At 45.9% G+C, this 287,472-nt stretch overlaps 2 protein-coding genes and 1 long non-coding RNA gene across 18 annotated transcripts; 2 read left to right on the top strand and 1 right to left on the bottom strand.

The window, feature by feature from the left end:
• Positions 1-36,969: 36,969 nt before the first annotated feature.
• Positions 36,970-45,249, bottom strand: LOC138921045 (uncharacterized). The gene is made up of 2 exons (XR_011433266.1): positions 42,792-45,249; positions 36,970-41,314 (listed from the first exon to the last, which is right to left on the bottom strand). It is a non-coding gene; the product is annotated as an uncharacterized lncRNA (long non-coding RNA).
• On the top strand, positions 45,041-74,373 carry PDPN (podoplanin). Its single transcript, XM_014737713.3, has 6 exons — positions 45,041-45,848; positions 63,895-64,001; positions 67,477-67,603; positions 71,036-71,074; positions 71,624-71,735; positions 72,600-74,373. Exons 1-6 carry the CDS (start codon positions 45,782-45,784, stop codon positions 72,604-72,606), a joined length of 459 nt encoding a protein of 152 aa, XP_014593199.1. The 5' UTR covers positions 45,041-45,781; the 3' UTR covers positions 72,607-74,373.
• Positions 74,374-125,524: 51,151 nt separating this feature from the next.
• PRDM2 (PR/SET domain 2) lies at positions 125,525-252,997 on the top strand. 16 transcript variants are annotated; one of them, XM_023635748.2, is made up of 10 exons: positions 125,525-125,643; positions 140,134-140,207; positions 155,082-155,199; positions 157,151-157,254; positions 175,140-175,292; positions 181,222-181,348; positions 204,661-204,771; positions 210,622-215,011; positions 246,080-246,223; positions 251,187-252,997. In XM_023635748.2, the coding sequence occupies exons 2-9, from the start codon at positions 140,199-140,201 to the stop codon at positions 246,198-246,200; spliced, it is 5,133 nt and encodes a 1,710-aa protein (XP_023491516.1). In that variant the 5' UTR covers positions 125,525-125,643; positions 140,134-140,198; the 3' UTR covers positions 246,201-246,223; positions 251,187-252,997. The 16 variants fall into 16 exon arrangements, with proteins under 16 accessions (XP_023491516.1, XP_070109092.1, XP_070109082.1 ...); XM_070252955.1 differs by lacking the exon at positions 125,525-125,643 and adding an exon at positions 135,625-135,758; XM_023635746.2 differs by lacking the exon at positions 125,525-125,643 and adding an exon at positions 141,837-141,920 and having other exon boundaries at positions 140,139-140,207.
• Positions 252,998-287,472: the final 34,475 nt, after the last annotated feature.

Raw genomic sequence — 287,472 nt, 5'->3', positions numbered from 1 at the left:
TAAAATGGGAGAATGTAATATGTATGACACCAGTTTTGGGGGGAGGACCACGGTGTCAAGAAACAGTTTAAAAATGATCTTTTCCTCTTGACTCTTACTCCCTCCCACCCCGAACCCCCAGCTTTGGTCCCCAAGGGAGGTGATCAGGGAGTGGTCAAGGCTGGAAGGACAATAAGGGTGGGGAGCTTGGCTCCGACAGTGGCAGGAGACTCCACTCTTCGCCACCCCCCAGGCCAAACTCCTTTCCCTCCCCCCTCCCCATTTTGAAACTTTTCTAAGCAGAGGTCTCCACAGAACCACCAAGAGATTGTCCTGCTGCTGGCTATTTTGGTCCAAATACCCTGGAATTGATAAGCTCCCAGTGGACCAAAATAACCCAGGGAACAGCTGTTGGGCACAGGCCCCCAGAGACCCTGCCCTGGCCCTGGCCCCGATGCCGATTGGTGGAGGCTGGGATTCTGAAGCCACAGAGCTAAGCCCCCAGCCTTTTCCAAAGGTACACGCAGTCTTGATGCCTTCCGATGGATCAAAACCCTGAGCCTCTGGGACTGAGCCAGTGGCTCAGCAGATGATGAGTGTGTGCAGGGACCCTGGGGGGAGGGTCAGAGACACAGGAGGGTGCTTTGAGGCACTGGGGGTCCTCTAGCTCTTTCTCTCCTTACATCCCAGGCCACCAAGCCAGCCCTCCCGAGTCCCCTCTCTGTATCCCCAGTCTCCCAGGGTCCCCAGTTTGCTTTTGTCATCCCAGCTGCGGAGGCTCAGCCCCCACTCTGGTCTCATCCCCTTGAAGAGGCAGGCGCTGGAGAATAATCTGAATCCTCAGAGTGGGTGGGAGAGCCCCAGGCGGCACAAATGATGCGTTATTGTGGTGTCAGACAAAGTTCAGGCAGGTGGCAGAATAAAAAGGTCCCCCACCCTTCTAGCTCTCCAAGAACACCCTGGATCAATCTGTGACACCCTCCACCTTTCCAGTCTCAGGCTCGGTTCCAACTGCTCGCTCCAGTGCCGAGGGGACCCTATTCATGACTGGTTTGAGAGCTCAGCATTGCTGCTTTGGGACACCTGCCATCTTGCATGCGTGCACTCTGCGCCTGTGTTCTGTGCACCAGCCCTCCCTGCCGAGTGGTCTGGTTGGCTGGAGCCCTGGCCTGGGAATCACGCCCCTGGACCTGGTCCTGGCCCCACCACTAGCTACAGAACCTTCCAGGAGCCACTCAGTTTCTCTGGTGAAGTACTTCCCAGTCTGGGGTGCCTGGGCCCCATGAGAATGAACTCTTTCCAGAATTTCAAAAAAATCTGGTGAAAATCGAGCCTTTACCTATGAGGAAGTCACTCTTGGCCACGAGCGTGGTGGTAGCCCCAGTTCTTTTGTGCTGAGCAGAGACTGGCACTCATGGGTGACTTTGAGTAATGAAAACAGAGGTGACTGTCTACTGGATAAATGCAGAGCAGTTAGCAAGGGCTCGCAAAAGGGCATGGACGCATGGTAGTGAGTAATAAAAGGCGCCTCTGGTATGAAAATGTGGAGAAATATCACCCCTGGCCTTGATCACCTCCTCCTGAAACTAGAGAGAAAATACCTTCCGTCTGCCCTTCCACCAGCAATGTGGAGCCACGTGGGGAAACATCGGTGTGGAACGTGATCTGCAAAGTGTTTGGAGAAAGACTGCGTTAAAAACGGCCATAAGTCTTGCTATAGCAGGAACTCCTTGCTTCTTGCTCTGAGTGCCCCCCAAGTGCCTTGAAGCCAAATCTAAGCAGTTTTTCATTAGCATCCTCAGGGCCAGACAGAGCTGAGGCTCCTGGGGAGCAGGGAGGTCCCTCCTATTCCAAGACTCCCATCCTTTGGGAAAACGCAAGCCTTGCCACCTCTGATTATCCCCCAGCGAGGAATGCAGAGCCATGACCTCGGCAAGGTCGCACCATGAGTCAGTGATAGTGCTGGAAATAGAGCCCGGCCGCTCTGCTCGCCCTGCTCCCTCCTGGGAAGGGGACCTCTGCAGCCTGAGGGCAGACAGCACAGGTGACTGGAGAGACCCTCAGAGACCCGCTTCTCAGCTCCGCTTCTGTATTCATCCTCAGACTCAACACACTTCCTGATTCCTATTCAGCAGGCTCAAAACAGGGGCGTGGAAAATGCCCAGCATATTCTGATGTTTTTAAAACCCCATGTCTTGCCTTCCCCAATTGGCCGGGCAGAATTCCTTACCCCTTCTCTGTGCTCCCCGAGTCACAGGGCACTTCCTGTCTTGTCTATAAGGGGCTCCTGTCGGACTCCCCGTGAGGTTGGGCCTTGGGGATCTATGTGGATGGCGGTCCCCAGGAAATCCCCCATGCGGGCCTGGTCCCTGTTGGCAAAAACAATCCAGTAGTGAGGTTTTCCCTTTCGGTTGTCAGACTGACCTCTAAGTTAGCCAAAATCCCAGGCCCTAAATGGTAAACAAGGTGATACCAGCATGGTGTGTGCAGGAGCGTGAGTTTAGGCGCAGACCCTCCGGCTGAATGATAAGAGTGTAGCTGGTGTTGGTGATGGCATTTGGGTTACTGGTGTGTATCACCTCCACTGAGCGCCTGGCTGACCTGGGCAGGAGGCAGGAGGACACCCCATGGGCCCCAGGAAAGGAGGCGTGACCTGACCCTTTGCCTGGGGCAGCTTGACTTGGAACAGGCTGTCTACTGCGCGGGCACTGCTGTGTCTGCGTCCCCCCCTTAGCTGGCCAACCCCAAGCTCCTCCATGTTCCTACCCACTGCCCTTCCCAGCTGCCCCCGCCAGGGGGCACCATCTGCCACCGGCATGGATGAGAGCAGAGGCCTTAAATCCAGGTAGCGGGTCCATCTCTGGCCTGCTGGGTCTCCAGCAGTGAAACTTGAGGCTGGTTTCCTCCTCGCTGGCAAGCCTGGACCCACTTTTTAGAAGACAAGCTCCCGCCCCTAGTTTCACCCCTGGAACCAGGAGATGAATCTTCAACCAGCCTAAATGGAGGCAGGGTGGTGGCAGTGGTTGGGAACGTGGGTTTAGAGTCAGATAGAACTGGGTCTCATCCCTGTCCCGTTCGCTGGCTGTCACCTTGGGCAAGTTACTTAACTTCTCTAAGCCTCAGTCTTCGGTCTGTGAAATGAGATGATGCTGGTGCCTACTGTGCTGGGAGCTTCTGAGGATGCAAGGAGATGTCCTTCTAGGGCCTGGCAGTGAGACCGACACGGTGAGTGGCAGCCACGTCATTACCTATCACTCTGTCTCTTCACCTGTAGCAGGTAAAGATTTCGTGGAGGTGGTATTCTTCAGGTAAAGAATTTAAGTGTCTGTCTGGAATTTGTTTGTTAGGAATGTCCTGACGTTCTAGGACCAGTTTTACTCTCCCTGCCCTGAACCATACTCCCCACTCCAAATGTAGCCTGCCTGAGACAGACAGATGGACAGACAGACAGACACACGCGCACACACACACACACACATGCACACGTACGCCTTAGCCCTCTCCAGCTCTGGCTGATTGTGTGAGCAGTTATAAGTGATCAGCTACCCTCACCACCCTCCCCGACCCCCCTACCCCACCCCGCTGGCTTGGTTGGTCTGAGCGTGGGCCCACTAATGAGACTGAGGGCATGGGGTCAGCCCCTCAGCCCAGCACAAGGAGCCATCTGTTCTCTGCTCCCGGCCGGGGCTCCTAATGCTGGCCAGCCATCCGGCAAATGTGCGACCTCGGTAGGGCTGGAGGAGGATGGGGATAGTGCCACCCTGTCTCTCCCAGGAGGAGAAAACACGGAGCACACGTCCCGAGCATCAGAGGCACCCCATCCGACAGGCAGGACGCACATGTCACAGCAAGTGGGGAGTCGTCCCCGATTCCTCCTCGCTTGCCCCACCTCCTGTCCGTTGGCAAGTCCCCTCCGCTCTCCTTCTCTGGCTCTCCACCGTCACCTCCTTAGTCCAAACTGGCAGCATCTTTTACAGAAGTCCCCACTGGCCTTCCTGCTTCCGCTCTGCCCAACCCCCGCGCACACTCCCAAGACTCAAGACAGCCAACGTGATCCTTTGAGACCATGCATGAGACCATGTCCCCTCCCTGCTCAGACGCCACCAATGGCTTCTCATGTGTGGTCAGCAGACTTCTAAGACCCCCAGGGATCGGCACAGCCTGGGACTCCTTGAGTGGGGGCGGGAAGTATGACTTGCTTCTAATGAAAAGAATATGGTCAAGGTCATAGCTGCTGTTTCTGTGCTCAGGTTACAAAAGGAGGTGACTTCTGTCTTGCTCTCAGACTCCCTCTGTTGCTTCTTTGCCTTGCATGTCTTGAGGAGGTGGGCTGCCGTGTTGGAGTGGCCTGCACATGGAGGCACTGAGGCTGGCCGAGGGTCAGCAGCCCATGAGGAACTGAGTCCTGCCAACGACCACGTAAGCTTGAAGTGGGGCCTTCCCAGTTAGACCTTGAGATGGCTGCAGTCCAGCCAACATGCTGATGGCAGCCTGGGAGACACCCTGAAGCAGAGGACCAGTGAAGGCATGCCAGGATTTCTGACCCGTAGGAACGATGAGATTAAAAATGTGTTTTGTCATTCCGCTTCTCAGAGGTCCACAGTTTGCCAGTTCAGATCCCAGGTGTGGATGTGGCACTGCTCGGCGAAAAGCCATGCTGTGGTAGGCGTCCCACATATAGAGTAGAGGAAGGTGGGCATGGATGTTAGCTCAGGGCCAGTCTTCCTCAGCAAAAAGAGGAGGATTGGCAGTAGTTAGCTCAGGGCTAATCTTCCTCAAAGAAAAAAAATGTGTTTTGTTTTAAATTGCTAAATTTTGGGGTAATTTGTTACACAGCAATAGCTAGCTAATAACACAACAGCACTTGGAATAAAATCCTACCAGACCCTGGGTAGTCTGGCCCTCATGCCTCTCCCACTCCATTTTGGACCTCGCCCCTGGGTTCACCACCCTTCAGCCATTCTGGTCCTTTTGTACATCGAATTCACCACATTTTTTCCCACCCCAGGACGTTTGCCCATGCTATGCATGGAATACTTTTCCCCAAGCTCTTAACATGGTTGGTGCCAATTGGTCATTCAGGTGTTCTCAACCCAAATGTCGCCTTCTCAGACTGGCCTTCACTGACTCCCTCTCTCCCCACTCACCCTCTATGCCACCACCTGGTTTTATTTTCTTCCAAGTATTTATTACTACTTGACATTACCTAGCTTGCTGGCTGGTTTACTTCTTCTCTCTACCTCCCACCACTAACATGGAACTCCTATGAGAGCCGTTTTGTTGTCCCAGTTCCTAGAATCAGCCCCAGAACATAATAGGCATTCAAGAAATGTTTAACTAACTACCTAATTGCTACCTACAGCTTCTCAACTAGGCTGCCAGTTTTTCAGCAGCTTCCAGTGGCGTCTCACCTGGAGATGCCCCTCCATCTCTTCTCAGGGAGCAAGGACCTTCATCCCTCCCAAGGGATGTTCCTGTGTGGAGCATAAAATGTTGCAGCCATACCCCTGAGGTAGGCCAGGAGTTTGGGGCTCTTCCAAACACATTTCTAGTTCCTCTTCACTCCATCAAAAGCATGCAGCCCCTGACAAATGGCTTTATCCTTTCCACCTTTGAGCCTTCAAACATGCCCTCTTTCCATCCTGCCTTTCATCACATTCCAAGTTTGGCTCAAGGAAACTTGGCTTCCTCCAGGAAGCCTTCCAGAATTGCCCTGGACAATTCCCTAGTCCCCTTGTTCTCCATCCCAGGAGAATGGTGCCATATGAGGTGTGGGAGTCCAAAGGTGGAGCAGGCACAGCCACAGGCTCAAGGAGCCCAGGGCTTAGGAGACAGCCGGAAGAAGAAAGAACCACAATTTGGTTAGTGCTCTCAACTTACCTGCCAGTCTGTGAAACTCCATGCTGTTTTATTCAGAGCACTGAAATAGCAGCAGTCCTTTGGGTGGAGCCAGAGCTGAAAGCATTGGCCCTCGGACCAGTCAGCCTGCTCTCAAATCCTAGTCTATCACTTCCGGGCTGCGTCTCTTCTGCAAGTGAAGCAATCTCTCTAAGCCTCAGGTGCTTCATCTGTAAAATGGGGACTTGTGGTATCCACCTGGTAGGGTTATCATGAGGATTAAATGAGATAATGTACAAATTAGCATGTGAACAACGTCCGAGGGGGTGCTCAGTAAATAGCATCCTGACTGTCCTCTGTGTGGACACCTCCTGCAACAAACGTCTGTTGCCTGCTTGATGTTCCTGAGAAAGGCATTGAACTGGGTCCTGGGGAGACAAAGATAGAGAAGACAGCCTCCGTTCTCAGGTGACTCACCATCTCCTTGAAGAGAAGGGACACACAGCAGCAGGAGATGGCAAACTATTCAAGGACTTGCTGGAGCGATAATCGCCAAACAAATCTCCTGGGTTCATGAATATCCCAGGCATTTGGAGGAGTCAGGGATGCTTGGGCTGGCATGACTGGGAAAGGCACATCTTGACATCATTGACCATATTTTCCAAATCAGATCTCGGAACACATGGCCATGTGGCTTCACGCTTCTGTACCCTGGCACACTGTGTTCCCTCTGCCGATCCACCTGGCAGGCTCCTGCTCACCCTTCAAGACATCATGCATTTCTCCAGGTGGCCTTGACCTTCCCAGGTGCGGCCAAATATGTCCTCTTTTGCATCTCTTGCTCTCCAAGCTTACTGTCCCTTGCATGTGGTGTGGCATTTATTGATGACATGTTGTCTCCCCTGCTGGATCATTACTGAGCTCTAGTCTGAGAAGAAAGAGGTCCTGGTGAGCAAGGACAGCAGGAAAAAGTCCTTATGAGCAAAGACTGTGTCTTCCTTATCTTTAAATGTTGGAACCCAGCATAGAGCCCTGCTGGGTTCAGGGCAGGTGCTCAAACTCTTTGCTGAATGAATGAGTGAATGAATGAATCAGTGTATGCACATGTGAACAAATGATTCTGCCATATGGGATGATATCTGAAGAAAGTATTTGAAGCCCGAGTTGCTTTGGAAAGCTCAAGAGGTGTGGGTCTCTGTAATTATGCTACTGAACTATTTGCTCAACCCCACAAATCTGACACGCTGCCCGGTGGCCCCGTGGCTTCTGCTCCTTGCTCACAACCTCCCCCACAATAACAGCGATGGTGATCCCCGGCACTCTCATTTACCATCTACATCTGCAGAGTCCCTTTACCCCTATAACCTCAGCTGATCCGCAAAGCCTTGGTCAGGTGGGCAGGCCATGGTCACTGTGGCCATTTTACAGAAACCGAGACCCAGTTGGCTCACTGACTACTCAGCTTTCCACAGCTGATGTGCTCCAAGGATATTTGACATTTCAAACCCAGGAACAAGTTCTCTGCACTCTTTTTGCAGGTTTATGGCCTACAGTGTGCTGTTACAGAAAAATGGGGTGTGGGGAGATGGCCGCTGATGAGATGGACTAATTGATGGACACAGCACCTCAGAGCCTGGGATTTTAAAGTTTGGACCAACCACACGCATCTGATTGCAGAGCAGTGTTTAAGCTGTGCTCACGAGCCTCCTCTGCTCTACCCCCATACCACACTACAGACGTGCACACACCCGCACGTGCACACTGCCACGTGCACACCGCCATGTGTGCATACCTCCCTCCTTGCAGGTGTGACTTTCTGAGAACAGATGGGAAAACTGACACAAGCCAAATGACTAGTATAAAACCATCAGAATTCTTTGTAGTAAATGCAAAGGCACAATGAGGCTATATTTATGTGAATTTGTATATGATTTGCATAAATTTGCATACATTTCCCAAAGCCATCACACTGAGTTCATGAAATAATTAACGATGAATCCACTTCGTCTATGCCAGCCAATGGCAGAAGAGGACACATCTGCTGTTCAAGCCGCCATGGCTTCCTTTTCCCTGAAGCTTCTAATTTAACAGGAAATCGTTTTCAATGTTACGGAAGACCTCGAAGGCTGCAGAAAACATGACATTTATGCAATAATAATATCAACATCTAACACTTAGTGGCTGCTTACTGTGTGTTAAGCACTGCTCTATGAGCTGTAAATATATTATCTTAACCTCAATAATCCAAAAAGTAGGGCCAATTACTATCTCTGTTTTACAGGTGAAGAAACTGAGGTCCACGAGTCAAGGTCGCATGGCTTGTCAGTGATTCAAACACGAGCAGTCTGGTTCCATTCATTTACACAGCAAATATTAGCTTGAATGTCTACTATGAGCCAGGTAGTATTCCAGGCACTGGGAACACTGCAGGGAATAAAAAAGACAAAATCACAGCTGTCACCAAGCATGAGCATGTCACCAAGATTGGGTTGCTAGAACAAAGAGACCCCAACAGTAATTAAATGAAAGAACAAAGAACTGAGTTTCTCTCTCAAGTGGTAGTTCAAGGTGTGTGTCCCGGGCTGGTGAGGAGCCCTGCTCCTCATGGTCTGTGGGGAGAATCCAGGCTCCTTCCAAGTCATTGCTCTGCTGAGCACCTAGGACACTGCCCTCACCTGCCGGGTGGAGCTGGGCTGCCACGTCTGCGAGCTGTCAGGAAGGTGGGAGGAGCGTGGAGGGTGTGCTGAAACCCAGGCCTGGGGGCAGAGGCAACTATCATTTCTGTTTCCTTTCTGGGAGTGAAAATCTAGTCCCGTGGCCACATCCAGCTTCAGGAGGCGCTGGGGAAGGGATCTGGCTGGGGCTGAGGAGGAAGGGAGATTGGCTCTGGGTGGGCAACCAGTAGTCTTTGCCGCGGAATGACCTTCAGCAAGCAAACAGCTATATTGGATGATGTCCCAGAGCAAGAAGCACAGAAGGGGCTGGAGGCTGAGGGGGTTGCCGCTTTAGACAGAGTCATGAGCTCTTAGCCACTGTCCTGAACTGACCCACAGCCACACCCAGGCTCCCAGTGCTGGGGCCAAGGCCCAGGAGAGCCTCGAGCACTTCCTGAACCAAATAGGTCACTTCATGTCCAGCTGAGTAACCAGCTGCTCTGGACTTGACCTTCCTGGAGCCTCCAGTGCCTTTTATCAAGGCATTTTTACTTATTTGTCATTTTATTCTCACTTTAAAAATTCTCTAACGTAGCCAGGGCAAGTATTGCCATCCCCCTTTGACAATAGGGGAACTTCAGGCTTAAGGATGTTCAGTCCAGTTAGAAAATAAACTGTATTCAACTCCCACATGCCAAGGAACTGGGATAAAAAGGCAAATGGGATGGATGTGGTTCTTTCAGATACCTTGGCAGGTGGCTTTGTGTGGTATGCAGATATGTAAGAAAATAATTTGTAAACATATGATGATAAAGGTGTGTGCAAATTTCAAAGGTGCAGAAGAGGAAGGGAATCATAATTCTACCTGGGTGAGAGGGATCAGACAAGATATCACAGAAGAGGTAATGGCTGACTAAGGTTTCGGAGGATGAACAGGAGTTCTCCGAGCAGATGGGGTATCTGTTCAAGGTAAGGAAAATATGTTCCAGAGAGAGGAACTGTGTACATAAGGGGACAGAGTTCTTACAAAGTGCTTCCAAATTTGGCTATGAACGTTTGGGAAAAGCTCACTGAACCTCTAAAATCAATGCTGGAAAGTAACCCAGGCAGCCTGATTCCTGGCTCACACTAGTTTTGGACCTCCTTTTGCAGCTGTCCCGGGGTCTGGCGGGTCGATCCCTGGGTGTGGTACAAGCATTTTAAAAGCCCTGATCAGAGAGCTGCCGTTCCCATGCGTTCATCCAACAATACTGACTGAGTGCTTTCTACATGGACTTGAACATGGAGGATACGATGACAGGCCAGCCTGGCCTGATCCCCAGCGTGAGAGAAGGAGGGCTGGGCTGCACCGGGAAGGCCACTGGATATTTCAAGGCCAGGAGTCTGGACTTTGTTCTGAGCTCTTGAAAGGCCGTACTCTGGGAAGAGTCATACCTGGGTGTACATTGCAGAGAGATGACTATGGGGACAGGGTACGGACTGAATTGGAGGGAGACAAGACTGGAGCCAGGAGAGACAGTTCTAAAAGACTTTCACAGCAATTCAAGGGGGAGATGATGTCACCAGCACCCCTGGGAATCCATTCCAGAGAAAGAACAGTGTAGGTCTCCCCAAAGACGTCTAGGCTAATGCTCCTGGGCAGCATAATTCATCGTTGTCCAAAACTGGAAACGCTCAAATGTCCACCAAGTGGTGAATGGATAAACAAAGGGTGGTATGTCCATATAGTGGAATATTATTTAGCAATAAAAAATAATGAACTACTGAGCCCTGGTACAGCACGAATGAGCTCAAAAACATTACACTCAGTGAAAGGAGCCGGACACCAAAGACCACATATTGTGTGATTTCCTTTAGACGAGATGTCCAAAATTGGCGTATCTGTAGAAACAGAAAGCGGATCTGCCCACAGAAAGCAGTGAGAGTGGGGATTAACACACACAAGCTGGAGGAGACTTTTTGGGGTGATGGAAATGTTCTAAAACTGGATTGTGGTGAAGGTTGCACAATTCCATATATTTATTAAAAATCGTTGAATTGCACACTCACAATGAGTGAATTTTGTGATGTGTAAATTATGTTTCAATAAAGTTATTTGAAACAAGAGTGATGATGGGGTCTGAACTAGGGTCTTGATGAGACGAGAGGCTCGGGGGGACGAGAGGCTGAGAAGCCCCTAGGGGCGGACATGAGGGAGAGGACGGAGTCCAGGACTTGTCCACCACAGGTCCCACTGACCTGCCTTCTGGATCCCCGGAAGGCACGCAGCCCTGCCCTTTCTCATCCTCATCTTCAGATGGCAGCCTTGGGTGAAGTGGGCGGGGGTCAGTGCTGGGGGACATGATTAAGTCAAGAGGGCTGTTGGGGGAGGAAGGTATGGTTCTGGGGACTTGGCCTTATGCTCAAATGGGCTTCGGGCCGGCGGGCAGCTCGAGGACGAAGATAAAGGTGCTGAGACGCTGTGACGTGACGTGCCCGCCATCCTCTCCTCTTCCCAGCAGACCACAGGGCGCTGGAGTTGGAGAGAAGTGAGTTTGCACCCTGGCGCTGTTTACTAGCCGTGGTGACCTGCCGAACCTCAGTCTCCTCATCTGTGAAATGGGTCCGCATCTCTCCTTCGTATGATTCTCGTGAGCATTAGACGGAGGTCTGGCACATGGGAGGTCCTTAGAAGGTGCTAGATTTCTACTTCTCACTGTTTGCCTACTCTAGGCAACAGCCAGCACGCCCCCCAATCGTCTGTCTTCATGGGTCACTGGAGGATTCGCAGCCGCTGGGTTTCCTAGGATCGCTGGTGACCACGGAACCTCTGAGGGTGCCCGAGGTCCCCTCCTTCTTCCAACTTTCCCCCAACCCCCAATTCCAACCGACCAAAGATATTCCAGCACCCCAGGCCCTTGGACCGTGACTTCTTTGGGGAGGATCCACTCATTTTCGAATCCTGCTACTGGATAAAACTGGATTAATAAGCTTCCCTTAACAGGAAATACATTTGCATCAAATAAAGTCCTTCTGGAGACGCTGACGGAGCAGTGTACCCGGCATCTCCTGGCACCTCCAGCTCTGGCCTCCCGTGGATCCGAGGACCATCTCTGTTCCAGTTAGATGTTTCACAGATCCTACTGCTTACCACAAAGCAGAAGTCAGTTATCCGGCTTAAAAGGATGCGTTTATGCAAAGAACACGGTTAAGCACACACGGGGCTATGGCCAGGATGGACTGTGCTGAGGGCCTGTGGGAAGCGGCCCTCTGGCTGACGCAGTGAATTTAGAAACAGCAGAATTTAAGCCAATGGGAGATGAAGACAGAGCAGTGACGAGGGCAGCAGGGGGTAATTTGGGGCCGGGGGCTTCTGGGTGTCCCTTGAGGTCACTGCATTTCCGCTGACTGCCTACTTCACCTAAACATGGCTGACCTCATCCCTGGCCGCGTGTGGGGACGAGGAAGGAAGGCAAACACGCAGGGAGATGCTGGAAGTTACTTGTCAGTGCTGGCTCATGGCGTTTTCCTCTGCAGCATCTCATCCGGGCGGCCATCACTGCGCAAGCCACGCCCTGGGTCAGCTGGACCGGCGGCTGCCCACTGCCGCATCCCATGTTTCTGGGCCAGCGGTGCTCAGTGGATGTGGCTTTGCAGATACACATGGACCCCTGCAGACCCAGCAGGCAGCCCAGCTGGCCCCAGTCACGAGTTGTCTCCCTCCAGCAACACCCAGCTGCTGAGCAGAGCCCCTCCTGGGTCAGGTGGCCAGGCACTCTTTGAACAAATCTTCACCTCGTCCTTGCTATGCAAACAGCCAGGGGCTCGGCAGTGGCCTGGGAGTTCAAACAGCTATCCTGTGGGGCCGTTTGGGGCCACAAAGACTTTGTGCGCCATTTGGGGGATAAAATGGCCGTTTGGGGCCGCCCCTGTCCCATGCCTGCCCTCTCATGCTAGCAGGACCACCATGCTGTGGTCCAGGCAACAGGACCAGGCAGAGACCGTGAGCACCGAGCTAAGCCTGCAGACTGTGCAGTCACCCTGCCAGCCTTTGAACCCCAGCTTTGTCGCTTAAGAACTCTATGATCCCGCTCAAGTTATTTAAATGGTCTTGGCCTCACTCTCCATCTGTAAAATGGGAATCGTAGTACCTCCCTCCAAGGGTTGTGTAAGGATTGAAAGAGATAGTATAAGCTTAGAGCAGCACTTGATAAGTGTGAGTTCTATTATCACTGTCTTCACCATCATCACTGTTATATTCCTGGCTGCGGCTGCTTTGCCCTCCATCCCACATCCATTGACGGCGAGTCCTGGAGGTTTCTCCTCATCTTTTTCTCGTACCCTCCTCTGCCCCAGCTGACCACAGTGGTGGTCTTGGACAGTTGGCCTCACATTCCTGGTGACTGTAAGACATTCCTTCTCCTAACTTTCTTCCTGCCTGCAGTCTTTGCCACAACCTGAATCACCCTGACATTCCTGCCATGGTGCTCTTCCGAAAAGAGATCTGCTCTTTGCCTAAAGCCTTCTGATGACCAGAGATGTGCACGAAGGTGTTCATCACATCATTATTTATAATGCTGAAAAATAATTAGAGACAACCTGAAATATTGTCTTTGTACGCTTGGGGTGACACAAAATATCAAAGACTGGGTGACTTATAAACAATAAAAATTTATTTCCCACATCTCTGGAGGCGGGAAGTCCGAGATCAGGGCGTCCTCTTGGTCAGCTTCTGTGTCTGGTGAGAACTCGCTTCCTGGTTCACAGATGGCCAGCTTCTCACTGTACCCTTAGGTGGTGGGAAGGGCGGGGGCGGGTGATCCTGGGTCTCTCTGATTAGGGCACTAATCTCATTCATGAGGGCTCCACCCTCAAGACCTAAGCACCTCCCAAAGGCCCCGCCTCCTAACACCATCACCTTAGGGGTTAGGATTTCAACATATGAATTTGGTGGGACACACACATTCAGACCACAGCAAATGTCAAACAACAGAAGACCGTTTGTACATAAATTATACAATGTCCACCTAACAAAATGCTACGTAGCCCTTAGAAATCCTGTCTCAGTGGACTGTTTAGTGATATGAAAACATTTAGTGAAAATGAGCTGTTTACAAAAACACTACATGCAGTATAGTCCCAATTTTGTTTTACAGACGCACAGACACAGAGAAAAAAGAAGAAAATATTAACAAAGCTTATCTCTAGGTGGAATTTTGTAACCCAGAAAAAGATATTGAAATCAAAATGAAAACTTCCCCTGGCTGACTTTGCTGTTAGAGCGACACGTCCAGGCTTCCAGTGGCCAGAGGTGACCTGGTCCTGGGTCCTCCCACCCTAATCTCCAGCTGCCCGCCCTCCCACTCCTGAGCATGCTGCTCATTCTCCCTCTGTGCCCTCCCCCTGCTGTGTCTCTGGATGGCCTCCTTCCCAGGGCCCCGCCCACCTGCACTGCTCGGGTAGAATGGATGCCCCCTCCCGTCTTCCCCTCGGCCTGCCTCGCTGAGTTACAGATATCTGCTTACCTGTCTACCGCACCAAACCACGAGCCTGTAAGGAGAGAGACCCTGACTCACCCTAATCGTCAGCCCCTGGCACATTTCAGGGGTTCGGGAAAGGCTTGATGTTTTGCTATCTAGGGCACCCCAATTACAAGCCAGGGATGATCCACGTAGAGAGTCTCTATATTGTCAGTTCAAAGAAGCGCCACCCTGGAACCTAAGGCCATTAAAACACACGTTCAATCTTTGCTGACACTTCTCGAATAACATTAAAGGGGATCCAAGTTACATGAGCCAGGGCAACTCGAGAAATCTCCGATTCTCCTCTCTCTAATTCTCGCCAATCCGCACAGCTGTTCTAGAACCCACCCCCCTCGAAACACCGCTCCCCCCCAACCCACAGGGCTCTTTGAAGCCTCACCCTGCTCACCTTTTCTGTCCTGTTTCCTGCTTTTCTCTACTCATTGTCCCGATTCGGTGTCTCAAAAGCCCAGAAAAGACAGAACACTCCTGAGAAGGTGAAGGAGAGGAGAAGGAAAGGTCGAGCAGGCACAGACACAATTTAGCTCACGGGCCGTGGAGGTGGGAAGGGGCTGGCTCCCTTCCGTTCCTAGTCCTTGAACCCACCACCCCTCTGCTCGTGCCCCCCTTCCTCAGGCTTCCTCAGCCTGATCAGTGCAGACCACACTTCCTACTTTCTTTCCAAGCCGGACAGATGTTAGTTTTACCCATTCCTCCTCGAAGCTCCCGTCTCCATCTCTGGTCATCACAAATGGTTAGGAAATCATGGTGCTATTTCCCTCCCATTGTGATCGGTTTGCCCTTGTTTTCCGGCTGAGTTCAAATCGGATTTTTCCTAACGTTGTATGAGGCTAGACAGTTGGTCCCTCCCTCTGAACCCCGGTTGCTCACCTCATGCACACTATTTCAATAACACCCTCTTCTCAGGTTTGCTGCAAGGGATAACATCTCTGAACCCCGGTTGCTCACCTCATGCACACTGTTTCAATAACACCCTCTTCTCAGGTTTGTTTGTAAGATGGGATAACATCTGTGAAGCTCCTGGTAAATTCTAAGATGCTTCATAAATACGCGGTCCTCTTTCTCCCCAGCCTCTGACGACCATGGTACATCCATCCTTCAGTCAAGAACGTAAGAGCAGAAAAGTTCAACACACCTGTTTTCTACTCAGAGTGTTCCCTTCCTAGGATGGCATGGAAAATCAGATGAGCTCTGGGTTCTCTCGGGGTTGGAGAGAGGGCACTTTATACTGCTGCTTTTGTGGATATCCTACTGTTACCAAACCATGTTTGTTTTGCCCACCATACAATTATGCCAATCACTGAGATGAGTTTGCAGCAGAGAAAGGCTTTATTCACAAGGCTGCCAAGTGAGGAGAAGGGAGAACAAATCCCAAATCTGTCTCCCCAAAAAATGGGGATTAGGGATATTTATGAGATAGATGGTTAGGGTGGTCTGAAGTGTGGAAATAGATGATTGGAGGTGAGGCAAAGTGAGGTAGCTGATGACCTGCACGAGCGTAGTCAAGCTTCCCAGCTCTTTACAGGACAAGTATTTCAAAATGGGGGACTCAGCATGATCTGAGGGTGGAGTTTTCAGCTCCCTGATGTCAGAAGGTCACCTCTGTCATCCACGCAGGCCCAGCTGATGAATCAGTGGCCTTAACCAGCCTGAAATGGACGAGGAGTCGACTCCCAACTCCCGAAAAACTGAAGCACCCATTACCATGGTGACCCAAGCGTCAGAGATGTTATCTACAGGGTGGGTTTTATTTTTTTATTTTATTTTTTATTTTTTGAGGAAGATTAGCCCTGAGATAACTACAGCCAATCCTCCTCTTTTTTGCTGAGGAAGACTGGCCCTGAGCGAACATCCATGCCCATCTTCCTGTACTTTATATGTGGGACGCCTACCACAACATGGCTTTCGCCAAGTGGTGCCATGTCCGCACCCGGGATCCAACTGGTGAACCCGGGGCTGCCGAGAAGCAGAACGTGCAAACATAACCACTGCGCCACCCGGCCGGCCCCCAGGGTGGGTTTTAGTAATGCATTCTCTAACTACTTTTGCAAACAGATCTCTAACGAGTATAGTTAAAGCAAGTTGGCCTCCAATTTCACTACCAGATTTCTTACCCAGAAGATTATGTGCTGCTTTTTTTTTTTTTGAGGAAGATTAGCCCTGAGCTAACTACTGCTAGTCCTCCTCTTTTTGCTGAGGAAGCCTGGCCCTGAGCGAACATCCGTGCCCATCTTCCTCTACTTTATATGTGGGACACCTACCACAGCGTGGCTTGCCAAGCGGTGCCATGTCCACACCCAGGATCCGAACCAGTGAACCCAGGGCTACCGAGAAGCGGAACGTGCGAACCTAACTGCCGCGCCACCGGGCTGGCCCCATGTGCTTTTTTTGACAAGCATGCAAGGAACTATGGGTTATTTGGGTGCCAAGATGTTTTATTCTGAACTTTCTGCAACATACTCTAAACGAGTGTCATTTTGTTTATTCATTTAAACATCAAACAATTTGGTTCCCCAATTGAACTCTGGGAGGCAAGGAGATTTGAAGCATATACTGCAGACTGGTTCTCTGAGTGGAGAAAATGAACTCATTTCAACTGGCAGATGGAAATAAATTGGACCGATTCTGCGCGAGAATTCTCTTTCTCAAGTTACCCTACTTTTTCCATGAAGCGCCAACCCCCTTCCTTTCAATGCTGCCAACATTCTGTTTCTGGGTCTTGATGATAATTGATGATGGTTCTGGTGGGACTGTCACACGTGGGGGAATTTTGAAGCACTTTACCCAATTAAGTTGGGCCCTACAATGTTAGAAATGGAGTCAGTGATGTGCTGGTAAATGCTTCACCATCTGGCTCTCCAGAAAAAGCGAATTCCAAATAGATACGTCCATAAATAAGTGAAAATTTTGCTGACATAAAGGATGCATAGCACACAACTTACAACTAATAATAAACTATCCAAGATCTTTTCCTGTAAATTCCATATAGCCAACCGATTCTCGCAAAATGTTTTCATGGATTTTTTTTTTTTAGAGCTCTTGATCTAGCCAACCCATGGTTGCAGTTCAGCTATGATTTGGCAGAATCGGACTATGAATAACTGCTGATCACCGTCTGATTCAGCGAAGAAGCTGCTTGTGTCATTGCTGATGGAGGGTAGTTCCAACATGAACGCTGATTAATCTCTTCATTTGCGTTAATGAGTAAGATAAAAGTACAACAATGAACAGAGAGAGAAACTTCGTTAATGGTGCAAGCCACTTCTTTGCTGAATCAGGCAACAGTTTTCAAATCCTAGAATGTTTCCTCAATTTTTGGCCCTGGTCTCGACATAATAGCCAGAGACACAACATGCATTTCAGTTTAATCTGCATTATTAACAAGTTGCCATCACTTTCTTAAGTTTATACAATTTCTTTAAAAACTAACAAATGAAGGCCTGATTTGGAGTGTTCTCCGATTTCCGTGGTGTAAATGCTCAGGCATGAACACGTGACCCAGATGCTCCAAGCAGGTGCCAGCAGCTGTTTCGCTGGGGCTTCCGAGAAAGAGAAGCATCGTCTCCGTCCCCCGAGATGCTGTGCTTCGAGGGCGTGGTGCTTGCAGCTGCTGGGGCCATTTTGTGGCCACAGTAGCATTCACTAAGCACCTCCTGTGTGCGGGCAGGGCCCTGAACCAGCGCGGAGACAGTGGACGAATTGACGAGCAGCAGAGAGCAGGGCCAGCGAGAGGCTGTGCCGTCTCCCTGGGCCTCTCAGTCACACGAGCCAATGAAGTCTTGCTTCTGCTTGAGCCAACGTGACGTTTGAGTTGGGTTTTTTGTCTCGTGCAACTGGAAAGACAACAACAATAACAGCAAACAGTGGATACCACCTCCCTGAGAACCAGCAACTTCTCTATTGTCTCAATCTCGGAGCAGTAGTCAGCACCTTTGATAGAAAGAGGTCTTGGGAAAACACTTAAAAAACCATCCCAAGTGTAAGTGCATAGACAGTGGCTGGAAGGGTCCCCTTTGGATATTGTGGTATAAAAATGTATATATTTGGCCTTTGTCCCCCATTCCTGGCACAGAGCTCCTAAAACCCTTGTAATTTCCTGAGTAACAAAAGTGGGTTTTGTTATGTATAATGAGCCCCTTCAGATTACACCTGAGTTTGTGCTTACTGCGATGATTTAGGGTGAGGCCCCTAGATAACCCCAGGTTGGGGCTGGCCACCAGAAAGACCACGTGATTTGAGGGTGGGAACTTTCAGCCCCACCCCCACCTCCTGGGCGGAGAGAGAGGCTGGAGATCGAACTTTATAAAACTCCAGAATAATTTGATTCAGAGAGCTTCTGGGTTGGTGCGCACGGCGGCGAGGTGCTGGGAGGGTGGCGCTCCCAGAGAACTTCCCATGGAAGCTCTGTGCACCCCGTCCCATGCCTTGCCCTATGCATCTCTTCCATTTGGCTATCTCTGAGTTGTGGCCTTTATAATAAAATGGTAAATATAAGGGGAGTGTCTTTCTAAGTTCTGTGAGCTATTCTAGCAAGTTATCAACCCTGAGGAGGGAGTCACGGGAACCCCTGATTTAGAGCTGGTCAGTCAGAAGTTGGGGTGGCCCGAGACTTAGAACTGGTGTCTGAAGTGGGGCCAGTCTCGTGGGACTGAGCCCTTCACCTGTGGGACCTGACGTGACCTCCAGGTGGACGGTGTCAGAATTGAATTGTTGCACGTGCAGTTGGTGGCCAAAGAATTGGAGAATTGTTTGGCGTCAGAGAAAACACCCCAGAGATATAACAGAGGGCTCATTACCATCTTTCCCCTCATTAATTTCTAATTCTTGGTAAAATTAACCAAGTAAAGAAAACATGAACTTAATAACTGGTGGTTTCCAATCTGCTCCTGATACCAGAAACTGGATTCGAGGATGCCCAGGAAGCACGCTCACCTCTGGTTTCTCTTCCCCGGAGATCACGGAGGGGAACCTGCCCACGATTCCTGAAGGAGCTCATGCTTCAGGCTTGTGGGCTGGGGCAGACCTGGTTCTCATTCTTGCCTCCACCTCTTGCAACTGGGGCAACCCAACCTCCCTACGTTTTCCTCCCTCCTCTGCACAATGGGGACAATATATTCCACAAAGCAGCATTGTGGAGAGCGTCTAACTCAACGAAGCTTTGCTTTTTGTCAGTGGTACTTTCTTTTCTCCCCAAACCCCCATCATCTGCCTCTTTCCAGACTCACGCACTTTCCTGGCCCTTCTTGGAAGTGGTAAGCTTATCGGAGCTTGGAAGGACACAGTGACTCGTGGCTTCTCCTGTGGCCACCAGACTAGCTCCCTCCCTCACAGCTTACAGACCAGGTACATTTGGGCCTGTCAGTGAATGAGGTGGAGCAGACCTCAGAAGGGACCAGGCTGCAGGATGGAAAAGTAAGCGGGCACAGGAGAGCCTAAAATCACTCAAGGAAAGGAGTAAATTAAGCTAACCGAGCTCATTATGTGTGTAAAGAACCACGTCAGTCAGTAAGCATTTATTGAGCACCTCCTGTGTGTATGCAGAGCCCTCAACCAGCCCTGGGCCAGGTGCTCAGAAGGAGAGGAGGGCAATGGAAGTCACAATTCTGAGCCACAGCCCTGAGTCCTTGGTTCCTAAAAGTTATTAAACTCTGATCTTCACATGGCTAGCTCATCATGGAAACGCTCTTAAGCATCACTGGGGGGACACACCTGGGCAGAGCCACTCAAATCAGACAAGAGATGCTGAGTCTGGGAACTCTCCGGTGTCTATCAGGAGGCCAGCTGTCTGGTTCTTTAGGAAAAAGATGACCTCAGTGGAAGGTGTGTTTCATCACCTGAAAGGATGGGAGGAAGTGAGGAGGATGCCTCACAGGAAGTGACACCTAATTACCAGTCTCCTCTCCTGCTCCCAGGCCCTACAGGCAGAGTCCCTCTGGGCATCTGGTCTACCCTCCACCAGCAAATGCCAGGCGGACGTCCGCGTGCGCATGCACACACACGGAGGGCGAATCAAGGCCTTTGTCTCAGCTTGGTCACGAGCCCTGTAAGCAGAAAATGCATTCTGCCCTGGGATGCTCCATTTCCCATTCCTGATTAGCTATTCGGGGGCTGTTGACAGGTGACACTCGCCTTGGTTTGTGGCGACTTTCAATATCCTGAAGTGTAGAACTTAGGGAAGGAGTCCTCTGCATAGAATGACAATGCATATTGAAAAAAGAGAGAAACGCAGAATTGCTGCCTTGAAAATAGGAATGGGTCTTTGATGAGAAAGCACCTTGCAGATGAGACTCGAAAAAAGAAGTTTCGAGGTGATTGTTTCTGAGAAATTGTACCTGTAGATGGGCAGCTATTCTGCCAAAAGACACTTACTGTCTGATTATGACGGGGTGAATGAACAGAAAGGGGACAAGGGGACTTTTCAGCTCCTCTGGGATCCACATGCGCCTCACTTTAAGGAAGAGAGATGTTCCTGGAAAGTTAACTGCAAATTGGAATTTTTATAGCCTAAGTCATTTTTTCCCATTACCTTCCTTGCAAAGATGGGTCCACAGAATATACTTAAGCTCTAGGATGTAATCAAACCACAGCTAAGACTGCAGCAAACCTTTCAGCGTTATCACTTTCATAGCTGGAACTGACCATTTTCTTCTATTAAAAAAAATTACATTTCAAAAAAGCTGAAAAACATGACATAAAACTGCTGGGATTATTTCTCTATATAGTCCAATAGCTTCAATGTCAACCACCGTTTCCTGGGTAGTTTCTAAGTTTGGGGCACCAGGCGAGGCCATCGCCATGGTATCTAATTTGATTCCCGCAACAATCCTGTGAGCTATGTTATTACCGGAGTGCCTCTTCTCCTTGGTTTCGCTTTCCACAGTTTCACTCACCCGCGTCTGGAGGCAGCTGATCCTTCTTTGGCTATTTTGTCAGAAGGCCAACAGCAGCCTAACACTGCCTCGTGATGTCTATATCATTCACCTATCCTCCTCTCATCACATCAGCATTGTATCATCTCTCATCATCACAAGAAGAAGGATGAGGGGCCGGCCCGGTGGTGCAGCGGTTAAGTGCACACCTTCCACTTCAGCGGCCCAGGGTTCGCCGGTTTGGATCCCGGGTGCGGACATGCCACCGCTTGGCACGCCATCCTGTGGTAGGCATCCCACATATAAAGTAGAGGAAGATCGGCATGGATGTCAGCTCAGGGCCAGTTTTCCTCAGCAAAAAGAGGAGGATTGGCAGCAGATGTTAGCTCAGGGCTAATCTTCCTCAAAAAAAAAAAAAAAAGAAGGATGAATACAGAACAGAAAGATATTTTGAGAGATTAGACCACGTTCACAAAGGTTTTATTACAGTATATTGTTATAATTGTTCTATTTTATTAGTTATTGTTGTTAATGTCTTACTATGCCTAATTTATAGATTAAACTGTGTCATAGGTGTGTACGTATAGGAAAAAGCATAGTATATATAGGGTTCGGTACTATCCACAGTTTCAGGCAACCCCCAGGGGTCTTGGAACGTATGCCCGTGGATCAGGGGGAGCCCACTGCATTTCCTTCTTTTGGGGTGCACTCCTAGAGTTTAGGGAGATTAAGTAGCTAACCCGTGTTCATGAACTAGTGCTGGCAAAGCTGGAACGCAAACCAGGTCTGACAGCGGCGGGTTTGATGTACTTCCCCTCCCCCGGATACCTGGTTTCAAGGTCCAAGGTGAGAAACCAGACAAACAGTGACCCCAACAAAAACAACCTCAGCTGCTACCTGAAACAGAACGCAGTCCCAGGTTCTGGCAGGTTCCATTCTCAGGAGTCCTTGAAGAGGGTGAGAAACCAGTCACAGCTTAGCTGTTCAGATCTTGAGTCCAAACCATGTGGGAAGTCTGCGAGCTTCCAGAACAGCTTGGGCGAGGCAGAGGGGGTGACAAGACAAAGACCCCACCGCTCAGAGCTCCCCTGGAAAGGAGCAAGAGGGGAGCACATCTCAGGGGTGAAAGGACTCAACTGCCGAACCCCCCCGGGGGCCCACAGAGTCTGGGGAGGCCAAGCGGGTGGATCCAGTCCCTGGCTTCAGAATTTCACATTCTAAGGATGCCAGCATTTGTGTTTGGAGGTTGTATAGCAGCCAGCCTCCAAGATGGCCCCCAGCGGTCCCCCCGCCTGGTGTTCACATCCTGTGTAGCCCCCTCCCACACCGTGCTGAGGGGTCCTCAGGACACCTCATGGCACGTCAGTTCTCGTATTAGGTTATGAAAAGGTGACATCTTCCATCCTGAGCACTCACTCTTGCTCTGTCTTCTCAAAACACTCCCCGGGGGAAGCCAGCCCCCTGTGGGGAGGATGCTCAGGCCGACTGGAGAGAAGCCCACACGGCAGAGTCGAGACTCCTGTGACAGCCAGGGAGAAACGGGGGCCTCCTGCCGCCAGCCACATGAGAGAGCTTGGGAACGGAGTCTCCGGCCACAGACGCCACAGACGACTCCAGCGCCGGCCGACATCCTGAGCGCAACCTCCAGAGAGATCTTGAGTCGGAACCGCCCGGCTAAGCCACTCCCGGATTCCCGACCCGCAGGGCCTGTGAGTTAATACATGTGTGCTGTTTTAAGCTGCTAAGTTTTGGGGTAATTTGGTGTGCAGAAATAGAAACTAATTCTGGTTTTCTTTTCAGAGCTTCCCCATTGCTGATACTGAAACTGCCTGGCCAGTTGGGACCCATGCTTGGCAATTTCTCCCCTCCTTCCTCCTGCTCGTTTTACCCTCTCACCTCCTCTACTTTGAAGAAGCTCCTTAAGGCAATGACTCTCAACTCAGGGCCGCTGCGTCCAAGAGCGCCGCCAGCCGCCGCAGGGCTCCGGGGCCGGCAGTTTATGCGAATGGCGCCCCCTGGAGGGACGTGGTATGCAGCCGACTCGGCTCTAAGTGGCAGCCCTGCCAGCACCAACCAGAAAAAGAGCCTGAGGCCAGGTTGTCTGTCGGATGGAGCCAAGGGGCCAACTCCTCCAAAGATTACAGAGAGGGGCCTGGTGGTAAAGAGATTCGTTTTCACAGGGGCTGGCGGACCCATCTTGAGGATTTGGGCAAAGCCCAAGCATTTAGGTCATCATCTTCCCGTCTCAGGAAAGCACCTGTGAGGCGTGATGGGCCATGGCCATGAGCTTGGGACTGGAGTGGCACAGGCAGGCCCAGGCCCAACTGTCCCTGTCGTTAGCTGGGCACTCGGCACGTGGCTTCCCCTCCCTCCAGCACCGGGATTCCTCATCTGTCCAATGGGATTAATAACACCTCCTCCCTCGGGAGTGCCTAGAAGTTCCAGTGAGACCACACACATCGTGTACCTAGTTCAGTGTCAGCCACCTAAACAGCAGCAATTATTATTATCTTTTGGGTCCCCTCAGGCGAGCCCCACACCCTGTTTGTCACGGAGCGAATACTCAGTAAGGAATTCTTGGACTAACTGAATGAAAGGCTCCCGTCCTCCCGAAGGGAGACAGCCTGCTGCTCCGGGTCCGTCCACAACCAACAATAATAATGATGATGAGAGTCGAGTCACCCTTTGAACAACACAAAGCACTCAGTGTAATTTGAAACCTTCGTCTCACAAGTCACAGCCTTCATTCCGTCATTTTCTCCACCCTGGAGAAATGTCAGAAGAAAAGAAATCTCATCTGTTGGCAAAATAGACTGAGAGGCAGCCGCTGTGCCTTCCAGAAGCCCCCGGAGGGCTCTGGAGTACTCTGCCCTGAAGCCGCACACGCAAACTTTCAGTCCATCACCGGAGGCTGACTCGGTGCAAATCCCGCAGCGGAGCCCCCAGAGGCTGCAGACAGCGCCGCCTGGGTGGTCGGCTGCCCTCTGTCTCCACGATTGCCTCCGAAAGGCTCCAAGTAGGAGAGAAAATGCCAGTCGTTCCTCCTCGGGCTTCAGGCCACAGGTCGAGCAACCGCTGACGTCGGAGGAGAACTCGCTCCCCCTGTTCTGGTCTGGAATTTCACAGCTCGTCCGTGCCAGGAGGCACGTGCCATGTAAGGGACACGCAGGGCTCGTGTGGCGGAGGGAGCTGCCCGGCCTGGGCCTGCAGGCGCGTGTTTAGCGAAGATTTAAGAAGAAAAGAGAACTACCCCGCTCTCTGCACCGCGGAGCCCAGGTCCCATGCCCACCTCCTCTCCTGCCCCATCAGCTCACGCCCACCCACCCTCCCACCAACTCCTGCACCGGGACCAGCCTCCCCCGGGGCCAGCTGTGTGCTCTGATTGGGGACACAGTGTGGGCAGGCGGCCTGAACGAGAGGAGACAGACAACAAACAGGGATGGTGTCGTGAGGAAAATAAACAGTTCTGGGCCAGAGGGAGACCGAGTGGGGCTCCTCTGGACAGGGAAGGCCCCTCTGAGGTGACATTTGAGCTGACAAGACCTGGATCACTGAAGGAGCCAGACGTGTCAAGAGCAGAGTGTCCCAGGTAGAGGCAGGACCCACCCCATGATTTATGGGGTCCCGGGCAAAATAAAAATGTGTGGCCTCATTCAAAACTCATTAAGAATTTAAAGATGGTGACAGCAGAGCATAAAACCAAGTGTGGGGCTTAGACAAGCTCAGGGCCCTGTGTGACTGCACAGGTCATACGCATGGGTCGTGCACCCAAGAAGCACGCCCTGGCAGAAGGGAGGGTCAGCCTGAGAGCCCTAAGGTTTAGATGGGCCTGGAAAGTTCCAGAATTAGAAAGAAGCCAGTGTGCCCAGAGGCAGAGGGCATGAGAGGTGGTCATAAAACTGCATGTGAGGGGCCAGCCCCATGGTGTAGTGGTTAAGTTTGGTGCCCTCCACTTCAGCCGGGGTTCAGTTCCTGGGCACGGACCTACACCACTCATTAGCAGCCATGCTGTGGCAACAACCCACATACAGAATGGAGGAAGATGGGCACAGATGTTAGCTCAGGGCAAATCTTCCTCAAGCAAAAAAAGAGGAAGATTGCCAACAGATGTTAGCTCAGGGCCAATCTTCCCCAGCAAAAGAAAAGAAAAAGGTGTATGTGTAAGCGAGACAGATCAGGCAGACTTGGGTAGCCTATGAGAGAGGGGCTTTGCATGAGGGAGAGACTTGATCTGGGTAGCGACTGGTGTGTAGTGGCGTCCGAAGGGAAGCAAGGAGCCAGGCTAGAAGGCAGAGACGGTGATGGTGGTGGTGGAGAAGGATTGGCCCAAACTGCCTACAGTGTCTCAGGGTCACATCTCAGGGTCTTCCCTCCTCCCTCACCCACATCTGAAAGTCCTCCCAGCCTTCCATCCTCGGAACATTTGCTTTGCATCCTCATACTCATCCTTCAGCTCTGCCTCGAAAGCCGCACCTCAGTGAAGCCTGGCTGCAGGTGGGCCCCACCGGTGCCCCTCAGTAGCACCCGCCCCGGACAGCACCCACCTCCCCCTGGACCAGGAAATCCCTTGTGTTTCTAGGGTCCAGCAGAGTGCCCGGCACGCGGCGGCTCGTGCTCAATGGCTGCTTGTGAGCGAGTGGATGAATGTGTTGATTCATGTCAGAAGAAACAGGCCCCGCTCCAGCCGGCCGGTCCCAGCCTGGACCTCGACCTGGAAAAGGCGGCTTCTATTTCCAAACCCGCCTGGTTCCCTCTCATTAGATGTTTACCAAAAAAAGTCAGCAAAAGAAAGAGAAGCTGGCACCTGACGCTGTGGCACTCAAATTGCAGCCTCCGACTATTGTTTACACTATATTTGTCCCGTCTCCAGGCGTCACCCCGGGAGACAGGAGGGGACATGCCATAACCGTCCCTCCCAGCTGCAGCATCCCAGGGGGGAATGTTGCCCTGCTGCGCCCTCTCGTGGCCGGTACGGACACTGCATATGCCTGGAAGGCTGAAGTCCAAAGACTGAAGAATAGGATGGTTTTGATGGTGAATGAAGGCGGGGTGAGCCCCCAGAGAGCCTCCGGGAGCTGGGGCCTCTTGGGCTGGTGGCCTCCGTTGACCCGGGCTGTTATTTATCCCGGGTCGTCCCACAATCCCAGGATTGCCAAACTGCCCAGGAGTTGGAAGACAGCTCTCCTGGACAGACGACTGGCAGCCCTCGCAGGAGGAAGACAGAACACTGGGCCTTCACATGGCTTTTTATGGTCCTTTCACAGAGCCGTTTTATTTACCTGCTGCACGGATGAAGTCTAAGAAAAACCCAGATCTACCTTATAATTTGGAGCTAAGTACATGATGGACGCCCAGAGATTTAAAATTAGCCAAGGAAACTTAATATGGGGGCATTATGCTTGCTTTCCAGCGCCTGGATGTCTGTTAGGGAGGCATCGCTTGGGAAGGACTCCTCACAAAATAATCAGACTCTATCCTCCCTAGAAGTAAAAAAGGACCCGCTCTGAAGGGGACCAGTTGTCCCGAACATCCTCCAACCAAATCAGTGTGTAGAGCTGGTTGTCCATGTGCATCACGTCCCGCGTGAGGGATAATTTTGTGGTTTGCACAAATTCAAGTGGGGTTTCGGGTGATTTCCAAAAGGTAAATGTGTATTTGCTATTTTATCAACACACCCCACTTAGCTTTCAAAACTGAGGTTCTCCTCTCTCCCCCACTCTACGGTGGGGTGAACGGTAGGTGGGGTGGGGGCAATGACGAGGCTTGTCCCTTGGCACCTCTTACAAGTTCATGGTGAGAAAAGAGATGGTACAAATTCACAGTAATAGCTTGCACGTGAGGGGACACATGCCCTTATGCTCTTTAAACACATTATTTCATTTAATTCTTACAACAACTTTACAAGGCAGATGTTATCACTTCCGTTACTAAATGAAGAGGCTGCAGCTTAGAGCCATTAAATGACTTGCCCATGATCATGCACGAGGATGAAATGCAGAGCCAGGATCCAAACTCAGGTTTGCCTAATGGCTGCTCAAGCATCCTGCGCTATTTTCTCCCAAAGTGGAGTGGAATCCACCAGGTGTTACACCTCAGATCCTGTCATCTGTTGGAATTGTAAGGAGCCAACCAGTAACACCATTTACTCCCCTTTGGAGCATCCAAACAATTGAGAAAGGGACTGTATTATTTATCTGTTGCTATGGAACGAATTTCCCCAAAATTTAGCAGCTTCAAGCAACAATAAACATTTATTGTCTCACAGTTTCTGAGGGTCAGGAGTCTGAGAGTGGATTAGCTGGGTGATTCTGAGACAGGGTCTCTTATGAGGTTGTAGTCAAGAGGTCAGCCAGGGCTGTGGTCAGCTCAAAACTCAGCTTAGGCTGGAAGATTGGCTTCTATGCTCACTCGTCTGGCTGCTGGCAGGAGGCCTTATTCCTCGACATGTGGGCTCCACCCAAGGGTGCTCCTGATCCGCATGCTGGCTTCCCCTGGAGCTAATGATGAGACAGAGAGCTCAGGAGGGACACACTATCATTTTTGCCATATGTTAATGGTCTCATAGATCACCCTTGATACATGTGGCTCTATACCAGAGCACAATACCGGGAGGTAGGGATTATTGGGTGCCATCTTGGAGGCTGCCTATCACATAGACAGAGAAGTTCGAAGGGTGGAGAACAAAATGATGGCTTTAAAACGGAAAAAGCTGCATTAAAGGAAGTGGCACAAAACGTGTGGCCACAAGGGACTGCTTAATCCTTCATCCCTGAAATAGACACACTTAGCCACCTGGTCACAGGTGGCGCTGGGGAACCCCAGCTCCCCCTGCAGGAGCACAACAGGCCAGGTAGGCTTCAGGCACGGAGGAGCAGAGAACACACACTGAAAATAAGACATTCTGCAAAGAGGATGGGCTGAGCTGGGCAGGCTCAGCAACATCTCCCAACTGCCCAACCCAGGTCACTTCTCCTCTCCCGGGATGCTGGGGATGCTGCTCTAGTAGACTTGCCCTGATAGGGACATATGGCCAGGGGACGGATTCTCACTAACACCATCCTGGTCCAATCAACTCTGCATCCCTGGTCCCAACAACTCTCCATCCCTGGTCCAATCAACTGTCTCTGTTCCACCACTACCTCCTACATCTAATGGATGTTTTATGGACCCCTGTAGGCAAGGGATGTTTCTCATTGATGTTGGCGCCCCCAGAACCTAACATGGTGCATGACATGTGTCATCACCATCATCACCACCATCGTCATCATCCATCATCGAGTGCCTAGCATGTGCCAAACAGTGTGCTGATTCCTTCACAGGAATGCTCTCATTCCATCACCATAACCCTCTGCAGCAGGCACTGTGACTGTCTCCATTTAAGGAGGAAGGCAAGCCAGCCCTAGAGAGGCTAATGTGCCCGTGGTCACACAGTTAGCAGGTGGCGGAGGTGGGATTTGAAGCCAGCTGGTCTGACTCCGCATCCTTGCTCTTAAACCCTATGCTAGAGAGGCTGTTCAGTAAATATTTGTTGAAATAGATTAATTCAAAAATAACTATCGGCTTAAGATAAGGAAATAAAGCCTAAATAAGGAAAGTTCCTGGACCATAGCGGGTTTTAGAGAAAACCTAATCCCCACAGTGCTTTCTCCAGGTCTCAGGAATAAACTTAAGGTTGAAAAAAGGAACACCGTCTTGCAAAATAAATAATTTCCAGAAGGCAGAAGCCTGGGCCAGGAAGCGGCTTCCTTTTCAGCATGGAGCTGCTTCTTCTCTCTCCCATTCGCTTCTGTAGATGCCGCCTCCATGGGTACAACAAGGCTGTCCAGGAGATCTCAGCAAAGCAGGAGGAGGCGAGAGCTGTGCTCCCCTAAATAGCCGCAGGAGGCCAACACAGTGGTCAGTGCAGATGGCTTGCGGGCTAGGAGCAACCGGAAATGGGGCTGGTCACACCGGACTTCCTGGGAGACAGAAGCCCAGAGTTTGTTTGTTTATGAGACAAACAAATGAAAGGCCAGGAGACAAGATACTTAGAGTCTTAAGGCCTCCGCCCAAGTTGTCGGTCGGCCTGGGAGCAACAGCCCGTTTGCTAGTATCCACCAATGTCTTGCCTGGTTTTTCTGCTTACCTTGCCCCTCCCCACTGCCAGCTGTGTCCCTCTGCCTGTGCTAACTCATTTTAATGTCCAAACCCAACCAGAGTTCACCAACTGCCATGAGAGCACCAATTATGTGTAAGACACAGGGCAAGGCTTATGGGGAGACAGGGGAGGCGAAGTCTCAGGGGGACACAAGGGGAGACGAGGTCTCGTGGGGACACAAGAGGAGACGAGGTCTCGTGGGGACACACGGGGAGACGAGGTCTCGTGGGGGCACAAGGGGAGACGAGGTCTCATGGGGAGACGAGGTCTCTTGGGGACACAAGGAGACACGAGGTCTCATGGGAACACGTGGAGAGATGAGGCCTCATGGGGAGACAGAGGTGTGAGGGAACACTTACGCTGTGGGGAGCTGGATTTGGGTTTTTATTTGGCTGTCCTCAAGGAGCTTGCTTCGGTCTGAGGGTGAGTTAGGGTACACGGCACAGATCGAAGGGGGGATCAGCAGGAGGGAGGCTGAGAGGCGCCAGCCTTGAGGCTTCCGACGATCAGAGGAGGGAGGGGGCGCGCGGGGCTGGGCCGAGGAGAGAAGCTTTTAGGGGACATGGGACCTGAGGAATTGGGCCAGCGGTTCCCAACCCTCATTCTCACATGATTTTTGCAATATTTGGCTAATGCCTGTACTATTGCTTACTTAACATTTTCTTTAAATTGAATCATTTTTTCACGTGTAAATTAATTCCTCTTTAAAGGAAACTTTATATCGCTGCAGTAAACAGAAATCCAGTAGTACTTTCCATCATAGAATGTAGCCATAAGATAAAGATAATGAAAACAAAACAATGGTGTTAAATTCTAGTCGGATATTATTGCCAGTGAAGTCGCTGACTCTTAACAGGTGTTACAGCAATGTTCAAGAGACAAGAACACTTAAGGCAGACTTTGTCCTTGATCTAATCCAAAGATGAAAAGTGAACTGAATTCCTTTTGCAGGAATATGGCAAATCTGTTCCCCTGAGGGCCCCTCCCACCACACGACAACTAGACCCTAGGATGATTACGGTAAACATACTTCTATGATTGCCTGTATGAAAATAAGGACAATCTCCAAGGTTGGTGGAGGAATGGGAGAGAATACTGAAATGACAGTAGATGGGGACTAGTCAGCAAACGTGACTGCGGGAGATGACATGAGTACCCGCGCTGGGGTCAGGACACAAAGCTTTGGGCTCTCTGCAAGATGGGAGAAACAAACCCGAGACTCCTGCCATCAGCCCTGATTCTCTGAATGGAGCCCAATGTGGTGACAGCCTCTGGCTCTTGAGAAAAACAAACACAAATCCTCCCCAGAAGAAACCACCACCAAATTAGGCTCCAAGGATCCCTACAGATGATGCTCCACCAAATATAAGCTCACAGTAAGACATTACCAAATAGGCAAGGAAACAAGCTTCATCGAGCGAAATCAGCAGAATGAACAAGATACAGATATAGAATCATATGAATTTCTGATATTGAAGTTGTAAGATACAAAGTATAAGGTATGAAATGTTTATAGAAAAAAATGTGTAATTAAAAAACAAACAAAGAACAAGAGACTATAAAAAATTGACCAGGTAGATTGGAAAAGAACCAAATAGAACTTTCAGAAAGGAAAAATATAAGCATTGAAACCCAAGGGATGGGTTAGCTCCAGATTAGAGAGAGAATGGGTGAACCAAGGAAGAGATCTGAAGAAAGTATCCAGGATGCAAAACAGAGACAAGGAGATGGAATACATCAAAGACAAGGAAGTCATAACGAGACAGTGTTATATACACCCGATTAAATTAGTTAACACAGGCAAAGCACTTAGAACAGCGCCTGGCAATTAGTATCAGCAAAGCCAAGTGTTGGTTCTTCAAAAAGACACAAAAAATTTCAAAACCTCTGGCAAGATGAACCAAGGAAAAGAGAGACTGCCCAAATAAACAAAATCCGGCATAGGAAAAGAAATGCAGATGTAGCTGAGATTACGAAGATAATAAAAATATACTGTAAACATTATGCAAATTGATTGGAAAATCCAGATGAAATAGACAAGATAGAAAATATAACTTACCAAAAGTGACTAAAGGAGAAACAGAAAATTTGAACAATCATATAATCATCAAGGATATAGATGTTTGAAATAATAGCTAAAATTGACCCTAAGAGAATATACGAGTCCCAGAGACATTTACAGGTGAGTCCAACCAAACTTTCAAAGAACATGTTATTGGGGGAAATATTTCCCTATTTATTGTATAAGAGAAACAAAACTTTGATGTTAAAGCCAGACAAGAATAGGGCTGGAAAGGAAAATTACAGGTCAATTTCACTCAGGCACACTGATAGAAAAATTGTAAACCAAATAATTTATCAACAATCTATAAGAAAGGTAAGAAAGACAAAGTTGGGTGTAATCTAAAAATACAAGTATAGTTTAACGTGAGAAAAATTTATTTATTTATTGAGGAAGATTAACCCTGAGCTAACATCTGCTGCCAATCCTCCTCTTTTTGCTGAGGAAGAACGGCCCTGAGCTAACATCCATGCCCATCTTCCTCTACTTTTTATATGTGGGACGCCTACCACAGCATGGCTTGCCAAGCGGTGCCATGTCTGCACCTGGGATCTGAACCGGCGAACCCTGGGCCACAGAAGCAGAACGTGCAAACTTGACTGCTGAGCACCAGGCTGGCCCCTCATCCTTCTTCTTGTGATGATGAGAGATGATGCAATGCCAATTTTTATTTATTTATTTATTTATTTACTTTTTAACATGAGAAAAATTTATAAGCACAATTTGTCATCTTAAAAAATTCAAGAATGGAATCATGACCATCTTAATAGATGCAAAAAAAAAATCATTTGAAAAAGTTAATACCCATTCAATATTAAAAACTCTCATCATATTAGGAATGAAGGAAATTGCCTATAGCAAGCATCATTCTAAATGGAAAAACATTAGAAGCATTCTCTTTGAAATCAAGAACCAGATAAGGAGGCCCACCACCCCTGTTTCTATTTAACATTGCACTGGAGGTACTTGCCAGGGCAATAAGACAAGGAAAAGAAACAAGAGCTTAAGGATTAGAAAACAAAAGTATCAGTATTCCTAGATAACATGATTATCTGCACAGAGATAGCCCAAAAGATTTTCAGACTTAATTATTAAAATTAATAAAACAGTTTAGCAAAGTGGCTGAAAATGAGATCAATATATAAAAATCACTTGTATTTTTACACATGAGTAATGAATGAAAATATTAATTTTTAAAAAGATGTTATTTACAATAGCAACAAAATAGCAATTATCCAGGAATAAATATAACAAAAGACGAGCAAGAAGCTAATAGAGAAAAATTTTAAATGTTTGGAAAGATATTTTTTAAACCCTAAATAAAAACCATATTATGGTTAGAAACACACAATATGAAGATATCAATTGTCTCCAAATTGATCTATAGCATCAATGTGATTTCAATCATAAACCCAACGGATTTGTTGGGTTTTTTTGATAAATCACACAGATTTGTTGGGTTTTTTTTTTTTTTTTGAGATATTTGAGGAGCTGATTCCAAAATGTCTATGAAAGAAGGGCCAACGGGCCCCAAATAATCTAAAGCCTTTCTCAACTGAGTTACTCCTCTGAGCTGTAGAACTCAGAAAATGATTTTAGGGACTATTTTCTCAATTCTCCCAAGGATGGGCGTGACTAGTACCATTCTAGATGCCTAGGAGAAAGTAATTCTTTACATACAGCTCATGCATTATGGCATTAGGGCGAAGAAAGGCTGGCTGGAAGGTGAGGGTGGAGGAATTTGCCTAATCTCCTATCAAGACTTATTATGAAGTTATAGTAATTAAGATAGTGTGATATTGATGCAATTATAGGCATAATAATCAATGCAACAGAACAGACCCCCAATTATTTGCAAACTTGATGCATGAAGAGGAGACATAGCAGTTCTGTGAGTAAAGGATGGACCATGCAACAAATCCTGAGACAACTGGTCATCCCCCGGGGGGAGGGGGGAGCCCTTACCTCACGCCTTATGCAAAATCAGTTCCAGGTGGACTAACAACTTAAATGTGAAAGGCAAAAAGTTTAAACTTCAGAAGAAAATATGAAAGACTATTTTTTAAGAGTATCTTTATATTTTTGAAATAAGGAAAGATTTTTTTCATATAGATTTAATTAAAAGAAAAACTTGACACATTGAACTACATTAAAATAATAGTTTCTGTTGATCAGAAGACAGCATAAAGAAAAAACAAGCCATGCATTGGGGGATATATATAGGGCTTATATCCCACCTATAACCACAAAGGACTGGTAGCAAATAAAGAATATACATACGTGTGTTAAATTCCTGCACGTCAATAAGAAAAAGAAAAAACAACCTAATAATAAAATAGACAAAAGATGTGAGCAGATCTTTCATAGAAGAGAAAATGTATGTGATGAATGAATAAATGAAACGACAATGTCTTATTAGTGATCAGGCACTAATTTGCATATAGCACCCTAACGAACGGTATTATTTTACACCCTCTAGATCTGCATCGTGCAGGAGCAAAGAGCAGACCCCAGAGCCAGACGGGCTGGGTGCCACCCTGGCTCCTCCAAGACTTGGGAGGGCAACAATTCTCCACACTTCGGTTTCCTCGACGTAAAAAGGGACATGATCCGGTAAAACCTTGTTGAAAATTGAGTGCCATCATCCACCCAGCCCCTGTTTTCATTCCATCAACCCTGTAATAATACCACCTAATTTCTTAAGTAATTGGGTTTTTGGACCTCGTTTATAGGTTTATGGCAGGGTTTTACCATAGCACCTAATTTATAAGGTTGTTGTGAAGTTTGCATGAAAATTAGCATATGTAAAATACAGAACAGTGCCTGATACATAGTAAGTATTATATAATAATTAGCCGTAGTATTATTGAAAAGTCTGACATTAAGATGCGATGACAGCTTGTGGAGTAACAGAAACTCTCTACTTCTGAGAGGGCGGCTGTGGGGGAGGGGTGTCAGTCGGAACAATGTATCACTCTGGAAAACAATTCAGCTCTATCTTGCAAAGTAGTGTCTTAGTTCATTCTGGCTGCTGTAACAAAATGTCATAGACTGGGCTGGTCCTTATAAACAAAAGAAGTTTATTTCTCACAGTTCTGGAGGCTGGGAAGTTCACCATCCAGGAACCTGCAGATTCAGTGTCTGGTGAGACAGTCTTTTTGCCATGTCCTCATGTGGCAGAAGTGACAAGGCAGCTCTCGGGGTGTCTTTTACAAGGATACTAATCCTATTTATGACCTAATCACCTTCTAAAGGACCCACTTCCAAACACCATTACTTTGGGGGAATAGTTTTCACCACATGAATTTGGGAAGACACAGTCGATGGCAGTTAGACATGCTCATGCATATGCTCACTCCCTTTAATCTAGTAATTCCACTCTTAAATTTATACTAGTGGTTCTCAAACATCAGAGGGTATCACAATTGCCTGGAGGGCTTGTTAAAACACAGATTACTGGGCCCCATTCTGAGGGGTCCTGATTCAATAGGTCTGGAGAGGGGCCCAAGAATTTGAATTTCTAACAAGTTCCCTGGTGATGTCATGATACTGGCCCGGAGACCACACTTTGAAAATGATTGATTTAGAAAAATTCTTCAAAGTGGACACCAAGAGACCTCTATGCAAATAGTCATAGTAGCACTGTTCGTGACAGCAAAAAACTAAAAACCCAACCCAAAAGTCCATCAACAAGAAATGAAAAATAAATTGTGATATGTCCAAACAATGGAACATTATACAGCAGTGAAAATGGATGAACTACGCCATGTCCAACAGGGATGAATATGCACAACTTGATTTTGAATGAAAAAAGAAACAAGTTGCAGAAACTACATAATTTAGGAACCCCCTTTTTTTAGTTCAAAAACAAGCAAATTAACTAATCATTGTTTAGATATACATACATATGTGGTAAACCTATTTTAAGAAAATCAAGGGAAGGATAAACAGAATACTTGTGATGGTGTTAGCTCTGAGGGTTGGCAGAGATGCTTGGGGGAAAATCCTACAGTATTGGTGAAATTTTTGTGCTTAAATTACGTGGTGACTTCACAGATGTTTATTTTATTATGGTGCTTTATAATTTTATTAGGTGCATGTAACGTATAACATAGGTTTATGTTATATATTTCTTGCATGTGTCAATTATTAAATAATTTTTTATAAAAGAAAATTGAAAAGAGAATAACTTTCTCTCCATGAGATTCATTATTATTTAATGTAATGGAAAATGCTTTGTACAGAGGTCAAAAATTAAACACTTCTTTGGGAGCAGGCAGAGAATGAAGTTTTCTTCATTTTTCAATAGATGTCTTCACTTTGGTCCAGATATTGGGTTTGAGAGGAATTTAAACCCTCTGCTTATTGCTAACTGGATCTCTTCTGGTTTGGAAGAGTCCCCTAACAACACCTATTCATTCCTTTTTGGGGAAATGCTCCATTTCTCAGAATTTCTCTTCCTAAATGGTATCTGGGTGCAGGGGAAGTTTCCACGACTCGTGGGGACAGTGGTGCGAGGCCGTGCCTCTTAAATATGCTGTGACTGCTCTGGCTTTGTCCTTGGGTATCTTGCTGGCCTTTGGGCACTGGCCTCTGTCATTGCTGAATGGGCTGGTGAAGTCATTGGTCCGGCCTGCTCTTAAGCCGTGAGCTGGCATCCGCTATTGCTATTCTCCGCTCTGCCATCTGCTCTGTCATAAGGTCACTGCTCTCTGAGGTCTCCCTGTCCTGAACAGGTCTCCTGTCAGGACCACTGGTCCTCTTAGTTGTCTCTCTCTGTCCCCCAGGGGGACATGAGGGACTTCTCACGGAGGGGAGCTAACAGTGCCATTTCAGGATGACCGATTCGGACCCTATCTGGTGTCGACGCAAATAATCCATAATCAATCTAAAAATCAAAATTCAGATGAGCTTATTATGAGCCAGAGTGAGGACCGTAGCCCGGGAGAATTTTGCCACCAAGGAAGGAAGCTCTCCGAGGAGGCGGGGTGTACAAAGCGGTTCTACACCTTCTGGAGCAAAGAACATACGTCATACATGACAGGAATATCTCTTTTGCTACCGTCACAAGATGCCTTGCTAGCACAGGAGGTCAGTGGCCACAAGGTGAGCACAGCAGGTCGGTGGTCAGCAGGTCAGTGGCCACAAGGTGAGTTAAAGCAGGTCAGTCATTAATTCTTAGTTTCTGGGAAGAAAGGCTTGTCCTTAAAGAAATGCTGATGTGGGAAAGGCAACATCCTCATCTTTAGGGGCATCGTTCTTGGCTTTGGGACCTTGTGGCTGTTTCAAGCAGATGTAGAAAGCATACCCAACAGGCCACGTCAAGCCTTTCTGGAAAAACAAGGTCAGACTGAATTAGTTCTAAACCAAATTACTTCCTCATATACTCCAATATATCGTGTGCTTTTCACGTATTCATGACTGGGAATCTTCCTCCTCTGGGCGCACTATCTCCTCCTTGCCATGTCAGATGTTTCTGGAAAGAGAATGTCAGCCCATATGTTCTTGGGATGTGCCCTCGACCTGTGGGGTTTCTGCCTTCTTCCCATCACTCCCAACCTTGGGTAGAGCCCCAGGGGACCAGGGAGCACCTGCTCTCCCCTCTCCCCTTCTTCTCCCTTCTGAAGGTCTTATTTCCTCTTCCCTCTCACTTCAGAAACATCACCCCTCCCTCCCCAGGAGACAGCAGCCTAGTGGGCAGCTGGGCATACGAGTCTGGAGCTTAAGTTGCGATCTGGCAGGAGACGTCAATTTGGGAGTTGTCAGCACTTAAAAACCGTAATTCCGATCTGAGTGATTTTCAAAACTATGTGCCATTGAGTTACTGGTGCCATTTTGAGTTTCTGGCAGGCCCACCGAAAACACATTACCAACACTGATTAAATGACTACTAATTTGCGTGTCATTCTTTCGCTTAAAGGCACTGTGTTTAATTGGTTATAGTCAAAAAACAGTTGGGAAAATAAAAACATTTCTCATTTCAAGACACCTTTGCCAATGTATTTAAATAAGTTAATTTCACCTCATCACATGCTTTACATTTATCTTCACAAAAACCCCATAGAGCCGCAAGTTTTGCTTGTTGAATTAATAGGAAATCTCTGAATTAATAGGAAATCTCTGCCATGAAACCTGATTTTCAAAGCTGATGCTCTCCATCAAATCAATCAACCAAATCAGACTTTCCTCCTGCCAGGAATCTACCTTTATTTCAACTCAAAATGACGAGTTACTATCACCCCTTCTCGAGAATTCCGATTCTTCTGAATTCTGATTCTAACATGGACATACTGATACAGTGGGAACCTTGGGCAGGAGTTTGCCTCCTCCTACTTGCAACGAGACCCTGCAGCCCCCAGCGTTTCTCTGTGTCCCCTCTTTGCTTTGGGTCCCCGGGGCTCTGTCTCAGAACCATGCATCTGGGTCAAGAGCCAGGGTGTGGAAGAGGCCAGGTCATAAAACTAAATTGTCATCACTTTCACCCCTCGAATTCAGAATAACCCAACCTGGATCAAAATACCGCCATTCTAAAGCTGGATTTCACACTTAACAGAAATATCCACACGCCAGGAAAAGATGTCAAGATCTCCTGTGGGCTTGCGGTGCTTTGCTGAAAGAAGGCCACGCACACACCAACATTTCAACCTGTCACTTATTTGCCCTTAGAGGGTTTTCACCTCCCTTAGGCAATGTACCACTGTAGGATTAAGGATGATTATGAGGTTTGTCTTTCTATAGCAAAGTGGAAGACAAACAATTGTGAAAGGGGAGGGAGACCCATGTTAGCAAAGAGAACGTGTGTTGGTTGAGAATCTGCAAACGGATGCCCTTTAAACTTTCCTGCCTGTGTGCGTCCCCTTGGAGGGTCATCGCTGTGCAGCCCCAGCTGGAAGGTTGCTACTCTGCCCCATTGACTTCTTTCATTTTTTTTTATAACACTCAGCACAACCTCTACTTATCTTATTTGTTTCTGTCCCTATCATCTATCCCCCGACAGAATGTCAGAGGCTCAGAAACAGCCACCTAGATGCCTTCTTCCCTGCCACGTCCCTGGAGCCTAGGACACTGCCTGGCACACGGTCCACATTCACTGGATAGTTGTTGAATGAAAGAACAAATCCTCTGTATTGCAGCTCCTTGCTGTTACTGCCAGTAATTACAAGGTGATGTGATTCCCGGGCTCCGCTAAGGAAAGCAGTCAGATTTCTCCACCAACATCTCCCGGAAACGCTCCTGTGCCCCCCCGCCCATCTCCAGAAACCTTTAACACGCTGCTCCAGTGCAGGGAGAGTCCTCGTCCCATCCGAAGGCAGCTGGGGCTGGGGGAGGGGCGCGGGCTCTGGATGTTGGACTGCTAACATAGAAGCTGTTTTCTTCCAGCTTTATTAACTTTTAAGCCTTTTCCTGTTTTCCTCTCATAGCCAAACCCACCTCTTGGCAGACACGAAAGTCTGAATTTCTGAATTAGATTCCTGAACAAAGATTAAAACAGATTTGGGACCTCAACAAAAGAGATTCCAAAATACCAACAAAATCCAGGCTATTCCAAAGGGATTGGCCCAGTGGAGGCAGGCAGGGCAGGCCTGTCCCGTGGGTCTCTTGGTCTCATCTCTGTGGAAAGCACCGTCTGCTCCCGGCAGGGAATTCCAGGCTGGGACGGCACGAGGTCTGCGGTTGTGGCTTGCTGTCATTGCCCCCAGCTTGTGGGCAGGAGCTGGCGGAATACAGGATGAGTTTGCTCCAGACTTCAGCTCACATCATGCCTCCTGGGTTGGTGTTCTCACTGACACGCAGAGGCCTTACCACCAGCATTTTCACAAGCCCAGTTTCCGCCCAGGAAAACCCAGGGGGAGAAAGGCTGGGACTGATGTCTTCAGGGCCACCACCCTTCAAGAGAGCAGTAAGATAAACACCGACCGCCCAGCTCTGTCCCGGCTCGACTTCCCAGCCTCCCACACTGAGACGCATTCATTCAGATTGTTTTCCAAGCGGTGCTGAGTCTTCAGAATGAAGGGCTCTCTGAGCACACCAGTGAAAGGAGCTTTCTGTGGATCGGTCTGATTTGTAAAAAACATCGACATCTCCCAATGCTTGTCTGACCGTTAAAACTCAGTGTTGATTCAAAAAGAAAAAAAAGAAAGAAAGAAAAACCCAAACGCACAAAACAACAAAAAGCAAAACAAACATAAAACTGACTCTGTGCTCCCAACCCATTAATCAGTGACCTTTTTCTCCCCAACCATCCAGCATACCTGAATTCAAATCCGCTGGTGGATTCTGCCGACTTCTTCTTTTGTGGGGGAGGGTAGTATGTCAATAAGCAATTTGTTGTGGTGAAAACAAATTAGCAGTGGCCTGAGTGAGTTCTCTTTACATTTCTTTGGTGCAGTTGGAGCCCACATTAGAGTAAGAGTGTAGAAAACGGAGCATGTCACTTCCCCAGGGCGGGGATGTCCACACCCTCGGCCAGGTCAGAGCCCTCTGTTCTCCTAGTGTCTGTGGACTCGCTCTGCATCCAGCAGAGAGGCCCAAGGCTTCCCCAGGACGACAAAGTTCACAGAAGCCTGTTGATCCCCAGGGTTGAATGTTTTCCTAATTGCTTCAAGCACAAGCCCAATGCTTTTAATAGACCAGTGACCACGGAACATCGCACCTTGTTCCTTGTCCCAAGACAGCCACAAAGAGGGTCCCACCTCGGCAACCAAGACTCAACCTCCCTCTACCAAAACGAGGGGTGGAGTGGAGCAGTTGACCGAGGGGCTGATGACATGTAGAGTACGGCGAGGGGAGGGCCAGCTCCAGCCAGACTCAGGAGGTGTCGAAGTTGCCACTGCATGCCCAGTGCCTACAGCAGCGCTGGGCGCCCGTCGGGGAGGAGTTCCAATAGCAAATGAACAACAGCATGAACCCTGAGCTGCTGCTTGACCAAAGAGAGCGACGAGGTGCTTAAAAGATGTCTTTAGCATCTCAGGGCTTTCTCTCGTGTGTGCTTTCCCCTTCTCAGCAGTATCCAAGAAACTAGTCCCCTTGACACCTTATCAAAACCAGCTCTTGGGAGAGAGAAACCCATCCACATCGAATTCTGCAAGACTGACCGTGCCAAGCGCCATCCTTCCCAGGTGTACTTCCATTCTAAAAGGGGTCAGGTCTTTAAGCTAAGGAGTGAATCTCTATGTATGGAATTTTAGCCAGCAGCCAGTTTGCAGTCGGGGGGTGGGGGGGATGTCCAAAGATGTACAAAGGAGAGGTGCCCAGAGGGCTTTCCCAGAATCGCAGAAATCTCGGAAGCCCACCTGTTCATTTTGACTTTGCACAGTCAGGCTGACCCGTGGTATATCATGTGCCATTGACTCAATCTCGGGGCTGGGCTCGGCCAGATGGACCTGTGTGGGGGTCCTCGGTGATAAGGATCCTCTAGTGGGCCAGATAAAATCAAGCTTTCCTTTCATAGATATTTATGGAGCATGTGCCAGAGGCGGGGGCGACAAAGATGAAAGTATCGGTGAGCTCCTGGCTTCCAGGAGCTCATGACAGCCTCAAAGGGGGAGCGAGACGCCAGAGCTTGGAACTTATTGGGCGCATCCTTTAACTACAGCAGGATGGGGTGAGGTGGCCCTAATGCCGGGAAGAGGTCCAGCCAGACGGGGGGACAGGGCTGGGGACTTCCAACTGCACACAGAGTTCCCCAAGGGCATGCCAGCAAGGGATCAATCTCTTAAATCCTCAACGTTCATAAGTTTTCCTCTAAAACTTCCCAGAGAATGCAACACCTGCACAATAACCCTCCTCCCATTTACGCAAGAGAGGTGGCTCCTCATCCATCTGAAATCTTAACACGGAGCATTTTTCCGGGGTGTAAAAAACCTCTGTAGCCCCGGTGCCAGCGTGAAACACTGTCTTTCCCCATTTTGCACACATGCTGTTGAGGGTGGAGTTGGGGTGTTCTGAATTCAGGATCAGAATGCCTTAACCACGGGAACAAAGTCAACACTCATGCACGCTGGGAACTGGCAGCCTGGCCACCCCCAGGGACGCACCGAGAAAAGACGACATCACTTCTGGGGTCGTCCAGCCACCAGTGCAACCCTGAACCTAATCGTGAGGAAAGATCAGACGAACCCAAACTGAAGGACATTCTGCAAAATAAATAGAGCCTCTGGTCTCCAAAAAGCAAGTTCAAGCCAGGCTGAAGCACAGTTCCGCTATCTTCTGGACACAACAGCCGAGTGTGATATGTGGTCCGGGATTAGATCCTGGAAAAAATCATAAAGGACATTATTGGGACAATTGTCAAAATGTGAATATGGACTGTGGATTAGACGATAGTACTGTTTTAATATTAAATCTTGTGATTTTGCTAATCCTACTGCAGTGACTGTGTTCTTGGGAAACACACACCCAAGTATTTGAGGCTACAAGGCAGATATTTCCATCACTCTCAAGTGATTAGAACAAAACCAGGATGGACACATACATCAACATACAGTAAACGACCAAGCAAGAGGGGCAAACTATAAGCAAATCATTGAATCTGGGTAAAAGGTATATGGGACTTCTTGAGTTATTCTTCTAAGTTTTCTGTAAATTTGAAATTAGGTCAAAAGAAGTTGAAAACACAAGGAAATCTGGGCATATGATCATTTTTCTACATTCCTGTTTTCTGCGTTTTCTTTAATGAATGCATATTTTTGTAATGAAAAATTAATAAATGCACATCATTTTTTAAAAAGAATGTGGCAGCAATGCTGACTCTTTTAAGTGTAACCAGAAAGTTTTCTAGATCTTCTATCAAAAACTATCACTATGTATGGATTAAATTTCAGAGATAAAAATTTTATATAATTTTTTTCACGAACAGTGTGCATATTCAGCCAGTGTTATCAAACGGTATCATGAAATATACTTTCCAATTACAGTCAGTCTTCATCTTACGTCTTTTTATGGAGTGTTTAATATGTTCTCCCTCCCACCAAATATACGTTTATTTAACTCTATGATGAAAAATAACTGGTACTTAGTTTTTTCAAAATTCTTTTAGGGGGTCCCCAAGCAGAATCGTGTGCAGCCCACTGGACTAGGGCATGTGATGGTTTGACAACAGAAGGGGGCAGTCAGCACTGGGGAGACCCCTGGGAGAGCCATGGGGTGCTCTGGCAAATAGAGGCAACCCAGTGGGTGAGAATGCAAGCCAGCCCCTGACGCGTGGAACGGCGGGAGTCAGCCTCCAGGTCCAGTGCAGAACGTAGCTGCTGGGTGGAATGGGGAGATGATCCGGTTTCCCTGAGGGGGACTTGGGCCCAGAGAGCAGGACGGGGATCCGGGGGAGCCTCTCAGGAATCAGGCCAAAGTCAAGGTTGGACTAGCAGAGAGGATGAGTTGATCCTGACCCAGAGGACTCAAGAGGCTGAGAACCAGGCAGGGCCCGGCAGAAACAGCCGTCACGACACTCGGCAGTTATACTCCTTGCTGTGTACAGAACCCTCCAAAGTAGGAATAACATGCCCATTTTAAAGGAGATCAAACTGAGGCTCGTATTGCTGGAGACCACCATGGAGCTGAATTTGGATTCCTAAACACTGAGGCTCTTTCCAGCAAACCAAGCTGCTGCAGCTTCCTTCTGTCCCAGCACCACTACCCACACACCATCCCCGCCCCGCCCCGCCCCGCCCTGCCCCCCGCCCCCCAGCCTCATTGCATTCCTGCTAAATACACTTTGGGCCCAGCTCATACCCCTAGGTGCACGATTTATTCCTGAGTCCTAGGGGCGCCCTTGATATCAGAGTTCCATCAGGCGGAATCTCAGCTTGGCAGCCTGCGTGCTGCGCGGCAGGAGAAGATGCTGTGATGTCTTCCCGGGCAGCCTGAGGAAGCTCGCCTGCTGCCCTCCGACTGTGCAGAGGCCTCAGAGAACATGGGGAGCACCAGGGATCCTAACATCCCCCGTCCAGCATCCCTGGGGTGGCAGGTCCCATGCGGGGTGCTCTGGCTCCGCTTCTTCTCCTTCAGCAGCCTGGTCCCCCACCCTCAGGGGGGCCTCCTGCTCCCTAAAAGCAACTTACAGACCTCTTTCCAGATCCTTAAGCAAGGCAGCACAACAGGCTCAAGGCCTGCCGAAGGGTGATGGCGGCTCCACCCTTTCCCGGCAACCCGGAGGATCTGTGTGGTTTCTAAACCAGCAGTCATCAAAGTGGGGCCCCAGGGCCAGCAGCAGCAGCGCGCCTGCTGGGAACTTGTTAGAAACGTGGAAATCTCCCCTGACCTGCTGAGTCGGAAGCTCAGGAGGAACCACCCAGCCCTTCAGGCGGAATGGATGGACTCAGCTTGGGAAACCACAGGTTTCCTAGTATGTAAAATGCGTATTATCAGTGCTCTTAACCCGAGTGTTGTTCTGAGGATTAAATGAGATGGGGGGGGGGGGGCGGTCCTGGCCTGCAGGGTAAATGTCACTGTCATCTCACCAGTCTCCGCTTTAGGAGTACCAGCTGTTTCAAAGAACAGAGGAACTTCTGGCATGTTCCCTGCTCATTTTCTTCTTCCCCTCATCCTGGCTGGTGGCAGGTTTCAAATCCCCTGTGTTCACAGTGGCTTCTTTGTCCCACGCTTGAGTCACTCAAGTCGCCCTGGCTCCAACCCCTGTGCCCGAGGCCGGGTCCCCTCTCTCTCCTCTGCCGTTTGCCATGGTTGAGGAAGGTCCCCCCACTAGGCTCAGGCGCTCTCCCCAGTTACTCAAAGCGGCAGCACCCGGACTCTGTCCACAGACTCCGGGGGCCTGGCCTCTCTCCCCATCTCCTCCCCTCCTCCACCCTCTACCAGAAGGTCAGGTGACCAACTTTGCAGATTCTAGACACCTCCCTGGAGGGTGGGGGAGGACGAGGGTGCGGGGGCATGTCCTTCAATAATAACCTAACCCCGAGCGCTTGAAATTAGCTGCAGTTAACCTGTTCTCCCACCTAGGCTTCATTTCCTCTCTGTCTGCACGTGAAGGTGGTCTATCTTTTCCTTTTTCATCCTTGACTTTGGAGTGGATTTGCATCTATTCTGCACCTAGCAGGCTCCACAGACAATCCAGGGCACCATTCAGTCTGTGAGCAAACCTTAGTGATAACGCAGTAATAGTAATATAATGTGTTAGAAGATGGGCAGTCACTTCGGTGTCTCCTCTCTCCCCAGTTTTCTCTTTACATTTCCAGCCTCTTGACTCTCCGGGCCCCTTCCTCGCCCTACTTTGGGCGCCAGCTCCTCTCTTGTAGCCCCAGGACCAGGCCACCTTTGGGAGATGTTTAGACATTTGAATCTCCCCACCCCAGACCCACCCAGCTGCACTTGCATTTTAACGGCACCGCCCAAAATTCTCATGATCCACACGCTCGGGGGCCACTGGCTTAAAATAGGAATACCCAAAGGGTCTGACGAATGAGTTGGAGGTGGACCCCAGGAATCTGAGTTTTTTAAACAATTTTCCCAGGTGATTCTTACGATAAAGTAAATTCGGAATAGGGGTCTAGGATAAGGATCTGAAAAACAACCAACTTTCACCCCAGTTCGGCGCTTTGGGGCATTAGTCTTTGGGTTCTTTTTGTTGAATGGAATTTGTGGCACCTGGAGTGTGGCAGAGGCCAAGTCCCAAACTCCTCTTCTTAAAAATTTTTTTTTCTTTTAATTCCAGCAATTCAAAAGGAAATAAAGTAAAAACTATAAGTTCTTTCCCTGATCCTAACATCCAGTACCTGAGGTCAGGACAAGACTACTCAAACTAGCAAAGTGGAGATTTAGGGACCAAACTCTCCGGCTGAATGGGCTGCGCCCCAGCTGGAAGAGGGCACGGGTTTGACGGCCAGGTGCATCCTTGGACATCCTCTGGCCGCAGCGCCGCAACGACCGTCCGTCCGCGGGCCCCAGCGCCACGGCGCTGCATCCAGTCGGGAAAGGCCGATCTCCAGCTCAGCCGTTTTTCCCAAACTGCCAAAGTCCCCCCTTCTGCCAAGCTCCCCGCCGGCTCTCTGGGGGCAGCCCCCTGGAGCCCGCCCCCTTCGGTTGCCTGGACAAGGGCGCAATTTACCAGCGCGAGCCGCCTCTGCCCACCCAGATGAGGGCGGCCACTTTTTTTTTTAAGCCATCAGATTCAATATTTACAAGAACAGTCCCATGCTTGGTTCTAAAATTACTGGCCACACAAGGAAGGGTTTACTTCTCACAAGAAAAACCTAGGCTTGTGCCTCACTCTTAAAAAGCAGAATAATAAAGTAAAACATTAAACAAAATAAATTGCTGATTGCATGCGCCCCCTTTCCCCTCCTGCTGGGGAACGGAGCCAAAGCCAAGCGTGCGGCGCTCCGAGCCCTCCGCGCGTCCTGGCAGCCCCGCAGCTGCAGCCCTGTAACTTTAAACCTGGCCTGAGGTCATCGTTTTCGCGCCGGCCAAAGAGAGCAAGGGGGCGGTCCTAGAGAGCCCCGGACTGGGACCACCTTACAGCCGACCACTCCCCGCCCTCGTCGGGAGGGATAAATGCGGACTCCGATCCGAAAGTTCCCAACGGCCAACTTTGCTGCTCCAGCTGCTGCGGGTGAAGGAAGCTTGCGGACCCCTCCTGCGCTGGGACTTGTGCTCCCTGCGTCTTCACTCTCGCGCTCCGCCAGGCCTGTGGCTGCAGAGCTTTTTAATCTTCCCCCAGCCCAGAAACCAGCTGCCCGGCCCGCAAAGAGCACAAGTCAACTGAGAGGATGTGGAAGGTGCCAGTTCTGCTCTTGGTTCTGGGAAGCGCCTGGCTCTGGGTCCTGGCAGAAGGAGGTAAGACACGGCAGGAGTGGCTGCCAGGGGCTGCTGGAGGGGACGGGCGAGCCGGGGCTTGCTGGGCTGCCTGCGCCTGGTAGTTGAGGTTGCCCGGGAGAGCAGAGGGGAGGCGGGAGTGTGTGTGTGCCCGAGTCTGGAGGACCGGGGAGAAGGAGAGACGGAGGCTTAGCTGGTGCCAGGTCCCAAAGAAACAGCTGAGCTGGGTGCAAGGAGGAGCCCCCGAATCCACAGGCGGCAAGGGTGGGGAGCAGAGGGGGCCTCCCTCCAGCGCAGCCCACCTCCTTCCACCCCCTGCTCTGAGCACCAGTGAGAGGGCGAATGGCTAACAGTAAAGAGCCTTCCGCTGGCAGGAGTGGGCTCTCCTGCAGGGCTGTGTCCTGGAGGAGCAGCCCGTGGCCTCAGAAGAAACTGGCCCCGTGGAGTCTGGAGGCACATTCAGGAGAGCTGGGGTGGGGGAGGTCCCCCCGGTGCAGAGAAGGTCTCCCTCTGGGGCCTGCCAGGTCTTACAGGCTGTGCACCCACCTGTTGGGCACACTCAGGCCCCATCAGTGGGGACCGGCTGGAAGAGCCCTCGTTATCCTCTGTAGAGAGGGGACAGTGTGTGTGGAAAGGACTGAAGTGGAGATGGCTCCTGAGTAGCGTGAAGGAACAAGGATGGCTGCGAACACTGAGGGTTAAGAGGGTTTGGGGCTGTGTGTTGAACTTGGTCAACAACGTCAATGACTAAGGAGTGATGTTGACTCAGACGTTGTCTTAGATCTAGTGCTGGGCGCTTCCTGCCCATCCTCTACATCTTGCCGTCTCCTTTCCCTCCTCTTCCTTGCTTTTCTTGCCTCTCTCTGCCCAGTGTGCTGTGTCGAAGTCATCCACGCACCTTTGTCAATATTTTAGTTCTTTTCTTGGTGTTTGTTTTGTAGCTCTTTTCCCAATAGAATATAAGCTCCCAAGGACACAGCTGTGTCATAGCCTTGATCCCCAGGGCCAAAACAACGTCCAGCACAGAGTAGTTGCTCACTGAATATTGAGTGAAGGAACTGTAAGCTCACTAGCGATCTTTGGAGTTGGAGGTTGTTAAGCCACGCTCTGAAAGGTGAACTCTTACCTTCTCCAGATTGAGGCTGGAGGCAGTCCTGGTGCCAGGGGGTCCTTCTTGGCAGGAGAGGTTTGAGGGAGCAGTGGACCTGACTTAGGTCTTTATAATTCCCTGCAGAGATGAAAATACCCAGCCCTAGGGAAATGATACAGGATGTAGTGCTCCGTGCTGGACTGGCTGCTTCGAAGAGACCCAGCAGCCCTCTCTACAGGGCCACGGGCTATTTGTGGTGGTCCTATCTTTGGAACTTCTCTTTCTACTGGGATATACACAGCTCTGCATTTCAGTTACGTTTCCTTTTTGGCGAGACAGTATGCCATTGACACCATCTTGTGCTCACCAGGGCAAGGTGTGGGAGGCCCACAGACTGAGCCACATCCCAGCTCTGCTCAGGGCAGGAGGCAGCCGGGTGGCCTCCCCTGTTTTCTCTAAGGGAAAGGTTAGCTGTAATTATCTTTAAGCCAGTTCCCGAATGTCAAAGCTACTCCTAAGGGTGGCGGTAAACCCTGTCTGAAAAGACAGTCACCACTGGTCCTAGAAACTACTAAAGACAGAAGCTCCCCCACCCCCGCCTGCCCTGGCTGTGCTGGGGGGCTGGCTGTGTGTAGATGCTGTGTTGCTGGGCTGCTGGCAAGGAGCTGAGGCCCATGAGGGGTTTTGTCTGAGGATAATGAGTGAGGCCGCTTGAATATGGATGAATAACTTCATTGAGCTGGCTATTGTTGGTCTTGTTGGGGAGCTGGGCTGGGGGTAATTATGGTGATGAATTTTATTATTTTTCTCATAGGCTCCTACGCCCCACTGGGCTTCCCTCGGCTAGTGTTATAATCTGGTTTGGTTTTATAATCTGGTCCCATGTGTTGTCTCTTTGGATGTGAGTGGACTCAAAGGAGTTCTGTTGTCCGCACATCTGGCATTTTCCTCAGTTGTCAGGCCCCACCCTCGTTCTGAACGTTCATCCTGAACGCACACTTCAGGGCCCTCCGTTAGACGGTCTGTCTTGTGAAATTCTGCAGGCTGCTGCTTGCTGCAAACCCACATGTGCTTTTCCGGGACCAATCCACCCAGGATTAATCATGCTGTGAGCGAATTTCCCTGTGATTTCCCTCAAACTCTTGCCAGTTTCGGAGGCCCTGAAATCTTCATGAGTTGCTAAATTTTTGTTGCACTTAAGGCATCTATCGAGCGTTAAGGAAAGATCGGGTCAGTTAGAGCCTTTGTGAGGGAGGCCTATCTATTACACTAGAGGATACGCACATTTTTAAAAAGTACCCAAGTGTGAGAAGGCCAAGTCGGGACATGGTGCCTAGGGAGGAGCCCTGGCTGGGCAGGGGTACGCGGCTGCTTCTCTGTTTCTCTGAAACGGGTCGCCGGTGAATGATTCTATACCACAGAATTATAAAGACCCCAAACCTTGGCGTGACAGTGGATGGGCTGACCACGTAGGAAGGCCACCACTTCCCTCCCATTCCCATCCCCCACCGAGTGCTAGGAAAGTCACAGTTACCCCATTGAAACATCACAGCTCCTTAAATTATACATTATTATCTTCAGAATGTGCCAGAAGTGGGATTCGAAAATGGGGTCTGACTCCAAACCCTGGGCTTTTTCCCACTACATTACCTTGCCTCAAAAAAAAAAAAGTTGAACTTGAAATTAAAGGTTAACCTCGCTTTAAGTTCCTTAACCATAAAAGCAAAATTTCTTTTAAGGTATCAAAAGTCCTTACATGACATACTTAGCATAATATTCCTTTAAGAAGAAAAATGTCACAGTACATTAAAATAAGATTCATGAATTCATTCCCCAAATAGTGATTAAGTGTCTCCTAAGAGCTCAGTCCGGTGCTCCATGCAGGGTTTGAGCTGTACACACGTTTGAGAGGGGACCGCCTGACACTGTGAAGTGGACTCCGGAGTCTTCACCAGCACAGCAGCGGACCTGTGCTTTAAATTCCACTGGCTTATCTGAATATTTGTCATATTTCTGGCTTCTAAGAGCGGGCATGCCAGGTTACAAGTTGGGAAATATGGTGGGGGAGGACGTGGAGGGAGAGAAGACCGAATACGTCTCAGTGCCCTGTGCAACTCACTTGAGGAGTAAAATGTGGTCCCGCCAGGCTCTCCAAGGAAGCCTTGCCGTTCCTGTCCCCCTGAAACCTCTAAAGGAAATATCCAGGGGGAGCGTTTGGATGGAAGAGAATCCAACGATTGGGGTGAACGGAGGTGAGGGTGATACTTCCAAGCCGAGTGAACAGTAACAGTTACTGAGTCTTAGGATTTCCATAGGGGCGGGCAGGAGAGAAAGAAACTCTTGACTGGAATTTTGAATTCTTTACCTACCGATTTCTTAAAGCTTTTGGGGGAAGGAAAGTGATTGGGCGCTTTATCTGAGGGCTCTGATGGAGCCAGGTTAGGGAACAGCTGGAATTCTGCCAGCTTTATCTACGGCAGGAAGATGAGGTGGCTGTTTCCTTCCCTCGTGTCTTGTCTCGTCCCAGCGTGCACCAACCCGCCTGCTGGTTGGCAGCAAGCCTCCCCTCGAGCTTCGAACTCCCACAGATCGGGTGGGCCGGCTCTCCTGCCTTTTTCTCTGGCCCGGTGCCTTTGACTTGAGAATTGCTCCAAGGAGATGGGTTTGTCCTTTGAGGGGAATCGTGCTAAATACGGAGGGAAACCTGCAGACCTGGCCCCCTCATTCACCTGGTTGTTTAAGGAGCTGCAAACTGAAATTGATAGGGCAACACTAAATTTCATGCAGGGTTAAAAAAAAACAACAAAACAACCCAACAGACCTACAAAGAGGATAATCACCTTTCCGGAGGAAGATGTGCTGTCGACCTCTGTCCAGAGGGGCAGAGCGGACAGCGCTCCAGGCAGCAGGGAGAGAATCTCACTGAGCTGCGCTCTGGTGATTATTGCTGGTGTTACCTTTGTAGCGTGCAGGGGAATGCCAGTTACATAGAATACAGATGGGAAGCAGGGAAGGGGCGGGCTAGAATTCGTGTAAACATATTACCGATGAGAATGGCGTGTTTCCTGTAATTCATCAAGGTGTCTCCATCCAGGGGAATAGAACAACGAATGGAGGCAAAGCTGTGATCCGATAACTAGTATCCTGCCCAAAGGAGGAGGGAGTCCATTTGCCTAGAATCTGGAGAGGGAGAAGAAAGGAACAAGGAGTTGATGACGTAAAGCCTGCCTTGCCCAAGGAATTCATTTATTTAACAAATATTTATTGAGGAAACTCTGTGAGTCAGGCAAGACACATGGCATTCCTGCTTGCAGCTAGTGTGCAAGCTGTCATGTTTGGTGGCTGTGGGATTCTGATCTCAATCAAGGTGGTTCTATGATGAATCGGGGACCCCTGTTTTATCACAGTCTGGAAATGTCTTCCCCCCGGGAGCCCCACCCTCTGCCTTCCACGTACACCCAGCAGCATCTCAGGTATGTTGCTCTCGAGAAGGACATGCCTTGGATGGCAAATATATGTATGAAGCATTGGAAAACTATTTCCCGTTCTAAATAAACTGTTGGTTTCGTGTCCTCTTGTGAGTTTGGCTAAGGTGAAACAGTTTCCTCTGAATTGGATCACTCCATAATAAGAGTAAATTTCTGAGTCTGTAAAGCTAAGGGAACTCAATTCTGGACAGATGGTATTAATAGCAGTAACTATGTAATAACAGCTGACATTAACCAAGCGCTTAGCACACATCAAGCACTTTCCAAGCCCTGTTTCATTTAATTTGCGTAACATACCTACAAGGCAGGAGCTATTTATATTTTATAGATGAGTAAAGAGGCTCAGAGAGGTTGAGTAGCTTACATACAGACGCAGAGCAAATGGCCGTGGTGAGACTTGAATCTAGGCAGCCTGAGCCCAGAGCCCAAGTCCCTGACGCTCAGCACAACGGCCAGCTATGCTTGAGGTCCAGGCCACCAAGGCCACCCAGAAAAGTCAGCCAGTTGATTTCTTCAGGTACCTCTTACAGCAGCAATACCACTCATTATTTGTTAGAGACATAGTTCAGATGGAAGAACTGAATTTGTGTCAGACTACTGAACTGAAGGCCACTTTCCCTGCTGCCTTAAACGTTTACAGAGCACACATATTGTTAAGAACTTTAAGAGTCAGAGAGGAAGCATAGGGTGGGATCGCGACTCACAAAGAGGCAAGACAGATGTGTGTGTGGTGTATGCGGAAGGGAACGTATGAGGCAGCGTAAAGTGACAGCACGCAGCATCATCTGCTGCTCGCACTTTGGAGGTCAGATTCTTGCGGCTGTCGGGTGCTGGAGAGAGCCTTGTGGGGAAGATGTGACTTGGTCTTGGCTGCGAAAATGCTGGGGTTGGTTGGACAAGGTGGCAGAGAAGGGGGGGTCCAGGCAGGAGAGGCTGCTTGAACAAATGCACGGAAGTTAGAACAATCTGGAGGTTCTATGGGAAGAGCCATGAAGGCTGCCTGGAGTCAGGGGCGTTGAGCTGGGGAGTGGCAGGAAATTAGGGAGAAGGATGAGTCCTTGTTGAGTAAGAGAGGTGGAGCTTCTCTAGGAAATAGGCAATGACAGCATGTGGGAGCACGGCGGGCCGTGAATAGTGATTTTCGGACGAAAAATCATAAGGGAACCCCATGCGGTTGAATCTAGTTTATGGCACGAGTGTTGCGGGGGCGGTGAGTAGAGACTAAGTGTGTTGACAGCAGAAAGGTGGGGTGAGATCAGATTTGGGGGAATATGACCAGCAAGTTTCACAGCTCAGTATTTCCTGATTTCTTATTATTCTTGCCTCATTTCCTGACTTCTTATTCACCTCCTACGGCACTCATCACTGTATTAAAACTTTTTTTATTGGTATGTAATTCACATATAAAGTTATGTGAACACTCCAGTGGTTTTTAGTATATTCACAGAATTGTGCAACCATCACCACTGTCAATTTTAGAACATTTTCATCACTCACCTCCCCAAAGCCCCAACCAGTAGCAGTTGCTCCTTTTCCCCCTCCCCATAGCCCCCAGCAACCGCTAATTTGCTTTCTGTCTCTATGGATTTGCCTGTCCTAGGTGTTTCATATCAACAGAATTATACAATACGTGGCCTTTTGTGTCTGTCTGCTTTCACTGAGCGTGATGTTTTCAAGGTTTGTCCATGTCGTAGCACGTGTCAGAGTTTCATTCCTTTTCATGGCTGAATAATATTCCATTGTATGGACATACCACATTTTGCTTATTCGTTTTCCAATTGATGGACATTAGAGTTGTTTCCACTTTTGGGCTGTTATAAATGTTGTTGCTATGAACATTCAGTACAAGTCTTTCTGTGGACACATGTTTTCATTTCTCTCAAGTATATACCTAGGAGCAGAATTGCTGGGTCATGTGGTATCTCTATGTCTAACTTTGTGAAGAGCCTCCAAACTGTCTTCCAAAGTGGCTGCACCATTTTACTCTCCTGCCAACAAGACGAATGAGTTTCAGTTTCTCCACGTCTTCACCAACACTTATTATTTTCTTTTTTTTTTTGATAGTAGCTATCCTGATTGGTATAAAGTGGTCTCTCATTGTAGTTCTGATTTCCATTTCCCCATTGACTAATGATGTTGAGCATCTTTTCACGTGCTTGTTGACCATTTATATTTCTTCTTTGGAGAAACATCTATTCAAATCCTTTTCCCCTTTTAGAGTCTGGTTGTCTTTTTATGGTTGAGTTCTTTATATATTCTGGATACCAGGCCCTTATCAGACATGAATCGCAAGTATTCCCCCCTTTCTGTGGGTCGTCTTTTCAATTTCCTGCTAGTGCATTGAACCACAAGTTTAGAAAACTTCCATGAAGCCCCATTTCTCTTTTGTCGCTGTCGCCTGTACTGTTGGTGTCCTATCTGGGAAGCCTAATCTGAGGTCATGAAGATCAGCTCTTACGTTTCCTTCCAACAGCCGTATGGTCTTAGCTCTTACGCTGAGGCCTCTGGTTTCTTTGGGGCTAATTTTTGTTTCCAGTTAGAGTTAGAGGCCCGGCTCCATTCTTTGTCGTGTGAGATCCCCGGTTGTCCCAGCACTGTTTGTTGAAAAGGTGATTCTTTTCTCACTGAATTATCTTGGTCCCTTTGTCAGAAATCAATTGCCCATAAACATCTGTATTATTTCTGGACTCTCAGTTCTGTTCCATTGATCCAGACATGTATCCTTATTCCAGGACCACACAGTCTTGATTACTGTAGCTTTATAGTAAGTTTGAAATCGGGAAGTGTGAGCCCTCCTACTTTGTTCTTTTTCAAGATGTTTTTGGCTCTTCTTACCACTATGTTCGAATTATTTCTGTATATCTCTTGCTCCTTAGAGAAGAGAGCAGGACCCATCTCTAATTTGGCTCTTAAAAGAATAAGGGTTGGTACATAGTCAACATTTGGCAAGAGGAGGAGGGTGGACACCCAGTGACCCAGCCTTCTGGTGGGAATGACAAGAAGGCAGGTGAGAGGAACATGAAAATCAGGGGGCAGGGATGAGAGGTTAGGGACCCATGGCATGAGGAGTAGGAGTTTGTGTACTCTGTGAGGACAGAGTGAGTCTGAGGTCATAATAATTCATCCAATTTGATGTATCTGAGGGGTACCTGGGGAGAGAGTCAACCAAAATGGCATCAGCAGGGGGCCCTGGGGACATGAGCAGGGGGCCCTGGGGACATGAGCAGGGGGCCCTGGGGACAGAGGGCCCTGGGGGCATCAGCAGGGAGCCCTGGGGACATGAGCAGAGGGCCCTGGGGGCATCAGCAGGGGGCCCTGGGGACATGAGCAGGGGACCCTGGGGGCATCAGCAGGGGGCCCTGGGGACATGAGCAGAGGGCCCTGGGGACATGCGCAGTGGGCCCTGGGGCCATCAACATTAAGGCCTGGAGACAAAGTTTGCTGCCTGACCTCCCCATTCATTGAACAAGGAGAGAAAGATAGCAAGGAAAGTCAGAAGAGATCCCCTTATCTAAGAACAATTATTTTTTAAGAATCTACCGAAGTGAACTTAAAACTCTCAAACCTGGCTGAGGATCAAGGCCAAGGGCAGCTAGTGGAAACACAGCTAGCTACATTCTGCGCATTCCTGCGGGGCCTCATCCTCCTGGGCTCACAGCTGGCCTGTCTGCGAGCTGCATGGGCGGACGGTGAGGTCAGAGCCAAAGGGGCTCCTCTTTTCATTCTTGCAAAATCAGGGCCTGCTCAGCTGACAGCCCTGAGTGAATCAGAAGCTCAGTTTCCGAGCAGATGGAGAGTTTCCCAAACACTCCGGCCCCCCCCCCCCCAACCGCCCCAGATGCTCTGCGCCAGGGCAGCTCTCTAAAGCAGGCTGTGGGTGTTTGGTTATTTAAATGCTAAGCAGTCCTCCCTATGAGGTGGCCTCTTGAACAGGACTCCCGCCCCAGCTAGGTTCCAGAAAAGTTATTACAGAGGTGTTGATTTCAGTTGACAAAACCGTGAACTCATTTCCTCTTTTCCCGAGAACGTCCTTCTCTTGGTCAAGAGACAGACGTCTCCCGAGGTTGAGAAATCTTGGTTGAGGTTGTACCCAGCAGCCTCTAGTTTTGACGCTTAAGGAGTTCTGAGCCCTGTTTGTGGTTGAGGGTGAGCGGTAGTTTGATTCACTCGGTGGACCGTGAAAAGTGAGTGGTCATCCATTCGTTCAGCTGTCAGACGCTGTGCCAGTGGCTGGGCCGTAACTTACAGCAGAATGGGCATTGCCCTCCGGAAGCTTACAGGTGCTCGTGGGGAGAGCGTAGTGAATGCCCGTGTTCTCGAGTTCTGTACCAGGTCAGAGGAGATGGCTTTCTCCTGGCACCGTGGGAGGGCTCTGAAGGAGCAGCGTTTTACCCGGGCCGTGAGGAGCAGGTCGGGTTTGGACGGGCAGTGATGGAGTTGAAAGAAGAACCTGCAGGTGCCCTTGGCATCCAGAAGCCCACCATCAGAGCAGCTTCAAGGCTTCTTCAGCCCCTTCTCTGTGGAGTTGAGAGAAATAGGACTGGCAGCTGCCGGAAGGTGATCAATACAGGCGAAGGCTGTGTGACACAGTGGTTAGAGCGAGGCTTTTGGCCTCTGACCGATACCAATGTCTGGTCCCTGTGTCACCACTTGCTGGCGACGTGGGCACTTTCCTCTCAGCCTCGTCATCCTCATCTACAAAATGAGGAGGATGTCAGTTTGCGAGGCTTTTGTCGAGCTCAGCATTTTCTGATAAATTCGATAAATAGTCACCATTGTCAAAATACCTACCTTGTGGGTGGTTGTGGAGATTAACTGTGAAGATTTGTGAAGGGTACGCAGTAGAACTCAGTTTCTTTTCCCGTATCAAAGGGGAGAGAGTGAGGACGTGGTTGGGAGGCCTGGGGTTAGTCCCACGGACTGCATGTCCTGCACCTTCCACCTGCCTGTGACCTGGTGTGAGTCCTTGCTATTGCAATGACAGTGAGTCCTCAGCCATCATGGACCCTCTCCTTTCTTTATTCCCTGTGCTCAGCTGCAGAGACCTTCAGAATCCCGCATCCTTGGGTCCCAAAGTCAGGGGACGCCACTCCGAATCTTAACGTGTAGCATTTCTTCTGATTTCTCTAGAGAGCCCAGTGACACTTGTCTGATGTCCTCAGCCTTGAGACATTTCTCTTGGATTTTACAGGAGAGGCCCATGTCCCCAGTGCCAACGGCAGCCTGTCAAGTCTCGTCACTGGCCTTGGCCTGCAGGGGCTGACAGGTCCTGACACAGTGAGAGGACAGGCTGCTGCTCTTTAAAAATCAAACAGCAGGGCAGGAAAGTTCCTCCTCCTGGGTGAAGTGTTCTCTCTTCAGCCATGCTGTCTCTTTCTTCAGGGGAGCACAGTGGACAGTGGCAGGCATATTATAATATAAGTGATAATTCAAAAGAAATTTCCTACTTGGCTTTAAGTGTACTCTTTGTCAGTCACTCAACAAACATCTGCTAAATATTTACCATGGTGCCCAACACTGAGAATATGGGACAGTGTGGAATTCAAATAGCACAATGCATGCCTGGAAGAAAATTAAGAGAGTGCGTTTCTGTGGGATGCTGAGTGGCAGGGCCAAACCTTCTAGGAGGTACCTAGAATTTCCACGGCCAAACTTTTGATCCAGTAAGCACTTTTCCAAGGTTCCAGGGAAAGGATGGGTGTGTGTGGAGGGGGAACCCATTGGCCACATGAGTGATTATATTGACCACAACCCAGTGTCTGCCAGGAGCTGGGAGTCTGGCACACAGCACTGAGTCAGGGAGTGGCTTTCAATATTGCAAAGAAAGAGTTCTACACACAGTCAGAAGAGGGGCCAGCCTGTAGGATGTGAGGAGTAACTCAAAAGATGTGGTAATAAAAGCAAAGTTTAACACCTTTCTTCTGGCGGCAGAAACTCACTTCATGGTAACTAAGGAAGCACCCCCCAACAGCTAAGTTTGGGATGTTTGGAATTGGGATGAAGGATGTACAAAGATCTGAGGACCTCACTGATCACAGTGGGTGGTCTGCAGAGCACTAGAACACGTTGGAGGTCGGCACCTTTCTACAGTTCTGGGTGTGTCTATCTTCAGGCTTCTGAGCACAGTATTGAGACATGATAGAAACATAATGTGCTAAAGCTGGCGTCTGGGCAAAGGAACAGAGGCAGGCGTTTTTATTTTTGCTTTCCAAATAGATGTTTTGACCTCCCTCTGAAAGCATTCCTTCATCCCAAGTGTCACTGGGAGGGGGGATCCTAGAATCAGTTGTTTATTCATTATCCTACAGTTTCTCCTACGGGGAAAACCAGAACTTCCTAAGATGTCCTAAGAAAAAAAAGAGCGTTCTACTTCTCGATGGCCACAGACACCCTTCCAAGGTCACATAGACAGCCGTCTTCAAAGGTTCTTCTGTGCGTTTAGATGCTGGAGCAGCTCGAGATGGTAGAAAACACCAGCCGCCATGGACCATGCCTTAATCTATTGGCTAACAGCACAGGTTTCCTTTGAAAACCCCGAGGGTAACTCAGCTTGTGCCTTCTTTATTTTTAAAATCAACTTCCCCATTTCAAGATAAAACTCTGTCGAAGCTGCTTCTCCAGCTGTCCGATTCTGAAGCTGCAGGTCAGCAGAAGGAGGGGTACAAGGGACTTCTCCCTCCCGTGGAGGTGGAAGTGGGGCGGAGGCTCTTTGCCTGAACTCACGTAGGGAACTTTTGTGGCTAGCTTGATAGAACAACGTGAAGCCCAGGAAAGGCCTCGGCATCCTCGGGTGTTATCTTACTCAGTCCATCCATTCATACCCTAAATGCTGTGATCCGCAGAGCTGTAACATGGTGAAGTGAATTCTCGGTGCTGAGATTTTGTATTTATTTCTGATTGTTGGTGGGTAATGACTTCAGACACTTCCTGGTTATGACCTGCCCAGTTCTTTCACCTCCCCACAGCCGCTGTCCTGGTGCAGCATCACCCACTCCTGCCTGGATCTAAGCCATCGCTCTGCTTCAGTCTGATCTAGCACCTTCCCTGATACACACACTGCACTCGCACCCGGCATGACTTCTTGGACTCACTGATGTCACTCCCCTTCTCGGAGCATCTGCTGGCTTCCTTTAGCACCCCAGTTGGAATCAAAACTCGCTCCTTACAGAGTGCCACCCGAGTGGCCTTCCATACCTCCTCAGTCTCGTCTCCTACCATCTAGCCACGCTGACTACCCTGTTTCTAGAGTGTGCAGTGTCCCAGGCTCGTTCTGGCCTTCGGGTTTAGTTAGGCTGGCTCTTCACTTGTCTGGAGTTCACTTAGTCATCCAACAAATACTTACTGAGTGCCCAGTATGGGCCAGGAATTTTAGGCAAGGGAGATGCTGAGATAAAACAGCCTCATTGAGCTTATGTTCTAGTGGGGCAGCCAGTTAGTGACCATATAGCATGGTAGGTGGTAAATGTGTGAGAGTGTGTATGTTGGGGGGGTGGTGATTTCACTGGGGGTTGGGGAAGGCCTCCCAGAGAAAGTGCGCTGTGAGCGGAGATCTCAGGGGGGTGAAGGAGCGCTACCTTGAGACTTTCTTGCTTGTCTGCTTGTTATGAGCCTCTGCTCCACCCCGCCAGTACCCAGATCCATGAGAACAGAGCCTTTGCCTGTTCTCTTCTCTGTCTCCGGTGCCCGGGACGGAGCCCCGCAAACTGCGGGTGTGCAGAAAATGTTTGGGGTGTTGACACAAGTAATCTGTAATCAACCTATAAATCAAAATTGGGGTGAGTTTATTATGAGCCAAGCCCAAGGACATGTAGCCAGGGAGAGGACCTGCACAAAGGAAACAAGCACTCCAGAGAAGTAGGGTGTCAGAGTGCTCTGTATCATCTTGGAACAAGGAACACGCATCATGTATGACAGGAATGTCCCTTTTACAACAGTCGTGAGATGCTTTGCTGGCACAGCAGGTCAGTGGTCACGTGGTGAACTCAGCAAGTCGGTAATTAATCGTTAGTTTCTAGGAAGAGATGCTTATCCCTAAAGAAATGCCAATAAGGGGAGGAGTCACATGTCTATCTTCCAGGGTGACATTCTTGGCTTTGGGACGTTGTGAGTGTTTAAAGCAGATGTAGAAAAAGCATGCTCCACAGGCCACATCAAGGCTTTCTAGAAAAACAGCATCAGACCAAATTAGTTCTAAACCAAATGGCTTCCTCCTATACTCCAGTGTACTCTATTGCTTGTCGGTTATTCATCAGGGGATATGGAGGTAAACCTTTGGAAGATTCCAGTCTTGATCATTGCTGCTGCCTTAATTTGTAAAGCCAAGAGGAGAGTGGCTGCTCAAAGAGACACAGCCTTGTGTAAAGCAAATCATGCTTTCCTTCTAAGCTACCACTTCTGAACGCTTGGTCCTAGAAGAGGATGCATTTGAGGAAATCAAGATTGGGGTCGCTAAATAATTAGGTCGGAAGATTCTGAGCAGATGGGACTTCATGAGAGGAGGTGGGATGGCAGAGGAAGCAGTTGCTGCTGACAACCAGGATTAAAATTTACGAGAAGGGGGCTGGCCCCGTGGCCGAGTGGTTACGTTCGCGCGCCCCGCTGCAGGCGGCCCAGTGTTTCGTTGGTTCGAACCCTGGGTGCGGACATGGCACTGCTCATCAAACCACGCTGAGGCAGCGTCCCACATGCCACAAGTAGAAGGACCCACAACGAAGAATATACAACTATGTACCGGGGGGCTTTGGGGAGAAAAAGGAAAAAAATAAAATCTTAAAAAAAAAAAATTTACGAGAGGATGAGGATGGAGGTGAGAAGGAAGGATGTGAGAACCAGGGAGGGGCAGCGGGCTTTCCAGGTCAGGGCATGGAAACTTAGGAAGAGGAGATGTCAAGGGGAGGGGGTCTTGCTACGCTGGCCTAACAGGATTCTCGCTAAAAGCTGGCCAAGGGCTTAGGCATCAAAGGTGGGGGATGGGGAACTTGATCAGAGGTCGGGGTGGGGGCTTCTCTCCAAACTGACTTAGCAGGATTCTTGCTGAAAGCGGACTCTGCAAGGATGGACACGGAAGCTTAAGGTTGAGACTCAGAGGAGCCTAACTATGGTTTGGTCAGGCAGAGGCCTTCATCACCCTCACTTTCCGTGTCTGATAAATGGGGACCATGATGCCAGTGCAACCCAGCCACGGGGCTATTGTGAAATTGAGTCCGTGGAAGACAGCACATAAACCCGACGTCGCTGAACAGATGTGAGGGAGGGTATTGTTACAAGCTGTGCCTCCCGTGTGAGGTAGACCCTACAGCTCAGAAACACCTCAATGCACTTCTGTTCAAACAGCCCACTCTTCCTCCTTGCTGTCTACACCCCGTTTTATTCTAGCTACATCCTTGGCGCTGATTTAACTTGGTAGCAGCCAGCTGATGTGTGGGGGAAGAGTGAGCTGATGGTGAGGGGAGCATAGATGCAGGAATCGGTTCCAGAAAGAGTCTGTAGACGGCGAGCGGTATGTAAGGAGGCAGACGCAGTGCCCAGGCCATTTAAGCTGATCCTTGAGCAGAAAGGTTTTTCCTATGACTGTGACACGGTATTTGAAGGGAGACATTTGTCTCAATGACAGCTAGTTTTGAAGTAAAGGGGAAAAGAAGATTTATTGGAACGACAGCCTAATCTTTTGGGGGAAACCAAATTATATTCCCATTTTACCTCATAAGATAAATAGAAATAATAAGTGTAAGAACTTATATAACCATAAGGAAAATATAGGTGGGTGAATATTTCTGTAATCTTGAGGTAAGATTTGTGTCAAAGGGACAAAACAGGCTTAAAAGTTTGATTGGCAACAGAGCTGCCACTTACAAAAGAGATGCAAATGCTAGCTAGTAAAAAGAAAATGTCTGGGGCCGGCCTGGTGGCACAGCGGTTAAGTGCACATGTTCTGCTTCGGTGGCCCAGGGTTTGCCGGTTCAGATCCTGGGTGTGGACCTGGCACCGCTTGGCAAGCCATGCTGTGGTAGGCGTCCCACATATAAAGTAGAGGAAGATGGGCATGGATGTTAGCTCAGGGCCAGTCTTCCTCAGCAAAAAGAGGAGGATTGGCAGGAGTTAGCTCAGGGCTAATCTTCCTCAAAAAAACCAAAAAAAGTTTGCAGCATCTATTCCAAAGACTATATTCTTAAGGCATAAACAGCACTTGCAAAACTCTAAAAAAGATGAACACTGTAAAAGACAAATGGTCACAAAAGAAGACATTTCTAATGGCCAACAAACAAATGGAACAACTCCCCACCACTAATCAAAGAAATATAGGTAAAACCAAAAACTGAAAACACTTGTTCAAAAGATTTTTCTCAACAGTTTGGAACTATTACAATACAGTTACAATAACAGCATGATTTAACCTTGCATCTAAATTCTAAAATATTTTTAAAGAAGTGCCATCCCATAAATGTATGTAAATTAGAATAATTTCTTTAGAGATGCTAGGCTTCGGTGCACAGATAAAAATGATTCATAATTAGTACTTTCACACCAATAAGCATCTCTTCTGTTCTTACTTGTTCTCAAACTTAAGGGCTTGTTGACTCAAATAATCCATAATCAATCTATAAATCAAAATTGGGGTGAGTTTATTATATGAGCCAGGTCTGAGAACTCTAGGAAGCTCTCCGAAGAAGTGGGGTGCACAGAGCGGTTCTATACCATCGTGGAACAAAGAACATACATCACATATGACAGGAATATCTTTTTCTATTGTCATGAGATGCTTTGCTGGTGCAGATCAGTGATGGTGCACAGCAGGTCGGTGGTTAGCAGGTCAGTGGCCACAAGATGAGTTAACGCAGGTCAGTCATTAATCCTTAGTTTCTGGGAAGAAATGCTTCTCCTTAAAGAAATGCTGATATGGGGAAGGCAACATCCCTATCTTTACGGGCATCATTCTTGGCTGTGGGACCATGTGAGTGTTTAAAGCAGATGTATAATGTATGCTCAACGGGCCACGTCAGCCCCTTCTGGAAAAACAAGGTCAGGCCATATTAGTTTTAAACCAGATGGCTTCCTCGTATACTCCAATATATGCTATTGCTTGTCATTTGTTCATCCAGCCTTAAGGTAAAATGATTTATCGCATGATCTTCTCATAGGTCATGTAAACTTTGGCCTCGCATTCTTAAGAAAAACACACACACCCAAATTCTGAACTAAATGGATGGGTTGCTACTGTATTTGGAAACTTCCATTGATTCTGACCCGCCGCTGGGTGAGGCTGGGTGTGTCAGGAAGAGGTGTTCACGTAAGCAGGAGTGTGCACTGCTCCAGCACTGACGCTGTTATTGTGGGTTCCTCACCGGGCTTATGTAAACAGCTGTGTGTGTTGCCTGTGCACACACGTGTCTTAGGAGGAAAAAACCACTGGCGAGCAATGGCCTTGATACTTGATTTGAATTTCACCATTCAAGGGAAAGGGACGTCAAATGCTGGCTGGAAACTCGGCAGCTGGGCGCATAGGAACTCCTCACCCAGGACAGCCTTCAGCCAAAATAATAAGAGGGACAATGGAGGATCTCTCGTTAAAGATCAGCTTTCCCATGGAGCAAAAAGAATGCCAGGGCCCTGAGACAAAGACTCGCATCTTAATCATGAGTGTCATTCATAAAACCCCCTTTGTCTATTCAGAGGGATTTTAGTGCTTGGCCCTGTGGGCCAAAAAGAACAAGGAGGAATTTTTATCAAGTTACGCTTTCAATGAACTGAACCTTCTCTGAAAGAATTCAAACCAACTTCACTCAGTACTTGATTTTTTTTTCTAAGCAAGGGTGGCTTTTGTTTTTTAAAGTTAGAGGATGCCGTATAGTAAGTGATTTTGCTGAACAGCTCCAGAAAATATTTTTTAAATTGATGATCAGTTAACCGCGTTCAGTCCAGGAGAAGAAGGCAAAGCGATATTTCGCCTTGAGCTCGATAAATACATTCAGCATCTGCCTGCACCACAGAGTCATAAATCCTTGTGGGAGCCAATCGCGACCCCCACACCCACCCCAGCAAATGGCCAGCAGGGGAGGCAATCTATTTGCATGCACTGAGGCACTCGGTTGTTGCTAACTGGTGAAAGCTTTTTCCCCTCAGATGAAAAATAAATGCATATTATTAGGAGGCTCCTCAGAGCCTTTGATTGGCAGTTTCAGATTAGGACTCTAGATGCCAAGAGAGACAGCTCACGGAACAAGTGAATTCACTTGAGAGGTTTTCTCCCTCTGCATCAGCCAAGAAGTTGTGATCAAATATTTACTAGCTGTGTCTTTGGCATGGCTGTCAAAGCATAGAGAGAAATAATATATCCTACGGCGAGAACGGGGCTGCTGACTTGAGCTCTGCCTCGATACAAACATCTGCTCTTTAATTACACCGGGCAGTCTCCGGGCGCCCCTCCCTCTTGCTCCCCGGATGCGCGTGCTTGCTTATTTTGCAAGTGTAGTCAGTCAGTCATGGGATTTCCAGAGCCACTCTGAGCCTGGGGAGGGAGGCCGTGGCCAGTGAGTCAGAGCTTTAACTCGTGGAAAGGATTATTTGAAGAGCTGAGATGATGCTCCAGCTCGGTCGTTAGTTCAGGTTGTTGTGACAGAGGTGGAAGAAGAGGCCACTGTGGCTATCTGTGTTCTCCCCTGGTCCTGGAATTCAACCTGCTCATCCACCCCAGCCATCCCCTGCTGCTCCAGAAAACTTTCTCATTGGCGCCACAGGGTCATTCGTCCGATGTTAATGCGGAAGCGCCAGGGCCGTGGCAGTGAGGGCTCCTATAGCCCTGGGTGCACTAAGGGTTCTGTTGGTTATCTCGGCAGCCTTAAGTATATTATTGGCCTTCACCTGTAGACATTAACCCCAAGTGTAAAAGAAGAGGTTGAATTCTGTGTAATCTCTGAGGTCTGTGGTCAGAGCCAATGGTCCCAATCATTCGGGTAGACAGCAGTCTCAAAATTAAATGGAGAGCAAACTTGATTTTAAAAAGATGGAGATCCCACCTTTGGACGTTCTGGTTCAGTAGGTTTGAGATAGAGTCTGCAAATTGGTATTTTTAGAAGACTTTCCAGGTGACTTTAATTTAGAATTTTTCCAGGTCTAAATGATATCCTATTAACCTGCATACATTAATTCACTGTATGAAATGGCACCAGGAAGAATCTGGTTCGTTACTGAAAAGGAATGGTGTCCACCCCCATTCAGCCTGCCTCCATGGGACACCAGGGAGGGGCTGGGGCTCACCTTTCTGTTTTTCCATCTTCCTTTGTTTTGCAATGGAGATAACCGGGCCATTGTACGTGCTAGTACAGGGGTGCTGCAAGGAGAATGGTTTGTGGTTAGTGGGAAAGATGACCAACCCCCACCCCACAAAAATCCTCAAAAGAAATGGGAAGGAAAATAATCTGATTGTACCCGGCCAGTTGGGTCTGCCTGGACTATTTCCACCTTCAGTCCTGACTCAGTTTTTCTTTTTCAGCCAGCACATTAGGGCCAGAAGATAACATTATGACTCCAGGTGTGGAAGACGGCATGGTGACTCCAGGTGGCAGTGAAGACTCTGAGTCTACTGGCTCGCCAGCTCTGGTGAGTGTCGCCAGGAAGGGAGGAATTTGCTCCGTGGGCATGCAATCACGTGCAAGGATATGATAAATGTATATATAAATCAAATCCTCGGGAGCCGCCATGCAAAGGAATTGTTGTGTGGCTGACAACAAAAGGTACTTCCCAGTGTCATCCTGCTAGCAGGTAGTTGGTGTGCTGATCACGGGGGATCTGAGAGTGTACACCAGGCTTCTCGGACTGGTAAGGAAGTGGGTTTATAGATGTTCAATCTGTTACAGCCCAATTTTCAATACAATAAAAGTCTTGGATGTTGCGGCACTGTCTTTGCTATAAAAGTTTCTAAATATGTCTTTGCAATTTCTTGTCTTTTTGTAGACCAGTAATAGCACCCACTAGAACCCATCCACAGACCACAATGGTGTAGGCTATGTGGAATCTCAACCAACACGTTCCTAACCTAATGAATTTTAATCAATTCATATGTGCCTTAAGCACCTGCCATAGGCCACACAAGATGCCGGGCTCTGGGAGGCATTGAGGGCGTATATCAGCCACCCCTGTGATCCTTGAGGTGCTTATAATTTAGTTAGTAACATGGAACAGAGGCTCCTGCCCACCCGTCTGACCTCGTGGCACCGCTGTCCGCCCTTTCTCTGTTTCAGCCATGTTGGCCCTTCTGGCCTTTGAACTTATTCCACCTTAGGTTTTTGTTTTCTCTTCTTAGAACACTCCCCACATCTTTCTGTGGCGGACTTTTTCTCCGAACTCTCAAGTTCAGACGTTATGTCAAAGAGGCACAGAGTAATCCTGCTGCCCCCTTCAGCCACTCTGCCCCCAAGAAGTTACCCTCTAGCCCTGAGGTCAGCAAACTACCCACCAGATTTGGCCCACCGCCTGTTTTGGTAAAAAAAAAAGTTTTATTGGAGCCCAGCAATGCCTGTTCAGTTGAGAATTACCTAAGGCTGCCTTCCTACTGTAAGAGCAGAATTGAGTAGTTGGTTGCAAAAGAGCCTGAATGGCCTGCAAAGCTGAAAATATTTCCCATTTGGCCCTCTACAGAAAAAGTTTGTCAGTCTCTGCTCTAGTCCACTACCTAGCTCATGTTTTCTTCAAAACACTTAAAATCATCTAAAATGACCTTTTGTATATGTTTCTTGTTATATCTTCATACCCTGCCACCCCATCCCAGAATGGAAGCTTCAAGAGGGCAGGGCATTTGTATTACTCACATTATATCTTCAGGGCTTGGAACCATGCTGAGCACATAGCAGGTACTCATTAGCATAATTTTTTATTGTGTTAAAAAAACACATAAAATTTTACCATCATAACCATTTTTAAGTGTCCAGCTCGGTAGTGTTGAGTATATTCACCTTGTTGTGACACACATCTCCAAAATGTCTTCATCTTGCAAATCTGAAACTCTAGATCCACTAAACCAGAACTCCCCTTTTTCTCCTTTCTCCAGTCCCCGGTATCCACCATTATACTTTTTATCTCTATCATTTTGACTACTCTAAGTACCTCATGTAAATGGAATCATACAGTATTTGTCTTTTGGTAACTGGCTCATTTCACTTAGCATAATGTCCTCAAGGGTCATCCATGTTGTAGCATGGGACAGGACTTCCTTCCTTTTTAAGGCTGAATAGTATTCCATTGTGTGTGTATACCACATTTTGTTTAGCCTTTCACCTGTCAATGGACATTTGGGTTGCTTCCAACTCTTGGTTATTGTGGATAGTGCTGCTGAGAACATGGGTATGAACATATCTCTTCAAGACCTTGCTTTCAATTCTTTTGGGTATATACCCAGAAATGAGATTGTTGGATCATATGGTAGTTCTATTTTTAGTTTTTTTGAGGAATCTCCATCCTGTGTCCCATAGCACTTGCACCATTTTCATAGCATAGCATAGCACAGCATAGCATAGCATAGCACAGCATAGCATAGCACAGCATAGCATAGCACAGCATAGCATAGCATAGCACAGCACAGCATAGCATAGCATAGCATAGCACAGCATAGCATAGCATAGCATAGCACAGCACAGCACAGCACAGCACAGCACAGCATAGCATAGCACAGCACAGCACAGCACAGCACAGCATAGCATAGCACAGCACAGCACAGCATAGCATAGCACAGCATAGCACAGCATAGCATAGCATAGCATAGCACAGCACAGCATAGCACAGCACAGCATAGCATAGCATAGCATAGCACAGCATAGCACAGCACAGCATAGCACAGCAACTGCATCCCACCAATGGTGCACAGCGGTTCCAGTTTCACCATGTCCTCGCCAACACATTGTTTCCTGTTCTTTTGATAGTAGCCAATCTAATGGATGTGAGGTAATAATCTCATTGTGATATTTATTTTCATTTTTCTGATGATAAGTGATATTGAGAATCTTTTCACACGCTTGTTGGCCATTGTATATTATCTTTGGAGAAATGTCTATTCAAGTCGTTTGCCCATTTTTTAATCAGGTTATTTGACTTTTTGGTGTTGAGTTGTAGGAGTTCTTTATACCTTTATCACGTGTAGGACCTGCAAATATTTCTCCCATTCCGTAGGTTGCCTTTTCACCCTGTTTATTGTGTCCCCTGATGCACAAAGCTTTTAAGTTCGATTTGGTCCCATTTGTCGATTTTTGTTGATGTTGCCTGTGCTCACTGGCATATTTGTTGAATATGACATTGGCATGAACTTTGGAGTCAACAGAACATCTTCCAACTCTTCTTCTGTCGCTTGTTGGCTAAGTGATCGTCTAATCTCTTGAAGCTTTGTTGATCCTATACAACTAATAATAGGATCTACTTCATCGGGTTTTCATGGAGTAAATGAGAAGATACATCCATGCACCGCATGGTGATGTTCAGTTAACGTCGGACCACATGTACAACAGTGGTCCCAGAAGATTAGTACCATAGAGCCTAGGTGTGTAGTAGGCTATACCATCTAGTTTTTTGTGTAAGTACGCTCTGTGGCGTTTGCACAACGAGATCACCTAACAACTCTTTTCTCAGAAAGTATCCCCTTCGTTAAGCAATGCATGGCTGTATTTAAAGGGCCTGGCACATAGAAAGCCCTCAATAAAAGCTAGCTATTACTCTAATTGCGGGAGGGAGGGCATTGAAGGATGAGAAACCGTAATATGTGCCAGAGAATTGTTACAGACAAAAGTGCCATTCAAGTTCAAGGGAGAGAAAGAATTAAAGCCTGGTGATCTGGTATTTTCTGAAGAATTAAGACCCTAGGAAGTCGTGCTAAACATTTGGCTTTCATTTCTGGAGTAGATTTGGTTCTATTCCTGTCCTCACTCTTGTTTCTTTTTGTTTGTTTATTATCTTGTTTCCACTTTAAATTTATGTCATTGTCTAGTTTATGTGTGTATACCACTTTAAATCCTTTTCTGTTATAAGGCAGAGTATATATTTTAAAGCATTATGTTTTATTTCTGTTTTGCCTCATTTACACCTCTAATAGGTGCCAAGAAGTACAAAGAGTACAGGTGGAGATTTCGAGGATCGGTCAACTCTAGGCAACACAGTCCATACCCCAGGAGAAAGCCAGAGCACCAGAACGCCAAGTGTGCTAACTGGTCACCCCACGGGTAAGAAAACCAATCATCCCAATAGGGATTGACCTTCTTTTGCATAATCAGTGCGTTCCCAAAACCATGAACAAATATAATAATCAATAGGGCACATTTTGGAATGCAAGAGTCAATTCTGAACCAAGCTTTATGTGGTAGGTTCAGAATTCGAATTGTTGGGTTGCTGAACACAACTCTCTACCTTGAATGACAGCTAGTGATATGCCCCAACAAGGGCAAGTTAAGTAGTTCCTGGTGTCATGTTGCTGACCCTAAGTAGACGTCATACTACGCTTAGAACTTTGTGTTGACATCCAAGAGCATAAACCTCAGCCAACCTACGTAAATCTTAATCGGGTCAATACTAATATTTACCATCTTGTATGGAGTTCGTGTCGGTACACATGGAGCAAGAATCTTTTCTAAACCAGTCTTCCCAGGATTGGGGATTGTACTTGTGATTCACAGTCGGCACCTGCAGCAGTGTGACGAGAACACCTGGGAGAGAAAGTTTGGAGGAGGACGTTGGGTCTTTGCCATTATTATGAGGTTTACACCATCGCTGATGAGAATGAGGAAAGATCATTGCCATTACAGCTTAGCCATAGAAAGTGGTAGTTTCCTATTTCTAGAGCTTTCTGAAGAGAAATACAGTTGTTTGGGATTTTTACAAAATGTGCCTTATTTTATAGTAGATAGGGATGTGAGAGCAAAGGAACTAATCCTCCAATAACTGCAATGAGTGCTTGCTAACTTGAGCAACTTTACATAAATCATTTAATCCACATAAGTATTTCCATCTTTAAACAAAAGTAAATACAAAGACTTTGCCTAAAGTAGTGGTTCCTCAAACCAGTTGCACATCTGAACACCTAGAAAGTTATTCTTTATTGTTTCGTGTACATTTCCAGACCCAATAGCCAATCTGGTTTTAAAAACTCTATGGCACTTCTGAAGATTTAAAGAGTGCTTTGTATTTGTACATCCACGTTCATAGCAGCATTATTCACAATAGCTAAAATGTGGAAATCATAGATGGATGGATAAACAAAATGTGGTATAGACATACAATGGAATATTCCTCAGCCTTTGAAAGGAAGAAAATTCCTACACATGCTACAATGTGGATAAACCGTAAGGACATTATGCTAAATGGAATAAGCCAGTCACCAAAAGACAAATACTGTATGAGTTCACTTAGATAGGTACCTAAAGTAGTGAAAATCATAGAGACAGGAAGGAGAGGAGTGGTTGCCCAGGGGCAGGGCATGGGAGTTATTGTTTGATGGGTTTACAGTGTCAGTTTGGGAAGATGGAAAGAGTTCTGGAGATGGATGGTGGTGATGGCTACACGACAATGTGAACGTGCCTAATGCCACTGAACTGTCCACTTAAAAATGGCGAAGATGGTGAACTTTGTGTTATATATATTTTACCACAATAGAAAAAAAAAGCCTCATAAAGTGCTTTGAAAGTAAAGCCTAAAGGTCATTCCAAGATGCTAAAGAAATGGTTGACATTTAAACACGGAGAAAACCAAATAGGGCTAAGCAAGGAAGGAATCATCAATACAATTGGTCATTGGGAAGCATTTTAAAATTTTGGAGAAGAATTGATCATTTTTAACCTGAGTTGACAGCTAATTAGCAGCAGAAAATGGAGCCTTCCAGGCTGAATATTCTATCTGTCATACAGGATACCTCTCCTATCCCTTAAAAAAAGTTCTCAGTTGCCTGGAAAATACTCATGGTTATTCTCTCGTCCCCTCCCACCCTGTCACAGAGAGTGTGACTTAGGGCACATTCCCACTTCAGACATCAGTGTCCTAAGAAATTTTCACATGTGAGTTAAAATTTAATTATAAGCACTCGGTTTTTTTTAAGAGGAAATTTTATTAGGGCAGCAGATGTGTTTCCCATGAAACGTCCAAGTTCGATGATGTTCACGTTTATGACACATTCTCCTGATTACAGACAGTGTCATTGGGAGGGAGCTGGGGAGTATACAACTCATAAGCTCTAATTTAATAGGGGATCTTCCGCAAACTTTATTTTTGGTAATACGTTTTCTAACCAATGGTGCATCGGTGGTTATAATGGCGTGTTTGGAGGCCAGAATTGGCAGCCACCATGTTAAGACATGATAAGTAAATGATTGACCTGTCGCTGCTGGGAGTTGGCGGCCAAGGATGACACTTTGGGAGCTGATTCAATGACACTTTTGTTCCGGGCAGGCTTCCAACCCAGCAGGCTCCCCACTACGTCTTTATGGTGGGAAAGCACAGTCAGCTGGAGCTCCATTTAAATGCTCCAGAGCCATGGGTTCAGCTCCTGCAGGGACTCATATCCTGGGGCCATCTTGAAACGGGGAAGATAGCCTTGGTACAAAGAGGATGGCTTCTTTCAAACCCAGCCATTAGAAAAAGCCGGCATCTCGTAGACGATGGTTGGCTGGTTCCACCTTTGATCAGGAGAGCTGCTGGACATCTGTGGTAACTTGCAAGTTGTGAGCTAAGGTTCTAGGGGCGGGTGTGACTGAGTCACTTCTCTCCATTGTGTCATTTAATCAAGGAAGACATCTTGACTTTTTCTCCATCTGCAAACTAGATAAACAGCTACCATCCACAGAAGTTAAGGACTCCTTTAAGAGACTGATGGGAGAAACAAAAGAAAACAAAAACACTTTATTTTTAAATAGGAAATGTATAAAATTATCTGAAAAAAAACTCACAATTTTATTGCTTGCTTATGGGAAGGCACTCGTGAGTAACTTACACCCATGTGGTAGGTAAATGAGAATAGTCACACTGTAGCTATTGGGCTAGGTTTGGCTGCAGATAGAAATCCTAAAGTATCAGAGGCAGGAAACACAAAGGGTGTGTTCTCTCATTAAACTTAGCTGGGCATATTGCTGCCCTTTAAGATCTGGATTTTGCTACACAAGAGAAAGCAGAGAATTGATATCACAAGACGCATCACAGTCGTGGCCACATCTTCCAAATCTAGAGGATTGCTCTCAAAATGAAAATCCCTCAAAATAGCCCTCATCGCAGAGGGTGAGTTTTCCATGATCTTGACATGGGACCAAGAATCAACAGCCTTGGATTCTTTTGTTACCCGACCTCTGAAACTTCCCGACCATTTAGTTGCGATCTCTGTGGGTCAGTTTCCTTGACTCTGCTCTCTAATGTGGATGAGAAAAAAGTAATGTACACCAAAGTACTGCGGACACGTAGGTGTGAAGAAGTGTTCATAAATTCAATAATAACAGTTGTGAAGGCCAGATCATGCCAGAGCTTGCTTAAAAATTCCCTGATCCAATTTATTTCAGAAATTATCCTCTGTTTGTGTTTTCTCCCTTCCACGTAGGGTAAATTCATCTTTTGCCAATTGTTAAATTATAGTTATTAAATCCTAATAATTCTATATCATTACATCTCTCTCTTTACAGAGAAAACGGATGGAAACACAAAGGCAACAGTTGAGAAAGGTAGGCTAGATTTTGGTATCAAAATATTCTTATGGGAGCTAAAAAAAAATATTTCTTTGAACCTAATCTTTGTGATGAATTACATTTTTTCCTGGATTGTAGTCAACAAGCGCAGAGCGCAGAACTTCCGGAGATCAGGTTTCAAACCTCTTTTAAGAGAGAAAAGGGAATTGCCTGTATTTGAAAATAAACCAACCACAAATGAGTCTATTCACTTAATGACAGCCATGGAGAATGGTATCATATCACAATTTATTGTGACTAAGAATGAAAATAGGGGCTAATTTAATAGTCATACACAAATACTACCCAGTAATTACCAGTGAAGCCACCCAGTATGAATGGTATGCTTGATAGATCCTGAAACCCAGAAATATTCCATTCATAAGATGAGATCAGAATAGCGCAAAGTTTCTCCTCTTCTAAGTCAACTTCCTCTGGACAGAGGGGAAATGACGTATTATTTTCTGTGTGCTGTGGGGCGGTGGCATTGTTTATCACAAGTGTATTGTTTATCTGGGGCTCATGCTTTTTCTCCCTCTCATTCAGATGGTTTGTCGACAGTGACTCTGGTTGGAATCGTAGTTGGGGTCTTAGTAGCCATTGGATTCGTTGGTGGGATCATCATGGTGGTCGTGCGAAAAATGTCGGGAAGGTTCTCGTAAGTAAATAACTTACTCCCATCTGATAGGTAAATGAGGGCGGTCATTTCTAGGACTCCTTTGAACTAATAGAAACTTCTAAATAAAGGTCATGTTCAGAAGTCCCACGCCTTCCCAGTACTCCATCTGAAGTTTCCCCAGGGGAGCTGGTGTCTACTTGGGCCTTAGAAGGTTCCAAGAAAAGAGTCAGAGCCAAAGATGGCTCTTGAGTTGACTTCTGTTGAGATGTGATCAAATCTGACCTCTTGTCTTAATTTTTCAACCAACTGAACTTGAAGGGAAGCCCAAACCAAGTTTCAACTTGATATACCTAATCACCGGCTCGCCATCATCAGAGGGAGGTGGTTTCTGGAAGAGCACAAGTCCCAGAGCCAGGGCTCCATTCCACTGAGGGATTTTACTGGTGATGTGGTCCCTCCCTCCGCTCCTGCCCTGCAGGCAGCCCCACACCCTGGTGTACGCCTAGCATTGACTACAGATAAGGGGAAGGAATTCTTTCTCTATTAAAATTCCTTAAGAGTTCAGAACATTCAAATTCATAGCCAGAGGAAAACTTTTTCTTATTTCTGTTGGGGAGATGACATATGACTGGGGGGACAGGGAGAGGAGAAATGCTGTAAGACGGAGGGGTTGAGGGACACGATTGACAATTAAGTTGCAGACTTATGTGTTTGGAAATGCCTGGGAATCTGGCCCTGGCTGCATGAGGACCAGGCATGGAGGAGAAATGAGCAGGGAGAGAAGAGTGCCAGGTTCCAGGATTGGAAGACATACACAAAGGACAATAGGAACAATGACTCACGGGTTACCATTCACAGTGCCAGTAAAAGAAGTGATAGTCACCTTTCTCTTTGTTTTCACAGGCCCTAAAGAGCCAAAGAACTGTGCCCTTCTGCCAACATGTTTAAAAAGAGAGTTTCCGATTCCCCCGTCCCTGGGCATGTGGGAGAAGATGACCCATGGAAATGCTTGGCCACCCCACTCAAAATCCATGGTGATCCCTCCGCTTGCCAAAAGTAACCGAAAGACAGAGAATTCGCAAGACTTTCTCCTCTAAGCACTTGTCTTTTGAAAATTTTTTTAAATATAGATTTTGTAAAAGATGATTTAAAAAACAAAATGTATATAAAATAGAGCAAAACTGTGTAAACTGATTTGTAATTAAGATGGACAATATAATTCAATCAATGTTAGCAACTGTTATCATGACTTCGTACTGACCATTCTCTGTTATTGTTAAAATGCAAAAGAATCTGAAAATATTTATACCAATGGAGTCTTTGGGTCTACTGCTGTGTCAGTAAATGGCATGAGCATTTTGCAATTTCTGATCTGTTAAAATGGCCACGTTGCAGTCTAGCTGGGTCTATTTTGAAAGCCCGATTGAGTGTGAATAATCAAGTAGAAAATTTAAACTTGATAATATGTTATGAGCAACTGTCTTTCATTGGTCCAGATAAGTCATTTCAAAGGCATCCATTTTAGATCATAAACAGGAATCCATACTTTGGAGAAGGTGTTTTGTTTCTCACAACAAGGCCACTGGGCAGCCCCTAGTCTTGCTTTTCCGCCTTCTCCAGCAATGACTCGACAACTCAAAGGTTCGCTCCCACCTGCCCCCTCTGCTCCTTCAGATGTGGGGGAACCAGAGCTAAGGGGGCAGCCTTTTCTCTTTCCTATGACGCAAGTCCTTCCGATTGGCTGCTTTGTTCTGAAATATGGAGATCTCAGCCCTGGATGCTGAGGAGGCTGCTGGAGGCCCAGTGGTGCCAGAGGCCCAGAGGCCCAGAACCATGAAGCATGATGTTCCCCGAACAGAAAGAAGCCCTGTGTGTGCCTCTGGCCTGGGGAATGGAAGCTGCCAGGTTTCTAACTTTCATTTGCTACCTCAGAGGAAAGAGATGGGGAAGCAAAAATAATGTTGTAAAATATTAAGTTTTAAAAAGCAGCTGGATTTGAAGACTTGATTTAAAAGTGAAAGATATCCCCAGTCTTCATGAGACACCACAGATTTCTGTGGGGTCATAATTGAAAAGCTCAGAATAAAGGGGCCCAAGCCGCCATTCTGTCTTGGCCCCATCCAGCTCAGTACATTTCTTCCCATAGTCAGTTGAAGTCTTTTTCCTAAACAAAAAGTTTTTATACTGAGCAGATGCTCTGTCATGATTGTGGTTGTGCAATTCTGACATCCTCTAAACATGTACGAGTTCATAAATCAGGAAAAAGTAAATGATCAGTTGGAAAACACAGCCCATTCCTCCCATTTTTTGCAGTAATATGTGGATGTTATTTGAAACAGTGTGCCCTTCTGCTGCCCAAATGCAGCTGGTCCGCCAGCCCAGGGTCCATATTCGAACATCGACTGATTGAGAGAAGGGCTTTAGAAGAACTTTAGGAGCTTAAATATCCTTCCGTTTCATCGCTCAGATTCCTGAACAGGAGTTGGGAATGCTGTCCATTTCATCTTTTTATCCTTTCCTTTTTTCTCTCACTGTGAAAAATAGCAGTCGACCCCAAGTCGTACACTGGACCCATGACCTGCTGGGACAGGACTGTGGGTTTCTTGGTCACATCTGTGTTGGTGCTCAATGCAGTGTGGACATGTTTTAAAATAAAACAGATGATTGCGCGTAACAATGAGTCAGACCTTTGATTGGAAATCTCGATCAAGTCTGGGTCACACTTGAGAACATCTCCGGATAAGATCATAAATGATGTAAACATCTGCCTCTTGACTTGATTGGGAGCGCATTATAAAAGGTCACAGGATGTACGTCCGTGGGAAGGACATGTAACTACACCTTTCACCTAGGGCTCTGCCAGAGCAGAGAGGTTAAGATCGAGCCAGGAATGGGATGAAAAGTCGAGGAGTGCCTGGGACTTCTGCCCTCTGGTCACAAAGCGTTGACAAGGTTTGGCCTGGCTCCTGATTTCTCTGCACTGAAGGGAGGAGCCAGATGAGAGAGCAGTTACCCCTTGCTCCTGCCTCTTCCCTGGGAACCTGCCCTCAGGGCTGTAGGGCTTGGCCACCGAAGAACAGGAGGTAATAATCCCCGTGAGTTGTTCCAATGGCCCGCGGGCCTGGACAGCATGCCGCTCCGGAATTCCCGTTCCTGGGGCAAGTCACTGCTCTCTCGCCCTCAGCTGCAAATGCCCTGCCTGGTCTGGAGACTGTCGTGGCCAGGTGGCTCTGCTTCTGTCCCTCTGTCCCTCTCTGTTGGTTGATCTGCTCTGCATCCCCACCTACAACACTCTGTATGGATTCCAGAGCCACATGCTGGGTCCCCTCCCTGCCAGCCGTGTCTCCACTCACCCAGGTTGAATGCCAGGAGCAGGAGAGCTGTTAGCGTTGTGCTTTCCTATAATACTCAGTTTTTGTTAAATCTGGATTGTGGAATTTGCCAGATGTCAGGGATCCTGGGTGCCCCTGTCGTAACAGGTGACACATAGTGGAAAAGCCCAGGATTCAAATCCTGTTCTGCTACTTTTTCAGCTATAATCTCTCGGATGAGTCATTTAACTTCTTTGGGCTCCAGTTTCTTCTAAGAACTTCCATGAGGTAGTTCGGAGAGCACGCCTTTTCTAGCAGAAATCTAAGCCCATCCACGTAGTCCCACAGACTCTGAAAGAGAACGGGCCCTCAGCTCCGTCAAGTGTAAATTTCTGTTCCGTCACACGGTACCCACAGGAGATGACTGGAGACCAGGGCTGCCAAGGGTACCAGAAGCTTAAGGAAACGACTCCATCCGCTCTGCCATCCCTCAGAAACATCTGGGGTGCAGGCGACGCTGCAGTTAACTGTTGGCACCATATTAAAGCCCTGTTTGAACCCCTGTGATGGTTTTTTTTTCCTTTCAACCTGGGAGAACCAATTGAAAACCAGGACTTAGTTCTGCTTCATGTGCCACCTTTAATGAACAAGGAAAGAACAAGTCACTTAATCCCTTGCTGTCTCCATCTTTATTTTAATTCCTACTTATTTGGTATTCAGGGCATGGGGTTGCTTGTGACAAATACTTCCATGGGGAGTAACGCATATTGACATTAAAACTTTTTTTTGCTAATTAAAAGTCCAGGGAAAGTGGGAGACTTCCCTGAAATACAGCTGAGTGTTAACACACACGCTTGGAATCCACTGTGAGCATCGCAGGACTGAGGGGTCCCTGAAAGACCGTGCTTCTGTTTGCTCTTCCTGAAGCTTAAAATCAGGTTAGAACGTATGGTAGAGCCTAGCTTTTTAAATGCAGTAAATATAAATTATGTAACCACGGTAAACGGGCAACACTGCAGAATAAATTTAAAATCTGGGAGTAGAGGAATGAAGACTGTCCTCCTGGGCTGAAGGTGGCCCGTGGGCCGTGTGGACGTGTGTCCGCCTGATGCAGGCGAAGTGCCAGCCTGGGTTCTCGGACTTTATTCCTCAGCACTTTCGCTCTCTGGGGATCGTTTATCAGACTCTGATGGAGAGCCCCGTGCGTTCTGCTTCTGCGTCCAAGGCTCCCGGCCATAAGCCAGACAGTCCCGTCCCTGATCCTGAGACCTTGTTCCTCCATTTTTTCTTTCCTCTCCCTTCTCTCACCTTCTCTAACACCTTCTCACTGATGCAGATCGTTCAGAAAACGATCACGTAGGGGATGCTTCTGAGTGATGGCTACCCCGTGGATGCTACTGAAAAGGTGTCCGAAATATGTACCCGAACAGCCAAAACCACTCGGAACGCCCATGTGTCACCTCACGCAGGTGTCCATGTTCCAACTGAAGGAAGCATCCACCTGTGAATGAGGACGGGGCTGTGGGGGCACAGGGCCAGCTGGAAAGGGAACGTGTGGTGCGATGTTTGTCCTGCAAGACCTGGGGACAAAAGACACTGATGGGGCAACAAGGCATTTTGGGTGGCTGGAGACAGACTCTCTCGGGAGACAGGAATAACCTGTGTGTTCATTCATTCATTCAACAAACATTTATTGTCAGATCCTGTTCTAGGTCCCGGGGGTACACAGTGAATGAAACCAACCAAAATCCCTGCCCACATTCCAGCATGGGAGACAGACCGTCCCCAAAAGAAAGAAGTAAATCGTAGACTGTGTGGAAATTTAGAGGGGAGTAGGGGTGATGGAGAAAGACACAGAAGAGGAATCGGGGGGTGCAGGGCCTGCAGCATTGAATCGAGTGGGCAGGGAAGGCCCCGCTGAGGTTGAGCAAAGTTCTTGAAGAGGCCTTGATGGAGTGAGCTGAGTGGGCGTCTGGGGGAAGCGTTCCAGCAGCCGGAGCATCAAAGGCTGAGGCGGGAGCTCGTGTGGCGTGGTCCCCGGGAGCACAGGGGAGCTCAGGAGGCTGGAGCAGAGCGAGCTCAGGGCAGAGGGAAGAGACGAGGCCAGAGGGGTGGGGGGCCCTTGTGGATGGAGACCGCTGGATGGTTTTGAGCAGAAGAGTGACATTTCAGAAAAAAATCTGACTTCCATTTAAAAAAATCACTTTGGCTTCTGGTGGGAACTGGTCAGTTAAAAAGCCAGTGTGATGGGCTGGCCCAGTGGCTCAGCACTTGAGTTTACATGTTCCACTTCGGTGGCCCGGGGTTCGCAGGTTCGGATCCCAGGTGCAGACATGGCACTGCTTGTCAAGCCATGCTGTGGTAGGCGTCCCACATATAAAGTAGAGGAAGACGGGCATGGATGTTAGCTCAGGGCCATTCTTCCTCAGCAAAAAGAGAAGGATTGGCAGCAGATATTAGCTCAGGGCTAATCTTCCTCAAAAGAAAAAAAGCCAGTGTGGTAATCCAAGCAAGAGATGCTGGTGGACCAGACCAGGATGATGGCAGTGGAGCTGGCACGAGGTGGTCTGGTTCTGGTTAGATTTTGAATAAAGTCAACAGAATTGTCTGATGGGTTGGACATGGGATATGAGAAAAACAGAGAAGTCAAGATGACTCCAAGGATTTTGACTTGAGCGGCTGGGAAATTGAGCTGCCGTCAGCTCCCCAGGCCAGTCTGTGGATGCTGCAGGTTTGGGAAGGAAGAGTGGGAATTCTGTGTTGAACACGTAGAATTTAAGAGGTCTGTTGGAAATCCAGGTGGAGACGTCAAACCGTCAACTGGGTATATGAGTCTGGAGCTTAAGTGAGAGACCTGGCTGGAGACATAATCTGAGGTCTCTCAAGCTCTCCAAGTGGCTTAATGCTGGGATGGGGGTGTCCTTGATAATGGACACAAATGTTCCCCTCACTAGAAAAGAATTTCATTCATTGATAATTACCTACCTGGCATGTGGGGTTATAAATCAGTTTCTTAGGAGTTTGATTGGCGTGAGTTAGGCCCTAGAGCCATTCAACTCTTATGCAATAATGATTTCAGAAGTATAAATCTGAGGGCCAGATCTTGAGAGAATGATAACCACATCAAGTAACCACTGCTGTGTTGGGCGTCCGACTCTCCTCCCTACACAGCACTTTTGTCGTAAGTCCCAAATGGGGACTGTGATGGCCTGCGTGACCTCCCACAGTCTAGCCTCCACCCACTCCGTTGACTTGCTCTGACCAAGCTTCCAGATGACCTCCCACTTGCCAGTGCCAGTGGCCTCTTTTGGTCTTGTCCTCAGTGATCATCAGCAGCAGTCCGCCTCGTTGACCCCCTCTGGGAGCCATCTTCTCTCCCGTGGCTTGCATGCCAGGCCACCACACTGGTCGCCCTCCTGGCTCTGCTTGCTGCTCCACTGCCCCTTTTCTTGTCTCCGCTTCACCCTCTCTCCTGGGAGGCACGCCTAAGGCTCACTTTTCACTTCTCTATAGTCTCTCCTCGGGGAGCTCATCTACTCTCACAGCTCAACAAGCAGGAGCTGCAGGAGGGCAGGAGTCCGTTGGGTTCATCGTTACATCTTTAGCCGCTGGAGCAGTGCCCGGCACAGAGGAGTGAGCAATTCTCTCACCCTTTACATATACACCACACCCTTCTGGTTCAGACCCTCAAGCAAAACCTCATCATTATTGCAGAGTTAAACACCCACTTGCCGTCTCTCCTCACTCCAAACTGATCCATATTCTACCAATGGGATCTTCCTAAAATACCTTTCTGTGCAAGTTACCACCACATTCAAAAAATGCCCCAACAGCTTCCTACAAAATAACTTGATGTTCAGGGCTTCTGGACTTTATCGTGGGACCCACGTCACATTCGTACAGCCGGTGTATGAGAGTGGAAAGAGCACGGCTCCAGACCCAGATTGCTGTGGCTTTGGTTCCAGCCTCTCCCTCCTCCAACGTGGAGGAAATGATTTAACATTTTTGTGTCATTAGGCTTTTTTGGTTGCAAGAAACAGAGACTTATGCAGGTGGCCTCGCGCAATGCTATGTATTCCATGGATGTGTGTGAAAACAAGGGAGACAAACCCCTGGGAGCCCCCGAGAGGCAGCATGCCTCAGCCACAAGGAATTGAGAGTTCTCCAAGCAATACTGGGCTCTGGATTATCTTGACCCCTCTGTCTGTGTGCTGGACAGTTTTCATTTGTCCCTCTGGGCCTCTTCTCCGCTCTCCCCACCTGGCTCTGTGACCTGGGAGGCAGACACGAGTGGACTACATCAACCGAGTTCTCTTGCTCTCTGGTCCTGGGTGGGCTTGGCCAATGGGAGGCACTGAGAGGTGATCAGAAGAGACAAACTGGGGTATTTCTTTCTCCAGCTCCTTCCATGCCAGGCCAACATGTTGCCGGTGGTTCTGTTTCTCTACCAAAATCCACAGGTCCTGTTGGCTGGCCCTTTCTCACAGCCCTAGGCCTGGCCAGTTTCCATAACCAGTCCCTCCTCCTGCCTCTTTAGGACTATGCGTGTCAAGGGCCTCCCACGGTTGCTAGCCGCAAGTATCCCACTGTCCCTTGTTGGTTTCCTTAATCCCACATTGCTCTCAGTGCATCGTCCCTTCAGCCAACTCTCCCCCATGACTCTTGAGGGTACCATGTATTTTGTGCTGGGACCTTGACTGGTCCAACCACTTGGATGTTTGTTGATGCCCAATATCAGGGTGACTTAACTCCTCATTTTCCCTGCCTTTGTGGTTCCTGCCACTACCAACCAACCAACAGATTCTCTACTCTGAGCATCTATTCTCAGCTTCCTGGCTTCTGCTTATTTATAACTTCCACTAACTCACCCATGGTCCAGTAGTGTCCCCCTAAACACACCCACTGCCTGCCTCTGCGGCCTCTCTCTCTGTTCTCTCAGCTTTGGCTTCTGCCATCAATGGGCTGATTCACTCTGTGTTTCCAAGACTTCTGACCTCCAAGGGAATCTGCTTCGTCTGGCTATTTCATCGTTGTCTATATTGGTCAGAAGCTCCTACGCCAGGCCATGTCAGTCACCAACCACTGCAGGTCCCCAGTCCCCAACCTCTTGCCCATTCCTTGTTGGCAGAGAGTGGTTCTGGAAGGAAGGGCATGGGAAAACCATCTGTTTCTGAGCCTTACTCTTCCTTATGTGAAAAAATGTGGAAAATAATACCTACATCATAGAGTTGTTAAGAGCCTTCAAGTAAATAATGAATGTTCAGTGCCGCCCGAAAGCAGTGACTGCTCAATAATTAGCAGCAATTACTCCAACGACCACTTCTTACTTCTATTACCATAGCCTCATTTACTCTCACAACATCCCTGTGAAGTAGGCGAGACAGAGATTATCCCCATTTTACAGATGAAGAAATTGAGGTTCAAACAGTTGCCTGCAATTACAGAGTTACGAAATGCCCGAAGCATAACCGGGGTGCAGGCGTGTTACTTCCTTCTCTGACACCCCTTTGTTTGGTCCACATGACATCTTTTAAAATCAATTCTCTTCCTATTGGCTCAACAGTAGCACATTTTTAAAACACAGCTTCTTCAGCCAGTGGAAAATAGGGAACTTATCTTTTAAATTATGAAATATTTTAAACATACAGAAAAATACAGAGAGTAATAAAAAAGCCCCATATATCCACCATTCAGCTCCAGCAAACCCTAACATTTTCTCATATTTTATATATAATTTCTTTTTTAGATATAAAAGCTTGCATATATTGTCTCTGGGCTACCCTCCTGACATCAGTTCCTTTCGTCTCCCCTCTCCAGAGGGACCATTCTTCTGAATTGGGTGCATTTCATTTGGAAACATGTATATTTTTCTACTAGCCATATTTTGTGTGTTTGTATCTATAATCAAGATGTAGCATTGTTGTGCACGTTTTAACTTTGATTTGCATGGAATCTTTCTCTGCAACTTGCTATCTCCATCCGCATTATTATTATTTTTTTCCTCTGGAAGATTAGCCCTGAGCTAACATCTGTGCCAATCTTCCTCTACTTTGTATATGTGGGATGCTGCTATAGCAGGGCTGATGAGTGTCCAGGTTCGTGTCCCGGATCCAAACCTGCGAACCTGGGTTGTGAAGCGGAGTGTGTGAACTAATCCACTACTTCACGGGGCAGGCCCCATCTGCATTATTTTTGTGAGATTGATCCTTGCTGATACACGGAGCACTAACGCATCTCTGCGGCTGGTGTAGAGTGTCAAATTATGGCTATACCACCACTGACTTACGCTTTTCCTGTCGATGGATATTTAGGAGGTTTCTAACTTTTTGAATTCCAAACGATGTTGTGACAAATGGGGTTACAATGGGAGAACTTCCATTTTTCTAGAGAGTAGGATTTTGTCCTCTAGGAAGAATAAAAGAAAAAGTGAGTTAATTTTTTGGATATTTAAATATCCAGACTTGACTGGGAATTACTTGGCATCTTTCTTATAAGTGTGATGCTCATAGAAAGTCTAAATTAATTGGATTTAAGTGGCCAATAATTCCACAATGATTCTTTGTCTCTATCCATCTATTTCCCTTTGGATGACCTCCTGATCTTTTTTCTATCTGAAAATATTTGAATAAAATATGTTCATTATTTTTTTCAAAATGATAGAAATGTCTCATCTACATTCTATGAAAACTTTTTTGAAGCTAGTTAATTATTTCTAATAAAAATACAACTCAATGAATTTCAAAATCAGCATTTTTTAAAAGTACAAAGCGATGTACCTGATGTTGGAAGAGATTTTATAATATATACAAGAAAAATAATTTAAAGATGTGAAATTGGCTCCTGAGAAAAATCCTTCCGATGACCTGAAGTCTAAATATTTATGGGAAGATGTCAAAAATGGAAACATTTCATAATAGGCACCGTCTCTGAAATGAAAAAGAATTCCTAGGTACACAAAATTAAATTCAATGTTTTCCTCTTCTAAATAAGAAATAAGAAATACACTTGACATTGACTGGGAATTTCTCTACATATTATTGTATCAGCATCACTTTCAGAAAGCAACTGGAGCCATGCCCACCTGTAGGGGGTTGGACCGTGGACCCCCAAAAAGAGATGTCCGAGTCCTGACTCCTGGTCCCTGTGAAGGTGACCTTATTTGGACAAAGGGTTTTTGCAGATGTAATTAAGTATCTCAAGATGAGATCATCCTGGGTGAACTGAGTGGGCCCTAAATCCAATAACAAATGTTCTTATAAGAAAAGGAGAAACACAGAGGAGAGGCCACGCGGACATGGAGGCAGAGCTCGGAGCGGTGCTGCCACAAGCCAACGAACGCCGGGAACCACCAGAAGCTGGAAGAGGCTGGGAGGCTCCTGGGGAGCCCTCAGAGGGAGAAGCGCCTGCCCACACCTTGCGTTCAGACTCGTGGCTTCTGGAACCACGAGAGATTAAATTTCTGTTGTTCTAAGCCAGCCAGTTTGCAGTAATTTGTTATGGCTGCCCTGGGCAACTCATACGCCCCTGAGTAACTCGTCTGTGGAGGGCAGCTCCCCGCTCCCCGTCCAGCTCATCCCTGAGGGGAAGCATCACTGACCTCGCGCCCTCTGACCTGGGGTCATTCCCTTGATTCCTCCAAACAATGGATTGGCAGCCACCGAGCTTCCTTTGTGACAGACAGATGTTACCAGACCTTCCATGCTGTCATTCCCATTTGTCACTCGTGTTGGAGGAACCCATGATGAAAGAAATGTGGCCTAGAACAATAAACAAAGCCAGCCCTGGCACGACGAGTGGAACACAAAGGCGGGCCCAGCTGCACTAATGCCTCCCCCATCGTGGTGACTGACCCTGACACGCCTCCCCCACCGCGCACTCGCCTTGAGCCGTCGGAAATGCTCTATCGAGACTAAAGTCGCACTGTCAACTGAGCGAGCGCTCAACAGAGACGCACTGAGCGCCTCCGGGAGTCAGGCGCTGCCATGGCTGTCGACAGTGACATGACATTAGTCAATAATTCATAAAGCGTGCCAATATAAATATTCCTCTGGGTTTGTGGTGAAAGGAGAAACTGTCTGGGGTTTGAGGAGCGTTCTTCAGTCATAGATTCCATTTCCAACGGGACCAACTGCCAATAGCGACCGTGTTTACAGATTGCCGTCAGACAGCCAAACGCAGTGGTACAATTTCAGAGATGCTTGTGGCAAAATTAAGAACACCTTTGGCGTCCTGTCACCTCTCCTTTGTTCCCTCCTGTCCCCCAGGCTCCTAGTCTGTGCCCCGTCACCCTGGGCCTGCCCTCAGCAGGCTGCCACCTGCTCCACCGAAGGGGCAAGCACCACGGAGAAGAAGGAGCTTCGAGTCAAGGGTGGGAAGACCTGGCTTGCCGTTCACCTACAGCGATTACCTGTCTGTTTCCTCCTCTGCAAAAATAGAAATAATAACCCAGTCCAGCCGGCTCACAACACTGCATCTGGAGCAAACAGATAGTATGTGCGAAAGCATTTTATGAATGATAAAGCGATATACAACAGCTGGAGCAGTTGCTGTTTATTTGGCAACAATCACGTCCGGGCATGTGCTAGATTCTCTACGTGCATTGAATCTAACCCTTCTAACCCGGAAACGTGGCTGTTGCTGCTGCTCTTTGTCAGGTGAGGAAGCCAAAAGTTGGAGTGGTTGAATTACCCAAGGCCACCCAATAGGAGGTGAAGGAGATGCACACCCAAATCCGTGGCCCTTTCACCAAGCTGCTGTACCCCAAATATAAGGTGCTACATCTGCAGAGGCTCACGAAGAGGAATTTTATGTCTGTCTAGAGAAATACATTGTCTAAAAAATCCAAGAATCAAAGGAATATCACCAATGGTGGAGTTTCAGGAGCTGGGAGACGTAGAAAGATCCTTTGAAAAGGAGCCCTGCTGGGGCCCTGAAATTATGCCCCGAAAGTGGCCCCTGCTCGGCATCCTGCGTGCACTTCAATGTCTATGCCACAGAACTGGGAGACGGTTCAATGCCATAGTACTGTTCATTGCAGCCCAAACCGCGCTGCCACTCCTCCCGTTTACTGAGGTCAAGGCCTTGCTGTTGTGAATTCAGCAGCCGTGAAGCCTTGGGTGCCGTGGCAGGAGGGCCCAGCCCAGGGCCCGGCTCATCGCTCACACCCCAGCACACAGGGCCACCCAGGGATCAGACGGGAGGGCATGTGGAGCTTCGAGTGCCTCTGACATGATCCCACTCTCCTCCTTTGGTGGGTGCAGATGGCTCCTCCAGCGAAGGCAGGAGGTAGGGAACTGGGGCGGGAGAGGAAGAGGAGCGGGAGGTTCTGGGGGGGAGAGCTCACTCTGCTAGGTCTCAACTCAGATTCCATTCACACTTCACAGCTCAGCGCCCAAAATTACGACACTCATATCCCCCAGGCTCCCAGCGGCACGCAAGGAGCAAAACGCACACTTCCAAGCTTCTGCGCTGTCCAGGGCTCTCCTCACCCGGGCTCCAGGTCAGCGCTGTGAGGGAGACGAGAGAAAGTAAGGGCTTGATTCCCCACCTTCAGGCCTTAGGAGCTGGTTCGGGGAAGAAATGAAAAGGGAAGGCGGCACGGATTTGATTAAACTGACCCCAAACTTTTGCTCCCTAGCAGTAAAAATTCTGTGAGCTCTCACTCCTAATGTAGTATTAGGCTGAACCACGTGAAACTGCCATTGTTGTAGGACAAAAAAAATAGTCCAATAATGACAATTTCACCTTGTGCAACCCAATAGATCTTTATATAATGTATATATGTGGATCTCTGCCAATTTGCCAATTGAATATTAGAAAGGTTTGATTTCTTCCTTTTTGGAAGATACAGACTAAATAGAAAAAAGAGTTCTCAAATCTTCTTCTTGCAAGCCGAAGGATGGTTGTGTGCCCCCCGGCTCTGGAGATTGCTACTATGGATGCAGAAATCCGTGGGCACTCTGACATGCAAGAAGGGCTATTGGAGCAGAGCCTGAGGAATGTCGGAGTTGCCGAGGCAGAGGGTCCAGTGAAGAATCTCCCTAAGGAGGAGAACAGCACAACCAAATCACCAGTTGTCGGGGGCTTGTGGGTTGAGGGATGGTGGGGCCCTCCTGTCCATGCGCTCAGGCCAGCCAGCCAGCCCACCAGCATAAACACGCCCAGGACTGAGCCTTTTCCTTCAGCTCAATGAGATCTTTAACCTTTTCCGGAAAACTTTGTCTTGTAGGATAGATGGCAACAAGGTTTGCTTTCCCATATCGTGTTCTCTAACCTTCTTTAAAGGAGAAAGGGCATTGGAAAGAGAATCTGTGTCTAGGTGTAGTGGGTCCAGTGATGGCCCCCCAAAACATACATCCATGTCCAAGCCCCTAGAACCTGTGAATGTGACCTTATTTGGTAAAAGGGTCTTTGCAGATCTAGTCAATTTAAGGATCTTGAGGTGAGATCCTCCTGGATACCCAGTTGGGCCCTAAATCCAATAAGCGTCCTTATAAGACACAGAAGAGAAGACACAGACAGAAGAGGAGGGGGCACGTGGCCTTGGAGGCAGAGACTGGACTGATGCAGCCCCAGCCATGGTACCCCGGCAGACCCCAGAAGCTCGAAGGGGCAGGAGCGGCTTTTCCCCGAGAACCTCTGGAGGCAGCGCAGTCCTACAGCACCTTGATTTTGGACTCTGGCCCCCAGAACCGTGAGGGGAGACGCTTCTATCATTGTGAGCCGCCCCAGTTTGTGGTACCTTGCTATAGCAGCCCCAGGAAAGGAATATATTAGGCAAATGCACTTTCACTCCCTGTGCTGGGCTATCTGCTGATGCTGTGTTCATGTAAAACTGGTGGGGGAAAGACCCACCTTTGGACAGACCCCAAACCATCCCCCGGAGGGCCCTCCAAATGCACTCGTCTTAGCATGACATGCCAGCCTCTAAATGAAGCCTATTGTCCCTTGTCCCCAGTGCCCCACATGCAGAACATGACCATTTATGGGGAAAAGCTTTGCTCACCTGGGTCAGGCCATCTTCAGTGACTCAGGGCCTGAAATTGGCCCTGGCTAATCCCAGCCCAGCCTGGCTCATCAGCCTGTGGATTCTGAAGGGCTCCATGGCGAGCAACAAGATGGGGAACGTGCAACCTGGGGGACCACCCAGAGGAGGTGCCGGCAGTGACAAAGGTCTGAGTCACAGCCTTGTGCTGTCCTCCAGCCGTAGCCAGAGCCCATCGAGTAAATAAACCCTGCGTGGCACCAGCTATGCGTCTCTTAGTCTGCATCTGTAGATCTAGGCATCAGACCAAACCCACAGACCCCCTCAGTAACAAACACTTGGGGGAAAAGTACAAAGATCTCCATTCAACCTCCTTGCTTGTTAATTTCTCTGGGCCGAGGCGAGCAATGCTTAAAACCCTATGTAAATCAAATCTGGGGGCATTTTAACAGGCTGGGCCCTCTCTATTTTATACATTTTCTGGCATAAGTATCCAACGTCCAGAGGATTTATTCCTCTCACTTCTGGCCGGGAGGGTCTCAGTCCTGACCACTGAGTGTCCCAGGCGGTGGGAAGGAGCACCGGGGAGAGGAGCTGGGGGCTGCTGTTTGATCAGCGGGCTCCTCTGCATTCAGTAAAAAGGTAACACATTTAGAACCCCAACTCCCTGCGGTTCTTTAAACCAAAACATCTCATCAGATTGCATGTGTCCTTGAGAGAGGCTATGGAAACCAAAGATCTTCTGAAAAGAAAGCCCCAGTGTCCTCTGAGAACTCCAGGATCATTTCACAGTAACTGGAGGGACGCCCCACCAGCTGCCACCATGGACCTCGGTTTCAGACAAGGAAGCAGAGGAAGAAATGGGGTCTGGACTAAATGGACTCTCATGCCCTTTTCTGGATTAAAATTCTCATTGGTTGAGGGCAGAGGAAATGAAGAGACATTTTTCCAAAGAAGATATACAGATGGCCAATAGGCACATGAAAAGATGTTCAACGTCACTAACCATCAGGGAAATGCAAATCAAAACCACAATGAGATAGCATCTTATACCCATTAGAATGGCCACAGTCACCAAGACAAAAAATAACAAATGTTGGAGAGGATGTGGAGAAAAGGGAACCCACACACACTGCTGATGAGAATGCAAACTGGTGCAGCCACTATGGAAAACAGTATGGAGATTTCCTGAAAAATTAAAAATAGAAATACTGTATGACCATGCTATCCCACTACTGGGTATTTATCCAAAGAACTTGAAATCAACAACTCCAAGAGACTTATACACCCCTATATTCGCTGCAGCATCATTCACGACAGCCAAGACGTGGATGCAACCCAAGTGTCCATCAACTGATGAATGGATCAAGAAGATGTCGTCTCTTCCTCAATCCCTTCAATGAAACCCTCCAGGCTAATGCACTTCCTTCTGTAAAGCTTCAGTGGTTCACTGTGAAGACTTGTCATGGAAACTAAACCCCCAGGCTATGAGCTAGGCTCCCACCCAAAGGGTGACAGTACTCGGGTTTCTGAAGGCTCCGGACACTTGGGAACAGAGAAGCAAGGAGCAGAGCACTGAGCATCCCAAGGCGAGGAAGCAGCCGTGAGGATGCATAAAGAATCTATTCACTGATTTGTGAACTTCGGGAAGAAGCCCCCGCACGAATAGCTCGGTTTCACATTGATGATGATTTCTGAAAGGATAAAGACCGCCCAGTCCTAAGTTACGTATGGAAGAAATTCAATACAAGCCAATGATTACAAGATAGAAAGTGGACTCTTTGATGCCTTCAAAAAACTTAAAATTATGCTTAAAACATACACACAGCAAAATCTCATTTTAAATGGCAACTTGAGAAAACACAATTTTGCACCCAAATACTATAGTCCAGGGAGGCATCTGCGTCCATTGTTGTGGAGGAGACAAATTGCAAGCAAATATGCAATGTAACTTCAGGCTGTGACACTTGCTGTTGAGAGACACAAAGCAGAGGAAAGGGATAGAGAGCAAAGAGGTGGCAAGGGTGCTAATCGGAAACGCAGTGGTCGTGGAGATGGAAGAGGTGAATATTTGAGCCAAAAATGAACTGAAGCATAGGAGGGAGCCATGCAGGGTTCTGGGAGAAGTTTCCGGATAGAACAGCAAATGGAAAAGAGGCCCTGGGAGGGGAAAGAGTTTGGTGTTTTTGAGAAAAAGAAGGTCAGTGTGGCTGCAGTGGAGTGAGTGAAAGAGAGAGGAAATAAGAAATGAGGATGGAGAGGTGGGGAGGGGCTGGATCCTGTGCGGCCTCCAGTGAGAAGTTTGGGTGGAACTTTAGATTTTATGCTGTGTGTTAAGGAAGCTATTGAAGGGTTTTGAGCAGGAAAGTGAGTTTGACATGCAAAAAAGAGGCCAGGTCCAGTTAAAGTTGACTAAGTCTATAGCAGTGGCTCCCAATGATCCTCACCTTGTGACAGTCACACCCTTGTGTAGACCCCTTCAACATTAAATAGGTCTGACCTGTGTAACCAATAGAATATTGTGGCGATGGAAGAGTATGACTCTGAGGCTAGTTCACAAGAGGCTGTATGGCTTCCTTCTTGCTTTCGCTCTTGGAACACCTTCCTGGGAAAAGTCAGCCGCCACGTTGTGAGAATGCTCAAGCAGCCCAGTGGAGAAGACCGTGTGATAAAGAACTGAGTCCTCCTATAGCAACCGGCACTGGCTAGTCAGTCATGGGACTGAGTCATCTTGGAAGGGGACCATCCAACTCCAGTCAATGCTTTGGCTGACCACAGCCCAGGCCAACACCTTGACTGCATAACACAGCCTCGTGAGAGACCCTGAGCCAGAACTTCCCAGCTAAGCTGCTCCCAAACTCCCAAGCCATGGAAACTATGAGATAATAAATCTTTATTGTTCTTTTAGGATGCTAACCTTTGAAGTCATTTGTTATGCAGCAACAGATAACTCATACAAGGAATATTTTTGGAATCTTGGAGACTAGCTTATTGATGTAGCTGGAAGAGAATAACGGGATCCTGAAAGGGGAGTTTTCTGGTACACAAAGATGAACAGTGTTTTGGAAAGAGTGCCAACCCCAACTCGAGTCAGCAAGAGTTCTGGAAAGCAGGATGAAAGGTGCACTGGGGAGGTGGAGGAGAGCGCATACTCTGGCTGTCATATGAAACACTTGGCACAGCTCAGTGAGGATCCAGTTTCTTTATAAGCCATCTCTGAAAAGAGAATAATCAATGCTTTCCAGGGCAGGGTGGGAGAATTGTGAAGCAGACCTCATTCATTCATTCATTCATTCATTCAAAAAATATTCATTGAGAGCCAACTACATGTCAAGTTCTATGATAAGTATCGGGAATTGAGCTGTACGCTACACAGACTTGGCTCCTGTCTGCATGGATGTCTGTCATGGGGCCTGGGGAGACAGTGATCAAACAGTCCCACCAACAACTAGGCAGTGCGGGTGGGTAAGGACCTTGAAGGAGAAGGAGATAAACATAGATGGCAGGGACATGAAAACTAGCTTGGGGGGATCACTTCCTTCCTGAGGAAGTAATGTTTGAGTTGAGTCTGAGGGACTAGTAGGATTAGTCAGGCAATGACAGCAGAGAGCAGCATTCCAGTAGAGGGAACAGCGTGTAGGAAGGCCCTGAGGCAGGAAGGATAGGTTTGAGGAACCCACCCCATGTGGCTGAGGTGCAGAGAACAAGGGGAGAGAAGCAGCAGACGAGGCTGGCTTAGTGGGTGGGGCCAGGCCAAGCCCAGCCTCATGGGCACGTTAAAGATTTGGGTCTCTATTCTAGGGTCAGTGGGAAGCCTGATTGTTCTGGTTCTGCCATTGGATCCCACTAATATCAATTGATATTGTATTGATCGTCCAATTCATTTTTGTGTTTTCTTCCCAACCCAAGTAGCACATCCACATGGGACATTAGCCAAATCCTAGAAGGAGAGGATTACTGGTTGACGATGGTAGAAGCTGGTGCCCAAGGAAGCCTGTTTGCCTTTGGTTCCAGATCAGTGTGTGCTCTGAGTTACCAACGCCACGGCTCCTCCAGAACTAACACAGGGAGGAGTCCAGGAGAAGCAATCTGTGGCCTGGCAGCCTTGCTCTGGGTTTGAGCTTTGAATGAAATTCAGTCCCTCTATCACTATTTCAAAGAGTCTCCTACAGAATAAAGGCTAAGTGTCTCCAGTCTTGCACTGAGCCCTGAGAATCCAAACAAATATTTGCATGTATTAACTTTCCTAAATTTGTGAGATGACTTTTAACATAACCTAGGATTGATACTAATTTGTCTTCAGAGCAAACAGAGTTTTCTTGCCTCTGAATGCGCACTCAGGAAATGGAAACTTGATCATTTCTTCAACCGAGCTGCTGCTCTGGAAAATTACAACCTTGTATGCTCTGGTGGGGACAGTCAGCAGCTAATAGATTTGCATGCCGACGCAATGTCATTAGGAAATCCGTTAGGACTTTGTCACACTCGTTTTATCTAACCATGTCTCTCTTTCCTCTCTTCCTTCCTGCCTCTCTCTCTTTTTTTTCCTTTAGTAATTTAAAGCATATCCTTAACACCATGTGTTTTCGCCTTGAAATACTTCTGTAGATATTTCTAAAATACAAGGCCATTTTCCACATATCATCACCTCATCTAACTTATATTAAGAATTCCTTTAAAAGAATGATGAGCCCGTTTATCCTCTAATTTCTCTACTCATTGCATTTGATTATTATGGCTCCTAAGTCTCTTTATAATCTAGAACGTCACCCCGCCGCTCCCACCCCGTTTGTACCCTTGACTTGTTTTGGAAACTGGATCGGTTTTTCCATAGGATGTCCCACATTCTGCATTTGTTTCATAATTTTCTTCTGGAGTCATTTAACTTGTTGGTTTGTCCCTAGTTTCTCCTGTAAACTCTAAGTTAGGTCTAAAGGCTTGATTAGATTCTTTGGCAAGAATAGGTCATGGTGGTACTTTCTATGTGTTCTATTTATAAGTGTACTTTCTATCGCATCATCAAAGATGCATAACCTGGTTGTCCTCCATTGACTGGTGCTGAGATTGGTCACTAGGTTCGGGGGATGGCAGTCTGATCCCTCCATTGTAAATGTCCCTGTCAATCATTCTCCATGAGGTTTTGCATCATTTTAATCGCTGGATAAATTATTCAATTAGGAGTTGAAAATGTTGATTTTTCTACCATTTTTGTCCTAGTATTTCGTCTAAATTTATTAGCTTGACTTTTCCTGTAAAGGAGAAATTTTCTTCATCAACTAGGGATATTTAGTAATCCAGAAATAGAGTTCACATGGAAGAAGCAAGATAAATACTTAATTTTCCCCTTGAATTACCAATTCTCAGAGAAAGGAGCTCATCTTACTCAGCTCAGGCTGCCATAACAACACACCACAGACAGGGGGCTTAAACCACAGGCATAGGTTTGTCACAGTTCTGGAAGCTGGGAAGTCCACGATCAAAGTGCCAGCAGCAGATTTGGGGGCTGGTGTGGACCCTCTTCCTGGCTTCTTGCTTTATCCTCACGTGATGGGGAGTGGAGAGAGCTCTAGTCTCTTCCTGTTCATACAAGGACACTAATCCCATCCTGGGGCCCCACTCTGATGACCTCATCTAAACCCAAGTTCCCCCAAATGTCCCACCTCCACATAACTTCACTCTGGGGGTTAGGGTTTCAATATAGGAATTTGCGAGGATACAGACACTCCGACCACTACAGAGTTGGTGCCCCAGCTACCAGTAGCAGCTTCAACGGTGTCCAGTGAATTTTTTTGAGCTGCTATTACCCATCCCCTCTCTCTCTTCCTGTTGCCATCACTCTGATTATCATTATGAACTCATTGATTCTCACAAATCTGTTTGGTGTCGATAGCCACAGCCTTCATTCTTTGGATGCTCAAATTGTCACGTCTTAGGCCACGGCCCAAAAAGCCCAAGTTGGCTTTTTGACATGACCCCGTTCGTCTTTGACAGCGTCCTTGTTTTCTGGCACAAGAAGTGCAGGATCAACTCATTTATTCTCTGCCTCCAGTTTGGACTTAGCTGTTTCTCTAGGAAGCCCAGTTCACTTTAGCGAGGGTGGTGTAGGCGTTACAATCGAGCTGCCTTCGCTTCTGTTAATTGATTTAGAAAACACATATTTTTCAAAAAGAAAAGGCCTAAAATATTCACAGTGGTATTTTCACCTCAAATTTAGCTCCATTAGTGTTCACTTGACTTTTTTAAGCTTACATTTGTGTGTCTTTTCTGTTATACTAAAAATCTTGATTCCTAACAATAATTTTTATTGCTCTAACGACTTATTAATCTACAATACACGCACAAACATTTCAAAATTACAATCCCAATATTGCTAGTAACAAAAAGACAACTGAATGAAGTTTAAATTTTCTTTGCAGTTCTTTTCAACCTCAGAATATTCCGCTAATGATGTACCATCCAAATGCCGCATCCAAAAGAAACCTGAAATAGCTCTTTTATCTCTGTCGTACGACATCTATTTGATACATAATTTAGAATTTGTTCTGATTTCTTTTTAAATTTTAGGAGATGCTTCCCCCCCTCGCCTTTGATTTAATGTTTTGAATATGTAAAACACCGCATGATTCCAAAGTCAAAGCTTTCTAGCAAGATGTGTTCAGAAAGGTCTCATCCCATTCCCGCTTCGGTCTCTCCTTCTCTCCCACTGGTGTATCCTTCTTGAGTCTCCTTTTGAAAACAGGAGAAAAATGTGTGTATTTGTATTTCCTCCCTTTCTTTTCTTAAAAGCTGGTACACTATGGACACTGTTTTGCAGGCGCTATTTTCTTGTCTTTTATCAACATATCCTGGATATCACTCCATATAAGCAGAGAGAGACATTTCCCCACTCCTTTTATGATGCATTGTGCTCCATTGTGTGGATTTTTCATACTTGAGTCAACCATTTCCCTATGGATGGATATTTGGGTTGTTTCAAATCTTTTACCATTACAATTAATGTTGTGGTGAATAACCTATGAATACGTCACTTTGTGTGTTTGTTTGCAAAAGCATCCCTGGGATAGAGTCCTAGAAATGGGATCGCTGCATCAAAGAATAAATGTATACGGAATTTTGCTAGTTATTGCCAAATTCTCCTCCACAGGGTTGATATTACAGTCGTGTACCACATAACGACATTTTGGTCAACAGACGACAGTGGTCCCATGAGATTAGTACCACATAACTTAGGTGTGTAGCAGGCCATACCATCCAGGTTCGTGTAAGTACATTCTATGATGTTCGCACAATGACGAAGTTGCCTGATGACACATTTCTCAGAACATATCCCTGTCACTGAGCCCTCAGGACTGTACTTTGTATTCCTACTAATAACATATGAGAATTCCTGTTTCCCCCACACCCTGTTTTGAATTTTTGTGAGTCTGACAGGTAAGATACACTGTCTCTGGGTAGTTTTCTCCCTTCTCCTATTATATGTGAAGCTGAGCATCTTCTCAGATCTTTGAAGACCACTCACTTTTCATTTTCTGTGAACTATTTGTAACTTTCATCCATTTTAGAAAATCAGTCTTTTTTTTTTTTTTTTTTGAGGAAGATCAGCCCTGAGCTAACTACTGCCAATCCTCTTCTTTTTGCTGAGGAAGACTGGCCCTGAGCTAACATCCACGCCCATCTTCCTCTACTTTATACGGGGACACCTACCACAGCATGGCTTGCCAAGCGGTGCCACGTCTGCACCCAGGTTCTGAACCAGCAAACCCCCATGCAACGTACCGTACCAGATATAATTGGGGATAAGGGACTCGAACACCTGTTGTTGACAAACACAATGGCTCACACGCGTCACAAAACATTCCCATGAGAACACTCCCTCTCCTTGATCCCCATCACAGGGAATGGCTCTAAGTTGCTTTTAGATATGCCAGAGCTGACTTTTAGACACATTAATTCAGAGTGATGTAAACAACGATATTTCTGACTTATTTCAAAGATTTTTAAAGGGGAATTTATCACGATGATAGTATAATAAAATGAAACTCAATTTGTGAAAATTTCTTATGTATTTTAAAGGGTGACATATACATCAAACTCAGGCAGAAATGGAATCGCCAGCATATTTTTACCAACAGATGAACCTTTCCTTTGTGCTTTTTTTGTCATAAAATCTGTTACTCTTCACTAGTTGAGGATAACAGAAGTAACCAACAGATAGTAGGACATGAATTTCTGTATTGTTTTTCCAGTAACGTTTCACCAGTCATGGTCAAAGACCCCACACTTACAGAGAGAATTTCGGTGACCTGTGTCAGGTGGCTGAACCATAGCCAAGGAGTTGAAGGAAGTTCATCAGCCCAGGGAGGAATAAAATTTCAACCTCAGCCTCATTCACGCTGTCCTCTAGTCAACCAAACCAACTCCGGAATTCAAGCTAAGCAACTGTTACTTATTACCAATAAGCTGATCACTATTTAAAAATGGCAACCAATTTATGAGTAGATTTTAGTGATGGGGTAGAAAGATAACCTCACAAGATATCAAAAGGAAGGAAGTCATAATAAAGAACAGAATTAATTAGAAACAAATATATAATAGAGAGAATCGATAAAGCCAAAAGTTAGTTCTTTGAAAAAATTATAACATTGACAAATCTCTGTGATGTAAAAAAAAAAAAAACGAGACTGAGACAGAATTCACAAATAACCAATGCCAGGAATGAAAAAGGGACATGCTGTAGGTGTCATAGATATTAAATAGAAAATAGATACGATAAACAATTGTATGGCCATAAGTTTGAAAATTTTCAAAATGGAAAAATTCTTAGAAAAAATAACAGCAAAAGAGATTGATGAAGAAACAAAACACTGGAAAATTTCTACAACTGTTGAAGAAATTGAATTGGTAGTAAATATTTTTTCGTTAAAAATTCCAGACTCAGATGGCTTTCCTCGTGCCCTTCACCAAACAGTCATACAAGACGTTGTTCTAATTTCACACACACTGTTTCACAGAAGAGAGGAGATTCTTCAAGTCTGTTTTGTGAGGTTGGCATAATTTCAATACTACACCCAGCAAAGATAGCCAAGACAAAAAAAACCCCAGCCAACCTCACTCGTGAACATGCAGGCAAAAATCCTATAAAAAATATTAGCAACCAAATCTACATTATATGAAACAGATAAACTCTAGTGACTAAGTTGGGTCTATACTAGGAATGCCAGGCTGGTTTATTCTTAAAAAAAATTAATTAATGCGTTCACAACATTCAGAAAGTTAAGGAGAAACACCATATGATTGGTTCAACAGATGCAAAAAAAAAAAACCCTTTTGATGAAATGCAATACATATTTACAATAAGGCTTAGCAAACTAAAAACCTGCCGCAAATACATCAATGGTAGAAGCTCTTTCTTTGCTCTCAGGAGCAAGACAAGAATATCTGACGTCACCATCGCTACTCAACACTGTAAGGGAGGCCAGGAAAACACAGGAAGACAAGAAAAGGAAAAAAACTAGTGAATCAGGAAAAGATAAATATGGAACAGAGCAAGAGAAGAGCTTTGTATGGTGGCTTGAGGGCATAATGGTGAATTCATAAGGAAATGTATAAATGCCACAATTATATATAAATGTTCCAACTGTAAAATAAAAACAGAGTTCTGGCTACCTGTCTAACTCTGTTGCTTCCTTCAAGGAGGATTTTAACAACACAAATTTGGGGATTAGGATTTTTACTAGGATATCTTTGTCTTTAAAATCTCTAGTCCCCAAAATGCATCAATTACATTATATTATATTATTTTATAATATGACTCAAGAATAACCAAAAAAAATAAGTTTATGTGTTGAAAGTCGCAATAAAATCAGAGAATTCTAGTGTAAAGAGCCTTTCAAGATAGTCTTATTGGAAGGAAATCTCTTGGACGTTTGTAAGCGCTGCTGTAGGGTGGCAGACACCCTGGTCAGGACCCGGAGAACTGCTTTCCCTACGATGATGAGCCAGACAGTGGAAATGACATATGGGCATGATGTCAAACAAAGAGGAACGACCCACTTCGGGTGACTGATCGTGGCTGATTCAGTGTAATCGCATGCTTACTAAATGGTATCTGAGCACCAGCTAGTGGCAAGATTAATGAAGACATTATTTGCCAGGAAAAATAGAACATTTGTCATAAGGAAATCTTACATTTCAATTTCTCAGCCACTTTTTAGGCGCCTTCCACAGTACATAATTTTCCCTCTTGACTAAATAACGTAGACCTCTTTATATAAAATGCCGAAGGGGACTGTTTAGCTGGAAAACTGAGGAGCAACTTGCACGACATGGTTGTCAGAATCCTGGGAGGAGGGTCGAGGATGGGGGTGGGTGAAGAAGAGAATGAAAAACGTTTTTATTCGGAAAAAACTACCCTTGAATATATAGCCTTCGCAGAGCTTGTGAATCCGTGGCAGTTTCTCGGCACGTCACCCTAACTCAGCCTGAAGGATCCTCTGGCTGTCCTTGAGAGCAGTGATGAACCACCAGACCCCAGCCCATTCATCACATCCAATGTGACGGAAAATCTGGAATTTCAAACAAACTCACCAAGCACGGAGCCAGCTCTGATGCTGTCTGGCTGGGTGTATGCAGACAGCAAATTAAGGACTCCCATGGCAAATTTGACATTGGTGGCTAGCCTGCTTTGCCATTGTCAACAAAGCCCACTTTTGTTATTGTTTACACACCCAGAAAATCTAATGAGTCCACACAAGTACACAAAGTATTAATTCACAATGATTGTGAGGCAGGATTAAACCAGATGCAAGAGCTGTCTTCTATGGCTATAAAGAAAAGAACTGGAAAAATGTACCTGTGTTATCCAAGGTAGTTTTCTTTAGACCCGAAACCCCAGGAATAAGAATTATCCTGTTGAAGTTAAAACACATTCAAAACATGATTATAAAGAATAAAACATCACTGGTACAGCATTTTTCTCTACAGTGGTGCTAGGATCTAACGTATATTCCCAAAAAAGAGACACAAACCCACAGTGTAATGTGTTTATATTAAGAAATTATATATGTGTACATATGGATATATTGATAAAGTCCACACACACAGTGGAGTTCCTATTGCTGTGCTTTTGGCTGCTGAAAGGTAACTGGCTCAAAGCATATTGCAGTACTTTCTAAACAATGTCCTTTCATGACTATGGCTTATATGACCTACAGATGTTAACGTCCGGCTTCTTGTTGAGTTTCTTTGTGACCGGGAGCTCTTCCGTAGCTCCCCTGCAACGCACAGTGGAAAGAAGCAGCTCACAGACTCCAGTCTCCAAGAGCCAGACTCGTAGGGCCTTGGCAACGCACATGGCTCCCTGCAAGACGGAAATGGTCAAGAGAATTGCTAAACGCAGTCAGACCCACACCCAGCACTCTCTCCAATGACAGGGTCCTACACCGGCTGCGGCCTCCCCGTCTTCCTCAACCCCGATGCTCAAAGCCAGGACTCCCAGTTCATTGACATCGTTGTCTGCCCCCAGCAGAGCCACAGTTCTGATCACATTCATTCATTGGTTCATTCACTTATTCATCACCCACTTATTTAAAATGCTTTGTGGTGGATGCTGACGTTTCAGAGAGAAGGTACCCAGCTCCTGCCCTTTCTGACTTCACAGTTTGGTGACGAGAAAGAGATGCCAACTGAGAAATGATACAGAGTGGGAAATAAAAGTTATTATATTCCTAAATTGTGCTAGCACCATGCTAAGAGATTTATAGGGATTGTCTCATTTAATCCTCACAAAACAATGAGATGGATGCCATTATTACCTTTACTTTACATATGCAAAAAATTGAGGCTTCAGAGAGAAGAGCAATTCGCTCAAGATGACAAAGCTAGAAGTGGCGGAGATAAGAGAGGAAGCCACTCTGATTTCAGAGTCTGCGTTAACGTGTCTCTAACAGGCATTTTTTTAAAAACAAAGCAAAAGAGCTTTCTCATCCTCTCACCCAGAGTAGACTTATTTATTCTTCCCCATTTATTTATATTAGTATGGACTCACGGACAGCCATGTTACACTTTGGTTTATAATCCAATTCTACCTTATTTATTTTCTTGTTCACCTAGTTCCAGCTTTGGCCATTGAGAGATCTTGCCTTTGGCTCATATGTCCCCTGGACATACCCTCATCCTTGCATTTTTTGTTTATTTGAGCACTTTCTTACTTTCTGGCACTGTAAGATGCTCCAGTCTCATCTTGCAAATTTCCCTGTTGGCCGTGTTTAAAAACTAAATACTATTAATTTGATCAGATGAGGTATAAGCCACTGTGCACAAATTAGCACGGATTTGCAGCTACGCATTTTCACAGTCCTTTATTTCTATATTTCTACTTTCCTTGTGGATGGAGTTGGCAGTCCTCTAGCTTTGATCCCAAACCTATGATCCTGGATTTGAACCCTTGACCCACTCCCTGAGCTGCACCGATTTACAATAATGGAGTTGGCTCCGTTCTTTCCATTGTGCCTAATAAATTGATGGAATTATCAGTCTCTTAACATCACGCTTACTATATTGTGTGTTCTGCTTTTGTTGAACCTTTCTGGAAAAGTGTGGCTGCCGTTCCATTGTAGCATCATGAAAATAAAAACCAGTTGTTCTTCCTCTGGGTTGCACAACAATGAGACTGGAAGAACCTGACAGCTGTATGCCGTCTTACAGGGTTTCTCACTCTCCGACCTACTGAGCTTTGTGGCTGGGTACTTCCTTGTTGTGGGGGCTCTCCTCGTCATTGCAGGATGTTTAGCAGCATCCCTGGCCCCACCCACTAGATGTCAGTAGCACTCATCAAATTGTAACAACCAAAATGTCTGCAGACATTGTCAAATGTCCCCCCTGGGGGAGAGGCGGAGGAGCAAAATGACCCCCGGTTGGAAACTACTGTGTTAAACTAATGACCGGAGAGATTTCCATTTGCAGCTTTACCACAGAGAGGGGACTCGGAAAGCTGGGAGTAAACAGCCTGGCCCTTTTCCCATGTAATCTGATCAGCTTTGATTCTCTAGGCAGGACCGAACGGGGAAAGTCTTTGCAAAGTCAACACCGAGGACCAACAGCAGCCGGGTAATTTGAAGAGCAATTGAAAAGGTTGGAAGGCCGCTCTGCTTCACTCCTTCAACCCCTGCACCTTGGTGCTGAGACTTAACTGTGTGGTCCTGGCTCATTTCCAGCCCAGGTGATGGCAGTCTACCTTTCTTAGTTTTCCTGCCAATTTCCGTTGCACACGAGGCCCTTCTTTACCCCTGTTTTACACTGCGTGACTCAACCGTAATTATTCTCTTAGCCTCTAGCGATTAGTTAGGGGTATTAATTTGTGATTTGTTTATAGTGTTTGAGTTGGCAAAGCACTGGGGGATAAAAAGGACAACTTGAATTTCCCATTTTGGCCCTGTGGGATGGAACAGTGGTTAGGGAAACCTCCTTGAAATGTTCTTGCCAAAAGAGAAAAATTATCCAACGGTTCAGAAATCTGCATAGGGCTTTCGTTGATGAAGACCATCCTGGAAGAATGGAGACGAAGTCAGATCACAGTGTCCAGCACTTTGCTGTTTAGACACAGTTTAAGGACCTCAGGTCCTTATGTTAACAACATCCCCCGACTTGCCCCACCCCGCCCCAGTCTCTGATCTGACACCCTACTTACACCTGCTTTCTTTCAGGAAATTGCGCCATTCCTCAGACTTCTCTCAATCTTTGTTCCTGTTTAAACCACCAGACTTTTATTTAAACCCCTGTAGAGGTCTGGTCTCTATATAGCAACAGAGTGAACGGGATAAACGTTGGGGGACCAGCTTGTCTCAGTTTGTCCAGGACTTGCAGGATTTTAGCCCTGAAAGTCCAGTCGGTCCCAGACCATCTTTTAGTCCGGGCAAACCGGGACCGTTGGTTCCCTGACTCCTTAAAGGGGGCCTCTCCTGTGACTTCAACCCTCTCCTCACGCTCTTCTCAGCCTCTAAGTTAAGAAGAGATTTTGCATCTTAAAAAAGTTTGAATGAGAGAAACGGAAATTAACTGCAACTCTCCGGCCGGCCACCAGGGGGCGTGTCCTCCCACGTGTTCCGTCCCGCCGGTAAAGAGGAAGGAAGGTTCGGGGTTGGCAGTGATCAAGTTAAAATGGCTGAGCAGTCACTCACTGCCTGAGGGGTAGAAATTTGTAAAAAAACGGCCAAGTCAATGTCATTTCTGCCCCTTAAAAAAAAACAACAAAAAACAACCCAGTGCTAATAAAATGGACCTTCGTTCTACGTACCGCCATGTTCCAAGAGGCTTGTGTCCCCAATCCCCGGCCCTCACAATGACCTTGCAAAGTGGGAACCGCGGTTAGGTAGCCTAAAGTCACAAAATTGGGTCAAACTTTAAAGACCACCTTCTGTCCACTATACCACATCACCATAGTATTTTAAAGAACTGTGAAAGGGGAGAGTTACAAACTGCTCCCTTGGCTTAAGCCTGGGGGGAGGAGGGGCAAGGCAAGGCGAGGTGGAGGATGCCCGAGGGAGACCTTGGCCCACGCCCATCGTGGGAGCAGGGGTGGGGGCGTAGGGCATCCATGCGCAGCGCGGACAGCAACCGGAGGCTGGGCGGGGAATGGGAACACACGGGCCCCAGAGTGATGGGGAGGCAGGGGCTCCCAACCCTCGTCCGTTCCATCGCCAAGACAGCTGAGAGCCGAGGCTGTCACTGCTGCGCTTTGTTCGGGTGCTCAGAGAACGAAGCAAACGTGATTCAGGCCCAGAGTTCCAGGCCATTCAGCACAAGAAGGAACCAGGGAGTCCTTAATGGAAAACGGGGAGAAGGGCCAGGTGGGACTGCAGGGCCTCCGGCGCGCAGCCACCTGGGACTGCCGCCTGCCAAAAGGAACTGGCACAGCCAACCCAAACTAAATTCAGAACTGAAATCCCAAGAATACCCATAGGAAAAAAGCATCTGGTGGTGGTCGTTAAAACAGAGAAAAGGAAGAGCGTGGCAATTCTGATGAGCTGTTCAGTGTCTTAATCCTGCCGTCAGGGCAAAAGACACACAATGTTCTAGGAAGGGTTAAGGTGGTTGGGGGGGCTTCTCTTAGAAGAGAAATGTTAAATTCAGTTTGATTTAGATGCCTCTGCTGGTTTTTCATACCTTACAGACATGAGTCCTGAGGTTCACTTGCTCTTTCTTTTTTAATGAAAAACCTCAGCGATAGGTTTCACTATGACATCAAATTGACTTTTTTGTCAGTCTCTACCATTTTGACAATCACAGCTTGGGAGACCTGCTGAGCTGTCAGGGAAAGGACTCATCTTTGCATTACTTTAACCCAAACAATTATGGTTTTTTAAAACTATAAATTAGGTGACTATATCGGGTCCAGCTTACTTGGCTGCCACCAAATGAACTAGGCTAACATTTCTGAATTGCAAATAAGCCTCTCCCCGTGGATATATTTTTACCCAGGGCAATGTCCCTCTAATTCAAGGCTTGACAAATGAAGCCCACGTGATTTCAAGAAGATGAGCACTTCTAAGTTGTGAAGCATGTTGTAGCTTAAAAAAGAAAACCATAGCCTTCCAAGAGAATCATCTCTCCAGTAACCAAAAAAGAAAACTGCTTGACAGACAGCTCTTTTCGAGTGGAAATGAGAGCGGCAGCGAGAAGAGGTTTAAAACCCTCATTAAGTTAGAGGGTACTCTTGCTCTTTTAATGTAAATATTGATATGTAATCTGGTTTTGCCCTGTCAAAAATCACTCATGCATACACCTTTGCTCAGAATTTAATACATGTGTTCTCTGTTCCTTTCCTAAGTCCTGTATTCTTTTCTTTATAATGTCCTTCTCAGAGGAGTAGAGAGTGTGACTTATGGCCAATTTCAAGATGGCGGCACTGAAGTGCACCCAACAAATCTGCCCGTAAACCAGTGAAAGAGCCTACTGTTTACGTAAGTAAAGGTGTCGTCATTTCCCTGTCTGGGTAGAATGTTTTCAACAGGCTTCTGCAAAAGAAGTCCAAAAGACAGACTTCCATACAGAACTGGCATGGTGTAAATCCACTGGGAGAGGAAGGATGGGGACCCAAGGGAAAACCTCAATCAGGGTTTCTCCAACTGCAGTGTCTGGAGAGTATTTAATGGGGTTTTGGCATATAGACAGCTCTCCAAATTTATTTCAAGATTCAAAGCATTTTAAAATTTGTTATAGTTCTTTGCTATATAGACAAAATAAAACACATTTTAAAATTAAGAGCAATGATTATTTATATTAGTGAACAGGGTGACGCCATTAAGAAGGTGTCTATAGTCTGTTGATGATAGTTTGGTTGAGCCAAAAGTCTGGTTCTAAATCCAGTTGGTTTTGCTTTTTAATTTTTTATTAGTTGCTATATTGGCCAGTGCCCTTTCTCTCGCAGGTGATAAATCTCAAATTAGCTTAATTTTATTTTTATTTAATTTTAAAAAAGAACTTAGTCGATTGAATAATAGAAAGTTCAAGGATACTTCTAACTTCAGGCATGGCTGGGTCTAGGTACCCAAACAATTTCATCAAGTATGTGTCCCTCTTCCTTGTGTGGTGACAGACAGGGAATAATGTACAACTGAAATTTCATAATGCTATAAACTATTATGAACTCAATAAAAAAAATAAAGTAACAAAATAAAATTAAAAAAAGAATGTGTCCCTCTTCAACTCTTGGCTCCCTTCTTTTTTTTCCCCATAGGCCCTCTGTCCATGTGGCAGCAAAGTTGACCCCAAGCTGCTCCGGACTTGCATATCTTATTGCCTATGCTTTCAAAAGGACAGAGAGTGTCTCTCTCACTAAAACCCCTGCAAAAATTTCCCAACAGATTAATTACAGATTCATCTCCCCAGATCTAAACCAATCATTGCACCCAGGAAATGCTGGGCCCATTGGACAGGCCTAGATTTCTACCCATCCTTCAAACTTGGGATGGCATCCACCTGGGTCACATGGCCAGGGAGCAAGGAGGGGTCATTTCCCAAAGAAACTCTTGGATGCTGTGATCAAAAGAAGCAGGGCATGATGTCTGGCAGGAAAAAACAACACTTGTCTGCTTCATACACTAAATTAGAAATTCCTCACTAACAGTTTGTGTCATTGAGAATGCGGCAAACAGTTGGTGCATCTCTCAGATAGTTATGAATATGCAGCTAGAACAAGGACCAGAAATGGTGGGCAGGTCTCCCATGGAAGTCTCTTTCCAGTGCTCCACCCTAGGCTAACCCAACCAGCATCTCACTCTCATTCCGGAAGATTCCGTTTCTGCTCGGGAAGAAGCCTGGTATGAATTCTTGTCTCCTCTTTGGTTGCTGTTGGCCTGGAAAGCATTTCTTCTTGTTGTGTTAAGCAGTTGGATGTGGTATTAAGATTACTCTCAACAATGCATCACTGAGTTCTTTCCTTCTTAAGCATAGAAAATTATTGATTTTCAGGGGAAAAAAGCAAACTCAACAGTTGGACTATGTGCACCACAGTGTGATCTCCTTAAAAATCTGAATTCTTTAAGCCTCAATGTTAAAATCCACGCAATTTCATCCTCAGTAAGAGGTTCCAGCCTGGGATACGCCGGTTAAGCACGTACCACTCATGATAGAAGTGGTCTTTCCTGGATTGTCAACATTACAGAGAAATGTTTTCATTATCATCAGTTCTAAGAATTTCTACCAGTTTTAAGAATTTTTATGTCCTCTGTGACCTACAGGTTGTTTCTTAATATTATTTAGTTTTCCAGACATATGGAAAAGGTCATCCTTTGTTAAAAATTCTAATTTTATTGCAATAGCTGAACAATATGGTCAATATGGTGTATGTGATCCTGTTCTTTTGGAATTTGCTAACGTTTCTTTTATGGCCTAATTCATGGTCTGCTTTTTAAATATTTTTTCCATATGTACTAAAAAATGCACAGAAAATATCCAGAAAAGATAATGTGTTCTGTTTTTTGGTATATTGCGTTTCCTTCCTCTCGTTAAATACATTATACATAGCAAAGATCTGAAAAGTACAATTAAAAAACTCAAGCTATATAAATATATACGTGTATATATACATGTGTATGTACATATAATCTATATGTGTATACATATAGATTATCTATGCATGTACACACATATATAACATATATACATATATACAGATACTTGTATATATACACATATATTTATATAGCTTGAATTTATTAATTGTATTTTTCAGGTCTTTGCTGTCTGTATTTTTAATCTACTTGTCCTTTCAGTTTCTATGAAAGTTTGTTAAAATCTCTAACGATACGTCTCGATTTCTCGTTTTTTCAATATCATCACTTGTTGCTTGATAAACGTTGAGGCGATCGGGGTTAGCAGCATTTATACTTACAACGGAAACTCTTGGGGAGAAATAGCGTGGAGAGGAGGCAGTTTCTGTGGGCAGAGACTCGCCAGACCAAGGAGTTTGGAGACAGAGTGTGGAGTGGAGATGGCCACAGGCAGCCAGTTGGTCTACACCCATTTCATCACCTCCTCAGCCTAGCAGGGACTGGTGGTGCCCCAGACACTAGGGGCTTCCGTGGTGAAGGGGGAGATAATAATTGTTGCAGGGCAATTTGGGGAAGAAGCAAGAGCAGAACTGAAGGTCTCTTCTCCAAGCTGACCTCTCTTTGCAGCTTCTAGCTGTCTCTTCCCAGGCTAGAATCACCAATATTCAAACCAGATCGTCAACACCGCCTTCAGCTGGAGTTTCTAACTTTTGTTGTGTCATTTAGTCTATGGAAGCCACTTTTTTTTTTTTTTTCAATAGCTTCTCCAAGGCTGATTTTGGGGAGAAAGAAACAGCAACCTGTACTGGTTCGCTATTTTGACAGGAATCAGAAGTCACTCCTCAGACCAAAGAAATGTGTTCCCTTAGCTTTCCTTTCAGAGTCGTCTGAAACTGTCCCCGTCACGGTCAGTATATTTCAGGGTACTTGCTGCTCTTTTCAGTGCACAGGATGCTCAAAGGATGTCATACCGCGATAAAGATTTGATTGTCTTTGCAGTTTTTAAAATTAAAGTATAAGCCATATACCATAAAACTCACTTTTTTAAAGTGTACCGTTCAGTGATTTTTAGCACATTTACAAAGTTGTGCAACCTTCACCACTACTGAATTCCAGAAAATTCTCGTCACCCCCAAAAGAAACCCTATACTCATTTGCAGTCACTCTCCATCCCTCTCTCCCCCAGCCTTGGCAACCACTAATCTGCTTTCTGTCTTCTGGGTTTGATTCACCTATCCTGGGTATTTATTATAAATGAAATCACCCAATGTGTGGTCTTTTGTGTCTGGCTTCTTTCACCTAGCGTAATGTTTTCAAGGTTCATTCTTGTTGAAGTGTGTCTTGGTGCTGCCTTCTGTTTTATGACCGAATACCAATCCATTGTATGGATATACCACACCTCGTCTACCCATTCATCAGTTGATGGGTTGTTTGCACTTTGGGGTACTATAAAGAACGCTGTATTGACTATTTGTGAGCAAATATGTTTTCAGTTCTCTTGAATAGATATCTAGGAGTGGAATTGCTGGGTCCCAGGGTAGCTCTATGTTTATCTTTTTGAGGAACTGTCAAACTGTTTTGCTGCACCCTTTTGCATCCCCACCAGCAAAGCTTGAGGCTTCCAACTGTTCTAATTGTTCTTTGCCAACACCTGTCATTGTCTGCGTTTTTGATGCTAGCCATCCTGGTGGATACGAAGGGGTAACTCGGATGGATACGAAGGGGTAACTCGCTGTGGTTTTGACTTGCATTTCCCTATGACTAATGATATAGAGTATCTTTTCGTGTGCTTATTGGCCATTTTTGTGTATTGTTTGGAGAAAAGTCTATTCAAATCCTTTGACTTTTTAAAAAATTGGACTATTTTTTCTTTTTATTATTGAGTTGTAAGCGTTCTTTATATGTTCTGGATACTAGAGCCTTATCAGAGAGATGACTTGCAAATATTTTCTCCCCTTGTCTGAGTTGCCTTGCACTTTCGTGACAATGTCCTTTGATGCACAAAAGTTTTAAATTTTGGTCAAGTCCAAGGTATCCATTTTTTCCTTTAGTTGCTTTTGCTTTTGTTGTCACGTCTAAGAAACCATTGCTTACTCAAAGTCATGAAGATTTACTCTTATGTTTTCTTCTAAGAGTTTCACAGTTTTAGCTCTTTCATTTAGGTCTTTGACCCATTTTGAGTTAATTTTTGTGTATAGTGGGAGACGTGGGGGTCCAACTTCCCTCTTTTGCCTGTGGCTCTCCAGTCGTCCCAGCACCATTTGTTGGAAAGACTACTCTTTCCCGGTTGAATTGCCGGGTACCCTTGTCAAAAGTCAATTGACCATAAATATATGGGTTTATTTCTGGACTTTCAATTCTATTCTATTGATCTATGTCTGTCCTGATGCCAGTACCACACTCTTGATTGCTGTAGCTTTGTAGCAAGTTTTGAAATCGAGAAGCATGAGCCTAACTTTGTTTTTCTTTTTCAAGATTGTTATGTGTTTATTTGAATATTTTATGCAAACAGCATGAGTTACAATGATATGTTTCTTTTAACTCTTTTTAAAGTAGGTATTAGAAATTCCTAAATTATATATCCAGCTTCATTGTATCTTTATTGGACAGTGCTGATGTGAGGTGGGGCATGTTCGTGACATGGAGCGTCAGACCTGGGCTCCTTGGTGATCCCCTTGGTCCTTCCTTCTTTTTATGTAAGTGTTATGTACAAGCTGTTTTCATTTAGGTCACAAGGGACTGCCAGGCAAAATTGGGGTGATATGGTTTTTCATTCATGTCTAGCAGGAGAGAGGAAGAGGGTAGGGGAGAGAAGGAAGAGACCATGGGATCAACTATGGGATCGTTGATGTTCCATAGATGATATTCCGTCAGCGATGGGGCTTAGGTCTTCACTCCAGTTGTTTCCGTAAATGATCATATGCCCAGTCCATTCCAATAACAGTTTCCACGAGAATAACACACGCTGATTGGCTTAATTCTGGTTTCTCTACCAATTATAGAAAAATAAGTGGGATTATCATGATTGGATTTGCCAAATCTGGCTCCACCTCCAGGACTGAACATACGTTTGGGGAGGCTGCCTGAACAAAATCTGGCTTCTGTTAGGAAAGAGAAAAAGACGAACAGACCCTGGGTAGGCAAATAACAGTTTATTCCAGCAAACTTTAAACTTCTTTCTCTCTGTTGGTCTTTCTCTACTTTGGAAGACAAAGTTATTCATTCATTTCATCTTCATGTCTCTATTGACCAGGACAGAACTGCTGATGGTGAGACGTGAATTAATGGATGCTTGCCCACTGAATTAATGGCAAAGGTCATCTGAATCGGCTGGTGACAAAGTTTCAAAAATGAGTTTTGGGGTTCCTAAGGACAACAGGTGGATCTCATATAAATGGCTCATAATTTCTCTTTTTGTGTAGGTGGTAGGGTCCTATGGGAAAGCCAGGTGTTAGGATGGGTAGTTTCACAGAGCCCTCTGGAAACTTGCAAACCTAATGCGCTGGGTAGAGATGGAAGGGGCCTTCGTCCACCTGGCACTTGCCACACTGACACGTCCCTCCTTTTTCACATTCTGATTTTTAAAATGTAGCCATTAGTGCCAGCAGGAATTCCTGTCCCCTTGTTGGTTTCCATGTCAGAATCTCCATGAGACTTTTGATATTTGAGAGCAGAAACCTGTGTTGGGAGAGAAATGGTAACCTAGGGTGTCTCAGTGAAATGCCAGGTTGGCTACCATAAGATAAATGATGATAATAGCTAACATTTCTGTAAATCAAGCGATTTGCATATAATATCTCATTTAATCCTATCCCTGATTTACAGCTAAAGGAATTGAGGCTTAGAGACAACGTGTAGTTTACTTGGGGTCACATAATTGTCAATAAGAAGCCAGGACATAAGTCTTCCAACCCAGAGCGATGTCCTCAAACAGCACACTGCATGCTCTTCAGCTTCTGTCATCAACAGAACAGGGAGAACCATGATGCCAGAGCTCCCTAAAGTAACAACTGCAATGAGCTTTAAAAAAATAAAAACCAGGGCCAGCCCAGTGGCTTAGCAGTTAAGTTCATGTACTCTGCTTCGGGGGTTTGAATCCTGGGCACCGACCTACACACTGCTCATCAAGCCATGCTGTGGCAGCATCCCACATATAAAAAAAATAGAGGGAGGGGCCAGCCCCATGGCCGAGTGGTTAAGTTCATGCACTCCGCTTCAGCAACCCAGGGCTTCACTGGTTCAGATCCCAGGTGTGGACATGGCACCACTCATCAGGTCATGCTGAGGCAGCGTCCCACATGGCACAACCAGAGGGACCTACAACTAGAATATACAACTATGTACTGGGGGGCTTTGGGGAGAAGAAGAAGGAAAAAAAGATTGGCAACAGATGTTAGCTCAGGCGCCAATCTTTAAAAAAAAATAGAGGAAGAATGGGCACAGGTGTTAGCTCAGGGCCACTCTTCCTCAGCAAAAAGAGGAGGATTGGCAGAAGATGTTAGCTCGGGGCTAATCTTCCTCAAAAAAAATAAATAAATAAATAAAAATAAATAAAATAAAATCAAATCCTGTTATAAACAGGAAATATTCTAGGAGGCTTTTGTGGTTTGCTTTGGGGAATGTATTCTTTCCCCATTCTCAGCCATGCAGATTAAATAAGACAACGTTTACAACACACAGAAAATGCTCAAAAACGCTATCAAGTATTCCTCTTCTTGCTGCTATCATTGCAACTATTACTGCTATTTTAAATGTGTTTCTATATTTAAAATTATAATTATCATCATTATTATTCTAAATATATATACTTAGGATAATAAACCTCCTGAAGGCAGGGCCTGTGGCGAACGGGTCTGAACAGCTTGAAGTCTCCAGCGCAGCACGTGAATTCACTTACAGTTTAAGGGGTTTTTAAAAGCCATGCGTCAAACTAGAAACTGAATTATCAAAACTGTTTAAACAGACCAAAACTGATTTTTAAACTAAAATTAAAATATTACACTACTCTTTTAATGCATCTAATGTAAAGACATGAAAAATAATAACTAATGAATATGAGTATCGTACAATAAAAACAAACATCAGTATGAACCTGCACAATGCTAGTTATTTATAAGACTGACAAATAAGAGATGATTAAAAATGTGGCTTTGACCCACACAGGCAGGGATAGCCTTCCTTCAGAAAAACCCAAACTATCTAAACAGTCAGTGCCATAGGTCCTGAAAACCCGACTCTCTCTGAGGGTCCCTACAGCGTTTGCTGTGGAATTTAACACCTGATGCCGACAAGAAAGTGGAATCAAGAAGCCAGGGCTGAATTTGAAATGGCCTCCTCGGTATCTTATTTGGTGTTTCTCTCTGGACCTGTGGTTTCACAGTTAAATCACTCAGCTGTAAGTTCGTAGAGACCCTGGTTCTGTGGCAAAAGGTGGAAGGCAGGGACCATTTGCTTTCTAGATCTTTCTGAGGTTTAGGCACAGTCTGGCTTCCGTACCCAACTTCTCCATCTCTAGTTCGTTGGGCTGGCACGTGACACTGCTTCTCCCCGTAGGCTGACTCCCTTTCTACCCCACAGCCCTGTTCTGTGACTGCTTTCTTCCCAACTTTATTGCCAAAGTGCATAGGATTAACTCAATGTCTTCTAAGTAGAAGAGCCATTTCCGCAGAAATCATTTTCTCAGCCGAGGACAGCATCAGCTTCATTTTCCTGCATCCTTCCTAGAGGTTTGCTGGAATTGCAGAGGGCCTGGACCTCTCTTCTTGCTCTCTACCAGCTTCTATACCTGAGAAGTCTTGGCTATAACTCGATCCCTGAAAATACGAAACCCCACTTTCTGTTCTGTTCGAATTGATCTTCAAAAATTGCCAGTGTGGCGTGGGATTATTCTGCCCGGTTTCTAAACGGAAAGGAAAGTCAGCATATCAAGAATATAATTGGCAGTTTGATTTTGATTCTTAAGATTTTTTTTAAAAGAATTTTATCTTAAAATAGTTTTCTGTCTGAAATGCTGACAGAAGTGATAAACATGAAATCCTCTGACCTATTTTTATTACCTTGGCAAGCTCCATTTCGGCTTCAACCTTATCTGGCTTCTTGCTGTGGGCCAGAGTGAGGGATGGTCTTCAGGTTCATATGCAAAGAGATGCAAATTTTACAATACACTGAACTCATAATCCCACCTCTCACTTATTCATTCCACAAACATGTTGGAGCACCCGCCATGGGTAAAGCGCTGTGACAGATATAGAGGAGATAGAAATGACATCCCTGTTTAATGAGTGTCTGGCTACCACGTGACAGACACCGTGGTACGTGTTTTGTATACATTATCTCTAGCTTCACGACCCCCCACTGAGGCAAGTATCATCATCATTATTATTATACCTTTGGTAATAGTTCTGTTACTCACTGAGGCCTAGAAAGGTGTAGTGACTTGTCTGAGGTCACACAGCTGGTGAGTAACAGAGGATTCAAACCCAGGACTAACTAAGCGCAGAGTCCAAAACTGACCCAAGAAGCTGAATGCCCTCTCAGGTTTACAGAGGTGAGTAAGACACAGTCCCCACCCACAGGCAACTGACGGCCTCCCGGGGGCCGATGGCGTATGCCAAGGAACTAGCCTACGAGTGGAGTGCTAATGGGGAGGTGCTTTAAGAGATACACATTCCGGGGGACCCGAGAAGGGCTTCCAGCTGAGGTCAGGAAAGTGTTCTCGAAAAAGAAGGAGAGGGCAGGAGGTTGAATCTTGATGCCTGGGGACCTTATGACAAAGTAGGGAGAGAGGGAAGGACGTCCTGAAGAGCGATAAGGTCAAAGTCCTGCAAGTACATGATGGATTTGAGGAAAAGCAGGAACTGTAACTCTGTCTGTCTGGGGTGCGGGATGCTAAGGCTGACAGGGAGGTGGGAGCAGAGCCGTGGAGAGGGCACAGAGCCGTCAGCAGGGCCTCAGAGAAGGGGGCAGTTTGAGACGCGAGGGAAGGCGAACGGAAGAGGAAGATGATTGTCCCGGCCGATTGTCACTTCACTAGTGTCCCCCGAAGGTCGGCTGGGTCTGGAGAAGGCAGGGACCAAGGGCCGGAAAAGCTTACTCCGCAGCCTTTCAGTTCAAGGTAATGGACCCAGACTTCCATTTGGATTGAGATGTGGTTCATCAGACCCTTGAAGATTTACTGGAAAACAGGATGAAAGTTGTCATGGCAAACATTTCCAGAACTGGAATGTCGGTGTTTGCATCCCAACTCACTTCAAATCAGACAGAATGAGGGTATGCAATTTTCCCAAACAAATCATCACTTCATTAATTTATTCATCCCGTAAGCAGCATCCGTTGTATGCAGGGCGCTGTGACGGGACAAACAGCCTTGGACCCTGTCCTGAGGTAACTAACAGTCTCGTGGGAGAGATAAGACATGTAGGCAAATAAGGAGAATTACAGGGTAGAAAGTTCTAAATGTGATGAAAGAGGACGATGAGCTCTAGGAAATAAATACAGGGGGTTTAGAGACGGGCAGGGTTTCTCCCCACCGTGGGGTGAAGAAGGACCAGGAAATGGCTCACAAAGAGGCAGGAGGAGAGTGAACAGGATGTGGCCACGTGGACGTGTGGGAGGAGGGCTTCCCTGGGGAGGAGAAGTCAGGAAGGAGGCCAGCAGGATGGGCCAGGCTGAGCGCAGGGGATGAAGGGAGTGGAGGCTGACGGGTAAGCGAATGCGATGGCACGCAAGGCCTTGACTTTCAGACGGGATAGACCGTGCCTTGGTCGGCAGACTGTCAATCTCAGTGCGGGGCCGGGCCAACGTCTGTCTTGCTCACACTGAATCTCCCGACCCTTGCCCGGGGCTCAGTAAATCTGCGCTGAGTGAATGAGCGAATGTGGCCTAACCAAACCGCACTCTGATACCTGGTCAACTTAGTGATACAGATGGCACTTTTGTCACAACTCTGACTCAATTAACCCAAACATGAACAACGGGGTAAAGAGAAGAAAGTGAGGCGAAAGGAAAATATGTCCGGCAGGTCTGTTCCTACAGAAGTCTCAAGAGAAAAGGGTTATTTGAGGGGGAAAACCATTTTTACACTGATGTTATATTTGCGCTCTTATTTTTGCTTTTAGATGTAATCTCATTTTACTTTTTTCCCCAATAACTGCTGAGCGTGTGTTTGTGTGCACATGTGTGTGCACGTGCACACTGGAACAAAAACGTACTTTCCTCTAGGAATTTGGAAGTGCTTGAGTGGAAATATATTCTATCTGTTGGTTGACAATGTTCTTTAAAGATGTTTATATTAGAAAGAAACAATGGATGTTATGAAACAGTCCTGAAGCAGTAACAGGAATTCTCCCACTCTCGTGTCAGGACATGTCTGAATGCCACACGTTAACCTGCAGCTAAAGGCATGGAAATTCGAAAAGATCTAGAAACATGATTGAGCTTGTCTTTTCTTTGCTTCAGTACATTTTTTCCCTTCCGTAGGAATGATCTTTGCTTAGCAGTTCACGGGCACAGAAAAAAGAAGAAAGTGCAACCAAGTGCAGAAGATTCTGCAGCAAGGACTTAGGGCTGCCCTTTGAGGAGAAATACTGTAGATCTGTGGAAAACCAAGTCTATCCACAAGCATGGCCTCCACACAGAAATCATGGATAGGAAAAAGAATTCCATCTGAATGTGCTGTTATCTAAATTAATATTACTACAACATACTGAAGGACCAGTGCTATATTTCCATTCATATTAGGTGTGCATCAGATGCCATTTTATAGTATCACTACATCTTTGTGATGGTTAATTGTACGTACCAACTTGGAGGGTGCTTTTGGATGAGATAAACATTTAAATCAGTAAACTTTGGGTAAAGCAGATTGCCATCCATAATGTTGGTGGGCCTCATCCAATCAGTTGAAGGAACATTATCTATCTATCTATCTATCTATATCTCCCTTTGGTTCTGTTTCTCTGGAGAACGCTAATAGAATCTTGATGTTACTTTAATCTTAGCCCTTTACAGAATTTCTTTCTCTGATTTATACTTTGTTGCTATGCTCCAGCTTGGGGATATTATAAGAATCAGGCATGAAACACCTATTTTTACCCTACCATACTCTATACATGTGTATCAGCCACTCATTATTTTAAGAATGAGGTGGCATAGAAATAAACAAATTACTATATTAACAACTTTTCCTTTGTATTTTGCTTAGAAATCTTAGCAGAAAAAAGTCAGTGAAGCCAGAAAGGATTAAAACACGACTGAAAAATTTATTAGTCTCATACACACCATCTTACACTTATGCTTTTAGAATTGTAGCCACTTGTTAAAATATACATTACAGACTTAGAGACGATTTTTTCTCTTGCTATTTTCAAGTCAACTTTTGTTCTATTATTTAGTAATCTTCCGACTCAGGGAGAGAGCACGTAAAAATTTTTTAACTAAAAAAAGATATTACGTTATGTCGTACCTCTAAAACGAATACAATGTTATATGTCAATTATATCTCAATAAAAAATAATAAAGATGGGGGGCCAGCCCAGTGGCATAGTGGTTAAGTTTGCACACTCCTTTTTGGTAGCTTGGGTTTGCAGATTTGGATCCCAGGCTTGGATTGACATACCACTCATCAACCCATGCTGTGGCAGCATCCCACATACAAAATAGAGGAAGACTGGCACGGATGTTAGCTCAGGGACAATCTTCCTCACCAAAAAAAAATAATAATAACAATTATTGCTATAAAAAAAGATATTACAAGTGGTAGTCCTTTTGTTCTCTGATTCAAAATAATGACTTTTATATATATATAATATATAATATATTTTATATTATATAAATATATTTGTTGATTTCATATTAAAGATGTCATGTTATATATTTATATGTTTTATATCATATATAGTTATACACGTTTTTATATATTCCCATACTTAGGTTATAAAGTAACGAGTTTGGTTTTTTGTCACTGAAAGAACATCCCTATTTAACTGCAAATGTCAAGATTCCATAGCGACGTTTCAAGAGGATACAACACGAAGCCTCCAGTTACATGACATTACAGCTTTGTCTTGCGTTTTTCCCATATGTCACCTCTAGTAAAAGCTGAATTGCACATGATTTTTACCTACATAGTTGCTATTGTTGAAAAAATGTCAAAAGTTTAAAAACTGATGTTTATAAAATTTATTTTTTTGAGTGTCTCTCACAAAATAAGGGATATCCCAACTAGCCTATTTTTAACTCAAAATATCTCCCCTTGTCAAATATTACTGGTTTCAGTTTCCTATTATGAAGCTTTCCTGCAGTAGTTTGTTATATAAACACAGAAGCTAAATAAAGAAAATGAAATCAGAATAATAAATTTTAGAACTGGGAGGGTTCTCAGGGTTTCATCTAGCTCTTTAATTTTACAGATGGAAAAATTAGGCCCAGAGATATTGGGTGTCGTAATGAAGGTCACATGAGTTCTTAAAATAATTCTTAAATACCAAAACAAAACACCAACATAGTTTTCCAAGGCTGAAACAAACATTTTAAAAAGAAACACAGGAGCCCATTTTACAGTTAAGAGCCATTTCCAATCTCACATAAAAGATTAGTTTACTCTCTGCTAAAATGTTTGTTCTCCTGTAACTATAGTCATAATATTTCATCATAGTCAACTATGAAGAGTGGTTGGGGTATTGTGATTTGGGATGCCACCTGGGTAAATAAGAAACAATTCGCAGGAATACCTATTGCTCATTTTAACCATATCAGAAGAAGAGGAAGTTGGAAAAACATTGCCCAGGGCGTGTGGCTCCCTCTTGCTTTTGTCTCTCTCTGAAAGCAGACATCATCCTGACTGGCATAAGAGGATGTTAATGAGGCTTCAGTCTTGCTAGCAAATTTTTTTGACATTTGTTCTCAGAGCAGAATACCTAAAAAGAGTATTATTAATAGTAAGCTTTCCATATTGCCATCTTTGTGCACTGCAGCATGAAATACATCTAGAAAGAGGCAAGGTCCCGCTCTGATCCAAATGGAGCCTGAGCTTGTGGATATTTTTAGCTCAGGGACTACAGCACAGGGAAGCAAAGCTTCGGGCTTCCCATGGAGGGGAGGTTTTGTGGGCTGTTGGGCATGCTGCCTACCTCTTTGGCTCTGCTAAGCGTAGTCCTGATCTTACAATGGAGAGTCATTCAGCATGAACAGTGTTTGTTGTTAAAAATAATTGAGGGAATGACATATTATGAATACAACATCCCTCTTTTGATCAACGTATTCAACCTTTGTACTAATCAACTTTTTCTCCCTCAATCAGAATGCTCCTGTTTAGAGTTCATGCATTCTCAATGGGAGCAAAGATTGGTTCTTGGGGGACACAAAATCTTAGCCATAAAACATTTAAAAACTCTTGGCCACAAATTCTTAAAAACAAAGCGCCAAAATGTTTTCAAAGGCTGAAACAGATATTTGGAGAAGAAACGTGGGAGCTAAATTTACATTTAAAAGCCATTTATAAGCCCAGAAATAAACTCTCACATATAGGGTCAAATGATTTTCAATAAGGGTGCCAAAATCATTCAATAGGGAAAAGATAGTCTTTTCGACAAATGGTGTTAGGAAAACTGGTTATCTACATGGGGAAAAATGAAGGTGAATCTTTATCTTACACCATATACAAAAATTAACTCAAAATGGATCAAATACCTAAACATAAGAGCTAAAACTATAAAACTCTTAGAAGAAAACATGGAGGAAAAGCTCTAAGACATTGGATTTGGCAATGATCTTTTGGATATAACAATAAAGCACAGGCAATAAAAGTAAAAATAGATAAATTGGACTACATCAAAATTAAAACTTTCTGTGCATCAAAGGACACAATCAACAGAGTCAAAAGGCAACCCAAGAATGGGAAAAAATATTTGCAAATCATATATCTGATAAGGGGTTTATATCCAGAATATATATTAAAAAAACCTCTTACAATTCAACAACAACAAAACATCCAACACAGTTAAAAAATGAACAATGAACTCGAACAGACATCTCTCCAAAGAAGATATGTACATGGCCAATCAGCACATGAAAACTGCTCAACATCACTAATTATTAGAGAAACGCAAATCAAAACCACGACGAGATCCCACCTCACACCCATTAGGATGTCTACTACCAAAGAAAGAGAAAACACTAAGTGTTGGCTAGGATGTGGGCAACTGGAACCCCTGTTCCTGTTTCCTGCACTGCTGGTGGGAACGTAAAATGGTGCAGCCATTATGGAAAACAGGACAGCAGTTCCTCAAAAAATTAAAATAGAATTACCAAGCAGTCCAGCAATCACACTTCTGGGTATACATGCAAAAGAACTGAAAGCAGGATCTTAGATATTTGTACACCCATGTTCAGGGTAGCATTATTTACAACAGCCAAAAGGTGGAAGCAACCCAAGCATCTACTGACAGGTTAATGGATAAACAAAATGTGGTATATACATACAATGGGATATTGGTTGACCTTAAGAAAGAAGAAGCGGCCGGCCCGGTGGCGCAGCGGTTAAGTTCGTCGTACATTCCGCTTCTCGGTGGCCTGGGGTTCACTGGTTCGGATCCCGGGTGCGGAGATGGCACCACTTGGCATGCCATGCTGTGGTAGGCATTCCACATATAAAGTAGAGGAAGATGGGCACGGATGTTAGCCCAGGGCCCATCTTCCTCAGCAAAAAGAGTAAGATTGGCAGTAGTTAGCTCAGGGCTGATCTTCCTCAAAAAAAAAAAGAAAATCGTGTCACATGCTACAACATGAGTGAATCTTGATGACATTAACTGAAATAAGCCAATCACAAAAAAGACAAATACAGTATGATTCCACTTATATGAGGTACTTAGAGTAGTCAAATCCATAGAGACAGAAAGTGGAATGGTGGTTACCAGGGGCTGGGTTGGGGAGAGGAATAGGAAGTTATATTTTAATTAAAGTTACTGCGGCGTTTCAGTTGTGCAAGATGAAGAGTTCTGGAGATGGGTGGTGGCGATGCACATTGCACATTCACACTGCACAACAATATGCATGTACTTAACACTACTGAACATTACACTTAAAAATGGTTTAGGGGGCCGGCCCCGTGGTCGAGTGGTTAAGTTTGTGCACTCTGCTGCAGTGGCCCAGGGTTTCTCTGTTTCGGATCCTGGGTATGGACGTGGCACCGTTCATCTGGCCATGCTGAGGTGGTGTCCCACACAGCACAACCAGAAGGACCCACAACTAGAATATTCAACTATGTACTGGGGGGCTTTGGGGAGAAGAAGAAGAAGAAAAAAAAGAAGATTGGCAACAGATGTTAGCTCAGGTGCCAATCTTTTAAAAAAAAATGTAGTGGAGAAAGAAAACACCTTAAAAAATGGTTTAGCTGGCAAATTTTACGTTATGTATATTTTACTACAACTTTTTTAAACAGTTTTTCATAATCTTACATAAAACATCAGTTTGTTTCCTGCTAAAATATTTGTTTGCCCTCAGTCACTGTACCCATAGTATTTCACCCAAGTTCATATAGTGTAGATAAACATACATTTCATAAACAGATAGAAGTTTTGTCTATGATATTAAAATTTCATGGCGGGGGAGGGGCAACTAGGGAAAAATGTCTAAAATGGCTTCTGGGGTGGGGGAGGTTAACGAAAAAGAAAGGTTGAGAAATACTCCTTTTCCGCGTCAAGTTCCTGCCCCATACTCCAACTGAGCGGACGAATGTCTAAAGGTGAGACTTGGAAATAGAGGCAGAATAATCTACAGTAGGGTTTCTCAACATTATGACACTTCGGGCCAAATCATTCTTTGCGGTGGAGGGGACTTTCCTGTGCATCACAGAATGTTTAGCAGCCTCTCTGGCCTCACCACTAGAGGCCGCTAGCAACTCCAGCCTGGCGAGGACAACAAACTGTCTCCAGACATTGTGAAATGCCCCCCTGAGGGCACAACTCCCCCTGTTGAGAACGACTGCTGTACAGCTCGTTAAAGTTAATCATAACTTGGACAATGGGTAGGTTTCAAGCAGAGGCTCAGACAGGTTGATTACAACGCTTATGAACCCAGCTCAGGTGTCTCAGCCCTGGCAGGTATTGGCAGGTGCCATCTTGGCTGTGACCTTTGTATGACTGCCTTACATTGTTGGAAGGATGACCTCTGTGACAAAGGAATGCCATGCCTTCTGACTCTGTTTATGAAGCTTTGGAAAGGCATCATTATTTCTATTGTTAGCAAAGAATCTTGGGATGACACCAGAGCTTAAATTTTGGGGGAGCAGTGGTGGAGGGACACACAGTTGAATTAAATAGGAAGAAAAGTGAACCCAAAGTGCAGGCCCAGAGTTCTTGCTAAGCTATGGCTGAAGTGTTTCTGTTTCACAGATCGTATTTAAATCACAAAACAGCGCACGAGTCTTCATCAATCGGCAATATTAATGGAGGGAAGACTCGTGCCTACCATTGCTTCGATGATGGAGGCAAGTGCGACTCTGTTTCCACTCTCAAGGGGCATAGACTGTTTGGAACTTAGGCCATGCATCGCAGTAATTAGACCACGGTGGGGCAGAGCATACGCACAATTGCTGATGGGGCATACGTAGGGATTCATAAAGAGAGGAAGTGATCGATGTGGGGTCTCCTCCTGTACTGAGCTGAATAGTGTCCCCTCAAAACTCATGTCCACCTGAAACCTCAGAATGTGGCCTTATTTGGAAACATCGTCTTTGCAGATGTAATTAGTTAAGATGAGGTCATACTAGACTAGGGTGAGCCTCAAATCCAGTGACCGGTATTCTCATAAGAAGGCCATGTGCAGATACAGAGAGACACAGGGAAGACAGCCATGTGAAGATGGAGACAGATTTGGAGTTTTTAATTTTTTTCTTCTTCCAGAAGGAACCAACTCTGCCAACACTTTGATTTCAGGCTTCTAGCCTCCAGAACTGTGAGAGAATTAAATTTCTGTTGTTCTAAGCCACTCAGTTTGTGGTGCTTTCTTAAGGTTGCCCTAGGAATCTAATATAACTCCTAAGAGAAGATTTCATAGAAATGCTGGCTTCTGAAGAGAGGCGAAATTTGGAGAGAGGAGAGAAGGAGTGATGAGCAAATTCTAGATGAAAAGCAAGTGAAGAAAAACAGAGACAGAGCATTTCCAGAACACAGTGGGGTGGTGAGAAGTGTGGACTTGGGAACACGCGGTTCATGATGATGATGAGTGAGTGCTGTCTGCATAGGTGGGACGGGCCATCCTGTCAGCAGACACCCTTGCAAAGGGACACCCAGGAGCTTCCAATCTGGGAAACAAAAACAGGCTCGGGGCTTTACCAGCTCAGCGCTAGCTGCACGTTCCTGTACCTGATTTATCTTCGACTCCTTCTCACTTTGCTTGCTATTTCCTGCTGAAAAACATTTTCAGTTTATGTCTTTGTTGCCAACCTACATGTTTTATTCATGCTTTCATGGTGGTGTATTAGTGAATTAATTCTGCCTTCGAGGAAGATGAAGACTTTAATAAACTTCCCTTTGTAGTCTCTGGAACAAAACTACAGTGGCCTTTGGGCTTGTTACACCAGATGTTCTGAAATAGGAATGAATGCTGCTATTTAGGGACCCCTATGTGGGAAATTCTGAACTTTTTAACTGATTTATTAACATGTTTGGTTCTAAAAATGTAGTATAAGAAGTGTGATGGAAAAACCTAGAAACAGTGCTCTGAATTTTCTTATAGAGGGGAATACATTTATTTTGGGAGTCATGAATTTGAACTGGTTAAAACGTTAGCATCTTGGAATTGGTTTTCTTTCTCTTCTTTTCTTTTCTTTCTACATGATTCTTATATTTGTTGCTGTTCCAATCCAGAAAAGGTTACTAGACAAACCACAACTGTATAAAATGCCAATTCATTCACTTTCGTCCAGCTGCTCCCTGATGTCCTTCCTTCTTTTTTTTAATGATTCAGTATTTGTACATGCTGTGAAATGATCACCACAATAAGTCTAATTAACCCCTGTCACCATACATAGTTACTGAATTTTTTTCTTCTGATGAGAACTTTTAAGATTTACTCTTAACAACGTTCAAATATGCATTACAGTATTATTAGCTATAATTGCCATGCTGTACATTACATCCTCATGACACTTATTTTATAACTGGAAGTTTGTATCTTTTGACATCCTTCATCCATTTTGCCAACCCCTACCCCCACCTCTGGCAACCTCCAATCTGTTCTCTGTATCTATGAGTTTGGTGGTGATTTTTTTTTTATTCCACATATAAGCAAGATTGCACAGTATTTGCCTTTCTGTTGGACCTATTTCACTTAGCATAATGCCATCAAGGTCCATCCATGCTGTTGCAAATGGCAAGATTTCATTCCTTTTTATGGCTGAATAATATTCCATTATATACAGATACACACATTTTCTTTATCCCTCATCCATCAACGGACACTTAGGCTTTTCTCATATCTTGGTTATTGTGAATAACAGTGCAATGATCAAAGGGGTGCAGTTATCTTTCTGAGTTATGTTTTCACTTTCTTCAGATAAATACTCAGAACTGGAATTGCTTGATTGTAAAGTAGGTCTATTTTTAATTATGTGAGGAATCTCCATACCATTTTCCATAGTGGCTGCACCAGTTTGCACTCCCGCCAGCAGTGTATGAGAGTTCCCTTTTCTCCACATCCTCTCCAACACTTGTTATTTCTTGTCTTTTTGATAATACTCATTCTAACAGGAGAGGTGACATCTCATCGTGGTTTTGATTTGTATTTCCGTAATTATTAATGATGTTGAGCATCTTTTCAAGTACCTGTTGGTCATCTGTACACCTTCTTTGGAAAAATGTCTATTCAGATCCTCTGCCCTTTAATTTGATTGCTTGTTATTTTGCTATTGAGTTATATGAATTTGTTCTAATTTTGGATATTAACCCCTTATCAGATAAATGATTTGCAAATATCTTCTCCCATTCTGTAGGTTGCCTTAAAGCAACACTGAAAACAACGGAGTGGGAGCACATGTTCGTGGAGCTGTAGGGAGCAGAAGGATGCCGTTCACCGTGCACTGTGCTCAGCTGTGCTTTGGAGCAAGTCCAATCTGCTCCATGAGATCCTAAGTTCTTGGAGGGCATGGGTGGTGTCTTTGTCCCTTTGTGTTCTCCCTAGTGCCTAGAGAGGGCAGCGCTAAGAGCCCCTCGATGACTGGGGAGCAGTGTGGCCAGCAGACAGACCATGAACTTTGACAGCAGTGAAGTCCTCGAATCCTGGCTCTGGCACTCACCAGCTGTGCCCCTTTACAATCTGCTTCAACCTCTTCTTCTGTAAAACAGAAGCTGCTGCTGTTGCTGTGGTGAGGATCACATGAGAATGTGACATGAAGTGCCACTGCAGACTGGCACCCAGTACAGTTCCCCTGCTCACAGTTCAATCTCACCGCCGCTAAGATTCCCTTGTACACCCGGATGCTGCAGAAGTTTTGGCACTGAAATTACGCCGCCCAAAGTGTCCATTATGCAATGAGATGTATCTTTAGCCCCCAGAATTTCTATCTTTGAACTTCATTTGTTCATTTCTAATCAGAACCCAGAATCCAAGTTCCAAATCTACTGGTTGCTGCTCTGCTTGCTCAGATGTCATTCCTTGCTCAGGTACATCACGTGGCAGACGGATGGCGAGTGGGGAGGGTGAGGTGAAGAAACTGGGCGAAGAGACTCTGGATCTCGTTGAGAACAATTTGCAGTCACGAGGAAAGGGGACTTGGCAGTTTTTTTTTTAAGTAAGCGATGTGTTATTTGAGCAGAGTATGCATTCATTTGGTGCAGCTGCCCTTAGACACCCAATCCCCTTTCTCCTGACCATGAGATGCTCTTGTCTGACAGTCCAGGGAGAGTCTTGAGAATGGTCTCTTCATGCAGATATTAAAAAAAAATACTTCTCAGTTCCTATCCCCAGTATCTCAGTTGAGGAATGACTGGTTGAGAGCAAGTAGTGGTGGAGTTGCCTATACCAGCTCTCAGGCTTTTCCACACACGTGTGTGTGTGTGTGTGTGTGTAGTATAGATTACTTGCTATGCCTGCAGCTTACTAGGGAGCTAAATAGTCTAGGTTCAAAATCTGGTTCTGTTACTAACTAGGCAAGTTCTTTAACCCTTCCTGGTCTCAGCCTCCTCGGCTGTAAAATGAGGATAGTGTTTATCACCTGAGGCTGCTATGCGGATGAGATGGTACATGTAAGATACCCAGAACAGAAGCCAGTGGAGAACAACACTGTTATTATTCGGGGAATTTGAAGTCCACTTACATTTCCATTGGTGATGTGTTGTAAATTCTTTAATCTTTGTTGTCAAATCTTTCATCTTTTAGGAGCAATGCTGTAGGTCTCCTGGCTGCCATGCTGAGGCACAGTGTCTTCGGTCCACACACATTTGCTCTAATCCAGCTACATCAGAAGAGCCAGGGCTAAGACTTTTTTCCCATTAAAAATATCTATCTAGTGTTCGCTACGTGCCAGATACTGTTCTGGGTACTGGGATGCTGTGGTGAATGATGATTATTGTCCTCTGTAATGGAATTGCATGCCAAGGTACAAAACCAGCCAGGACCTGCACTAGATGTACCCATGCAGAGCAGAGTTTCATTCATGTTCTAGATCTAGACAAAGAGTACATTTTCTACTTCCACCCCATGAGACGTGACGAAATGTCTCAAACTCTTTCCCTCATCCTTTAGCAATATATGTCACCTTTTCAAAGAGGCAAGATTATTAGTTAGCATCTCAGACAGATAATAAACACTCATGAAATTACATTGTATCCTCAATAATTCATATCTTTTTTGGATTAAATTGATAATATGTATATATATATATATTCATCCTGAGAAGTGGCACAGGTTGAAAAATAGAAACATGTCCAGGAGAAATACGCAGATGAAAAATACACAATCGCTGATTAAGGGGGGATTTCAGCAGTGCTGAGAATATACCCAGTGTGGCAGCCTAAAAAACCATCCCCAAAGATATGTCTATGTCCTAATCCCCATAGGGCAAGTCTTTGCAGATGTGATTAAGTGATGGATCTTGAGTTGGGGAGGTTATCCTGGATTATCTGGGTGGGTCCCAAATGCAATCTCATGTACCTCTAAAAGAGGAAGGCAGAGGGAAACTTGACCACATAGCGAGAAGAAGGTGATACGAACTTGAAGCAAAGAGAGATTTAAAGATGCTGGCCTTGAAGACTGATGTGGCCACAAGCCTAGGAATGCTGGCAGTCACCAGAAACCGAAAAAGAAAAGGAACAATTCTCCCCTACAGCCTCCAGAGGGAGCGTGGCCCTGCGGAGGTCTTGATTTTGGCCCAGGGAGACTGACTTTGGGCTTCTGGCTCCTAGAACTGTGAGAGAATAGATTTCTGGTGTCTTAAGCCCCCCCTTTTGCAGTAATTTGTTACAAGTGTCACAGGAAACTAACATACCCTGTCATTTTAGATTAATGACAAGAAGGACAACCACTGATTACTCTGTCAGCCCTCTCTTGCTATGATGCTATCTAGCCTACGTTCTGGTTCACTGCATCACGTCTAACTTCATGTTTTAAAATTTTCTTTCACATCCTATTGAATACCAGATGCCATATAGCTCTTCCTTTAAATCTTTGTTTTGTATGTCAGCGTTTTGATTGTGGATGAAATGATGGAGTCTGGCTCTTTTTGGAGCTATTCCAGATGATTTTGATGCATGGATCACATTGGAAGGCATCCATCTGGGTAAGGAATGGAAAAGTCTGATGTCAGCTTGACTCCCAGCAGAGTACACTATTTTAGTGACATGCATGCAAGGATCTCCCAGATCTAGGGTCTCTTTCCTTTAAGTAGTGGAAGAAATAACCAAACTCTTGAGGTTTGATTGCTTTTTTTCTTAGGCACTGTGCTGGCCTTGTTACTTTTTAATACCTTGATAAAATTTACTCTGATGAGGTTATCTTCATTTGTTCACAATATCTCACTACGTCTTTAGCAACAGCATCATCCCCTTACAATAAGATTCTAAGATGATACATCATGTTTTCTTAAACCCTAGTTACATAAATGGGCTTGTGTGCTCCTTCAAAAGTTTCCAGGGGCTGGCCTGGTGGTGCAGCGGTTCCGGCTGCATGTTCTGCTTCGATGGCCCGGGGTTTGCTGGTTCAGATCCTGGGTGCAGACATGGCACTGCTTTCCACACCATGCTGTGGTAGGCGTCCCACACAGAAAATAGAGGAAGATGGGCTCGGATATTAGCTCAGGCCAGTCTTCCTCAGCAAAAAGAGGAAGACTGGCAGCAGTTAGCTCAGGGCTAATCTTGCTCAGAAAAAAAAGTTTCCAGAGCACACCTGCATCTAACTTGGTGTCTATTCTTTAAGGTGGGTCCTTTCCAGACGCCTAAAGTCACCCATTACATTTAGACCCTTCCTCATTCCATTCTCAGGGCTTTATCTTGAGGTGGTCTTGGCTTTAAATACCATCCATATGCGGCAACTCCCACCTTTCTATCTCGCCTCCAGCCTGCATCTCTCCCCCCAGCTCCAGACTCCTTTCCAACTGCCTGCTAGCCATCTCTCCTTGAATGGCTATTAGACGCGTCCAGTTCAACCCAGGTCATCTCCACGAGAGCACGTACTCGTCGTCATCACCCAGGCGGTCTACTGCGTCCTCGTCTGCAAATAGTAAGTTCCATAAGGACAAGGCCAACGTTGTGTTCTGTGCCTTGGCCGCAGCCCCTAAAGCACTGCGCTAGGCACACGGCTGGCGGGCAGAAACCAATCGCTTGCAACCAAGGAGCAAATAAACCTGGCTGCATCGGCCCTCTTACAGTTTGATGTCTTTGGGTGAAGGAAGACGAGTCTTTCTGAGAGCAGCGACGAATGGGGTCTATGTTTATTCATCCGACAGGGTCTTAGTGGTGACCCCTCTGTCCTTCCTTTCAATAAAGGCTGGGGATTCTCGTAGGAACTTTCAGTAGCGCGGAATCCCAGCCCTTACGGCGGTCGGTTTGGATGCGGGGAGCTGGGGCACCGGCCGCTGGGCTTTGCTTTCAGAGGCGCCGCCCGTGGGGTCCGCCGTGTCCCTGCGAGGACCGGCCCGACAGCGCGAGGCATTCCGGCGGCCAGGCGTCGGTGCCCGCGCGGTCCGGGGTCGTTGGGGCCCGTGAGAAGCGAGGTCGGGGCCCTGCGGCGGCCAGGCGTCGGGGCCCGCGCGGTTCCGGGTCGGGGTCCGAGGGGCCAGGCGTCAGGGCCCGCACGGTGCGGGGTCGGGGCCCGAGGGGCCAGGCGTCAGGGCCCGCACGGTCCGGGGTCGTAGGGGCCCGCGAGAAGCGAGGTCGGGGCCCTGCGGCGGCCAGGCGTAGGGGGGCCCGCGCGGCCGGCGGTCTTCCTGCCCGGGGTCGCGGGCGCGGGCAGAGAGCGCCCGGGAGGCCGCAGCCGGCGCCGCCCGACGTCACTTCCGACCGGAGCCAAGATGGCGGCGGCGCGGCCGCGGGCGCCGGGGCGGGCGGAGCGGCGGCGGCGGCGCGGGCGGCGGCTCTGGGCGCGCTGAGGCGCGGGGCGCGGCGGCGCAGGTAAGAGGCGGCCGGGGCGGGCGGCTTCCGGGACGGCGGCGGGCTGGGCGCCGGGACGCCCGTTCCTGCCCGCGAGGGGGCGGCGGCGGCGGCGACACGCCGGGGACCCGGGCGGGCGGGCGAGCGGACGCGCCCCCTCCGAGGGCCGGCGTCCCGGGCCGGCGGGGCCCCGGACGAGGCGCGCACCGCCGGCGGCTCGGGGGCGGCCGGGTCCCTCCGTCCGGCGCCCAGCGCCCGGTCCGGCCTCGGGGCCCGCCCGGGGAAGTCGCGGGCTGGCTTTGTCGCCGTTGGGCTGCCGCGCGCCCCGCGAGGGGACGCGGGCGGGCGGGCGGGCGGCTGCCTGCGAGTCCCGGGGCTCGCGCGGGGCCCGGGCCGCCCCAATTTCCAGTCGCTTCGCTTTTCTCTTTTGTGTTCCAGCCGAAGGTGCCTTCCAGCCTCGCATTCTTGTGTGTCTTGTGTGTCTTGCGTCTTTGTGATGCTTAGTTTGTGTGGTTGAAACCTGGAAACGGTCTCCCTCAATATTCCCATCCTAGACCCACCGGCGTTTTTGTGTTTGTTTTTAACAGACGTGCACTTCTATGTGGTTAATTTCGTTACTAACGATGTTCGCCAACCTGTTTTTGATGGTGGCAGGTGGGACCCGAAGTAGACCTAACGGGTCAGTGTCCTCCCCAAGCCGCCCACCCACGCGTGGACCCCGGAGCCGCGCCCGGCCGCCGTAAGTGGGGCCGTGAGTGCGGGAGCAGCCCCCCGTTTCACCGGGAAGCCCCAGTTCCCTTAGCCACGCGGCTGCAGTTCTCCCCAAGACAGGCGATCCACGCTCGCCCCCGCTTCCTTCCACTCGTTGCGTTGAGGTTTTGGTTTTATTTCAGAAGTGCAACGCCGTTGGGTGAATCCCAGTTAGGTCCTGACCTCCCTTGAAACACACACTAAAATGGTCTTCCCAGAAAGCCACTGACATATTTCTGAAAGTTTTTGTTAACTCCAGGTTAACAAAAAGCAGCCACAAGGTTTGACAACAAACGGAACCTTTGAATGATTCTCTTCCCTCCGACGCCAGACTTCGTGTTGATGGCATCAGTTGCGTCCAAGTATTGGAAAAATGTGGGCCTTAAAAATTTTTTTTTTTAACATGTTATGACTTTTGCTTTACAAATATTAAGGAGGAGGAACCGAAACACATAATCCTGTGTTCTTTTTTCGTAGGGTTTTGTTTTGGAGATGGCATGCAGCTGCCCCGTCCTTCCCTCCAAGCTTCCTTACGAACACTTGACCACGGTCTCTTATGCGCAGAACCTCAGTGTAGCCTTGAGAGGAGCTTTAAAGATCATTTTATTAATAAACCTCCTCATTTCAAGGTGTGGAAACTGAGACTGAAATTTGTAGGGGGACCAACACTCGTTCACAGCTTCTGGCCTTCCAGGGGTATTTTTGGTTTGATTTAAATAACTTAGTCCATTTGAAGTGCTTAGAATAAACTGCCAGGCACACCATGATAATACTCAATAAAGATGCCATTTGTTGTTTCTCAAGGTGATTTCTTCAACGGAAAACGCTGGCATATTCAGATTTGGGTTTTCCCCCCCTTTTTGTGGACAGTTCCAGAAACAATGCGGTCTAAATTTGTAATAATGTATTAGTTTTGTAAGTACTGTACAAAGCATAACAAGAATCTCACTGTAGACCAGTTTGAAAATAGAGAAAAGCACAAAGAAGGAATAGAAATCAGCCCTAACCTTCCCACTCCGCAGATAACCACTGTTAACGTTTTGGCAGACTTCCTCCTGGTCTCTCTTGATGTGCGCGTGTGTTTCTTTACTTATGTGTATTTATTCTGTCCTGTTATTTACATTTTATGCAGAATTGGTATCATACTGTATATATTGTTTGTAATCTGTCTTCCCTTACAATATTGTGAGCCTATACCTATGCTGGTAAATATTCTTCATTATGATTTTTAATGGCTGCGTGATATATGGATAGGCCATAATTTATTTATCAATTCCATATTGATCAGTAAGGTTTCTGTAGGCTGAGATTTTCCCTCATTAAGATTTGTTCAAAAGGCTTTTCCACTCTGAATTTCAAAATTCTGTAATCTTTTAAGATATGTGAAAATGTAAATTCTGTTTTTTAGCCTCTAAATATGCATTTTTCCTGCCAATGCAGTTATAAGAAGCAGCGTTCACTTTCAGCTCCCTTTTATTCTCTTCTCCCTCAGTCGGGTCTGTGCAGTTACATACATATATCTGCACACATGTTCTTTTGATGATTATTTTACATTAGATGTTTATTCATGGGACTGTTTCTTTACGCTGCCGATCTCTTTTCAAGTTCAAGATCTGATTTACAAACCTTTTAAGTCCTGTTAAATCATAGACTTTCTGAGATGGAAAGTACCTTAGGTTATTTACTATTTTCATCTTCTCTGATTTGCTTTTCATGCTATTTTTAATACTCATGCAGAAAAAAAAAAAACAAACCTGTGGGCTGCCACTAGAAAACTGTGTAGTGGGGAGTGAAAAGGGAGTAGGTGGACAGTGGGGGAAATTGTCAATTACATGGCGAAGTGTAGATACGGGGAGTTTCCAGATGATGGGGACATTACCTGACAGTCGTTACTACTGATATTGCTGACGTGTGTCCACTGCCTTGCGCTTGGCCTGCTGCCCATCGGCTATGCTGTCACCCTTGGGAGCATTTGGTTAGAGGTCTGGGGTAGTATTCTGGCTCTCTCCTTTTTTTTTCCTTGAGGAAGATTGGCCCTGAGCTAACATCTGCCAATCCTCCTCTTTTTGCTGAGGACTGGCCCTGAGCTAACATCCGTGCCCATCTTCCTCTACTTTATATGTGGGACGCCTACCACAGCGTGGCTTGCCAAGCGGTGCCATGTCCACACCAGGGATCCAAACCTCGGGCCACTGAAGCGGAACATGCACACTTAACTGCTGCGCCACCGAACTGGCCCCCTGGCTCTCTCCTTTTGAAGTTAGAAGTATTAGAGCTGTAAATATCATCTTCTTAGAGCAACTGAAAGCTGTGGACTCCAATAGTGAGAGCAATACTTGGCTTCCATTAAGGCAAGGTTTCTTCACCTCAGCACTGTGGACATTGGGGCCTGGGTAGTTCTTTGTTGTGGAGGCCGTGCTGTACAGTGTAGGACACTGTAGCAGCCTCACAGGCCTCTCCCTGCCAGGCGCCAGGAGCACCTCCCCCGAGTCAGGACAGCTGATCCAGTCTGCAGAGGTTGGCAGGTGTCCCTCGGGGGGCAAAATCGCCCCCGTTCGCAACTGCTGCGTTGAAGGAAGGCTCATCTGACTGGGTGGTTGAGTCGCTGAAGCAGTTTCTGGAATCTCTAGTCAAAACCTGTAAGAATAGACTGCATGGTTTACATGAAGTCCACCTCGAAGGCGGCGGTGGACTCAGAGGCCTGTGCAGGTTCCTTCCTGCATTTGGTTTTATGACTTTATTGGATGGTCACTTTCAGAAGTTTTGCTTTTGTGGCGAAAGATAAAGCAATGTGAGGTAACCTGGAAACTGCGAAGGAATTTTCGTGACATATGAACGCCATGCCTAGTATGTAGATTAAATTATTATGAAATTTAAATAAATTTGCGTAGAGTTGGTACATGGTGAATAATTTAAGCTTGTGGTTTCTTATACTGACTAGCATGGAAACAGCTGTCTTTTCTCCTAGAAAACGAGCCTTAAGCAGCCCCTAGAAGACTGTAGAAGCCAAACTAGTTTTTCTAAAATCTCCTTTTTTTAAAACAACCGATTCAGTGTTATGCGCTGAAAGTGGTGAATTTATCTTGAGGAAATAAAGGTTTACTTCTGAAGTGCTTACATAACTTTAACTTATTGCTTTATAATTGAAAGATAGCTTATTGCTCTTCATGACAAACTTGCTTCATCGGTGCAACTTTCCTGGGGTGAAAAAAGTCTTAAGTTGTCAAATCCTCATTTGTAATCCTTAACAGTATAGATGGGATAGATTGAAGTTTTGTTGTGGCGTAAGTAATCTTTAGTTAGGACTTCCTGATAAATAAAACATAAAAAGGAGATGTGCTGTTGGACCACAATTGGTAATGTGCTGGTTTTCTGAATCATAGAATATCTGTGTTATTTCACTGGAATGAAGGCCTGTGTCATTTGAATTTTCTTTCTTAAAAAGAATGCCTTTCATTCCTCACCCCCACCTCCCTGAAGCATGAGTTAGTTATTGTATGTAGTAAATCTTGTTGATTCGGAGTGAAATATGCATATAATCTTTTTCTCAGTAGTGTATAGTATTTATTCTCAGAGTCTGGGTTCCTGTCATGCCTATACTGTATTTTCATTTATTAGTCCTTTGGAACATGCAGTAAAGGAGGTTTCACAGAGTACTTATATATTTGCCAGCCATTTTGGTGAAAAGAGTATTTTGTAGCTCTTGCAATAAATCATATGATAGGCTTTGCTTTGAAAGAGCTAAACGACTTCTTGGCACAGCTTGCCTGAAATATGTAAAGCTAGGTGCAACTGTTAGTTTGATTACGTTGGGCAGCCCGTCTGGAAATTGGTAAAACCTACAGATTTTACGTGTGTTTTCTAAGTACTTCCACTAAGACTACGTTAAACTCTGGTGGGAAAATTCTGTGGCATTTTCAAATAATTTAAATGATGTCATCAAAATTTGAAAAGAATTGTGAAATTCACCGAACCTTTATATAGTTCAGTATGAATCCTGCACACAACCTGAGACCTTATTAAGACAATATAAATTAAGCATAATTTGGAGTATCACTATTAAAAATGACATTCTAAATGTTTCTCACTCTGTGAGGCTTATTTTAGGGACTTGGCCAAAATTCTGAAAGACCTAGTTTTTAAGTACATCTGAAAGTGGGAGTTTTAAAAAGAAGGGCTCTTGCGATAAATTTAGGTGTTAATTGTGGAGCTCTGTTACTTGTTAGAGGTCACTGAGCAGGGCAGGTCGCCTCTTTCAGGAGGTAAGTGTTGTGTCAGTCAAGGCCCTGGTAACTGAGTTGAGCCCTGCCTGGGTGTCCAGGACACACTGTATCCCAGATCAGGCGGCCCTGTTATTTCTGGCTGTGGAGGGGGAGGTCAGTTACTCTCTCAGCTCTTCCCATTTGTAAAGTGGGAACAATGGTTACTTCTTTCTTTCACTGGGATGTTTTGAGATGAATAGGTGAAGAATATGCAAGCAATTTGAGATACTTTAGGTTTTTCAAAAATATTAATAGCATTTTTCTTAGGAGTTTTTCTTGATACAGTGGGTCTTGAGGGATAATGTGGCACAGTTGTTGTTGAGAGAAACCTTCCAAGTTATGTCTGAGTCCTTAGAGTTTTGGCCTCCCCCCACCTCCCCTTACTGAACATGGTGGAGTGGGGGGTGAGTGTGTTTCTAATCTCTTCCATCCCTTTCACAAAGCCAAATCCTTGTCTTCTACTGTTCTCTCTGGATATTTTTTCCCTTGGTGATTTTTCTGGCCCCAGGCACCCCCTTGCGGCTGAAGCCTTCTAAATCCCCAGCCTGGAAGGCCGTTCTGTGCCAGGACCTCGCTTTCCATTTGATAGATGCAGCTTTCCATGTGGCTGTCTGGCCTCCCTTCAGAGTCTCTCAAATGGAGTCCACCTACCTTCCCCTTAAATACCATCCCTGCTCCTGGCTTGCTAGATCGTTAAAATATATTCATTCCTCCAATCAGTCACATTCCAGACTTTGAACTCATCTTCATCATCTCTTTTTGCCTCCTGTTCAGTTAGAAAACACATTCTGTCCATTTTTTTCTGTAGCGTCGGTCATATTTTTTGTTTCTTTTCAGCTGTCATCTGTGGTTCAAACCCTTTTCGTTTATCATCTCAGATTCTTAACCGGCTTATCTGGCCTCAGTCTTTCTGACTGTACTCTCCCCACCTACGTGCTTACTCTTTCCTGTCAACATAATCTTAAACTGTCAGACTTTGTTTTGTTCGTGGCACTCCTCAGTCAGAAACTCCTTGTGGCTGACGTTGCTCATCCCAGGTGGCCGAAGCTGCCTTCCTGATGGACAGTCATGAAACTGGGCTCTTCCCCTGACCTCCTGCCTGCACTTGTTCCTGGCTCTGCCTCCAAGTGGCTCTTCTGACCTTCAGGGCTTTCGGAGTAGGTCGAGAGGGAGGATGGGAAGGATAACAACTCCTCACACCACATCTGGGGAGCCCTCCCCACAGGGTCAAGAAGCCGTTTAACCTGGCGCTCAGACTGCCCTATAGCTGTCCCATCTAGTCTATCACTGCTCTGCCCAGACCCTCGCGTGAGTCCACTGTTTGCTTTCCCACAGCTGGTAGCACCAAGAGGTAGTCTCTCATCCTTTTTATCATAAATGGGGAGGCATTTATCTTTACCTTGAAACAACAACTACAAATATGTTATTTTGAGGAAACATACTGTCCTTAAAAAAAAAGTTCACATGTGTACCAGAGCTTCTTAAACTGTAGAGCAGTAAACAGACATTGCTCTGCAAACAGTAGGCGTTAACTATTATAGTTAGAGGATAGACCCTAAACCACAGATTTTATTTAAGTAGATGAGTCACTTCCTACCAAAATACTAAATGCCTTGACAAACTCTTGGGGGAAGACCTATAGAATCTTGTGGTGAGATAAGTGTGCCTGGCATCTTGGCAAAATATAGTTTAGGTTGTCACTGTATCTACTGGAACTTCCAGTCTTGCTTTAGGTGGGTTCACTTATGAATTCAGGAAGCCGCTTTGTCAATTATGTGTAGTTTTTGGAAGGTGAGTTTTCCTATGTGTTTTATTGTGTGGAAAAACCAAGAACGGTCTGAGCAGCCCCTTGCGAGATGACTATATTATGCTTAGAGGGTCTTCACTCGAGGAAATGAATACTTGAGTGCCAGGACCAGCCCATCACGCCGCTGAAGCTTCCTTCCCCTTTTCAGGAAATTCAGAAGTATTTTGCAGGGTTCCTGAAAATCCCTCAATTTTAAATGTTTAGCCCCCAGAGTAACATCCACATCGGCAACTCCAGTGCAAAAACAATAACTCAAAGGGTCAACGGAGAATTCGTTTTAATTTGGGAATTGTGAAATGAGCTATCATGGGGCATCTTGCTTTAGACGTTTTGTGTTTGAGTTGCAAGCTTGGCATTTGAATGTTAGAAAAAAAACTAAGTCAATTCTTTCCTATGATAATTGAAAGTTTTTATGCATGTAACATAGGGAAAATGTTAGAAAAGTGTCGTTCCGTAGGAACGTCTTTGCTTCTAGGGTTCTTTCGCAGGATATGCAGTCAGCAGTTGCTCAGGTTGGGCTTTTTCTGGGAGAGATGGGAGTTGTAATAGAATCTTTAATCTGTGGCACAGTTCTCGTCAGACAGCAGGGACTGGCTGGAAAGCATTTGTATTCTTGCCCACCCACCTTTTCATGTGAATTTTTCTATCTTTATTTTTTGACAAGTAGTCTTGAAAATAAGGAAAGGAAATTGACTTTTTAATTTATGGGTATTTTGAGTGGATGGAGTTCCTTCATGCAGGAAAGTTGACAGTGATTCTTTTGTTTTTACTGGCATGGGGAGGAACATCCTGCTGTTACAGTGAGAGTAGTATGTTTTAATTTCTTTAGAGAAACTAAGTGTTTTTAGTTGTGGGGTTAGAGGGAATTATTGTAGGAACCCTAAACAAAACCTGAAATTTATAATGTGATAAATTACGTGTTCAGTACAATATAATGACATAGATGTATTAATTTAATCAAAAGAATAAGGGAGAACATATATTAATAGCTGTCTGTCAACCAGGTTAAGTGATAAATAATCAGCAGTTGCTCTTTATTAGTGGATGTGTGGAGCAGTACTTTTTGAAGAATTTCTCTTTGATCTTTTTTTCCCCTTCAAGTAAAGGAGAGATTCTAGGGGAGGAAAAAACCCCTAGAGTGCCATAGTCTAAATTTGCATTTATAGTACTTTCCTCACATATCCGCAGGTCTCTTATATATGTTCTACTGTGTGTTTACCTCACGTATTTCAGACAAAAGCTCTAATCAGCCTCATTTTCCCATTGGAGCTCTGCAGCTCTAAAGCCATCCAGAACAGGGGACCCTCTGTTTTCAGCCTCTGGAATGTGGAAACTATTGTCATACCATATTCTCCCACCTGGAGTAAATTCGCTAACCCCTGCTTTCTTGTTTAGGTTTGTGGCAGGACACTGCGCTATGAATTTGGGGAATCGGGCCCTGGGGTATTTGTCTGTGGTGTTCTGGGCCTCACTGAGGAAACTAGTTTATTGAAATGGGAAAAATTATTGGTTTATTTGTGAGCATTCTGTTCTCTGTCTCTTGGTATATTTTTTAGGTAGGGAAATTCCTCTGTGTGGTATGCTCTGATATACCATTGCCTTTTTGCCTTAGATAGAATCATTCTAGAGGGCGAGAGACGTGAGCAACCAGTTGCAAGCAGTAAGAGTTCATACCCTCTGATTCAGCAGTTTACCAAATCTTTGCTATTTTTTCAGTCTCTATCTTTACACATACACACAGTCTCCTGATTCTTAAAATGATGAGCATATCGTGTTTGATTTTTCCCTTTAGCTTATTTGATTTCATAATATAGTCTGCCATTTCAAAGGAAGGTTGGGGGTATATTTTTAGTGTGAAACTGGATGTTCTAGATGATTGTTCTTGTGAAATTGTATTTATTATTTTAGAAAAGGAAATGATTTTTCGTTTAGCAAATTCCTTGCAGATTCAGTATTTATGACATATGTGCTTTTTTGCTTAATCCAAGTAGGAGCTAAATGTTTTCATGTTGATACCTAGAATTTATAGGTTGTAATTTGGTGATTTCATTCTGCTGGTAGGAATTATGAGTGGTAATTGTTTGTGATGCGTGCATTTGCTGTGTTTGTAAATTAATAAAAACTGCTTTTGAGAAGTTTGCATAGTAGATTTTTTAATTATTTTTCCAGAAGTTTCTGGATTGCAAGAATCTTTTGGTCAGAGTAAGTTGAGTGTTAAACACTGTAAATCTACTCTACTGAAAGCTTAATCTCTCTGTTTGCTACAATGATATTTATTTACCATGAAAGATCTACTTTACATAGTGATTAATTTTAGAACATTTTTCGAATCCTATGTAGGCCGTAAACTTTCTAAGACTCCTTTCACAAAATGGTATTTTTAAAACTTTTTTTGCATCTAGTCCATGTTTTCAGTGCATTTATAACCTTTTAAATTTTGATACAGCCATACTAGTTCTCTTACTTATTTCTGTTTTACTATTTGTCCCTGAGCTATATGTTGCTTCTTGAGTCTTAAAAGTTAAAGTCTCAGCTGGCCCAGGGGCGCAGTGGTGAAGTTTGCACGTTCTGCTTCTCGGCGGCCCAGGGTTCGCCGGTTCGGATCCCGGCTGCGGACATGGCACTGCTTGGCAAGCCATGCTGTGGTAGGCGTCCCACATATAAAGTAGAGGAAGATGGGCACAGTTGTTAGCTCAGGGCCAGTCTTCCTCAGCAAAAAGAGGAGGAATGGCAGTAGTTAGCTCAGGGCTGATCTTCCTCAAAAAAAAAAAAAGTTAAAAGTCTCTTCTGAGTCTTGATGTTACAATGTGGAATTTTTTTGCAACTTAAAGTAATTATAAGATAATTAATATTAGTGACCTCTAAATGAATGTTGCATATTTAACTCATTATTTTCCAAGTAGCCCCAAAAGATCTAAAGTGATCCAAAAGAATAATTGTAAAATAGTCTCAGTGACTTCAAGGTGAATGTGCAAATCAAATCAAATAATTATTTTCCTGATTTTCTCCCCTCCCTCCCAGATTTCAGCTAATCTTAAAGAGTTTGCTCTTGCTTTTACTTTACCTTTCGTATAGTTTTGAGATTTTACAAATCTACAAAGGTCAGATATGGCAGTATAATGTGTTATATGAGTGGCATTAATGTTCGTTTGTGTCTGTCTTTAGTTTGATCTGCCCTGTCTCAGAGGATGGGTGACGGAGAGATGGCTGAGGCTGCAGGGCTAGTCTGACCCGGGGACTCGGGTGTCTCATGGATCTCTAGATTTCCTGGTCTCCGGCCCTCCATATCAGATGACAGCAGCTTAACAGTTGTTGAGGTTGTCTTGACACTTTAAGGGATGAGTATTTGAATAAAGACCTGAATTATTTTATTGTTGCTGTATTGATACTGCTCATGTATAATCAAATTATCTGTATGATATTATTAAGTTAAATATTTGTAAGGGTGATTTGTCCTAGAATTTGGAAGCAACATCTTGAAAAGTTAGGTACGTGTATGTTATTAAAATCAGATATATGAAATCAAGATCAAGCTCTTATTTTTCTAGGAGTGTATGCTATTAGTAGAGCATAGTTGGTGGTAAAGATTCAGGTGCTCTAAATTTGTATGTCTGCCTAATGTACTTTATCTGAGAAATGTCAGCAAGGTGGAATGGGATGGATATGTAGAAATATTCAAGAAAGTTTGGTCAGGCATAGAAGTTCAACAGGGAAACTAAGGCGTAAGTGAGGGTCGGAGTAGTCCTGGGGATTTTAAGATTTTCAGTATTTACCATTGGAGAACCAGAGACACTTAATTGTTTAGCATTTCAAAGAAATTTGATAGAATAGTTAAGTTTCAGTGATATATGTGGAAAGAGTCCCCTCTGCCTCTACGCTATAGGATTGATAGTTGAACTCCTCACATTTGATAAAACTTTGACGTTGAGGTATCTGTGTTAAGTGGGTATAAAAACAGTGCTGAGGTCAACACAATATGAAAGTTACGTAGGATTGCCACGACACTTCCACAGGGGTTTCAGTCCTAGAGGGGTCTTAAGGATGTCACTCCAATAACAACTCTGAGTCAGAAGTTGCTTTGAAATATATCAGCATGTTGCAGCTAGTCACGTGATTACTGCAGTGCAGAGGGTCTCAACCGGGAGGGTGTTTGGGATGGGGGCAGGGTATTTTTGGTTGTCAGAGTGATCCGAGGCACTGCTGGCATTGATTGTGCAGCGCAGTGCTAAATGGCCTTGCCAGAAGGGACAGTCCGCGCAGGGAGGAGTTGCCCAGCCCCAGACGCAGTGGTTCTCTGTTAAGAGACGCTGCCCGAAAGTCTCACTTCTTTTTTTGTAACACTCCTTGTTTTTAGTATAGTTTACTAATCTAACTTAAAAAAAAATCATTTGAGGAGTCGATATGGGATTTGCAATACTTTTGATATTGTAAAATATTTGAAAAATATAATTTGACAATGTTGTGAGTCAAGAGGGAGAGGGAAAAAATGAAGGTCTGGTTTTTAGCAGTTAGGGTTAGACGTGACGGGGAGGAGAGCACACATATACGGGTGGGCAGTGAACTCTTCATAAAGGTGTTAAGATCCTTCTTTTCTCTGGAAAAAATGATGAGTGCATTCTTATTTGGACAATGAGGGAACAGACAGCCTAGAAAGTCAGAGAGGATTATTAATCATGTAGCAGTCTCAATTATAGTGTAACTTTTTTATTAAGAAAAAGTTGAGATTCATTGAAATAAATGAAAGAATACAACGTTTTAAGTACTTGAATATGTTCGTTATTTGGTATCAGATGTCAGCTTATCTCAGTTGTGTGAATTGTGCCTGTGAGCTAGCAGTGACGAGAGGGGAGGAAAAGGAAAGGAGAAAAGCTTTAAATAAAAAGGGAAACCAAACGAGAAGCAGATGGAAAGAAGGAGGCAGCATCTCAGAAAATGGCAGCTCCATCCTCCCATGTCCTTAGGATAAAAACCCTGGTGTCATCCCCTACTTCCTTTCCTTCACACCTAACGTCTAATCTGGCAGCAAATCTTGAGGGCTCTATTTATAAAATATATCCAGGATCCATGTACTTCTCACATCTCTTCTACTCCCTGGGCCAAGCCATCATCATCTCTTTCCTAGACTGATTGGGGCATTAGCTCTAAGAGGGCTGCGTGCCCCCACTCTACTCCCTACAGTCTCCTTCAAAATCTAAGTCACATTAGGTCACTTCTGGCACTTTGAGCCTCCCAGTGGCTTTCCATCTCTGGGTGGAAAAGCTGTAACCATTCTGGTGAACAGTGCTTACCTTGGGAAGCCTATACGTAATCTGTCTCCCCCCGCTCCACCGTCCCCCCACACCTTTCTGACGTCACCTCCTCCACTTTCTCACTCACTGTGCACCCGTAGCACTGGTATCCGTGCCTCCCTTCCAGTACCCAGGCATGCTGCCATCTGGGAGCTTCTCACGGCATGTTCCTAATTCCTTACGCTGCCCCTCCCCGTGCCTTCCTATCTCACAGCTCCTCCCTGGCTTTTATACAGATGGCCCCCTCTCAGTGGGGCCTTCTCTCACCACGCTGTTGGGGTCACAGGCATAGAGACAGAGACAGAGACGTAATCCCCATCTCCCTGTCCTCTGCTGCGTATTTTCCTCTAAAGCACTTTTGTTATCTCACGTGCTGCACATTTTACTTACTTGTTTATGGTGGGTCTCCTCCCCTAGAGGGCAGGGGTGCTCTGCTCACTGCTTCGAAACAGTGCCGCATACATAGTAGGTGCTCGAGTGGAGGCAGGAGTAAAAAGTTGGTGAAAAATGGTTAAGAAGCAATAGGAGAAACCAAAATCATGAGACTGGCTGACCTATCAACTTCCTTGAATCTGTGTCTTGTTAGTTGAGGATGTCAACTAGTACTTTGTGAAAATGAACTGAGCTGGTTTGTGCCTGCTGGGCTTAGAAGAAGCTTCGGAGATGATAGTTAAGATGGTGATACTAGTGGTTCTTGGGAGAAGGAAAAGACAAACCAAAGGAAGTGATAAAGCATTGTAGCTCTTTGCTAAGATGTTGCCTAAAACATTTGCATTTTACTGCAGGTTTTTTTGGTCTGTTCTTCAAAGAGAACTCCCTGTGTAAATCCATTTAGAAAAGCTTAGTAAGAGAGCAAGTGAAACCTCTGCTGTTTCATTTGCTCCTGGGGGCCGAAGGTGTCTCACAGGGTCCTCCTAGTGGCACTGTGTGGCAGTCAGTAGGCATTTACAGTAGAGGGTGTCAGGCAGGCAGCCTTCAGGGGCCACGAACTTCATCACTGTCTGACACTCAAATAACACGTTTGTAACTGCATAACAATTTCCGTAGAAAAGGGTCGATTATGTTCAATATAGGATGTATACTAAGGAAGGACATGTTAAATATATATGAGAGGCATGCTCAAATCTGAAATTTAAAGGAGTGAACTTCATGGGTTAACCTCCAGTTATCTGGAATTGTGTTCACTGAGTATTTACTTTACTGAGAGTTTATAATCATTTGGCCAGCACTGAGCTCTCTAACAAGATGCAAGTTATGGAATACCTTCCTTGTGCCAATTATGAGTAAACAATAGTTCAGATGACTAGGTCTTAACTTAAATATAGTGCTTTTGATTGTTAAAGGTGATCAGGTGAGTGTGGTTAATTAGCTCAAGGAGAAAAACCCCAAAACGATCCTTACTAATGAATGGGGGTAAAATGTCACAGCACTGTCTTTGTGCTAGTGGGCAGGCAATATATCTAGTACGAAGGATGTCATTACGTTACACATTCCTTGGTTTATTAACAATTAGAACATAAAATTACAATGCGGTCAGAGTCTTGGGGGTCTAGGAAGGAGAGATTAATTATTATAAGCAAGTCTCTGAAGAAATAACATTATGCTTAATGGTGTGTGTATATATACATGCTGAAAACATTTAGAATATTACAATGGAAGTGCTACTTAAAGTGGCACCATTTTCACTTATGAATGACTTCAAAGGACTCCTAGGATGTACGTTGCAGAAATTATAGAATTTCTTCATAGATTATTTAGAAACAAGTATGTCATATGTATTTACAAGAAATGATTTTGTCGTCTTCTTGTTTTACTATACTATGAATAATATTGAACAAAAATTTTAAAGGAATTATTGTAGTTCTTTCCAAACAGCTTTTATTAAAACGTTTGCATTTTACTACAAGATTTTGTCCTGTTCCTTGAAGAGAACTCCCCCTGGAAATGTTAGTAAATCTACCTTTCTACTTTGGGAACTTGAGAAACAAAGTAATGTAAAGGGGTTTAATTGTGTTTGTATTCAACACCGTGTTGATAGAAATAAAAGGATATTTACATTGCATAATCAGTTTCTCAGCAAAGCTTTGTGTTTCTGACTATTAACAAAGCTAATTTATTCCTTCTTAGGAATGATGTAATTCCAAAGGAAAAATTTGACGTTATTCTAATGAATCTGCTTTCAATTGTAGAGTACAATGAAGCCCTAGTAAAGATTAGTAAGAAATCTATTTTATTGTACATAATAAATCTGCAAAGTAAGCTCTCGGCATAGACCTGAGTTGATCTGACATGGAGTTGCTTTCTGAATAGCCCTTTGAGCAGACTCTGCAGTTCTGTATGTGGTTTTAAATCACTGTAAATTTGTAGGCAGGTGCATATTACAATTGTCTGTTTTTCTTTTTAGGGCTCATGTAATCAAAGAAGTTTCTTTGTTGTGTGTATCTTTTCAGAACACAACAGGAATTGAAAATGAATCAGGTGAGTTTCAAAATAAGAATTTATACAAATACATTACCTAGATGTTGGGCCAGTTCTTGATTTTTAAAAGACAGTAACACACATGTTCATTCCTCCCGGATTTTCCTTTCTGTTTCTCAATACCATTAATTAGTTCATTGCTTTCACAGTGTGCGTTTGTTCGTGGAGTGGAGCGTGTGTTGTTTTGGCATGGGTTGCCATTTCTGTGGAACCCTGAGTAGAGGGCTCATTCTTAGAAACATTAGTTCAGACTTTCTTTTTTTTTAACCTCTCCTCTGCCACACTGTAGTGTTTTTTTTTGTTTTTTGTTTTGAAGCTTATTAAGCTTTCATTTTTAATACTTTGTAATTACCCATTGTTTGAAAAGGGAAGATCAAAAGTTGTTTTTAGAGACCAAAACTGATCAAATGGGAAAATTTAAGCATTCTGTCCTTGAAAAACATATTCATAGAATAAAAACAGGAGGGCAGATATTGAAATGTAAGATGTGTGTCTCCTTACAGGAGGTGTGGGATTACCTGGAGATTTAGCAGTTCTGCTATGGATATTTCTGTAGCCTCAAAGGTGTTCCGATGAGTAAAGCCAGTTATGTGAATTTAATATATTCTAAAGCAGGATTCTTATTTGCTCGTCTTAATATCATTTCACTTGCAGTTATAGAAATTTTGGGGTGTCAGAAGCATTTTCTTTTGAAATCTTCATAAACATATTTTTTTAAAATAGGAAGGACAAAACTTAAAAATGTGGAGTCTGTAATTTTTAGTGCTTAGGTTAGAACCATCAGACTTGAAAACATTTTATATCCTTCATCAACTGAAACTTCAGACACCTTTTTATCATTTACAAGTAGCTCTAACTAGAGATCACAAGTCCAATTTTATTACGTGGCCAAGTTTAATAAATTCAGGCCCATGTTGCATTGAGAGATGTGAAATCTTTGGAATGGATTCTTTCGATTTCTTTTCATTACTTTTTTTTATCAGAGTACTTTTACTTTAATGCAGAGGACCCATACATCATAAAAAGTGAATCTGGCGAACACATGGGGCACATGGTTTCTATTATTTTAAGACTTGTAGATTTACTGACATGCTTTTGAAGGCAAATTATTTTTGAAATGGTGAGATGGGGGAGGGAAAAGAGAGCAGAGTGGATTTTCACAGTCATTGTCCATCAAAGTTATGTGCATATATATGTTACAGATTTCATTTATTTTCCTATTTTAAGATTGATTCTTAATGCCAACCTGGTCACGCAAAGGAGCTTGCTGTTCTCCTGCCTAGGACCTTGTTAGAGGAGTCTTGGTTCTGGATTAGAATGACTGTGAATGCTTCCAAAGTGGAATCTAAATACTGACATTGCTTTTCTTGCATCACTGGTCAGCATTTATTTCAAGTGGCTACAACTTTAACCTTAGGCTTAATGATGCTTTAATTGTTATACTGTATTAGGCTAGTAATATTTTATATCTAATGTATTTAGACCAGTTTGACACCTCAGACTTTCACTTGAATATTCCATTTTATCAAACGAACTTGCGTTTAAAGAAAGTCCACATGCCATTCATGAGCTGTAGCAGTAACCATGTCTTTTTCTGGCTCTTTTACAATTTCATTTTGCTTTTGACAGGTTTTAATATCAGATCTGCAGAGGACTGCCTTTGATGCCAAATGCCAAATATCAATGGAAAAGCGTCCTCTTATGTTTCTAATGGTTAGCACATTTCTGATTTGAGTGTAATTTAAATGGTCTGGTAGTAATGAAACTTTTAGTGGATTATAAAAATTGTCCACTTTCTATGAGTAAAATTTTCAGTGTCTTTAGTTATATTTTCATTATTTGAAGAATATTAGTAGTATGATATTTAGAACTGACTATTATGTCATGGCGTGAGTGTTTTTCAACAATTATTCCAGTAACTTTTAAAAATTAAGAATTGTTTCAGGACGTTGTATGTTTTTCCCTCTTGTATTTATTCTTCTCATTTCAGCCAGTGAAAATGAGCAGTAAATGTTGAAAAACTTCAAAATAACTACACAAAATTTCAGGTATTAGAAAGATTTAACTTGAGCCAAATTGATTTTTAATTAAAATCTTGATGGTGAGTTTAGGGTTGCATTATTCCCTCTGGGGACCGGTCAGCATTGCTTTGATGAGTTTTAGCTGTCAGATCTGTCTCTTATGGTGAGCATGGTCTCTAAGACAGTAACACAGAATCGCTCGTTCATGGGTGCCTGACAGTTGAGTTTTACGGACTGAAGGGTCCTGGGAGCGAGCATGCCATATTGTTTGCGAGTGAGTCCTTTAGAAGAAGCAACAGAGGCCAGAGCCTCCCAGATTTTAGGTACTGGCTGTTGATGCAGCATTCTGAACTGCTCAGTCTTATCAGCATGTTCCAAGTCGTTCCTGGTGTGGTGGCTCGCCAGGCTCTCCCTCCAACCCCAGCCCTGGGCTCCACAGAGCCCCCAGACCCATATGTTCTTTGTCTGCCTTTCTCTTCTGCTCTGTTCTCCACTCAGCACTTACCCCTTTCTTAATATCTCTTATCTCCCCAATTTGGAACCCAGCTTTCTTTGCATGTGAGCCTTTGTTCCTTCCAGCTGAGCTCAGGCCTGGTAGGGAAGGAAGAGGAGCAGGCACTCTACTCTCTCCCCTTGCTCTCCATTGTCTTTTCTCTCCATTTTCAAATCATAGATATCTTTTTCTTGCTTCACTAACATTCCACATCCATCCGAATATTTAACTTTTGAGATGTTCCGCTATTTTCCTTATGTTTTTTCTAGATTTATATAGGAGAATCCAGACCTTTATAAGTGGCTCTCTCATTCCATAAAGAGTTTAGAATGCTGTATTTTATAGAACATCCAAGGTGAGCAAAGTTCCATGATGTGAATATGCTCATAGTAGCTTCAAGTAGATATGCTGGAGTTTAATACCACCTCTGTATTGCTTGCTCAGCCAGCTTGCCAGGCCCTCCGTTAAGTATTGTGTATACATTTTCTCATTAATTCACTTTTTGCAGCCACTCTATGACGTGTAAGTATTATAGCCATTTTATGGGTGAAGACATTAAGGTCCAGAGAGGTGGCATGGCTTGCCCATGATCACTCAGATAGTAAGTGGTAGAACTCTGATTCACACTCAAGCCTGTCAGATTCCAGAGCACAGCTTCTTGGTCACCATGCTATACTGCCCTGTCAGTCAGGATAAGCTTTGTTATGCTGTGCTAACAACAGGCAGCCCCAGAATCTCGAGGCTTAACACAGCACCTGTTTCTTTCTTGTTCTCACTACACATCCAGCGTGGGTCTACTGTTGTGGTTGCTCAAGAACCAAGGATGATAGAGGCTTTGTCTCAACGCATGTCACTTCCACTCACATTTGGCCACATCTATCTTAAAACTCGGGGCGGGGAAGCAGCGCAGTCCTGTCAGATGCCGGAAGGAGAGGAGAGCCGTACTATTTGGATACATCCTCAATGATTTTCCCCCAGCTTTATTGAGATATAATTGGCGTATAACACTGTTATCCCTAATGATTTAATACAAAGGCCTTGATTACTAATTTATTGAGTCACACTTAATTTTTTACAAAGAATCTTTGTATAACTGAAATTGTTACTAATATTTGAAACTTTCTATCAATATAGTAGTTTATGATTGCAGCATCTCTGCATCCCAATCAGTAATCTGTGATATTACCAGTAACTTGTAGCAAAGCAATTTAGCAATTTAGCCTTCCAAACTTGTTTTAAAGTTTTATATAGTAAGATAACAAAAGAAGCTTTTGATCACTTGATGCTGCAGATCCGACCCTGAGAATTGTGATAAGCCATCCATAGTTCCATCATCTTAACTGTTCTGAATGCTCGTTGATTCCCTCGTTCATCCTGCGTAGACAGCATCCCCGTGTGTTGTGGATTCTGCAGTGAACTAGGTAGGCAAGGGCTCTGCTCTATGACACATATGCATAGAGGGAGACAGTTACAAAGCAGGAAGACAAACAAGATCATTTCAGGTGGTGAGAAGTGCTGTGAAGACAGTGCAGCAAGGTGACGTGATGAAGAATGGTGGTGCAGGTGAGGGAGGCTCCCTGCACTCGGTGGGCAGAGCAGGTGGTTCTGAGGGGCTGGTTAGTAGCACAACAGACATGCAGGCAGGAACCGAGAGCCCGGTATGTGAAGACCTGGGCAGAGAACATTCTAGGCAGAGTGAACAGAGAGTGCAAAGGCCCTGAGGTGGGAATGAGCTTGCAGTTTCAAGGAACAGAGAGCAGACTCGGGGCTGGAGCTTGGCAAGCATCCAGGTGTGAGAGGCAAGGGCTGGATTAATGGGGCCTGAAGGGCCGTGGGAAGAAGTTTCTGTTTTATTCTAAGTGCAGTGGGAACCTCTGGACAGTGACATAATCTGATATCCATTTTTTGGAACATCATCCTTATTGTGCCGTGGAGACTGGCTTGTCAGGAGGCAGGGGTGTAGTAATATGTTTGTGCGCTATTGAGATTAATACCATATTTGAGGACAGTTTCTTCCATTGGACAGCTTAATGGACCTGCCAGCTTTTTGGAAAGAGAGTCCTTGTTTATATGTTTCTGAACTATTTGACTGCTGTTCTTTTCCAAAGGCAACATATAAGATTTTCTTGTTCTGTGTCCCCATCTGTTTATTGTTATTGTAGTCTTAATACTCATTCCTTAGGCAGATACGTTTTAATGCTATTTCAGTAAACTGAAGTTTGTTTGATTTCCTCCCATTGTTTGCCCCCAGAATGGCAGCTAAGAGTCTTGTTTGCAAGTCTAGACAAAGAAGAATTGTTCATAGAATTTAGAGTATTTTCATACTCTGATTCTTGAGTGTCTTTTGCTGGTAACAACAGTTATGATAGATGTCTTAGTGTGAATAAGCAATATTGAATTTAATCGCTTCTGTTACCCACTGCTTTTGCTCTCCAGTGTGTTAGTTTTGGACAAATTGATACTTAAGAAGCTAGGTGTTTTAATTAAGTAGATTGAATCTGGTATAATAATTTATGGTCATTCTCTGGATGGAGCGTGTATAAGGAGTTACTGCTATAAATTTAAATGAAATACCAGTAGAAGTTGCTCATTCTTATATTTTGAAAAATAAGCACAGTAGTATGTGTCGCCTACGTAAGATGGTACACGTGGCCTTAGGTCGCAGCAGGCAGCGCCAATGCTGTGCTGTGCAGTGGAGTTACCTTCCTAATTCCAGTGACTGTTTGTTTAGGAGTGTGAGGAGAGGGGAGTGGACAGGAAGTGGAGCAGGCTGGCTCCAAGGCGTCCAAGGCCACAGTGTGCCTGGAGCAGAGCAGACGAGGGAGGAGTGACTGGTCAGAGAGGTGTGGGGTCCGCTCTGTGGTCATTGCAAGGACCAGAGTCGATTTTGCCCAGGGAGATGGGAAACCATTGGAGGGTTTGGAGCAGACGAATGCTTTAGTTGGGTTAAGAAAAAACACTGATTAAAAATTTTTTTCCAAAGCATCTGTATTTTTGTCCTTTATTTTCTTGGGGCATTAAAGTTCCATTTTAACATCATTTAAAGAGGAGAGTGTAGGGTTTAGTTACTTATTTTACTTTAAAAATAAACTTTGAGTTATAATTTCTGTGCAGTAAAATGTACTCATTTGAAGTACAGAGTGTTGAGTTTTGACAAATATGTACACTTCTGTAACTACCGCTGCTGTCAAGCTATGGACATTTGCACCTCCCCACAAAGCTCCTACTTGCTGCTCTGCACTTAGTCCTCCCCCCAGCCCCTATTCCAGGCAACCACTGATTGGCTCTCTGTCCCTGTGGGTTGGCTTTTCCTCATTTCTTGTGAACAGAATCATATAGTACGTGCTCTTTTGTGTTTGTCTCCTTTTGGTCGGCATAATGTCTTTGAGATTCATCCATGTTGCTGTGTGTAGCAGTAGTTTATTCCTTTTACAGAAGATATTTTGTGGGAGAACATTGTACCATCTGGATAAATATGTTCATAGTTGTATTTCTAAAGATTTGGTGAAACCCTGGGATGGCTTTCTATCTTTCATTTTAGTTATCCCAGCCCCCCCTTTTTTTCTAATCTTCAATATATATATGGTGTTAAAGTAAAAAACACTTTTGCTGTTTTAGCACATTATCGATATAGAATTACATTTTTATAGATAATTTATAAATCTGATTTTTCAGACATTTTAAAAGAAGTCTTCTAAGTGAGGTAATTCCTATCTCTCATAACTTAAACCTCAGTTAATGAATGTATCATTTAGGAAATTAACCTGTTGAATAACAGTGGCACTTAAATCTCATTTTGAATCATGTATTCTACTAGATAAATTAGCTATTTTTATAAAATCTGGAACATTGTTTTTCTGAATGAAAATATTTGATTATTTCTGAAATTTGAAAAAAAGTTCAGCAACTTGAATAGCATTTCGTTGTATAACTGTGGCAGGAAGTGTGGCAAGAAGGCTTAGGTTTTTGTTATTCTGATATTAACGCTTCAGTAGAGAAGAAGGTTGTAGGATTGTTTAGCTCTGTCTCACCTTTGCTGTCTTTTGACTCACATTCCACCTTCACTCCTGACTTTGCCACTCCAGCTGTGTGACCTTGGGCAGGTCACTTGACTTCTTGCTGTTTGCTTTCTTACCCGTTAGATAGGGGTAGTAGTGGGGCCCACCCCATGCAGCTGTGGTCAAGAGTAACCGAGTTAATAAACGTGAAGCCCTTAGTCTAGTGCCTGGAGTATAGGAAACACTGTGGAAGTATCATCATCATCATCATCGTTATCATTATTTTCAGCCAGTGATTAAGTCTTGATTCTGCCCTATAAAATACCTCGTAATCATTGTTAGTGTTTGAATTTGGACCCAAACACACCCTGTTTGGACTATTCCGGAAGCCTCCCAAGTGCTTTCCTCCCTGACAGTGTCTCTCTCCCATCGAGCCATCTCCATGTGCCTTGAGTACTATACGTGTGCAACATAAGATTGAAATCGGAAAAGTGGACAGTCTTCATGACTTGTTTGGAATGTGTTTGTGGATGAACTGGAATGTGAACTTGACCTAGAAGGATGTAGAAGATATTGACTAGTCAGAAGAACTGGGGCCAGAAGGACCGGTGGCTTGGGGTCGTTATCAGCTGAAAGCCTGAATTGCGAGAGATGCGGAGTGAGAGGACCTGGTCTGGTGAGGGAAGAGGCCAGCGGTGGGGCCTGTGTGGCCAGGGAGGAACTTGCAGAGTAAAGTGGGGATTTTTCTGAGATTTCTTCCAGTAGAAATTTTTTTTTTAAATAAAGCTGTGGGTGGACCAAACAGACTCCGTCTGACCTGAAAGGTTGTAGCCCCTACAGTTTGCTGCTTTGGACGAAGATGGTTTGAGAAGTGGCAGCCCTGCCTCGCCAGTAGCAGACTCCGTGGGAAGGAGGCACCGGAATGCTCCTTCTCCCGCTCAGTCCGCCCCTTCCCACCCTGTGTCAGCCTCTTCCAGACAAGGAAGGGTGTGGCAGGTGGAGAGAGCTCTCAGGTACCTCATTTACTTTGCTTCTCTTGAACCTTAAAGTCTCTAAAACCAGTAAAGGAACTGCTGGGTTTTATTTAGAAAGTTTTTAAAAAGATTTTTGAGGCAGATGCTTCAGCCTATAAATAGGACGATTAGTCAGGAAGGCAGAGGGTTTGGAGAAGTTGAACATAGAATAGACTGGATGCCAGAAAACCTTCCTGTCACATCTTGTCATTGTCCTGCCCCAAACCTTCTAGTGGTGTCCCCCCACTCTCAAAGTGCCATTCAGTCTCCTCACGCTGGCAGCACTTCCAGGTTCTACAGGTCCTGGCGGCGGCCGCCTCAGCTTTCTCCCTGGCTCCTTCTGCCCCTGCTACAGTGGCCTCTTTTTGTTCCTGACCTGCCAGGCCCTTTGTCTCCTTGGGATGTTCCTCTGGAGGGCTCAGTCTGGAGCACACAGCTCATTCCCATCCTTCAAGTCCAAGTCTCTGCGTCGTCTTCTCTGAGATGCCCTCCCCAGCAGCTACCCTAACTCAAGCAGTATCCCCCCCTTGTCTCTGTCTGTCACACTCTTTACTTCACTGAAGGGGAGTACCCCATCAGTCTCCTGTGTTAACCGGCGGGCTGCAGGCGGGCAGGACCCCTCGCCTCTTCACTGCCGCTTTCCTGGAGTAGTACAGTGCTGGCACATGGGACGCTTGTGGGACATTTGCAGGACGGGTGGAAATTGCTGTGTTATTTCAGATTTAAAGGATGATGGTGGCAATGGCAACTGGAGAAAGGGATCAGACACAACAGATTTTGAAGGCTCCCCAGCAGCATTTGACTCTGTTGACCTCTCTCCATTCCTTGAACCTTTTCTCGGCCTTTCTGAGACCATGCTCTTGGGGCCCCATGTGCCTCTGTGATGACTTCTTCCAGGCCTTCTCTGCTGTTCCTGTTCTTCTGCTTCTTCTCCTGAGGGCTTTGTCCTTGCTCTTCTGTCGTTCTCTGCTCTGCGGTCTCATCCCCTCCCATTGAATCCGTTAGCGGTTGAGTCTGTACGCTTACAGCTGTCTCTGTGCGCCCAGACCTCTTGGCACTTGACTGGCAGACACTTGCTTGTTTGTTCACAGCGACCGCTGCTCTGAGTTAGGCATCCTGTGCCAGGCACTGGGTGCGGTGGTGAGGGAAACAGAACCTGCCCTGTGTGTCTGTGATCTAATCCTGCTTCTAGTGGAGAGGCCATTAAACAAGCCAGCCGGTAAGTGCTTACGAAATGCGGAGTGCTGTGAGCTGCGGAGAGTCTGTTAACAGGGCCTTGGAGGGGAGATCCTGCTAGGAAGGACCGCGGAACAGGCTTCCTCTGGGTAGGGCAGAGCCTAGAATACAGATGCAAATTGGCTCCTTTAGGTAATCTTCTTGCCTTGATGGGGTCTCAGCACCGCCCCCCCCCCCCCCCCCCCCAATCCTGGGGCTTAGAAGCAAATGATGGCAACTCCTCCTGCTTTTCTTTCTCATCCGTGCGGGAGCCCTAACTGGCACTGACGATTAGGTGTTGTCTTTAATATTTTGAAGCCACGTATCCCAGTTTATTCTAGTATATTTTGCCTGTTCTCTTCTGGTGATCAGTGCTGAGGCCCTGAAAATAAAAAGAATCCCTCGTGCCTGTTTTGGAGGAGCACACCCTCCAGTTGTACCGAAGAAGCAGGGGAGGTAGGGCACAGATGTGTGAGCCCAGCCTCCTCCCTCACTTTCCTCTCTGACCTCCACACTCTCGTCATCGCTCCTGTTCTCTGCTTCTCAGTCCTGAGGTCAGAGGCCCCGGAAGATCAGAGGCGGTCTCACTTAGTGCAGCCGTTCGCAGGCTGTTGGTTTGTATGGATTATTCTTTGGATATTTACCAAGTTAGAAATTGAAACAAATTGTTTAAACTTTTTAAACAAATATAGATTTATGGGAAGTTGCAAAAATAGTACAGAGAATCTAGTGTACTCTTCTTCACTCAGCTTTCCCCTGTGGTGACATCTTATATAACTCCAGTACCGTCTCAAAACCAAGAAATTGACTTGGCACAGTAGTTCATTAGACTGCAGGCCTTACTCATAAGTCAGAAAGTTTTCAAACGCAAGATTAAACAATCACACATTCCATTAGCTGGCAAAATGATGACATCGTTGCATGTCATAGCCTCCCGAAAAACTCTCATTTACACATGTAAGAGAAAAGGCAGATGACATCTGAGTATTGTTAGAACAATAGCTCTGACCTTGTGGACCCCTGAAAAGGACTTCCTGGGCGTCCCTGGACTAGAGTGCGAGACCCCACTGGGTTAGAAGTTAAGATGGGGACTCTGGACGTCTGGTGTTTATCTTGGCTCCACCACTTTGAAGCCATGTAGCTTGGGAAAGTTACTTGACAGGGCTCCTCTGCAGCGTATTATTTGAGTTTGGACGCCAAAGCCTCGCTGGCTTTGAGTCCTAGCTCTGCCACTTACTACCTGTGGCACTGGGCAGGCTTCAGTTTCATCTGTGAAATGGGGATCATGAAGTTACCCACAGCCAGAGTGGTAGTGTGAAGATTAAATGAGGTGAGATGTAGAAAGTGCTTGGACTAGTGTCTGCGTAGTGTCCTGAATACTCTGTCCGTGTTAGCCGGGCTTATTGTTGTGATGACGCCGTGAGGTGATGCACGGAAAGGGCTTAGCATAGATCTTGGCCCAGAGGCAGCAGTTAATGTCAGACTCCCTAAGTTCCCCCTCGTACAGCATGGGAAGGTCATCCTGGGCCAAAGAAAGGTGTTAGGGGAAGGCAGAAGAAGGACCTTTAACAGGCTCTGCAGCAGGGTCAAAACTGGAGAATGAAAATATCTCTAAGGTTCCTTGTGTTAGAAAGGGAGAAGAGCAGATCTGCTAGCCAGTGAGCTTTGTGAGGAAGGGGCCTCAATCAGCTTTGTTAACCATTGTATCTTCATGGCTCAGCACAGTGCCGATGCTGAGCAGGCACTCAGGAAGTGTTTGTTAATGATTGAGCAGGCACTCAGGAAGTGTTTGTTAATCATTGAATGACAGACTGAATGAGGGAGAGATGCCTGTGGCCATTAATTGGGGAAGGGAGGGTGTATTGACTTTCTTTTAATTTGAGGTAGGAAGTTGGAGACATCGAATTAATGAGATCAATTGGCAGTTAATAACTAAGTAATTTATACGTTAACTTAAATTTAATACATTATATTTAATACATGCTGTTCCAGATCAGTTCATTGATACGTGTTTGGAGACTGTACTTCATTAAGGAGTGAAATAACGCGTCCTTATATTTCCTATTACGTAACAGGAAAGTAGAGATGTCCGTGTAACTTCCTCCATACTTATCTCAGTGATCAGGGTTAGAAACCCTTAAAATGGGAATGTGCCTTCATTCAGGGCCAGCAGGACTGGGGTGCTGGGAGGAGCCGTGAGGGCTCCCTCCTGGAGCTTGTGGTCTGCTCCCTGGTTGGCTCCCTTCTGCTCCTCTTGCTCTGTGTGGTCCAGCAGATGGTGATGCATTTCTCCTAAGGCATTGCCCCAGCCTGCCTCTCCCACCTCACTGCTAGCTGCTTTTCTCTCACCTTCTCTGCTCCAGATACATTGCTCTTTCTACTCGTCTGTTCTCTGAGCACACCAAGCTTATCTCCAAGTCAGGATTCGGTCCCTCTGATTCCCTTTCCTGGCGTGTGTTCCTCCATATCACTACACAATTCTTTTCCTTGTAGAGAGGGCCTCTCTGAGGATGCAGTCAGAGTAGCACCCTGCCGCTTCTCCATCACTGAGTCCCCTTGTCCTTGATTTTTCTTCAGAGCATCAGTAACTACCAGGCTTTGTATATCTTTGCTTGACTTTGCCTTCCTCACTAGAGTGACGCATTTAAGGCCAGTGTGATGCCTAAAACGTTACCTGGCCCGTGGTAGGATGCAGAAATATTTTAATAAATTGGGTAGATGTTGCAATTACTTTTGACAAAATCAGTCTGGGAAATATTCCCAGGGTCAAGTTGTGATTCTTCAGCATGAGAACCAAGATGACCCTGTTTGGAATATGATATTACATCAAATGCATCTAATACTATCAGGATATACATAAAAAAGAGATTCTAGTTTAGGAGTGTGTGGGGAGAGAAATTTTCTTTTAAATGTTTTTTTGTTTCAAAGATTTACTTGTAAATTGATTGCTTGGAATTGAGAGCAAGTCATATTTTCTAGAAGAGGATTCTTATATTGACCCAGAAGACTACCTACTTCGGATTTAAGAAATTCGGGCACACATGGAGAAAATAGTTTCTGATAGATGACCCTGCTATTTTATTTGTTACCATCCCTCCTTTTTCTAAAAAAGATTTGTTAGTGTACAAGAATCATTTATTCATTCAAGTATTTAAGTGACAACAAACATTTCATGTCCACTGCTAAGCACTGGGAATGCAACATTGAATAAGATGCCAGCTTGTCTTTATTGCAGTCTAACGGCAGGTACATTAAACATGTAATTATACAGATAATTACTTAAAATTGTGATAAGACCTATGAGGGAGAAATAAGGAAGGCGAGAGGGTGGTTCTGTGTAGGCACATCATCTCACCGCCTTTTACTTCGCTAGTCACTGATTTTCTAAAGATGTTCCAGTCAGTTTCCAGCCACAGCCACTGCCCTGGAGATTCCAGCAGCTGGAGAGGCGCGAGGAAGGCCTTGCAGCTGGCCAGTGTCCGGACGGCTTGGTGTGGACTGAGGTCCTCCTGTTTAGTTGAGCCCCGTTAGAGTGCGCAGGACACTGAAATAAACAGAAAGTAAGCTTTTCTCTACTAGGTGAATGAGCGCAGATTAAAAGTAATGGGGTAGCTGAAAGCAGATAAATAAACGCATAGGAATTTTCCTTATTTCTTTTTCCTGTGACAGCTCTGCTGAGGTCCTTTATAGTCACAGGTGTTTCAGGAATTTTAATACACATCGTCTCCAACTTACACTCAAGTGACAAATTTCCTGTTGGATGACCATTCCTATCTTAGGTGCCATCTCCTGCCGACATTTCCATTTAAGTTTGGAGGTTTTAGGGCAGAGGTTCTTAGATTGTATTTCAGCAGAATCGTTTTTGTTTTTTTAGCTTTATTGAACTATAAGTGACAAAATTGTGAGATATTTAAAACGTACATCATGGTGATTTGATAGACATATACATTGTGAAAGGATTCCCACTGTCTAGTTAATAAGCGCGTCTATCACCTCTCATTATTTATCTTTTTCTCTTTTTTCCTTTGGTGAGAACATGTAAATTCTACTCTTTCAGCCAATTTCGATTCTGTAGTACAGTGTTGTCAACTAGAGTTCCAGCTTTTACACTAGCTCCTTAGACCTGATCCAGCAGAATCTTAACTGGAAACACCACCTGGTTACGAACTTGGGCTCTAACTCAGACGACTTCCCTAAGCCTCAGTTTCCTCCTCTGTGTGTCTGTAGGGAGTAGGGGGCCTGGGAGGAGGCACTGATGGTCCCTGCCTCTTGGCTGTTTGGAGTAAACTCTGTCATGGGCGTCGGACAGTTCGCACAGGGCCTTGCCCGAGGAGGCCCCAGAGGTTGGTTAGTATTAATATAATAGGGCCTGGACGTGTCAGTTTAGGTTAGCTGACACTCTGTTTTCAAAGCTCCTGGGGAGGGTAAGTGGTGTCAAATCATTTTAAATCTTTGCCTAGGGTCCCATCTGAGAAAGGGAAAGAAAACTTCTCTTGTGCGAAATGGCCACATGCTTTTAGGACTCACAACTCTGGCTGTTACTTGTTAAGACGGCTTAATTTATCCTGTTAGAAAAGTATTATTATGTAGCCTAGGATACCAACTACCAACTTTTAATACCTTTTCCCTCTTTGGGAAAAATTTATTCATGTTTGCAAAAATCCACCTTATAGATTAACATTTTAAAAACGAGGACACTATATTTAGAAGTGAGAAATTTGTGGGCTAGATTTCTTCACACTTCAGCTAATTAGAAATACCGTAAGACCATTTTCTGGGGCAATTTTGATATTCCCATGTTTTGGAAGGCATTTAACTTGTGCTTGGTGATACTGTCGGGACCAAGAAGTAAATCCAGCAGGATGGAAGCATTTGTGCTTCTGAAGTCTGTGCGCTGTCAGCTTTGCCCTGCCCAAGAATAAACCCGAGTAGATGCTCACTTTTGCCGATTCTGGCTCCACGCAGGCCGGCTTCGTAATATCTTGTTCGTGGCTGTGAGATTTATTTCTCTCAAAGCGGCCTATTGATATTGTAAAAAGATTGAAATGCTGGGATTACGCAAATTTGGCAATTGTTTTATTGGCACAAATTATTTTCTTGGCATAAAACATTCTTAAAAGACTACAAGAGCTTCATTGTTTTGGGAAAATTGATCTTTTTAGCTTGGAGTTTGCTTTTTGCCTATATTAGTTTCTTTGAAAATCCTTGAGAAATGTTTCGTTTTGTGGTGAAATAAAAAACACTCAGACTACAAAACCCATCATTCTTTGCGGTGTCATGAAATGCACAGCAGTTCTTTAGGGCATATATGGTACCAGTTAATAGACACTTGGGTTTCCTTTGCTTTGAAAGTTATTTTTAAACTAAGTCTTGTTCTACCAGTTGGCTCAAATCTCCCCTTTCTATTCCCTTACATGCATATTGAATAGTAATCTTATTTCTTAACATTATGATGAATTTTAGCATAAACTTTGGTCAGTAATTATATAAAATTCTCTGTTTGTTAGAGAGTTTGTGATATTGTGGTGACTCTGCTCTTTAGTGACTTGGTATCCAGTGGTAAATTCCTGTTTCCTGGAAGGCCGTACTTCTGTTGAGGGCCCCGAGTAAGCTGTGGTGTTCTTGGTCGGAATGTGCAAGCCCCTGTGAAGGGGCGTGGTTGCTGGGGGGTGAAAACTTGGCTCGGTGGGTCTGATAGCCCAGCTCGGCCGTTATCGTGTGTGCTGGCTGGAAGTCTTTATTTAAATAGAGAGCGTTGATTTTTTGTTTTTAAATGTTCTCAATGGTAGCTTTTGACTTAAAAAGTAAGCTTAAGCTGTGCTTTGCTGCCAGATTCTGCAGGAGTTTAAAGCAGTATGGTGCCAGAGATTTACATATTTTGAAAATGGCTACAGGTGGCTGGGACAAAATAGATGAACACAGACATGTTTGAAGGTTGCATGGTTTCCTTTGGAGATTCACAGACAAGCGGCAGAGCAACTCCTGAAATGCTTGCCATCATCGCCTTGGTCTGGCTTGCCAGTTTCGAGTTTCAGTTACATTTTTGCATATTTGCTTATTGGACCAGAAAAACACCAAAACACTAACTGAGCTTTCTTCCTTTTGCTGTGATCCTTCTGCTTCTTGACTTGCAGAACGCTCCTGAGCCTGTAGCAGCCGCTGAGACCCTCGCCGAGGTACCTGACCATGTACTTCGAGGCCTTCCAGAGGAAGTGAGGCTTTTCCCATCTGCTGTTGACAAGGCTCGGATCGGTGAGTATAAGGGTCGCAGAGGAGACGGGGAAGGGGGTGCAGGCTGTGGCGAGGCTCCCTTTGCCACAGTTAAGGTTGAGAGCTCACCACAAAAGCAACAGATTTACATTTTGACTTGGAAGATTATGTAGTGTTTATACATTTTCCAAGGTAAACGTAGATTACAAAAATTAAACTAGAGAGGTCAGCTCGGTGGCGCAGCAGTTACATTCGCACATTCTTCTCCAGCGGACTGGGGTTTGCCAGTTCGGATCCCAGGTACGGACATGGCACCACTTGGCAAGCCATGCTGGGGTAGGCGTCCCACATATAAAGTAGAGGAAGATGGGCATGGATGTTAGCTCAGGGCCAGTCCTCCTCAGCAAAAAGAGGAGGATTGGCAGCAGATATTAGCTCAGGGCTAATCTTCCTCAAAGAAAAAGAAAAAAAAAATTAAACTGGAAACACACACAAATACCCCCTCTCCCCATCTTTTGTGACCCAGCCTGAGTGTCCCCCTTCCTCTGTGTCTCCCTGGGCCTCTTCTTCCCACAGAGTGTCTCACTCCCTCCTCTGATTTCACTGTGACTTGAGCATGATTTTACTATGATGTTTATTTCATTATTTTGTACTTGTTTTCACGTCTGTCCCTTTCATTGATTGTGAGTACCTGCACTTATCTTTATGTCTCTAGTACCTGATGCTTCATGGACCTCAGTAGGTACTTGAATGAATGACAACCTGAGTGTCCTGAATGCTTCTGGCTGGGATTTCTCATTGAGTACAAGCCAAACTTTTGTGTTTTTGGACTTATTTTTGTGTCCTAATCTTTAGACAGAAGCCTAAGGAAGTAAATTATGAAAGTTTAGTCAAAATATAGTCTTGGAATGTATCATGTTTGTATCCTATTTTCTTTTTTTTAAGACGTATTTCTCATATTCCAGTTTTATGTATATATGTATGTGAATAAGTAGCAGATAAATGCTTTTCCTAAATGTCATTGAAAAGTTATGATGTTAGTTGAGCATTTATATTGTATTGGTCGCATGAAAGTGATTGATTTTGTACTTTCCCTATTTGATTATTAGCTGTGTTATGAAATGGGATTCAGAGCAGACTTACAGAAAAGTAGAATTCGTGTATCTTAGCTGGACAGGACTGTCTCAGCCCCACCCTCCTCCTGTACACGAGGAAACTGAGGCCAGCAGGTGAGGGAGCCTGTCCAGAGTGCTGTTGTCAGTGAGAGTCACTGCTGGGTGCTGGTTCCCTTGACTCCGGGGCGGTCTCCTGCCATTTTGCCCACTGCTTCTTCATCTTGTCTGTGTGCCTTATGGTCAGGGCAGGGAACATGGAAATACCCTTGAGAATGCCACAGAGCAGTATGAATCTTGGCTGTTTGAAACTCTGAAAAGTACGTTGTTCCAGGAGCTAAGTTTTCAGGAAATTTAGCTAGAGAGGAGAGGGTTTTCCACCTTGAGCAAACAAACTTCAAAAATCTATATTCGTCAAACTGTATTTGTAATCCTTTATGAAAGCAACTCATGTTCATTGCACACCATTTGGAATTTGTAGAAAAGTAGAAAGAGGAGTTTAAAAATTGTTTATAGGTTCACTACATTATGATATTTTTTCTCTTTAGTTGTTGTGATTGTGCTGTTCTCTGTGTGTTTGTGATTGTACTGTCTGGGTAATTTCACATGTAGAAATTAAAAACAAGTATACAAAATTCTTTCCTATTTATAAAACAATATAGATTCTGTGCAGGCTATTTGGAAAATGCAGAGCAATGTAAAGAAGAAAAATAAAAATCTCTGTTGAAGATTTGATTTAATTTGATGTCACGATCTCAGTAGATTTAACATTTTCTTGCCTTTAGGCTGTCTAGCCTTTTAACTTTTGTGAAACTGAATTGATTTTAATGCTTCAATTTTTAAAATAACCACAAAACAAAAATATTGGTTTTATTTTCTAGGTGTCTGGGCCACTAAACCAATTTTAAAAGGCAAAAAGTTTGGGCCATTTGTTGGTGATAAGAAAAAGAGATCTCAGGTTAAGAATAATGTATACATGTGGGAGGTAAGAAAGAATTCTGGTTCTTTGTTTATCAGAGTTCTGTACATTTTTTAAGAAATCATTCTATTCTCTCAGGATTTGATATTTTGAAATTAAAATGATCATCTTAATGTGTTCTTTAAAATCAAGATTATTTTCATTGAAGGGAAAATGTATTTCCTTGGCTACAGACTGCTGTTTGCATCTGTATTTTGAAACTGCTTGGCTGTCAACAATAACCGGCAAGTCCACTTTTTATATTGCCTCGTTCAGGGTGTTTGGCTTTGCAGCCAAGACTTTGGTCTGTTACTTTACAGGCTTCCAGATAGACACCATAAAAGACACTTCAAGGTGGCTGCAAATAAGACTGTTAGATTCTTCTCTATAGTTTCGAGAGTAATCTCTCTGTTCCTGGAGTATTCAGAGTTGAATATGTTTAGCACATGGTGCATTTGTATAGCACTTTGAACTTTCTGAAAGGCTTTCATTCCGTTCATTTCATGTTCTCACAACAATCCTGGAAGACCGAGCAGAGCATTAACACCCTGCTTACAGAGGTGCAGTGGTCAAGACAGAGGTGAACTGCTCCTGCCTGGGGGGCCTTCATTTGAGAGTGGTGTCGATGCAGCGCTAGAACCCCCGTCTCCTGCCTGACGGTGCAGCGATTAAAAATAGTTCTTTGGATTGCCTGGGTCCAGTGCTACCTTGAACTTTGTGACTCTGGGCAGGGCACTTAACCTCTGGGCCCTGAAGCCCTCAGTTTAAAAATTGCAGAATAAAAAATGTCTCAGTAAGATAGCTGTGAAGATAACACCTGTTATTGTTTCCGGGAGAGTTGCATGCAAATTCAGGGTTTGTGTCGAATTTAGATCGGGTGCCTTGGGAAGCTCCTCACATTATTATAGGAAGTCAGTGGTGTTACTCCTTTTTAAAGCAAGTGAAGTTTTTTGGTGGTAAGGAAAAGCATTTTTATCAGATGGTCTTAAATTGAATCAGATCTGATTCACACGTAAACATAGAAAAGCTTAAAAATCAAATGTGCCTAGGAAATGTCTGGATGCTTCCCGTCAGAAAGGCTGTGGCATTTGCACGTTTGAGGGATGTTGCAATTTTTCTCAATGCTACAAGCAGTGTTTGTTAATTTGAAAATTCTGAGTTTCTTGCAGTAATTTTGAGTTTATTTGTTGCGAATCCCTTATAATAAATCTAATGACAGATAACCCAAGGTGCCTTGGGAGACAAGGCTTTACCCTGAGAATAATTTGTTTATTATTTCACCACTTTTGAGGTAAAAGGACACTATTTGTAGAAAAACTGCCCAGCCAAAAAATGATGTTAATTACTCAAGATAATGCCTGAATGATTAAAAATGTCTTGACCACAAAACTATGCTCCAAAATAAACTGCATTTTTAGTTTTAGAAGTTTCCCAAGGGAGGGTAACAAATACGTTTTACCGGGTTAGCACTAATCTTAGGCTGATGGCAGGGAACCAGGAAATGCTTACTCCAGTTCTGTGTGTGTAACGCTAAGCTCGAAGAAATGCCACTAGTATTAAATCTAACTTTATGGTTTGTCTTTTACCCAGCATAACAATTTGATGTCGTTAGGCATGTCTTATAAATTATTACTAGTCCCTTTTGGTAAGTTAAGCTTCATTTGTATTGAAATTCATACATAGTAGCTTGGTGAAAATTGTAATTTGGAGCCATGACCACATTGGGGATTCGATTTGTATTGTGAATTTGTTGACATCCCATTGTTAACTTAAGATACTTCTACTTATGTACTAGCACAGGCCGTGAATCCTTATGACATGGCCAGTTCTTGTTAGTCAGGTTTAATGATTTAGTTCTTGTCAAGGCTGGCTGGCTTTTCCTTCTTGCAATTAAAACAAAAAATGTGGATGTCATTTAGATAATTCCGACTGTGAAGTACATATTCCGCACAGAAGCTTTTAAGCCTTTTGCTATGTTAAAACAAAGTTATATATGACTTTTATATGTAGAAGTGTGCATTTGGCAAAGTATAGGAAAACTAAATTATAATGTACTTATTTCTTATAAAGAAGAAAATAAAATTTCAGGTAAAATGTAATATTACCCCATTAATTTATTCCAACCTTGGTCTTATCCTCAGACTTGCATCAGAATGCCTCTTATTAATGTAACAGAAACTGCTTATCATTAAGATCTCATCGTGGCATTTGCTCTTCCATTAAAGCCCCTTAAGACCAGCTTATCTTTTAGCAGCCCGGAGTTTTGCCCCAGCTAGAACTCCCATTTTAAAGTTAATCCAGGACAAAGTGTTAAATTGCTTTTTTTGAGCCCTTGATTATCTAATGCAGTCTTAAGTCCTCTAAGCTTTCACTGAAAACATTCTGTTCGATCAGAAATAACAGGAGAGAAAAATTAGAGTATCCTCAGAGTGAATGCACAAGCCAGTCAGGCTCTCAGAAGAGGAGAGCGCTCTTTGATCAGTTTCTGGTGGAAACTGCTAGCCACCTGAAACGCTGGACTTCGTGTACTGCTTCCCTCGACTGCCCCGCCACAAACTGAGCAGTCTGCAGTGTTCTAAAACCACTGCTGATGAAAGCCTTTCGCATTCACTTCTAAGGCTCAGATTGCTTCTGATGAACAGAACTTTTAAATTGTTTGCATACAAGATATTTTAATAAGTCTTTTAAAAAAATAGAGTTTATTTTTTAGAGCAGTTTTAGGTTCACAGCAAATTGAATAGAAAGTACAGAGTTCTTATAGACCCCCAACCCCTCTAAACACACAGCTTTTCCCACTGTTAACATCGCGCACCAGAGTGGTCCATTTGTTAAAATCGGCGAACCTGCACACATCATTATCACTTAAAGTCCGTAGTTTACATTATGGTTCACTCTTGGTGGTGTACATTCTAAGAAGTCTTACATGCTCATTGCAAATTAATGTAAACAATACAGAAAACTATAAACAAAGTAAAAGTCATCTGTGAATATCTTGGTGAACATTCTGTTAACTCTACCTCTCGTTTTTCTTCCGTCTTTCATACACACTGGTACATATACAAACACCATATATAGACATTTCCTGCAGTTGAGATCAAACGTACATGCAGGTTTGTAACGTGCTTTTTTCTTTCAACATGTGGTGGATATATCTGTGTCATATACTTACCTACATCTTTATTTCTTATGGCTTCCTGGAATCTCATTGTTTTCTTCCACTATTTAACCAGTTGGCTATTTAAATAGTTTTGATCTTTTCATGATATTGACAATACTTCGAAGTATGAAACTCTCTTTATATCTATATTTGCTGACCTGTCTGGTTATCTTCTGAAGATAAATTCCTGCAAGTATAATTATAAAGTCAAAAGTTATATACATTTTAATCTTTGGGAAATTTTGCCTGACAGACCTCCAGAAGGATTATCCTAATTTACATAGCCATGAAGAGTACATATTTCTTCCCATCTTTTTATTTATTTTTTAATTTTTTTTGTGAGGAAGATTGGCCCTGAGCTAACATCTGTGCCAGTCTTCCTCTGTTTGAGTAGGATACTGTCACAGTGTGGCTTGACGAGTGGTGCTAGGTCCGTGCCTGGGATCTGATCTTGCAAACCCCTGGCCACCACAGTGGAATGTGCAAACTTAGCCACTAGGCCACTGGGCAGGCCCCTCTTCCTATCTTTTTAAAACCCAATATTGTTAATCTTTTAAGATTTTTTCCTCCTCATTCTTATAGATGAAAACTGTAGTTTACTGCTTCTATTTGCATGTTATTCATTCAGGCAACGAATTTTGAGTCAAGAGGATAGGAGGGAAGAAGTAAAATTGCATTTCAACTAAAATCGATAGAAAAATTATTTCTGTAGAATGGGAAGACTTTAATGTAATTTTTTAATTTAATTATTTTTATTGCAGTAACACTGGTTTATAACATTCTATAAATTTCAGGTGTATATCATTATATTTCGATTTCTGTCTAGATTGCATCATGTTCACCACCCGAAGACTATAATTACAATCCATCACCGTACATGTGTCCAGTCACCCCTTTTGCTCTCCTCCCTCTCCCCGTCCCTTCTGGTAACCCCCGGTCCAGTCTCTGTCTCTGTGTGTTCATTTGTTGTTGTTTTTATCTTCTGTTTATCTTCTGTTTATGAGTGAGATCATACAGTATTTGGCTTTCTCCCTCTGACTTATTTCGCTTAGCATAATACCCTCAAGGTCCATCCATGTTGTCATAAATGGCCAGATTTCATCATTTTTTTATGGCTGAATAGTATTCCAGTGTATATGTACACCACATCTTCTTTATCCATTTGTCCCTTGGTGGCCACCTACGGTGCTTCCAAGTCTTGGCTATTTTGAATAATGCTGCAGTGAACACAGGGGCACATATATCTTTATGCATTCATGTGTTTATGTTCTTTGGATAAATACTATGCAGTGGAATAGCTGGATCATATGGTAGTTCTCTTCTTAATTTTTTGAGAAATGTCCATACTGTTTTCCATAGTGGCTGCACCAGTTTGCACTCCCACCAGCAGTGTATGAGGGTTCCCTTCTTTCCACATCCTTTCCAACACTTTTTGTTTCCTGTCTTGTTAATTATAGCCATTCTGAAGGGCGTGAGGTATGATATCGCATTGTAATTTTGATTTGAATTTCCCTAATGATTAGTGATGTTGAGCATCTTTTCATGTGCCTGTTGGCCATCTGTATATCTTCTTTGGAGAAATGTCTGTTCAGATCTTTTGCCCATTTTTTAATTGGGTTGTTGGTTTTTTTGTTGTTGAAATGTATGAGTTCTTCATGTATTTTGGATATTAAACCCTTATCAGATATGTGGTTTGCAGATATCTTCTCCCAGTTGTTAGGTTGTCTTTTTGTTTTGTTGATGGTTTCCTTTGCTGTGCAGAAGTTTTTTAGTTTGATGTAGTCTCATTTATTTATTTTTTCTATTGTTTCCTTTGCCCTGTCAGACATGGTACTTGAAAATATGCTGCTAGAACTGATGTCAAAGAGCGTACTGCCTATATTTTCTTGTAGAAGTTTCATGGTTTCAGGTCTTAAATCCATTTTGAGTTAGTTTTTGTGTATGGTGTAAGATAATGGTCTACTTTCATTCTTTTGCATGTGGCTGTCCAGTTTTCCTGACACCATTTATTGAAGAGACTTTCCTTTCTCTGTTGTATGTTCTTGGCTCCTTGGTTGAAAATTAGCTGTCCATAGATGTGTGGGTTTGTTTCTGGGATCTTGATTCTGTTCCATTGATCTGTGTGTCTGTTTTTGTGCCAGTACCATGCTGTTTTGGTTACTAGAGCTTTGTAGTATATTTTGAAATTGGGGAGTGTGATACCTCAGCTTTGTTCTTTTTTCCTGGGATTCCTTTGGCTATTCGGGGTCTTTTGTTGTTCCATATGACTTTTAGGATTCTTTGTTCTATTTCTGTGAAAACTGTTGTTGGAACTTTGATAGAGATTGCATTGAATCCTTAGATTGCTTTAGGAAGTATGGACATTTTAACTATGTTAATTCTTCCAATCCAAGAGCATGGAATATGTTTCCATTTCTTTGTGTCTTCTTCAGTTTCTTTCAACAATGTTTATAGTTTTCAGTGTACAGATCTTTCACCTCTTTGGGTAAATTTTTTCCTAGGTATTTTACTTTTTTTGTGGCATTTGTAAATGGGATTGTATTCTTAATTTCTGTTTCTGCTACTTTGTTGTTAGTGTGTAGAAATGCAACTGATTTTTGTATGTTGATTTTGTATCCTGCAACTTTACTGTATTCATTTATTATTTATACTTATTTCTCAAAGGTTATATAAAATTATAAAATTTTGTCATATAAAATTATGTCATCTGCAAATAGTGACAGTTTAACTTCTTCCTTTCCAATTTGGGTCCTTTTTATTTCTTTTTCTTGCCTGATTGCTCTGGTTAGGACTTCTAATACTATGTTAAATAAGAGTGGTGACAGTGGGCATCCTTGTCTGGTTCCTGTTCTTAGAGGGACAACTTTCAGTTTTTCTCTGTTGAGAATGATATTAGCTGTGGGTTTGTCATATATGGTCTTTATTATGTTGAGGTACTTTCCTTCTACACCCATTTTATTCAGAATTTTTATCATAAAGGGTGCTGTATCTTATCAGGTGCTTCCTCTGGATCTATTGAGATGATCATGTGATTTTTATTCTTCATTTTGTTAATGTGGTCTATCACATTGATTGATGTTGAACCATCCCTGTATCCCTGGAATAAATCCCACTTCATCATGGTGTGTGATCTTTTTAATGTGTTCTATTCAATTTGCCAGTATTTTGTTGAGGATTTTTCCATCAATGTTTTTCAGTGATATTGGCCTGTAATTTTCTTTTTTTCTGTGGCCCTTGTCTGGTTTTGCTATCAGGGTAATTTTGGCTTTGTAGAATGAGTTAGGAAGCTTCCCCTCCTCTTCAATTTTTTGGAAGAGTTTAAGAAGGATAGGTATTAAGTCTTCTTTGAATGTTTGCTAGAATTCATCAGGGAAGCTGTCTGGTCATGGACTTTTATTTTTTGGGAAGTTTTTGATTACTGTTTTCATCTTCTTACTGGTGATTGGTTTATTCAAATTCTCTATTTCTTCTTGATTCAGTTCTGGAAGGTTGTGTGAGTCTCAGAATTCATCCGTTCCTTCTAGATTATCCAGTTTCTTGGTGCATAGCTTTTTGTAGTATTCTGTTCTCTTAGAATCTTTTGTATTTCTGAGGTGTCTGTAATTTCTCCTCTTCATTTCTGATTTTATTTGAATATTCTCTCTTTTTACTTGGTACGTCTAGCTAAGGGCTTGTCAATTTTGTTTTTCTTTTCAAAGAACCAGCTCTTGGTTTCATTGATTTTTTTCTATAGTTTTTTTAGTCTCTATTTCATATATTTCTGCTCTGATTTCCTTCTACTGATTTTGAGCTTTGTTTGTTCTTCTTTTTCCAGTTCCTTTAGGTGTACTGTTAGCTTGTTTATTTGAGATTTTTCTTGTTTGTTGAGGTAGGCCTGTATTGCTATAAATTTCCCTCTTAGAACTGCTTTTGCTGTATCCCATAAATTTTGGCATGTCGTATTTTCATTTTCATTTGTCTCCAGGTATTTTTTGATTTCTCTTTTCATTTCTTCATCGACCCCATTGTTGTTTAGTAGCATTTTGCTTAATCTCCACATATTTGTGACGTTTCCAATATTCTTCCTGTAGGTGATTTCTAGTTTCATACCATTGTGGTCAGAAAAGATGCTTGATATTATTTTGATCTTCTTACATTTATTGGGATTTGGTTTGTGGCCTAATAAGTGATCTATCCTGGAGAATGTTCCATGTGCATTTGAAAAGAATGTGTATTCTATGGTTTTTGGATGGAATGTTCTGTATATACCTACTAAGTCCATCTGGTCTAATGTGTCATTTATGGCCAGTGTTTCCTTAATTCTGTTTGGATGATCTATCCATTGGTGTAAGTAGAGTGTTAAAGTCCCCTACTATTATTGTGTTACTGTCTATTTCTCCTTTTATATCTGTTAATAATTGCTTTGTGTACTTGGGTGTGTCTGTGTTGGGTGCATAGATATTTACAAGTGTTATCTCCTCTTGTTGGATTGTTCCTTTTATCATTATGTAGTGCCTTTCTTTGTCTCTTGTTACAGTTTTTGTTTTAAAGTTTGTTTTGCCTGATATAAGGATTGCTGCCCCAGCTTTCTTTTCATTGTCGTTTGCATGGAGTATCTTCTTCCATCTCTCACTTTCAGTTTGTGAGTGTCTTTAGGTCTGAAATGTGTCCCTTGTATGCAGCATAGATATGGGTCTTGTTTTTTTATCCAGTGAGCCACCCTATGGCTTTTGATTGGAACATTTAGTCCATTGACATTTAAAGTAGCTATTGATAAAAATGTACTTACTGCCATTTTGTTACTTTTTTTCTGGGTGTTTTAGTAGTTCCTCTCTGTTCCTTTCTTCTTCTCTTGCTCTTTTCCCTTGTGGTTTTATGGCTTTCTTTAGTATTATGTTTGGATTCCTTTCTCTTAATTTTTCTGTGTATTTTTTAACAGGTTTCTGGTTTGTGATTACCATAAGATTCATATATAATAACTTACGAAAATAGCAGTCTGTAGTTGATGGTTTCTTTAGTTTGACCTCTTGCTAAAAGCTCTACTCTTACTCCCCTCCTCCCACATTTTATGTTTTTGATATTGTATCTAACCTCTTTGTGTGTGTGTCTGTTTCTCTGTTATGGAAATAGATAATTTTAGTACTTTTGTCATTTCACCTTCATATTAGCTTCATAGGTGGTTCATTTGCTACCTTTACTGTATCTTTGCCTTTACCAGTGATTCATTGCTTTCGTTTTTTGATAATTTTCTTATTCCTGTTTTTGGTCTTCTCTTCCCCACTTAAATAAGTCCTTTAGCATTTCTTGTGAAACTGGTTTCTTGGTGATAAACTCCTTTAGTTTTTGCTCATCTGGGAAACTCTTTATCTCTCCTTCCATTCTGGAATGATAACCTTGCTGGGTTGAGTATTCTTGGCTGTAGGTTTTTTCCTTTCAATGCTTTAAATATATCATGCCACTCCCGTCTAGCCTGTAAGCTTTCTGCTGAGAAGTCAGCTGATAGCCTTATGGGGTTTCCTTTGTATGTAACTTGTTGCCTTTCTCTTGCAGCTTTTAGGATTCTGTCTTTATCTTTAATTCTTGGTATTTTAATTATAATGTGTCTTGATGTGGGCCTCTGTGGGTTTATCTTGTTTGGTGCTCTCTGTGCTTCCTATACCTGGATGTCTGTTTCTTTCCTTAGGTTAGGAAAGTTTTCAGTGATAATTTCTTCGAATAGATTCTCTGCCCCTTTGTCTCTCTTCTCCTTCTCTGACACCTATATTATGGATGTTAGCGTGCTTGATGTTGTCCCAGAGGTACCTTAGATTATCCTCCTTTTCTGTTATCTGTTCAGCTTGGGTGAGTTCCTCTAGACTTTCCTCCAGCTCACTGATCCATTCTTCTCTATCATCTATTCTGCTTTTGAGTCCCTCCAGTGAATTTTTCATTTCCAGTATTCTTTATTTCTGATTGGTTCTTTTTTATATTTTCCAATTCTTTGCTGAAGTTCTCACTGAGTTCGTCCATTCTTCTCCAAAGATCAGTGAGCATCCTTATGAGTCTTAGTTCGTACTCTTTGTCAGGTAGATTGTTTATCTCTGTTTCGTTTAGTTCTTTTCCTGGGGTCTTGTCCTATTCCCTTACTTGGAACATATTCCTTTGTTTCTTCATTTTGCTTTTTTCTCTGTGCTTATATCTATGTATTAGGTAGGTCAGCTTTGTCTCCTGATTTTGGAGAGGTGACCTTATGTAAGAGATGCCTTATGAGGTCAAGAAGTGTGCTTCCCACTTCTCATCAGTTCCAAATGTTCCAGGAGTGTCCCCTGTGTGGGCTACGTGTGTCCTTCTCTTGTTGTAGGTGATTGGGGAAGCCAGGCTGTCTCCCTTGCCGGCTGGTTGTAATGCTCAGCTGTGTGTGGCTGCTGTGGACCCTTCAGTCACTTTGTTGGATGTGGGGAGTCCCAGCACAGTTGGCTGCAAGGCCTAATAACACATTCCTTTTGCAGTTTTTCTGGTAAGTGAGTGGGCCCCCAGCATGGCTGGTTGCTTGGCTCACGGCCTTATAATTACTATAGGCTTCTGGCCTGCAAGAGTGTTGTCAGCTCTCTCAGGATTGCAGCTGAGTGAGGCCAGGCCCAGACATGGGCGCACCCAATTGTTTCAGGCATTGGAAGGCTGGGTCCGATCCCGTGTGTGGCTGTTTGAGAAGCTCAAGTCTGCTGCAGCTGACAAGCCCCCCCTGACCACAGGGCCACACATCCTGTCAACACTTTCCTGCTCTATGTGCATGCCCCGACCCCCTGAAGTGGACCCAGTCAGCCCACTGTAGAGGCCCTGCACATTCCAACAAAGCAGGCCCGCCCGTCATGTACTTCCTGCTCCACAGAGGCTGACCCACTCACCTGGCTGCAGTTTCCCTGCTCCCCACCTATGTGGGCCCACAAGTTGCCTGAGGGCTTGCTGTTGGGGGGTCGGTCCCTAGGTTGGTCTGTCTGCCCTTCCTGAGCTGGATTAAATTGGTGCTTTAATGGGTGGGGCATACCCCTTCCGCTAACAGGCCAGGGGAAGAACTCCCATGGTGTCTGCCTGTGTCTGTGTCAGCACGCCTGTACTAGGCCACAGTGATGGCTGCTGCCAATTCTCAGTTCCTGGAGAGGTCTTGCCTCTCACCGAGATGTGCACAGAGCCTATCAAGTGAGTCTCTTGTCACCAAAGGACTGTGCACCTTTCTTTCTGCTGATTTTAGGTTGCTTTCCAAAATGGGTGAATTTGTGCATTGGGCCCTTTAAGAGGAGGCGTTTTTTCCCTTATGTCTCATAGCTTTTCTGGGGGTATTCCCCATTGTGGTTAGTAGCCAGCAAAGCCAGATAATATGACCCTTGTCTCTCTTGTCCTGAGTCTAAGAGCTGCTTACCTGATAATGCTCCCCCCCTCCTCCAGGCAAGGCTGCGTACCTTAGGGTTGCTCCCGGCCGCCTGGGAGGCACCACAGCTTGGAGACGGCTTTTTTCTCTCCAGAAAGGAATTTCTGCCTCTTCCACCTCAGTCATCACCGTCCCTTATTGTGGGGGTTCTTTTTATCCAGTTTTCAGTTCCCTCTCAGGGGTAATTGTTCCCAGAGTAGTTGTCGTGTCCATGGGAGGAGGTGAGTTCAGAGTCTGCCTACGCTGCCATCTTGACACCGTCTCTGTAACATAATTTTTTAAGAAGTGAAAACAAACTTTTTATCAGTCAGCACTGTTATGATTACATATTGACAAGTGAGTTTCATAGTCCTTGCTATCTCAATTCTTCTCATTTCAAATTACTTCTAAGTTAAAAATGGAGGCAAGAGGAAAAGAGCGAGTAGAGAAGTCAACCAGCTGAGTTTACAGAATCATTTTCCAGGAACTACTTCTCAGCTCTTACTGCTCTTTCCCGACTGCTAACCCAGACCTCAAGGTGGTGCCGGAGGGAAAGACCCACATCACAGGGCACATCCAGCTTGCCGCCTGCCTTTCAAAGCCCTGCAGCTAAGAGCGGTTTTACATTTTTAAGTGGTTTAAACAAAACATGTAATGTTTTGTGACACATGAAAATTATGTGGAATTCACATTTCAGTGCATGAGCAAAGTTTTATTGTAGCACAGCAATGCTCATTCACTTCCATATTGTCTGTGGCCGCTGCCCTGCAGTGGCAGAGTTGAGCAGAGTTGCAACAGAGACCATATGGCCAGCAAAACTGAAAATGTTTGTTGTCTGGCCTTTACAGAATAAGTTGGCTGAGCCCTGGTCCCAGTGTGTGGAGAGGGGAGGCAGTAGGAGAGAGTGTGGTGACGTCTGCTGTCTTAGGTTTGCTGCGAAGCTGTGTGGTTAACAGCAGTGCAAAGGTTTTGAACTTGGAAGTTAAAAGGGGGCTGGCTGTAGAGCTGCTTGTCATAGAATGGCGAGGCCAGTCCTGCTCTTCTTCTCTCAGGAACCTGGGGACAGTTGAGGATGTAGAAGTCCTGAGAATTAAGCGATCTTCCTGAATAAGTTCACTTGGACTCAAATAGGCAGCTTGGTCTGGAGCAAAAACAAATTCTCTTTGCGAGTTTATTTATTCAGTCACTTAACCCCTATTTGTTAAGCTTTTACCATGTGTTGGGCACCACCCTAAGTCCTGGAGCACCAAGCTTGGCATATAGCATTTGTAGTAGTGTATAGACTACGCCATGCTCTGTGGGGATTTTTGTTTGTGGAATGAAGGAATACTAGAAGTGCCCTCAGTCTTTGCACAGATGAGAAATCTGAGTGGGAAGTGGCTTGCTTGGTGTCTTACAGCTGGTGGTCCTGGACTCAGGTCCCGAGCCCTAGGCTCTTGGCTACCTGTTCAGTGCTCTTACCACTCACAGAGCCGGGATTCTTACTTTTTTCTGTGTTGTGGGAACTTTTGAAAATCTCCCTAGAAATACAAATGCACATATATACACAAAACTTTGCATATGATTTCTAGAGTTATATGGAATTTCTAAATATCCATGGTCCAGAGTTAGAATTTCTGATTTAAGAGAAGTTATTTTGTTCATCACTGGCTTTTGATTGGGGGCCTAATGCAAACCTGTCAACGTTTATTGAGCATCCATTGTTGGGAGAGTTTCCAGAAACATTCGTGTAGTTGTAGGTGTGAAACTTGAAGTAATTTCAAAAAAGGGGTTCAAGGGGCCAACCCAATGGCATAGTAGTTAAGTTCACATGCTCTGCTTCAGTGGCCCTGGGTTCACGGGTTTGGGTCCCAGGCATGGACCTCACATTACTCATTAAGCTATGCTGTAGCAGCATCTCACATACAAAATAGGGGAAGATTGGCACATATGTTAGCTCAGGGCCACTCTTCCTCACCAAAAAAAAAAAAAAAAAACCCACAAAGGGAGGGAGTTAAGGATCAGTGCAGGGCTTTGGTAATGATGGCTGTGAGACTGGGCTTTGCAGGCTTGCGAGGCCCAGCAGTTTAGTTTTTAAATTTATGTTTTAGAATCGCTACAAATTGGCTTATTGTAGTAGAATGTGCCACCACCTGTTAGATGGTCTTTTTTCCCCTTATTCTAGAATTTTCAGAATGTTTCAGATACAGTGATGCATTTGAATGGCTCTTAAAAAGAAGCCCCTGGTTTTCTAAAACAATCTGAGGAGTGGAGATAGATTTCTGTGTGTGGGTATGGTGGGGTGGCCGTTTTCTGGTCCTTAAGAAGCCCTCCAGGGATCTGATTCTGTCATTCAAAACGGGGATGTGAACACACCAGGAAGGTATAGTATTTTCTAGGTAGCAGTGTTAATAAAATTCTTTATGACTTGGAAAGATAGAATGTGTATTAAATGTTTTCGTTGAAATGCTCTTATACCACAACAAGGTTATCCTCTTTTTCTTGGTCTTCACTTTTAAATGAGGATAACAAGCTCCTCACAGATTTGTTCGACTACAAATGAGATGATGTCTATGAAATTACTTGATATAGATTACTCTGGCTCAGTAAATATTAGCTGAGCCTAAACATCAAAGAAAAGCACTTGAGGGGCCGGCTCCGTGGCCGAGTGGTTAAGTTCACGCCCTCTGCTGTGGTGGCCCAGGGTTCGCATCCTGGGCACAGATGTGGCGCCGCTTGTCGGGCCACGTTGAGGCAGCATCCCACATCCCACAACTGGAGGGACCTGCAACTAAGATATACAACTGTGTACAGGGGGGTTTGGGGAGATAAAGCAGAAAAAAAAAAAAAGAAAAGCACTTGAATGATCGTATAGAGGATAAAAACATTTTTTGGGGGGGTACTTTTTAAAAGAGTACCAATCTTCACTTTTGCTTAGAGTTTCTTTCTCTTCTAATGTTAGCGAGTATGGCCTATATTTTGAACCAAAAAACTAGAATACTGTTTAGGGGGAAGTCCTGGCATTGGCTTCTGAAAGCTGTCTGAGTTATTGTTCACTTATGGATGCTCTCTGCGGGGAGATGCCGTGCAAGTTGAGCTCGTGGGGATGTTAACCTTCTTTGTCCCCTGCACTCCTTTGTCAGTCTAAACAAATGGAAATAGAATTAGATATTTTCTGTCTTCCAACAACAGACAGGGAACGTGAGAAACGGTGTATAGATCATAGTGTTGGAAAATACGACAGGCTAGATCCCCGGAGAAATAAGGACAAAAGGAGCCTCAGGCACTATGGCAAACTGGAGACCCTGGTGTGGAGCTCGGCCCTCCAGGAGAGGTTCCGTCTCCGTCATTAGTGTGTTCGAGCTCTAGGTTGCATGCTGTTGGGGGGAGTCCAGAGACCCGCCGCCGGCGTGGCTTTCTTACCGTAGCCTCTCCCTGTGGGGGCCAGGTTGGACGAATCAGACTTAGCTCGGGCGCGCAGGTGTCTTCATTCCGGGGAGTGATTCTGCCGAAGCGCATGGTTACTGCGAGTGGAGAGTGGGTAAGGACCTCATAGGCGGACAGTCGAGGACTCTCATGATGGGACGTTTGCATCAATTGACTGAGAATCTTTGCAAATTTACAGATCTGGATGAATACATGTACAGTTTAACGAGGAAACGATAAGGAGGGAATAAGGTAAAACCCTCAACCCCAACCCCTGAGGTAACTGTGTCTAACAGTTAGGTTTGCTTTTTGCAGACCTTTCTCTATATGTCATGAGGATTTAATTTTGAGTGTTTTTTGAATTGGAGTGTGTGCTAAAATTCGAATGTGGATTATTTTATGACTATTTGAAAATGACTGGATTAAATGGAATGGAAATTGGGTGGTATGAAAATTACGTTGTTTGACAGCGAGTTAACGCCCAGTCTCTGTTTAGTGGGGGGGCAGAAAGGAGGTCAGGCTGGATGACTAGGCGAGGCTGAGGATGGGAGGAGGGCTTTGGAAAGAGGAAAAATAGAAGTGGAGGAGTAAACGCGGGACCAGGTTTGAATCCCGGCTCTGACTTTTAGTGACTTCAGTATTCTGGTAAATTACCAGCCTCCCCTAGTGTCGTCATTCATAAAGGGGGATTAATAGTGTTTCACAGGGTTCTTGTGAAGCTTGAGTGAAATAGCGCGCGAAGCATCCGGCCCAGTGCTTGGCGTAGAGGTGCTTCTCTTCCTTCAGTTCCCTGTCTCCAAATGGGGAATTCCCACTACAAAGTTCACGTGTAAAAATTGTTTATAATAGTGCATAGTCAGGTACCCTTGCTTTGTTAAAAGGGACTGTTTATAGCTTGGATCAGAACAAATTTTTGGTTATGTGGAAATATTTCTCCTTGGGATCGAGTCAGCGAGTATTTCTTGGTCATGATGACGATGTGGAAATAGATTTGTTACGTATCACTGGCCGAGTTGGAGCCGAGGTGGGTGAGTTTTACCTGCCTCTGCATTGCCTTTGGAAGGAAGGGGTTCTGTGTAGTTGGCTCTCCACTGTCTTTCCACCACCCTGGCTTAATGGTGTTATGGCACTTTTCCAGTCTGGTAATTTATAGTTACATTAAGCAAAATTCAGTCACATTTTGAACATTAAGTTCTGTGCATTAGTCACCGAATTTAATTCTGATTGGAAACCAAGGTTTCACCAATTAAGGTAGGCATTGTATAAAAACACATTTTCATCCCAGTTCCTAGTTATGAGGTTAGACTCTCAATAAAAATGAGAAAACTACATACTTTAAAAAAAATGTGTGCGCACGCTGCTGGTGGTGGGAAGAGGATAGGGGAGTCATGCAACGCAGCCTTCAGCAGACCTCGGCTGCCTTCCTGCAAACTGGGGTTTCATTCAAAAGACGACTTGCTCTCTCCACCCACTTCCTTTTTATACTAAATCAGTGGAGAAAGGGTAGAAAATTCAGATAAGCAGAAAAAAGAAAATAGAATTGCGATAACCCACTTCTCAGAGAAAACCATTATTAACATTTTCACGTATTTAGTTTCAGATTACTTTTCTCTTTTTATATTACTATGTTTAATTATGTTTAAAACAAAAATGGTATCATCTCAGCCACACTTTTGGTAAATGGCTCTAGTCAATCATCAGTGTATTACGACTATGTTTGATACTGATAAATATATTTCTGCAACTTCTGGTTGTATTTGTTTTCTTCTAATTATAGAAATACTGTATGTTTATTGGAAAAATTCTTAAGGAACACAGAAATGCCTGACAGGAAATAAAAGTTTCAATGTAATTCAAATGTTTATGCAACAGTACTGTTTAATGTCTGCTTAGTATTCCGCTCTATGCAGGGATTCTCATAGTGAGCTGATCCGTAGTGTTTTCCATTTAGCAATGAATTGGAAACAGTCTGTGGTAAACCACACTGCCATGAACAGCTTTGTACATACATCTTGGTACTATCGTCCAATTCTCTCATGAGAATGAATTCCTACAAGGGTGTATGCTGGTTAAAGTGTGTCTGTATGTATGAGCTGAGAGTGAGTGTGACAAGGAGTTTGAAAAGGAGTATAATCCAACATGGATGACCTCTCTTTAGACTGGTACAGATTAGGTATTTTAGTAAACAACCGATTTTTGAATAAATTCACTCGGCATACTCACAAGCTAATGAAAATATTCTTCTTGGCGCTTAGCATGATTAAATAAAGTGACTGCAAAGCGCCTTCTGGCATGGTACTGTCACATAGCAGCAGTTATACATTCGTGTATAATGATATCCTTTCATTCATTCCATGGTGATTTATTGAGAGCCTGCTCTCTGCCAGGCTCTGATCAAGGTATCGGGGGTACTGTAGTGAATGAAAAGGCCCGAATGACTTCTCATGGAGCTAACACTCTGATGTGGAGAGGTGGTCATTAAACAAAATAAGTAAGCAAGCTGGTGATCTCGTGCTTTAAAAGAGCATAAGTGCTATGAAGAACAATCAGGTGGGGGGATGGCTGGAGTGCTCATGGGGAGAGAAGGACTGGCGGTCCTAACTAGGATGGGTTAGGAAGGCGGGGATAGTAGAGGTCAGGCAGATCTAGGTCTAAGCCCATCTTTACTACTAATTAGGTGTGTGATTTGAGGAAAGCTGTTTAACTTTTGATCTTCAATTTCCACATGTTAAAAAAAAAAACCAGATAGTAACGAACCTGCTGCACAGGGTTAGATGAGATAACATGAAAGCAGGCAGCATCATGCCTCCCAACAGGAAGAAAGTGTGCTTAGTGCCCAGAAAGGGGGCTGCGGCCCACTGGCACCCGCAGGCCTGGAGAAGGAGGTATGCCCAGGAGAGCGGAGAGTGGAGACGGGGGAGCTCTGTTCCAGAGGAAGCTGCAGGGAAGCTGAGCACTTGATGTGGGAAGCAGAGAAAGGAAGAAGCGAGTGCTGGGAGTCTCGGCTGTGTGTGCAGGGAAGAAAGGGAAGCATTGGGGTTCTTCCCTTTCTTCCTAAAGAGAAAGTCAAAGACTCCTTTCTTTTGCTTCGTTTTTGACAGGTCTGTCATAAGTTGATTCTGCAGTTCTATTTCAGTGCCTAATCAAGTGTTTTATAGTCTAGTTTTGGGGAAGTAAAACATATATAATGTATGTGTATACAAAGATAAAGTTAAAAATAGTTGCTTAATAGGTTTTCTTTACAGTGCTGGAAGCGTCTGGGAGGAGGAACCGACTGAGCTGGGTGATTGGGGAAAGTTCCCGCAAGAGCAGATGTGATCTAACTCCTGAAAGAGGGGTGGGATTTTGGTCTTTTTTTGGAAGGACACTGATATTTCCCAGAGTCTGTTCCATTGCACCTTAGTCCTGACAGATGCTCTGGGTAGAGAATGTTTTCAGGGTCAGCTGAGTTTGCAAAGCATCATACCTGTCAGCCATGTGGAGGTCACACTGCGTGTTCACTTCTGGAATGTCCTGTCAGCCCTGCAGTAAAGGCACTGGCTGAGCTGTGCGCCCGGCAGGACTGGACCCCACACTCCACTTGCAGAACCACCCAGAAAGCTCAGGGGAGTGGGTGCTGTGGAAAGTACTGCTGCAAGCTCACTCTTCCTCTCTAAGTTACACTTTAGGGAATAGAGTTGTCACTTGTCCTTGTGTACATATTTGCTAAGCATTTGGAGATCTTAAGCATATTTGCTATAACTCTTTAAGTTAAGCAGAAAAGAATTGCTCAGACAAGCCCAAATAGAAAAATAACTAATGAGGATTACAGTGTTGGATCTCGGTTTTCATCTTTTATTTTTCTTTTCTCTGTTGCTTATTTTGTTTTTGTGAAATGCTGTATAGAATACTTGCATATAATGAAAAAGAATTGTTTTACAAGTTGAAAATGGGAACGTGTTTAAGATTCTCCTATTTTAACAAAGGTGTTTTTTCCCCCCTCCCAAGGTATATTACCCAAATTTGGGATGGATGTGCATTGACGCCACCGATCCAGAGAAGGGGAACTGGCTGCGATATGTGAATTGGGCTTGCTCAGGAGAGGAGCAAAATTTATTTCCTCTGGAAATCAACAGGGCCATTTACTATAAAACTTTAAAGGTAAGAGTGTTACAATTTCTGCTGTTACTCTGCATGCATTTTCGCAAATGCTGTCCTTAGTCGAGACTGACAGTAATGACTTTGTAGACCTGAAAGGATTATATTTGAAAGTAGTTCATCAGTACATTGAAAGGTCTGTGTTTTAAATATCCGATTGCCACTGCTTCGTGTGCGTAAGGGCACTAAAGCGTGAAGATCGTGTTAGGTAATTACATACCGCATCTTTATAGATACTGGGGAGTTGAGCGTGTGGCAGCCACTTCCCTCCTGAGATACAGATGCATTAGGGACTGTCTGACTGGCAGATTCATCCAACTGTAAGGAACTCTCGCTAGCTATGGGGGTTCTGTGTTAACTGAAAACACGTTCTTAGTCTTCAGTGAAATGCAGCTCTGGATTAGCTTTCCTTTTCCCTAAATCTCATTCAGAATGGAAATTAAACAGAACATGTTTCTTTCTTCTGCCAAATTTTTATTTGGAGACATTAATCGTTGAGATGAAAAGGAGAGGAAAGTCATTTTTTGGAGTTTGTGGTGATGTCAGAGGTCACTGAGTACCCTCAGGGAAGTTAGGAAGCATTGAGTGTTGCTGCATTTCCGCAACAAGCAAGCCTGTGTCCGTCTCCCTCGTTTTCTTGTTCTCTCTGAGGCAGATCTACACTGATCATGCATAGAGATGTTCTCCAAGGCGGAGTCCTGAGGCTCTCAAGATAGATGATTGTTGCTTTTTGGAATAGATATATTTACTAAAATTGCTGTAAGGCAAATTTCTCTTTGCTCACTTACTTCATGAAAAATGTCATAGATTGGGGACAGTCCGTGAAAAATATTATCTTCATGGAGTTGAAAACTCTTTATGAGCAAGCATTTAAGATGCTCAGCTTTGCAGCCTCCTGAGTTTTGCCTGTGTGGTAGCACTAGGTCTTCTGGAACTTTAGGCAACATATAGCTGTTTAATATTCCTTTGCTTATTTTTCCTCTCATCTTTAGCCAGTCGGGCTGCCCTTTACCTCATATATACCCACGTCCTTGTTTCCAGTCCCTATAGGAAATATTTTTTGTGGTACTTCTCATTTAAAACTTCTACAACTTTCTTTCTCATTTTCTTTCTGCTGAATTGTAATAGCATGATTTTCTAGTAGATATTATTGTACAATTTTGTTACACTGGAGTTTGAAATTGGATTCAAAATTCGATTCAAGAATTCATTCTCTTTCTCAAATTTATTTAAAGTGAGATTTACGTCTGGTTGAATCAGCGAGGCAGAATCCTGGTGGAGATGAAATACCAGTGAGGGGACGAATATGAGACAATCAAGGAGTATAAATGAGGTCCCAAGGGAGAGCAAGCCCAGGGAGATATTAGGACGCTTTGCAATTCCTTCCTCAGACTTCAGGCTAAGACGTGTTCATCTCTGATAGCAAATCTGAGAAACAGTGAGAAGCAGGAGAGAGTAATGTTGGGGAGAGTGAACTCTGAAGTCAGACTGCTGGACTAAACGCTCGCTTGCTGTGGGACCCAAGGCAAGGCATTGTGGCTTTACCAGCTGTATAACCTTAGGCACGTCACCTTCCTGTGCCTCGGTTTCTATATTTGTAAGATACAGATCGTTCGAGTATTGGCCTCATGGGGTTATCATGACTGATTGTATAGGTGATTACAATAGCTGAATAAGTGACAGCTGTTACTTTTGATGAGGCGGTATAGTGTCGTGCTTAGGAGTGCGAACTGTAGGGCAGACTGCCTTGGAAGCAAATTTTGGCTTCTAGATGTATGACCATGAGAAGTTACTTAGACTCTCTCTGGCTTAGTTTTCTCATCTGTAAAGATGGAGGTAATAGTAAAATTAAAACATACAGTCGTTGGGGAGATTAAACCAGCCAATATGTGTAAGGCTCTGTGAACAGTTCTCAGGCTAACTGAAGTCCTCAGAGTGTTAACTAGCTACCCTGCTCCTGTTGCCTTTGCCTGTCTGTGTGCAGTAGCGTGCTCGGGGTCCTTGCAGGCCTTCCCCAGTCGCTCAAGTCTGCGGAGACCTTCACATTCCTTCCTAGTGATTATCTCACTGTATTCTTTACACTAAGCTTTCTATGGGTTAGGTTTTGTGAACAGATTACATGTGATGTTCTTCTGGGCTCTGTATCGTCTTCCCAACCATCACTGGGATAATTCGGAAATCTCAACATTGGTTTTGTTTGTAACATGCTTAAAAAGTATTTTAAATTCTTGAAAGTTAGCTGTTAGCCTGCTGTCTATTCATTCATCTATTCATTGGTTCAGTGAATGTTTATTGAGTCGCTACTGTGTGCCAGATATTCTTCTATAATAGTGAACAGAACAGACAAGATCTCTGCTCTCGTGGAACTTCCAATGCATGGGGGAGGAGGCAGATAATAAGCAAGTGAATCAGTAAATAAAATAATTTCAGATAGTGATAAGTGCTCTCAAGACGAGAAAATGTGACAGAATGATCAGGTAGGAGGAGTGCTGCCATAGCTCAGGCGGGTCAGGCAAGACAAGACACAGGAGCCCTCTGCTGCGGGAAGGAGCCAGCCGCGCGAAGATCTGTGTGTGTGGGAAGAGTGGCCCAGGAGAGGGGCTCCAGCAGGAGCAAAGGCCTTGAAGTAGGAATGAGCTCGATTTTTGGTTTTTTTAAGGAATAGAACAAAGGCCAGTGTGCCTGGAGCGAGGAGTGGCATGGCAGATGAGGCTGGCGAAGCAGCAAGGCCCAGGTCGGTGGGCCCTAGTGGCTGTAGGAGGGGTGTGACTTCCAGTCTTAGTTCAGTCCAGCCATTTGAGAGTTGAGGCTGTGTGACTTGTGACGTTTAGATCATGCTGGGAAACTGATTGATTGTAGGCGTTGTAGGTGGGTGAGCGTGGACGTGCGTGTTCTCTGATTCTGGAGTATTGCTCTAATTTTAACCTAGTGGCAGGAATATTTATTGGAACTTTGCCTCTTCCTAATTGGTCTGGTAAAATTTCAAGTTTCTATTTACTGATATTTAGAGAAGAGAGTATGCTTGGTTCTATAAGCCTGTCAGAAGCCAAAGGAAAAGTGGGAAGAGTTTAGTCTTTTTGCTGTTATTTTTTTTGTTAAACATCAAAATACAATATGTTAAAAAAGAGGTTGTTTGGACTTTTGACTCTATTTTCTTAAATGTGTGTTTATATTTCCTGTGTTTAAGGACATAATTTTTCTTTTCATCTGAAATTTGACTTAGAAAATCTTGTGTGCTAAGCAGTGCAGAAGAAAAACCAATACAGTACAGAAACAATCACTGATTATAAAAAATATATTATTTTTCTCTTCATAAAGGTCTGTTATTTGTGTAGCTGTTTTAAAATGAAGTTGGGAAGTATATAGCTCAATAATACAATAATCATCTCAGTTGCTGACAATTTTGAGGGTTTTTCAATAGCTCACAAATCAGGTTGCTCTTAATCTAGCTGTTCATCAGCTCATTAGCCAGTTAGAAATTTTATGTTAGATTTGAGGCAAAAACAGATTCTGTTATGTTTTTATATTGTGTGTTTTGCAACAACAAGAGTCCCCTTCTCAGTGAAGAGTTTGTGCCGATATTTAGCTTAATTAAGTTGCTAGTAGATTGCAGTGAGTTCTTGGGAGAAGATCGCAGTGGGACGAACGTGGGGACTTCAGCTCTGAGTCTGGGAGCCACCTTGCAAATGCCCAGCGAGTGTCTTCCAGCCAGTGTTCTGGCTATGCTGTTTGGGGTAAGAATAAATTGGGCATACGTTTTCCTCATGTGTTCTTTTTCATTTTGGTTTTATTTAAAACATTACATATTTCTGTGAACCCTAATCATTTAAAATATTATATGATACCATCATTTCATAAATGTGACTCATAACAAAAAATAGAGAAGCAAACTATACGCTTGGAAGTAGAAATAGTTTACTTAAATAAAAAAGACTGTTCCTTCAGCAGAAACAGATTAGCTCATCAGAGTGCCAAAAGGCATCTGTAAGGTCGTTAACACCTAACAAATTAGGCTGTTTTTTGATATAGGTGTAAATAATTCAGGAATGAAAAAAATAATACGTTAGTTTAAAGATAAGAAAATGCAAGTTCTTAGCCATCTTTGGGGGAGCAAAGGAAGAAGTGGCTTGTTCTTTTAAAGAATTTAGAGTATTTTAAAATTTGGACTATATAAACAGTGAGTTCTGCAGAGAATGAAACAAAATAATATTTACTTTCAAAGGCTTTATCTAGACTAGAAGGTATGTTGAAGTGAGGAGCTCTGTTGTTTCTAAACTGACGTCTTATTTAGAATTCTCCCCACCGCTACAAACAAGGGCATCCTCTCCATAACTGTAGGGCAGTGATCAAAGTCAGGACGCTGACACCAACACGGGATTTTATTAGCTGATCTACGTACCTTATTCAAATTTTGTCACTTGTTGAAGTCATGTAGTTATAGGAAAAGAAAACTTACGTGCCTTTAGTTGTAATGTCTTGTTATCTCCAAAGTTCGGACAGTACCTCAGTCTTTGTCCTTTACAACCTTTCAGTTTTGGAAGAACTGGTCAGTTATTTTGTAGAAGGTCTCACAGCTTGGGCTTCTCTTATGTTTTGTCGCGATTAAATTTCATTCATGCATTTTGGGCAGAAATCTCCAGAAGTGATGCTATGTTCTCTTCTGTGCACTATATCAGGAGGCACATGATGGCAATTTGTCTCATTATAAAGATTCTGTTTTTCCCTTTGTAACTAGTAAATGTTTTATGGGGAATTATTTTGAGATCATGCAAATATTCTGTTTCTCCTCGAACTTTAACCTACGAGTTTTAGCATCATAGATGATTCTTGCCTGAATCAGTTACTCCTGTGATGATTGCTACGGGGTGATTTTCTAATCCCATTATTTCCTTTTCATTGATTAGTTGGGATCTACATTAAGCAAGAGCTTTCCTTCTTATTTATTTACTTGTTGGTTCCTTCGTTCATTTGTATTAGTATGGACTCATGGATTCTTATTTTATTCAGTGGGTTTTAGGTGGAATTTTACTTGTGTTGATACTTTTGGTACTTTTTGAATAGATGTGTCATTGTGATAGAAACCAACAAGCTAGTTCCTTAAATTCTATTCGGGAGTCTAATCTTTGCTCTCGGTGTATTTTTTCTTCAGGATCTTGTTCTAGGTGTAATCAGTGATGGTAATGTATATGCCCTCACTACTCACATGGCCAAGAATGAATGTCTTAGGAGTATAATTCATGTGAGGTACTTTTAGGCATTTCCTTCAAAATGTAAAAGTTGTCATGTAAACTCGATGTCTGGTATAGAGGGCAAGGCAGCAGACGCTCCCCGGATCGAGCGGGTTGGTGGCGGTGCGTAGACGCTAACACCGCCCGGACGCGTGTGTCCCCCGCACCGCCTCTCCTTCAGCTTTTCCATGATGCAGTGAGCGGCGCATTTATAAACGTGCAGTGCCGTATCCTTCTGCCTCATCTTGCTTAACTTGCTCTTGAAATCCGAAACCTGGGCTGGTGATTAGCTTTCAGCCCTTCTCTTTCCAGACCACCTGGTTCTTTTTAATTATACTTTAAATTTCTCATCAGCTTAGATTTCGTGGGCAAAATAGTTCCGTGTTTTATTTTTCCTTCTGCGTGGGTAGCCGTGAGCTTTGAACAGTAAGACTCAGCAGCATGTGGCAGTTCTGAGTTTAAAGCGATCGCTCCTAGTCCCATCCGTCCTTCGGCCGTGCGGCCCCCGTGGAGGCGGCGGGCCGAGCAGTGCGGTCCTCCCTCCAGCAGAGGGGCCCTCCCGCGGCCGCCAGCCCGTGGCGGCGCCGAGGCTTGAGGAGCCCTTCCTGCCGGGCTGGCCGCGGCGCGCCGCCCCCGCCCCGCCCCGCCCCCGCCAACAAACGCCGCTCTGATTGGCCCGGCGCCTGTCTCTTCTCTCCCCGCAGCCAATCGCGCCGGGCGAGGAGCTCCTGGTCTGGTACAATGGGGAAGACAACCCCGAGATAGCAGCTGCGATTGAGGAAGAGCGAGCCAGCGCCCGGAGCAAGCGGAGCTCCCCGAAAAGCAGGAAAGGTAGGCGCCCGGCGCCCCGCCGCCGCCCGGCCGCGCCGGATCCGGGCTCGGGCGGCGCCCGCGGCTCTCCGTGACCTTTTCCGGCCGCGGCTGCCGGCCCCGCTCCAGCCCGCGCTCCCTGCCCCCCCGGCCGCTGCTGAATCACGGCCCCGCCGGACGGACGCCGCGCTCGGGCGCTTTCCTAACTTGGGGCCGCGGAGAGGCGAGCTGCCCGGGCGCCGGGCCGGCCGGGGGCTGGTTGTCACTGCGCTCGCGGACGTCAGAAGCAGCCAGACCTGGGTGGGAGCAGCGGCGGGCTCTCCAGAGCCGTACGCGCCCGGTATATTCTTAGCTTTTTGTGCCGTTCGCCAGCGAACGCGTCATGAAACGTGTTCCCGGAGTGACATTTCCAGGTCCGCAGATTCGGCGGCCTCGTCCGCCCCGACTGTGCGCGAAGGGCCAGGCGCTGCAGCGGGGAGCTCGCCTCCCGGGCCAGCGCAGCTCTGCTCCGCGCCGCCCCGCCCCGCCCGGGCCCGGCCGCTGGCCCCCGCGCCCGCCGGGAGCGCCCGGCACTGCCACGCCGCCCCGCCCGGCCCTGCGCGGCCGCTCCGGGCCACCCCGGCCTCCGCCCCGCTCCACGCGCGGCCGGGCCTGCTGCGCGCGATTGCAACACTCCTGCGCTGCGGGGTGGGCGAAGGTCTTAGCGCGACGCCTCTTCCCGAAATTAGGACAGCACAAGATGGAAGTTGAAGGGTGTGCTGTTTTGTTACTTTTGACTCAACTCCAGTAGTTTTATGATGTTTTTAAACATAAGGTAAAGCGTAGTCACATTCACGAAAGGGTGGGGATCATTTCTGGGTAGGAAAATAGTTTGGTTGGATATATCGTATTTCCAGCTGGCATCTTGACACGTTGTTGGGATTTTTTATTTTTAATCAAGAATTTTAACGTGAGTTGTGACTCATTCATAAAGCCGGGTTTGAGTATATGCCAAGGCACGGTATAGTAGTTTCTCAGTAATATAAACCTTTTTTTTGTTTGTTTTTTGCCTACCAGAGTAAATTTTTGTAGTCATCTGAACTATTGAGTCTGTCCTTTACTCAGAACATTGCAGAGTGAGTTGTGGAAGTCATACTGTAAATAAAATCATAACTTAAACTTGATTTTGGAAAAAGTAAAAATAGTATTTAAAAATGTACACAAGAAGTCTGTTCTGATTTTTCCATTACATATTTTGTGTATTTCACAGCATAAATGCAAATACAACTAACTCATCCAAGGGACAGTTTGTGGGCATTTTACCAAATACATGTTCTCTATTTATTGAACATGATTTCGTTGCTGTTGTAGGCCATGAAATGCTTTGATCCTGAATATCAGATGATCAGGGTCTAGAAAATTCCCAGGTCTTTTTTTTTCACTGTTTGAGTATTGAGATTTTGTTGATATTAGGCTTCGTGCATAATTGTTTGTAAACTCTTGACATAATTCAACTTGTTCCTTTATTGAGTGTTCATTTTGTTAATAACTGATGTCACCAGCCTTTCCAGGTAAGTTGTGATTTGCAGGTGGCAGGGAGTTTAGGGGGAAAGGGAAATCTTTATTCTGCCAGTAAGCATAACTAGCTCATATATTTAGATATATTCATAGCTTAATAACAGCTTCACTTTCAGGCCTTTCTCTCTTTGGCATACTTTGTGTGCGTGTTTAGAACATTTCATTACATTTTGCTTTGCTTTTTTATTTATCCCTTAATTTTCTTTCTATTCATTTAGTTGGATATGGAGAAAGAAACTGAAAATAGACTTTTTGTTTTGCTAGTGATACATGAGCTTACACATCTTCATTTTTATACCTGTCTAGATGGCTGGGTTTTTATACTGAGTGAAGTAGTTCATATTTCTTATTACGTATTATTGTTTTTATAACTACTCTGGGCAGCATATAACCCACTGAATCTTAGGTTTTAATGAAAATACTTGCATGAAGCTCCCTCTTGGAACTTAGTCTGTTTTGAACAGCGTATTGTTAAAGAGCCCTGTTTGCTCTTTATGACTTAAAGTTTGGAGAGTTTAAATAACGAGTCCAACCTTTTTTGTCTTTAAATTACTCTGTGAAAGCTAATTTATAGCTTGCAAAGACTTGAAACGGAGAACTTTTTATATTCACTTGGTTCTGTTTAGGTTTTGTGTGTGACCTCAGACATTTAAATATCCTTTCGGCAGTGGTGTCAGAGTAAATCAATGTGAATTTCATTCAGTAGCAATGTTACGTAGTATTTCTGAGAGCCAGCTGTGGAAGACATGCTCTGACAGGTAGATTGACGGTGGTCCTGAGTTCATCTCGGTCATGAGGCAGGCAGAGAGAAACAAAGGGCTGAATTCTTCCGAGTTCTGGGCCTCGGCTCCCTTGCGTGACAGCTGCTGTGCCTACAGCTGTGCATTGCATGTGGTGCCTTTCAGAATTCATCAGATCGCTGGTGGATCATGAGGCATGTTCTGGGCAGTGAAAAGCCCTGATTCCGTTACATGCAAAGTGGCCCCTTCTCTCTCCCTCTCTGTCTCCCTCTCCGTCTGTCCTTCCTTCATTCACCTAACATTTGTTGAGCCCCTGTGGAGTGCCAGGTGCTCTGCTAGGTTGTACAGTACAGTGGCGAGCAGAAGAGAAGCTGTAACTCTTCTCGTGGCGCCTGTAGCCCAGTGGAAGAGACACACATTAAATCACCAAGTTGCTGGTCAGCGCCTAGATGGTTGGCATGGAATAGGCCCTCAATAAATATTCACTGATTGGCAAAGACACACTCAAACCTGTAATGAAGAAAAAGAAGACTGAGCTGTGCGAACACAGTTCATATTGTCTCTGACCAGAAAGTGTACAGTTTTGCCGTGGGCCAGAGATGTACACATATTAGGCATCTTGAACTAGAATTTTGGATTCTCAGCCTTGTAATCCAGCCTAAATTCTTGCCTGTCTGAGCAGCCCCTGTAATGAAATTGAACATGAGAAGGTTCTTGGCTGGGACAGATTAAACTTTTCATGTGGAGAGGAAGGGGGCGTCTTTAGTGTCCGGTATTTCAGGTTATTTTAATTTGAACCATAGGAGATTATAATCTGTAAAGTAACATAGAAAGGTCAAATTTAGAAGTATCTAAAGTCATCCTCTTGATTTCTGTCCCTTGTTTCTTACTGTGAGAAATCAGAGATTGAATTTGCTCATTAGTGATAAACTAGGAGTGTTGGCAAATGCTCTTTTAAAATAAAGAATAGCAGAGCATGTTGTTGCCTTGCTCTCTCTTGGCTCCCACAGCCTTACCTGAAGTCCTTTCACCCCAAAGAAGCAACGGTGGCTTTATAGAAATGGGCTTAGTGGAAGGAATGAAAAACGCGGCACCCCTGGGTTTTCACCAGGTATGTGACTAGGCAAATCCTGTCACTTTTCTGGGGCACAGTTTCCATAGCTTTAAAACTGGTGTCATGACGTGGAGTGGTCTTTGTGCTACCTAACCTCTCATGGTCGCTGTCAAGAGCCAGAGAGATGATAAAAAGGAACAGCTCTGTGCAGCATGTGGGTCCGTAGTCACTGTAAGTGCCACTGACAGAGCGACAGAACGTGGAGACAGTTGCTTATGTGTTTCTTGCAAAGGAACTACTGATTTGTGAGTCATTTAATCAGTCAGTGTTTATGGAGCCCCTGTGTCACCTCAAAATGAGCAGTGGGTGCTTCCTGCTGCTTCCCATGGCAGAGCCTCACTCTGCCGATTCACCCCAGTTCTGACCTATTGGCTTTCCTGTTCGCAGCAGATTAGAAAGAGAGGAGTTAATTATCGCAGCAGGTGGTTTGACAGCTGATGGCTGGATGGTGAAGATGACAAGGTTTCTCACAAACCAGTACTAACCTATGAAGAGCACAGTTCCTGAGGGCCACTGAATAGGTTCGCATAATCCCTTAGAGAAACTGTAAGTAGTCCCTGAGAATATCAGCTAGTTTATAGTCTTTATCTAGATGACTTTTAGTCACCACAGACTGGTTAAATTGTAATCACCTTAGAAAGGGGCTATTTCATTTGTCTCTACAATCCACTTCGTTCAAATAAAAAACCTTGGTACTGTGAAGAACACTCAAGTTTTTTGAAGTTACGCATATTTGAAATTCTTTCTTTGCCAAAGGTGGCAAAGCCTGTAGAAATTTCTAGTCAATTTAGGGAGGTAAGAGAGCCACATGCAAATTCATTCACTTGGAGGCAGTTTAAAAAGAAATTGGGCCGGCTCAGTGGTGCAGCGGTTAAGTTCTCATGTTCCGCTTCTTGGCAGCCTGGGGTTTGCCGGTTTGGATCCCGGGTGAGGACATGTCACGGCTTGGCAAGCCATGCTGTGGTAGGCGTCCCATATATAAAGTAGAGGAAGATGGGCACGGCTCTTAGCTCAGGGCCAGTCTTCCTCAGCAAAAAGAGGAGGATTGGCAGCAGATGTTAGCTCAGGGCTGATCTTTCTCAAAAAAAAAAGAAAGTGCTAAACTAATGGTTTAGACAGTGAGGACTGTTGACCTTTAGAGAAGGGAAGGGACTCTGGCCTGGGCTGGCTGGGGGTCTTTATTTAGGAAGGGGGCGGGGTGGGGGCATTTCAGAATGTAGAGAGGAGCAGCGGGGGCATGCAGAGGAGCCTTAGGTCCCTGCCACCTTCCTTCGCGCTGTTATTTAACAAGTATTTTCTGGGTCTGTGTCAGACACTATTCTAGGTGTGAAGTTAGAGCAGAGAACTAAAATGACCACGGACATTCTGGAGAGTGAGGGGACAACTGGCCAACAGATGAACAGGGCAAGTCTTGTGATGTTAGTGAAGTGTGTGTGTGGAGTCGGGGGAGAGGTAGCTGGGGATGGTCTTTAGGAGGCTGTGACATGAATGGCACAGGGGTGGGCCCGGTCCAGTTCTAGGGGCTAAGAGCTCCGGGAAGAGGGACTGCATGGGGTGTTCTGTTAGTGATTAGGGAAGTGTATTGCTGGGGTAGGGGCATGGCAAGGGCCACCTAGAAACCCACATGGGTGTTTTGAATGATGAAACGCAATTCTGCAGGTGGACACATTGGCCCCCTTTCTACCAGGCACTGCACTTAGCGGCTGGATGGGTAGGAAAGATGAGAAAGATGACTAGAACATCCAGGGAGGAGCTTCTCGTCCATTTTATTGCGGCTCAGCACGGGTTAGACTTCCTGGGTGTTTCAGTTGATGTGTATACGGGGTCCAGGATAGGGAAGGGGTCGGTGGGAGCCCTTTGAGAGAGGAGGTGATGCTGCTCTGTGGTCGCAAAATGGCACACAGTGGAGAGGACCCGTGAGAAGGAAATGGGGGAGGGGAAGAAGGAAAGAGCAAACCTGAGTTGGGGGAAGAAAACCTCACAGGGCTTTGGGAGGTCACAGGAACTGAGAGACAACAGGTCGAAATCAGATGTAGCAAGAGGCTCCGATGGAGACGCAGAGCCCCCTGGGCAGAGGTGTGCGGTGCTGCGGCAGACGCGTAGTGCCGAGTGGGGCTGAGCGCTTGCACAGGCATTCCTGCTTAGCGGCTGCTTCTGTGCTGTCCCCACCGTCTCCATGGTTTGTACGAGCTCCAGAGGAGGAAGTGGGCACCTAGTGAGGTTGGATAACTTGTCCAAGCTTCCTCTGCCAGTGAGTGTCAGAGTCAGAACTTGAACCTAGCTTTTACATTTTCGTGCCTTTGGTTTTACGTAATATGCTGCTGTTTGTCCACTTGTACGTGTGGTGGGCAACAGCAGTAGAAGTGACAACGCTTCTTCTATTTAAATTTAAAATTAGAGAATACATTTAATAAAGGCAGAAAACAGGTGGGCCGTAGTGGAGTTTGATCTCCTGACCTTCCTTCACAGCCGACAGCTCTGTTTCAGGCTCCTTAGCCAAGGCTGAATGGCAGAGGCCTGCTGAGGGGCCTGAGGATGATGGCCGAGGGGCCCTGCACCTTCTGGGTGCCTGGTGGGCAGCTCCTGTGCCCACTTACTTACAGGCACTCACATCGTTCTTGTTTTACGTGCCGGAGCAGGGTGTGGGACAGTGAGAGGTGGAAAGGTTTCCATGTTCCTGTGGCATCGTGGCCCAGCACTGAGTGCTCCACGGCTCGCAGGCTTGTTGCGTTGAGCGGTTGGCCTGTCAGCTCTCGCGGCCTTCCAGCCGAGGGATGCCTTTGCTGAGCTTTGGGTGTCCTGTCTCTGCTGATTGCCGGCCAGCTTGATCGCTGCTGCTGTTACAGTGGCCTGTTTTTAAAAGCTCGGTGCAGTTTTAATATTTTTTCAGCAGGAGTCAGGGAAGTTTTTTGATGTCTGATTCTGCTGCTACTGAGTGGCTCCAAATTTAGGTAAATAAGTTAGGCAGTATTTTTGTTTTGTGCCTTTGATTCTTGCTTATGTATACCCTTGTTCATAGGGAAAGTATGTGGATGAACTAAAATCTTTCAAAGCATTTTGCACATTTTTCACCTGTATCTTAGTGGATGATTTGCAAAAATCCTAATATATGCCGTGATTAAAAACCGCTTCAAACATTGTAATTGAGTATACTGGGGACTGTGCTGTCCTCTGTCTATGCTTAGAGGTTATTCTGGTTCTCTTGTCCTTATGTAAATTGGAAGGTGAGACTTGCCTAATACAGAAAAAAGGCTTGATTATAATTGTTTTCTGAAAGGTAAAAAAATAAGACCCTTATCGTAGTGAGTTCAAAATAGTTTAGTTGATTTAAAAAATTCAGTTGTAATTTGAAAGTAAAAAAACAATTTGCTGTGCTTTCCTTAAATATGAATACTAAGTTCTTTTTCTAAATTATGGATTAATTACTATTTTTAAAACTCAATGAGTGTTTCCTTTTCCTAGGCAATGTCGTATTCTGGTTTATGGATGGGCTGTTACAATACTTGAACTTAATGTTCATGTGAGAGTTGCAGAGAGGAGGAGAGTATAGTTTTCTATTCGAAATTGCCTCTAAATAACAGGAATTGGGTAGCTAGTCCAAGAACGCCGGCGCGCGGTGGCAAGGTGCTGGCCGTGCTGTGGGTCCGAGGTGCTGTGGAGCGCTGGGAGCTGCAGTGGCCCAGAGACCGGCCTGGCGCTCTGTGGGCGTTAGCTGTTCGTGTTTTACGTGCTGCCAAGGACAGTGCTGAGGTGGGTTTCATTGATGTTAATAATTTGGTCGACATAGTTAGGGAAGCTGAATGATGTGGAGAGGCAAGAGTTTTTTGAAAACACTACTGTTTCTCAAAGTGAAAAAGATAAACACTGAAAACCGTTGTTTTGTTTTTTACCGGTCAGATTAAACCAGTGTCAGACATTACAAGACTTCCTGGCTGACTTTATTCATTACAACGTACTTCGATATGGACATATTTCATGATTTGACATTTATCTGCATATTACGTCATTCTGTTGTGAATCACTGCATTTCTGTTGATGGTGTCAGTGAGAGCAATTACTCGTTTCTTTAGCGCATGTCGCGTGTGTCTAGTGCTGTGCTTGGTGCTCCACGTACATCATTGCTCATCCTCCGAGGACCCCTGCAAAGCAGGGGTCCTTCTCCTCCTTTCCACGTGAGGAAACTGATGCTCAGGGGGCTTCTGTGGTTTGCCCAAGTCACCCAGCTACTCAGTCACTGGCTCCGCCTTGCCTAAATCCAGTTTATTCCTAATGTTTTCAAGTAGGACACTTATACTGAATAAGTAGCAGTGTTTTATAAGGCTTTGCTAATTAGCCAAGATGAATTTTTACCACTTACTTTAGAATTGCCTACTTTAATCCTAAATAATAAGGCAGTGTGATTAAGTGAAGTCATCGGTATTGGAAAGCTAAGTTCTGGTGAGAACTAATGCCTTCAGTTATTTTTGCTCTGGGGGTTTATGGGTTGAATAGATTTATTGTATTCCTTTGAGCGCTTCAAGTGAACAGTTTTCAAAAACACTGACAGATTACATTTTATCCCTTGCTAGCTGTTAAGTGTTTTTTTAATGACATATTTGTCGGTTTGGGCTTTTTGTGAAGTTATTTCTCTTAAGGTTTATATTATTTTTGAAATCGGTTTAGAAACCACAAGAACAGGGTGAGACGCTGTCTTTGCCGAACGCCCCTCCCATACGGATGGCAGAGGGCTTGAGCCAGGACCCTAGGACTCTCATTGTGCCTTATTGATGCTTTCAAGAAGCCCGTGCTCTGTGGCTTCCTCCTCTGCCCCGGTGATGTTTTGTTGAGAATGGCTCGCTAAACTTTGAGAATGATTGAATAAAACATAATTTTTCAAGTTTTCGTAAGATGACTGTTATGGATCATGAGCATGTTTTAATTAACATCCACTGCAAATGCGATCTAGTGCAGTTCTGACTTGTTTGTGGCTGTAGTGGAGTTCCGTCGTACTTGTTAGTTTGTGTCGCTCTTACGATGTGACAGCACTAAAAGATGGGGAATTTGTTTTTCTGTTTTGTCAGATGTCTCTTTCGGGGAGCATAGCTTTTTAGTTTTTACTTTTTCCTTTAGGAGGAACTCATTTGAACTGTTTGAAGCAGTCCCTTCTTCAGAGGTTTTGTTTGCTGATAAAGCTGTTCCTCTTCTAGTGGCTTGACTCATTTCTGGGGAAAGCATGAAGGGAAACAAGAACAAGAAAGGAGCTGCCCTGACCTGTCCCAGAGCACTCTTGGATTTTCCGAATGAGGGACAGGGGTTGATTTCTTAATTGTGTGTGTCTCACAAGAGAGTTTTTAGAATGTGTGTGTTTATAAAATCTTAAAAACTTCTCGAATGTGTAACAAAGTGTAATCTGGCCTTTCCTCCCTAAAGCTTGTCCTGCGAGGACTTTATCCAGTTGTTCCTTCCAGATGCAGTAAGCCATCAGCAGCCCAGCGCCGAGCCTCCGACCCGGATGTAGTTGGCTGGACAGAACCCACTTAGCCATCTGTGCTTGCGTTTTTCAGATTGCTCGGACATTTTCCTTTCTGTTCTACCCTTTTCTCTACAAAATAGGAGGTGGTAACTTTGTTTAAAAGGTTAAAAATTGGTGCATATATTAAGAAGAAAAAGTCCTGAGGGATTATGGGTAAGAGACTAGAAAATTCTCAGCATTCTGAAGCATTTATTGTAGCTATTTCCTCTTTCCATTTTTGTGGTCATGACCTTGAAATTTAAAAATATTTTTTGATGGAAGTTTTAATAATCTGGTAAATGTTGTATAGTTATTTTAAGTGTTATATAAAAGTTAATATATTTATCTTTAGTATACAAAGAATATTTGAACAGTTTCAGAGGCAAGAGATTTATTCTAACTATAAAATAATGATATTGTATGGGTATGGTGTATAAAAATACCAGGTTCTAAAATCCTTGCTAATTTGATACCTTCACAAGTTTCACATTTATGTAAGTTCTTATTAGTTTAATCTGTTTCCCAATGACCAAAACCTAGTTTCACCCTTAATGGATTAACTGTATGTTACCAGCTATGTATAGTTGCAGAGGATTATTTTTGCTTTGGTTAAAAAGAAAAGCAGTAAGTACTACGTAGGTTAAAATACCCCTCCCCCCGTTTATTCCTGTTGAAGCCACAGTGATAAACAATCTTTTCTTCTTGTGCTTACTATCCTACCCCTTGGTGCGGTCCTTTGTAGGTTTTCTGAGACACCACATGCCACAAAAATGAAGGCAAACTGGTTTGTTCACCCGTGTTTAGAACCCCCAAACCGAATTATGTGCAGTGTTTGAAGTTGCATTGCCGTTTAGAATGGGCACCAGTGGAATTTCTGTGCCTTTCGTTGTTGTTTCTCCTGTTTGGCTTCTTTGGTTCAGGTTTGATTCTCTTGCCAGTTTGAGGTGTAGAATATGCCTTTCTGGTTCTGTTGGCTGTAGTTTTGTTTTTCACGTGTGAGATTATCAGAACCTGTTTCTCTGTGGAGTAAAGCGACTGCTGGCTGTGAGCAGAATGTCGAGGTCCCTGTGAGGAATGGGGGCTTCACTGCCCTCCACCTACGGCCTTGGCACCTTCGCTGTGAGCAGGCTCGTGTTGGCGTTGGTGAAGACCTGTCACCTTCATCTCTCCCAGGTTTCTGCTGCAGGCAGCACGCTGCTGGTTAGTTGCAGTTTTGATCTTTTACACGTGGAGCAAGCTCCTTGTCTGTTTACACATTATGGATTGTAGTTCTCATAGGATTAACCTGGAATTGAGAGTTTCCCTCTCACTGGCATCCAAAACTAATAATAAAAAAGAATAACTATCTGTTGCCTCGCTCTTGTTTGGAATTTTGAACAAGGGCTTAAGATTTCAAATTTGCTTCTTTTTAGGAGTTTTATTAGGTGCTAAGAGTATTATCACAGGAAGTATCTTTTCCTTGCTAGGTGTGATCGTAGGAATATTTGATAAGGTCAAATTTAAATGTTAAGCTTAGTAAATATCTGTTTGCTGTTTTGATTCCATCAAAATGATAAATTCAGGAATTCAGGATAGAAAATAACATAAACTACTATCTGTATGCCAAGGTAAATTAAATTCATGGTTGTGATAGAGTATAGAGAATATTGTGATAAAGAATATTGTGATGTTTATTTCTGACTCTTCAGTTTTAAAGAGACAGGGTCCTCTAGAGAAAAAGTACATGGAATTGGTAAACTTTGTTTCCAGAGTGAATGATTGTTGTAAGCCCCCACCCCCAAATTCAATTTCTATGCTGAAGCACATTAAAAAGAAAAAAAACGACCCCGCAGTTTTTTAGTGGAGTGGAAGTGTGCTGCTCAGGCTGCACTATCGCTTCTGTATTAAATACCACTAGATCAGTACTTTGCAAATGGATAACTTGTTTAAAATGAGCTGGAAATGTGTGTGTGTGTGTGTGTGTGTGTGTGTGTGTGTTTGTGTTTGGTGGAGGAGAGAAGGGAAAAATTCCTGACCCCAGCTACACCTCTGGGTGCTGGGAGATGCACAATCTGTGCACTTTCTTGTGGCATGTGAGAACGTAGCCTTGGAGTTACACGGCCAGATTCAAATCCCAGCTCCACCACTTAAGAGCAGTGTGACTTTGCATGGGTTACTCTGCATGTTTTGATCTTCACTTTGCCCGTCTGTAAAATGGGGATATGACCTGCCTTGTAGGGTTGCTCTGAGCATTGAGAGCCTCATAGGAACATGCATGGCACACCAGCCTTGGTCCATTCCATATCATTGCTGGGCACGAGAAAAATTCGCTCTGTGGGAACTCTGCTCATCCTTGGGCTTATCATGGCACTTCTGAATTTAAAAATAAATAAAAGTTTCAGCATGTCCTCTTAAAATCCATGTATGTTCCTTTGGTGACATGGAGTGGATTAAGTAGATTGCAAATGAGGTAAGAGTAAAGGGCTTCTTTGCATCTGCAGGCACTAGAGAATTGCTCAGGTGCTAGAGACTCAGTCTCTCTTAAAAGCTGTCTTGTTTCACTCGTTACCCAAACTAGGACACTTGTCACCTAGGTAAGGTTAGTGGATTAGACAACTCTTGGCATTTGATTTGTTGCATGGGCCTAGACAGAAGTAAACGTGTTTCAGCTCCCTGCTTGCTGCCCAAATGGAGGGTTGACTGCTGTCTTCTGTTCTGTCCTCTCTCGATGTGGTCTAAACCACTCATGACTCTTCTGTACTGTTAGAACCACATTCTATGCTGGTGACATTTTGGATGAATTTTGGATGCATTTTTTTAGATACCAAATTATCAGACAGCCTTCGAAGTAACTATGTGGGAGCAATTTCAGTGCTATATGTGACAGATTAGGAAATCTGTCATCTTTCTTCTTGATATGAAATCAGGAAAAAGAAAAGTGTGAAAGAGCTGTTTTCTTAGGAGAAGTTACTAGTTAAGTTGATGACATCCGTTTTAGGGAAACAAACGTTCTGATGATCTGTGCAGCATTTTTATTTTTATTCCTTTTTTATTTTTTTGAGGAAGATTAGCCCTGAGCTAATATCTGCTGCCAACCCTCCTCTTTTTGCTGAGGAAGACTGGCCCTGAGCTAACATCCGTGCCCATCTTCCTCTACTTTATATGTGGGACGCCTACTACAGCATGGCTTGCCAAGTAGTGCCATGTCCGCACTTGGGATCTGAACCGGCGAACCCCAGGCCGCGGAAGCAGAATGTGCAAACTTAACTGCTTGTGCAGCATTTTTGTTGAGCAGTCTGAGGGGTCGGGGTTCTTTTTCAGGGATCACACAGAGGACTCCTGTTGATAATGTACATTTGCATGAACTCACAGCTTGACTTTGTGATAACTTAGGAGGTCCCCGAGCCCCCAAATATTGTGTTTATGTCTGTTAGTGACTATCTGGGGAGAGAAAGTGTTCTCTGATTTTCAGAGGGGTCTAAAGTTTCTTCCTGAAAAGATTAGGAACCACTAGAGTGAACCTAGTGTGTTTAATTTTAAAAATTAAGCAGAGACAGTTAGTTGGAAACAGTAAAATCAGCAGGTTACAGACTTAAGAAATGAAATATACTCACAGCTTCTGCTCTTAGAACATTAATATCTATTGGTGGAGATGTTAGTGAGTGTTTGGCAGAGTTCCCTCTTCTTTCGGTAAAGTTCTGTCCTCACTGGACTTGTACATTTCCCTAATGATGTCTGAGTGGGATCTTGTGAATTGGGGTAGAACAAACGAACACAGCAAATGGATGAATTCGGAGTTGTCAGTGGAAGCAGAATGTCCTTGTCTTCATAAGAAGGAACGTATGCTGACAATTTAGACTTGTAGGTGTGGGGTTTCTATATTTGTTTAGTAGAATCTACTGTGGATAGTCCTTACAATTTATTCCATTTATTGTGTGAAGTTCTTTCCGCACATTATCTCGTTTTTTTCCCCCCGATGGCAGTATCAGGTAGTTATCACCAGCGTGTATCACAGTTAGTTCCCATCTGCCCTGAACACGATTACTTTTCGTTAATCAAGTCGGGGCCCAAGGCTGTGCAATGTACTTTCAGTTTCGTGAATATCAGTGTTGTGGCTTCTGTCCTTTGAGGGCCTCTTTTATTCAGAGGAGAGCCCAGTCCAGTGTCTCCCTTTAGTTGGGGTCAGCTCTTTGCAGGGAAGATGTGCGACCTGGAGGACACAGGAAACTTCTGGCAGCAGATGGAATGAGTGGCTGGATGGAGAATGAGGCCCTTTCTCCAGCATGGGCACTGGCCTGGTAGGCACTGTGTTTCACATCCTAGTCCTTTGTGAGCCTTTTGGCAGTGTTTGTTTGTTCCCTGGGGGCATTATTTTACCTATATTGGTAAAAGAGAGAAGCAGCATCAGCTCAGGACAGTGTGGGATAATCCTTGCAGACCTGCACTAAGTAAGGGTTAGTGTTTCTAAAAGGCTGTGTGGTCTCGCTGCTGGAGGGCGGTGGCCGTGCGCCTAAGGAGGGCCACAGCTTGTAGCTGCCTGGTCAGCCGACTCCCTGAGCCTCCTAGCTTTACCTGGCTGGATGGCTGTTCACACCGCCCATCTCCCCATCTCTTTCTCCCTCCCCCCGCCTCTCTGTCTTGTCCTTCCCTCTTCTTTCTTCCTCCCTCCCTCCCTCCTTCGCTTCTTATTTTTAATGAAATACAGATTCTCTGGAACATTTTTTCCCACTCAAAATTTGCTTCTTGTTGACATTAGTAGGGCCTTTCTGCAAAGGGGCTTGCTTTTCACAAAGTTAGACATACAACTTGAATTTTCAATTCCTTCGTGGCAGACATCTTTTTAGTAATATATGTGTATTCCCTATAGCTCTTAACAAAGTGCCTTGTAGATAATAATCACCCAAGAAAAATTATCAAAATCCTTCTACTACACCATTATTCCAGAAACTTTACAAAGTATGTAGAGGAAAACGTTTATCATTGAGCAAGAGTAATGAGCTTGGGCTAAATCTGAACAGTAGTCTGATACAGGCTCGTCCATCTGAGAATGAAGTTTGTTGTTACGTAGGCTAGTGGGATTGTGTTTTTAGGTAGAGATCTATAAGAAAAAAATCTGGAATTGATTTTAAATGTAATTTGTGATTTAAAAAGTAAGAACTTTATGAGGAGAACAAATACATTTTAGTTCCTTCTCTGCTTCTTGCATCTGAAAGATGCAGTTTTGAGTTTGTCGGAGCTGGGGCCTTGGCGCTGCCCCTGCGCGTGGGTGAGCCTCGAGAGGTCCGAGCTCTCTGCCGAGAGGGCAGCAAGGCATCTGTTCATAGGCTCTGAGCGGGGCGTGCCTGCAGGCGTGGAAGGGGCGGGAAGGCGGCTGAGGTCTCGGACAGAAGGGAAGGAGGTCATTTAGTAACAGTGATGAAAGGTCTTAAAACTTAGACTGGAATCAGTGTGTTCCATTTCATGCTAGGTAGTTTAGTATCTTTGTAAATTCTCTTGTTTTTATGCATGAATTTCTTAAACTTCTACTGAGATGTGGCATATTCAAATGCCATTGCCTAGTTTTTGCATTTTAGGAGAAGTGTGATTATCCCACTCCCTCAGCTTATACCTGGGAGGCACTCAATGTGATGGTTTAAGATAGATTTTTTATTTAAATAATGATAGGTATAATAACCAAGTGCAGTGAAACAAGACAAAGAATAGAAGGTGTGTGGCTGTTCAAATGGAGGACACCAATTAATTTTTTGTTCAAAGTAATGTGAGGCATAGGAAAAAGAGTTGAAGGATCTACGCCCAAAGGTTAACAGTGGTAATTTGAATGCTTAAGCAGTTTTGGCTTTTTAATAATGTATGTTACAAATATTTGAAATCCCTTTTAAATTTTTATGACTCTGTGTGTGTTGTGGATTTGGTGTTTCTGGAGATAGCGCTTTTTTCTGGGCACTTATAAGGAGTGTAAGGTAGGAGACAGAAAACAGAGAAACGCTTCAGCAACACTCTTTGCTGTGCAGGCAAAGTACAAAATTGAGGCCTTTTCCAAATGTACTGTTATAAAATTGCATATGTTAATCTCACCCAGTGGAAACATTTTCATTTGTCTCATTAATTTTGCTTTTGTAGGTATTTCTTCTTTTTAAAAAATTACTCCTTCATTTTCTGCATAATATAACCAAATGTTCGTCTGGAAAGATTAGAAAATACAAACAGATGGGGAGACAGGTCTCATACTCTCATCAGTAATCACGGGGAGCCACCTGCCACATCGCGCTGTGTGTCTTCTTGGTCATGTCTATGGAGGCGTTGTAGCCTGATTTTATTAATTAGTGATATGGCTTGACCCTTGTTCCTGTGAACATTTTTCTGAAGAAATGTAGAGAATGAATTTTGAGTATTGCAGTTGTCTTGACTCAGATTTATATCTGGATTTTACTTCCTGAAAATATTTTAAACTAAATTTTGTAGATAATTTATCAAGGTATGACATTGTAAAATTTATCATGGAATTTGTGAGAAAAAATGCCTTTCGTTTTAGCTGAATAACCAAGGCTCGAGGGTGTGCCCCCTCTGTTTGGCACCTTGCCAGGCTCTTGTAGCTCCCCGCCTGCCTGCACAGTCCCCAGTCCTGGGTGGCCTGGCCCCAGGGGACCGACACCTGGGCTTGGGTTCCGTTCTTCACTTGGTGGTTGCCAGTTCACTCTTTACATGTAAGATTTTCAGACTTTAGATATATATATTTGTTTCCTCTAAAATAAAATCTACTGAAAATCCATGAGAAGAACCCTAGAAGTTAAAATAATTATAAAGTAGAACAGGCTGGCAGCTTAAGTTTCAGAGGTATTTAATTAGTCTCTAAAATCATTTTGTTCATGCCACAAGACTTTTTGAGGTTCCAAAGAGTATGAGGAAATTGAATGCTTTCTTAATTTGAATTTATTCAAGTTTATTTGGGGAGCCCTTTCTCGTACTTGGAGTTATCCACTCAGAGCCACTAAAAGCCTTTTTTACAGAAGGTCAAAGCTCCCTGCGGAGGATGTGATCTTCGCTGTTCTCCCATCAACCTGACGCTTGGGAGAGGTGGGGGCCAGAGCCCCGGGGGGCAGAGGCTCTGCACCCCTGGCGGGAGGCAAGCATTCCAGGAATTTACACTGCTCTGCAGCACTGAAAAATCCAGAACTTTTCCATTGTTTCTGTTGGAAGCAAAGCCTAGAGTCCTGTTTTAATACCACGAGCAACTTAAAACCAGAGAGGTTTTATTTTTATAATTTGCCTCCAGGATTACGGCCAGCTCTTGGTGAGTTTACAGAGAAAGACTTGAAGTTATGCCCAAGAAGCTTAACAGAATTTTTTACTGTCAGGTACATTTCAAAGTTAACTGTAAAAGAAATCTGGAAATGTATAGCATATTACTTTCATAAAAACCAACTGGTGCAGCATCTTACTGCTTCAGACTTCTCTTTCAAACACTGTGGACCAGTGTGGCTAGGCCCCGAGTGGCTTGTTTTCCCGCTGATCTCACCACTTCTGATCATCTGATAAATGCATCCCCCTGGGTCATGCTGTTGACCTTCATGGAAGCCTTTCTGGTCGAGATTTCTCTTTTTTTAAGGGATTTTTCCACCTGCTTCAAATCTGAGATTTGCCATGGACCACTCTTGTGTGTGTGAAACGTTGCCCCTGAGCTAACACCCGTTGCCACTCTTTCTCTTGTTTTTTCTCCCCAAAGGCCAGTGCATAGTTGTATATTCTAGTGGTAAGTCACTCTGGTTCCTCTATGTAGGACGCCGCCTCAGCATGGCTTGATGAGTGGTGCATAGGTGTGCGCCCAGGATCTGAACCTGTGAACCCTGGGCTGCCAAAGCGGAGCATGCAAACTTAACCACTCAGCTGCAAGGCCAGCCCCTCTGGTTGCAGTTCCTGAGATGCTGTTCTGTCATCACTTGTGCTGCCCCAGGTTCCCAATTGTCCTGTCAGTGACTTCTGCTGACTTCCGGGGTACCCAAGTCAGATTAAGGATATTGAAATAGACTGTTAATTCCTTGTGAAAAACTTAGTTTTATATGTCTGTTTCCAGCTTTTCTCCTCTCTACTCATCACACCAACTGCAGGTTAAACCACCACCAGATGTAAAACACTGCTGAGGTCTAACTCTGACCACCCTTTACCAGCTCATGCCTAACATCGTTGTGGCCATTCTTTAAGCTAAGAACTTTGCCGTTATCCAGATTTCCCCTTCTTTACTACCTGGTCTCTTGTGGGCTTTTGTAAAAATCTTAATAAGTCATTTCACATGAGCTTTATGCTTTTTTGCCAGTTGAGCTTTTCATCATGCTTTTGGAACTCTGACTTAACCAGACGTCCTGAGTGCTAATATCAGGGCCACGCTGGCCTGAAAATCACACCCTTTTCTTTTAAAGATTCAAAAAGATGGATACTGACTTTACATATTAATGATGAATTTCTCAAACTCGCCTGAAATGTAGATGGCTCTGTTAATTATCTTTTTTAAGGATGCAATTAGAACCCAGAAAGTGTTGCTCCCTAACAAGGCTGCTAGAACACGGTGGTTGGAGTAGTGAATTGGATGGGAATAAAAGCCCCAGTTTTGTGTAAACTTGCTGTGAGTTTTTAGGCAATTCATATATAATGAGATGAAGCTCAGAGAGGTATGTTTGTGAAGTTTGGGAAGCAAAGACCATCTTTAAGGCTCCTCTGAATCTTAGGGTTCTTCTCTCTCACCTTTTAAGGCAGCGGATTAATTCCATTATTCCATGTCTGTTCTGTTCTCTGAGATCTGTACCCTCAGCTTAGCTGAATACTTTGTTGAAGACTTTCTTTAACCTCAAATGAAAGCATACTTCCAATCTTCAGATTTCCTGGAAGGACCCTCTCATTTAGTGGCAGGAAGAAGAGGAAAATTTCACAAGAGAATGGTCACGAAAGGAGGAGATTCTGGATGGTAGTGTCATAAGGCTGGAGAGAGGAATTTTAAGAATTTAAGACCCATCAAACTGTGAAACACAAAGGAGAAACTTGGGGCACATAAAGCCTGAAGAAATTTGGGCTTGTGTAATTATGAGATCAGTGGCGACCGTGGAAGGTGGAGCTCCAGTGGAGTGGAGAGGGTGAAAGTTCAGGTGGAGTGATGAAGGGCTGAATGCAGGGTGCGGACCAGGAGGCAGCAGGCACAACCCACCCTTTGGGGAGTTGAGTATGGATCCTGTTCAGGGCAGCTTGTGTCCTCGCTGACCTTTCATGGTGCAATCGTGGAACTCTCACAGATGGGGCCTCCTTGAAGTCAGCTGTGTATCTGAGTGAGATGGCGAGCTCCCCAACAGAGATTGGGTAGACCTGCCTCTGTGCGTGGATACCGACTTCTAATTTTATCCTCGGGAGTTGGGTGGCTCCCCAGTGAGGAGGCAGTGCACGTAGAGTTGCATATGGTTCTACCTTTAATTCATTTAAATCACCAAATGCATGAACCTTCAACTCTTGTGATGAATTTTTAATGTAAGTTGAGCAAGCCTTCTAGAATTTTGCAATCTCTCTGATGCCTGAACATTTTGAAGTGAAACATCATTCTCTAGAATTTTCTAGTGTTTGTCCAGTTTATTAGAATAGTGGAACACAGTCCAGACCTAGGTTAAATTATTCATGTGTTGCTTTAGGCAATTTTGGTTTTGCAGCTTGCGTCCTAGGCACTGGCAGTACAATGCTACATGTTGTCTTTAAAAAGTAGTCATGGCTGTTGGATTTCTTGATATGGAAGCTATTTCACTAGGAAATCCAGCTTTATTTGTATTGTTTAATGATGAATCGCATTTGCTCAGATTGGTGTTCTGTGGTATTGGCTGATACTTGTTTCTGGCATAAGGCGAAGTTAAAATGGAAAAAAAGTCTGCATCCAATTTGATTGTTACTCATTTTCTGTAAATGCAGTGGAAGTCACTTTTCTTTCATTTGCCCTTGAAACCTAGTGAAAAAAATGATAGAAAATGTTTTGTAAAGAATAAGATATGCTTATTGTGCCATTGTTGATCCTAAGAAATACATATAGTAGAAAGAGCAATTTTAGCATCATCCTCCTCTGAGTGTGTGGGGTTTTCTTTTTTGGGGGTTTTTCTGGTGAGGTAGATTGGCCCTGTGCTAAACATCTGTGCCATCTCCCTCTATTTTGCATGTGGGATGCTGCCACAGCCTGGCTTGATGAGCAGTGTGTAGGTCCATGCCCGGGATCTGAACCTGTGAACCCTGGGCCACTGAAGCAGAGCGTGTTAACTTAACCACTATGACCCTGGGCTGGCTCCCTCCTTGGCTTTTAAATTCTAGCTCTAGAGCTAATTTAGTTGTGTGACCTTGGGCAGATGGCTTCATGTCTCCAGTCCTTAGGTGTCTCTATAAAGTGAGAGGCACGGATTAGGACTTTCAGTCTCCTAGCAGAAGCGGTATGCAGTGATGAGAGCATCAGTTTTACAACATGGGCCTGGCACGGGCTGGAGAGTAAGTATACCGCGTGGGTCCTGTCACTGCCCAAGAGCACAAAGACGAACTTGAGTGTGTGTGAGAACCCGGATGCAGTAGGTAACCGCCGTTTCCCTTCTGTTTTCTTCATAACTCTGTGTATATTTCTTTTCCTTACGTACACACGGTTTTGTCCTGTCCTTCATTATGTTCTTTGTCACCATTTCCATTTCACTTTCCTTGTGTTTCATTCCTGTATCTTTCTTGTTTAGACCAAGTGGAGCCTGCAGCTGGCAGTAGCCTCTATGTAGGACCCTGCACGAACCTGATGGTAAGTGCACACGTGTGCTTACCAGGCTCCCAGTGGGCTCTGCCGGACCAGTGCTTGAGGCGCCTCCTGCCTCAGAGAGAGACTGAGTCCCCTCACCCCCTCGTAAGAGTCATTGTAGGTTGTTTTTGATTATGGGCTTTTTTTGTTTTTTCTTTTAATTTGATTGTAAATAGAACAGAAACCAAATAGCAGGAAAGAAGTTTACTGATTTAAGGAAATATAGCAGGTTCTACCACCTGTTACTGCAATCTTTGGCCTTGTGAATGACACCAAGCGTGCCTGAGTGTGAGTCAGGACGCCCGGTTCCTGCTGTCTGGGCTGTTGTGGACTACTGAGTCCCTGGGGCCCTGCTGTGTCCACCCTCAGAACAGCAGGTCAGACAGGTGATTTCAGTGGCCCCTTCACCTCTAGTCCACGGGCCTAATGGGAAATAACTTGAATGTTAGATGGTTCCGATTAAGGTTGAGAAGATTGTTTCACGTGTCAGATGATCTCAGTTCCAAGAATGAATGATAATTAGATTCATGAGACTTATTTCCATCATAAACTAAGTCTATCAGTGTTTACCAAAGGTACTTTGGAGGTAAATTGAATTGTTCCATTCCTTAGTTTTTAGATGTTTATTAGTGTTATTCAGATACTTTTTCAATGTTTAATAGATACATAGACTTCAGAGCCCCATATGTCTGTAGTGACCCATGTAATATTGGTTTAGCCCAGTGGTTCTTAACCTGGGGAGACACTCCCTCCTCCAGGGGATGTTTGGCCGTGTCTGGAGACTTTTGCTTGTCACAACCAGAAGGGGGCTGCTACCGGCATCTAGTGAGTGGCGGTCAGGGATGCTGCTGAACATCCTCTGAAGCGTTGAAAAACCCCATAACAGGAACCTTCTGTCCCCAGATGTCATTCGTGCTGCAGGTTGGGACACCCGGGTAGCCTGTAGCAGCCTGTGGCAGGGGTACTTTTGTTAGCCCTCCGAACAGGAGGCAGAGGTCCCGCCACAATTGGCTTCTCTTCCCAGGGGATCTGGTTTCTTGGTCATTGGTTTAAAGAAGGCACCGAGGGATGGGGGGGAGACCCTTCTCACTGATTGGGTCGGGAGCATCCAAAAATAGACATTTGACATTAGTGTTAGCTAGGTGTGCTAATATTCCTTTAGGCAGGGAATAAAACTTAAAATAAGTTTTACTTTTAGGTAGCTATGTGATTTCATTCCCAGTACATATTAATGTATGGTATTATTAAAGCTGTGCTTTGCTTTATTATAATATATAAATCTATAATATAGTGTATATAATATATATTATATATTTTATTATATATAATATATAATATAAATCTATAATGTGATATAAATCTAGAAATTTCATTTATTTAATGCCCTGTTTACAAATAGGCCGATTTACTTTTTGTGTATGACCTGCTAACTAGCTTTGCGTAGCACTGGAGACGTTGCAGAAAATCTTTCAAATGCTTTTGCAAGGGATTGTATTACAACAAATTGACATCTATATTTCTATTAAATTTTACAGTGACTTTTTTGAATGTACGTAAGGTTTATGCTTAAAAGGCAAAGTTTAGACTGTACCTCTATTTTTATTTATTTCCAAGGCCCCTACCTGTACAAAGTAGAAAGTAAGAGCTCAGTGAGAAAGGGTCATATTCCCCGGCTTGTTTGAGGGACATGAGGTGGTGCTGACCAGGGAAAAACTTTTCTGAATATAACTTTCAACTCCAGCATCTGAGGGCACCGGGACCCCTTGCCGTGGATCTAGCTGGACGGGAACTGCAGCGCTAAAGCAGTTACGTTAGTAGCCAGATCATTTATGTTGGCCTTGTGTGCCGCCAGTAATCCGATATGGCCTGGGCATCACACACAGGGACGGGCGTGTGTCCCAGTGAGAATAAGAAAACTGGTTGAAAGGGGGTGGATTCCAGATTCCCTCAGCACAACTGGATTCCTCAGGAGCCTTTGTCATCATCAGATTTAGGCTAAGCGCTGGAAGGTTGACACAGGGAGAAGGAACTGAAAGAAGAGATTCCCCCTCACTGTGAACGGTGTTTCCGTGTCCTTGCCCTTGCAGAGGTGACTGGTTTATAATCCTGCCAGCTGGGGACCTGAATCTCCCGTCTCCACGCAGGCTCTCAGCTTCTGTTCCCTCCAGAGTGTGGTTCCACGATGTGCATGCTTGTGTCCTGAGTTCCATTTTAGCTGCCTTTGGAAATGAACAGAGAGAGGTGTTACCAGGAATTTGAGCTTCACTTTCATAGTTGCAGAAAACATCTGTTTTTTTTTTATAGGCTGAAGAATTAGGGATTTACAATGGTATTTTAGAATTTGCTTTTTAAGACTAGCAAAATAAGTGACTGATTATTAAGTATTTCATACTTTGTTGTCGCATCTCTTTAACATTTATCAAAATCTGGTGGGTTTTTTAGGATTAGTATTTGCTTTGTATTGTAATCGATATTTCTATTTCTAATCATTATGATCTTTTCAATAGTAATATTTTGTGTCTCTGACTGCATTTTCATTTGTTGTCTAATGCTTCTCTGTAGTGATTTTCTGTTATAGAGAATACCATTTTCCAGAAACCATGAATGGTTTCTGCTTGTTATTTTACTAATTCAGAGATAAAGATGGCAAGAGGGTTGCTCCGAAAGAGCAAGGACAGCTCTAGGAGCTGTTTGAGACCTGGCTGGGGACAGCATTGCAGAAAGAGAAGGAAATTTGGGGGGCAGATGAATAGGAGCATATTCTGTTTCTGAACACTGAAAAACAAAAGCTACCAAAGATAAGAAACTTAGAGTTTAAAAAATGGAGAAGAGGGTCACAAATTCTGGTTAAATCCCAAGGAGACTGAGGGTCTGAACCTCCGGTTGTTTCCCCTTATCCTTATTGAATATCTGCTGACTTGAGTTCATTGTTCCAGCTTGTCAGAAATGTGTTGCGTTTTAATCTTATCTTCTGAACTGTGGTATCACTTGGAATGCAGTTAGTGTTTCCTGAATTCCATTCTCTGAATCGTTAATGAAATATTGAATTATCCTGGACCTGGAGTCAAGTCCCTCAGGACCCTCCCAGTGCCACGCCGCTGGCTGTGAATTATTCATGACTGCATTGGCTGTTGGAGTCACTGTGCGTGTCTGTCCCTTGCAGTTCAGCAGAGTCTCTGCTTCTGCTGTTTCACCTTGACAGTTATGGGTAATCTTATCTTAACGAAAAGGGCCCCAACTTATACCTTATTGTTTTTCTCTAATATACTTCTTATGAATAACCAGACTTCTGACAGTCACTATTATTTGTGTGGTGTTGAAACTCAGTGCTATGATCTAATTTTCCTCTGACATCAATATTGTTAACTTTTCTAGAATATATTATTTACTATGTAATACATTATAGCTAAGAGGGAACTATTGCCCAAGATTTTGAAAAGTACAGTATTTATGGGTTTCTTTTTCTTCCCCTCTGACATGACTTAAAAGAATTCATATTCATCATTCATTCCTTTCTTTAGGAATCTGAAGTGATAATTGCCTAGAAATATACCGTTTGCTGTGATTGCATTAGTAATTGTCTCCTTCAAGAATACAGGATAATAGCGAGTGAGTGAGTGAATGAATGCATAAGCAAACAAACAAATAAATAATATTGTGTTTCAGGGAAGAAAAAATCCCAAGAAAATAAAAGCAAAGCAAACAAAACTGAAGACATACAGGTGAAGACAAGTGAGCCAGGTTCCACCTCTGCCAATATGAGAGATCCTGCGGAAGGTAAGCAGGGGTCTCGGACCTGTCTGATCCGGGTATGTATCGCCAGTTCCTTGAACTTTGTATCTCCTTGGAATGGCCTGAGAATCATGCGAGAACTGTAAAGGGTTAAACAGCAAAAAGGCCACCTGCGTGTCACATGGTGAACTGAGCCTTCCACCTCCCCCTTCCCTTCAAAAAAGTTATAAAAGGCCTTCCCTGTTAAAAATGAACTTATTCCCTGGTTAAAATAAAATGAAACCTACTATGTGATTGCATTTATAAATAATTTGTAAAGTTCAAAACAAATCTGTGGTGCTAGAAGTCAGACTGGTGGGGCTCAAGAGGCTGCTGGGGTGCTGGTACTGTTCCTCACTGAGCCGTGCTGGGTCCCTCATTGTCTTTACTTTGTAAGCATCTTATCTTACCATATACTTGTGATTTATACACTTTATGTATGTTTTGCATTTCAGTTAAAATTTTACTTAAAATCTCAAACACCTTTGATTTTATATATCAGAATAAAAATGTGTCCGTCTTTTGTTAGAATTTAAATGCCTATTTTATCTCTTTGTGTTTCTTCCCACAAAATGTTCTTTTGCATGGAACCATGTGAGGCTTAAAAATTCCAGGCCCTCCAGTCACGTAAGAATATACAGAGAGGCATGGATTGAAAGTTAGTCAGAAAGGCAGGTTGCTCTGTGCTCGTTGCGTTGAGCCACCATATTAAGACTGTTGATCCTAGAAGTGAGGGAGGTGTGTCTTAATTTGTTACGTGGCCAATTTATGCAGACTAGAGCTTGCTCAAGACTTATTCCTAGTGACCTAATAGGCCAATTTCAAAGTGTAGGCTTGTGACTCTTAAGAATTGCTTGTAGAGAAAAAAACCCAACAAAATATTTTGGATGCCTTTTAAACCATTTTATTAGCACTTTTTGGGGTAATGACGTTCATAAAGGATTGTAATTTCCTGTAGCATTTTACGCATTTATTTCCCAGAGCCTTGTAAAACTAAGTTCTGCCTACTGATAGCAGATTTGCTAAGACAGACATTTGTTTGGACAACAACCAAAATACAAATACATCACTACATTGGCTAGCAGAATTAAAAAAGAAAATCGAACAGCCCCCTCTCCCTTTCAGTAATTTAAGACAGTTATTTTTTCCCTGATAACATCAGGTCCCATGAAAAGAGGTATGTAATGTTTACCTGCTGTGGAACAGCTGGTCAGAGTGTGGTGGGTTCTGGATAGTGTAGTTGTCGGCCTCTCCTGAACATCCTGTATTGTCCTCAGCAAGCGATTTTCCTACGGAGCCAACAGTCCAGACTCTTCCTCATGTTCTCCAAACCTTCCTTTATGTTTAAAACTCAGCAGACCTCACTGAGTATGTGGACACACTTTGGTATGAGCCTTACTAGTTAATAGAGCTGTGCATGTTTTGGTTCATATTACTTTGGACAGTTTTAAATCTGGAATTGTTTACCAATCACAGGGAAAGAATTTTTTTTTTCCATTAAAAGAAGCCACAGATTTTGGCCAAAAATGAACTCTGTGAAGAGATTTCTGAGCCTTAGAGATATGATTTTCATTTTCTGTTGTCTCAGTTTGACTTTTTTAGCAGCATGCCGAGTCTTTGTTGGAAGTGTATTTGGAAAGGGAGTTAGCTCCACATTTGAAATACATTACCACCATCAAGTGACTGCTTTCCCAGTGTGTGGAAGACTCATGGGATTGATGAAATTTGTCTAGGGGGTGAGAAGGCTAGTTCCTATTTAGAGGCAGAAACCTCAGTGCTGGTAAATGTAGTAGCAGATGGGTACCATCAGACTGATATTCCTAGGAAACAGCAGGAGGGCCGGGCCTGAGTAATCGAGCTCGTATTGATACCTTGAGTTTGCAGAGGCTGGAACCGTTGGCCTTTGTAACCCTCTGTCTTCCCCGTATCCAGGCACTCACCGGGTCTGTGAACAGACCTCGTCTCTCGGGACAGTCTGGCCACTTTCTTCTGCCTCTACTGCTTCTTTCCATCTCTTAGTGTCAGTGGCCATCATCTTCCTTCTGTTACCACTGCATCGGTGTGGGTCTTCTGCTTCTGCTGATGTCTTCCTCCCAGTCCCTTAATCCACACTGCAGCCACATCTCCGCGATGGCATTCTCCTGCTTTAAAGTACCTCAGTGGATCCCCATTGCCCCCGGTTCAGTCCGAACTCATTTACCACGTGCTACATGTTTTGCTTCCTCCTGCTTCCTTTTCCTCTTCTAGCCTTGACCTTCAGGTTCAGCCTGCTCAGTACTTTTCTCAGAAGCCTGCCGTAATTAACCAAGACCTAGATTTTCTTGCTCTGTGCCTCCATAGCAGCGTGTACTTCCACGAGCATGACCATTAGTTTATTATAGAGTTGCTGCCTGCTTGCTTGTGTGTAGCTGCTGTTAAAGTGAAGTTCTTTAAAGATAAGGATCTTGACAGTCTTGTTCACCAGTACCGGCATGTGGTAAATATTTGTCCCGTGAGTGGGGGAAGAGCTGATTAACAGCCTGGAGAAGTGAGGGTAGCTCTGCCTCCCCCTACAGGCTCCTACAGAGCCTTTCATTTTTTTTTTAATTAATTAATTTTTTAAATTAAGATTATGATAGATTACAACCTTGTGAGATTTCAGTTGTACATTATTGTTAGTCGTTGTGGGCACTTCGCCCTTTGTGCCCTCCCCCCACCCCCCCCCCCCCCTTTTCCCTGGTAACCACCGATCAGATCTCTTTGTCTATATGTTAACTTCCACCTATGAGTGGAGTCATATAGAGTTCGTCTTTCTCTGTCTGGCTTATTTCGCTTAACATAATACCCTCAAGGTCCATCCATGTTGATGCGAATGGGACGATTTTGTCCTTTTTTATGGCTGAGTAGTATTCCATTGTGTATATATACCATATCTTCTTTATCCAGTCATCAGTTGCTGGGCACTTAGGTTGGTTCCACGTCTTGGCTATTGTAAATAATGCTGCAGTGAACATAGGGGTGCATGGGACTCTTGGAATTGCTGATTTCAGGTTCTTAGTATAGATACCCAGTAGTGGGATGGCTGGGTCATAAGGTATTTCTATTTTTAACTTTTTGAGAAATCTCCATACTGTTTTCCATAGTGGCTGCACCAGTTTGCATTCCCACCAACAGTGTATGAGGGTTTCTTTTTCTCCACAACCTCTCCAACATTTGTCACTCTTGGTTTTGGATATTTTTCCCAATCTAACGGGTATAAGGTGATATCTTAGTGTAGTTTTGATTTGCATTTCCCTGATGATTAGTGATGATGAGCATCTTTTCATGTGTCTATTGGCCATCCTTATATCTTCTTTGGAGAAATGTCTGTTCATGTCCTCTGCCCATTTTTTGATCGGGTTGTTTGTTTTTTTGTTGTTGAGCTGTGTGAGTTCTTTATATATTATGGAGATTAATCCTTTGTCGGATAAGTAGCTTGTAAATATTTTTTCCCAATTAGTGGGCTGTTTTTTTGTTTCAATCCTGTTTTCCCTTGCCTTGAAGAAGCTCTTTAGTCTGATGAAGTCCCATTTGTTTATTCTTTCCCTCATCTGAGGAGTTATGGTGTCCGAAAAGATTCTTTTCAAACTGATGTCAAAGAGTGTACTCCCTATATTCTCTTCTAGAAGACTTATTGTTTCAGGCCTAATCTTTAGGTCCTTGGTCCATTTTGAGTTTATTTTTGTGATTGGTGAAAAAGAATGGTCAATTTTCAATCTTTTACATGTGGCTGTCCAGTTTTCCCAGCACCTACAGAGCCTTTCTTAACTCTTGAAGTGTGAACAGTAAGAGGGGCCTAGTCAGCAGAGACTCAGGTGGTGCAGTGAGAAAGCAGCATCCTGAACCATCCCCATGAGCCCTAAGTGCGCTGTAGCAGCTCCTCTCTTAGGGCTCCCTGCTGTCCCTGTTTCCTCCCCGCCACTGCCCCACTTCTGTGCTTTCCTTTATCACTAAACTTGAAAGGGTGGCTTATAAGTCTTCCTGTGTCGCACTCCTCCTTCCATTCTCTTAGGAGCTCCACAAGGCTTTTGTCCCCACTACTCCACTAAAACTGTTGTTGTCGTGATCTCTGTACCTCCGTCTTGGTAAACGAGATGTTCGTTTCTCCTCTTACCCAGCCCCTCAGCGGTTCTGTACAGCAGATTGCTCCCTCCTTGAAACTTTGTCCTTAATCGAAGGGCCGGCACTCTCTTGTCTTTCCAGACACCTCACTGGCCATTTCTCCAACCTCTGAGCACTGGAGTCACCCGAGGGACAGTCTTCCCTCCACACTCACTCTCCGTGTGACCTCACCCAGTCCCAGGCTTCAAATACCGTTCCTAGTCTGAGGACTTGTGCATTTCTAGGCTCAGCTTCTTTGATGAACTCAAGTCACGTATGACTGACTACTTAATATCTTTACTTTGATATCGCTTGGGTAGCTCAGACTTCAGCACATCCAAGGTAAACTCTGATTCCCCCCAACATGCACACGTGCACAGAATAAAACTGCTTTTCCCTCAGTCTTCTGTAGTTTTATTCTACAGGATTGTTGCACTTGCCATGGAATTCTCCTGACTCCTTTCTCTCACCACAGCCAGTCAACAAGCACTTCTTGTCAGCTTCATCTTCAAAGTGTATCCAGAGTCTGACCATTTTCTGCCACCTGCCATGCCACCCTAGTCTCCCCACCCACCCTGCTTCTGCAGGAGTAGTAGGCTCCTCTCTTGTCTCTCTGCCCCCATGCTGTCCACCTAGTTTTTTCTGTCTCCCACGTAGCAGCTGGAGTGATTTCTCTTGAATATAAGTCTGTCATACCATATTTCTCTGTTAGAACTTTCTGGTAGCTCCCTGTTTCACTCAGTCTGAAGGCCAACAGCCTCCAGGTCCTGCATGAGCTGACCTCTGGTTACCTCTGATCTCATCTCCTGCTCTCTTCCCTGCTGGCCCTCCAGCGCCCTCCAGCCTTTCCACCCTCCTTGCTGTTCCTTGAACATAGCTGGCATGTTCTTGACTCACAGCTTGTACATCTGATGTGGCCTCTGTCCAGAGGGCTTCCCTCCCTCCCCTAGATATTTGCATGACTCATTTTCTTTAGGTCTCTGCTCAGCTGTCACCTTTCTATTGAGTCCTTCCCTGACCACCTGTCTGCCATCCACCTCAGGTTGGGCTAGGCTGGGTTTCTCCCAGGCGTGGAGACTCAGGTGTGACTTCCGATTTCTGTTTCCTTCTTGAGGTACTCCTGAATTCTCAGTAATTTGATCAGGCTTGGGAGAGATATCGCTGAAGTTTCTTTTACTTAAAAAAAATTCTGATCACAGATTCTGGAAAATATTTTAGCTTCTAAATAGATAGTTTTGGTCAGAACGGAGAGAATCATTTCATTCAAGACAGACTACTAAGACTGTAACCTGGTAATATATTTAGCAATTTCCTTGTTTCAGTTTAGAATCATGAGAAATTGGAGTTCACATTTAGTCTCCTGAAATTCATTGTCAGCTACTCCAGTACAATTTTAAGCACTACAGTTTCTGTGAATGAAAATGTATGTATATTTCTGTGACTAAACACAGACAGGAATCTCGGCTCCACGTGGGCCTTCTTTGTTCATGTGTTTATCCGCATGCCCGGCATGGCCTGCTACATGGAAGCTGCTCTGTAAGTACTTGTTGAATGAATGAGTGAGGTGGATTCTTATCCAGTACAACTTGATAAACGAGAAAGTAGAGCTATTTATTGTTAACAGAATCTCCCTTCCGCATTTTAGGTGATAAGAGAAATAACGTAAATGACAAGAATTGATCACGAAGTGGCTAGTTTTTGCCCTCACTTCTGTGCTTCTGCTTCTCTGTTTTCTAGGTCCCAAAGAAGAGGACGAGAAGCCTTCAGCCTCAGCGGCTGAGCAGACAGCCGTTCTTCAGGAGGTGGCCAACCAGGATGCTCTTCCAGAACTAGATGTCCCTGCCCCTGCCTGCGAGCCACGGACAGAACCAGATGAGGAGCTGGAAGCCACAAATTGTGAGGTGAATGATCTGGAGGAAGAGGAGGAGGAAGAAGAAGATGAAGATGAAGAATTGGAAGAAGAGGGGGAAGAAGAAGCCGACACGCCAAATGAAGGTTCTGTGAAAGAGCCAGAAATACGGTGTGACGAGAAGCTGGAAGATTTATTAGAAGAACCAAAAAAGACTTCAAAAGAAGCTCTTGAAGACTCTCCAGAGGTAACATCTGTTATCAGAATTCCCAAAACTAAAGAAGAAGCCAATGGTGATGTATTTGAAGCATTTATGTTTCCCTGTCAGCATTGTGAAAGGAAGTTTACAACCAAACAGGGGCTTGAACGTCACATGCATATCCACATATCGACAGTCAATCACGCTTTCAAATGCAAGTACTGTGGGAAAGCATTTGGCACACAGATTAACAGGAGGAGACATGAGCGTCGCCATGAGGCAGGGTTAAAGCGAAAACCCAGCCTCACACTCCAGTCATCAGGAGACCCCGCTGATGGCAAAGTGTCTGGAGACAGTGCTACTCCAAAAGAGGACTCAAGTCCTCCCAGTCTTGGGCAAGACTGTCTGATCTTGAATTCAGAGAAAGCTTCCCAAGAAACAGTAAATTCTTCTGTTGTAGAAGAGAATGGAGAAGTCAAAGAGCTTCATCCGTGCAAATATTGTAAAAAGGTTTTTGGAACTCATACTAATATGAGACGACATCAGCGCAGAGTTCATGAACGTCATCTGATTCCCAAAGGGGTGCGGCGGAAAGGAGGCCTCCTCGAAGAGCCACAGCCTCCAGCGGAGCAGGCCCCACCCACTCAGAATGTCTACGTACCAAGCACAGAACCAGAGGAGGAAGGGGAGGCAGATGACGTGTACATCATGGATATTTCTAGCAATATTTCTGAAAACTTAAATTACTATATTGATGGTAAAATTCAGACCAGCAGCAGCACGAGTAACTGTGATGTGATTGAGATGGAGTCCAATTCGGCAGACTTGTATGGTATAAATTGTCTGCTTACTCCAGTTACGGTGGAAATCACTCAAAATATAAAGACCACACAGGTCCCCATAGCAGATGAGCTTCCTAAAGAGCCTTCCAGCAGCACAAACAGTGAGGCCAAGAAACGGAGAACTTCTAGTCCTCCTGTGCTACCCAAAATTAAGGCTGAAGCCGAGTCTGACCCTGTAGCACCCTCGTGTTCCCTAAGTCTGCCTCTTAGCATAGCGACTCCAGAGGCCGTATCTTTCCACAAAGAGAAAAGTGTGTATTTGTCATCGAAGCTCAAACAGCTTCTTCAAACCCAGGATAAACTAACTCCTCCTGCAGGGATTTCAGCAGCCGAAATACCTAAGTTAGGTCCTGTTTGTGTGTCCGCTCCTGCTTCCATGCTGCCTGTACTCTCGAGTAGGTTTAAGCGGCGGACCAGCTCTCCTCCCAGTTCTCCACAACACAGTCCTGCCCTTCGAGACTTTGGAAAGCCGAGCGATGGTAAAGCAGTGTGGTCTGATGGAGTTCTAAGTTCGAAAAAACCCAAATTAGAAAGTCATAGCAACTCACCAGCATGGAGTTTGTCTGGGAGAGAGGAGAGAGAGAACGTGAGCCCGCCATGCTTTGATGACTATAAGGGATCTACAGAGTGGGCAGCCAGTTCTACTTTCAGCAATGTGTGCAACCAGCAGCCACTGGATTTATCTAGTGGTGTAAAACAGAAGGCTGAGGGTGCAGGCAAGACTCCGCTCCAGTGGGAATCTGTATTAGATCTCAGTGTGCATAAAAAGCCTTGTAGTGACTCTGAAGGCAAGGAATTCAAAGAAAATCATCTGGTCCAGGCAGCCTGCAGTGCTGTAAAGAAAAAGAAACCAACCACCTGCATGCTACAGAAGGTTCTTCTCAATGAATACAATGGCATTGATTTACCTGTAGAAAATACTGCAGATGTGACCAGGAGCCCGAGTCCTTGCAAATCCCTAGATCCCCAGCCAGATCCTGACCTGGGTCCTGACTCTGGTTTATCTGCCCCTGCTGTCGGGTCCCCACCGGATGTTTCTCCTTCATCACCTGCCCTGCAAACATCTTCCCTTTCTTCCGGGCAGCTGCCTCCTCTCTTGATCCCAACAAATCCCTCTTCCCCTCCGCCCTGTCCTCCAGTGTTAACTGTCGCCACCCCACCCCCTCCGCTCCTTCCTACCGTACCTCTTCCAGCTCCCTCTTCTGGCGCGTCTCCTCCTCCATGTCCCTCTCCACTCTCGAATGCTGCTGCACAGTCCCCACTTCCACTTCTTTCTCCTACGGTGTCCCCCTCGCCATCTCCCATTCCTTCTGTGGAGCCGCTCATGTCTGCTGCTTCACCTGGGCCTCCAACACTTTCCTCATCTTCTTCCTCCTCTTCTTCTTCATCTTCATTCTCTTCTTCATCTTCTTCCTCTTCCCCTTCGCCACCCCCTCTCTCAGCAGTGTCATCTGTTGTTTCCTCCGGGGATAATCTGGAAGCTTCTCTCCCCATGATATCTTTCAAACAGGAGGAATTAGAAAATGAAGATCTGAAACCCAGGGAAGAACCCCAGTCTGCAGCTGAACAGGATATTGTTCAGGAAACATTCAACAAAAGCTTTGTCTGCAATGTCTGTGAATCACCTTTTCTTTCTATTAAAGATCTAACCAAACATTTATCTATTCATGCTGAAGAATGGCCCTTCAAATGTGAATTTTGTGTGCAGCTTTTTAAGGCTAAAACTGATTTGTCAGAACATCGCTTTTTGCTTCATGGAGTTGGGAATATTTTTGTGTGTTCAGTGTGTAAAAAAGAATTTGCTTTTTTGTGCAATTTGCAGCAGCACCAGCGAGATCTCCACCCAGATAAAGTGTGCACGCACCATGAGTTTGAAAGTGGCACCCTGAGGCCCCAGAACTTTACAGATCCCAGCAAGGCCCATATAGAGCATATGCAGAGTTTGCCAGAAGATCCTTTAGAAACGTCTAAAGAAGAGGAGGAGTTAAATGATTCCTCTGAGGAGCTGTACACAACCATAAAAATAATGGCTTCTGGAATAAAGACGAAAGATCCAGATGTTCGATTGGGTCTCAATCAACATTACCCAAGCTTTAAACCACCTCCATTTCAGTACCATCACCGAAACCCCATGGGTATCGGTGTGACGGCCACAAATTTCACTACACACAATATCCCGCAGACTTTCACTACTGCCATTCGCTGCACAAAGTGTGGAAAAGGTGTTGACAACATGCCCGAGTTACACAAACATATCCTGGCATGTGCTTCTGCTAGTGACAAGAAGAGGTATACCCCTAAGAAAAATCCAGTACCATTGAAACAAACTGTGCAACCCAAAAATGGTGTGGTGGTTTTAGATAGCTCTGGGAAAAATGCCTTCAGACGAATGGGACAGCCCAAAAGACTGAACTTCAGTGTGGAACTCAGCAAAATGTCATCGAATAAGCTCAAATTAAGTGCATTGAAGAAGAAAAATCAGCTTGTCCAGAAAGCAATCCTTCAAAAAAACAAATCTGCAAAGCAGAAGGCCGACTTCAAAAACACTTCCGAGTCGTCGTCGCACATCTGCCCGTACTGTAATAGAGAGTTCACGTACATCGGGAGCCTGAATAAACACGCCGCCTTCAGCTGCCCCAAAAAACCTCTTTCTCCTTCCAAAAAAAAAGTTTCTCATTCATCCAAGAAAGGCGGGCACTCGTCACCTGCAAGTAGTGACAAAAACAGTGGCGGCGGCAGCCACCGCAGACGGACAGCGGATGCAGAGATTAAAATGCAGAGCACGCAGGCTCCTCTGGGCAAGACCAGAGCCCGCAGCTCGGGCCCCGCACAAGCCCCACTGCCCTCCTCGTCCTTCAGGTCCAAGCAGAATGTCAAATTTGCAGCTTCGGTGAAGTCCAAAAAACCAAGCTCCTCTTTAAGGAACTCAAGCCCGATAAGAATGGCCAAAATAACTCATGTAGAGGGGAAAAAACCCAAAGCCGTGGCCAAGAATCACTCTGCTCAGCTCTCGAACAAGACGTCCCGGAGCCTGCACGTGAGGGTACAGAAGAGCAAAGCTGTCTTAAAAAGCAAATCTGCTTTGGCCAACAAGAAAAGAACAGACCGGCTCAATGTCAAATCTAGGGAACGGAGTGGGGGGCCAGTCACCCGAAGTCTCCAGCTGGCAGCTGCTGCCGACCCGAGTGAAAACAGGAGGGAGGACAGCAGTGGCAAGCAGGAGCTGAAGGACTTCAGGTAAGTGTGTCTTCAGGGCCGGAGGAATTCAGAGCTCAAGAGAGTTGGGGGGGAGACGGTTGGAAGAAAACAGTATACTTGCCCAAGGGCGTTTTTTTCTTTTTCCTATATAATTTTGACATAAGCGTTTAAAGGCTATAGCTGTGGCTTAAGTTGGAGGCATGAAGAAGGGTCACTGCCTTGGCCGTCGTGGAGGTGAGCACCCAGCTCCTGTTTCAGACCTAGGACGCGCAGAGTGCTGCCATTTCTTTAATAGGGCCAGTTGTGAATTGAATTTGAAACCGTGAAAAGCTCTCAGAAGTACCCTATTTTGAAAAAATGAAATTCTCTCAAACTTCCTTCATATCTTGGGTGATATCTCAGTGTCACTTGTCGTATTTCCAGCCATAGATCGCTCCTTGTGTTAAGATGAATCACTGAGTTCATTGAAACCATTTTGCAGTCTTGTTTGCTGGTTGTGGCCTCAGCATAGTTAAAGCACCTGAGAATGCCACTGTTATTCATGCTTGCTTTTATTCTGTTTTAATTAAAAAACTTCCCTCATGGGTTAAATGAAACCCACCACCACCCCATATTCCTTTGAGAATGCCTGCTGTGCCCCCGCCCCTCCCGTCTCCAGGCTCAGGGTAGGAATCAGGCCTGATTCCCAAGGAGCAGGGGGCGGCGCTCCGGTTCTCTCGGGCACGGCGGTGACTCAGGGCAGGGCAGCCGCATGGCTCAGCGCCTTGCCTTCCCCGGTGATGGGGTGAGACCCCCTCCTACATCTGAGGTGATTTTACTGCTGGCTTCTGTGTTCTCCCTATGTGAGGAACTGTTATTAGTGACAGATAAAAACATAGGGCAATAGTTAAATTTGTTACATTGACTTCTCAAACTTTCTAAGTTGCTTAAATAACCTGAGTTGATGTGTGCTCTTGGAATTCCTGCTGTTTCCTGAATCATGCCTGCAGGCCAGTCTCATGTGAGATTACTCATCATCAGATAGAATTTCTGCAAAATTTTTAAAAATCTCATCTCTTGAGAGTGAGCTGCCTGACACTAGGCTTTCTTGGCTGTAACTTTCAGTGTCTGAAAATTCTTTGGTGTTTCAGGCAGTCAGCGTTAACTGGGGAATGGCTGCCATTTGGGAGAGGCTGTGAGGACTCAAAGGTGCTGTTGCCACGGCACAGTTGATGAGGTGGAGTTGTTGGTGCCGCTGCCTTGAGTCGTGGCTACGGAACCATTAGCCGAGGCTGCTTGGAGTGATTTACTCTAGGAATAAAGGATCAGACTTTTAAAAAGCTGCTTCATAAATGTAGTAAATAATCAGTTACCGTGGGTCATAGTCAACATCTGGTCTCTGACCATGGCACATGCATTTGTACCATTTGGGAGCTTAGCCCTGGCGAAAACAAGCACCTGTTTATCAGCTGATAAAGCTGCCTGCCCGTAGCAGTTTCACTGTGTACCCGTTTGTGCCCAGTCTGTGTTCTGGAAGTTCCACAACAATAGAACATTCTTAAACTGAGTCCTTTCCCAGCTTAAAGAACCAGAATATGCCTCTTTTCACAGATTGTACTAAAAACATCTCCTGGGTGGTTGATGCTTTAGAATGCACTGTGTCCCCTTTTGTCTCCAGTCTTGTCTGAAAGAATCACTCATTTGTACTGGATCCCATTTAACAGTTTAAGGGTAAAGTTGATATGAAGAATTAAAGTACTGTAAAGAAAAGTTCCCTGAGTAGCTGTAGATTTATGAAGTTCGTTCAGGTAGCCTCTGAGCTCATCCAGTGCTTTTTGAAGAACCCTTAAGACCGCAGAGGACCGAAGTGCCTCATAAAAGTGTGTGTATTCTTTGCTCCAGTTAGTTTTAATTATTTTGCTTTGTTTGATAGTGAACAGCAGGTTACATTGCTGGAGTGAAATTTGAAACGCAGAAGAATCAGATAAGAAAACATTAGTATTGTCCTAACTGGCAGATGGTAGGAGCAGGCATCCAGGGTGGCTGTTCCCTTTGGTGTGTGTCCCTGGAACTGTGCTGCGGACGCGTCTGAAGGACGTGTGTCTTACACAGGGGTCCACTTAAAAGTGACTATAATAATTTATGAAGTATTTTTGGGAATTAAAACGCGCATGTTCAACAGGACATGTATATTTTGATTATCTGGGCATAAGAGTGGGCAGTTCTTCAGCGGGTCTGTTGCAGTCTTCCGCACCTTGTAGTGAATTGGGTATATAATCAGGATTCCTAAAGTCAGGCCTGGGGATGTGGTGGTTCATCAGCGTCCAGCCCGGGGCTCTGGGAGAGTAGGCCTCGTCCTCACTTCTTGTAGTGTTTTAGCTGTAGTCTCCTTTCCTCTTCAGTATATTATTTCTACTTGTCACTTTTATTCAGGGGAGGTTTCATGGCACGTGTTTAGAAATACTTTCTTTTCACTCTGTTTTCAGTGAGTTTGCTTCCCTTGGCTCACTGCATAGTCAAGGACTTAGCGCAGAGCTGGCAGCGCCTCTGCTCCTGTGTATTTCATCATACGCAACAGTGATTAAGAGCTAGTCCCCAACACTCAGACATTGTCCATTTGAATGCCAGTTAGGATTCCACAGATTTTCAAGTGTATGCTTGTAGACGGCCTTGTGAATGAAGTCAGAGTTTTCCATTTAACATTGAGGGCTCAGCAGAATTTGCCAGTTGGTCACGTACTGGAGAACAAGCCATTGTGTCGATCTGGGTATAAAAAAGACTGGTGCTCCGAGTCCTTTTCTTAGGATAAAGCAGCAAAGGCCACCAGGCAGAGCACCCATCTTTAGAGTCTCCTGTGACAGCTCTTAGCCCACTGGCTCCTGGGTTGGGCTCACTGTCCACAGTTAGCCATCGGAGCCTACCTGTGGCTTATTGGGGGCTGAATTTAGGTCCGTGGCTGGGGCTGCTTTCATTGGGCTGTAAGACAAAGGACAGGGAAGGAGGCACGTTCTCTGCTCTCCTCCTTCCGTCTCTGGTCTCTGTAAATCCAGAGGTGTTTTTACATTCTTTAATGCTCCTTTTAGAGCAAGTTTTTCTTAAATGCTGTGTTCCCATTGTAACCAGTCAAGATCACTTAAAGATGGAGAAGCAAAATGAAATTCCAGACCAAGTTTTCCCATTTACCGTGAATCAATTAAAAAAATAAAAATATGCTGATTTCCCACATCTGTCTCTGCCTCACCACTCCAAATAGACCTGCTTGGGGCCCCTCCCAGCGCGTCTCTTTTGAGTGGGGTACTCTCAAGTTCCCGCATACCTTCAGAGTCATTCTGTTGCTGTCTTGACATTTGTCACATGGTCTACTCACCTTTTCTTTAACATGGTCAGTTCATAAAAGGTTATGTTATGTTGTCATTTATCTTCAGTTTTCTTATTTTCTAGGAACTTCCTGTAGAAAAGCCCCCCAAACAAAACAAACCTTAATTGACTAAATAAAGATATTGCATGCTCAACTTAGGATAAGCACTGCGGCAAAGAATACGAAATCTACCAAGCTTGCAAGACCATTGAAGCTGACTCAAAAGTGCTCACACACAACCGATTGCCAGCAGGCTTCTTGTCCCAGTTAGAATCAGGCATCCGCTTCCTCGCTGGTGCCCACCATGCGTACTGGGCTCCCGGGTGATTGAGATGCAAAGAGGAGGGCGCTGTAAGATGGGCTAGATGACCTGGCTCCTCGTCATGGGACTGGTAACTCAAATCGAGTGTGGCCCTGGTTTTTGGCACATAACAGAGAAAGGAATAATTTGAACTTAACCTTGCAAAGCAAGTCCTCTGCTTTCTCAGTAGTTTGTTGTAGATTTCAGGGATGACGAATTCTGATGCACTCATTTTAAGACGTTTTGGTCACACACCAGCTCTTGATGCCTTTCTTTTCAATGAATTGTAGACAGAGAGGCGCGTTTAGCTTCTCTCTCAGCCTGCTTTTTATCACAAGCAGATTGCCAGCATAATGGAGAGGAAACCAGATGGGATATGGACTCTTTTTTATGCCTCTTCCAGTGTCATGTTTATATGTCCAAATGGACGTTATCCTCTCAGATCATTATCTGGCACTAATTTATAACTATTATATTATCAGAGACTATGTAGCAATATATCAGTGCCCAGGATGCATCACAGGCCTGTACAGATGTAGGTCTACACGTAAGTATAAATGAGCTTACATACCAGCTTTTCCACTGCAGTCTCTAATAGAGATTAAAAAACGACAAATTGGCCTCTTCCTGAGTATCTAAGTATCATTTCTCCATGCATTATATGCCTTCCCCCTAATTAATGACTGAGTTGGTGGAAAATGGTTAGGTTTATTCATGTTGTTTTTTGTTCCCAACTTTAAAATAATCTACCTCTTAAAATCTGTAGTTTTTAATACTTGTTTGGTGAATTTGTGCCACTTTAATCCTTTCACTATCATTCCCATTTTGTTACATTTCTGTTACGGGGACTTTGTGTTGAAATGTTGTATAAAGCATTTGTAGTAGTTTAAAAATAAAATATTTAAAATTATTTAAATTGTTTTGGACGCTTCAATTGTATTATATGTGATTTACATTTTACATTTTTGTTTGAGTTGTTAATCTGGAGAGTGTACTTGTATTGAAGTTTGCTGTTAGTTATTTTATTGTTTCTTGTTGGAGAGTGATATAAAAGACTATTCTAATGAAAACATTAAAATTTGCAATTTCACATACAAAAGGGGTTGTCCGTTGATTTTAACCAATGTAGCCTTGAGGGAGTGGTTCATCATAGACAAGTGACCAGCGCTGTTTGCTGTTTTTCCCCTTTCAGCATGAAATAAACCCTTTGAGTTTGTCAGATGTATAAAAAAGTTTTTTTATGCTCTTGCTAGCAAGCACTTAATAACTAGGGGGGATTCAAATGATTCATTTTATATCATTGTAACCAATAAAAACACTTTCTAAACGCTTGTGGAAGGACTGCATTTTGTACGTCACTGGGCGCAGTTAAGGGAGAGCACGGAGGGGGCGTGTGGGAGGAGCGTTAGGGGCTGCCCCGTCACAGGCAGGCCGGCCAGCCTCTGCTCGCCGGTTTCTATTTGGCATGAGCTGAATATTTGGTAGTCAGACTGCTTATATACCATCCAGAGGGTAGACAGGCAGCAGGACGGACAGTGGCCCTAAGAAGGGCCTTGTGGACTTTTTTTTAAGAGTGAACTAGAGAGTTTCCTATGGGGTCTTGGCTTGTTAACAGTTTACTCTAGTTTGGGGTTTTTATTCTTATGGATTCCCCGAAGAAACAAAGAAGTTGCAACGTGTTTTAAGGTTTTGTGGAGTTGCTGTTTTTTTAAAAGTGGTTGAATATAAGCCATTTCATAAAGTCCTACATGATAGCACTTGTGTTTCTCATACTTTCTTTATATCTCTGTGACATTCCTTCTTAGGGAAAGGTGGTAAAGCTGAAGATAGGATCAACCTCCCTTGGTCAAATGTTCGCATTTCTGGCTTACAACATCCCTGTGTTAGAAAAACCCAGCGGGGAGGGGGAGGGGGCGGGGCTGACGAGGTTTTGCAGTGGATTTCAACATTGTGTTAAGTGCTCTTCTAAAGGGAGTGCTGAACACATGCAGCGCCCTGTGAGGAGGCGGCCGTTGGGGAATAGAAAGAGCTCGGCTCTGGAAAGGACGATGGTTTCCGTCTTGGAGCATCTGCTGGCCATTCTTTCGTCCCTCCATGCCATCAGTGAATGGGCACCTGACAGGCGCCTTCTAGCCGCCTGTGTCCCTGCTGCTGGTGGCTTAGCCTTGGGCAAGTTATTTCGCTTTCTGCATCTTAGTTCCCAGTCTGCCAAAAGTGAGGAATGGAGTAGATGGTCTGAGTTTTTCTTCTAGAAGGAGGTCTTTTTTCCTGGGTGCAGATGCTCACAGACTCACGGGACTGAAGGAGCAGGGCGAGGTCTGTCTTGTGTCGCTATTCTTACAGCAGTGCCTGAGCGTGGCAGGCACTCGGCTGTTTCCTCAATGGAGGAGTCCCCAGGAAGTCACTTAACTCATATCTTACCGGGAACAAGTTCTCTCAGTTTGGTGGTTTTACTCTTTATGGAGTTAAACGTTTTAAAACATAGCTAAAGCCTTATGTCTCTCCTGCTATTTTGAGGCGTCTCACCATGCGTCTGATTACAAATCCTTTTTTAGGCTATTTTTACTTGGTTACTACAGGTACTTTCTAGCAAGGTATTTTACAGAAGCACATTAATTTATTAAGCACCTGCTGTATACCAGGCTGTGTTCTAGGTGCTAGATTACATCAGTGGACAAAATGCTGAAGTTGTGGAACTTATATTTGCATGGTGGCTTTTTGCTCTTTTTTACTTCATGTTCAAAACCTCCTCACTTTGTCACAACTCTCCAAAGACTAGGTGGTCAAGGTGGTGCTTCCAGCTTAATATTTGAGACCAGATGTCTAGATGACTGCAGACTTTTAATACTTACGTTAAAGTGACTTTACTTAAATTAGAACTCATTTAATGCGTTTGATATTTTATGTGGGTTTTGATTTGATATCAAACCTCAGTTTGAATAGATTGACTTATATCCATGAAAAAATTTGTAAAGGGCAGTTTACCTTGAAGAGCGGATGAGAGTACAGGTGGGTGAGAACAGGTTGACTCAGGTATAAAGGCCACGTTTAAAGTACTCCCGAGACCAGGCTGATAGCTAAAATGGTTTGCCATTTCTGTCGTATTTGTGGAGGCCCGGCAGCCCATGCCTCTCCTGGTGGCACCAACCCTGCTGCTGCTGCCTGGGGTGCAGTCTCAGCGGACGTCCTGGGGAAGCACTGCCGAGGGTGTGTTCAGGAGCCTGGAGAGTGACCACGCTGTGTGGAGGGATTTGGGAAGAGCGGGAGAGCTGGAGGTGACTGCAGCGATGGCTCGATGGCCCGGCGCCAGGCCCTGGCTGTGAGCAGACGGGAGCCACAGCCCTGTCCTCCAGCGCATCGGTTCTCAAACGTAACCCAGATTGGTGCTCAAGCTCCGGGTTCCAGGGCCCTACAACCAACCTTCCAAATGAGACAGTTTGAGGGGGGCCCTGTGCGCTCTGTCGTTTAAAGCCCCCAGGTAATCTCAGTGCACACTGAAGAATCTCTGAGTTTATGTTAACGAATGTGTGAAGCTCCTAATTGCTGAAGTACTTGTGTATTCTCATTTGAGCCTCTCAGTGCCACGTTGAATCCTCAGACTCACCCTGCAAAGTAGGTACTCTCATTGTTCCCGTTTTTCTGAAGGCTGGGGGGCAGAGGGTGAAGGGCTGTTGTGAATGGTCTTGAGCCCTGGGCTGTAGAGAGGGGTGTGTGCTTCATGGAAGAAGGGGTGCTAGGCCTGACGGAAAGAGGAACAGCGGCCGCTGCGCAGCTTCTCACCATGTCTATTCCAGAGCCTCCCTCCTGGGGCCTTGACTCTCCCTGGGAATTTGCCTACAGGATGCCGGGCCTTAAATACACAGTGCTGTGGGCTAAAAAAATAGAGTAGAAACGAGATCCAGATTGGTGGGAATGGGGACATCCATCTTACCATTAACGTTCTTTATAGAAAAAATGAAAACACCCAGTGTCAAAAAAAAAAAGTTGAACGAAACTTGAGGCTCGAGTGGGTGTGTTGTAGAGGAAAATGTGGAACTGCTCATCGGTTAATGTGTTCAGGCTCGAGGCCCCAGGCTCCCATTTGGGGACCGCCCAGGCCACAACCCCGTGCCCACTCCTCAACCCCAGCCACACTTCACTTCTTTCTCCCACTCCCGCCCTGGTGCTGCTTCCTTTCCAAGTGCTGCTGGAAAGGATCTGATAAACTCTAGGGGGAATTCCACATATCTCTTGGATGCTTTCTGTGTGTGAGGTACTGTGCTAAGTAAGCATTTTGTGCACTTGACTCTTGACAGTAACACCGTGTGGTTGGCATCATTTACAGACGGAGAAACACCCCGGGGAAGTGATTTTGTTCAAAGGTCATACAGCTCTCAAGTGGCAAGCTAGGATTTGAACTGCCTCCAAGCTACGCCATCCTGTTGATGATTTTTATAGTGTTTTTTTTTTTTTTTGAAGCTTCATTTCCTCTAGATGTGGAATACAGGCCTTGATACCAAGGGCTTTTCCAGCATTGGCGGACATGAGAATTGTTGCGTTGTGGGCACAACCAGTGCAGCGAGAGCTTTGATGAGGCAGGAGCCGCTCCTGGGACAGTGAGGCTAGTCTCATGCTGGACTCTTGGGATCTGCTTCCACCCGTGTCATAGACCTCTCAGGTCCAGCTGGCTTTCTAGATCAGTTGTTGGTTAGCCAACAAAAATCGGTTTAATAGAAATTAAGCTCATTATAATAGTATCCTTTGATTTTGAAAGTGGCTCTGAAGAAGGGTCTGGGGGTCATGGGGAGTGTCCTCAGATGTCACTTGAGAAGTTGACCTGTTGGGCATTAGCCCAAAGAGAAAGTTGGTCGGCTTGCCTTCTCACCTCAGCGAATAGTGTGTCACATGCAAAACAAAGGGTTAAGTTTCTGCCAGTGGTAAGTTGTTTTGAAAGTATAGGATTAGAGCCTGGAGGGTGTGTGTAGGTTTTGTTTACTTTCTAGATTAAGAATAAGAATTGGAAAAACCATCGCGCCTCTGCATTAAATTACTTGCAGTTGCGAAAATTAATTCTGTTGTGAGCCATTAAAAGGGGCTTGGAAATACTTTTATGAGAGAAAACTTGCCGAGCTATTGGGGTCATGGGATTTGTGCATGCTTTTTTTTCTGCCTCGCTTGTACCAGCTGGATTCCTTTTCAGCTTTCTCTTACAGAAAGCGACCCCCGAAATTCAAGCGGATGTTCCAGAGAACGTGAACACTGTCTGGAAGAAGTTAGTGCCTAAATATGCCTTCCCGTGTCCAGTTTATAACCTACAGCAGGAAGCCAGACAAAAAACCCCACGTTTTTGAACATTCTGTGACAGTGCTACCCGAGTTACTCAGTGAGAGGGGAGAGAGCTGGGGTGTCATTTCAGTAATGACAGAAAGCTGCAAATGGGTTTTATTTAAAGTACAGGCTTATGTCCTGAGTCAGGGCATCTGTAAGCTAAGAATGTTTCCAGATCAGTATTTAGACAGGAATCTACTGTATAATCTGGGCTCAGATAACTACTGAGTCTTAGCATCAAATCTAAATGTAAATTTTAAACAGGAATCATTTTAAAAAGACGTGGAATTTGTTGCACAGGTAAGTTAATAACAAAAGAGTAATTAGGCCTTATGATACAGTTGTGGAAACTTTAATTTTTTAGCGTAAGAAATTTCAATTTAAAATAATTTCATTTGTTTTAATATTTAATAATTGCCAAAAATCTAATATTTTAATACTTTCTCTTGGAATGAAGTTGTTTAAAACTCATATGGATTCAATTTTCCTTGCAGTAACATTCTCCTCTCACTTGCTTTTTATAATCACATCCAGTCCTTGCCAAGCCAGCTCGAGTTTAGGAACATGTTCATATGGCTTCTATTTCCAGGCTATTCTTGGACTTGTGAATTCAGCCACATTCTCCTGTACTGATTCAGTCGGTCAGCCATTCAGAAAACGTCTCTGATGGTCAATCTGGATCATGAAGGTGTCGGACTGTAGATCTGATGGGCTCTGTCCTGTGTCCTGGGCCTTTCAGAGGACCCTCGGATGTAGCTGGCCACCATGGAGGGAGCTGAAAATGCTCCCAGCCGTCCCTCCGTGCCCAGCCCTGTCCCAGCGCTTTACAGGACTTCACTCCTCAGAAGCTCTCCCGCCGCCTGAGGGAGACAGCAGTCTCCTCGATTACAGATAAATCGACCGAGTCTGAGAGGTGCCATCATTTGCATTACGTCCCACAACTCTAAGTGGGGACCCCAAACGCAGCCCCCTCATTTGAGAGCCACGCTTTTAACTGCAGTGTGAAACCACCTAATTCACTGTGCCCATAGGTTTCACGGAGCTGTTGTGTCCCCAGCATGACTGATGCTGGTGTCACTGCCCACGGAGGGGTTTTGTTGCAGAGAGGTGGAGTAGCATAGAGGGACTAAACACTGGCCTTGAACTAGCGACCTGGGTTTTAATTCCCTGGGTACCATTTGGAACTGAGGCAGGGCACGCCGCCAGTGAGCCTCGGCCTCCTCGTCTGCAGGCATCTATGTTAAAGGAGGTGGCGTGTCCCCTTGTAAGGATTCAGTTGCTGATGGCTGTGGTGGGAATGACCACTAACGTTTATATGGGGTCAGAGACTTGAGTCCTCGCAATAAAAGACCCAGGAAGCCCTCACTGAGGAAACTGACAGGGTTTAGTAACCATCCCGGTGGAAAGGGGTAGAACTGAGATGGCGATGGTCCCTGAGGAACTCTTGGAAGAGGCTGCAGAAGAAACTGCTCATGCTTTTAAAGGCCGTGGAAGAAAAGAGATTCCTTTGTGGAAACTGACAAACATGAGCTTATGTTAGTGTCACAGAATGGGTCATTACTGCCTTTGGTGAGGATAGAACTAGTCAGAATTTTAGAAACACTCCTAGAGGCTTCTGTTATGGTCTCCTTCCCTCTCCATCTGGGCAAAGAAGCAGTGAGCGGGATGCACGGAGCGTGTGGAGGTGCGGGGGGAGCCCTTGGGCTGGCCTCCTGGGAGCCCAGGAGCCCCATAGGGGAGCAGTGCGAGTCCATGTGGAGCTTTGGTTCGGGGAGGCCTGCCGTGATTACACAGAATGGAATTCAAAGTTCAGAGTTTCCTGAGGGCCTCTTGCCTTCCACAAAAGAGAGTGCAGTGCAGGCCAGCGCTGGCCTGGTTTGGAGGTTACGCTGTGATTTCATTACAGGCAGTGGAATGTAGGTAAGGGCATTCATTGACTTGGGACCTGGAGCGGCTGATCAACTTCCAAGCAGCTTTCCCTGACCAACGGGTCTGAAATCCTGCCCTTGTCCCTCTCCATGTCCTTACTCTGCCCCGCTGTTCTTGGAGACACTTCACTCTTCCATACATTCTGTTACCCAATGTTCCGTTTGTTTACTGTCTTCCCTCCCAGAAGGAAAGTTCTCCCGTGGCAGGAAATCTGTTTTGTTCACTGCTGCATTGCCAGCGTCTGCAACAGTTCCGGCTTGTAGTAGCTACTCAGTAAATATTTGTTGAATGAATAAAGTGATTTGAATCCTGGCTTTATCACTGACTAGCACTTACCTTGGGCAAACTACTTAACCTCTGAGGCCCAGTTTTCCTTTCTGTAAAATGGCATTAATGATCAATCTGACCACAAAGGATGGTTTTGAAGACAACAGATAATAAGCCTGTGAGGACCACACAATGCTACCTGCCATAGTGTTTTTTTTAAACGTTAGCTGCTTCTGTTACTGTTATTGAAAGATGTACTCTTAAATCTCAATCTGATTAAAAGTTGTGGCCGCTGCTCAAAGCTGACTTGCCACGTATGAGATTTCATAACAGCACAGGTTGCAGCATCCGGAACATTCCCTCCTCTCTTGCTTCTGCCCAGAGAGAAGGCTCTCAGCTGACTCCTGGTCCTGCCACCAGGGACCCAGGGGTCTTGGCTGTGCCTCAGCCGGGCCTGAGCTGTTCATATGCTGACCGTAGCTGCCCCCTTCCCATGTCTGGCGCGCTCTCCCAACACAACTGAAGAGAATGAGCTATAAGACGGAATCATTTTTCAAATCAAGGTGAGAAAAAAGATGATTAACCCTTATCCAGTCACCCCTCCATATCACTTCGTCTTGGTTTTGAATCTCAAAGTCAAAATGTAAATTTTTTTAAAAGCTAGGGTCAGAAGAAAACATTAGCTCTGTGAAAGCATTGAAACTTAACCAAGGAATGCTGATTCATTGAAATAATAGTATAAGAATGATCGCTGATATTTTAAAGCTCCAGCTAGCTGCTGTTTTAAGGGCTTTACGTGTATTACCGCATTTCATCATTAAAACAACCCTTGAAGTAAATGCTTTTTATGTTCTCCTTTTTTACAGATGGGGAAACCGAGACACAGAGAGGTTAAGCAATTTGCCTGAGGTCACGGCTAGGAAACAAGTCCAGGCTGTCTGGCTCCACCCCTCCTCCTAAGTCTGTCCTGCCTCTTTGTCCCTTGGTCTGGGAAGGGAGCCCTGGCTGTGCCCAGTTCTTCCCAGTGGCATCTCCTTGAAGCGGGGAGACACGGCTTGTTAGTATGCAGCTGCCCGAGTGTGGACAAGAAGCACCGGCTGACTTGAAGGAGCTAGACATGTGGAGGTGAACGCAGGTCTTGGCCCTCTTGGTCCTGGTCCGTTTTGTATTTGTTGGAGACCAGGCTGAGTGGTTTCAGCCAGGCCCAGTGTGACGGCTGCGCTGGTGCCCCCTCCACCCAGCTTTGTGAGGGAAGGAGCAGATGCAGATACCGACTCGTCCAGGGTGTTAAACCTTACTCTCCAGTGTCAACTTTTTTTTCTTTTCTCTGTTTTCATAGAAGTCTTTCCAAGCCATGGTTGGCAGGTAGGTTTCCATCTGTGCATGGGGAGCAGCTGCCTGTGCTGCTGCGTTGAGCTGGATTCAGAGCAGGGTCATGCCCAGGGAGAGAGGGCTGGGCTGAGTGCCCGGTGTCAGCCTTGGACGCAGGAAGGGCGACGGCTCTGCAGTGCCAGGTGTTCGCTGTCTGTGGTCTAACATGTCTGCTGCTTCTTGCTTTTAAAAATGGTACCCTGGATGCTATTTCATCTTTCCTTGAAGGCTCAAGGTAACCGTCAATTAATACTTTGTTGTGGAGAAGCGATGCCCTCAGAGATAATTCAGGCCTACAGGATCCAGAAGCTTGAGAGGTGACTTCAGCATCTTTTGAGAAGGATGTGCTCCTCACCGTCTCCCTTTTCATCTGTCATTTATGGATATTTTCTGCACTCCCTGGCATCCTTCGGGCATGCTTCTGTAACCATCTGTGGGCTAGGAAGCTAGATAGTGGTCCTATTCATAGCACACGTAAATAAAGAGGTGGCCCTGTAAGCAAAGTGCACTGAGAGCAGCACGTAGAGACTGCTTTTTTCCTTTCTTTTTTTGGTGTGGAAGATTGGTCCTGAGCTAACGTCTGTTGCCTATCTTCCTCCTCTTGCTTGAGGAAGATTGTCACTGAGCTAACATCTGTGCCAATTTTCCTCTATTTTATGTGGGATGCTGCCACAGCATGGCTTGACGAGCAGTCCTAGGTCCACGTCCATAATCTGAATCTGCCAACCCCGGGCTGCTGAAGCAGAGTGTGCAAACTTAACCACTACGCCACCGGCTGGCCTCTGCTTTTTTCTTTTAAGCTCCTAAAACACATGTGAGTTGAATAAATGATTTGTGGAGAGAATAAAATGAAAGTTTGGGTGAAAGTGCACACAATGTCTTTCTTGGCGAAGATGTGTTGCCAGGTGAAGTACCTTGTTCTGAAACAGAATAGTTTTCTTGTCTTTACCTGATGCCTGTGTCCTCTAAGTTTAGCATAAATATTTTCCTTGGTGCCGAGTGCTAACGAGTGGTTGACTGTAGGGACGTAGCTGGAGATCATTCCGTCTCACTCCTTGTGGCCCTGGCTCCTGCACCTGTGCGTTGATTTGATTTCTTCTCTAATTTGGGGTATTACTCCAGAAGTTTTCAGAGTTCCTCTAAGAACCTGGGCACAGGTTAATAGGTGTTTTATGCTTCCCTTCTTCATTCAGATGTAGGCTCCTTTGACTGAACGTTATGAATGAGCTGGGTGAAAACTAGCCTGTGTTGACTTTGCCTTTGTGTAGGACCCAAACTTTTTGATGCACCGCGATAAATTGGTGTCACACACTGTCGTTGAGGCATATGCTCTGTTGAATTATTTCATCAGTATAATTGTCATGTTTATAAAAATTACAGCTACAGCCCATTAGTGCCAGCTAACAGCAGGTTTTCTTAAGGTGCTGTCCTGAGTTGAGTCAGACAGCTGCTTAGATGAGGGGAGAGTTTTGCTGGTCAGTAGGTACTGTCTTGTTGATTTCAGCTGGAGAAAGCCCGTTTCCTGCTTGTTCCCAGCTGTGCGAGGGGCCGTAGTTGGGGTCATCTCACCAGGATGTTCATTCAGGGGACCACCTGGGAGGCCTACTAGGAATTCCAGCCCTGCTAAACTGTAGTCTCTGGGGGCGGGTCTTTGAAATCTTCATGTTCATCAGCTTCTCAGATGAGTCTTACCCAGACTTCAGAATTCTCCTTTAGGGGCCCAGCCCGGTGGCGCAGCGGTTAAGTGCGCACATTCCGCTTCGGTGGCCTGTGTTCACCGGTTCGGATCCCGGTGCGGACATGGCACCACTTGGCAAGCCGTGCTGTGGCAGGCGTCCCACATATAAAGTAGAGGACGATGGGCACGGATGTGAGCTCAGGGCGAGCCTTCCTCATCAAAAAGAGGATTGGCAGCAGTTAGCTCAGGGCTAATCTTCCTCAAAAAAAAAAAAAAGAATTCTCCTTTGGGTCTTGAAAAGGAAAAAGAAAAAGTGATGTGGTAGCACCCCATCTTATCGTTTAATTTGCTTCTGGTTTTCGTTTTATTTTCCTTTGCTTATTAGCAATCTCTGATATATTTATAGCACTTTAAAATTCTCAGAACACTTTCACTTATGTATCTCCTTAATCCTAAAAGCTGCCCTGTGACAGACGAGCCAGGGCAGCCCCAGGGCTGGGACACTTCTCATCTCCCAGGATTCCCTGCCTTGTCCATCTTTGCTCTTTGTGTGTCTTTTCAAGGGGGCTATATGACTTATCTAGGACAAGCATGGTGTCGCACAGTGACCTGCAGTGTGCCCCAGCACCCACTGCGGCTCCCAGCCATAGTAGGTGCTTACTCAGTATTGGTAGAATGAAAAGAAAAAAAAAAAAAGGGAAGAAATTTCCAGTAACAATAGAACCAGAGCCACCACTCTGGTGACCTGCTCTCTAACTCATGGCTTTTTGCCTTAAAATATATATTTGGGGGCAGTTAATTATTGGCAACTGAGTAGAGAGTGTTACTTGGATAGCAAATGACCAATTAAAATCAAGTTGAAAAAAAGGGTTGGTTATTTGGTGATAGTTACAATCATTATTAAAGGCTTACTAATGGGGGCGCATCGTGAGGGTTAAGGAGGTGTAATGAAAGTCGAGCAGTACCCCAGAGAGGCCAGGAGACTGTGCCAGAAGTCAGTACAGCGTGGCTCATTAATTCAGAGATCTCAGTGAAACAGTATTCCCCGTTACCAATCCACGCCGTGCACACACAGGCTGGCTGTGACTATAATCAAGCATCCTGACCTTCCTGGACTACAGCTGTCCAAATAGCCTTTCACATTTTTAAATCCTTTCCCCCAATTTTTGGCTCTGAAAATAGGGTCATCCTCCCTCTGTCACCAGCTTTAATTCTGCCTCCTGTTACCTGACATCTTCTAAGGGGTCCCTCTCCCGTAGAGCCTCCAAAATACCTGGCAGTGGACGATTTTCCTTGTGTGTTTTCTTTCTTTTGCTAAAAATGGCAAGTCCCTTCCTCTTAGAGCTTAAATGCTGATTGCTCTCATGCTGTCATATGTACTTGACTGGGCTGTGCTGAACAAGGCTGTTCCCCAAGCTGGATCTGCCGCACAGGATCACTCACCTTGGCGCTTTCTCCATCATGCTTATGAGTCAGAGCTGCTGTGTAATGGGGTCCAGCTGATGAAGCCAGAGGGTAGGACAGAGGTCTCCCGTTTGCACATCAGTCGATCATCAAGTCCAGTGTGTTCACCGTTGCGTAGGGAATAATTGCTGTGAGAGCGTTTTGTAGAGTTCAGGGCCCAGGAGGGTACAGTGGTACTGGAAATCTTTCCAAACTTTTGTTAGGATACCAACTGTGGGTAAAATGAAATACAGTTGAAGCTCAGTTGATTTTCATTTAACCGACCCACCATATTAATGGATGCTCCTCATTCCTTCTGGAAAGCATCCTGACGACACCTAGGGGGAGAGCCCGTACACTTCAGTTCCCAGCAATCAAGTTAAATAATGCCAAAGGTCAGTTCTGTTTGTTCCCAACCCTCTTTGTGCCACTCATATTTATTATTGTGCTTGTATGACTTAAATAGTATCCAAACTGATGAAATACGAGCATAGAAGTGTTTATGAGAAATAAGTTGAATGCTTAGAAAGACTTACAGTAATTTGTTTAAAAAATGCTATCCAATTAGGGGTGGGTGAGAAAGAATTAAAAATTTACATAAAGGCATGGAAAGATTTTGCACTCAGATTGCTTTTATGTGTCTTAAGTTCTTGCCCCTCTGTAAACAATAACTGGAAATCATAGATGATGCATTATGGGTGTGATTTAGTCAAGAAAGAGTGCAGATCTTGGCCCTTCATTCATTGTCTTCATCCATTCATTAATAATGAATGTAGGGGCTGGTGCCTGCTGTCGTGTGCCAGGTGCTGTTCTAGAAGGATGCAGCATTGAACCCAGCGGGTAAAATTGCCCACCCTCCTGGAACTCACATTCTAGGCGGGGAGGCAGACAGTGAACAAGCAGGTAACTGGATAGGATGTCAGGTGATGAGTGCTGTGCAAGAAGTAAAACAGGGAAGAGGGCAGAGAGTTCTGGAGTGAAAATGGGAGCTACCGTTTTAAATAGAGGGGTCAGAGAAAGGCTGACCGAAAAAGGGAAATTTAAGCAAAGACTTGGAGATGAGGAAGCAAGCCTGCGATGAAGGGGAGGAAAGCACTTGGCAGAGGGAAGAGCAAGTGCCAGGGTCCTGAAGTGGAAGCATCCCTGGCATGCTCAAGGAAGAGTGAGAGGCCAGGAGGGGAAAGGAATAGGAGATGAGGTCGGGGTAACCAGGGGTGGTTCGTACTGGCTATTGGAATAGGAGATGAGGTCGGGGTAACCAGGGGTGGTTCGTATTGGCTATTGGAGTAGGAGATGAGGTCGGGGTACCCAGGGGTGGACCGTATTGGCTATTGGAGTAGGAGATGAGGTCGGGGTACCCAGGGGTGGTTCGTATTGGCTATTGGAGTAGGAGATGAGGTCGGGGTAACCAGGGTTGGACCGTATTGGCTATTGGAGTAGGAGATGAGGTCGGGGTAACCAGGGGTGGACCGTATTGGCTATTGGAGTAGGAGATGAGGTCGGGGTACCTAGGGGTGGTTCGTATTGGCTATTGGAGTAGGAGATGAGGTCGGGGTAACCAGGGGTGGTTCGTATTGTCTATTGGAGTAGGAGATGAGGTCGGGGTAACCAGGGGTGGTTTGTATTGTCTATTGGAGTAGGAGATGAGGTCGGGGTAACCAGGGGTGGACCGTATTGGCTATTGGAATAGGAGATGAGGTCGGGGTACCCAGGGGTGGTTCGTATTGGCTATTGGAGTAGGAGATGAGGTCGGGGTAACCAGGGGTGGTTCGTATTGTCTATTGGAGTAGGAGATGAGGTCGGGGTACCCAGGGGTGGACCGTATTGGCTACTGGAATAGGAGATGAGGTCGGGGTAACCAGGGGTGGTTCGTATTGGCTACTGGAGTAGGAGATGAGGTCTGGGTACCCAGGGGTGGACCGTATTGGCTATTGGAGTAGGAGATGAGGTCAGGGTAACCAGGGGTGGACCGTATTGGCTATTGGTGTAGGAGATGAGGTCGGGGTACCTAGGGGTGGACCGTATTGGCTACTGGAATAGGAGATGAGGTCGGGGTAACCAGGGGTGGTTTGTATTGTCTATTGGAGTAGGAGATGAGGTCGGGGTACCCAGGGGTGGACCGTATTGGCTATTGGAGTAGGAGATGAGGTCAGAGTAATCAGGGGTGGACCGTATTGGCTACTGCAGCCTTTGTAAAGGCTTTGCTTTACCCTGAGGGAGTGGAAGTCACTGGAGGGTTTTGAGGGAAGGAGTAATATGGGATGACTTGCCTTTTGAAAGGTTCACTCTGGCTGTTCTGCTGAGAATAGACTGAAAGGTGCCAAGAGTAGAAATAGAGACTAGGAAGCGTAGGCCGTGACCAGGTGAGGAACGATGGCAGGTGGGCAGAGTGTAGCAGCAGGGATGGTGAGTAGCAGTGGAATTCTGGATGTATCTTGAAGGTAGAGCCACAAGATTTGTGAGGATTGGATGAGTGAGAGAGGTCCCCGATGACAACAGGGTTTTTTGCCTGGGCCTCCAGATGGATGGATGGGGTTGTCACTGAGTGATGAGGCGAGGACTGTGGCTGGAGCCGGTTTGCGGGGTGCGTGTGTGCTGGGAGTTCCGTTTGGGGCATGTTAAGTTTGAGATGCTATTGGACATTCCAGGGGAGATGTGGAAGGGTTAGTTGAACATGCAGGTGTGAAGTTCAGAGGAAAGGACCCAGGAAATAGAAACTTGGGGGTCCTCAGAGTACACATGAGATTTCAAACCATGAGCTTGGAACCGCCAAGAGAGTGAGTAGATGGAGAAGAAGCCCAGGAATTGAGTCTGGGGGCGCTCCAGTGTTGAGAGCTCGGAGAGATTTGGAAGAGCCTGGAAGTGTTCTGGGCTGAGGGTGTGGAAGGGGGTGATGTGGCACCGGAGGGAGGTGGTGGTGGGTTCAGACGAGGGCCTTCCTGTGCTGGAGGCCCCTCTCCTGGACTTGAGTAGGGCGCTCTGCATTTCTAAGTATCTCCTCTCCGCCATCTTAGGACGTCGATTGGGTCTGCACAGCAGGTGGAAGTGGCCCCTGACTTATCTGGGGAGACATCTCAGTCACAATCCTCCTCCACTTTCCTGCCATTCTCCAGGTGGTGGGCCATTTCCATCTGAAAACCCATCTCCACAGCGTGCCAAGCGTGACCCCATCAAAACCCGGAGCCTGTCCTCGCTGTTCACAAACACTCAGATCGGCCTCTTGTAAAGAGCAAAAGCCTTTGAGTAACCTGACTGTCATTCACGGTTCAGGAAGAGGTCTGGGGAGGAGACGTGAGGCGTCCTCACCTCCGTCTTGTTCCAACTTGCAAACTCCCCAGATCTCCTGGGGTAAAAACTTGCTTTGAGATTCAGGCACAGAAAGAGGGCAGGAAAGATTTGGGGGTGAGGGTAGGTAGTAACAATGTCCCCTTCTGTCCCCGAGAAGTGGCCTTCAGGGACAGAAACGACCTCTTCTAGAAATCCTTTCTCTTTGTTCCTGGGGGTAAAGTAACTTGTGCATTCTCTACTCTCCCACGGGCAGCATGGTCACGTGAAGCAAATCCTGAAACGTGTTCCGTGTGTTCCACGGAGCCCAAGTCTCAGGGCGTAAGCAGAAGCTACATGTGTGTACACACAAGTGTGCGCGCGCACACACACGCTGCTTCTGTGGTCAAGTCCCTTGTTCTGAGCTCTCATAGCCTCTGTTTTCCCTCCTTAATGCAAATCACTGGTTGTAATTATGTATTTACTTATATATTATGCAAATGAGTTTCTCCTCTGGAACATATGCCCCCCTGAGGGCAGAGACCAGGTCTCTTGGTTTGCTGCTGCGTCCCCCGCGCCAGCACAGGGTCGGGGGCGTGATAGGGTTCCACTGATCGGGCGGGTGATGAGCACTGGAATGGCTGGTTTGGTTTAGCGTGTGGACGAGAAGGTTGCAGACCCTCGTGGGCCCCGAGGACGTCTCTCCGTGCCAGCACACGGACACGTGCAGAGCGGGAAACCTGACTCCCAGAGAGGATGCTCAAGAAGTTCAGGACACGCTGCTTCATACAGCTGATTTTAGAACATTTCTGTCCAATGAGGTTAAATTAAAAACATTTTTTTGGTGCTTAAAGGGCTCCCTCCGGCGGCTCAGCGTAGACCTTTGACCAAAGCCATCCCTGGCAGGACTCTCCCGCGCCTTCCGCGAGCAAGGCTGCTTGGCTCTCCGCTGTGGCCCTCACTACCTGGCACAGCAGGCCATCACTAAGTAGTTATCAGATCGATGGGGGAACTAAGTTTGGGGTAAATGACAGCCTGGATCCTCCTCTTGGGAATTTACACTGCCTGTCAGCACATTCAGGGCTCAGAAATCCTGCCGAGGCTTGCTCGTTTGGCTTCACGACCCCGTGCCCTGGAGGCAAATGGCTCAGGCTACCTTCCCAGCCCTGCCTCTTGCCAGCTGTGTGTTCTTGGGCAAGCTACTGAACCTCTCTGTGCCTTAGTTCCTCATGTGTAAGCTGTCATAGTACCCATCTCATAAATTTCCTTGTGAAGAGTGGCAGTTGTTATACTGTGTCATACATTGGGCACAGCACTTGGCACATGGTAAGCATGGAAATGTTGGCTGCTGCGGTGCAGAGGAGAATGAGGAGGACGCAGGCAGTGTCTGGGGAAGCAGTTGCACTGAACCTTTGTCTGGGAGATGCTGGTGACATGCAAGAACCGTTAGGGGGGTTTTCCTTCCACATCTGCCACTGCCTGGGCGTGAGTCCGCGGGCTTCCCAGTGTCTGGCTGGACCTGGTGTCTGTCCCCACAGGGAGGGGGCCTGTTGGCGAGGCCTCCATGGAGCAAACGAGCGGTTCCTAACCACATGGAGGGCAGGATCCTGGGGAGGCCCGAGCAGCCCAGAGCGGAGTCAGAGGGCGTGGTCCAAGTCAGGTGGCATCTGCAGGCCTCCGCTGTCTCCCCGTCTGTAAAAAGGTCCACCTGTCTAGCCACCCTCCAGTCTGTTTGAGGTCAGCTGGGGTTCAGGGCGAGGGCTCTGGAGATGGCGGGGCAGGGGTGGGGGGAAGCTGCGTGAACAGATTGTGGTCCAATGCCCTGGACCCTCCCAGGATGCTCCAGCCCCGCAGCCCCCTGCCCCTTTGCCCTTTGGGCAGCGTCATCACTCCGTCTGGCTCGTAGCAAGCGTGCCTTTCCCGCGGCGGTGCCAGCCCCACGTCTGGGCTGCCCTGCCAGCCAGGCACACCCAGGGCTCCCGAGACGAGCTGGCTGAGATGCCCTTGAGTTCCCACAAGGCTGCTCCATCAAGGCAGCCACCCCTTACTGTTTGCGTCCTTGGACGGGCACCAGACATCGAGTTCTAGAAATCCTGTGACCAGGGCAGATCCCATGTAGGGCTTACGGGACTCGCATCCCAACAACTCAAAACCATGTGAGGGTTTGTCCCTGGAGTTGACTCAGTCATCTTTGTAACTTCTTTGGCCTAAGTCAACTGTAAAAGACAGAGTGGCCATAATAATTAAGTCCTAGCGTCGTAGAATTTTACCACTTAAAAGAGCTTTTCCATCTCGGCCACGTGGGAGGTCCCTGATCCCTTTCTCTCACGAGTTGGGAACCTGCTTTGTGTGTGTTCATCATTCTTGTGACACATGTATTTGTTCATGTTTTCTTTTTGGCCTCCCTCCTGTTTAGAAGTTTTCTTTTTGAAGAAAGCAAACTCAGCTCAGCTCGAGGGGAAGAGAAGGGACGCCATTTGGGCCAGAACTGAGTGGTTGCAGAAGGTCAGTGAGAGGTGGGAACTCAGAGGAGAGCAGAGCTGGGGCACTGATAAGGCTGCTCCTCCAGCCTGCTGGGGCTTCCCCGCCTGAGCCGGGCCTGCCACGGGCAGGGCCTGCCACGGGCAGGGCCTGTGTTTCCTGCAGGTGTGGTGTCCTCTGGACTTGTGGCAGGCAGGTGAGTGGGTGAGACGTGAATAGACTCAGAGTGTGCTTGCTGGGGCTCAGGTCCAGTGGGGGAGGCAGCAGGTGGAGGCAGTGACAGTGCCAGGTGCCCTCGCCCAAAGGGCACTGCCTCCCAGGGTTCTTTTTCCCAAGTCCACTGGGGCTTCACTCTGCTCTTCCTCCCCATTATGTGTCCCCAAATGTGCAGTGCACCCTGTTGTGTCCCCTCCTTCCTTCCTAAGAACAACTTGCTGTGTGACCTTGAGCAAGTAACCTCCTCACTCTGGCTCGGTTTCCTTGGCAGAGTGAGTTGCTGCTTGGCACCGCCTCTCTGCCGTCCTGGCAGGGCGGGACGTGGCCACGACAGGGATCTCCCGCTGGCAGCTTCCTTTGCTGAGGTCATCGCAGGCCAGCCGGCTTTCCTGCTGCCTCGGTGGTGTTATGAGCTGTCACAGGCTGGGTATTTGGAGCTCAAGCCAGACAGGTTTGGGGAGATAATGGCCTCGGAAGACCTCAGAACCCGGCGTGACAGCCCCACGTGGCAGGGACGTGATTAGTCTTTGGGATGTGGGGACGCCAAATCAGGAGCCGGCACTGGGCCCGTGCCTCCCTCAGAGCTGATGGGCAGGAGGGCAAATCTGTCTGCTAAGAGGCAGCCAGCCCTGGAGTCGGATCCCTGTGAGTCCTGGCTCCCTCCTTCCCGCTCCAGGCTCCCCCTCCTTCCTCCGCCCCTTCTATTCCCGCCTTTCTCTGTGACCTTAACCCCAGTACTTGATCTCTCTGTGCTGCTGTCCCCTCATCCACAAAAAGGGCACAATAACCATTCCCCATCTCACATCGTCAAAGGGGGGATTAAGTGAGAAAACCGCGTAAGCACAGCCCGCAGGGCCCCGATGCCAGCCCCTCGTGTGTTAGCCGCGGGCACCCCCTCCGCCCTCAGCCCCCGCCAGCCGCCAGCATCTCCACTTGAAGGAACCCCAGTGACGGTCCCGGCTCATGGTTTCAAGCCTCTGCTCCTGTCCCCCAGGGACACTTTCATTTTCCTGCCTCAGCCATCACGTGGGAAAGGCCTGCTCCACAAAACTTCCCTGGCCTCCCCCAGCTTCAGACCAGGCCTCTGCCACGCCCCCAGTACCCACAGCGCCTGCACTTGACTCCTGCCGAAGGCTGCCCAGCCCCGCTCCCAACCTCAGTGCACAGATGCCTCTCCAGGGATCCCGTTAAGATGCAGTTTCTGACTTGGGTGCTGGGGTGGGGGCCGAGCGGCTGCATTTCTGATGAGCCCCCAGGGACTGCGGATGCTGCTGGGCCTCGGACCACACTTTGAGTAGAGGGCTCTGGACCAGTGGCTCTCAAGGGTGGCCTTTAAAATTCTCAATTCCCGGGACGCAAACCAGCTAGATCAGCGCCGGGCGGGCTGAGCAGCAGGCCTCAGGGCTGTTTTCGTCTCTCTGGGTGACTCCAGGGAGTGTTGCAGTTTGAGACCCCCACGCCAGGGCCTTTCTGAGCCTTTGGTTCTAGCCCAAAGCCAGCTCCCAGCTTCTTGGGCAGCTCTTGCGACTGTTCTGTGTGCAGAGGGTCAGCCCCATCTGGCTTTTGGAATATGGAAAAGAGCTCTTCCATCCCCATCGCTGCAAGGTCTGAGTCAAAGGACCAGGCTTTGGTGTCAAATGGTCCTGGATTCAGATCTTGGTTTCACCCCTACTGGCCGAGGGAAGGTGGACATTGGGCTTCCTCACCTCTGTGAGCCTCCGTCTCCTCTTCTGTAAGATGCGGACTGTCACAGTCTCCACCTCAAAGGCTGCTGGGAGGATTTGAGGAGCTCCTGTTAAGCACCCAAAGTAGCTCCTGGTGCATAGTGGGTGCTTCACATTCTTTTCCTTGCTTGACATCCTCATTTTACAGGCGAGACTACTCTGGCTCAGAGAGGTGGAGGCATTTCCAGAGGCCACACAGCAAGTCAGTGGTGGATCGAGGGCTGAAACTCAGGTCTCCTGCATCCCAGGGCTATGTCACTTCTCCCACCCCGCCTCCCAGCCTGGGGACCTCAAACGAGTGAGAAGGACCCCACGGGAGCAGAAGGGGCTGCCCTCTTTGGATGGTGACCATTCCGGAAGTGTTTGGTGGCTGGCGCCAGGAAGCCCCCAGTGCCTCCCACTTCTCCCAGCTGGGGGCCTTCACCTGGCTTCCAGGGAAATCCAGCGTCCTCTCAGATTGTCTTACTTTGGCACCGGCTCCCATGCCCTTGGCCTCTCCCTCGCCTCTGGCAAGAGCGCAGAACATCAGACACTGACTTCTAATGAACGGTGCTCCGAGAATTTACGAGAGTTGTGTGACTCCTGCGGGGCTGTGTGGTCTACCCAGCTTTGGGGACTGCGTTCCAGGAGATGTCTCCTGACACGTGTGGGAGGAAGAGGTGAGGGAGCGACGCAGCAGGCCGTCTCCACTCGGTGCCTGGGCAGCCTGGTAGGGGAGCGTGGAAGAGCGCCTTGGCCCGGTGGGGATGAGAGAGAGCCCTGGAGAGCGTGTCCTGGAGCCGGCCGCTCCCCCTCCCTGCTCCCCGTGATGGAGTTCTCTGGACCCTGCCCCGGTTTCTGTCCTCCCTGCCTCTAGAACTCGCTTCTTTCGTGCGTTTGTCTCTGCCATGTCCTGGAAGCTGCTGGCCTCTAGGAGGTTCGGTGTGGTGGTCCGCTGGTTTTCAGTCCATCTCCTTGACCCTCGGGCAGCGGGGGACACTGTCAATCCTCCTTATTCCTTGAAATATTGCCGCCACTGACACCACCATCTTTCTCACATCACTGGTTGCTCCTCAGCATCCCGTCCTCCTGCAGCCCCTGGACTCCTCCCCTCGGTCGCCCCTCCCCTTAGTGAGCCCGTCCTGTCCACCTAGACGCTGCCCCATCCCAAAGTCATGGGGGTCGCGTTTCCGCCACCCGCTTGGCTTCTCCCTCAAATGTAATCCTCGCAAAACTGACCTCCCCACGCGGCCTCCTTCTCCTGCCGTCTTCCCACCACGGTTAAACGGACACCGTCCCACCCTGGAGTCCGGCTAGACTCCAGTCTCTTTCTCAGCCCCCTGCCCCAGCCCCAGCATCCAGTTAGTTCATCAGCAAACCCTGTCCCCACCACTTCCGAAATGTATCCAGAATCCAGCCACTTCTCACTACTCGCCTCCTCAGCTGGCCCCAAGGTCCAGGCTGCCATCATCTCTTGCCTACATGATGGCAGTCGCCTCCTGACTGGTCTCCCCTATTCCATTCTTGTCATCCTACAGTCTGTGCCCAACACAGTGGCTACATCAGGCCATGTCACTCCTCTGCCCGGAAGGACAGCCTGACTCCCACCTGGCTCAGGGCCCTACAAGACCCTCCCCTCTGCCCCGCCTTACTTCTCTGCTATCCCAAGCAAGTGTCAGCTCAGGGCCTTTGCACATGCTGTTCACGCCGCCTACAACACTCAAGGCCCAGGTCTCCCAGTGGATCCGTGACCCAGCTCCTTGGGATCAGCTCACACGTTTCTGTGAAGTCTTCCTCTTCCACCCTGCCACCCCGCCCACCCCCACTGCACGTCCGAGCTCTCTCCTCGACTTCGTTTCTCGCCATAGTGATCGCTGCCATTTGACATGCCTCTTCCTCATTCATCCACTTTCTCTCTCTACTGGGACATGGCCTGGGACCCTCTTGTTCTCCACTGTGTCTTCAGGGCTCACACCATGCTGAGCGATGTTACTGCTCATCCAGGGGCCGAGACCGACAGCTGTGACAGGGCCTAGATGAAGATCTCAGGAGGTGGGGGCGGGTGGGCATGGCCTTCCCAGATGGCAGGGAATTGGGAACAGTCCCCATCCCGTCACATCCGTCACCTGTGGGCCCATATGTGTGTCTGTCCTGTCTGACCAGTGACCGCGGTTTCTCCTGTTAAGCTCTTTGGGGCACAGCGGAGAGGCCCGGCATCGTCTATCTTCGTTGGCTTTGGATTTCCCTGAGAATTGCCTCTTCATGTCATTAAATTATCTGTTCAATGATTGGATAGGCTTTGCCCATTTTTATTTAGTTTTTGTTGTTGTTACTTCAATGCATCTCCCTGGCCCCCGCGTCCCTTGTCCCTGGACGTCACCTTCTCCCCAACTCCCCAAAACCCGGTGAGGCTGGAGCTCCAGGAACACCAGTTGGGGTGAGGGAGCCTCCTTCCCCTGTGACTTGTTAGTCCGTGGAGTTGCCCCAGGCAACACACCAACTGTTAGATCCTCCTGGGTCCTGCCTTGCTCTCTGCTGGGGCCGTGGGCTGGACCCTTCCTCTCTCAGAATCCTTGTCTGTGTCCTTGTCTTCTCCCTGACCCCAGCCTTCCCTCCTGTTCTTTCCGTTTCATTTCTCATGTGTAGCTCAGTGTATCTGCATATCTCCTTTCCCAGAAACCAGTAGGAGCTAAATGAGAACGTGGCAGCCTGGGAGCCTGGAGGCCTGAGTCTCTGCCTCGCGCTGGCCTCAAACTCCCTCTGGAACTGAGCGTTTTTCCCCCTAGGCTCCACCAAGTCACACTCAGACTGCTCAAGGTCAAGAACTCTGTGTGTCTTACTCACCAAATCTTCCTCGGCAAAGCCCCTGGACGGTGGTGGACACACCGTTCAGCCAACAGATAGTGAATGGCTCCCTACCGTGCGTCAGGCACCTGTCTCGGTGCTGGGGGTATGTTGGGGACAAAAAGTGACATCCTGGTGGAGCTGGTAAACAAACAACCAAGCAGCTCCCGAGTGTGTTGGCGGTAAATAGAGTAAAGAAAGTCACTGGCCTGCAGGCCGGGAGTGTCGGGGAGGGCGTTGCAATCTCAGGTGGAGTGGGGAGGGGTGGGTCCTCAAGAAGCCGGCTCTTGGCAAGAACTTGGAGGGAGGGGCGAGCCCCGTGATGCCCTGTGGGGAGCCTTCCAGGCAGGGAACAGGACGTGTCGAGTCCCTGTGGCAGGACTGGACCAAGGAAATGTTAAGTGGCTGAATGACAGAATGGATGTGTCCCCAAGTGCCAGGAATAGAACAGCTCTGCCCTTTCGGTGCCTTCAGACCATTGAGGGATTCTGACAATTAAGAAATTACCATCCGGAGGAGATGATGCTGTGAGGCCACTGTCTATGAGCCCTTGCTGCGAGCCAGGTGTGCTGGACACATCCTCTCCGCTCATGCTTCCCCACCTGTGCAGACTGGGGCGAGACTGCGTGTGAGGCCCCGCTGTGCTCTAACCATCCGTGTGTTTTTGTTCCACTTAGGTGAAATGTCCAGAGCCCAAGAGTAGAGAGCTTTCTTCAGGTGGATGGACAACTCTGAGCAAAGTCTGTGTGGAGCACTGAGCAGGCCCCTCCCGGCCACAACACTATTTTATAAAAGTTAAACCATGTCGTATGAAAACCTTATAAAAGAAGTGCTATACTCGCCTGCCTGTTAGAAACAGCGGATGCTGAGCTTGTTCCGCCCTTTCTTGATGTCTTGGATTTAGTTACGAGCGTTAGCCGTTTTCCTGGGCTGTTAGGAGAGGTGTTCAAGGAGGAGGCCTCCTAAGTCCGCCCTCTAGCCCTGGCACTAAATGGGCGCAGGTTTCCTGATGTCTGAAAAAGCCTGTGCAGTGGGAGTATCGTGGGGTCTAGAGTCACTCATTTCTTCATTCATTAGATTTTGAGGGTCTGCTATTCACTCACTCAAAATTAGAAGTTTAGGCTACAGTGATGGGCAAACCCAGCCAGGTTCTGCAGTCATAGACCGCTGGTCTCCCGGGAAGCCCCGCATCCATCACACAGTCACACAGACAACATGAAGCCGCAGGGCTAGGGCAGAGAGGACATGGCCCACGGCCACTTTGCCTCATACAGGTGGCCTGGAAGCATCTCCAGAGCAGTGGTTCCCTACTTGGTCCCACGTGGGACTCACTGGGGAGCTTGAAACACTGATGTCCAATGCCACCTGCAGCAGTTCTGATGTCGCAGGTCTGGCATGCAGCCCGGGCTGCCCCAGGTGATTCTAATGAGTAGCCAGGGCTGAAGGCCCCCTGGCCAGAGGGCTCTGTGTGGATGTGCTGGAAGAAGCCCCGTGTCGCTGGGGTAACCAGGGCTGAAGGAAGTGAGATGAGCTGGGAGGTCAGTGGGGCTGGACTATCTGTGTAAAGAACGTGGTGCCCATCGGGGGGCCCGGAATTGACAGTTGCAGTGGGGTGTGTCATGACCCAATTACCTTGGGAAGGGAGGGTCACTCCTCAGTCGAACAGATGGGAGGGGTGCCAGCGTGGCAGTGAGGAAGCCAGTGAGGAGGGGCTCTCGCAGGAGACCAGGCTCGGGGGAAGCGGGGGGTGGAAGAGAGGGAGGGAGGCCCGGCCTGGCTCCTGCCCCGACGCTCCACGCCGTCACCCCACTGGAAGATCCCACGGTGCTGACCTCTTCTCGGAAGGCAGCGGGCTCTCCCGGCCGCGTCCCCCAGCTCTTCCCAGCCCTGCTCTGCATCGGCAGGCCGGCGGGGGCGTCCCCACTTCACAGATGAGGAAACAGAGGCTCCGAGGCCGGGAGGCAGGGAGAGCCTGGGTCTCACAGCCAGCGAGTATGAGGAGGGGAACTCGCCCCTGGTCTCTGACGGCCGTGCTGCCACATGGCTTCTCCTAGGATTCCTTTCTTCCCTTAGCAGAGCCGCCCTCTCCCCCAACTACCACCGTCCAAACACAGGGCTCGTAGAGAGTGGAGTGCCGGTCAGAGCAGCGCCGAGAGCTGTGCCGAGAGCTGTCTCTAAACTTAATTATCACAATAACCCTCTGAAATTACTGTTCCCATTTTTCCGATGGTGAAACTGGAGCTCAGAGAGGTCCATGGCTTGCTGAGGTCACACAGCTAGCAAGTGGGCACCAAGAATCATGAGGTCTCTGCGCGTTCACCACCACCAAGCTGGGGACTGAGAACTGTCTGGTTCTGGGGATGCTCGGCACTTAGCATCACGGCCCCAGATAGCCACTGGGCCCTCCGGGGTCCTTTGACCAGAGAAAGGGTTTCAGGATCAGGAAGGAGACTGTCCTGCTGGCCATCACTGCCCTGGTCCTGACGGGAAACAGGTGGTGACCTGGTGGCCCATGGATCCTGGCCTAGGCTCTGCTCCCCTAGGAAAGTCTCCACATCTGTCTGAGCCTCAGTTTCCTCATCCGTGAAATGGGTATAAAAGCGCTCGGTCTTCCTACCTCCTGAGTGGCTGGGAGAGTCCAGAGATAACCGCTGAGAAAGGCCCTGGGGACCACAGGGCCATGTGCCTGTCGCTCCATTGGGATGTTACGCTCCATTGGGCCAGGCAGGGTGCTGGGGTGGTGGGAGGGACCTGTCCTCGCTGGCTTTGCCCTTGGCCATAAGTGCTCCCCGCAGGTGGATGCCCAGAGCCAGGAGAAAGCACGCCCCCTAGTGGAAACGGCTGTGGTTGCTGCGGCCTCAGAAGCCTGAGTGGAACAGAAGGGAAGGGAGCAGGGAAAGGCCGGCAGCTGGAGAGGCTGCAAGGCTAGGGGCTGTTCTCCCCGTTTGATTGATTTGGGTTTTGAGTGTTTAATAGATGAGTGATGAGGGTAACAGACAGAGGAAGAAGCTGGATATCGATGGCGCAGGGCCTGAGCGTCTCCAGAGCTGCTGCTCGTCCTGTATACCCCGCTGGAGACATTTCCCCAGAGGGGACATGGGGGGGAGACCCGTGATGTGCCAGGACCATCCCTTATTCCCCAACAGGACAAGGGTGTGCAAGTTGTCCCTGTTTCCAGGCTGCCTCACAGCTGGTTGCCAACTCACGGTTGGGACAGCTGGCCCACGGGCTGAGCTCACACCGGGGTGCCAGCCAGCCCATAGAGCCCACACAGGCCGCTTTGGGGGCCTTATAATCCCTGCAGCCTTGGTGGACCATGTGGGCACAGGCTTACCGCTGAGTGCCGGGTCTCGGTCTTCTGCCTTGAACATTGCTCAGGTGGTGGAAAGAGCTGACCATGGGCCTGGATCACACAGTGTGGGGGAGAAATTCAAATGCGGCGGCCTGAGCCTGGATGGGGAGCCAGGCCCTCGCTGGTCTGTTTCAACGTCTGTCTGTTCATGCGTTCACTTATTTCATTTATTTTCATAAGCACGTACTGAGAGCTACCTTGTCAACTTTGGCACTGCGAACACTTTGGGCTGGGTTGCCCTTTGCTGTGGGGATCGTCCGGTGTGTTGTAAGATGTTTCACAGCATCCCTGGTCCCACCCACTAGATGCCAGTAGTAACATCCCTCCCCTCAGAGGTGACAGCCAAAAATGTCTCCAGACATTGCCAAATGTGAGCCCGGGTTGAGAAGCACTGGTCTAAACCCTGGCGGTTCAGCTTCGAGACTGGCCCGGTCCCTGTCTCTTGCTCCCTCACACAGAGCTGGCTTCCTGGAGCACGGGAAGTTGTCGAAGTGTCCATCCTTCCCACTGTCCTGGTCATCGTGCCCACCCTACCCCGGCACCCCCACATCTCACCTCCCACCTCTCCTGACCAGAGGGCCTGCTCACTTCTGTTCTTCTATCTAGAGAGGCAGACTTGGGATCAGGGACAAGTTACTGAACCTCCCTGTGCCTCTGTTTCCCCATCTGTAAAGCAGGGCGAATAGTATCCGCCTTGGTAGGTTGTCCATAGAGTAAGATATTGATACACGTGAAATACCTAACACAGTGCTGGGCACGTCATTAAGTGCCATCTGTGTTGTTCTTATTCGATAAATACTTATTTCTGTTGTGCTGGGCTGGGGACGCAGCAACGAACGAGACAAGGGCCCTGACCTGGGGCTCTCACAGCTCACGGGGGAGGCGGACCATTGTCCTGCCTTTGCCACTCAGCCTAACAGTGCTATGATGGGAAGGACGCGGGCGCTGGGGGCGCACAGGAGTTAGAGAAGAAACACTTCCTGGAGGAGGTGGCACCCCAGCCGAGGCCTGACAAACGAGCAGGAGTGAGCTGCTGAAGGAGGGGAGCAGTAACGTCTGGGTTACCCATCTTTGAAAAAACTTTGAAGCTTTTTCCTGAAAAAAATCCAATTTAATGGGCTGTAGTAGCAAATAGGGCCAAGCGGTGTCACAGGATTTCTGAGATCCCGGATGTGACAGTGCTTGGTGCAGCGAAGCCAGGATAGAGAGCCAGTGTGGAGCCAATGGTCTAGAGGGGACCGGGCCCTCCCTCCTGTCCCCACCCAAGGCGATGGATTAGTACTGGAACCCTCCCCAGGTGCTTTGGAGGGCAAAAGGGTAAAGCTGCACACGAGCGTTCATCCCCAGCTCGCCTCCTGCGGTCCGCAGGATGACCCCGCTGTGCGCAGGGTCTCCGAACCCAAATGCTGGGCAACATCTGCTGGCCCGTGGCCTCCAAGAGGAGGGGAGGTGGCAGACCGGGCTCAGTGGGGCTCACAGGGGTTGTTAAAGCTCGCGTCCTATTGGTCTCAAGGTGCCTGGAGAGGCAGGGCCCTCACTGGGCCTCCCAGGCGCCGTCCGGGTCAACCGGCCAGGCCCCTGGTGATGGCATGTGTTGTTCCTCTCCCCGCACAGCTACAGTCTCCGCCTGGCATCCCGGTGCCCTCCACCCGCCGCCCCCTACATCACCAGGCAGTGTAGGAATGTCAAGGCCGCGGCTGCAGCCCAGTTCCAGGGACCCCTCTTCAAAGAGTAGACGCTTCGCCTGCTCCCTGACAGGTACGAGAAGGCTGGAGCAGCTTCTGGCACCGTTTGGGTGGCTCTGGGCACTTCGGGGGGCTGGGCTTAGGTCTTGGGCGGGGCTGGGCGGAAGAGAAGGGGTGGGCATGATCGTTTGTACAGCCCCCTGTGTGCCAGCTGGGGCACTGGGCCTCCTGCAGGGAGGGTGGACCCTGCACCACCTGGGTTGAAATCCCAGCTCTGTCGCTTATTGGCTGTGGGACTCAACAAGTTTCTCAGTATCTCTGAGCCTCGGTTTCCACGTCTATAAGATGGGGATGACAGTAGTACCTACTTCCTAGGGTTGTGAGAATTACAAGTGTTAAATGGGTGCAAAGCACTTGGAACAGTGCCCAGCCCATAGGAAGCACTAGGTACGTATTAGCTGTGATTATTGGGATAATAATAATGGTAATAATACATAGCACTTAATCACGGCCTCCAGAGGCTTGAAGCCCAGAGAAGATTGTGGACGCCCTATTCCCACAGTGGATTTGAAAGTGAAAGGAATCCTAATCTGTAAAATATGAAACTTAGAATTCTGTTGAACCAGAAGCCTTTTTCCAGATTTTCTAATGGTAAAACCTGAGTTCATTCGTAGAAGCTGGACTTTCCATCTTGGGGGCTGGGCTTCCCTGTGGTGACACAGCATGCCTTCTCCCAGCATGTCCCCGAGACGGTGTGTCAGGCATGACTGGAGAACCCCATGCTCCTGTGCATTGGGGCACTGGTTAAAAACAGCCTAGGGTCCCGCTGCCAATTTACTGAACAAGCATGCTGGTGCACAGGGCCTGGGAATCTGTGTTAGCGGGTAGCTCCGTGATCTGGGCCACATGTAAGATTGGGGGTGCCTGTAGGGTCGTTTGGAATGAGAATGTGGTTGTTTAAGGCAAGAGCGGGCAGAATTCTGCAACTCTGGGGTCTTTTGTGTGGTACCTTCTCCACTGTCTGCCCTCCCACCCCCATCTCTCACTCGCTCCTCCCTTCCTTAGCCGTCGGAGCTTCTGGGCTTGCCCTTATTTCTCTAGGAACTGGGGAGGGGAATGAAATAAAACCCCCCCTTCCCAGAGTCTGTTGTCTGCAGCCGCAACTGAGCCCGCCCCTCGGGAACCCGCTCCTGAGAGGGGACGTGACCCGAGCTGGGAATGCTGTGGGGCCAAGTTGACATGGACGCTGAGGTGGCGGAACTGGAAGGGCTGGGAGGTCAGCCCTCCCCCTGTCCCATTTTACAGATGGAAAGAGTGGGCCCGGAGAGGAGAGGCTTGGCTAGAGTCTTCCGGAGAATGGGAGGCAGCACCAGGATGAGCACTTCCCAACTCTGAGTCCCACGCGTGTCCCGGGACCCTCCCTGTGGCAGCAGAGGGAGAGCCAGGCGCAACTGGGCTGATTCCTTCACAGACTGGGTGTTTCCTTGGGCCACCGTGGTCTCAGCGATGATGACGTCCACCCACGGCATTTGCCGAGCCTTGCTAACTGAAGCTCTCCCCTGGGGCCAGGGCACGACCCCACACAGGTGCATTCTTTTCCCTTATTTTCAAACCTGTGCAGCTTCCCCAGCTAGATGCTCAGATGACTACAGGCCCAACTCAGTCTGCATCTGCCACCCTCAGCTGGTATTCACTCGCCAACAGTGAATATGCCAAACTCAACAGTTTAATTTCTAAGGGACTGAAACTTGCTCCTTAAAGTCTTATTTAATTTTTTCTATTTTTCGAATTTGTATTGACAACAAGCATGTGCCACTTATAGAGGTAATTTTTTTAAATGACTTCAGACACGTCTTCCGTGTACTGTTTGTCCTAGTCTGCTGGGGCTGCCATGATAAAATGGCACAGACCAGGGGCTTAGACAACAGACACTGATTTCTCGCAGATCTGGAGGCTGGAAGTCTGAGGTCAGGCTGCCAGGCGGCGTCCTGGTGAGGGCTCTCGTCCCGGCCTGCCGACAGCCCCTTTCTCACCGTGGCCTTGGTGGTGAAGAGAGAAAGCTCTGGTGTCTCTTCTTACAAGAGCACTAATCCACTTGTGAGGGCCCCACCCCCAAATACCATCACACTGGGGCTCACGGCTACCCTATGTGAATTTTGGGGGAACACAACTTAGTCGATTGCACTGTTTAACACAGTTCCAGAATGATCTTTAAAAATACCATGGCACTGGATTTTAGCATGAGAAGGGATGTGTAGGTCCACGCCCTCACTTTACAGAGAGGGGACTGAGGCACGGGGCAGGCGAGTGGCAGACGTGGGAGCAGAACTGGCATCTCTGACTCCTGCGGTGGACAATGGACTTTACGTGGGCTGTGTCTGTCCCCGCAACCATATGCAAACTGTGCATGAGGACAAGGTTTGTTCTGAGAAAAGGATGGCATCCTCAGAGCACCAGGACCCGTGACTGCCCCTCACCCCGCTGTCCCACTGGCTCAGAGGCTCTGTGACCAGGCCGTGCGAACCGGCTGTTCTCCGGCATCTGCCTTCTGCCGTCCTGGGCTGCGTCTCCCTTTTCTGTGCTCTCACGGTGTCTCAGGCAAAACCCAGAGCTTTCTGTTCACTCTTACAGATAGGGAAGGGCCACACTGCCTAGTCCAGCGCGAAGCTTCCACTGCACGTCCTATTTCACCTCTGTCTCTGTCCAATCCTCAGGCCAGCTGGACTCGTGCCTGAGGGTCTGAGATGGGGGTCCAGCGGAGGGACTGGACCTCTCACTTGTCTGGCTGCCACCGTGATCCTCCTCTGGGCTGTCGCTGCTCCTCTGGCTAAGACCTCTCACAGGGTCCCGGAGTGGGCTGGGTGGAAGGCCACCCTGATAAGAGAGCTCCCCTCTGGCGCAGCCTCTCCCGACCTCCCCTCAGCTCCAGCCCCAGGTGTCCAGCCCACAGCCCCTGCTGTTGGGCCCCTCCCTGGAGGGCGGCCTCTCTGGTGGGACCTGGCAAGGTGGCTTCTTTCGTGGATCCTGCTCCACGACCTACAGGAAACTCACACAATGGCCACGCCAGATGAGGGGTGCAGGCCGCTCCATGCTGGCCGTGTCTCTGCGTCCGTTCCTCCCTCTGCTGGGGCTCCGCCAGGCGTGGGCACATGCAGGCCGCCCCTGGGAAGGGAGGCTGCCTGTCCTGAAGGCGCCCTGCTCCACCGCAAGCAGCTCTCTTTCCAGCCTCATCAGAGGTTTGAGGGGATTGGAATTGATGTCGTGTAGTGGTTAGTGCGCATTTTCTGGAGTTGAATCCTGTCTCCAGTAACCCTGGCAGCTACTTCACGTCTCTGTGTTTCAATTCACCCATCTGTAAAACGGGTTAATAATGATAATATCCCTCTCCTGGGTATCTTGTAGGGATTGCGTAGGCCAGTTCATGAAAACACTTAGGAAAGTGCCTGGCGTATAGTCAGCCTTCTATAAATCTGCACCGCTATTATCATTCTTCTCACTGAGTTTGTACAGCGTCATTAGTAGGAGCGGGAATAGTAACGATGACCAGGTCCTCTGGGTGAGAGAACTGAACCCCTGAACCTAGCCCAGCACAGCTCCAGGCTCGTATGCGACCCCCCAAAGCACACAGTGTGAAGCACTCACCGTGTGCCTGGCTCTGTGCCAGGGGCTGGGACCAGGTCTCCATGGAGGAAGCCCGAGGGCTGAGCCACAGGCTCGTACCAGGAAGCAGGCGCCGGCTCTAAGCAGGCCTGACTGGGCTCCGGGCCCACCCCCGCCCCTCAGCGTCACCCTGGCCTTAGGAAAGTTACTTCTCTGGGGCCGGCCCCATGCCGAGTGGCTAAGTCCGTGCGCTCCACTTCCCCTCGGCCCAAGGTTTCGCCGGTTCGGATCCTGGGCACAGACGTGGCACCGCTCGTCAGGCCATGCTGAGGCTGCATCCCACATGCCACAACCAGAGGGACCTACAGCTAGAATGTATAACTATGTACTGGGGGGCTTTGGGGAGAAGAAGAAGAAGAAGAAAAAAAAAAGAAGATTGGCAACAGATGTTAGCTCAGGTGCCAATCTTATTTAAAAAAATGAATGAATAAATAATAAAATAAAAACAAATTAGACTTCAGGAGTTGAACCCAATCTCTCTCCCCTACTGCAAAACCCCATTGTAGTAGTTCTGCTGGATAAAGTCTTCAAGAAAAAAAAGTTACTTCTCCGTGCTGAGCCTCCGTTTCTTCCCCGCAGAACGGGGGTCTGTGTCACCTGCCCTGGGGGGTCGTGAGCACTAGAATGGCGGTCAGTGATAGCGTAACTACTTGGAACCTGCTTGGCAGTGTCGACTGAAGCTGAACACACGCACACCCCGGGACCGAGTGATGACGCCCCAGGGAGACCCTCATCGGAAGTGTGTGCACCAGAGCACACCTGCGAGAGCGTTCGTGTTACACATGCACACCCACCACCCAGGGTTTCTACGTGGCGGGAATATGGGCACGTGTGCACCGTCCGTGTCCCCTAGACGTTTATGAGAACGTCCCAGCAGCGTTACTCATGGTGGCCCCGGACTGGACCTAATCACTTGTGCCCTGGCAGCAGACCAGGCGGATGCAGGGCGCGACCCTCCCGTGGACGCCGGCACAGCAAGCAGATGCCGAGAGCTAACAGCCCCCGCTCGGGAGGGACGGCTCACACACGTTAGGCCGAAGAAGCCAGTGCAGGAGGCTATGTGCTGACCGGCTCATTGATTTAAGTTAAAGAGCGAGTAGAGGGCAGGATGGTGGTTATTCTGGGGCTGAGGGTTGTCCTAAAAGGGCGTGGGTCGGGGCTAACGGAGGTCGGCCGTGTTCCGTTTCCTGATCTGGGTGCTGGTCACACAGGGGTGTTCACTGTGAAGATCCACCAGCCTGTGCTTCTTTCTGTGTGTGTGGCATACTCAATAAATCGTTTAATTAGAAAAATGAAGTGGGATAATGCCTGAACAGCCCACAGTGGGCCCCGAGTGTGCGGCAACTGTTACTATTTTTCTTTTCTTTTCTCCTCAGCACCTGAAGTGACCTGGAATCAGTGAAGCCAAAGGGACGAGCCTTCTGCCCTGCAGGGAGGACCGACCTTCCCAGTCGTACGAGCCTGCGAGAGCGTGTGCGTGTGCGTGTGCGTGCGGCCTTCAGACGGGGTCCGAGCCCCAGGCAGGCAGGAAGGCAGCGGACTCGGCAGGGATGACACGTGGGTGCAGCCCCCGGACCGCGTCCTGCAGCGCAGCCTTCCTGTTGGGTGGGGCCTCTCCTACTATGCAATTTTTCAAGAGCTCCTTGATCCTGCTTTTTGCTTCTCGAGTTGTCTTCTGCCGTGACGGGGACTTCGGTCTGGCCCAGGGTCGGCCCCAGCCCTGTCCAAGGAAGGCCTTCAGGCGGAGGCCAAGTTCCCCTTCCACGCCCCCACCCCCACCCTCCCTCGCCCCCCCATCTCTGGGAATCAATACGTGTGGGCACGTTGGAGCCTCGCTGACTGGCCCTCTGGCCCCTTCTTTGCCCGAGCCACCTGAGCTGCTGGCTCTCGGGTTCTTTCCAGATTTGAAATTCCAGTCAGTCCATGTGCACCTGGGAGAAGGCCCTCGTCCCATTGATAGATCGGCTCCTCCCGTGAGAGCGGCAGGGAGGGGATGCGTGTAGGGGCAGAGGGAGGTCTCCCATGTGCTTTGCCTCACTTGCCGGGACCATCAACACCGTTAGCGTCTGAGCTTCTCAATTAGCTGAAAAGGGAAACAAACAAACAAAAATTGGGCAATGAAAAATAAGTTGGAGGATTGAAAAGCAAGGGGGGAAGAAAGAGATTTCCAGAGGCCATCGGTCGCCTGCCAGGGAATGAGGGTGTCGGGTCCTGCCCGCTGGGGGCACAGCCCACGTCTCGGAGAAACGGGTGAGCTGAGCTAGGCGTCCGACTCAGTTCAGTGAGGGCCTTGGGTTTTGTGCCTTTGGGGCAGACCCCAGACTAGGATGTCGGAGGCCACTCTGGCGCTGTTTTCTCAGCTCCATTTCCAATAGTGATAGATTAAGCCCAAAGTGGAACTTTGAAGAGGACCAGTGGTCACACGAAAAAGGGACTTTTTTTCAGGGCTACTACGGTTGGTCTTACAACTCTGTAAATATGTACGTAGACACTTTTAAAGGCACGTATTTATGTCCCTGACTGTAAATGCCCCATTTTTAAAGTTTTATAACTTGTGTTATTTAATTACCCAGTCGACTGGCTGCAGCGTGGGGTCTGGTCGTGGTCCGGGAGCTCCTCACATGGGCAGAACGATGCCGCTCGTTGGCCCACGTCGCAGTCTCCCTATTTCCCACTCAGCTAAAAACCGTTGTTTGTTTGAAATTTTTGTAAACTGGAATCCTTTTGCCCACTCCTAAAATTAGCCCTCACAAGCATGAAGAACTGTGGCTGTCCCTTACCCTAACGATATGATTTTGTCCCATAAACGTTGACGCTCACGAACTGTACCCCAGCGTCTCAGTCCTCGAGGGTTTCCCCCTTTTAGCAGCGAGGAAGGCTCACAAACCTATAGCTTTCAAAGTCACCTTCAGCCAATGGCAAATTCTGGAAAATGTCGTGGGGGACCTGGGGACACTCGTTTCTGGCACGCACAAATGTGCTGGTCAGCCTGCAACACCCTCAGACCAGCAGGAGAGTTGCCACGAGTGTTTCCATCCTGAAAGGGGAGGGCGGTTCTTAAAGAGTGGTGTTTCCTGGTCAGTGATGGTTCTCGCGCGTGCATTTGGATCACAGAAGAGGATGGTTCTGTATCTGCCACGTGAAGAAAATTAACAATAAACGTGTGAAGCGCGATTGTAAGGAACAAGCGTGGAGTGATGGTTCTGGCTTCTGTGTTTTGTGTATTCCGTTTTGGTGGTTTCTGTGTCGGTGGGGTGGGAGGGGGGTGGGAGTGGGCTGGCGGGGGGGGCCCCTGAAGGCTCCATTCCAAATTCCAACAGGGAGAAGCGGAAGGTTTTGAGGAAGCTTACGGTGCAATTATCCAGCCTGCTGACCAAGCTTACTGCCTTCAGTCCCTCTCCCACCCACCAGCCAGTGAGTTAGGCCGTTTCATTTAGAAAGGCCTCCTATGATTGCAAATGTCTTCTTAAACAGGCGTATTGAGATCTAATTCACATACCGCACCATTTACCCCTTTAAGTGTACAAATCAATGGTTTTCCCTATATTTACAGGTGGGCAACCATCACCACAATCAATTTTAGAACATTTTCATTCACTCCAAGAAGAAGCCCCCTATCCTAGCAGTCACTTCCCATTTCTCCCTGAGCCCCCAGCCCTAAGCAAGCACAAGGCTACTTTCTGTCCCTACAGATTTACCTATTCTGGACATTTCCTGTAGATGGAGTCATGCAATATGTGGTCTTTTGTGTCTGGCTCCTTCACTTCACAGAATGTTTTCAAGGTTCATCCAGGTTGTAGTGTGAATCAGTACTTCATTCCTTTCTAGGGCCAAATAGCCCATTGTCTGGACACGCCATCTTTCATTTATCCATTCTGCAGTTGATGGACTTTTGGGTTGTTTCCACTTTTTGGCCATTAAGAATAATGCCGCTATGAACGTTCCTCTGGAAGTTTTTGCGTAGACATAGATTTTTGGGGTATATCGCTAGGAAGGAATTGGTGGGTCATATAGTAACTGTATATTTCCCATTTCAAGGGACTGCCAAACTATTTTTCAAAGTGGCTACACTATTGTACCTTCTCACCAGCAATATATGAGGATTCTGATTTCTCCACATTCTCCCTAGCACTTGTTATTGTCTTTTTAATTTTAGCCATCCTAGTGGGTGTGAATGCAAATCAGTTCTTTGAAGGGCTAACCATCCATCTGATGACACATCCTGGCAGAGTTAGATACCAGGGCCGCACGCAAGAGGGTGGGCATGAGAACAGGTGAATTTTGATGGGAGGTGAGAGACCCATTTTCTTGGATTTGGGGTGGTAGATCTAGGAGGCCCCAAAATGGTCTTTGCCCCCATCCAAATCTTGCAGAGAGGTAGAAGGAAGAGCCCAAAGTTCTGTCTTCTCACTTAAACGCTTTCTCTAAAAAGAAGACGTGATGTAGTCAGAGTTCTCTAAAGAAACAGAACCAATAGGAGATATATCTATTTTTTTATTATGAGAACTGGCTGGACGGCAGAAGAGATGAGATGAGCCAGCTCCATGGGGAGGGGAGGCGGTGGGAAGGGGCAAATTCCTCCTTCTCTGCCTTTTGTTTCCTTTAGGCCCTCAACAGATCCCATGCCGCCCACCCCGTTCAAATGCTAATCTCACCCGGAAACACACTCACAGGCGCACCCAGAAACAATGTGTAATCAGGGCACCCCGTGGCCAATCAAGCTGACCCCAAATTAACCCTCCCACGTGACTTTCCAGTCTTTGGAGCAAACCTGTCTGGGAAGCAAACACAGCAGAACCTCCTAATGAGGCAACATCCGTGGATCCAGCTCATCAGCCTTGGCAGACCTCCGGTCTGGGCACGCAGAGGTGAATTTCACACAGGCCTGCCTGTGGAGGGACTCACAGTGGGGGAGGCAGAAGAGTAGATGGAGGAGAAAGCAGACCATTTGGGAAATGTAAGAGGCTGGAGCAGAGGTCAACCTTGGGTCCTTGAGAGCATAGAGGTGGGACCCCTCATCCAGCCTGGGCCTTAGGGAGGGCTTCCTGGAAGAGGAGGGAACACAGAGGACGCTTGCAGACCCTGATCGGTCTCCTCCCCTGATCTCCATGTTGGGCCTTAGAAGATTCACGAAGTTTTCTTAGTTACTGCAAGTAGCCTGGAATTAAAATGAAAATGAGAGGGTGCATCAGTGGACTGCTTTTCGGCTCCATCAGGTGCTCTCACACATATTCCATCTCATGCTTCCAATAAGCCCTAGGGGGCGGGCAGGTCTCATGTCTCTTCTACCAGATGGAGCCCCAACAGTCGATGACTCACCCAGGTTCCACCTGTTCAACGTCAGGAGGGACCAGAGCCCACCTCCGACTCCAAGGCCAGGGCTGCTTTTCCACAGGCACCAGTGCCTGAGCGCTGTGACAGGCCAGATGGTCCCTGCATATTCCCTCTCGTCTCAAAACAACTCAACAGCATGAGTACCTCCATGGCCACTTCACAGATGAAGAAACTGAGGCTCAGACACATTAAGCAATTTGTCCAGGGTCACACAGCTGGCAGAGGTGGGTCAGAAAGTGGACTCAAGACTTTCAGGCCCAAAGTTCCTTATTTCCTCCTCACCCATCCCGACCCCTCGCCGTGCCATCTATTGCCACCATATTGTTTCCTCCAGCTCTCAAGCCACCTGCAGGTGGAAACATTACAACCAAAGTCAGTCCCCAACACCCCAGCACAAGGCAATCTGTTGCTAGACTTTGCTCCACCCCAGATGCGTGGCCGTATGAGAAGTGTAAGTTTAAAAGTTCCGGGTCAGGAGTCACTGGGACTGTGTTAAATTTCAGCTCTGCTCCTTATTGGCCATGTGACCTTGAGCTGGTCACCGACCTCAGCTCGGTTCCTTGTATGTCCAAGGGTATGATCACTGTCCCCATCTTCCTACCTCTGGTGAGGAGAGAAGTCAGCTACCGCTGTGTCTCCTGAGGGGAGGTCCACTCACCCGCCCCGAGTCACGTGGCTGGTGGTTAAAGGCGGATTCATGGCCTCCACCCCCACGTCCGCCAGGTGGAGATCCCTGGAGCTGGGTCTGGGCCACCAGCGTTGTCGACAAGCTCTGCACGTCCCGCCAAGCTGAAAGCCCACTGAGGTCGAGGACCATGGCTATAGCGACCACTGAAATCAGCCTTCCGGGCCTGGGCCGACCCTGAACCACAGGCACCACGGGGGCTGGAGGCTGCTTTAGCCGCATCTCTGGTGGTTTTTCTGCGCATCAGGCTGTGCCTGGCACTTGGTCACGGCTAGGGGAGGGAAGACGGGCTCCAGAAACGCACAGCCTCCAGGGGTGAGCAGATCCTGTTAAACCTGGCCACCTGCGTCCGGTGGACCCAAGAGGAGGGCGGTGCTGGCTGCAGGGATCAGGGAACGGAGTGGCACAGACCCCTGGGGCCATGGCACATGGAACGAGAGCCGGCTCGAATTCCTGGGACAAGTGAGAGCCCAGTGGGGACCGTGGTGGAGACACTAGGACTTGGACGAGGTCTGAGGGGAAGCAGACACCGCTGAGCCCCAGGCCTGGGTGAGGTCCACTCCGATCCAGGGCCCCGTGCGCACTGCACACCAAACCCAAGAGCAGCGTGCCTGGGGGTCGGCGCATCTTCCTGGGCACCTCGGTGGGAGCCAGCAAGGGGGACCCACAGCTCCCCTGAGGCTGTGATGCTGACAGTCACCAGCAGATGGGGGTCCTCCCTCACGCCAAGGCTCCAGGGCCCGTGAGCCAGCCAGGTGCTCCTGGTTAAGGCTGACTGAGGTCAAAAGGAGCCTTGAGGCCACAGAGCCACTTGGCTGAGGGGGTGGAAAGCAGGTTCCCGAGCTCCCTGCCCTGAAGAGAGAGGCTTGCTTCACCGCCCCCCACCCTCGCGCCTCAGGTGTGAGATGAAGGAAGAGATACAGTGGTCTGGGGCAGGGTGTTCGGCTCCCTCTGACCCTGTACGCCCTGAGGGCAGAAGTCCACTGGGCCAGGAGACTGGAAGCTTCAGAAGCCCCAGCAGCTTTGCCTTGCCACGGTTCAGCTGAGAGGATGAGCTGCTGACCCCAGCCAGTGGAGCCTGTGCTCCAAGAGGCCGACCTGGCCCAGGACCCGTCCCGTCTTTACAACAGGCTGGAGGGGCGGGCATGAAGCGCCCAGTCCAGTAGGAAATGGAGCCTGCAGCCTGTCCCTGGTGGATGGAGTGCAAGGTAAGTTTCTCTCTTCTTCTCCTGATCTGCCCTCCTAGTCCTGCAGCGGGTCAGAGAACAAGCAGGTTTGCTGGCAGGATGAGGCTGGGGAGGGTCACTCCTGGTTATATGACTTCCGGTCAGCTCCCTTCCATGCAGGGCCTGGGGAAGGGGCCGGGGCCATTGAAAGTCAGCACTTACATGATTCCAAGAGTGACAGTCTCAAAGTTTGTACCTGAAACTTGCCTTATGTATCGCCTCCTAGCCCTGGTCCTAGTAGCCTGTGATGCTGTGTGCACATCTCTGAATCAATCATGTCACTAAAAACACTCCAAGGACATCCCATGCACTTAGCATAAAATCCAGCTCCTTTTTCTGGTTTAGAAGCCCCTCCGGCCCCAGCCTCACCTTGCACATCACCATCCTCCTTCCTGCCTTCTCTGTTCCAGCCAAAGCACTTGTCTTTCTGCTCCTGGACTATGTAAACTTTCTTCTGCCTCAGGGCCTTTGCATGAACTAATCCCTCTGCCTGCAATGACTTTCCCACCAAGAGTCACATGGCTCTCAGCTTAGGCGTTGTCTCCTCAGCATCCTTCTCTGACTACTCAAGCCTCAAGTGGCCTCCCATCCCCTGTCATTGACCTTGTTGATTTTATTCGCTACCTGAGATTTTCTAGTTTCTCAGCTTCTCTAGAAGCTGAGACCGTACCTGTCTATTCCCTTGCCGGCAGCTGCGGCCAGCACCCAGTAGGCACTCAGGATTCACCGTGGGGTGCATTGAGCGGCATCCCTGGGGAAATGTGACCTCGGGGGAGCCCTTGACGAATTGGGCTCGAAGGCAGCTGTGTGAAAGTGGCTGGTTTGCAGCTCCAAGCTGGGTGGCACCTTCTGCCTGGTTCTCAGCCGTGGCCTGCTTCTGTGCAGGAGTCTCTCTGTGTGGACCATTTTCGTGGCCAGAAGGGGAAACGAGGGGGCTTTTATTGTAAATGTCACTGCGCAGAGGAAGGGTTCCCAGGTGAGACTCAGCATGCCTGGTCACATTTGAATTTCAGATAAACAATGAGCAGTTTTTGCTAAGTATAAGTATGTCCCAAATTTTGCACGGGGTATACTTATACTAAAAAATTGCTTATTGTTAATCCGAGATGGAAATAGAACTGAGCATTCTGTATTTTTATTTGCTAAATCTACAAGCCTATTCAGAGGGCTAAGCCCTTCAGCGACGGGGACGTCTTGCCGGATTCCAGCCGGTCACTCCATGCGCGCGTCAGCCAGACCTGGCCCTCAGCCCGGCAGCGGGGGCAGCGGCTCCCCCCTGCTCTTCATTGCAGCTCATGCCTTGGAAGCGGAGGTCACCGATGTCAAGAGGGGCCTTGAGGACACTAAAGAATGTTCAAGTGGCTCTTGACGCCTGCCTACATCTTGGGGCTGTGGCTCTGACCTTTGCTTACTGCATAAGATTTTTTTCTTTTTTAAATAAGTCATCTTGCCTTTCTTGTCATCTGACGTGAAGATTCCTTGACAGAGGGGCCAACAAGTGGACAGTTTCAGCGTCGGTTGGTAGGACATTGCCAAACACCATCATTCTCGGGCAAGGAAGGTTTCTACCCTGGTGGCCCCCTGCCCCTTCCCACGGCCACGCTGGGGGAGCACTTACAGACCAGCTGTTGCGTGGTCTGAATCTGCTCCATCTTACCTGAGTGTCACGAGGTGCTGCTGGCAGGGCTAAGGCACAGAGCAGAGGGAAGGCGGGGCGTGGAGCACACCACCGCCCACGATGGGGCCCAGGGAAGGGCGTTGACAGGGAGCAGAGCGTATGAGATCTGGGCTTTGGGTCACCCTGGGTCTAATCCTGGCTCTGCCCTGTCTGGTCATGCCCAAGTGGCCTCTCTGTGTCCACCTCCCCCGTCTAATGTGGGGGTGCCCTGAGGATGGACAGAACGCACGTGAAAGATGCCAGTTGGTGGATGGAAGGCCCTGCTGGAACTTAATGGTCTGTTATTATTGGCCCGCGACCATCTTCTGTTGTTTTAAGGGGCAGCTCCTGTCGTGGATCGTATTAATCTGCTTGGGCTGCCATAATAAAGGACCACAGACTGGGCTTCAACGACACATTTATTTTCTCGCAGTCCTGGAGGCTGAAGCCCAAGATCAAGGAGCCAGCAAGGTTGGTTTCCCCTGGGGCCTCTCGCTTTGTCTCGCAGGGAGCCACCTTCTCCCTTCTCGCTGTGTCCTCACGTGGTCCTTTCTCCGTGCACGTGCACCCCTGGTGTCTCTCTTTCTTCTTGTAAGCACACCAGTCGTGCCTGATGAGGGCCCACCCTAATGACCTCGTTTAACTTCTACCTCTTTCAAGGCTCTGTCTCCAAATACAGTCACATTCCAAGGTACTGGGGGTTAGGATTTCAACATATGAATTGGGGGAGGGGTGGTGGGGGTGTCGCAATTCAGTCCATAACATGACTATTCTGATGTTTTTCTGTCCAATTGAAATAACAAGAGAGATCCATGGGAGAGAGAGCAGAGCGTGTGGAAGGTGTGGGCCTCGGGTGTATGCAGGACATGGGTCTGAGTCTTCGCTGTATTAACGTCATCAAACAGCACCTCCAGCCATCCCTAATGGCGCGTCACCACTCCTCGCTAGGCTCACTGTTCATAACCCACCTCTAAGTCGTGGAGCCCAGGCAGCTTTTAGCCTTGTACTCTCCCTCCAAGTATGCAGCAGTCAGGTCGGGCGCTTCACGCTGCAGTAACAAACACAATCTTGCTTGCTGATAACAAGTGCTTGTTCCTTGCTCATACTACAGGTCATTGTGGGTTGGCTAGGAACCCTTGTCCCACACTCGCCATCTCCTGGGTCCAGATGGATGAACAGCTGCTAGCCTTTTTTTTCCAAAACTTATTGTAAAACGAAACACAGATACAAGAAAAAAATCACACAAAACAAATGCATAGCTTGGTGAATTCTATAAACTCCCTCCTAACTACCAGCCAGGACAAGATGACCTTTGCTAGTCACCCAGCCTCAGTCACAGGGACTTTCCCGCCGTCCTGTCTTTTTGGTTTTAATTAAACTTTTTATTTTGAAATTAATTGTAGATTCACTTGTAGTTGTAAGAAATAATACAGAGAGCCCAGTCTCCCCCAGTGGCAACTACAGCACAATCAGGACATCGACACTGCTGTGATAGAGACACTGAGCACCGCCGTCACCACCCAAACCCCTCAGGGGCGCTGCCCTTTGACAGCCACGCCCACTTCCCTCCCTCCGCTGCCTCCTCCTTAACCGCTGACAACCACTGATCTCTTCTCTATTGCTATAATTTTGTCATTTCAAGCATACTATATGAATGTAATCATATGGTACGTGACCTTTTGGGATTGGCTTTTTTCGCTCTGCGTAATTCTCTGGAGATTCATCCGGCTGTTGTGTGTATCAGCAGTTTGTTTCCTTTTATTGCTGGGTGCTGTTCCCTGGTGTGGATGCACCACCTTTGTTTAACCACGCACCCGCTGAAAGGCCTCTAGGGTGTGTTTCCAATTTGGGGCTACGATGAATAAAGATGCGACAGACTCTGGTGCACAGGTTTTTGTGTGGATGTAGTTTTCACTTCTCTGGGATACATTCTTGGGAGCGCAGTTGTGGAGCTGTATGCCCGGTTGTTATGTTTTTTCTTTAAGAAATTGCCGACCTGTTTTCCAAAGTGGCCGTACTATTCTATGTTCCCACTGGCAATGTGTGAGCGATCTGCTTTCTCTGCATCCTTGACAGCATTTGGTGTTGTCGCTATTTTTTTATTTTGGTCATTGTGGTTTTAATTTGCATTTCCCTAATGGCTAATGATGCAAATCTTTTCATATGCTCCTTTGCCATCTGGATATCTTCTTATGTGAAATGTCTGCTCGTGTCTCTGGCCCATGTTCTAATTGGATTGTTTGTTTTTTCACTATTGAGTTTTGAGAGTTCTTTATATATTCTAGACGATGGCCTTTTGTTGGATATGTCGTTTGCAAATGTTTTCTTCTAGTCTGCGGCTTGTCTTTTTGACCTTTGACAGGGTTTTTCACAGAGAAGAAGTTCTTAGTTTTGATGAAGTCCAGTTTACCAATATATCCTTTTATGGATCACGCTTTTTGTGTCAAGTCCAGCAACTCTTTGCCTACCGCTGGATCCCTGAGTTTCTCTTATGTTGTTTTCTAAAAACTGTATAGTTTTACATTTAAGTTGGGGATCCATTTTGAATTAATTTTTTTCTTTTGAGGAAGATTACCCCTGAGCTAACATCTGCTGCCAATCTTCCTCTTTTTGCTGAGCCACCTCAGCATGGCTTGATAAGAGGTACATAGGTCTGTGCCCGGGATCTGAACGGGTGAACCCTGGGCTGCCGAAGTGGAGTGTGCAAACTTAAGCGCTATGCCACTGGGTTGGCCCCTATTTTGAGTTAATTTTTTGTATAATATGTGAGACTTAGGTTGAGGGTCTTTATTCCCCCCCATGAATATCCGCTTACCCCAGCATCATTTGTTACAAAGGCTATGTTTCCTCCATTGCATTGCTTTTGCATCTTGTCAGAAATCAGTTGGACAGTTGGACATATTTGTGTGATTGGGTGCACTTTTGGATTCTCTGTTCCGTTCCATTTCTCTGTGTGTTATCTTTTTCCCTCCTTCCTGTGGGAATTGGCAAATGACTGTACGCCAGTATCACACAGTCTTGATTATCATAATTATACAATAAGTCTTGAAATCAGGTAGACTGATTCCTCCAGCTTTATTCTTTATTTTCTTTTCAAAGTTGTTTAGCTATTATAGTCCCTTTGCTTTTTCACATAATTTTAGAATTTTAGAATAATTTCGTCTATATCTACAAAAACTCTTGCTGGGACTTTGATAGGAATTGTGTTAAACCTATATTTGAATTTGGGAAGAATTGACATTTTTGCTATGTCGAATCTTCCAGTCGTGAACGTGATATCACTCTCCATTTATTTAGATATTTGATTTTTAAAATCTGTGCTGTATAATTTTCAGCATATAAGCCCTGGACATGCTTTGTTAGCTTTTACCTAAATATTTCCTTTTTTGAGTGATTATAAGTGGTATCGTATTTTTAACTTTGATATTCGTGTGTTCTTTGCAAGCATAAGAAAATACAATTGATTCTGCCTGTAGATCTTCCATCTTGTGACTTTGATGTACTCAGTAGTTCTAAGAGTTTTTGGGAGATTCCTTGAGACTTTCTGTATAGACAGTTATATCATCTGCAAATAGGGACAATTTCTTCTTTTCTGATCCGTATGCCTTCTATTTCCTTTTCTCGTGTAGAATTGGTATTAATTCTTCTTTAAATCTTGGGTAGAATTCTCAAGCAAAAGCTCTGTGCCTGGAGATTTCTTTTTTTGGGAGCTTTTTGCGTTATGAATTCCAATTTCCTTAAAAGTTACAGGGTTATTCCGACTATCTCCTCCACATGGGTGAGTTGCGGTAATTTGTGATTTTAGAAGAAATGAATCAGTTTCTCAAATTGCCAAATTTATGTGTATACACTTGTTCATAGTTGTCCCTTTTTATCCTTTTGATCCCCTGTTTCATTCCTGATACTGTTTCTACTTTTTCTTGTCAGTCTTCCTGGAAGTTGATCGCTTTCATTGATCTTTCCAAAGAACTGGTTCTTGGTTTCATTGATTTGTCCATGTTGTTCTTCTCTTTTCAGTGTCACCGATGTCTGATCTTTAGTGCCTCCTTCCTTCTGCCTGCCCTGGGTTTACTTTGCTCTTCTTTTTCTAGGTTCTTGAGGTCGGAGCTTGGATCATTGATTTGAGATTTTCCTCTTTTTTAATGTCTGCATTGAGTGCTGTAAATTTCCCTCTTGGTATTAGCTACATCCCAAGAATTTTTGTGTGTTGCCTTTTCATTTTCATTTAGTTCAATGTATTTTCACTTTCTCTTGAGACTTCCTCCTTGACCTGTGAGTTATTTAGAAATGTGTTGCTTGGTTTCCGAGTTCTGGGAGATTCTCCTGCTATCAATTTCCAGTTCGAGACCATTTAGTCAGAGAATACCTTCCGTGTGATTTCAATTCTCTTACATTTGTTGAAGTTTATTTTTTCAGTTTTTCTGAAACATAATTGACATGTAACATTGTACTGGTTTTAGATGTACTACATGATGATTTTATATATATAAGATTTTATATGTATATTACAAATATATATAATTGCAAAATGATTACCACAATCAGTTCAGTTAACGTCCATCACTTCCCAAAGCTACAAATTTTTGTGTGTGTGATGAGAATTTTTAAAATTTACTCTTGGTAACTTTTAAATGTACAATAGAGTACTATTAACTCCAGTCACCATGCTGTACATTACATTCCCAGAACTTATTTATCTTATAACTGGAAGTTTGTATCTTTTCACCACCTTTATCCATTTCTCCCATCCCCCCACCCACCCTCTGGCAACCACCAATCTGTTCTCTATATCTGTGAGTTCGGGTTTTTCAGATTCCACATATAAGTGAGATCGCACAGTATTTGTCTTTCTCTGTCTGTTTTGTTTAACATGATGACCTCAAGTGTTGACACAGATGGCAGAATTTTCTTCTTTTTTATGGCTAAATATATTCCATTGTATATATAATATATACCATTTTATGTGTATACCGCATTTTTTTCATCCGTTCATCTGTCAATGGACAGGTTGTTTCCATGTCTCAGCTGTTTGTGAATAACGCTGCAATGAACATGGTGCAGATGTCTTTTCAAGACGGTGATTTCATTTCCTTTGGATAAATACCCAGAAGTACAATCGCTGGATCATATGGTAATTCTATTCTCGATTTTTTGAGAAACCTCTGTATTGTTTACCATAGTGTCTTCCCCAGTTGATATTCGCACCAATAGTGCACAAGGGTTCCCCTTTCTCCACATCCTCGCCAGCGTTTATCTCTGGTCTTTTTGATAATAGCCATTCCAACAGGGGTAAGGTGACATTTCACTGTGGTTTTGATTTGCATTTCCCTGATGATTAGTGAGTTGAGCACCTTTTCATGTACTTGTCGCTTGATCATATATCATGTTCTTGATGCTATTCTGATTTTTATGCCTGTTTTTTTTTCCCCCCAGAAGTTCTTAGCATCTCCTCTTTATCGTTGACGTCCAGAAACTTCAGTGTGACTAGCTATGGCTACTTTTTTCATTTGTTATAATTGGTGGGTACTCTGCTGGGATTTTGAAACTTTATCTGTATTTTTAATATTATAAAAGTAAATATTTCTTTTCTCTTTCCAGAAGTTCTGTTGTTTCGATATTTAGCTCCTGGGTTGATCTTCTAACTTTCATTATTTTCATAATCTTGATTCTTGATTCTTTTGTTCTGTGTTTTTGTGAGAATTAGTACTTCTATTTATTTTTAACTTAGTCCTTTTTAATTCTTAAGACCTACACATTTTTTCTCTTCTCTTGTGTCAGCATCCCATAATTTCATGGGTACAGAATTATCCTTAACTCGCTCTCTTTGCAGTCATCTTGTACAACGTGCACTGACTGTTTCTACAGAGTTATTTTCTTGAGCTTTTATTTGAACATTACATAGTTCTTTTATATTCCAGGCCCCATTCTAAATTGTTTGACAAGTATTTACTTACTTAGTCCCCCACCCATGAGGTAGGTATTAGAAAGTGACCTGAAGCCATTGTCTAAGTCCTGCAGCTGGCAAGTGGCAGAGCTGGAATTTGAACCCAGGCCTCTCGCTCCAGAGCCCACTGTGGCTGGGGACTACGTGACTCCTTCAGGGGTCAGCTGGTTCCGAGCTGTCTTGTCAGACTTGGGTGAGGCTCTGTAGCTGACCGGAAGCTCTGCGTGCACGGTGTATGGCTGGGGCCCTCGACATTCAGCAAGGACTCCTAAGGGTCTCCATCTGTAGGTTTTTCCTTGGGGATGACCTCAGGAGAATCCTGGGGAGAGGGCATGTCAGGGTGATGAAGGCCTGGCTCCAGCATTGTGAGGGCTGAGCGGGGAAACACAAGGCGTAGGCTTTCTCCTAATCTCCCTGCTGTCATTCAGCCCTTGCTCTTTAGCTGTGATTGGCATTCACAAGTCCAGGGACTTTCTGGTTCAGCTGCTCCCTGGAATGTACTTGTCATTTTCCGCACATTAAGGAAGGGATGTGGGCAATCTAAGTGTTCCTTATGGACTTTCAACCCACCTTCCTGTTTTACAGCCCAACTCCAGACCCCACCTTTAGAGAAGCCTGGGGTCCCCAGCACTGAGGTTTTCTGCGTTTCCGTGGTGTGGATTGCACCCGCCTGTTGACTGCCCTCCTCTCCCGCCTGCGACCTTGGCTGCAGGTGCTCTGCGTTCAGCTTTCTCTGCCCTAAGGCGGTCGTTACCCCTCGGCCATCACTCTTCCTGCTTCCAGAGTTTGTTGACGTTGCATCTTCTGTCATGTCTCTGCTTTGCCTCTGTGGGTTTCTACCTTTTTAAAAAAATTGCTTTATGATTCTATTGCAGTTTTGGGAAGGAACCGATGTAAATGCATGTTTAATCTGTCACATTTAAACTACTACTTTTAAAGGAAGGACACCCTTCATCCTTAGAACAATTCCAACCCAAGCATGTAAGTGAAGAGACCTCGTAAAATAAGACGCAGAAATGACAGGCATTTGGGAACGGCAGCTTTGCACAGTGCCTGGTACGTGGTAGCAAGTCATGTGTCGTTTCTATGGAGAAGGCATCACTCCACGTTAGAAAGGACTGAAAGGAGGAAAAAGATTGACTCTGACCTGGGAGGAATAAAAGACGAGACCAGTGTGGATTATGGAATTCTACTTCTTCCAGGTTTTGCATTTTCCAGCCAGGCCCGCTGGGAACCTGTTCCTAGCATAGGGTGTAATAGATGTCTGGAGACCTGTTTGCACGTGAAACCAGTTTTTATGTGCTGTAGTTATTTAAACTATGTTCAATCCTTGCATCTCAATTGTTGTTCCCTGACCAGGCACTTATGCCTTGATATGGCGCCCAGGGCTCTTGCTTCCACGCCCCTGGAGATGTCTTAGACGTTCTTGTATCACTTGGAGTTTGGGTTGCAAGCTGCGGTTCTTAAACAAGAGCAAGGTATCTATTGGAGGGATGTGGAAACCAGACATTGATGGGAAGCTGCAAGACCAGACGTGAAGATGGGCATGGACCAAGGCTGTTCCGGGAGTTAACAAAGAGGAAGCATGAAAATCATATTTTAGTAGAAACAGTCCACCAGAACAAATCTGCAGCTGCACGCTGCTACATCCTTGGGCGACCCCCACAGAGCCACTCTGGAATTATCCCCAGTTGTCCCTTTGCCTCTACTACTCTCTCCAGATTCAACGTCTCAGTTGCGGGGTTGGGGTTTGCCAAGCCCAGGTCATATGCCTGCCCATTGATCGCCAGGAACTGGAGGAGGAGAAGAAAGACCCCTCTTTGTGGCTTCTATCACTAAAAGTGAGGTAAGTGACACTACACGTGATGGGAATTGTCCCAGAATGAGAAAGGAAGTTGGACTGTAGACAGCCAAAAACCGGCGAGCCCAGCACGCTGCTGATTTCCATTCCAGGTTTCTGCACTTTTATATGGTTTCAGCAAATTCCCAAATTCTTTCCAATAAGTTCTCTGTTTACTAGCCAGAATCCTGTGCCTTGTACTCAAAGATGCTTAACTGTAGTATGTCTCATTGCTCCCAAATGAACTCTGTTTATTGGTGCATTCTAGAAGTTTGGGAATCTTGAAGTCTAGGCTCCCAATTTGTTCTTGTCCCGTCAGCTTGATTACAATGTTTAGGGGAATAAATAACCCGCATCTCTTTGGCTGATAGCAGTTTAGTGATGACTGGCCAGGAACATTTTTCATGTTCTTGGCCCAAGAGCGAGTTGATTGCATTCAAGTGTCTGTATTGAGCCAAAGCGCCAGCGCTCGGATATGGGGCTGTGGAATGAGTCAGTGTGGCCGATCCGTTCTAATTTGGCACATACATTCAAGCCTGAGTGCTTTTCATCCAGGAGTTCATTAGCGTGGGGGTAGGGAGGCAGTTTCCTGTGAACGTGAACACGAAACCACTTTGCCCACTGCTGTGATTTGGTTAAGGAGACTTAGCCAGCTCTGGGGGACCAGAACTCGAGGAAGTTGTCTGTAAAATGCTCTCGGGCGTGTGTGCTTACTCTTTGGAGGAGAGGGTCCATGGTTTTCGGGAGCTCACAGGGGCCCACAGTACCCCAAAAGATTGAATCGTTGACTTGTTTCCTGAATTCTGAACTTCTTAAAAATGACGTTTTAGGTAGTGGTGATGGCAGATAACTCTGTGAGTTTATTAAAAACCATTGAACTGTGTACTTTAAATGGGTGAATTGTTTGGCAATGGAATTGTATTTCAAAAAAAGCTGTTAAAAATGGACCTTTTGGTACTTAACCCAGTTTTAAGCCGAGGACTACCGGAACAATGGGCTCATCTTGGGCCCTCAGTGAATTTGGGTATTACTGAGCTAGTTTGTACGTAATTGCCTGTTTTTATGTGATGCTCTGGCTCTCGAGACACCCAACTACGATAATTTTGTAGGGCTTCTAAGTGAGCTATTTGGCTTCTTTTATCCCGCACTGAGGCCATGTCTAATTCTATGGTGGGCAAAGCGGGTGCTTATTTCATGTATCGTCCTGTAAATTGTGGTGGTTATAGTAATGGGAGAAGACGTGAGCACAACAAAGTTTGACCCAAGTTTAATGACCCCCAGTTCCCTCCAACTGGTGTTCTGCGCTCTAAGTGATTAACTGTTAGGTGATTGTTAAGGGTTATTTTGGGGGAAGTGCTAAGTGGCTACTTTGGGACTATTGTGCGAAATTGAAGCCAAAGCAGAAGAAAAATGAATGTGGGGCCCACCTGAGGTCCCACAGAATGCATCAGGAAATAAGGAGGTCAACATAGAAAGCATTAAGTAAAGAGAACTCAACTGTACTTTGCACATAGCCATCAGAATGCGAGTCTGACCGTGACCCGTTCCTGTTAATTCTCAGATGGCTTCTCATCACAGCTGCAGGGAATCTGTGCCCGTTACCAGGGTGTGGGTGGCCCTTGGGCCTTGCCCAGCGCTCTGTTCCCTCCAGCTCCATGCATCCTGCCCCTCCTGGCCCACCGTGCTTGTTTTCACCTTTGAGCCTTTGTTCCTGCTTCATGAGGACTATGTCTAATTCTATGGAGGGGAATTGATACCCCCTTCCACCTGGCTAGCTCCTCTTCTGTTTTCCTCTGCAAAGGTTTCTCTGCCATTCTCTCCTCCAGGCATCCTCCTTTGGCCCTGCAGAGTGGCTTAGCTGTCCTGCCCCTGGCTTTACACCATCACTTCACTTACCACCCCTTGTTATTTGTAATGTCACTCCCCCACCCCTACCCCATTAGACTGCAAACCATGAGATTAGGGGGTCTTACCTGATCACGGGGTCCTCAGTGCCTGGCAAATGTGACCAGTGTGAATGGCTGGACAAGAGGCTTTTTGAAGTTGTAGGGCCCTAAGTTCACTTACATAAAAACAAACAGGAGTGGCTGTCTGCCGAGGCACTGCAGTGTTGAAGAGGCTGTCGGGGGCCCAGCCTGCCTAGAGATGGGGTGGGGTGGGGGCTGGCTGTCCCGCTGACGCCCATCCTCCAGAGAGCAGAGGCTGGATTAGTTTCTAGGGCAGGAGCAACAAATGACCATACCTGGGGGATTTGAACAACAGAAATGTATTCTCCCAGAGTTCTGGAGGCTAGATATCCCCAGTCAAGGTGTCAGGGGGGCCATGTCCCTTCAGAGGCTCTAGAGCGGATCTTTCTTGGTCGCTTCCAGCTTCCGGTATTGTCAGCAATCCTTGGCGTTCCTTGGCTTGTGGCCACATCACTCCAATCTCTGCCTCTGTCTTCATGTGTCCTTGTCCCCTGTGTGTGTCTGTCCAAACTTCCCTCTTGTTATACTGGTACCAGCTATTGGATTAGGGTCACATCCTAATGTGGACGTGGGGTGGATGTGGCTCACTCGAATGCAGTGTGACCTCATCTTCACTTTAATACATTTGCAAAGACCCTATTTGCAGATATGGTCAAGTTCACGGGTGCCTGGCGGACATGAATTTTGGGCGGATACTGTTCAACCCAGTGCATGAGCTCCTCCTTCAAATGCTCACTAAATTGCTCCTGCATCTTCTCACTGGCCAGCTCTATACACCTGGGAGTCTTTCTAATATTCTTTCTTCACCCCTTTTCATTCTGCTTCTGAAACATGTTCCACATGTGTCTGCCTTTCTGTCTCCTTCATGACCATCGTGGCATAAGCTACCATCCTCTGAATGACTAAAATGGCCAAATGGGGCCCCTGCTCCCCTGTTGCCCTGCTGTGACCCATCGGCTCTTCTGCAGCCAGGGTATCTCTTTGAAACTCAAATCAGACTCTCTTTGGCCTAAACCCTTCCCAACCTGCCCATGGTGCGTAAGAGAGAACCCCAAAGGCTTATGGATCATGAGCCCCCATGCAGTCTGAGCGCTGCCTCTGTCCCAGCGTCATCTCCTGCCCCTCCACATCTGGCTCTGCTCCAGCTGTAGGGATGGCCTTTCGATGCCCAGAACACACCTGCCATGTCCTTTCCTTAGCATGTGCTCTGCCATTCCTCCTCCTCTGCCCCCTCTGCCCCCATGCCTTTACCGGCTAATTTATCCATCAGTTAGCTGTTTGCTTGCTTAAATGTCACTTCTGTGGGTGTGTGTGAGGGAGGTTAGCCCTGAGCTAACGTCTGTGCCAGTCTTCCTCCATTTTTTACGTGGGCCACTGCCACAGCGTGGCTTGATGAGTGGTGCTAGGTCTTTGCCCGGATCTGAACCTGTGAACCCCAGGCCACCAAAGTGGAGCACTCGAACTTGACCGCTTCACCACTGGGCTGGCCCTAAAGGTCACTTTCTTGACTTAAACATTTCTCTGAGCCCTAAGTCTGAATTGAGTCCTCCTGTTAATCTCATCGTACTCTTTATTTTTCTGTATGGCACTTGTTCCTTGCAATTATGCTTTTGTGATTGCCTGTTTAATCTGTGTCGACCTTTTTAGACTTGGGGCTCCATGAGGCCACGGGCCATCTTGTTCACAGCTGTACCCCGTGTTCCTTGCAGAATGCTTGCAAAGAGTGGGTAGGGGCTCAAGTATTGGAATTAACCTTGGTCGTCACCTCCCTCCTGTCTCCCCAGTTAATTATTCATCCTTTAGGGACTCTAGTGCCCACAATGTGCCTGGCCTTGTGCAAAGCACTGGGGAAAATAGATGCGTAATCTAACCTCATTTCTGTGCTGTGTCTTGCTTCTTCCTTTTTTATACACACTGCCCTGTGGTTGGTTGGAAGCACACCTTAAACTCTAGAGAAGAATGAGCAAGCCAACATGTGCCTCATTGCCTCAGGCCCACGTGGCCTATTTTTCCATGTGTTGTTGGGGAGGAAAACAACTTTTTCCTCTACTCTCTTAGGTTGATGAATGGGGCCCTGTAAATTAAACTGACAAAAGACAAATTAATAGTCGAAAAGAGTTTATTTCATATGGGAGGACTCACAGAAATGAAATAAAAAACCCTAAAAGGTAGTGAGCCCTGGAGGCTTATATATCATTTTAACAAAGAGCGATAGATTTCTGTGACAAAGTGACAAAGGAAAAGGGTTTCTGGCTTCTAGGGGTGGTAAATTGTCGGGAGGTGAATAGATGGGGAAACTGATGGAAGATAAGGGTTATTTTAGTAATTGTTACGCACATTCCTCTGACGCCATCTCTGGGCTGATGAGAGTCTAGAGTCCTCTCTGGAGGTTAAGAGTCGCTCTGCCCTTCCTGGTATGAGAGTTGGGGGAGAGAGACATCTTCGCAAAGGGAAATTTCTGCCTTACTTAAGCAGATAGGGGGAGGGTAGAGAACTTTATTTTTCAGTCTGCCATTTCTCAATTGCGTTAAGCTCGAGACAATCCTTACACCAAAGTGGCATATTCCAATCCCATTAGCTGTTTTAGGTTCTTCTTTCCTGCTTGGCTCCTAGTGTGTCTATGCGACTTCTCATCTCTCTGCGGTGAATCCAGAAAGCATGGGTTGTGACCCCAGGGTCCTTCTGGAATCCTGGCATTATTGGCACTTGCTCTTCTGAGGGTCTGGCACTGTACTAAAAGTCTTGCATGTTTATTTTGCACGCACCCTAATAAAGGCACCGATTGTTTTTTAGGTAAGAGGTTGAGGCCTGCAAAGTTTGCCAGAGTTTCACACCGAGGGGCGCAGCCTGGTCTGGCTGGGCGGTTGACTCTGGACATGATGCTCCTGACTGCTCTGCGGTGGCTAGCTGGGTTTTCTTTATAAGCTCAAGTTCTAACCTTTGAGTTACTCATCTCTAAGTGCTCCCTCATGTATGCATGGTACACACGTTAGTAAGCTTCTGTTTGTTTTTCTCTTGTTAATCTGTCTTCTGTTAAGCTAATTTGCAGGGCCCCATCCAATGATGGGTAGAGGAAAAAAGAATATTTTTCCTCCCCTACATTTGAAAGCTGAAATGACTCATCAGAGTGTCCCACTTTGGGCCAGAAGGGCCAGGCCTTTATATGTCCACTGTCATTGGTCCCGGGAGGTGGCCACCCCTGGAAGGATGTGACCTTGGGCCTCTCTGTGGCGCAGGCAACCCTGCAGGGCATGAAGCACTGTGAGCAGCCGGGGCAGCTAGTCCTTCCTGGAAGGGCGGGACTGGGACTCCAATGCCACACTCCCCTTCTCCTCCCTTTCTTTCTTTGGGTAGTTCTAAAACTTTCCACAGCATATCTGCAAGTGGGATTTCCCCCGACTTAGTCAACTGTTGGAGTTCTTGAAAGTGAAATAGCCCTTCATTTCAAGGATAATCTGGCTGAACCAGCTGTATTGTCCCAAGCTTTTAGATGAATTTCTCCCTAAAGTCTAAAGGCTGTCTGCCCTGTGTGGCAGGGAGGGCCACGTTGCAGGTTGTAGACCAAGACTCTTGAGGAGGGTGACTCAGAGGAGACTGTGTGCAATTAGGGGCCTGTTGGTCTGAATGCAGAGCTAAGGCTCACTGGTTAGCAAACATGGGCCAGTGGGTCAAATAGAGCCCACAGCTCTTGAGCTAAGGATGGCTTTTACATTTTTAAATGGCTGAAAAAAATCAAAAGAAGAATAATACTTTGCGACACCTGAAAATTACATGAAATCCAAATTCCAGTGTCTATAAATAAAGTTTTATTGGAACACAGCCACATCCAGCCGCTGACGTATTGCCTATGGCTGCCTTTGTGCTACAACAGCAGAGACGAGTAGCTGTGACAGAGGCCGGCCTGCAGAGCCTATGTATTTATTATCTGGCCCTTTGCAGAAAACCTTTGCCAGCCCTTGATCTGTGTGAAGAACGGTGTTTGCTCTCCCAGATGCGAATGGATTCCCAAGCTCTTCTGGGAGGTGGGAGGAGATGGGAGAGTTTCAGAGAGCAGGTCAAAAGGGCAGCTAGATACAAAGCCAGATCAATTGAATTATACACGTATCTGCATTGTTCTGCAACGTTCTTTGCAGTCACAATGGACTTGCTCTCCGGTGGGTCCTGGTGGCCTAGGGTACTGTTCCTGCCCTGGATAGCTGTAACTGGATGCCTGGAACCCGGGTCATCATTATCTGTGTATGACATGGAGGAGTTCAGAGTACACAACCTCAAAAGATGCCATTTGGACATAAGGATTATTTTGAGCTGAAGGCAATTGAGAAGGAGACACAAGAAAAGCTCTCTGGCCTCTCCTCTCTACAATTCTGAAGCACTGGGGACACCTCTTGACTCTTTTTGGTCCAGAGATGGCACCGGAGGAATCTACATGATAAACCTTACTAAAACAACCCTTATCTTCATTATTTTACCCCATATATTTACTTTCCCATAGTTTGCCACACCTAAAAGTGTACACCCCTTTTGTTTTGTCACTTTTCTGCAAATTCATTGTCCTTTGTTAAGATGTCATATAAGCCCCAAGTTCTCACCACTCCTTTGAGTTACTCCTCAGTGAATTTCTCCCACGTGTATGTGTGCTGCACATGTTAATAAACTTCTATTTGTTTTTCTCTTGTTAATCTGTCTTTTGCTAGTCTAATTTGCAGGGCCCCAGCTAGAGCAACTGGGCGCTAGGAGGAAAGATTTCCCCTCCCCTGCAGACCCTAGACTAGATGATGTAGGTGGAGGGGGTGGGGCAGCAAACAAACTGAGGCTCTCCTCGCACACCAGTTATGCCTTGGGGAGAAAGTAGAGGTTGGACGCACCCTCTGACTAGAAAGGGAATCGGCACACACTGAATGCTGACTGTGTTCCATGATTCACCTGGTGTTTGATTTAAGCCTCCCTAGTCTGGAGAAAAATGACATTCTCTTCCTGTAATGAGGCTGCAGGCGAGGCTCTGACGTCAGGTGGTACACACTCAGACCCTCTTACTTCCTGAGCACCTGCCCAGGTGCCAGGTAATGCTGTGGGTACAAGGAGTTATACCTAACAAATGCTCGGGTTGGCATCCAGATTCGGATCTGTGTGCCCAGAAGCCTGACGCGTTTCTGCTCTGTCACGTTTGTCTCCCAGCGCTTGCATCTCTGAGAAGCTTCATCAGTCTGTGCTGCTTGTCGAATTGACAGCTCTTGGCACAGCCGGTCAAAGCAGCGTCACCCAGTGATTAGCACACAGAGTTTCCACTCAACAAACCAGCGAGCAGTTGCCGTGTACTAGGCCCTGTGTTAGGCGCTGAGGGTGTGAAGATGAGTGACAGCCACTGTCCTTAGGCAGTGACTGCAGAGGGAGGGGTGGGATGTCAGAGGACCTTAGGGTTTTTGATTGTAAGCAACAGAAGCCGACTCTGGCTAACTTCAGCCCAAGACAGTGCCCTGGGAGGCTATGGGATGGTTCACGGCATTGAAGGAGAAGCTGAACGCTGGACTCAGAAAGGACAGGAGTGGGCAGCGGCTCTGGGGGTCTAAAGAGCAGGAAATAGAGACAGTGTATACCTTGGAGACAAATCGCTTCTCATCATTGTCCTCACCTCAGGTTGCGTCGGGATGAGAATTTGACTTGACCTTGGTCCTCTGTCCACTCCCTTGTCTAGAAGTGGATCGGATTCTGATTGACAGCCCACCGAGGCTGAGTGCAGTGGTGGAAGGTCCTCCCAAAGGACACTGAGTTTCTGTTACTGGAAGGAGGGATAAGTGCTGCTGGGCAAATGAAAGCCAGGGTCCCTTTGTGCCATGAGCTGTGGGAGCACAGAGGAAAATGGCCAACCCAACCGTGGATGTCAGGGAAGATTTCCTGGAGGAAGAAACAACTAAGCTGAAACCAGAAGGACAACTAAAGTTAACCACAGGCCAGGAGGAAGAAAACATCACAAGGTAAGGGAACTGCAGGTGCAAAGGCCCAGAGGCAGGGGCAATGACCTCATCTACTGAAGAACGGCTCTTCCCTGCTGATCTCTAGGAGTGACAGGTCATTTTGCCTAAGGACTTGGATTTTTAAAGATCTGGGTCCATGCTCTCCCCATCCACCTGGAGTCTTTGAGCTTACCAAGGTCAACGGAACATCATGGAAAACCTCAGGCTGCCATTCCCTCCTTCGCAGGGAGGCTGCAGGATGAAATAAAATCTTGAGCCTCCTGCACTGAGAGCCGAGAGGAAGAAAAATGCCGGCGCAGCCTTGAGCGTTTAATTATTCCGCTCTGGCCACAGAGCAGGATGCCTCCGGTCACAAGCTGCCTGAACCAATCCACACTGGCGTTAGTCACAAATTGCGGCTTGACGTTTATAGCAGCTGCGATCCCCGCGTACCGATTATTTAGGAAAAGGAATGAGGCTGAGATGGCCGAGCAGCTGCCTCGTTAAAAATCTGCTCTTGTCGCATTTCATCCTGATGGGAGAGGGGGCTCACCTTGGAAAGGGGAAAAGGCGTATCCAGTTCAGACCTTGTTCGTGTCTCGGCAGATAGCGAGCAGCTTTTATTCACCTTCCTTGATTAATCGGTTCCTCTATTCATGTGAAAAATACACGGTCACCCAGGGGCTCCTTGGAAGGAATTATTGTTCTTTGCCTCTAAGGCTCAGTTGCTTCTGTATTGTGTTTGCTGGGCTAATGAAGGCTGAGCGAATGTCTCTGTTGGCTGTGCTATGATGAATTAGCACCTCGTCTGCAAACTGTGTTTCCCTGATTAAGCGGATGAGCTTGGTTCCTCCTCCCCTCATTAGGAGGTTGCTTCTTCCATGCTAATGACCGTGGGAGCTGGGGAGGAGTTTGGGCCTCCCGTGCGTTCAGGCAGCCCTTGGCCGCTCCACGGCAGTCTGAGTTCAGGTGCAGCGAGCCCAGAGATAAAAGCAAGACTTGCTGCGGCAGCAGCTCCAGTGCTGGCAGCGGCCCAGTTCGTACCTGCAGCTGATGAGCTAAACGGTGCCGTGAGCTCCCGGGACCGTGGCCTTCAGCTGTGTCTGGGAGGCAGGCAGGCCCCAGCCTGGAGAGGATTCCGGGCCGAGTTCTGCTAGAACCTGGACGAGTTTCTGGCTCTCTCTGACAAATTTGCCCCTGTAAAATAAAAGGACTGACTCCATGACTGTGTTAGTCCGCTCCAGCTGCCATAACAGAAAATCACAGACTGAGCATCTTCAACAACAGAAGTTGATTTTCTACAGTTCTAGAGGCCAGAATTCCAAGAAGAAGGTGCCAGCACGGTTGGTTTCTGGTGAGACGTCTCTTCCCGGCTTGCAGACTGCCACCTTCGCTCTACGTCCCCACAGGGCCTTTCCTCTCTGCACCCACTCCTGGTGTCACCTCTTCGTATAAGGACGCTAGTCCTGTGGAACTGGGGTGCCTCACTTATGATCTCATTTTACCTTAATGACTTCTTTAAAAGTCCTGTCTCCAGATAGAGTCTCTTGGGGGTTAAGACTTCAACACATGAATCTGGGGGGCACCACAATTCAGTCCACAACAATGAGAAACTTGCAAAGCAAAAGATGGGGGAGATTGTTGACCCCAATCACTGGGCCATGGGAGAGGACGTTTTTCCAGCTGTACAATCACCCCGACCCCATTCCTGCTTGGAAAGCCCACGCCATGATAGGCTGCTGTCGCTGACGGTCGTCTTCCTTTCTGTGTGTGGAGTTGTAGCGAACTCAGACTTAAAATACACAGATGACTCATTTAGTTTTGTGTTGTGGAAGTTCATATAATCGTTGGTGTAAGGGACCAGGACTGTAGTCATCTTTAGGGAGGAGGGAGCGGGGCTGATTGGGAGGACCCCAACGGGACTCCTGGGGGCTTACAATGTTCTCCCAACACAGGAGCCCATGGCAGAGTCTGTACATTTTTTTTTTTCTAAAGATTTTATTTTTTTTCTTTTTCTCCCCAAAGCCTCCCGGTACATAGTTGTATATTCTTCGTTGAGGGTCCTTCTAGTTGTGGCATGTGGGACGCTGCCTCAGCGTGGTTTGATGAGCAGTGCCATGTACGCGCCCAGGATTCGAACTGACGAAACACTGGGCCGCCTACAGCGGAGCGCACGAACTTAACCACTCAGCCACGGGGACAGCCCCAAGTCTGTACTTTTTTTGTTATTAGACTTCAGTAAAAGTTGCTTTTGAAAGTCTTGGTGGATGGACCCCAAACTTAACAACTCCCACCCTAAAACACGGGACAACTGAGGGGACTTTCGTTTTTACTTCAAATTGTCTAGAACAAAGCTGTACAGTTGTAGTTTTTTAAATAGTTGAACATTGAATTTGGGCAATATATTAGCTTTCACCAAGAAGGTTTTCTATTCCCCACCCACTGCTACTGGGAAAAGCTCATCTGAGAAGGGAGCTATTAAATGAAAGTGGACACTACTCTGTCTTAGCGATGTCTCTCTCCCCTTGTTCTGCTCAAGCTTTTCCCCGAGTACAATAAAAACTCCAATGTCTGTTCCTAGGAAGTCTTCTGGCCTGGTCTTTAGAATAGTCCCTGGCATGCGCAGGCCCTCCAACATTAATGGACAGATGGGCACAGTCTGAGATTGGGTGGAATTTTTTTGCTGGGGAGGATTTCTCTAAGGAGCTGGTGGAGATCACTATAGGGACCATGTCATTTATTGCCCGAACTGGGGCACTGGAAGGTGAAAGGGGATGCCATTCACAGTTATATTGGTACATGAGGCATAAATAGAGACCATTCTAAGCAAACTGGGAGGTGAGGTTACAGGCTAGCCTGGGACTGAGGACTCACTGGCTGAGCAATCTCGAAACGTAAAGCAAGGCTCATCGGGGATCAGAGCTGTGCTGTCAACCTGGTGATTAAAGCAGGGTAATTGTGTTCTCTTACCTTCTACTAACGGCTAATGCTATTAGCTCTGAGACAGAATCCTGTGCTTAATGCATCTTTTATGAGACCCACAGCCTTTTGTACTTTCCCTGCCGTGTTTACTGGGTGCCAAATACCATTTTTGGAAGGAAGACAGCCTGAGGCACACTTTGCCAACGTCACACAGGCATGCAAGACCTAACCTTTGTTCTAGTCACCTCTCTCAGGTTCTTCCAAGTCACTATGTCTGGACTGTCAAAGGCCAAGAGACCCCAGGGCTGTAGGAGTTTAATAAACGTCTATCAAGGGAGTCACATGGCACAGTAGTCTTTCCGGTCCCTCGTACTTGCTATGTCCCCTCCAAACATTTAGCTTCCGCACCTGCTGCTCTCTGTGCCTGAAATGCTCCTGGCCCGCCTTCATGGAGCTGACTCCTTCTGGCCCTCAGCTCTCAGTTCTGCCATCACTGCCTCACGGAAGACCTCTCTCACCACCACAGGTGGGTCAGGTGTCTCTTGTACACAGTACTCAGACCCGTGAGGACTCACATCTTGATCTGAGATTTGATGACCTATGTTTTCTCCAGGGCCAGAACTAGGGGGAGCTGCGGGAGGCACTCAGGCGCAAAAGTTAGGGAGGCACCAAAAAACTCAGTAGTCGAGACAATATATTTGAATGCAATATTTCTTAAAATCCAAATGAATGCAAAAAATTTCATGAGGCATGCAAGGTCAAAATTGTAAATAAAGGTGAGATCACAAGACAGGGCTTGTTGAAGTGCAGACTGCTGGATCCCACCCCTGAATTTCTGATGGGGGAGGTCTGGGGTGGGGCCTGAGAGTTTGCCTTTCTACCAGGGCTCCCAGACAACGCTGATGCTGCCGGTCCAGGGACCACGCTCCGAGAATCTCTGCTTTAGGGAACATTTACCTTGCTTCCCACCTACACCCCACACCCAGGTATAGAAAAATAATTACTTCTACGCCGGGAGCAGAAATGGGCAGAAACACACCCGCTTCTAAGCAGCCATTGCACTAACTAGGTAGTGCAGTTGACGGGCTAACCCTGTGTGGAGGGCTGAATGGTGGTCCCCCAGAGATCTCCACGTCCTGACCCCAGAACCTGTGAACATGTTACCTTATGACAAAAAGGACTTTGCGGATGTGAGGAAGTTAAGGATCTGAGATGGGGAGACTCTCATGGCTTATCCGTGGGCCGGATGTAATCACAAGGATCTTGATGAAAGATGGCAGCGTGATGACAGAAGCAGAGACTGGAGTGGTGCACTTTGAAGGTGGAGGAAGGGGCCACAAGCCAAGGACTGTGGTGGCCCCAAGAAGCTGAGAGAGGCAAGGAAATGGATTCTCCCCTCAGAGCCTCCAGAAGGAACACGGCCCCACTGACACTTTGAGTTTAGTGCAGTAAAGCTTTTGGCACTTCTGCCCTCTAGAAATGTAAGAGAATAAACGTGTTGTTTTAAGTCACAAAGTTTGAGGTGATTTGTTACAGCAGCAAGAGGAAACTAATACACTCCAATCTGAAGGAGCCTGACTCAGGTGTCATCCACCTCTGCTAAACGAGAGTTCTTTTCAGCCTGGCCTTTCATACATATTATCACTAATATACCAGCTAGGTCAGAGAATAGGCGGATGGTCAACTTCAATATTAATGCCAGACAATTTTCCAAAGCGTTTGCACAGCTTCATACTTCCACTAATAGTTTACGGCAGTTCCTGTTGTCCCACAACTTTGCCAAGACTTGGAATTGTCAGCCTTAAATTTTGGTTATTATGGTGGATATATGTTAGTATTTCACTGTGGTTTTAATTTGCTTTTCCCATTTTAAACACCCACTTTTATGACGTGCTTGTCTAAGTATCTTGTCTGTGTTTTAATTGGGTTCTCTGTCTTATTGATTTGAGGGAGTTCTTTCTATAATGAGAGTAAGAATCTTCTCTTGGCTGTAGGTGATGCAAATTTCTTTCCTTCATCAAGAGGCACTATTAAGAAAATGAAAAGAGAAGACACAGAATGGGACAGGTTCTTGACTTCAATGTCTGATTATCAATCCTTTCCTTTATGGCTAATGCTTTTGTGTCCTCTTTAGGAAGTCACTACCCCTCCCAAGGTCATAAAGATAGTCCCTATTATCGGCAAGAAGTTTTGTTTTAATTTCACATTGAAATTCACAATCCACCTATAACTGATTTTGTGTATGGTGTGAGGTTAGGATCAAGTTTTGCTTTTTTCCCCCCGTATGGATTTCCATTTGATTGGGCATCATTGAGCATCACCCCTGCTCTGCAATGATCCTTGTGTCATACGCGTGATGAGTCTCCTTCTGGACCCTTTCTTCTCATCAATCGGTCTATTTGTGTATCCTTGGGCCGGTATCACAGTCTGTTAATTACTGAAGCTTAATAATCTCTCTGGATAATCTGGTAGAGCAGATTTTTGGTGGTTTTCTTCAAGAGCTTTTGGTCCTTTGCCTTTTCAATTAATTTTTGGAAACATTTTGTCAATTTTCACTGAAAATCGTTCAAATTTGAATCAGATTAGATCTGTAGATCAAATTGAGGAGAAGTGAAACTTTTACAACATTAGATCATTGAATCTATGCCTCAGTGGTGTATTTCTTCATTTGTTTGGGTTTCTTTACCTTCTCTCCATCTTTTATAGTTTTCCGTAGAGCGGTCTTGAGTGTTTTTCATTACATTTAGTCCTAGTATTTGATATGTTTTGATACTGTTAGATTTTAAAATTTTAATTTTGTTCCATGTAGAGAAGTACAATTTATTCTTTTATATACACCTTATATCTAGTAACATTGCTGAAAATATTCTAATAGTTCCTAGACTTTTCTTTTTGGATTTTCTACAACAGTCGTGTTATGTACAAAAAGGGACAATTCTATTTTTCTATTTCAAACCTCAATTTTTATTTTTTTTTTACTTCCAATATGATGTTGGGTAGAAGTAGTGATAGTGGTCATTCTCATCTCAATCCTTAGGGGAAAGTTTTCAACATTTCATCATCACAAATGCTGTTTTCTATGGGCTTTCTTTCTTTTTTCTTTTGAGTTGAAAATGTGGCCTTTTTATTTATTTGGCTATTTCTGTCTCTATCCTGGCTGGGAGAACACTGGTTAGATTTTTTTTTTTTTAATAGACTGATTTTTAGAGTGGCTTTAGTTTCACAGCAAAACTGAGTGGAAGGTACAGAGATATCCCTGTGCCCATCTTCCTCTACTTTATATGTGGGATGCCTACCACAGCATGGCTTGCCAAGCGGTGCCATGGCCACACCCGGGATCCGAACTGGTGAACCCCAGGCTGTCAAAGCAGAACATGCGCACTTAACTGCTGTGCCACTGGGCAGGCCCCTCACCTTCATTCTTGAAGGATATTTTCAATGGATGTAGAATTCTATGTGGCAGTTCTTTTCTTTTTCTTTCCTTTTTGTTTTTTTCAAAGGTATGCTTTTTGGTGAGAAAATGAGCTGTGAGCTAAAATCTGTTGCCAATCTTCCTCTTTTTTTTTCTCCCCAAAGCCCCAGCACATAGTTGTGTATCCTAATTGTAAGTCTAGTTCTTCTATGGGGGATGCCGCCACAGCATGGCTCGACAAGCTGTGTGTAGGTCCGAACCCAGGATCCAAACTGGTGAACTCTGGGCCACTGAAGCAGAGTGCGTGAATTTAACCACCACGCCACCAGGCCAGCCCCCTGGCAATTATTTTCTTTCAGCACTTTGATGGCAGCGTCCCATGAACTTCTGGTTTCCTTGGTTAGTGTTGAAGTCAGATGTCCGTCTCCACTGAGCCTTTGAAGACGACCTGTTCTCTCCTCACCCCCACCTCCAACTGCTTTTAAGACTTTCTCTATTACTGGTTTTCAGCATATGTGGTGTGCCCGGGTGTGATTTCTTTCTGTTTACCCTGCTTAGAGTTCATTGAGCTTCTTCAATCTTAACCTGGTCAGTTTTAAAAAATATTATCAGTTATCTCTTCTGGTAGTGCTGCTGCTCCATCTCCTTGTTTCTCTCTTTCTGGGCTGACAATTAAACCTGTGTTAGATCTTTTAACTGAATCCCTGTGTCTCATTCTTTCCCCTCTTTTCTGTCTTGTTTCTCTATGCTTCATTCTGATTTTCTCTCAATTGTTTTTCCCATTCACTAATTCCTTCTACCTGTGTCTAATATCAATTTAGTTACTTACTTTTTAAATTTGGTAGTTTTTTGGGGGGGGGACCCTGAGCTAACATCTGCTGCTAATCTTTTTCTTCTTCTCCCCAAAGCCCCCCAGTACACAGTTGTATATTCCAGTTGTAGGTCCTTCTGGCTCTGCTATGTGGGACGCCACCTCAGCATGGCTTGATGAGTGGTGCTAGGTCTGTGCCCAGGTACTGAGCTGGTAAAACCCCGGGCCTCTGAAGCTGAGTGAGCAAACTTAACCACTTGGCCATGGGGCCGGACCCTATTTGGTAGCTTTTTATAGTTTCCATTTCTCTTCCAAAATTCTTTACCTCATCCCATTTCCCTGACCATATTAAGCAAACTTGTTAGAGTCTGTATCTGATCCTGGAGTTATCTGCATTACCCTTGGTTCTCCTTCAATCATCTCTTTCTCTTGCTTTGGTCATGTTGTCTTTGTTATGTTTGGTTATTTTTCTCAAACCTACAGAAAATATGCAAGAACAGTACAAAGACCTTTGTCCTTGCACGCCATTTGAGAGTGTGTTGCAGTCATGATGCTCCATCACTCCCAAATATTTTAGGATGCGTTTCCTACACATCAAGGACGTTTGGCTGTTTAACGACAGTACAACAATCACACTCAAAGAATTACCACCATCCCATCGTTACTGTATAATCCACAGACTCCATTCGAGTTTTATTGGAGCAATTCAGCATCACAGGTTGCATTTTGTTGCCCTGCTTCTTTAGTCGTTTTCAGTCTGGAATAGCTCCTCAGCTTTTCCAAACTTTTATGACCTTTCCCCTTTTGAAGATATCAGGACGGTTATTTTGTAGGATGTCCCCCAGTTTGGGTTTCTCTGATTTCCCCAGGATTAGATTCATGTAATAGATCTTTGTTAGGAATATTGCAGAAGTCAAGCTGAATTCGTCTCATGGCGCCCTATTCAATGGTACATGGTTTTGATTTATTCTATTACTGATGATGTTAACTTTGGTCACTTGAGTAAGATGGTGTCTTAATCAGGTTTCCCCACTGTAAATTCACTCCTTTTTCTCTTTGTAAATAATAAATATCTTGTAGGGACATAGTTTGAGACTATAAGTCTACTGTTTCTCATTAAACTTTCATCTACTAGTTTTAGCATTCGTTGATGTTTCTTGCCTGACGTAACTTTGAATGGCTGTCAAATGGCGGTTTTCCAATTATATCATTTTGAGTACATTTATTGGTTGGCATTCTACTATGGAGAAGAGCTTTCTCTCTATCTATGCATTTATTTATGTATTTATGTATATATGTATGTATTCATCCATCCATCCATCCATCTATCCATCCAGATAGACTCATAGATTTGTATTCAATGGGTTAAATTCATTATTATCATGTTTTAGGCTTAAATTATCCTTGATTTGGCCAGTGGGAGCCCCTTTAAGCTGGTTTCCGTGTGCTTTTGGAAGGTATCCATCCATCTCTGAGCATTTTCTTCCTTTCTGGCTGAACAAGATGCAAGTCTCTTCTTGTGTCTTCCTTGCCTCAGCCCTGGAATCAACCAGCTCTGATTCCTTTCAGGCAAGAATGTTTTTTAGAACCTAGATCTTGGTTTCTGTGAAATCTTATTGCTGTTAGGGTGTCACTGCTCTCAGGCCCTCCTAGGGGACAGAATTAGGGAATACAGCATGTATACACCGACATACTACGCACATACGCACACGCCTAAATCTAAATCTGTTTCTTTGCTATATATAGAGATTGAAAACCATGAGTTCACACCAGTACTTATAATTCCTATTTAACTCCATAAATTTCATTCCAGCTTTTCCCTCTTCTGTAACAGCGAGAAATCTGTCTCTTGTTATCTTCGATATGTTTACTTATTTGCTCAGTGACGCCCCCTCCCCGCCCCATATGTAACCAATCTCCTGTTGCTGTCACTCCGTGTCATGCCTTCCTCACCTCCTTGGGCTCCGACCCTCCTGACTCCCTCCTTACCTTACAGATGCCCCTTATCTTGCTTGGGTTCTGACTCAGCATTGGGCTTCACCACCCACACGTTGGGCATGGATTTCTAACTGTCTATCTTGTCCCGTCTTTTGGATTGAATGGAATTATTCAGAATGGAAGGAAGGAAAGTAGATAATTTGGTTCTTTTTGATTTAGTACTGGAACATATATATGAAATTACAGAAATAATTTAAGACCTAACTTTGATGAGATTTAAGACCTATTCCTCCAGAGAAGCATTATGTTGACTTCTGCAGGTTCTGTTGTGACAGAATATAAGGACAATACTATCTCTTTCTGGCCCGAATTTACTGATCACTGAGTACTCTAGCAAAAGGAAGGGTTACCCTTCCACGTGAATTTGTTTATAAATTTAATTAAGCTCCTTTTTGAGCCCATTACTATTTTAGCCTTTGCTACCTTTCAGGTTGATGGAATAACTTAGTACCTAGTACTGCATCAGGTCATGATTGTATAACAAGTGTTCCATGAATCCATTCATGTGAAAATCCAGAATAGGGACGTTTACACAGACAGAAAGATTAGAGGTTGTTTAAGCTAAGGGGGATATGTGTGCAGAGGGTGATAGCAAAAGTGTGTGAGTTTCTTTTTGGGGTGATGAAAATGTTCTAACATTGACTCTGCTGATGGTTGTACATATTCATGAATGTATGAAAAGCCACTGAATTGTACACTTTAAATGGGTGAATTGTATGGCATTTGAATTGTATCCAGTAAAACTGTTTAAAAATTTTGTAAAAATAAAGAGATTTATCGTGACTTTCTGGGCAGCTTGAGTCAATATGGAAGCCTTTGTGGAATATGCCGACAGCACAACGTTTCGATGAAATGCATAGTGCCTAATTGCAAAGCAGAGAACTGGTAGAACTGTTCATCTTGTAGATTACCTGTTAATGGCTGGGTAATTTTCTGGCTGTGTAATCTTGGGCAAAGGACTGGAATTTTACTAAGCTCGGGTTTTCTCATCTGGGGAGGGAGCAGTTCGTACCTGTTATGGAATGAGAATGTCTGTGGAGCTCACAGTATGGCTCATGGCACGTGGCAGCCTCTACTTAGTGATCTTTTGCTTTGAGATGTGAAGCATCATAAAACCAGTTGCACTGAGCTCAGCGTCGTGTTTTCCTAAATTGTTCTTCGCTTTGCCTTTACCTGTCTGTAACTCCCGGCTGTGGTACTCTGCACCTCTTGGGAACTGTGGGTGATAAGAGCTGACGCACTGAGCCTGATCGGTCAGAGAATTGGCTCTGAACTCTTCTGGAAGTAAGAGTCTCAGCAAACTCAAGGGAGCTCTCTGGGTTAGGTCAACGTAAAGTCTATAGGACTGAAAACGTACCAGGGGAGATCTTAAAAATATAGATAGGACCATTGATTTGAAGTAGGGCTAATTAATGTATATCTTTCCTAATCTAAAGAGCCCTGAGTGGACTTGACAAGCTTTTCAGTATAACAGGACATTTAAACCAGCCTTGCCCGAATGACTTGCTTGTGCCAAAATCCCCTCCCTCCACCCCATCTTTTCTGTCTACTGATGCAAGTCTCACTTCTCTTCTTAGATCCTGCTTGAATGCTTCCTCCCTTAAAAGCTGCCCTGAAGGCCCTAGCCCTAGCCCTAGCCCAGATTGGAGCGACAAGACCTTTCATGACCCATAATTCACAATATGTTCCCACTTGTTGTGGTTACTCATTCTTAGTGTTGATCACGAACACAGAGATTGTGTGTTGTTTCTCTCACTGTCTCCTCTGCCTCTTTCCATGTCCCACCCCTTTTCCGTCTACCTGTGGCTAGCACAGTATCAGGTGGCAAACAAATATTTAAGAAATGATCTTATCAGCACAGATGTAACAAGAGTCTTGTAAGTCGGTTAATGTCTTCTCTGGTGTGGTTTTCTTTTGACCTTTATCTTTGAAGATGCTTTTGATACCTGAACACATCTCTATAAGGAATTGGCTTGTCCTGTAAATGAATGCAGACAGATTTGGTGTAACAGGAAGGCACGCATCCCATATAAAGGGGGCATCTGCTGTTCTAGCTGATTGCTAGCAGGAGACATACAGCCTCAACCCCATCAAATCTGATTTGTCTTGAAAAATGTGAAATCCAGACTTCTTAAAATGTTGGCCACTAATGCTAAAATGTTAACATTGACAGCATAGTATGGGGGAATTAACAGAATGAGAGAGAGCTTAAGAACTGACCCACGTATGTGGAAACTTGATAGATAATAATAGTGGGCCTCAGTGGGGAAAGGATGGGTTGGGAAAAGACGGTTTTGGGAAAACTGACTCACAATCTTAACAAAACTAAGCTAGACCCTACCTTATACCAGACATAAAAAAGCTCCAGATGGATAAAGACTAAGTGTGAAAGGCAAAACTAGAAAGGAGCTGGCTCTGCAACCTTCGAGTAGGGAAGGATGTTTTCAGCAAGACTCACAAACGACTATAAGTCACATAAGCAATGGAGCTGACTGCGTTAGAATGAAGGGTTCTAGTCAGGAAAAGAGGCTGTGGGCAAAACGATCAGCCAGATGACTGACTGGGGGGATATATGGGCAAAGTGTGAACGAACATCTAGCCAAGTCAAGGGACCTGTGCAGATCAACAAGAAAGGCAGAAAACAGAGAAACGCCTGGAAAAATAGGCAAAGGCTACGAACAGGAAACTTCCTGAAGAGGAAGCCTCAGTGGCTAATAAGCTTCTCAAGGAGTGCTCGACTTACGAGTCATTAAGGGAAGACAAATCAAAACAGAGAACTATAACTTTATACCTAATAGACGGCCCAGCTTCCTAATTTTTGCCAACAGTAGTTATTGGCAAATGTGGGGACATGGGAAGCCACGTGCAGACCCAGCGAGAGGGTGAACCAGCAGCCGCTCTTAAGTAGGACTTGGCCGGCTTTAAGGAAATCAAATCTGCATATAGCTTTGAATAATTCCACTCCCGGGTGTGCAGCCGGGGAAACTCTTGCACAGACCCGTCCCTCCCACTTTATACCGCTCAGCCTGGTGTAATAGTCATAGCGCTTCCTCTCGTTCACTCTCAGGGGCCTGACTTGAGTGATATATTGATGATTAACCATTAGGTGGCATCATGACTATGTTCTTGACACTGGCAGGGCATAGGGGGCAACCCAGGTGCCTGATGCTAAGGGAGCAGACAGTAAAACGTGGTAGATTTAGTATAAGAAACACCAGGTAGCAGTGAGAACAAATGGACAAGGTGTACAGAGAAAGGAGGGAAAAACCCATGGTTTTCCAAACAGAAGACATCTGCAGGTTGAATTTGTAGTTTACCTTGGATTTTTTTTTTTAAAAGACAATTTTTTAGAGCAATTTTGGGTTCACAGCAAAATTAAGAGGAAGGTACAGAGATTTCCTATATACCTCTTCCCCACACACATGCATAGCCTCCCTCATGATCAACATCCCCAACCAGATGGTACATTTGTTGTGACCAATGAACCTGCGTTGCATACATCATTGTTACCTAGAGTCCATAGTTTACATTAGGGTTCACTCTTGGTGTTGTACTTTCTATGGGTTTGGACAAACATATAATGACATGTATCCACCATTATAGTATCATACAGGGCACTTTCACTGCCCTAAAAATCCTGTGTTCTCCTCCTATTCATCCCTCTCTTCCCCACAACCCACCTTGGATTTCTTTAGTGGCAGCCCAGCAGTCCATTGCTAGGGTGCATTAAAGCTTACACAGCTAGCCGGGCATGGGAAGCCAATCCATTTCCTGTCCTGCATGGAGCTTCTGCCGTTATCAAGAGATCTGGTCTTCTCCCAACCTTAGTCCTTGATCATCTTAGACCTCAGTTGTCAGAGGGAATGGTCTCTGACGTCCTACAATTTCATGACTTGGAAAAGAACTTGTTCTATG

Source organism: Equus caballus, chromosome 2 (genome assembly GCF_041296265.1).
Source record: "Equus caballus isolate H_3958 breed thoroughbred chromosome 2, TB-T2T, whole genome shotgun sequence".
NCBI classification, from domain to species: Eukaryota; Metazoa; Chordata; class Mammalia; order Perissodactyla; family Equidae; genus Equus; species Equus caballus.
Note: the sequence above shows the minus strand (reverse complement) of the source record. Positions and strands in the feature narration are given on the sequence as shown.

Coding starts and splice junctions, on each gene's coding strand:
- PDPN (XM_014737713.3), top strand. CDS start 45,782: ATGTGGAAGGTGCCAGTTCTGCTCTTGGTTCTGGGAAGCGCCTGGCTC. Junction 67,604..71,035: donor GCTAACTGGTCACCCCACGG/GTAAGAAAACCA, acceptor CTCTCTTTACAG/AGAAAACGGATGGAAACACA. Junction 71,075..71,623: donor AAAGGCAACAGTTGAGAAAG/GTAGGCTAGATT, acceptor CCTCTCATTCAG/ATGGTTTGTCGACAGTGACT.
- PRDM2 (XM_023635746.2), top strand. Junction 157,255..175,139: donor ATAATGTATACATGTGGGAG/GTAAGAAAGAAT, acceptor CCCCCTCCCAAG/GTATATTACCCAAATTTGGG. Junction 204,772..210,621: donor TATGAGAGATCCTGCGGAAG/GTAAGCAGGGGT, acceptor TCTGTTTTCTAG/GTCCCAAAGAAGAGGACGAG.